Source organism: Hyperoodon ampullatus, assembly GCF_949752795.1.
Source record: "Hyperoodon ampullatus genome assembly, chromosome: 14".
NCBI lineage: Eukaryota > Metazoa > Chordata > Mammalia > Artiodactyla > Ziphiidae > Hyperoodon > Hyperoodon ampullatus.
This window is the reverse complement of record NC_136927.1, coordinates 76,109,068-76,395,592: the sequence shown is the minus strand read 5'-3', so window position 1 is coordinate 76,395,592 and position 286,525 is coordinate 76,109,068. Positions and strand designations below refer to the sequence as shown.

General features: G+C 49.6%; 2 protein-coding genes across 2 annotated transcripts; one reads left to right on the top strand and one right to left on the bottom strand.

Moving 5' to 3' along the window:
- Positions 1 to 56,094: 56,094 nt before the first annotated feature.
- PREX1 (phosphatidylinositol-3,4,5-trisphosphate dependent Rac exchange factor 1) lies at positions 56,095 to 248,430 on the top strand (the record flags this gene model as incomplete). The annotated part of the gene is made up of 40 exons (XM_079720103.1): positions 56,095 to 56,307; positions 133,798 to 133,869; positions 140,107 to 140,229; positions 149,457 to 149,561; positions 156,043 to 156,144; positions 173,902 to 174,063; positions 182,004 to 182,137; positions 188,169 to 188,287; positions 189,813 to 189,962; positions 192,146 to 192,293; positions 199,491 to 199,591; positions 200,135 to 200,238; positions 200,432 to 200,481; positions 202,708 to 202,783; positions 208,671 to 208,743; positions 213,313 to 213,455; positions 215,191 to 215,283; positions 216,347 to 216,495; positions 218,199 to 218,284; positions 220,071 to 220,207; positions 220,902 to 221,013; positions 224,500 to 224,687; positions 224,982 to 225,143; positions 225,829 to 226,039; positions 226,484 to 226,760; positions 229,577 to 229,783; positions 231,137 to 231,225; positions 232,519 to 232,601; positions 232,762 to 232,852; positions 234,719 to 234,847; positions 236,692 to 236,733; positions 237,940 to 238,157; positions 240,000 to 240,099; positions 241,836 to 241,979; positions 242,073 to 242,187; positions 243,646 to 243,712; positions 245,265 to 245,437; positions 245,876 to 245,978; positions 246,237 to 246,304; positions 248,388 to 248,430. 40 exons carry the CDS (start codon positions 56,095 to 56,097, stop codon positions 248,428 to 248,430), a joined length of 4,962 nt encoding a protein of 1,653 aa, XP_079576229.1.
- LOC307062569 (ADP-ribosylation factor 1-like) lies at positions 82,119 to 88,934 on the bottom strand (the record flags this gene model as incomplete). The annotated part of the gene is made up of 3 exons (XM_079718305.1): positions 82,119 to 82,181; positions 82,324 to 82,486; positions 88,393 to 88,934. The coding sequence occupies 3 exons, from the start codon at positions 88,932 to 88,934 to the stop codon at positions 82,119 to 82,121; spliced, it is 768 nt and encodes a 255-aa protein (XP_079574431.1).
- Positions 248,431 to 286,525: the final 38,095 nt, after the last annotated feature.

Here is a 286,525-nt window from a genome sequence, read left to right as displayed (position 1 = left end):
TTTAAGCCACTAAGTTTTGAGGTGATTTGATCTGCAGCTCGGTAACCAGAACAGTTATTTAATCAAAAATAATTTGATGACAAAGGGAAAGATCACCCTGATAGAATGGATCTAAGAGAGAATACTCAAAACAGGAAAACTTCTGCTGTTTTCTAGCTGACAGGGGTTGGTGGCCTGGACCAGAGCCGCAGCAGGAAAGGTGGTGAAAAGCAGGCAGATTCAAGACCAGTTTAGAAGGTTACATGATCATGCCTCAGGAACTACCTGAATGTGAGGATGAGGGAGAGTAGGGTGTCTAGGATGACCCCCAGGTTTCTTATTTGGGGAACCAGACTGGTGGTGAGGCCATTTACCAAGCCAGGGAACGCAGGAAAAGCTGGCTTCAGAAGGAGAAGGGTGTTATAGACTCCAACTCCAAGAATACCCCTTCCAATGGACATTCCTCTTAAGCAATGCCAGCCTCTCTGAAACGTCTTAGTATATCTAACATTTTTCTTCTCATAAAAGGGAAAGAAGACCCTCCACCCCTCCTCCATCCTCAACCTTCATGCAATTTATACATTGGCCATCAGAGGGCGCCAATGTTCTGATTAGACTCACCACCTGGTCCTATTTTCCACCCCCCTGAAAAAAAGGAGCGAAAAAGGTTTTGGTTTACCTCTTCTTGCCTTAGAATCATTCTCATGCGCTACCTTGGCACCAGAAGAACATCTAATAGCTATGTCATGTGTGAGTGTGGTACCGGCTTATTTTATTCCCCAGAGCTAATCAGAAAGAATCTCTCTCACCACAATTTTCCATGAGCCCATTTTACAAAGCCTGGGGACTTTTCCTTATTTATTTTCTTTGCCAGTCTTGCGTGAAAATCAGTCAGGTTTGATTCTGATTTGCTGACACTTCTGCCTGATACTCCCTATGACACCCCCCATCCACCCCCGCGATCTATGACCTTCTCTTTTGTTGCCTTTTCTCATTTCTGTGCTTCCAGCAGTGGGACTGGAGCTGTGGCACTGGAAAAGCTAAGAGGATAATTCCTCCTTATACTGAGTTCAGCCTACAACTGCCCGGTATGCCCCCGAATTCTCCAAGGGGTTTTAACGAGTTGGGGGGCGGTAGGGTCTCAGAGTCTCACGGAGCCCAGTCCTCTGAGGTCTGCTGTCCCAGTTACCTTATTGTCCTTCATGATGGTGTGAGGACCCCATATATCTCCTGACCCTCCTGGGGGCTGCTGCTTCCCTCTCAAACCTGCACTGGCAGGCACTGGCAGGCACTTTAAGGCTAAATTCCAAGCTGGATCCTATCAGAAGTGATGGTTCTCAGAGCCTCTGGGGCCCAGGAGGAGAGGGGACCAAACCCGCCCACTGTTTTCATTAGTGCCCCAACTGGAAGAGATTATTTGGCGATAGAATCTCTGCTTCTAAAGGTACCAAGACTCTAGGAATTGCAGATTCTCTTTGGTCTGGTAAAAATTATCTCCCAGACTTAAGGGCTCATAGAATTCATCTCAGCCCACTCAGATCTCTGCTCCCCACCTGGTTTTACCACAGTCAGGACTAATTTCTCTCTCTGGGTTCTCTTGTTGCTTGTGTCTCTATTAAAGCAATTATCCTGTTTTTCTTCTTCTTCTTCTTCTTTTTGGAACCTGAAGCTCCTTAGGGCAAGAACCACTTTTTACGAATCTCAGAATTTTCTAGAGCTGGGATACCCAACATCCCCCTGCTACGTGCGCGTGCGCGCACACACACACACACACACACACAACCTGGCTAGACAATGAGGAGGGTTTTTTTTGGTTTGTTTTTGTTCTTTTTTCTTTTAACCAGTTCATGGTACTTTGGGGAAAACAACAATGTAGTGAAAATTTTATAAACTTAAATAACTGCTGTTTATTCTAATAGTTTAATCTCTTTCCCTTTTTGGCAGGTAGCGGTGGTTAAAATGTTCTTTCTTTGTGAAGTAATGATGAAAAGAATTCTTTAATTTTCTTTTATCTTAAAGTCTTTACTTAGCAATATAAAAAGGAGACCATCTTATGTAGATCATCAAATCACTTGTTTTATGGAAATGTAGTCTGATTCCAGACAGCCCCGTGCCTAACTCAGGAAGAAGGGGAGAAAAAGCCACTGGGATACTACTCATAGCCTTTCCCACAGCAGTTTACAGTTTATATGGGCCTTCCTCACTGCTGTAAACATCCACGTTCATGCTGACAATAGCATTGGGGTCCCTGGATCAAACTGTGCTTGAAATCAGTACATCCTCAGGACTTTTCAGTTACATAGGCTGATAAATTCCCTTTTGCTGCTTAAACCATTTGGGGTTAGGTTTTCTGTCACTTGCAATCAAGAGTCCTGATTAATACATTTATCAAACATATTTATTCTTGTATTCAGGAGGTATACTCCATGTGTTGCCAAGAGCTCATCATTCTGATCTAAGAGCATGGAAGGAAACCAGATCCTGTATGTAGCAGTCAGGGTCCAATCAGAGAAGCAGAAACACTTCTAGGTATTCAAACTGAGGGAATATAATACAGGGAATTGGTCATGTGGGTGATGGTAGAGCTGAGAAGCCAAACAGGGCATATTAGGCAGCTCGGTGATTAACCAGAGAAGGAAGAGGCTGCCACCCTTGTAGAGGGAGAGAAAAGACAGGAGTTGGCATTAACGGTGGCGTGGGAGCCTGGGCCACCTGCTGGAAGCTTTGACAGGCAGCGGGATCCAGGACCCATGAGGCAGGGGCTGTAAGGCAGGAGCTGGAGACACAGCAGCTGCTGAAGATGCTGTTGGAGGCGGAGAGAAGAGAAAAATGCTCAGGATCTTCCCTTCCTTTCACCCTCCAACCTCCAGCCACTGCCTCCCATTTGGCAGAATCCACCCAGAAACCAGGGAGGTTATTACAAGTACAATACCTCCCCGGGTCCCGGCACATAACAGGCCTTTGGGAGGCGCTGGTTGAATTTGGATTTGAAGAAAAGAGAGAAGTTTGTAGTTGCTTCATCTGTACAGTGAGGATAAGGATAGCAGTGGCAAGTAGGACAGGCTTGAGGATTAGGTGAGCTGAGTAATGCCAAGCATCAGCACAGACATTGGCATGTAGTAAGTGCTCAATAAACACATCCTAATAACCACAATCTGTACCGCTGCCACACAAGGCAGGTATGAGTATGTTATTATTCCGGTTTTACTGGGAGGCTTAATTCATTTTGCAGCAGTGGTTCTCAACCAGGGATTACTTTGCTTCCCAGGGGATACGAGGTTGTCACAAAGTGGGATGAGAGTGCTACTGGCCTCTAGTGGGTAGAGGCCAGGGATGTTATTAATCCCTCAATGCACAGGACGGTACCCACAACAGAGAAGTATCTGGAGAGAACCCCAGGCACACACCACAGCTGCAGCGGAACCCAGCGTGCGTTTCCTTTTCTCCCTCAAGTCCCTTTCTTCCCCTCCCCCAATGCCTGACACTGCTTTCAATTCCCCACTGGTTTCTGGGAAGCATGTCTGCCCATTTATAGAATCTCAAGTTCAGAAGGGCCCATCTAAGTGTCTCAGCCCAGCCAGGCAGGCACTCTGTGGGGAGCTATTCGGGTGTTATCTCACTTAATCCTTACAAACGACCCATTGAGGCTGGTGCTACTCCCTGTCCTTCACAGATGGGGAGACAGAGGCTCACAGAGGATGAGTGAATTTCCACACAACTAGGAAGTGCTGAGCTCCCGACCTTGAACCCAGGGCTGTGTGATTGCAGAGGCTGGAGTTGACACCATCTTGCCGAGGACACTTCCAAACTCTCTTGAACACTTCTAGACAAGGAGGTCCAACCAACAGCATCCACCCCCATCTCCAAGAGCCACATGGCAGCACAGCCCGACTTGGGGATGTTCTGGGCTGCTAAGGGAGGAGGGGGATTAGACACTGAAGGGGCTGCACAATCAGTTTCACGTGTACCAACCAGAGTCAGGAGAGTGTGGATGGACTGGGTCCAGAGGGCGCTGGATCAAGGGGCGGAGTGTAGGGAGATAACAGGATACTACATATGAGTGAGTTTACCATTTGTGAGTATTTTCCTGTGATTTAACACCTTGGCACATCCCCAGGAGATGGATGAGGCTCATATGCTCCCAGGAGGGCAGCTTGAAAAAATGTGTGTGGTAGAAATGCCAGGACTGCCCCAGCAGACCACGCAGGAAGGGAGCCAAGACCCAGAAAGGCAGGTTTGTAAGAGTGAGGACACTAAAACCCCGCCCTGCCAGTCTGTTCTGCAAACCCCAGGGAATTCTCCACTTAACTGCACAAGAGAGATCTGGTGGTGGAAAGCTCAGGGGAGCTGGCTTCTGTAGATCAGGGCTGGTGATAGGAGATGCTGCCATAGACCTGGGCCCCCCAGTAGGAGTGGTGTTGCTGGCCATATCATGTTTTTTTGTTTGTTTGTTTGTTTTTTAATCAGCTCTCTTTCTGAAGAACATTTAGGTTATTTCCAATTTATCGCTGTTACGAGCAAAGTCTCAATAAACATCCTTGCACAGGTGGGTATGTTTTTCCCTGGGGTAAAAAGAAGTGGAATAGCTCAGCAAGAGGGTGTGTGTAATTTTAATTTACTAGATATGCCAAATTTCCCTCCAAAGAGGCTGCTATCAGTTTATAATCCCGTGTCCTTATATCCTTACCCATGCTTGATAACATTAATTTCAAAATTTGTATCTCATAACTAGTGAGATTGAAGTTTTTTTTTGTTTGTTTTGTTTTTCTTTTTTTTTTTTTGCGGTACGCAGGCCTCTCACTGTTGTGGCCTCTCCTGTTGCGGAGCACAGGCTCTGGACTCGCAGGCTCAGTGGCCATGGCTCACGGGCCCAGCTGCTTCGCGGCATGTGGGATCTTCCCGGACTGGGGTACGAACCCGTGTCCCCTGCATCGGCAGGCGGACTCTCAACCACTGTGCCACCAGGGAAGCCCGAGATTGAGGTTTTTCATGTATTTGATGATCATCTGTTTTCCCTTTTCAGTGAATTGCCTGTTTCTCTCCTTTGCCTGCTGTTGTATTGGGTCATTTGTCCTTTAAAAAAATTAATCTGTGGGACTTCCCTGGTGGCGCAGTGGTTAAGAATCCACCTGCCAATGCAGGGCACACAGGTTCGTGCCCTGGTCTGGGAAGATCCTACATGCCCACATGCCGCGGAGCAACTAAGCCTGCTCACCACAACTGCTGAAGCCCGCGCGCCGCTGCAATGAGAAGCCAGCGCACCGCAACGAAGAGTAGCCCCCGCTCGCGGCAACTAGAGAAAGCCCGCGTGCAGCAACAAAGACCCAATGCAGCCAAAAAAAAAAAAAAAATTAATTAATTTGTAGGAATTCTTTTTTTAAGGTATTTATTTGTTTGTTTGTTTATTTATTTATATCGAAGCACAGTTGATTTACAATAGTATATTAGCTTCAGGTGTACAACATAGTGATTCAATATTTTTATAGATGATATTCCATGTAAAGTTATTATAAAATATTGGCTATATTCCCTGTGCTGTACACTATATCCTTGCATCTTATTTAGTTTATACCTAGTAGTTTGTACCTCTTAATCCTCTTCCCCTATCTTGAATTTGTGGGACTTCCTGATACAGTTTTGGCACTAATCTTTTGCTTGTATAAGCTACAAATATTTTCTCCCATCCTGTTCCTTGGTTTTCAACTTTGTTTCTGGTTTTTATTCTTCTTGTTGAGCTGATACATATTTATAAAACTCTTCACAACAATTCCTGTTGCAGAGTTAGCAATCAGTAGCAATAACAATGGCAAATGTGCAATGGATGCTTCCTCTATGCAAAACAAGCCTGGGGCTAGGTATGTGGGAAGCAAGCCAGGCAAAATTTAAGGGGGTGCCAAAAAACCTCCATGACTGGGAGAAATGATATTTATAATACAGTATTTACAAAAATCAAAATGAATATGAAAAATCCATAATGAACAAAATACCAACATTTTCTATAAGGACAGGATCAGTAACAGTGCCATGTGGAGCCCTACTGGAGCCTGAGACAAGAGGCAAAGTCTGTAGTACTGCTCCTGTCTATTTAACATGTTGGATATTTTTATCCATCATGGACTTTTTACATTCATTTTAATTTTTAAAAAATATGGTATTACAAAGATCATTTATCTTAATCACCGAGTTTTTTGGTGCCCCCTTAAATTTTGTTCCAAAGCAAGTTCCTCACTTGCCTCACTCTAGTCCCAGCCCAGGTTCCAGGCACCCTTCTAAGTGCTTTCAATGTATTAATTCCCTTAATCCTCATAAGAACGCTAAGAAAGATGGGGAAACTGAGGCACAGAGGTATGCTTTAACTTGATCATGGTCATGTGGCCAGTCACTAACAGTGCTGGGGTTTGAACCCAGCCCATCTGCCTCTTGGTCTTATTCTGTGTATCATGTGACTTTGGGCAAATCACCAGCCTTTTCAGGGCTTCAGTTTCCTCATTTGCTATCCCCTCATTGCCACTCCCAATAAGGATAATAATAGCTGCCCTACCTACCTCTAATGGTTGTTGTGAGGCTAAAATGAGATAGTGCATGCCTGACAGCATTTTGCAAACTGTAAGGTACTGTGCACACAGAACGCAGAATACATAGCAATCAAGAGCCTGAGCCTTGGAGCCAGCCTGCTTGGGTTCACAACCTAGCTCTGATCTCTGTTAGTTGATTGAGTTTTGGGCTACTGATTTTGCTATAAACATCCATGTTAGATTTTTCTGTAGACATAAGTGTTCAATTCATTTGAGAAAATAGCAAAGAGTATGATTGCTGGATTGTATGGTAAGAGTAGGTTTAGTTTGTAAGAAACTGCCAAACTGTCTTTCAAAGTGGCATTTTAAATTCCCACCAGCAATGAATGAGAGTTCCTGTTGCTCCACATCCTTGCCAGCATTTGGTATTGCCATCCATGCTTAAACTAAAGCCCTACTGCACTCATATTTCATTCGTTCATTCATTCATTCATTTATTCACTGGCATGAATTCATTCAAGAAATATTTACTAAGCACCTGCAATGTACAATACCACACACACACACACACACACACACACACACACTGTTCCAGGTGCTGGAGATATAACAATGAAACAAGATGGTGTCCCTATCTCAGCTGTATCTATTAGATCCAAATGATATATGGTGATGGTGATGATGATGATAGTGGCTAATTTTAAACTCCGCACTAAGCTGTTCTTTATATGCATTAACTCAAAGGAAGTACTACTATAATTTCCCCCATTTTATAGATGAGACAACAAAAGCAGACAGAGGTTGAGCAACTTGCCTGAGGTCACACAACTGGATATGATGGACCTGAGGTCAAACACAGGTTGTCTGGCTCTGTTGTGAGGCCATCTGTCCAGGTTCAAAACCCAGGATTGTTTAGGTTTTACACCTGTTGTTCTATCATAATTATTAATAGCCACACCCATTGGTCTCAAGACTGTGCTGGTTTGGATGATAAATTATATGGTCAGTCTACATCTTAGCCATGTAAAGTCTTTGTGCATGGTAAAACTTCAGGAAACTTTAGAGTTTCACAAAATCCCAGAATCCAAAGCTACCTTACAAAAAAAAGTTTCCTCATTGAATAACCTATATATATTGAAGATTCTGAATACTAAATTCCCTCTTGGAAATCCACAATATTAGTAAAAATAGCAGAGTTTCTGGGAAGCTCCATAGTTAAAAACAAAAATAGAAATGATTTAATATGATTAAATTCAGTGCTTCCCAAAACTATTTGATAATAAAAATCCTTTTTCTTCACCAAATGATATTCTTGGTCCTGTGGAAAATAATTTAGAAAACACTACATTTTAAATATTATGGATAAAGCTAAGGCAAGCAGAAGAAATAAGTGTTAGAGAAGAAATTAATGATATAAAGAATAGGAAAAAATAGAGAAAATAAATGATATCAAAATTTGGTTCTTTGAAAAGATCAACAAAATCAACAAATCTTTAGCCAGATTGACCAAGAAACAAAGGGAGAAGACTCAAGTTACTAAAAACAAGAATGAAAGAGGGGGCATCATTACCAACTTTAAAGAAATAAAAAAGTTTTAAAGGAATACTATGAACAACTGTGGCGAAAAATTATGTGATTTAGATGAACTGGACAAATTTCTGAAAAGACATAACCTACAAAACTGACCCAAGAAGAAACAGAAAATTTGAAATAACCTTGGAAAAGAACAAAGTTGGAGGTCTCACAATTTCTGAATTCAAAACTTACTACAAAGCTACAGTAATCAACACAATGGTTTCAGCATAGGGCCAGACAAAGATCAGTGAAACAGATCAAACGAGTAGAAATAAATCCTCACTCTTACAGTCAGATGATTTTGTTGTTGTTGTTGTTGTTGTTGTTGTACGCGGGCCTTTCACTGTTGTGGCCTCTCCCGTTGTGGAGCGCAGGCTCAGCGGCCATGGCTCACGGACCCAGCCGCTCTGCGGCATGTGGGATCTTCCCGGACCGGGGCACGAGCCCGTGTCCCCTGCATCGGCAGGCGGACTCTCAACCACTGCGCCACCAGGGAAGCCCCAGTCAGATGATTTTTGACATGGATGCCAAGATAATTCAATGGGGATAATCTTTTCAGTAAGATGTGCTGGGACCACTGGATATTCACATCCAAAGAATAAATTTGGATCCCTTCCTCACATTATACACAGAGAATAATTCAAAATGGATCACAGACCTAAAGATAAGAACTAAAACTATAAAATTCTTGGAAGAAAACATCAGAGCAAATCTTTATGACTCTGAGTTAAGCAGAACTTTCTTAGATATAACACCAAAAAAGCACAAGTGACTAAAGAGGAAAAATAGATAAATTGGATTGTATCAAAATTAAAAACTTCTCTGCTTCAAAGATCACCATCAAGAAAGTGAAAAGACAAGCTACAGAATGGTAGAAAATATTTTCAAATCATATATGTAGTAAGGGACTTGTAACCAGAATATATTAAAAAAACACCTACAACCCAACAATAAAAAAACAATAAATTGAAGAGTGGGCAAATGATTTGAATAGACATTTCTCCAAAGAAGATATACAAATAGCAAATAAATCCATTGAAAGATGGTCAATATCACTAATCATTAGGGAAATGCAAATCAAAACCACAAGACACTACTTTATACCCACTGGTATGACTAAAATAAAAAAGACAGACCATAATCAGTAATGGTGAGGCTATGAAGTTGGAACTGATATACATTACCGGTGGAAATGTAAAATGGTGCAGCCACTTTGGAAAACAGTCAGCAATCCCTCAAAATGTTAAACATAGAGTTACCATTTAACCCAGCCATGCTACTCCTAGTTATATACCCAAGAGAAATGAAAACATACATTTGCACAAAAAGCTGTACGTGAAACCTCATATCTGCATTATTCATAACAGCCCCAAGTTGGAAACAACCAAAATGTCCATCAACTGAGGATGACTGGATAAACAAAATATGGTATATCAATAAAATGGAATATTCCTTGGCTGTAAAAAGGTATGAAGTACTGAGGAGTGCTACAACATGGATGAAACTTGAATACGCTATGCTAGGTGAAAGAAGCTAGTCACTCATGAAAAACAATATTGTATGATTCCATTTACATGAAATATACAGGATAGGCAAATACATAGAGTCAGGAAGTAGATAAGTGGTTGTCTAGGGCTGAGCGTGGACGCGGGGTTGGGGAGGGGAAAGGGGTGTGACTGCTCATAAGTATGGAGCTTCTTTGGGGGGGGTGATGAAAATATTCTAAAATTAGATTGTGGTGATTGCTGTACAACTCTGTGAGAAACCAGTGAATTGTACCTTTTAAAAGCGTGAATAGTACAGGAGGTGAATTATATCTCAATAAAGCTGTTAAAAAGTAAGTTAATAAAGTAGATTAAAAAGCCAAAAGAAAAAATGAGGGAATAGTTATGATAGAAACTGCCTGTCAACTTAACTTAAAGCAAGTTTATTAAAAGGAACATTTTAAAAAGCAATTGTCAGAAAGGACTTATTGCAGAGTTTAAATCTTTTTTTATTATGGAAAAATTTTAAACATATACCAAAGTAAAGGAAAACACATAACACACTCCCATGTCTCCAGCACCCAGTCCAGCAATTTTCAACTCATGGCCCATCTGGTTTTAGCTCTCCTCCCACTCACTCCCTTGCCCTGAATTTTTGAAGCAAATCCCAGAATCGTGTTGTTCCTTTACTGCAGGAATATTGTTAAAGATATTACCCACCACGTCCCATGTCTCCTCATGAAGACCTGTGGGGAGACTTTCTTTTTAACCTCTGTATTGGGAAAAGGTAAGTTTTTTTGTTTTTTGTTTGTTTGTTTGTTTTTTGGGGGGTTTTTTGGCCACACAGCTTGTGGGATTTTAGTTCCCCGACCAGGGATTGAACCCAGGCCCTCGGCAGTGAGAGCGCGGAGTCCTAACCATTAGACCTCCAAGGAATTCCCAGTTGTTTTTTGTTTGTTTGTCTGTTTTTCCGAGCAATGGGTGTGCTTTCTTTGCTTGGATAATACACTTTGTATTTAGCCACAGATTCCTTTCTGCATCGTCACTAGGATGCTTGGAGACAACCTGGCCGCCAGACACCTGAGACATCTTTACAGTAGGCAGTTTTGTGAACCAGCTGAACTCCTTACTTTCTTCCATTTTCTTATTTGTAGCAGAGATTTCTAGTGGCCTACCCATTATCCGTTGTCCCTTCTTTCCTTGTAACCAAGCCCTGATTTTATTCGAGGTGGCAATGTGCACGGTTAAGAGACCGTACTTCTCAGGTCCCTATGTAGCTAGGGTTAAATTCTGGCCAGTGATAGATAAATAGAAGTTTGGGGCTGGAACTTCCAAGAAACTCCTTAAAGAAAGCTGGGATTGCAGGATTTTCTCTCTCCCGGCCTCCTGCTGTCTAAATGTGGCTGCAATGGCTGGAGGTCCTGTAGCCATCTTGAACCACGAGGTAGCCTTGAGGACGGAAGCCACATTCTAAGGATAATGAAGGAAGATGCTAGGAGGAGCCTGTATCCTCAATTACTGTGGAGCTGCCACAGCAGTTCTGGACCTCCTCCCTCCAGATTTCAGTTATGTAAGAGAAAAATAAATGTCTGTGGTGTTTGGGCCACTGTGATTTCTGGTCTCTCTCCCCAGCAGCTGAGCGCAATACCTGTCAGATATACTGCTCCTTATTTTTTCTTCTCCCTGATTCCCTCATGTATTGATTTCATCTTGTACATATTTTTAAAAACCACTTTAAATCCTTTATGGACTTAGAATCAAAATAAATAATTTATTAAATGGCAGCATTACACAACTGAGCACCAGGATTCTTATTTCAAAGAGCACCAACAAAAATCACTTGCAGACGAAAAGTTAAACTGCGTCTTGTGATTCGCAAAACTGAAGTTTGAATCAGGAAGGAAATCCGTTGCTTATTACCAGAAAGATGGGCACCACATGGAAATTCAATTTCCAACAGAGTGAGTTTTTAAAATTTGAAAAGCTGAACAAAAACGGACCATATGTCTCACCGTGAAGGAAGGGTAAGGCCAGCCATCGTGCGTTAAAACAAAGGAATATCAGATTGCCACTAGGAATCACAAATATGACCATGATGTAGTATAAAGGAGGGAGCTCTACAAGGTAACAGGCAGGGAGAAAAAAGGGACTTGGCCTTGTGGCCATGCCTGCTTGGTCACCAATGTGCCAAACTATGTCTCTGGTGTCTTTAGGATCAGACAAGGTTACACAATTAACAATAATTGATCATTTGAGGGATGGAGGGTGAGGCTCTTATTTCGTGGAGCTGTTGATAATTTAGGGTTTCCATTTAATGCATGCATATTGAAGAGTCGATAGATTACCCAGAGGTGATATCGAAAATATGTAGCCTTAGTCAGAGAGCAGGTCCAGGAGGCTCCTGCCAGCCCTGGTGTTAACCCTTTAGGTGCTAGATTATAGGATGGGCTGGAGAGCCCCAAGAGAGGGGTTGGGTGTGTCCTAGAGATCCGGGGAGTACTTGGGAGATTCAGAGTGGTGCTATTTACCAGCCATTATGAAAATATTTCAGTGTTCTAATAACCCATGTGGCCACACTTGTACCAAGTGACTATCAGCCCTGATGACACAGAATTTTAAATACCTTTTTGTTAAGTAAAAGTTTTAAAAGTGAAAACAGATTTCAATATGTGTGCAGAAGATGGAATCATAAAATACTACTAATAATGACTCCTGTTTTTTTGAGCACTTACCATGCTAAGCGCTGTATAATTCACAATGTCATTTAACCCTTACAACAGCAGCCCTTCAATGTGGTCTTGGTTACAAGTGACGAAAACCAAAGTCCAATCGGCCTGAGCAAAGAAGGGAATCTTTTAAGGCATGTAACTTTAAGTCTAGTGGGATTCAGGCATGGCTGAATCCGGGAGCTCAAAGATACCACCAGAACTCGGTTTTCCTCTCTCAGCCTCACTGTGCTGCTTTCCCTGGTGTTTGTCAAGCACACTCTCTCTCCATGTGGTAGCTCTTGTGGCTTAATTCTTGTATTATCCTTCTAAAAACATTCGCATAAAGAGAGTTTTTATTTCTAATAATTCCAGTGGAAGTGTCAGGATTGAATCTCATTAGATTGACTTGGGTCACACGTCCACCCCTGAACCAAGCTCCGTGAATGGTTTTGGAATGCTGCTGGAATGTTCTGATTGGTCAGTTACAAGTCCATTTGTGGATCTGGGATGGGCCAACACTTCCTGAAACACATGGGGGTGAGGGGATGTCACAGAAGTGCCCGAAAACGAGGAATGCTGGACAGACAAAATGTCAGATGTCTCCTACAAGCATCCCCATCTTATTAATAAAGAAACCGAGGCTACTGCAAGCCTAATGGTTTGTGGATCAGCAAGGAGGACAACCTGGCTGGAAAGTAGTGAGCAAGGGGAGATTAGTGGGAGAGGAAGTAGTTGAGGAATCGGAGCTGGGCAGGGGTGCAGATCATGCAGTGCCTTGTGAGCTATTGTAAGGACTTGGGCTTTTGCTCTGAGTGAGATGGAAGGTTTAGAGCCGAGGAGTGAAACGATCAGATGTAGGTTTTGAAAAAGAACCCGTGTAGCTGCTCTGTTGTTCAAATGTAAAATATTATATTGCTATCTTTAGCCTTTCATATTTATTCATGTAACAAATATGAAATGGACATGGGGCTTAGGTTTGGCCAATCAGCATATTCCATTCCCCTGGCCAGTGATTGTATCAGGAATCAGCTTGTGACCCACATCAGTCCAGCAAGATCCAGTCCAGGCATTTCTGCCGTAACTATTGGGAGAATAGAAACTCTTTCCACTGGGGTTGCTAAAGGTATGTCTTGCCACCAAGAGTCACCACTTAGTAAGAATCTACTTGAAAATAAGGCCAACACAAAGAGCACAGGAATTAAGTGATGGGATGGAAGAAAGTCTGACCCCGATGACTTTGGTTAACCCCTAGATCCAGCCATGCCTGAAGTCATTCTAGCCCTGGATTTCTCAGTTTTATAAATCAACACATCCCACTTTTCATTTAAACCATCCTGAGCTGGGTTTCTACTACTCACAACTGAAAGAATTCTGGATGAGATGACATATATATTGAGCCCCATTATGTGCTTGTTTCCAGAGACAAATGCCAGTATGGTTTTGACTAGGTCCTTGCTTCTAATGAGCTCACTGTTGAGTGAGATAGATGAAGGACCTGTGCCTGTTTTCCTGCCTTTCTCTAGATTACAGACCCCTCTTACGCAAAGACAGTCTTTTACCTTTTCTGTCCCTCCCCCTAAATGGTGTTCAATAGTTTGCTTGAGGATGTGACTTCCAACAAGAAAATGTTAAAAATCCAGGATGGCTGGGAAACCTGCCCACCTCCCAGGCCAGATTACAGTCTGAGAGTCACCCACAACGCCTATCCCACAGACCCCTGGCCAGCAGTTAACCAAGAGGTAAAAGGAGAGAAAACAAGGAAAGCTCTATTCCCTTTCTTTGATTCCAAGGAGGAGTTAGCTTGATAAGATCAGCACTTGGCCACCTCTGCCATCTTTCATGTTGCATTGGGTTTCATCTGTTTCCTCCAAGGGCCAATCCCACAGCGAGAACTGTCTCCAGAGGACTTGGGTTGGCTTCCATCCTGCCCACCTGAGTCCAGGTGGATGAGAAAAACAGTTTTCCAACCTCTGTCTTAACAGAAGACTTGGGCTAGAGCCCGCTGGGGAAAGGGCTTCCTGACTCAGGGATTGGGGATAGGATGACAGGATCTGTTACCCCATCTCCCACCTTGACCTCTCCGAAAGGTGTGTCTTTGTGCAGAGGAAGAGGGGGAAGGGCCCCAGATGCCTCGTTCTAGTCCCTTGTGGTGAGAGGGCACAGAAGTGAGCCCGATATGTTATTACGAATCACCTGATCATGCTGCTCCCCAGTTCCCGTGCCTGGTGTGCGACGCTCTGCACAGCCTACCCCCTGCTGAACCCCAGCATTCCCTGTGGCCCTCTCCACCAGGAATCTAAGTTCACACCCTCCAACCTGTTTCCTTCACCCATCGGGCACTTTCAGAACACCCTGCCTTTACCTCTGCTGTGCCTTCTGCCTGCTGTGTCGTTCCCCCCCTATCCTGGCTTAGTGAGCTCCCATTCATCCCTCAAGACCTAGCTCAGATGTCACCTTGTGACACCTTCCAAATGCCAATCCCTCCCCGACCTGTTCCTCTATTCCACACCACAAACACATCAGACTTTGTCTCTTCTGTGCTTTGTTCAAACTCCATGCAAAGGGCTTCTCAAGTTTTGCTATCCAAGACGCCCTTTTGAAAACTTGAATTTTTAGCTGCAGACCTGACCAGAGGAAATCATATCCAGAATCATCACACGATTTACACAGTACCTCCCCTGGCCCTGATTCAGAGCCATGTGCTGCCCTGACCTTGTCCTCTTATATGCTCATGAAGCCATTCTTGCACAGTCACATACGTCTGCCATCTTCCTCTGGCAACAGCTTGTGGTCACGCACACGTTTCCCCTCTTATCTGCCTTCCCAATGCAGATCAGCTCAAGTCCCTGCAAACCTGGCCCCTGCCAACCGCCCGGCCTTATCTCACAGGGCTTCCCTACCTCCATCCCCACCCTCTACCTCACCACCCAGGAATCCTTCTCTTGCTCTGATGCCCAAGCCCTCTCCGGCTTCACTCAAGGTTTTCCCACCTGCCATTCTCTCTCTTCCCTTATTCTTTTCCTAATTCCCACTCAGCCTTCAGGGTTCTGCTTGAAGGTCAGTTTCTCAAGAAACCTTCCCTGACCCCGGTCTAAACTAAGCCCCCTGGTGACACACTCACATCACACCTACTGAGTCCGACGAGTGTAGCAATCACCACTGTTCCCAATTCAGGCCAAGATTCATTCTTTCTCTAAATTTTTCCCATTTTCTAGGAACGTGGTTAAGGCTCGTGTCCTCCAGCATTCAGCTCTTAGACGGACAGAGCAAACGTCCCATCGGTGCCCAATCTGCCAGCTAGCACATCCCGCCGAGTTGTTCAACTGCCTCAAGAGAGACTCCTTGTTTCTTTGGCTTAATTATAAGTGACGAGAGGGTGAGGGTCTTTTCTGTACATCATGTTTCCCAAAGCTCTTAACACAAGTCTGGTCATAGTGATAACTCCTTTTTCCTTTTCCTAAAACCCACTCACTCTCAACACACACACACACGCACAAACACAAACACAGACCCATCGCCTTCTCTGTGGTCCCATATGAAAGGCAGAGTGGGCTGGTAACAAGTTTGGGGGTATAATTCGATCCCCCTTTTATAGAGACAGCCTCATCGTAATGAAAATAATTTTTGGAAAGTCCTGGGTTTGAATCCTGGTCCATCTATTGAAGAGGTGGGTGATCTTGGGTATGCATCTTAACCCCAGATTCCTTGCTTATAAAATAGCAACTCAAAAAGTCTAATCAAATCTCCAAAATTTACAAGCAGGGCATGCAGCTCAATATTAAAAAAACAAACAACCCAATCCAAAAATGGGCAGAAGACCTAAATAGACATTTCTCCAGAGAAGATATACAGATTGCCAACAGACACATGAAAGAATGCTCAACATCATTAATCATTAGAGAAATGCATATCAAAACTACAATGAGATATCATCTCACACTGGTCAGAATGGCCATCATCAAAAAAGCTACAAACAATAAATGCTGTAGAGGGTGTGGAGAAAAGGGAACCCTCTTGCATTGTTGGTGGGAATGTAAATTGATACAGCCACTATGGAGGACAGTATGGAGGGTCCTTAAAAAACTAAAAATAGAACTACCATACGACCCAGAAATCCCACTACTGGGCATATACCCTGAGAAAGCCATAATTCAAAAAGAGTCACATACCACAATGTTCATTACAGCTCTATTTACAATAGCCAGGACATGGAAGCAACCGAAGTGTCCATCAACAGATGAATGGATAAAGAAGATGTGGCACATATATACAATGGAATATTACTCAGCCATAAAAAGGAACGAAATTGAGTTATTTGTAGTGAGGTGGATGGACATATAGACTGTCATACAGAGTGAAGTAAGTCAGAAAGAGAAAGACAAATACCGTATGCTCACACATACATATGGAATCTAAAAAAAAAAAATAAAGTTCATGAAGAACCTAGGGGCAAGATGGTAATAAAGATGCAGACCTACTAGAGAATGGACTTGAGGATACGGGGAGAGGGAAGGGTAAGCTGGGACAAAATGAGAGAGTGACATGGACATATATACACTACCACATGTAAAATAGACAGCTAGTGGGAAGCAGCCGCACAGCAGAGGGAGATCAGCTCGGTGCTTTGTGACCACCTAGAGGGGTGGGATAGGGAGGGTGGGAGGGAGGGAGATGCAACAGGGAAGAGATATGGGAACATATGTATATGTATAAAGGATTCACTTTGTTATAAAGCATAAACTAACACACCACTGTAAAGCAATTATACTCCAATAAAGATGTTAAAAAAAAAGTCTAATCATAAGGTCAATATAATTGTTAAATGGTTAGATATTGTAATTGTCATGTGAAAATACATAGTGTATGAGTTCATTGGGTAAAATAAAAACCTTCTCTGTGTGTGTGTGAAAGTGTGGGAAGAAGTCTGACGGGGCTCAACCCAAACTGATGGGATGATTATGTCCAGCTGGGGAGAGGTGGGATGGGGACGATGGTAAAGTATTTTCCTCCCTTGTTATGTTTTTATACTTTCTTGTTTGAATTTTTAACGTGACTGCATTCACGTATTATTGATTGCAGCCAACTAGGTGATTTTTGAGCAAATTTGTACCCTCTCCTCCTCCACTTTGGTGGATGGAACATACTTCTCCATCTCTTGTCTTTGGCCTTGGCTATGTGACTGGCTTTGGCCAATGGGGTATTAGTGGACATGATATAAACAAAGACTTGAAATGTGCTGGTTGAGTTGGGCTGGTCCCTGGGTTCCTGCATTTCACAATGAGAAGAACGTGTTCTGCATAGCCCACTAGTCTCCCCAAAATGAGTGACATGTTGGGGATCTCTAAATCAACCCCCTTTCCTAGAGGTCCAGCTGAAATCATGAGATCAATAGTAGCTCCCCACTGGGACTTTCCTGGTGGTCCAGTGGTTAAGACTCCGAGCTTCCACTGCAGGGGGCACGGGTTCGATCCCTGGTTGGGGAACTAAGATCCTGCATGCCACGCGTGGCTCAGCCAAAAAAAAAAAAAAAAAAGTAGCTTCCCCCAAAATCCACAGATGTGTGAGCCAGAAATAAATGAGAGTTTGTTCTGTAGCAAAAGCTGACTTATACATTTGTGTTATTTTTTTAAACAAATCCTTTTATTTTTCATGTTCCTTTTAAAATTCCTTTTTCAAGTATAGTTGATGTATAATACTATATAAATTATAGCTGTACAATATAATGATTCACAATTTTTAAAGGTTATACTCCAGTTATTATTGTAAACTATTTGCTATATTCTCCATGTTGTACAATATATCCTTGTAGCTTGTTTTATACCTAATAGTTTGTATCTCTTAATCTCTTACCCCTACATTGTCCCTCTCCCCTGCCCTCTCTCCACTGGTAACCACTAACTTGTTCCCTAAGTCTGCTTCTTTTTTGGTTATACTCACTAGCTTGTTGTATTATTTAGATTCCACAAGTAAGTGATATCATACTTGTGTTATTTTTTAAAGAAAAAAAGACTCAATAGAAAAAATTAAATCAGGAAACAGAGTGCCAAGCAAATAGCTGTTTAATAAATGCTGGGTCCTCTTCCATCCCCTAACCCTCCTTCAAGGGATGATTCAGAAGACTCCAGAAGCCCTTCCGGGCTCCAATTTGAATGGGTTGCCCTTCCCCATGGCACTTTGCAGCCGCCATTTATTTCATTCTATTTTGCCAAATATTTAGCCGTCCCCATGCCTGTCTTACCCACTAGAAGACAGTCCCTGCTGTCAATCTAGTTGCATAAACACAATATAAATACAAAGGAATTGTTTTACATGTGTATGCAACTTACACGTATCTAATTATCTGTACTCGATGTAAAAAAAATCATAATGTGATGAGTATGGGTGAGTCTGTCCACTGTTCGTGACTAAATGAGAGTGTGACATGGAGGAGTATAAGTGAGAGGGGACCCTTGAACCTTCTCTCCTCTCACACCAGCCCAGTTCCTTTGAGCCTTTCATAGCCTGAGCATCTTGGTGAGCTGATTCTCATGTTCAAGGTACTTATTTTGTGTCCACTGTGGTTACCGCAATTCAAAGTGGGGACTACCTTTATCCTTCTATTATAGTTGAGGGAAAAGGAATCTTAAAAGAGATAATTATCCGAAGTCATACAGTTTACAAGAGGGTTGAGCCAGAAGTGGAGCTCAGGTCTGTCTGGACCCAAAGCTACTTCATGGGTTTTAGTTGCAGACTCACTTCTGCAATAAGGAGCTTCCTCAAGCACTTGGGTGAAGGGCTTTCGGTTGAAAGAAAAGAAATAAATAAGATTTTGTGCTTGGTTTTTACACAGCAAAAGCTGACCGATAACATCTGAGAGGAGGTACTTGCTGGGTGTGGGGCCAGCTCCATCCACAGTCAACATCTGCAAATAAGCCTGGGACTTTTTCAACTGGTTAAGCTGACAAGGTAACTCTGCAGAAGCTGTAGTTTCTTACCACCAAAGCTGAGGGGTCCCCCAAGTTGGCAGTTAGCTGGGAAGTTGATCAGGTACAGTCATAGGAATCAGGCTGTTGAGATTCGAATCCTGACTCTGTGGTTCCTTCACTGTGCAACTTGAAGCAAGTCAATCAACATTTCTGGGCTTTGAAGGGTTGGAGTTGGTAAAGTTGGAACTGATGCAGTCCACAGCTTTGTTTGTTTGGATGCACATGGTTTTTATTTTGTTTCATTTTAGTTTATTTGTCAACATTAAAACAATAAAGTGTTTGTGAGGAAATAGTCGCTCATACATGACTGGCAGGAGTGGATCTTGGGGAAAATTTGGCAAGTTTGTTAAATATAAAAAATGCAAATATAAAAATTTTACTATTTGGAAACTAGCCCACAGATACATGTGCACATGTGAAAAATGATTATGTTGGAGGTTATCCAGGCAGCATTGCTTGTAATGCAACAGTTTCAAAAAATAGCCAGTGCCTATCAATAGGGGATGGGTTAGATCAAATATGGATCATCCATAGAATGGAATACCATGCAGCTGGAAAAAATGAGGACACTGCCCAGTACTGATCAGGTAAGTTTTCTAGGATAAATTGTTAAGTAAAAAAGCCAGGTGTAAAACAAAGTGTTTATTATGCTCTCTTTTGTGTAAAAATGGAGAAACAAGACAAAAATGTATGTGTGTGTTACTATTTGCTTGTATAATTATAAAGAAATTTTAAGTATTCATAAGAGATCAATAACTGTTACCTATGGGAGAGGAGGACCCAAGTGGGAGGGCGAATTTTTCTGTTTACCTTTCAAAATGCTTTCAATTTTGAAAAAAAGCTTAAAACATTCAGTGTTTTCAATAGCCAAGACATGGAAACAACCTAAATTCCATTGACAGATGAATGGATAAAGAAGATGTGGTGTATACACACACACACACACACACACACACACACACACACACACACACACTGGAATACTACTCAGCCATAAAAAAGAATGAAATAATGTCACTTGCAGCAACATTGGTGGACCTAGAGATTATCATACTAAGTGAAGTAAGTCAGAAAGAGAAAGACAAATACTATGTGATATCACTTATATGTGGAATCTAAAATATGACACAAATGAGCTTATCTATGAAACAGAAAGAGACTCACAGACATAGAGAACAGACTTGTGGTTGCCAAAAGGGAGGGGGTTGGAGGAGGGTTGGATTGGGAATTTGGGATTAGCAGATGTAAACTATAATATGTAGGATGGATAAACAACAAGGTCCTACTGTAGAGCACAGGAAACTATATTCAGTACCCTGTGATAAACCATAAAGAAAAAAATATGAAAAAGAATGTATGTGTATGTGTGTGTGTGTATATATATACATATACATATATATATATACATATACATATATATATATATATACCTGAATCACTTTGATGTATACCAGAAACTAACACAACATAGTAAATCAACTATACTTCAAAAAAATACATTTAAAACAAAATCGGGTGTTTTCAAATATAGATGATCTAGCATCCCTGCAGGCACAAGTCAGCTGGAGCTAAGTAGGCTGCCTCTCAGATGGGGTTGCATGCTTCCCAGTTTGCCATGGTGCCCACTACTCCCTGTTTTCTCCCTCACCCCAGTGTCTGTGGTCATTTATCATTTTGCTCCCTGCAGTTTTTCTTAGACTAGAACTAAAAGAGTGATATACTTCTTATCCCCATGTCTCTACCAAGAGTGGCAGGCTCATTACACAACAATGTGAATGCATTTAATGTTCCCGAAATGAATACTTAAAAATGGTTAAGATGGTAAATGTTAGTACATTTTACCACAATTAAAAAAAACTGTTGGCAGGCTCTATGCCTGTGAATAGCTGGTACCAACAAAAGTTCCAGAACCAATTCTCATGAGCCCATCTGGGCTCACGTCCCTGCTCTGCAGCCTGTGGGCTAGAACGGCTGATCGGCTTCTCTTTCAGGCATCACCTGTGTGGCCCTCTCAAGTTTGTAACTCTTAAGTAGATGGTTTCAAGGTCTCTCTTATGATTCCTGAGCTGTTTCGGCCCCTAACTTGCTGTGTGACCTTGGACAAACCACTTCCGCTCTCTGAGGCTTGACCGCTCCACCTGTTAACTGAGAAGCTCAAAGTGAATTATCTTAGAGGCCCTTCAGCTCTAAGGATCTCCCACTTGATTTCGCCCTGAGCAATACTTCTGTCACTGTCTCCAAAGAGACAGAAAGTGGGCTTGGGGCTGGGGTGGGGAGAGCAGAGGCCTCCTTTCATGTCAGGACTATGTGGGCTACAGTGGGAGGGTCCCTCTTCTTTCTTCCTTCCTTTCTTTCTTTTTTTAACCAGAAAGTTATTTTAAACCCTAAGTGGGGGAGCTGCTGAAAGCCACATGCCTCAGACCTCACGTGCTACAACCTGCTGTGGGGAGACAGCAAGCAGAGTTCTGAATTCTTCCTGTTCTCTCCCCTTCCCCAAACCCCACCCCAAGGGAGGGGCCACTCATTCCATTCATCCTTTGCTCGGCTGAGTCACAAAACTGAAAAACACTTGTAAGATGGGAATAAAGACACAGACCTACTAGAGCATGGACTTGAGGATATGGGGAGGGGGAAGGGTAAGCTGGGACGAAGTGAGAGAGTGGCATGGACATATATACACTACCAAACGTAAAACAGATTGCTAGTGGGAAATAGCCGCATAGCACAGGGAGATCAGCTCGGTGCTTTGTGACCACCTAGAGGGGTGGGATAGGGAAGGGAGGGTGGGAGGGAGATGCAAGAGGGAGGGGATAGGGTGATATATGTATATGTATAACGGATTCACTTTGTTATAAAGCAGAAACTAACACACCACTGTAAAGCACTTATACTCCAATAAAGATGTTAAAAACACACACACACACACAAAAACACTTGTTTTCTGGCCCTTGGAGGCCTCCGGGGCTGCAGCCTGAAAACGAGTGCCTCTCAACCTTGCACACGCATGCGACTCACCTGGGCATCTTGTCAAAATGCAGATTCTCTTTCCACAGGTCTGGGGTGGAGCTGAGGTCCTGCCCTTCTAACAGTCCCCCAGGTGAATGAGGGGCCAGACTGTGAACCACGGGGCCCAGGTTGCTGGTAGCTCAGAAAAATCCAGCTGGAAAACCACCTGAAATCACTCAGCTGCCCCTCCTTTGGCATTTACCCTGCTCCCCTATTTATTTTATTTTATTTTATTTATTTATTTATTTGCGGTACGCGGGCCTCTCACTGTTGTGGCCGCTCCCCTTGTGGAGCACAGGCTCCGGACACGCAGGCTCAGCGGCCATGGCTCACGGGCCCGGCCGCTCTGCGGCATGTGGGATCCTCCCGGACCGGGGCACGAACCCGTGTCCCCTGCATCGGCAGGCGGACTCTTAACCACTGTGCCACCAGGGAAGCCCCCTGCTCCCCTATTTAAATAATATTCTTGAAACATATGGTACAGACACGGGTAAAAAGAAAAACTCAAACTCTTCAAAAAGGGCATACACTGAAACGTCAGCAGCCCTCTCTCCCACCCACATCCTTCTGTTCCCAGAAGTAGCCCTTGTACCCCGTTTCTTGTGTCTTCCTCCAGAGAAAGTTTGGGCATAATGCTGATACTTATTAGTATACCTATTCTTTACTGACCACTTCCTTTGTCCTAGACCCTGAGCAGAGCCTCTTATGTAGCTTACTTTATTTAATTCTTCGTTACACAGCAAGGGAGGGCCAGAAATAGGATGCCTGGCCCCAGGTCCTAGCACTCTTTCACGATTCAACACCTCTATAGACAAAGCCCTCCCTCCTCTCTTCTTTTTGTTGTAGTTGAGATCGCATATAACGTTCTGAGGCTTGCTTTTTCCCCCTTAACAAGTTATCTTGAAATCTCAATCGCAGTAGGTAGAAAGCTGACTTTTTCTTTTGAACAAAACCATAGAATTTCTTTGCGAGTATGAACCTCATTTGTTTCACCAGGGACCCGTTTAGGGGAATGGGAGGACTATGGGGTTATTCCAGTTCTTTTGCTACAAACTGCTGTAATGTTTAGGTTTGTGCATATATCATCTTAGACACATGCGTGTGGATAACTAGGATGTCTGTAGGATGAACTTCCAGCCCTGGGACTCTGGGTCAAAGGCTGTGTTCTTTTAAAGCTGAGTAGTTGTGATGAATTGTTTTTCAAAGCAGCTATAGCCACTTTCTCTCATCAGCGGTGTCTGAGTACCTGTTTCCCTAGAGCCTCACCAACACCATTCCAGAAACTTTTGGCTTTTTCTGCTGCTGATTTTGAACCACACCGGCAGGAAGCAGAGTTGGGCGAGACTGCCCCTCCTTGCCCGATCGTCAAAAACACCAGCTGAGGTGTGTAGCTTTTTTCCATACCCAGCAACTCTGTTCTCTTGGTCAGGTCAGCCTGCTCCTGCGAAGAGCAGAATTTGTCATCAGGGATTTAATGGCTTAAAAAGAAAGGGGATCTGATTGCACTCAGGAGCCCTGGCCAGCTACGAGCCCTTCCCCCCAACCCCCAGGGACCACGGCTAAGAGACTGGAAGAAGCCAGAAGAACAGTGAAGTTTGGCTTCTCAGAACTCTGAAAGGCAGGGGGGGCCCAGCACAAAAAACACGAGAAGCTGAAGATCAGGGTTTAGCCTGGGCTCTGCCACCAACCCTCGGGCTAAAATGACCTCCCATTATTTTAGAGCAGTGGTAAGCCCACAGATTTGGGAGCCCCATAACCTGGATTCAAATACTGCTTCCTCCACTTTCAAGCTGTGTGATCTTAGGTTAGTGATTTAACCTCTCTGGACTCTAGTTTTCCATCTGCAAATGGGATAATGATAGTTTTACTTCCCAGGGTGCTTATAGGGGTCAACTGCCTTAATGCACACAAAGAGTTTTGAACAATGCCTGGTGCAAATAAAGTACACAATAAATACTGGCTGTTCTTTCGTTATTCATATTATTTATTTATTTACTTGGTTTTTGTCTCTCTAGAATGTCTACTCCAGGAGGGCAGAGACCTAATCTTTCTGTTCCCAGCAGTGCCCCGTGACCCAGCGCAGTACCTGCACATAGTAGGTCCTCCATAAATATTCACTGGAAGAATGAATGAATGAACATGTCGCTTCCCCTCCTTGAGCCTCGGTTTCTTGATCTGGAAAAGGGGAAATTTTTACTTCATTCTCAGTGCTTGTCCATATTGTCCTAATCCATGGTGATCCTATATCTTTGCTTTTTACCGTTGGAAGAAATAATTATTTAAAAAATGTATAAGCCCTTGTTCATAATTGCCAAAACTTGGAAGCAACCAAAATGTTCTTCAATAGGTAAATGGATAAACAAACTGTGGTACATCTAGACTATGGAATATTATTCAGTGTTAAAAAGAAATGATCAAGCCATGAAAAGACAAGGAAGAACCTTAAATGCATATTAGTAAATGAAATAATCCAATCTGAAAAGGCTACATACATGACATTCTGGAAAAGGCAAAATTATGGTGACAGTAAAAAAAATTCGGTGGCTGTCAGGAGTTTAGGAGGATGGAAGGGAGGGATGAACAGGCAGAGTACAGAAGATTTTGAGGGCAGTGAAACTGTGCCATATGATACTGCAATGGTAAACACATGTCATTATACACTCATCAAAACACATAGCATACACAACACAGAGTGAACCCTAATGTAAACTATGGGTTTAGCTAATAATGATGTGTTGATATTGGCTCATCAATCATAATGAAAGTACCCTGCCAATGTTAATAACAGGAAACTTGGGGTGGGGTTGAGAGCATATAGGGAAACTCCGTACCTTCCTTCCTTCCCCTCAATTCTTCTGTAAACCTAAAATGGCTCTAAAGAAGTCTATTAATTTTTTTTAAAGTATAGACTCATTTTTAAAAGCTTGGTTAATTGGCTCTTTTTTGTTTGTTTCATAACTATTTGACAATCAGTGGGTAGTTCTCATCCATACTGACTGCAGATTTTTGAAAGTGGTGACAGGGACACAGGGAACCAAGCTTGTCTGGTGAATCTTCATCCTCATTTTTGTTTTCTGGACACCACCCACAGGTACAGTAGGGACATTCCTTGTTCCTTTGGCTTGGGTCAATGCTGGAGTGCCCATCTCCTTCATGGCAAACTCCTGGATCTCCTTGAGTGTACAGGGAGCACGCTTTTTGAAGCCTGCTCCATGGGTGTGCTTGTGAATGTCAACAGTATATTCTCTGGTCACCACCTTGTTGCTGGCAGAATGGTCCTTTTCACCATTCTTCTTTGTGGGAGCCACTCTGCTGGCCCAGGCTGAAAAGAAAAAACTGCAATGGATGACTGATTAATTGGCTTTTAAAACACACACACACACATGTCCTACACTGGCATGTAGGTGGTTTCAAATTCATTCTTTTTAGGTATGCTTTGATTGTTAGGAAATGTGTTCAAGGCATAACAAAAAGTTTAGACTGTCATGAGCACCTTGTACAGCTTAGAGATTTCACAGATGAGAAAACTGAGGCCTGGAGAGAGGAAGTGACTTGTCCAAGGTCATAGCATGAGAGGTGAGAGAGCTAATGTCTACTCACCACCCCTGTGTGGGCTCTGCCTCAGTTGCTTCCTCTGTAAAGGGGGTTAAAATAGCACCTACCTCCTCCGATTGTTGTGAGGATTAAATGAAACAATATACAAAATGCTTAGAAGAAAGCCCGGTACATAGCAAATGCTCAAATAAAGTTAGCCATTATTCATATTAATTCATGGTGAGGAGAAGGAGGAAGAGGATAACGTCAGCTCCTGTTTCTCTTTTTGGTCAGGGAAGAATCACAAGATTTTTTTTTTTTTTTTTTTTTTTGGTTGCGGTACGCAGGCCTCTCACTGCTGTGGCCTCTCCCGTTGCGGAGCACAGGCTCCGGACGTGCAGGCTCAGCGGCCATGGCTCACGGGCCCAGCCGCTACGCAGGCATGTGGGATCTTCCCGGACCGGGGCACGAACCCGCGTCCCCTGCATCGGCAGACGGACTCTCAACCACTGCGCCACCAGGGAAGCCCCCATAAGACTTTTAAGAAGGGTGTATTTTTTTGTTTGTTTGTTTGTTTTACTTGCTATAAGCTCTGAGATGGAAGGTGGAAATGAGGTTATTGTCTTAAAGCCCCTCAAACAAGGAGGCCTGGGGTTCACTGTAGGGTTTTCTCCTTTTCTGCTGGCAACCCCGGAAAACTGAGGTAGGAAGTCAAGTTGTGGGATGACAGTGGGGATTCTGAAACCAAGTTGTGGGGTTCCCCCATTTAGGGAACTGGTCTGCGGAATGCTGGGGATAGGAGGGCAGAAAAAAGAGGTGCCAGAGACAGTGTGTCCCATGATCAGAAACCTCAGAGCTGTGTTTTCGAATAAATCTTTATCCAGGAAACTCTAACCAAACTGTCACTGAAGTAGGAGGGCCCTCAGATGTTATCTTGTCTGGGCTTTGCAGACTCAACCATCCACAGGGCCCTGGGAGGGAAGGGTCAGGCCCGTGGCGGGGACTGCAGTGAACTGGGGCACACTGGCCCTATCCAAGGGTGCCACCTCCAGAGGGCAGTGACCATGGAGGAACAGAGCCCCAGGTGGCTGGAACTTCTAGTGGGAAACCTCCCAATTTTAAATCTTGTGAGGGTCAAACAAGACATGTTGGGGGCCGGGTATGATTCCTGGGGCATTTCTGAAGTCCATCCCCCTCACTTGTAAAGATGGGGAAACTGAGGCCCAAGGTGGTAGAGTGAATTGTCCAAGGTGCCCCAAAGTCAGTATAAGAACTCCGACTTCATCCTTCCCCACCTCCTTTCACTGCCCTACTCTTCTGGGGCCAAATCTGAGATGGCTTCTCTTAGGGTCACAGAGGTCAGCCTCAGATTATTAATGTACAGAGGGAGCTGGATGGGGCCACAGGGCTTCTGGGGGTGCAGTCAAACCCTGTCCTCCCCATCAGAAAATGAGACCTCCTCTCTGGCCCCAGCAAAGAGTCTGGGGCATCTTTTTTTTTTAATTGTGATAAAATACACCTAACATAAAACTTGTCAGCTTAGCCATTTTTAAGAGTATAGTTCAGTGGTATTAAGTCTATTCGTATTGTTGTGCAGCCATCACCACCATCCATCTCCAGAAATCTTGTCACCTGGCAAAACTGAGACTCTGTACACATTAAATAATAACTCCCCATTCCCTGGCAGTCCAGCAGTTAGGACTCCAAGCTGTCACTGCCAAGGGCCCGGGTTCGATCCCTGGGTGGGGAACTAAAATCCCACAAGCCGTGCAGTTCAGCCTCCCCCTCAGAAAAAACCTCCCCAATCTCCTCTCTCCCCAACCCCTAACAACCACCTTCAAACTTCCCATCTCTATGAGTCTGGCTATCTAGGTACCTCACAGAAGTGGAATCATACAATGCTTGCCCTTTTGTGACTGGCGTGTTTCACTTCGCATCGTTTCCTCAAGGTTCATTCATGTTGTAGCCTGTGTCAGAATTCCCTTCCTCCTTAAGGCTGGAGAATATTCTGTAGTATGTAGATGTCACATTTTGCTTATCCATTATCCATTGATGGACACTTAGCTTGCCTTCACCTTTTGGCAATTGTGAATAATGTTGCTATGAACATGGGTGTGCAAATACCTGTTTGAGTTGCTGCTTTCAATTCTTCTGCGTATATGCCCAGAAGAGGAATTGCTGGATATATGGTAATTCTATTTTTAATTTCTTGAGGACCTGCCGTACTGTTTTCCAGTGGCTGCATCATTGTACATTCCTACCAGCAATGCATAACGGTTCCAATTTCTCCACATCCTTGCCAATACTTTTTTTTTTTTTTAATAGCAGCCATCCTAATGGGTGTGAGGTGAGGCAGGCATCTCAATTGGTGTCTGAAAGGTCTTCCTGAAGGATGGTTCCAGAGTAGTTGAGTGCAATCATGCAGGAGGTTCTTCCAGGTGGCATATCATGGGGACAGGGAGGGAGATTAGGCAAAGTCACTGGTCTTGTTTTTGTAGTTGTTTTGACTTAGCTGGCTTTTGAAAAATACATAAAAATCACCAAGTTTTCTAAGAATCTTTTTTTTTTTTTTTTTTTTTTTTTTTTTTTTTTTTGCCGTACGCGGGCCTCTCACTGTTGTGGCCTCTCCTGTTGTGGAGCACAGGCTCCGGACGCACAGGCTCAGTGGCCATGGCTCACGGGCCCAGCCACTCTGCGGCATGTGGGATCTTCCCAGACTGGGGCACGAACCCATGTCCCCTGCATCGGCAGGCAGATCCTCAACCACTGTGCCACCAAGGAAGCCCTAAGAATCTTTTTATTTCCATCGGACATAGGTGCTTTCATGAATGAAAACTTCAAAGTATTCAATACAGTGCATAGCATACAGTAAGTGCTCAATAACTCTGAGCTCTTATTATTATTATTATTAGGAAGACTTATAGTTGCCAGAGGCAGGGGCTGAGGGTGGGCGGAATGAGTGAAGGGGGGCAAAAGGTACAAATTTCCAGATATAAAATCAATAAGTCCTGGAGATGTAACATACAGCATGGTGACAATAGTTTACAATACCGTAGAGCATATTTGAAAGATGCTAGGAGGGTAGATCTTAAAAGTTCTTATCACAAGAAAAAAAATTGTAGCTGTGTGTGGTGATGGATGTTAACTAGATTTATTGTTGTGATCATTTTGCAATATTTATAAATATAGAATCATTATGTTGTACACCTGAAACTAATATAATGTTATATGTTAATTATAGTTCAATTAAAAAAAAAAAGACCTCAACTGCCTACATCAAAGAGAGATATCACCAAGGAAGAGTTTTGGAGGTCTGATGGTGATTTGGTGGGGGGTTAAGAGCCCCATCTCCCCCACCAGGTTCCCCTAGAAGCTGTCCCTGTGCTTGGTTATTTTTGGCCAGCCTCACTCTGGGATTCCGTCTGCCACCGTCTAACACCAGGAGTGAGGCCAGAGGAGACAGATCTGGCCCGCGGAAGCCTGTCCGCAGGGCAGAGCTGATAAGCCCCTCACATCAGGTCTGGCTCGTGCTCTCTCTGCTTTTCTACCTGCCAGGGGGGAGGGAGATGTAAATTCATCTGCTGCAAGGCTCCCAGAGGCCGTGAACTTGAGAAACCGAGGTGAAGATCTGCCTGTGTGTGAGAAAGGCAGCTGCTGCTGAGTTTGTGGGAAATCAGAGCTGGGGATGGGGTGAGGGAGGTAGTTAGAGTCACGTGCCAGGAGCACAACCAGGAACTTCCAGGGTCAGCTGAGGAAGTACCAGGATGTGTAGAAGGCCAAAGGGAGTCATGGAAGAGTGAGCCTTCGTTCTGAAGGAGATCCGACACCAACCATAGAGCCCTCCACCGGGCAGCCACCGCACTTAGGACTGAATCCACAGTGGCCTGCAAGGCCCTGCCCCCACGTCTCTGATCTCATCTCTCACTTCCCTCCTCCTGGTCTGCTCTGCTTCAGCCACACTGGCCTTTCCTTTCTGTTCCTCCAACACCATGCTTGTTCCAACCACAGGGCCTTTGCACGTGCCGTCCCTCGGCCTGGAACTACTTCCTGGCTTTGAATATGGCTGGTTGCTTCTTAAGCTACAGGCACCACTCATACGTCACCTCCCCTGGGGCCCTTCTCTGACCACACTCAATTAGTCCTGCCAGTCCCTTTCTTTTATTTCATCCACACTCTTGGTATTCTCTGAAATTATCTTGTTCACTATGTTATTTTCTAGGTGGTCTGCTGCCTGCCATTTTCCCCGTTCACCATGATGCATATCTGCTGGCTGAACAAATAAACTTGCTGTACAGCCTCAGATGAGCTATTTTGCTACTCCAGGGCTTAGTGTCCTCATCTGTGGAAAGGTGACAAAGATCCCAGAGTTTTCTCTAACCCTTGCTCAGCATGGGCTGTGAAGACCTAAGAAGATCAGGGGAACGTTCTGAAAAGCACAAATGAGAAGTGGAGAAGAAAAAAGAAACCAGTGTACAGGAGAAATTGCTCATTTAACACATTTAATTTCCTTTGCAAGGTGTTACTCACCCAGTCCAACCCCTCAACAAATAGTCTCACCTCCTTCTTGCCTTGGGGGAAGTAACAACTTCTTAAGGAGATAAAGCTATTGATTTTATTTGCTCTCATCTTCACCCGAGAGTGGGATGAGTCAATATTTGTTACATTTTGGAGCCAAGTCCTTAAAACTGGGGCTCTAGCAGGAATATGCTATGTGAACTCAGGCAGGTCTCCCCACTCCCTGGGCCCTACCTTTTCTATCCTTTGAGTGAGAGAATGCAAATGTTTGAAACTTGGGCTCTCCCAGTATGGTCTTTAGGATAACAGAATTGCCAGGAGGGAGGAGAAACGATGCTGTCACAAAGTGCCCCTGGCATAGGCCTTGTAAAGCATGTCCATTCATAACATTCTGATTAGTTCCCTGGTCTCCCTCTCAAAGCACTTTCCCTCCAATATCTCCTGGCAGCTCCTGGGTGGAGGTGGGGTAGCAGGCTGCTGTCTTCATCCCAGTTTGGCAGAAAAGAAAGTAGGAGAGAAGCAAGGCCTTGCCTGCCTACCCAAACTCATTTCCTACCATTCACTCCCCTGGCTCTGCCTCAGGGCCTTTGCACATGCTACTCACTCCCTCAACCTGGAATATTCTTTCCCTGGCTACCCTCACTTCATTAGCTCTCTACTTAAATGTCTCCAAGAGGCCTTCCCTGATCACCTTGCTTAAAATAACAGCCCCACCCTCTCACTCTCACCACTCTCCATGACCTCACTCTGTTTTACTTTTCTTCGTGGCATTTCTTGACACTTGACATTAGATGATCTCTTTACTTGTTTATTGTCTGTCTCCTCCCCCAGAAAGTCAGCTCCATGAGATGGGGATTTTTATCTGTCTTATTTTGTGCTATCTCCCCAGTCCCCAGCAGGGGCCTGGAACAGCCTAAACACTTACTAAATAATTGTTGAATTGAATTAGTCTCCCTGGGGACAAAGAAGTCAAAGTGACCTTGAAAGATAAATTTCATCTGTCCCCTTGCCACCAGGCTGGACTTTCTGCCCTGTGTAGGTTTCTCTTCTGTGACAATCTCTCAGCAGAAATCAAGATTCTTGATGCCTTAAAAAAAAAAAGTGGTTTTGATCATGACCAAGATCTGCAAACTTTCTTTTGCTAACCCTATCTTGCTTTCTTACAGAGGTTGACAGAAACAGGAAAAGAGGCAAGATATTTAGGTTACATGTTGTAGACGAATGACATAGACAAACTGCTAAAAAGAGATTTGATTCCTTTTTGCACAGGACTGGGTGTTTTCTATACCTCATTCAATAGTACTGGATTAATGGGTATGATAATCCTATTAACAATGATGATTTTCAGAAGAGTTGATATCAGGTGAAAGGTCCTGCATGCAGGACTTTCAATACCTCATCACTGAGCTTCCAAACAGCCCTGAAAGGTGGGTATTGCTATGATGATGCTCATTTTACAGGTGAGGAAACTGAGACTCTGTAACACGAAGCACAGGGTTAATTTGCCCAAGGTTACACTGCCAGATGCCAACATAAGGGACACCTGAGAAATCCCTTCCAGAAATGAAATTCCCTGTGGCTGAGAGGTTCAGAGTCGGGGCTCTGGAGTCAGACTGCCTGTTTCTGACTCTGACTCTGGGCTATATGACCTGGGATGAGATAATTAGCTGTACTGGGCCTCAGTCTCCTCGTCTGGAAAGTGGGGATAATGACAATGTTGCCAGTGTCAACAAAGATTCACTGAATTTAATCTGTGAAATACTTTTTAAAAAATTAATTAATTATTTTTATTTTTAGCTGTGTTGGGTCTTTGTTGCTGCGTGCGGGCTTTCTCTAGTTGCAGCGAGCAGGGGCTACTCTTTGTTGCAGTGCACGGGCTCTAGGCGCACGGGCTTCAGTAGTTGTGGCACACAGGCTCAGTAGTTGTGGCACTCAGGCTCAGTAGTTGTGGTGCACAGGCTTAGTTCCTCCACGGCATGTGGGATCTTCCTGGACCAGAGCTTGAACCTGTGTCCTCTGCGTTGGCAGGTGGATTCTTAACCACTGCGCCACGAGGGAAGTCCCAATCTGTGAGATATTTAGGACAGAGATTGGCACATGGTTAAGTGCTCAATATTTTTTAGTTTTATTATCATCTCCTTGTACACTTCTTTCTCTGCCATACACACACTCTCTCTCTCTCTCTCTCTCTCTCTCTCACACACACACACACACACACACACACACACACACACACACACACACACACACGGTGGGCTTCCTGGAGGAGGAGTTCTGCCAGACAGCCAGGCAACCAGTTGAGTTCAGGACCTAAGGTCAAGGTTAGATCTCCTTCCCTGGCAGGAAGTTTCCCACTGAGAGGGGAGTGGCAGCCTCTTGTGGCTTTTCCCATCCTCCCCCAGCCACCACTCTCACACCAGTCCCACACACAGGTCATGTGCTGTCCCTAGCCCCATGTGACTCAGCCTGGCAGCTGGACCAGATGGTGGGAGGAGAGTTGGATATTAGCACTGCCAGGGGTTGCTCTGAGCAGCTGCCTGACTGCAAAGGTCAAGGTATTGGGTTTCCACCTTGCATGGCACCCTGGGAAGTAAGCACGAGACCCCGTGGAGACCAGGCTGGGGCTTCCCGACGCCCTGCTCACCATCAGGGTTCATGTTATAATTAGTCTTTTCATGCGTACGCTTGACAGTTTTTGAAGCGTTTTCCCACCATCTGAGGTCTGCAGGGTAGCCAGTGTTATTTTGATCATCCCCATGAAATGGGGCTTATTGAGGTGGCATGTCTTACTCTATGCCACTCGGGTGGTAGAAATGAGATCCAATGGAGGTTTGCCGCATTTAAGCCCAGCGTGCTTGCCCACACCCTGCACAGACTGTCCTCAAAGCTGGATGCAAGTGTGTGTGTGTGTGTGTGCACACGCATATGTACATGGTGTACCGAGGGAGGAGGTGACCCACCCTGGAACTGCTTTTCTGGTGGTCTAAATTCATGTGTGAGCCTTAGAAGCACATAGTGAGTCTTTGTATTTAGGTGTCATTATAATTTAAATTTTTATTCATTTTTTTCAAAAGGTATTATATTCACATAGTTCAAAATTCAAATGGGTACAGGAAGATGTCACCCTCTCTCCGCTGTCATCCATCCACTCCGTTGCCCTCTCCAGAGGTACTCAGTTATCAGTTTCTTCTGCCAGGCTGTTCTGCACTTCTACAAGTCAATATGAACATAAATATTCCAACCCAACACTTATATACAAAATGTTGCACATTCCACTTAGTGTTCTGCATCTTGATTTTTTGTTTGTTTGTTTGTTTAATAATATGCACTGGAGATCATTCCATACTAGTTCGTAGGAGCTGCCTTGATAGTTTTGAAGGTCATGTAATACTCTATTATAGGGATGCACCAATTTGATTGGTATCCTGTTGATGGACATTCAGGTTATTCCTAGTAGTTGCGATGACAGACTATAATACAATGAGTCCCCTTGTACCTGCATCACTGGTTATGTGTGCGGGGAGATGCAGAGCCTTGCTGCTCAAAATGTTCCAGGACTAGCAGCTAGGCATCAACTAGGAGCTTCGTTAGAACTGCAGCGTCGCAGGCCTCACCCCAGACCTGCTGGATCAGATTCTGCATCTTAAAAAGATGCCCAGGGGATTTGTATGCATATTAAAGTTTAAGAAGCCCTGGTCGGGAAGATAGATTCCCAGAAGTGGAATTGCTGGTTCAAGAGATAGGTATATTAGGGCTTCCCTGGTGGCACAGTGGTTGAGAGTCCGCCTGCCGATGCAGGGGACACGGGTTCGTGTCCCGGTCCGGGAAGATCCCATGTGCCACAGAGCAGCTGGGCCTGTGAGCCATGGCCGCTGAGCCTGCGCGTCCGGAGCCTGTGCTCCGCAACGGGAGAGGCCACAGCAGTGGGAGACCCGCGTACTGCAAAAAAAAAAAAAAGAGATAGGTATATTTATAATTTTGACAGGTACAGACAAATTGACATCTGCAGAGTTTGATTTGATACATAATCCCACCTGCAATGCATAAGCATTTGGGGAGAATAAAAAAAAATCCATATCCAGCATTGCAAACTATGGAGAGTAGGATTCAGTGGGTGTGGGGTGAGCCTGGAATCTGCACTGTGTATACTGTCTGGGTGATTCTGATATCCATCCAGGTTTGGGAAAAACTGGCCTAATTACATTCCTCACCCTTGACTCCAGAGGCTTCTTTAGGGCTCCGGGCATCCTGGCTGTAATGATCCTTTAACTCTCCATCCAGGGATGGCCAACTCAAGTGCCCACAAGGGCTGGATAGATACTACTCGCAACTGAAGTGTGCTGGTTTACAGTAGGTTTGGTTTCCACTGACATCGAAGTAAAAAAAAATTTAGAAAAAGTGCAAACCAAGCAAAACATATTTGGGCTGAAATCGGGCCTGCAGTCCATGAGTTTGTTACCTTTGATGCTCTCACAATGCCCTTTAAAAAAAAAAAAAAAACTGTTTTGGCAAATAGTCTCATTCAGCTTGGCGAGGACTCACGGGTGCTTTCTCCGCAGTGTTGGAGTTGTTAGGGATCAAGGCTCCCACTTTACAGATGACAAAATGGAGCCCAGAGTAGAGAAAGGGTGGCCCCGAGGCCTGCAGAAAAGTTTAAACAATATTTACTGACTACCAGGCAACGTGATCAACACTGGGGGTTTTCAGCCTGCAGGTCCGGGTCCTCGAGGAGGGAAGAGACAAATACAGAGCAAACAAGTCATGGCCAGCGAGTGTGGGCTGTGCAGTGATATGACTTGCTTCCCGGGGCCAAAGTGGGTCCCAGGAACAAGAGAAGTTTTCAGAGAGGAGCTCAGACTGAGAAAGACGTTGGTGGTTTTTGGTTTTGGTTCATCTCACGAAGGGATTTAGACCGGTGTTGGCAACCGTTTCCTGGAAAGGACCAGATAAAATATTTTAGGCTTTGCGGGCCACACAGTATCTGCCGTTCTGTTGTTGTTTGTTACAGCGCAAAAGCAGCCACAGACTACAGGTAAATGGCTGTGCATGGCTGGGGCCAATACAAGTTTATTTGTGGACTCTGAAATGTGAATTTCATGTAATTTTCATGGTTCAGCATAGTCTTCCTTTATTTTTTTCCCCCCAACCATTTAAAAATGTAAAAACCATTCTTAGCTGCACAAAAACAGGCAGGTGGGCTGGATTCCGCTGGCGGCTGGATTCTGTCGACCCCTGGGTGTTCCAGGCAGTGAGGTTGGCAGGCTCAGGGACAGGGAGGAAAAGATTTAACAGAAAAGTGGGGATCAAAATGCCGGCTCTTGCCTCCCCATGCGGTGCTCTGTCATCTGCTCAGGGGACAAAAGTGCAGAGCGAAGCAGGCTGGGTGGGGACTGCGGTGAACAAAAGAGCAATGGCTCCTCTCTTTCTAGCCCACTGATGCCAAATTCTGATTTTTTTTGTCCATGCGGCAAGTGGGATCTTTGTTCTCCCACCAGGGATCAAACCCGCACCCCCTGCATTGGAAGCAAGGAGTCGTAACCACTGGACCGCCAGGGAAGTCCCTCCTCTGATTGTTAAGAGAAGTTGGAAGTGCTCATATTGCACAAATGTTTTTGGAGTGCTTGCTCTGGGCCAGGATGGTTCCAGGTACTGGAGAGTCCGTGGAGAACAAAACAGCCTGAAGACACTGCTTACAAACTAATGGGGGACACGTGTGAACAAAATAGACTATGTAGCATGTTAGACAGTAGTAAGTGCTATGGAGAAACATAACGCAGGGCAGGGGGCAGAAGTGTCAGGGGTGTGGCGAACTTTTACGTGGGGTATTGGGGAAACCTCTGAGGTTTGCTTAAAGCCTGGAAAGATTCCCAGAATGGGCTGTGCGGTATCCTTCCCCCAGGAGAAGAGCAGTCCAGGTAGAGAGAGAAGCAAATACAAAGGTCCTAAGGAGGCAGACTGCCTGGAATGTTCTAGAAACAGTGAGGGACTTGTGTGGCTGGAGCAGAGGAAGTGAGGAGGAGAGTCAAAGGAGTTGAGAGCAGAGAGGTAATGGGAGCAGACCATGCAGGAGTTTGCGGCCACTGTGAGGACTTGAGCTTTCGCTCTGTGTAGGTGGGAACCATGGAGGGTTCTAAGCAGAGGAGAGAGAGAGGACCAGACTTAGGTCCTCGACGTATCCCTCTGGCTGCCTCTGGAGAATGGACCGGTAGGTGGGTGAGAAAGGAGGTGGGGAGAAGTCATCAGACTCTGGATATTTGCATTTTGAAGGTGGCACTATAGAATTTGCTGACAGTTTAGGATGTGGGGTGTGAGACATTTAGATCTTACTGTGAAAACTTCCTAGATGTAATTGATGGCAACCAAGTCAAAATTGAAAATACCTTGTTCTGGGTCACTAAATCCTTGCATAGGCTGCTAGTTTGCAGTCTTTCTTCTAAACCAGGCCTGCCTTCCATGTTTTAAATCTTTCATTATGATTTTAGCTTTTTCGCGTTCCTGTGTCCTTTTCCAAACTAGATTGGAATCCACCCTTAATTAAGGGCGGGGACTGTGCTCTTTATTTCTTGGTGTCTCATGATGAAATTAGTGAATGTGTGTGTGTGGGGGTGAGGCACCTTTTCCCTCCCCATGGTTATCTGTTCCATAGAAATTGGTGGAACATCTAACCACAGCAGGAACTTTCTGAGAGGGTCAAGCCCTGAATATACCAGCCCTGGCACTGTTCCTCTCAGACCCTGTAGTCACGGCTCTTGAAATAATTTTTTCCCCTTAAACCTGCTTACATCTTCTACACTTAAAAATCAAGACATGTGTTTCTCCTTCCAGATACAGTCCAGGCTGACCAGATTTCTCTGAAGGGCATTGGTGCTCCTGACCGACTCCTTCCCCACCAGCACAGGCCCTGGCCCTGGCCCTCTAAAGCTGGCTTCTGCCCTAACATCCCTCCCAGAGGTCACTGCTGACTTTCCCCGCTGCCTGGCTGCGACAGCTGCTTATAGGTCTTCCCTGAACCCACCTCTGGGGCTTTTGTTGCCACCGAACAAACAGCCCTTGCTTCTGGAAACTCCACTGGTTCCTGTAACTCGCTGGGTCCCCTCCCCCTTGGATCTCCGCTCCCAGGCCTCTCCTCTCTCCTCTAGAATACATGCCCTGAGTCAGTGGGTGGAAAAGCCAATGTCTACAGGCCAGGAAGGTGAAGGAAATGACTGAAGTGAGCCACAGGTTGTTGTTTTTTTTTTTTTTTGCGGTATGCGGGCCTCTCACTGTTGTGGCCTCTCCCGTTGAGGAGCACAGGCTCCGGACACGCAGGCTCAGCGGCCATGGCTCATGGGCCCAGCCGCTCCGCGGCATGTGGGATCCTCCCGGACCGGGGCACGAACCCGTGTCCCCTGCATCGGCCACAGGTGTTCTTTTAAACACAAACGCTTGTTGGTTGTTAAATAGTAACAGTGGAGGACACTTACTGAATATTTAACAAGTGCCCATCCCAGCTCTAAGCGCTTTATATGCGTGTTGATTCTCATAACAACCCTTGGAGATATGTTTATTATATGTTTATAATAATATGTTTATTATTCCCATTTTTCAGATTGGAAACTGAGGCACAGAGAGGTTGAATAACTTAACTTGTCTGAGGTCATACAGCTTGATGGTGGCAGAGCCATAATTTGAACCCAGGGCATCTGACTCCGGGGTGTGGGAACATAATCACCCTCCAGCACAACTCTGATGCTACCTTCTCCCCACCACCCCCAATTTGCCAAATAAAAGAAATTCTATCCATTTACTGTTAATTTCCCCCCATTCCTCAAGTTGACAAGTGTTGATCCTGCCTCTTTGGCCAATTATACTAAAATTTACACTGCGTAGACACTCTGAACCCCCTGTTTCCTTCTGGGATACTGTTCTAGAGAAATACTGTGCCCAAGGGGGCAAGCCCAGGATGTTCATGGCAGCAGTGCTCCTAACAATGAAAAATCAGAAGCAACCTAAGTGCCCATCCATAGGGGAATGAAAAAGAAAATTTGCATATTCCTGTCTCAGAATACATGCAGCAGGTTAAGGAAGGAAATAGATTGGTAAGTGCTGACCTAGAAAGATCTATGACTTATAGAGGGGAGAAAAACGAGTTCCAGAACAATACTTACACTATCCTTGCTTTCCATAGATATTTGGAGCATCCGCTCTCTGCCTGACACTGTTCAAGGCACTTGGTATACAGCAGTGAACAAAACAAACTCCTTACCTTAGCTGAGGTAACATCCTATCTAGGGGGAGAGTAGAGGCAGAAAATAAATTGTATGCTGGGGGTGGTAAACACAAGGAAGAAATATATAACAGAAGATGTTTTCCCATTTTTGTAAAAAGAATCACCACAACATAATACGATGTGTTTTCTATGGTATTTATTTATGTATATAAATGCAAAGGAAAAGGTCTGCAAGGAAGCACCCCAAACTGCTAACAGTGTTATTCTGGGGGGAGTGGCGGGTGCCTGGTGATTGCCCAAAGGTGCTTTAACTTTACGGGAGAATATACCCATGTATTCTCTGTGTGATGAAAAATTCATAATAGTAAGCAACTGGAAGCCTCATACTGTGCTGGTGGAAATATAAAATGGTACAACCACTTTGGAAAGCTATTGGCAATTTCTTTTTTTTTTTTTAATTTATTTACTTTATTTTTGGCTGTGTTGGGTCTTTGTTGCTGCGTGCAGGCTTTCTCTAGTTGTGGCGAGCGGGGGCTACTCTTCGTTGCGGTGCGCGGGCTTCTTATTGTGGTGGCTTCTCTTGTGGCGGAGCACGGGCTCTAGGTGCACAGGCTTCAGTAGTTGCGGTGTGCAGGCTCAGTAGTTGTGGCTCACGGGCTCTAGAGCACAGGCTCAGTGGTTGTGGCGCACGGGCTTATTTGCTCCGTGGCATATGGGATCTTCCCGGACCAGGGCTTGAACCCGTGTTCCCTGCACTGGCAGGTGGATTCTTAACCACCGCACCACCAGGGAAGCCCCTGGTGGCAATTTCTGATAAAAGTTAAGCATGTGACTCAGCAATTCCACTCCTAAGCATTTGCTTAAGAAAAATTAAAACCTATGTCCATACAGATATGTGTCCACCGATGTTTAGAGTGGTTTTATTTTATTCATAATAGCCCCAAAGTGGAGACAACACAAAAGACCATCACAGGGTGGCTAGACCAACATGTTGTACATCCACACATTAAAACATTACTCAGCAATTAAAAGGAACAAGCTATCGATACATGAACGGATCTAAAAGCATTATACTGAGTGAAAGAAGCCAGGCATTTTGCCTGTTGTATAATGATTCCAATTATACAACAGGCAAAACTAATCTATGGTGATAGAAATCAGAAGGATGGTTGCCTGTGGAGGTTGTGAGTTGTCTGGAAGGGGACCTGAGGGGACTTTCAGGGATGATAGGAATGTTCTAGATCTTGATTGGGGGGTGGGGTGTACACGGTGTAGGGATTTGTCAAGATTCATTGAATCATTCACTTCAGATCTGTGCATTTCACTGTAACAAATTTCACCTTAATATTAATAATAGAAAAACCACCAAAGCCTGGTGAGGAATACTCTGACGTGTTAAGAATGTTTATTTCTAACTGGTGAAAATATAGGTGATTTTCATTTTCTTCATTTGCTCATCTGGGGTTTTCCAAAGTTCCAGCAAAGCACATAAAATCCTTTAGTGATCTGGAAAAAAAAAGTAAAGGACATGGCCCATACATTTACATAAAAAAAGAACATATGTCTCTTTTGTGCATATTTTATTTGTTTAGTCATTTTGAGGATTTTTTTTTTTAAGAGGGAAAGAAAGAGGGAGGAGGGTGAGAATAGGGATCCTTTCAGTCCTATTATTTTAGTTTCAACAAAAATTAACTGGCGGACTTCCATGGTGGCGCAGTGGTTAAGAATCCGCCTGCCAATGCAGGGGACACGGGTTCGAGCCCTGATCCGGGAAGACCCCACATGCCACAGAGTAACTAAGCCCATGCGCCACAACTACTGAAGCCCGTGTACCTAGAGCCTGGGCTCCACAACAAGAGAAGCCACCGCAATGAGAAGCCCACACACAGCAACGAAGAACCAATACAGCCATAAATAAATAAATAAATAAATTTATTTTAAAAAATTAACTGGAAAGCAGCAATATTCAGTGCAGATTACTGTGGAAAATGAAAATAATTCAGGGCAATAGATTCTGCAATTAAGAAGCTTACAGTTGTGCTGAGCCCTCTCTGCCTCTAAAAGAGCAGTTGAAAAAGGCCAGCTCCTCCCCGAAGCCTTCCTTGCTTTCTCCCTCAAACCTCCGCCTCTGTACGACTCATCTTAGCTCCACTTTGACCCTGGAGGACAGGGTGCTTTCCTTTTCTCTGAACCCTCAAAGCCTTGCGCTGTGCTCTGCACGAGGTGGGTTCTCTGCTCAGGCTCTGTGCACTTCATTTTTTTAGAAAGCCCCAGAGCAGGAGCCAGGCGTGGGTAGGTCCCTAGCTTTTCACACTTTCACCCCACACTGAATCAATCCAGGGCTGAGGAGGAACCGAGAGGTTGACCTTCTATCCCCTCGGGGTTGGGGACAGATACTTAGGGGACTCCCAGACACTTCGTAGAAACAGCTGCCTCGCCTTGAAAGGCCAAACTGGTCACCTCCGCCCTGCTTTCTCCCCCTTTCTAGCTTCCTTGAGATGCCTGGGTGGGTGGAGGCTGTAACCTGCGGCAGACAGCAGTGTCAAGCGCGCGTCTTGCTCTCCTCCGGCCCCCTGGCCTCCCCCCGGGAGCTCAGGCCCACGGCCTGGCTGGGACAGGGTGTGCTCGCAATCTTTGGCCAGCAAACAACCGGGCCACTCGGGTGGTTTTCTGCCTCCCGTAACAATAGAAGTTTTGCTGAGGCCCAGGGAGTGTCTACAAAGTGCTCTCCTCCGAGAGCGAGGCGCTGCGAGCGGCCCGGCTGGCTTTTTGGCGGCTTTTTATCTTTGGATCCAGGGGAAGCCGTGGAGGGGCAGGGCAAGACCAAGGTCGGAGTCAGTAGTAGCAGCGTTGGGCTGTTCTCAAAAGGGGAGGTGATCATGTGAGATGAACAAGTTGAGGTGCTGCAGGATAACGGGGTTTGGGGTGGGGTGGAGACCTCCATCCATAAAGTGGGCAGGGAGGACACCAGGGGCCAGTGACCTGTCTTCCAGCCAGAGTCCTGTTGAAAGTCCTGCTGGAGAAGGGAATCAGAAGGTACAGACAGGATACTCTGCACTCCCTCAGAAAGTTCTTTCCTTTTTGTCTTGACATCACATATATATTATATATATATATATATATATATTTAAAAATTTTGGCTGCATTTGGGTCTTCGTTGCTGCGTGCGGGCTTTCTCTAGTTGTGGTGAGTGGGAGCTACTCTTCATTGTGGTGCGTGGGCTTCTCATCGTGGTGGCTTCTCGTTGCGGAGCACGGGCTCTAGGCGCGCAGGCTTCAGTAGTTGCGGCGCATGGGCTCAGTAGTGGTGGCACATGGGCTTAGTTGCTCCGCGGCATGTGGGGTCTTCCCGGACCAGGGATCGAACCAGTGTCCCCGGCATTGGCAGGCGGATTCTCAACCACTGTGCCACCAGGGAAGTCCGACATTATGTATTTTTAATTTTTTTCTTTATTTTTATTTTATTTTTTATTTTGGCCGGCACCGGGCAGCACGCAGGAGCTTATTTCCCTGATCAGGGATCCAACCCATGTCCCCTGTAGTGGAAGCGTGGAGTACTGACCACTGGACCGCCAGGGAATTCCCATATCTTGACGTTATATTCTTGATCCATCCTCTTCTCTTGTCTCCAGTACTGCCCGCCAAGACCAAGCCAGGCAACCCCCTCTCATCATATACACCATAGCCTCTAGCTAGGCTCCCTGATTCCTAGAGTCCAGGCTCTGATTTACTCACTGTGTGATCCTTGGCAAGTCACTTTACCTCTCTGTGCCTCGGTTTCTTCATCTATGAAATGGCATCATAATCATTCCCATTGTTATGAGGACACAGTGAGTTAATATATGGAAATTGCTTAGAACAATTCCTGGCACACAGTAGGTATTACAGAAGGGTTGGTTATGGGACTTCCCTGGTGGCACAGTGGTTAAGATTCCCCGCTCCCAATGCAGGGGGCCCAGGTTCAATTCACGGTCAGGGAACTAGATCCCACATGCATGCTGCAACTAAGAGTTCGCATGCTACAACTAAGACCCAACACAACCAAATAAATAAATATTAAAGAAACAAGAAACAAAACCCCAAAAGGGTTGGTTATGATCATTTTTTATTATTACAGGCTATTCTCCGCCCAACAGTGTGATCATTTAAAAACCTGAGCCAGGTCATATCACAGCCTTGTTTAAAACCCTGCCCTGGCTGCCCACTGTGCTTAGCATAAAGTCCATGCATGCATGGACTGTCTCTGCATTACTAACCTGACTTCAGCTCCTACTACTGTTCTCATTACTCATTGTTCCCACCTCACCGGCCTCCTTACTACCCCTGGAATGTTCCAAGTGTGGTCCAGCCTCAGGGCCTTTGCACTTGCCATTTTCTTCTGCCTAGGAAGCTCTTCTCATGCTTTGCAGAGCTGGTTCTGGCTCAGCATTCAGATCTCAACTATTACTTCCTTAAGAGGGTCTTCCTGAATCACCCTATCTAGGTATGTACTTTCCTGTATTTTTCTTTGAAAATACCTCGTTTATTTCTTAGCTATCATTGACTATGTGTTTGTTTGTTTAATATCTCTCTCCCCCGACTAGAATATAAACTTCACAAGTGGTGAAACTGTCTTATTCACTGTTTTTCCCCCTACATCTAGCATAATGCCTAGTATATAGTAGGTGCTCAGTAAATATGATTTGTTTATTTATTTATTTATTATTTTTTGTGGTGCGCGGGCCTCTCACTGTTGTGGCCTCTCCCGTTGTGGAGCACAGGCTCCGGACGCGCAGGCTCAGAGGCCATGGCTCACGGGCCCAGCCGCTCCGCGGCATGTGGGATCTTCCCGGACCGGGGCACGAACCCGTGTCCCCTGCATCGGCAGGTGGACTCTCAACCACTGCGCCACCAGGGAAGCCCCTGATTTGTTCAAATGAATGAATGCAGAAATGAGAAAAGGATTTAGAGTCTCATGAGAGAGACTATAGATGGAGATGCCATCCATCTAATGGAGAGTGGATAAGGTTTTTTGGCAACCACGGCAGATAATTGGTTCAAGTTGGGACATGTTTTTGAGGTGCCAGTAGGATTGCTTGGAAGGATGTTCCCTCTGCACCTCACACATGGGTCTGGAGTGACCCTAGAGCTACGTTTTTTGAAGTTTCACCATATATGGGGCATATCCATCAGGATAACTTTTTTCTACAACTTAGTGAAGAGCCACCTCCAGGTGGTTTAAACAATGTGTCCAGAGGTAGGGCAGTCCCGGGATTGGTTAATTCAGTGACTCAACAGCAGCATCAAGGGTCCAGGTCCTTTCCATCCATCACGATGGCACAGTCTCTCCTCATGGGTCCAAGATGGCTGCCATGGCTCCAGACATGGAGTCTTCGTGCAACATCCACAGGTCAGAAGAACAGAAGAGATCCTTTTCTTTTCCTGAGTCCTGTTCTAAGAAAGAGGAAGGGACTTCCCTGGTGGTCCAGGGGTTAAAACTCTGCTTTCCCAATGCTGAGATCAGATTAATTCAAAAGGCTTCCTGAAGAGACGGGGGTGTTGTGGCAGGATCTTTTTTTTTTTTAATTTAATTTTATTATTATTTTTTTTAACATCTTTATTGGAGTATAATTGCTTTTGTGGCAGGATCTTAGAAGAAGGAAAAGGTATTGGTAGGTGGCAGGATCTTAGAAGAAGGAAAAGGTATTGGTAGGAGAATGTATAAGTCTGTGGCCACCTCAGTACTCCATGGGCCACATCCTCAATCAGATGCCAAATCAATTATTGTTTTTTTATTTGTTGGATGCTGAAGAGACTGGGGAAAAGGAGTCCTTGGTTAGTGTGACTTGACAGGTTTTATTGTTAGCGCTGAAATCATTAGACCCCTGCCAACAGCACCCAGATTCTGCAGGTCTGCAGGCTGTAGATACATACACAATAATGCATTTTAAAGCATTCTCCAACAGGAGCTGTGACTCATACACATTTCTGCTGGGATGAATAAAAATATCGGTAGTGAAGGATGGATTAGTCACTGGAATACGGTTTGCTTTTGAGAACTGAGTCCCCCACAGTTGCCCTTGTTCCTTATTAGCTTCTGAGATTTGGAAACTGAACCCCCAAACTGGTGCCTTCCAGACATGTGGGATGAAGCCTGGTTGGGTGGGTGTGCGGTTTGGGGGGCAGAGGGTGGGCTCAATGGAGCAGGACTGGATGCCGCTGGTGCAACGGTTCGGTGCTATAGATGGTTTCCAGTTGGCTCCTGTTCTGACTGGCCTTTGCCTGGGTTGGTCATTAGGATCACCTCTAAGTCAATGCCGTTCGTTCTTCCATTCATTGACTCCTTTATTCATTCCATCAGTCCTTTGCAAGCAAGGTAGTGTGTTAGTCCAAAATGGACTGAAGAAAGGAACTTACCAAAGAGCTAAGACCAGGAAACGTGACATAAATGTCTACATAGAGATTTAGAGAAAGGAGAGATCTCTTTTTTGTCTAGCTCAAGGATTGGCAAACTGCAGCCTGCTGGCTATTGTTTGTATAAATAAAGTTTTATTGGAACACAGCTGCACCCATTCATTTACATATTGTCTCTGGCTGCTGTTAATGCTAGGGCAGAATGGAGTAGTTGTGACACAGACTTTATGACCCTGAAAGCCTAAAATATTTACTGTCTGGCCCTTTACAAAACAAGTTTGCCAGCTCCTGATCTTGGGTCAGTGATTTGCAGTTTTAAACAACAGGACCCACTGTAGAATTTTATGAATGGTTATAGGGAGCTCACAGAATCTCAAGGGTGCCCAGGAAGTCAGTCTTGGCAGCCAGGCCCCCAAGAACGACGCCCAAACCACTCTGTGGGACGGCTCCAGTGATGACACTGACACCCCAACTGACAATTCTGACTCTGGGTGACTGAAAACCCAAACTTCTGCAGTCACTGTCCCCCAAAGATTGATGCCTCTGCCATTGCTTTGGTCAGGAGTAAGCAAAATACATACAAACCCTATGGCTCAGCAATTCCATTTCTGGTTGACAACCTAAAAAATACTTGCTCACAGATACAAATGGAAATATATGTGAGGATGTTTGTTATAGCATGCTTCAAAGAGTTTGCAGTAGTTTCAATACTAGGAAATGAATAAGTAAAATATAGTTTTATCGGTTAGGGTTAATATTAGCTATAATAAATAGACCATGAAGTATGTGAAGTCTCAGACCCCATGGATATTTCATTATTTGCTCACATAAGGTGCTCTAAGGTGAACGTTACTGATCACTGGTCTGTCTCCCCTCAGTGCAGACATTCAGACCCGGGCTGAGGGTGGCTCTGCCACCTTCAACCCATGGTTTCCAAGGTCACTCTGGGGTCATCATCCCAATCAGTTTAGAAGGGAAAAGAGCATGGAGGAAAGGACATGGGAGAGATTCCATGGGCCGGGACTGGAGGCCATTCAGGCAATCTGCTGGCATCTAAAGCTCCATTATGTAGCTCCACCTACCTGCAAGGGATATTGGGAAATGTAGTCCTTCAGTGTGCCCTGGAAGAGGAGGAAACCACACTTGGAGAACAGCCAGCAGTCTACAACTGCTGGTAGCACATAATGGAATACTAAGCAATAGTCACAAGTAATGAGTTATATTTACAAAGAGCAACAAGGAATGATCTCAAAAAAACATGATGCTGGGTGAAAAAGGTAACATAGCATGAATGCATAACTGTACCATTTATGTAAAAATTTAAAAACAATCATAAAACAACACTTTATCTCTTTATATATTTTTTACTATGTCTATTTGGATACACATATATCCAAACAAATATATGGCAGATGGGTAGAAAGAACACACTTTAAATATACCCTGGTGGGTGTCCATGGTGGGGGGGCGGGGAGGAGGAGTAGAGATGGGTGATGAAGGCAAAAATAAGTGAAAATAAAACAAAGTAGAGGCCATACTCTGATGTCACTGATGGTGTGCCATGGCCTGAGGAGTGTTATTAACTAATTGTGTGCATTTGAGGTCCAAATTAAAAAACAAAAAGCAGAGGAAGCAATGTATTAAAGAATAAAAGTAATATATATTCATTGTAGAAAATTTGGGAAATATAAGTGTAAAGAAGAAAATAGGGAATTCCCAGGTGGCCCAGTGGTTGGGACTCCGTGCTTCCACTGCAGGGGACTCGGGTTCGACCCCTGGCTGGGGAGCTAAGATCTTGCATGCTGCGGGGAGTGGCCAAAAAAAAAAAAAAGAAGAAAACAGATACCCGTAATTCCACTGCCCAGATGTAACTACTCTTATTTTTGTAATTTCCTTCTTGTCTTTTTTTGTATGAATATGTAATATATATTGACAGTATTAGGATCACAGTCTATATGTAATTTATTACACTCTTTTCCTCCCCATTTATCCATGTATCATGACCATTTTTCTATTCCATTAAATATACTCTGAGAGCAGACTTTTAAAGGGCTAAATAATTTTCCACATTGTGGATATACCATAATGTATGTAACTATTTACCTATTAGTGGGAATTTAGGTCCTTTCAAATCTGAGCTATTTTAAGTAACACTGCAGTGAACATCTTTGTGAATTAAAGTTTGTGTGAGTGTGTGATTATTTCTGTGGTTCAGATTCCCTGAATGAGAATAACTTGGTCAAAGGGTATGAATATAGATGTGTATGCTTATTTTTAAGGCTTTTGATGCATTTTTTAGGTTGAGAAATGGAGAACACAGAGAGAGAAGTGTAGAAGACACCATGTAAATCATAATAAATTATTATAAAGTGAACATTTGTGAAATCACAACCTAGGGTAAGAAATACAACACTGCCAGGCCCTTAATGCCTCTGTACAGCTCATCCAAATCCCAGACTCCTACTCCCTAGTCTGGGTGAAAAGCACTGCTCTGACTTGTGCAGTAAATGCTACCTACACTCTTTTCTTTATAGCTTTGCCATCCAAGTGTGCACCTCTAAGTACTGCAGTTTAATATTTTCTGCTTTTGAGCACTATATAAATGGAATCATACATAATGTGCTTTTTTATATCTGGCTTCACTGGCTCCATATTACATTTTTTTTAAGGTTCTCATTAGTTATCTATTTTACACATGGTAGTGTATATATATCAATCGCAATCTCCCGATTCACCCCACTCCCCCTTCCCCCCCTTGGTATCCAATATGTTTGTTCTCTACATCTGCGTCTCTATTTCTGCTTTGCAAATAAGTTTATCTGTACCATTTTTCTAGATTCCACATATTTGCGATATTATATGATATTTGTTTTCCTCTTTCTGAGTTACTTCACTCTGTATGACAGTCTCTAGGGCCATCCATGTCTCTGCATATGGCATGTTAAGTTTTAAAAATTCATCCACACGCTATTGCATGGAGCTATACGTAAGTCTTTCTCTGCCACTGCTTTTCTTTTCTCTGAAGCTGTGTATGTTTTTTTCTCTGCTTCAGTTTCACATTTCTGAGGACATAAATTCAGGTGGTAGGGAAAGAAATTCCTTTCATTTGTATAGGGCTCTTCGTTTTTTTTCAAGCATTTTGGGGTTTGTAAGATTTCATTGTGTCCTCACATTCCCTTGGAGAGCTGGCAGAGCAGGATTCTTAACGTCCCCATTTAACAGATGAGGAAACTAGGCTCAGGACCATGAAGGAATTGACTGAGCTGAGACTGGGAACCTGACTGTTGCTCCATTTCTCGAGGTCATGGGAGACTCCATCACTATGTCCAGTCTTCCTAGGAAAGCCAGGGAATCTCAACAAAGTGGAAGTGGACTCTCTGTAGCATCTGTTCTGGCTGCCCCAGCTCTGGATGCTGCTGGGGGCCAGGCCTCTGTCCTTGACCTCGTCTCCATCCACATGCCCTTCCTGGGTGACCTCCCCCAATCCCGTGGCTTTTAACTATTACTTATGTTCTGACCATGTCTACATTCTTATTTCCAGGCTGACCTCCCTCCTGAACCCCGGGATTGTGTCTCTGACTGCCCACCCGACATCTCCACCAGGCTATGGAATTTGCAATCTCCCAAGATCAAAACTAAATTCTCCATCTTCTCCCCCAAACCCACCCCTCCCACCACCTTCCTCATCCTGGTTAATTCCAAGCCCATCCTTTCAGTGGCTCAGGCCAAAAACCTTGGAGTCAAGTTGAACTCTGTCTTTCTTACCCCCAGCACTTCAGCAAACCTATAGGTTCTTGCTTTTTTTTTTTTTTGGTAAGCCCTCTTTTTTTTTTTTTTAATTAAAAAAATTTTTTTTGGCTGCGTGAGGTCTTTGCGGCTGCGTGCGGGCTTTCTCTAGTTGCAGTGAGCAGGGACTACTCTTCGCTGTGGTGCACCGGCCTCTCACCGCGTTGGCCTTTCCCGTCGCGGAGCACGGGCTGTAGGCGCGCAGGCTTCAGTAGTTGTGGCACGAGGGCTCAGCAGTTGTGGCCCACGGCCTCCAAGCCCTTGCACTTGCTGTTCCCTCTGCCTGGAACACACGCAGCGCCTACTCCCTCACCTCTTTCTTCCAGTTCCTTGCTAAAATGTCACCTTCTTAGTGAGGACTTCTCTCTCCCTCCCCCCTCCCCCTGGGATGCTCTTGCCCAGCACTCCCTGTCATTTTTCCCGCTTTGTTTTTCTCCATAGTCCTCACCACGATCTGGCAGACTTTGTGTTCGACGTATTAGGGTCTTAATTGGCCATCTCTTTTGCCACAAGAGTGTCAGCTCCAGGAGGGCGAGGACTCCGACCTGTTTTGTTTGCTATTCTCAGTACCTAGAGCAGTGTCAGGCACTTACAGTGAGCTTTCTCCCAACCTGGAGTCCAAACACGAGTACTGAGATATTCATTCATTCATTTGTTCAATTAATATTTAGGTGTGCCTGGCATTCTTCTATGATGAGGGAAACAAGATTCTCAGAGTCCTCTGGCAACACCAGAGTGGTGGCTTGGCATGGATTTAGGGTCAGACACACCTGGGTGACAAAGCTCTGGCCAATCGGGTGAGAGTGATGTGTGAAACTTCCGGCTTGGGGGTGTTTAAAGAACCAGGCATTCCCTTCTCTCCTCCCTTTCTCTTTCTGCTGGTTAGAATGTGGTGCCAGAGCAGCCATCTTGGAGCATACAGTGGATACCACGTGTTAAGGAAGTTGGAAAGAACCTGGGCCCTGAAACCTTGAGGCCTCCATACTCGCCTTGGGTTGTTTATGCCTGGACTATAACACGAGAGAGAAACAAGGTATGCTTTAAAAAATTCATTACTATTTGGGTCTTGTCACAATGTCTATCTTTATCCTAACTAATATAGCCACCTTGATCAGGTTCCTTTCTGAGCCTCAGTTTTCTCATCTGTAAAAAAGGGACAATAATAACTACCACAAAGGGCAGTTGTGAAAATTTGATGTCACTTCTTAGTAGTGCCTGGTACATAGTGAGTGCTCAAAAAATGGTAACAGTTGGTATTAGAACTTTCTCCCTTTCAACAAAGGCTCCAAGAATGGAATTTGCCCAGGAAATTTGGAAGGCAGGCTGCAGTATAAATGGCATTGGAGAGGGTGTGGCTGCTTGTGTTTCTGCTGGCTAAAGAGGAAACCATAAGTTTTCAGTAAAAGTTACTACTGGGATTGCCAGGTGTCTGGAATTGGACTGGGCAGCCCTATTCTTGAGCTTTCAGTCCAGGAAAGAACCTGAAAAAAAAAATAACCCAGACATATAAATGTGTGTCCAGTATGTCTGCTAAAACCATCTGGCATCCCTCACTGCAGAATTTCAAGATACACCATCCAGGTCAATTTCCAGGCTTGACTAAGTTGTAGAATTTACCCTTTATGCACCAATCTCTTCCTGAACCTTTTTCTTAACTTTTACCCCCAGTCCAGGCTTCATGTTACAAATCTTAGACCTTTGCTTCATTGGGAAAGCAATATGGTGGAGAGCAGTCCTCTCTGGGACATCTGCATTTTAAGAGAGAAGTAGGAAGTGGGCAATGCTTATTTCAAAGGATTGGGTGACCATAATCATCCAAACGGGGATCTTATTAATAATAGTTATCCTGGGACAACAGGTACAAACTGGGACTGTCCCATGCAAACTGGGGTGTTTGGTCATCCTATGAACAGAAGATTCAGGTCATCCTAGTGGGGAGAAATCTAGGGGAAGGGAAGCATGTCAATTAGGATGCTTTTGGTTTCAAATACAGGAAACTTAACTGGCTTAAACAATAAGGAAATTTTATTATCTTATAATACAAGAAATGCAGAGGTAGGATGGCTCTACAGTTGGTTAAGTTAGGAGCACACTGGCATCAAAGATCTAGGTTCTTTCCATCTGTCATTTTTGCCATCTTCAGCTGGTCAGCAATGTCCTCCCTCATGGTGTCAAGATGGCTGCCACACCTCCAAACATCATGGCCTCACCCAATTATAATAGCTAACACTCAGTTGAATATCAGGCAGCATCCTAAGCACTTTGGAGCTATTAAGTATTTTAATCCGCACAATAACCCTGTGAGATAGGAACTCTTATTTGCTCCATTTTACAGATAGATACATCAAAGCCGGAAGAGATTAAGTCACTTGCACAAAGCAACACAATGGGAAATGGTGGGGCTGGGATTTGAATCCAGGCAGCTGGTCTCTAGAGCTACAACAATGTCCAAAGGCTGGAAAAAAAGAAGGTACCATGTCAGTGGCCAAGCCAGGATTGGAACCAAGGGTCCTAAGCATTTCCTTCTCTCTTTCCTCTGGGCTATATTGCCAGTGCTTTCTGGTGGGAATATGATTTGGCAAAGCTCTGGAGCCCTGACTTAATCTGATATCTATTATGTTCAAATCAGACCTTGAACCAGAGCCTTCTGGAGGTATCTGCTTCTAAGAGCAAGGCTTTCTTTGGAGAAGTTTTGACTTGGGGAGTTGTGGGTGGCTCCACCAAGAGTAGCAGGAAGAGAATTGTATTTTGGTCTGAAGAAATGAACCCTGGCCTGCATGTCCAGCCTTGTGTCGGGTTGTCCAGCTGTTCTGTCCAATACCAAGGGTGGAGACGCCTCTCTCCTCTTCTCAGAAAGCTGCTCTTGGTGCTTGGAACGGGGAAAAGACTCTCTGGGCAGCTGGCCTGGCTTACTGAGAACTTATTTGCATTTGAGAAATGATTGGCTGTCCTGGGCAGTCCGATAACTCAGTTCTCACCTGGCTCGTTCAACTTGGGATGGAAAAAGCCACCCCTTGTTTTCCCTTGCTTTATCTTAATTCTTACTATCATTTTAAAAAGCAGAGCTTGGGAAGGGGGCGCCTTCAAATCCCGAGCCTGCAGAATCTGAGAGAGTCTCATCAGAGAATAAGGAACTATCTGTCTAATGATTTCAAACAGCATTAACTTCTTCCTCACAACTGTGAAACTTATGCAACAGAAACGAAATGGTATTTCCCGCTATTTGCAAAGTACGTGGTAACAGAAACTCTAAAATTGTCCCTGTAGAAGAGAATTTCCCTATCATTACCATTGCTTTTTTTTTTTTCTTGCTGAACTGAGAGCCTTTTTTTTTTTTTCCTCCTTTTTCTCTGTTCTTTTGGTGAATGTTTCCCAGCTATAGCCTATTTTAGGCCCTGCCCTGGAGATAGACAGGGATCTAAGGGCTCCCCACTGAAGATCCTGGAGGGTGGGGATGGAAGTGATGAGGAGGAAGGGAGAAGAGGTCAGGCTGACACCGGGATAGATAAAGGAAATCTCCCTGAGCTTTTGATTCCTTAGTCATATTTGGTTCAGTGAGTTGCTCTGTGCCAGGATTAGCTGGGAGGCCGCCAGCCCTGGACCAAGGGAGTCCCCATTGATCACACCAGCGCTGAGGTCTCTATCTGAGTAATGAGACCTGGGTAGGCAGTGACCTGAGGCAGAGGCCTGGAGGTGCCACCAAACAACTCTGGAGAAGCTGAAAGGATCTCGTTTATTTGTTTGCTTGTTCATCTTATTTTATTTTTTAATAAATTTATTTATTTAATTTATTTTTGGCTGCGCTGGGTCTTGTTGCTGCGTGCAGGCTTCCTCTAGTTGCAGTGAGTGGGGGCTACTCTTCGTTGCGGTGCGCGGGCTTCTCATTGCGGTGGCTTCTCTTGTTGTGGAGCATGGACTCTAAGCGCGTGGGCTTCAGCAGTTGTGGCATGCGGGCTCAGTAGTTGTAGCTTGCGTGCTCTAGAGCGCAGACTCAGTAGTTGTGGTGCACGGGCTTAGTTGCTCTGTGGCATGTGGGATCTTCCCGGACCAGGGCATGAACCCGTGTCCCCTGCATTGTTGATTTGGTTATTGTTTTTCTCCTCCTGCTCTGGATTGGAAGCATCAGGAGGGCAGGAACGTTACCTGATATGGTCACTGCTGTATCCCAGCCTGGCACATAGTAGGCCTTCAATAAACACTCATTGAATGAATGACAGAAGGAACTTGCTGTCTTTAATTCATCACTGTCTGCTCCCCCTGCTGGAATGATGTCAGCTCCAGGAGGGCCTGAACGGTGTTAGTCTTGTTCACTTCTGCAGTCCCAGAACCTCACCCCATGCCTGGCACATAGTAGGTGCTTGTGGTAGACGCTTCTCTCTTAACAACAGAAGCCCAAGTTGTTCAGGCAGCCATGTCCCAGGAGATGGAGCAGGACTATTCTAAGTTGATGGTGACAACACTGCTCTTGGTCAGGGAGTATTTAAAGGTGGCCACGTGACCCAGTCTGCCTGTGAAGTGTAAGGGAGAATCTGCTTGCTGCAGGCTTTGGGGAAAGTTTTCTCCCTCTGATAAGAGAGAGGCACAGAAGAGCGCCCCCTTTACCCTCTTCTTTCCTGCTTTGGAGTTGTGTTAGCAGGTGATGTGGCCAGTGCAGCAGCCATCTTGTCTCTGAGGTCCCAAACTTTGGGAGAAAAGCCACCATGATGAGGATAGCAGGGTCGCAGGTGCCTTGATCCTTGATGATGTCACCAAGCGCTCAACCAGCCTGAGGAGCCAGCCTCCTCTGGACCTCTTGTTAAATAAATGACGTCCTGTGGTTTAACCCATCAGTAGCCCGTTTTTCTCCTCCTTGCAGCCAAATGCATCCCAATGGATTCAGCACTCAGTCCACAAGTTGACTGATACTGACTGATACTGACTGACTGATACTGATACTTTGTATCAGTGGTTCTCAACTGGGGGTGATTCTGTCCCTCTGGGGATGTTTGGCAATGTCGAGACACTTTTGGTTGTCACATCTGGGGAGGGAGTGCTACTGGTATCTAGTGGGTACAGTATGACTCTAAGTGTCCTACAGTGCACAGGATGGTCCCTCACAACTAAGAATTATCTGGCCCCAAATGTCAATATTCTGAGGTTGAGAAACACTGCTTTACATACATTTTTCTCTTACAAAGATTCCCATTTTACAGAACAGGCAACAGGCTCAGAGAGGTGAAGTGTTTTGTTTTTTTTGTGTGTGTGTTGGTACGCGGGCCTTTCACTGTTGTGGCCTCTCCCGTTGCGGAGCACAGGCTCCAGACACGCAGGCTCAGCGGCCATGGCTCATGGGCCCAGCCGCTCCGTGGCATGTGGGATCTTCCCGGACTGGGGCACGAACCCGTGTCCCCTGCATCGGCAGGCAGACTCTCAACCACTGCGTCACCAGGAAAGCCCAGGTGAAGTGTTTTGACCAAGGTCACCCCAGCCAGTTAGATGTGGAACTGGGAAACAAATGCAAGCCAGTTTCATTCCACAGCCAGGATGCTCCCACTATGCTCTCCCCTTGTGGTGGATAGGATTAATTTAAGGACAAGGCAAGTGAGGGTCAGAGAGTTGCTGTGACCAGTTGAAGGTCACAGAGCAGAGTTACTCCAGAGCCCTCTTTCCGAGAACCTCGGGAGCCAATCACCTTTTGGACACAATTGATTCCACTACCCAAACCTGGCAGGCTCATCTACCTCACACCCTTGACTACCTGTCCAGGGGAACTTCAGTCACCCAAGGCCCAGATCAAATGTCATCTTGTCCAAGATCACAAAGAAACAGAGCTCTGAGAGGGCAGAAGACACCCCACTCTCTCCTTGTGTCCTTATGCACTTGCAATATTTACCCAGAGGCCATTGGGGGAATAATCCTGGGTGTTCGGAACAGCCTAAAGGATGATTACAGTCTACAGGGGGACATTACATGAATCAGCCAATCCACTGCAGAGACACAATCTCTGGCCCTTGAACAGGGGCAGGTTAGGAACTGTGTGGACAGTATGGAGAGTGGGGCTGGGCTAAGAGGGCTGTTGATACATGCAATATTAATTAATAATAAACATCTATAGAGAAATTTCTAGGTGCTGGGCACTGTTCCAAGTACCCCTATGGATTAACACATAACCCTGTAGGACCCCATTAGCTAGGTACCATGATTATTCCCCCTGTAATGATAACACTGAGGCTCTTGAGGTAAGGATACCAGGGCAAGGTCACCCAAGGAAACTAGCAAGCACGGGAGCTGGGATTTTAACCTGAACAGGCCCCAGAGGGATCTTCCCTTCACACCTTCTAGTGCGGCAGGTGAAGACATTTGTCTAGCAGTTTGCTGATTATCAAGGTCACACAGAGCAGCCTAGACTAGAAGCCGGGTTTCCAAAGGCCTTATGAGGGCTGGGGGTGTATGGAAGGAGGCACGCGCAGAGCAGCTGCCACTTGATTAGTGACTGGAGAGCAAAGAATAATTTCCTCTGGGAAAGGTTGGAAAGGGCAGGCTCATCTCATGGGGGGCGTAGAAGTTATAAAGAAAAAGAGAAGAAGGAAAGAAAAAGGAAGGGGAAAGAGAAAAGAGAGGGTAAGAGAGAGAACGAGAGAGCCGTGCGTCTTCCTTCCCAAGGTCGTGGCAGCGCCCGAGGGCACCCAAAGGCCTGGGTGTCCCAAAGGCAGGGGCTGGGGTCACCGCTTTCTTCCTGGGGCCGGCGGGGGCGCGCGTGGTGGGGAGGGCTTGCTCCTGCGCGGCTCCGCTGCCAGCTTTTCCAACAGGGTGTTGACTCAGCCCGAGCAGCGGCTGCCGGCGACCGGACCTGCGTGTTTGTGCTGCGCGCGGTGGGTGTCGCGTGTGTCAGGGTGGGAGTGGCGTAGCCCGCGGCGGACGGGGGCGCGCCACGCGTCCGGGCACGGAGTTGGTGCGTTGGCCGTGGAGGCCGCACTGCTTCGGACTCTCGGGTCTCCGCGGGGCCCCTCGCGGAAGACTCTCGCCCAAGAGCCCCGGGCGCCCAGCTCAGGCCGGGCCGAGCTTCCGACGTAGCAGCCCAGCGCCGCGACGCGTCTCCAAGGGGCCCACTGAGCGCGCGGAGCGCCTCTGCGGCCCGAGCGCGGCGTGGCACTTGGCAGACGCTCCCTTGGCGGCGGGGAAGGCGGCGGCCTGGCCAGCCGTCTGGGAGCCCCGAGGGCCGGCCCCCTCCCGCCCCTTGTCCAGCCTCCGCGCGCTGCCTCCGCCCCCGGCCCGGGCCGCCCGCCCCCAGTCCCGCCTGCTCGCCCGCCGCGCCATGCGCCGGGCCCGCCGCTGAGCCCGGCCCGCCGGCGCGCCCCGTCCGGGATGGGGTGCCTGGACGCCTGAGTCGCCGCTCGGCGCGACCTCCGCGCGGGGGAAGGAGCCGGTGCCGCGCGGCCGCGCTAGGATGGAGGTGCCCGGCGGCAGCGGTCCCAGCGGCGACGGGGCTGGGGACGGTGCCCACCTGGACCCCCGGGCACCCGGCGCCGCTGCGCCCATCTCCGGCCAGTGCGCGGCCGCCCGGGAATCGGAGCGCCAGCTGCGCCTCCGCCTCTGCGTCCTCAACGAGATCTTGGGTACCGAGAGGGACTACGTGGGCACCTTGCGCTTCTTGCAGTCGGTGAGTGTAGCCCGAGGAGCGCGGGTCCAGCCTCCGCTCCGGCCGCCAGCCCCGCTGCGGAGCGCAGGGGCCTCCGGCGCGGGGTGGTCCCCACAACCTGTGGCCATGGCCCCCGGGCGGCGCGAGAATCGCCTCAGACGTGGGGAGGGCGGCCTCCTCCAGAGCTGGGCTGTCGCCTCCCTGGCCGGCCCCGACCCGGGGTCTCCCTCACTCCGTTTCTCCCCACGGCACGCTGCCCTTTTGTCTTTTTCTTTCCCCCTCTCCGCCTTTCAAATAGTTTTAAAATTAGTTACATCCGTGAGGCAGGGTCTCTGGGAGCCAGGCGCCGGGAGCTTGGGCTTGCGGTTTTTTCCCCCGGGGATTTCTTCGCCACCTAGTGCATCACAGACTACTCATCTAGGACGGACCCTAGAAATCCCAGAGTCCCTAAGCGCCCAGGAGAATAGGATAAAACCCAAAGCCCGGAGTAGGGACAGAGGTCGACAAAACCCCGGGGTAGGACCCCTCTTTCGACGCACACGCTTTTGCTGGAGCTTGGGGACAGTGGGTTTCGAACTCACGACTCCAAGGTTCAGTCCCATCCTCCCCATCCCCAACTCCAAGTTGCAAAACCACAGCGTCAGATTCTGTAAAATAACTGAGCGCTTATTATATGCCAGGCGCTTACGTTTGTCATGAGAAGGTTGAACCTTCACAAGTGGCCCGTGAAGTAGGGACGAATATTTCCCTCATTTTTTAGATGGGAGAGTTTAGCTCCAGAGAGGTTGAGTAACTTGCCCAGAATCAAACAACTGGTTCATTGGGGATACCGGATTTTGAACCAGGGCAGTCCGAGCCAGTGCTCCAAACCCCTATTCTCGGCTGCATTTCTTTTTTTGTTTCTTCTTCTTTTTTTTTTTCTCTGTGAGAGGGAGGAAGGGGCCACTTCCCTACTCTCCTAGGAAGTGAGAAAAGTGGCTAGGGGGTGGGAGTGGGGTGAGCCTTGCTGGAAATGAGGAGACTCCGAGGGCTTTAATCTCCAAGCCTCCTGCTGGGACCTCATTTACTCCCTTCTCTGCTCTAGGAAGTCTTTTAATCCTGGTTCAGGAAGGGCTGGTTGGGGGGTGGTGGTGGCGGGGGCGGTTGGTGTTTCCTTCAGAAACCCCAGAGCCAGGCTTTACAGCTCTCAGTCTCCGGGGGAAAGAGGGAGACTCTGGCATCCTCTGGGGTCCCCCGTGGCTTGGGGGTGCAGCTGAGGCTGTGTGAGGTCCGAGTTTTAACTCAAGGAGTACAGAGCCCTTCTCTCTGTGAAAAGAGGTGTGTGTGTTGCGGGGTGGATGGGCGGGGAGGAGAGTTGTGCAGAGGCATTGAAAACCATTTGGCTAAAGGACCCTTCTAGAAAGGCCTGTGAGAATGAGGCAGGGTTGGCCTTTCTTTCCCATCCCTCCCTCTCTCACAGTTAAAAAAAGAAAAGAAAAGAAAAGAAAAGAATCTGCTCAGTTTGAAGCTGGCAGTTTCTGAATTAAAGATGTAGACAGCCCTGGTATCTCTGAGCAACGTCAGATTCTAGGGAACTCCTCACTTCTCCTTCTAGCCACTCCCTGCTTCTCAGTCTGGAAGGGAAAGAGGAAAGACGAGCCGATTTTTATATTAATAGGAAAGAAAATATACGTCTTCCTCCCACGTCCTTGCTCTGGATGGTGTGATGCCTTTCAGAACAGATAGAGATGGCATTTGGGTTAACTGTGGTTGTAAATTGTTCACGTGTAGGGTCTGAGGAAGCTGGAATGATGGAAATTGATTGGAATCAGCCATCCTTATTATTAAAGAAACAGGAAAAAAAAGATTTCTCTACTTCCATATTATCTCCTTGACACTTTGAATTTGCTGAGCTCATCAGTTTTTTTGTTTGTTTGTTTGTTTTGTATTGACCTGTCAGTTTTGAGATGAGCTGGTTCCGACTTGGACGTCTTGGATCAGTCGTGCACATGTCCTGGCCTCAGTTTCCCCACTTGTCAAATGAGGGAAGGGGAATCCAGGCTTTCTTTCTGCCTTGTCCTTTTGGGTGTCCCCAAGCTGGTGCCAGAAACAGACTGGTTGTGTAACCCGACTAGCGGTACCTCGTTTGTGAGCTGTAGGAGACCTCTTCTCTCTTTTTTGGCTCCATCAGAAACGGTCCCTAAACAACCCAAGATCTTTCAGTTTTGAAAACCCAGGGCTTAGAGCTTCACGAACTGCTAATTACCAAGGCTTTCCATGGCAGCGAGGCTGGCAGCTTGCAGGTTTGATTCTCTCCTGTCTTCCCACTCTCTCCTCCCAGCCTTTATACTTACTAAGGGCTTGTTCCCGCTCGGAAGAATGCTGGGTAATCCCTCCCTGCTTTTAATTCCATGTGGCAGAGGCAGGTCTGGAAGGGTTGCCTTGGCCTCCTTGTGTCCCTTGTTTTAAGGTCCTGTCGCCAGTAGAAATGAAGCCTTTGGGGTAGACTGAGCATTGTGCAAAATGCAGAAAAGCCAGTTCTAAGTTCCTGCTCTCGAGGAGGGCCAGGTTCTAGTCAAGGGTGGCAAAATGGGTGTTTACAGAAATCCAGGTATGAGGCTGGCCTCGAGCCAGACTGCTTGGGGTCGGGTCCTTGGGCTGTGTGACCTTAGGCAAGTGGCTTGACCTTTCTGAACCTCACTTTCCTCATCTGTGAAGTGGAGAATGATAATAGATCTTATAGGGTTTTTTTTTTTTTTTGCGGTATGTGGGCCTCTCACTGCTGTGGCCTCTCCCGTCGCGGAGCACAGGCTCTGGACGTGCAGGCCCAGCGGCCACGGCCCACGGGCCCAGCTGCTCCACGGCACGCAGGATCCTCCCGGACTGGGGCACGAATCTGCGTCCCCTGCATCGGCAGGCGGACTCTCAACCACTGCGCCACCAGGGAAGCCCCCTTATAGGGTTTTTAAGAGGATAAGTGAGTTATATAAATATATATAAAGCACTTAGAACAGTGTCTAGCAGGTAGTAAGGCATTTCTAAATATTAGTTATTATCATTAATTGTTATATGATAATTAAATATTACAGATGATTAAGATGATAGGATTCTAGCATCTAGCAAGCAGGAGTAGTCAGGGAGGGCTGCCTGGAGGAAGTGAGATGTGAGTCAGCACTGAAAGGAGGACAGGAACTCTGAGTGAATTTCCTTTTGACCATCTACACTCCGGAACCAGTGGTTTTGTTTGGTTCCAGGCCTGGGGCTCTCTGGTTCTGCTAGAATCTCCCCATCATTGCCCACCTCCTTCAGGAACTGGACTGCACCTCCTCCCCTATCTCCGATGGGGACTGATGACTTTGGTGCTGTATTTTGTGTGTTTATTGAAGAGTCATGGAAAGGCAAGGACAGCCCTCTTGTATGGATGCTGGATCTCTCTTGGGGGACCCCATAGAGATTGTGGGAGAAAATGCCCCGGGTTTTGGCTGAACCTTGGATCTCAACATCTAGAAGCCCCGGCTGTGTTGGGTGCACCATGTGTACTCTTGGGCAGTGTTAACAATGCTAATAACAATGACAGTCATTACTGTGTAGGAACTGACACTGATTCATCGTTTACCCTTCTATCGATTCATTTGATCTTTCCAACACCCCTATGAAGGAAGTGCTGTCCTTATCCCCATTGGCAGATGAGGAAACTGAGGCATAGATAGTTTAAGTGAGCTGCCCTGGGTCATGTAGACAGCTGCCAACCCCAGAACTCATGTCCCTAGCCACTTCGCAGGCTACCTCTTGCTTATAATGGGCTTGACACCTGCCTTATTAGGGTGGCAAAACTGGGATTCGAACCCAGGTCTCTGTGACCCTTACCCTCTGCCTGTGCTTCCTCTGGTTACTTCCCCTCTGTGACTCCTGTTCTCTCTTCCGCACAACGGGCAGAACTTAGAAGAATGGAAACGTCAGGCTGCTGGGTTCCTCCTTTGCACTCTGTGTCTGTTCATGGCGTGAGGGTTGAATGTGGGGCTCTGGAGCCAGGCTGCTGGTGTTCAAATCCTGGCTTTACTCCACACCGCCTGTAGGTGGCCCTGGGCAGGTCACCAGCCTATTCTGTGCCTCAGTTTCCCCATCTGTACAATGGGCATAGTACAGCACCTGCTGCATCATAGGGGTGTTGTTGAATTCTCAGTGAGCCTGAGGTTAACGCTCTTAGCACTGTACCAGGCACAAGTAGGTGCCCAGAATGCTCTGGTGGCTTTTTGGGGGATGTGCAGCAATGGGGGGCAGTTGAGATTGTCTCTTTGGGGCTCAAAGTCTTCCCCCTTAAAGAGAGGCCGGGTGAGCCTTGAACCCACTTGCCTCTTGGTTGGATTGGTTTGGGGTCTCTGCCTGCAAGGGGAGTGGGGGTTCTGACGCCAGGGGTAGATGCCAGTGGGTCCCCTGATGGGTGTGCCATCCAGCCTGGGCTGATGAGCTGAGGGACTCCTGTGTGGGGAGTGGGTGGTCAGCAGCCCCCCCGAAGGGCTCCCCTTGGCTGAGGACAGAGACCTGTCACTCTCAGGCACCCAGAGGGTCTGCCTGAGCTGGCTGGGCCAGGGTCCCTGAGGATCAGGGGGTGTGGGCAGAAAGCTCCCAGAATATTTTCTGTGGTTCTGCTTTTGGGGTTAGGAGACGAAAGCTTTTCTTTTCATTGGAGCTCTGCTTGCCAAAACAAGAAACTGTGTGGTTTTGTGTTGTCACTATTTTTTTTTTTTTTTTAAGATTTTGTAGTGCTAGTCTGACACTAGGGAGCAGTGCTGGGGAGTGGGGCCGGGGGGGGGTACGTTTTAAATTCCATGGTCACTGAAGCAGAATGACCTAACCAGTGATGTGGGGGGTTTTCACAAGCTTGTGTTGTGCAAAGTAGGATGCTAAGAAGTTCCGCCTTGGGAAAAACACTAACCATAATATGATGTACGTTGTATGTATAACATTACAGGAGTTTGGAGAAAAAGATGGAAAGACGTGTATCTTGTGAAGAAAGGCAAGCAGAAAGATGAAAAAGGAACAAATGTTCTAAGAAAGGCTGTTTGTAATGCCCTTTCCACGTAAAATTATGCATATGTATGAGAATATATTTTTTACAAATCGCCGATGGAAGTAATTGTATTTTCAGCATGATTATTAGATGAATGCAAAGCGATAGTAATAATAATTTTGCTAACATTTATGTAGTGCTAGATGTTTGTAAGCCCCGTATAAAGCATTCTCTGTGTATCAGCTCAAAAGTTCCAGGTATTATTGTGCTTACCATTTTACAAATGAAACAGAGGCACAGAGAGGCCAAGTCAGTTTCCCAAGGTCACACAGCCTGACCCAGCTGGGATTCAAACCCAGGTAGCCTGGCTGCATAGTCCCCATTCTTTACCACTACCCTTAACTGCCCCAACATGGTGCTGTGTTCATGACCCAAATTACTGTCTTTGTGAGGCCTCTGGGCTGCCCAGGTGGGCAAGAATTAAGCCAAAAGGTCCAAATTATCTGAGCTCAGGATGCTAGAGGGCCAGGACCAGGCCACTTTGTATTGGGCTGAACATTTTCAGGAAGCAAGTGAAAATTTTGTGCTGATAAAAACCTAAGCATCAGTAAGAGTTAGATGAGGCCCATCTTTTGTGTATTGCAAACAGAGCTACATATAGGTAAAGCCATAACGAAATTAGACTGTTTTTCTCAGCATGTACGTGTATAGGGAGCACCTGCTGTATATTCCGGGCAGTGTTTTAGGCCACAAAGATGCAGCCATCAACAGGGCAAACGTGGTCCTTGTCCTTATGAGAAAGATGACTCAGGGAGGCTAGAACTCGTGTATTTGAATGAGAGCGCTCTTCAAATAAGCATCCCGGACATCCATTCACTATTATTTTGGTGTTTGCTCTTGTGACCATTTCTCTGTCACTTTAAGAAGAGATGGATGGGGTTGGTGTCCCTGGCTTCTGGAGGCTTCAGTGGGCATCTCTTTCTTAGAGAGTATCCCCCCTTTATCAGGCCAGTGAACAGAAGAGCTGTTGGGCTTGGGGCCACACCCTCAGATTAAGAAACCCACATCCTTTCTGTTTTACAGCCGCTCCTGTCTTAAAGCTTTTGCAAGAGTTGAGTCTTTGAAGTAAGCCATGCCTTGCTGCAGAACTTTACCTCCCAGATTTTTGTGATTTCTCTTCTTTTTTCCAATAGACACAGGTTCTCTGGCTGGAACCCTAGTGAGAGGTGGGCAACCAGAGTATGGTGTCCCACTGGCTTTGTTTCGCAGGCACCAGGTGAGGTCAGAGCTGGTTCTTGCCCCAGAATTTAGGAGACATAGAACTTGCGAGCAAGCCAGGGGGTGGAAGGTCTGAGACCCGCCTGGAGGGACCCCCTGAAGCAGTTGCGGCCCCAAGGGGGAGGTGAGCCCTGGTGAAGGGTGGTGACTCTGCAGCTGGTCAGGGTTCCAACCTGAGAGTTCTGGGGAGAGAGGGCTTGGGGGCCTTCTCTGGGGATTTGTGTTTTAGCCTGGATTCAACATCCTCCTTAAACAGGTTCTACAGGGGGCATTTCCAGCCCTAGTACCTGGTCTGGGGTGAATCCCCCCATCTTCCAACCTTCGGCACTATTGACATACTGGGCAGGATTATTCCTTGTTGTGGGGTTGTCCTGTGCATTGCAGGATGTTTAATAGCAGCCTTGGCTTCTACCCACCAGATGCCAGTAGCATCCCCTTCCCCCAGTTGGGACAATCAGAAATGTCTCTAAACATTGCCACATGTCCCCTGGGGACAAAATAGCCCCGGGCTGGGAATCACAGGCTAAAACCTCCTTTGACCACCAGCTCTGCTTTCAGACCATTTTAGGGCATTTACAGGCCTACATAGCCATGTATAGCATTGATGTGTATGTGTAAATGTGAATGTGTTTACATAAATGGCATGGTACGGTTTGTTCTTTTCACTCCGCAATGTGTCTTGGGTTCATGGTTAAGAGCACAGACTCTAGAGACAAATGGCCTGAGTTTGAAACCCAGCCCTGTGACCTTGGACAAGTCCTTTTGCCTCTATGAGCCCTGGTTTCCCCATCTGTAAGATGGTCGTAGCCCTCCTAGGGTGGCTGCAGGGATTGAGTGTGGTCATCCATGCACCTGGCACAGCTGAGTGCTGAGGCAGGGTCAGCCTCCCTGAAGTCCTTGCCACAGAAGGAAGCCCTGAGGAAGGAGGGAAGCCCTCCAGCCTCCCAGCCGAGTGTGGAATTTTAGGTTTATTTTTATTTTCTCGGCTCCTGGAGGACCAGGAGAGGATCTGCCTGCCCTCCCCTCTTTTGTCTTGTGGTCAGACACACAATCTGTGTTTACCCGCCTGGTTCCTTCCCCAGGGTGGAGCTGACAGCCGATCCCTTGTTTCTGGGCCAGGGGAGGTGAGGCTATTTCAGGCTGGCGGGACTAGGGCCACTGAAGGTTGGTAGAGGCAGGTGGCCAGTTGCCACGGAGATCTGAGGTCTTTCCTCCCCTTGCTGGAGAGGGTGGGTGACTTCTGCAAGGGGCTACTCTCAGGAGGGGTAAGGCCAGGGTCAGAGCGCGGTGTGGGCAGTCAGTGCTTACATTCACAAATTCACTTGTTCACTCAATAAACAGACGTGAAGCACCTACTAAGTGCCAGACACTGGGCTAGGTGTTGGCATGTGGCCAGTACAAGATGGACAAGGTTCTTGCCCTCATAGAATCTTCGGACCGTACAAAAAGAGGTCACTTGGGAAAGTGACAAGAAGTGTAATAACGATAAACTAATCCACTGAGGCCCTGCTGTGTGCCAGGTACTATGTGAATTATCTCTTTGGACCCTTGCAACAACCCTCTGAAGTAGAGACCACCATTATACCTATTTTGCAGGTGGGGAAACTAAGGCCCAGAGAGGTTGAGTGACTTGCTCAAGTCCACACAGTTTGAGAGTGGGTGCACCAAGGAGGAAATAAAATGGGGATATGTTGGTGACAGGGACGGTGGCATCTATTGAGATGGGGTGGTCAAGAGAGGCCTCTCTGAAGAGGTGGCATCTGAGCTGAGTCCTGTGGCAGAGAAGGAACCAGCTGTGGAAAGAGTCGAGAGAAGTGTGTTCCAGGTAGAGGGAATGGCATGTGCCAAGGCCCTGAGGCAGGACCATGTTTGGCTTGTTTGAGGAATAGCAAGAGGCCAGGGTGACTGGAGGGGAGGTGAGGTTGGCATGGGCAGCGGGGACCTGGTGGCATGGGCCTCACATACATGGTGAGCAGTTTGGGTTTGAGTCTTAGTGGGCTGAGGAGCCCCTGGGGGGTGAGATGGCTTCCTGCTTCCCGGGAGGGAGGGGGCACCCCTTGTTTTCTGTTCAAGAAACTGCTTTGTATGATTAAAAACTGTTAGGTGGCACCTTGGACTCCACCCTCACTTACAGCCATCATAACAGCACTTTGTCTGGTGTCAGCTCTCACCCCTGCCCTTGGGGGAAATGTCTTTTTCAGACCCACTTCACAGATGAGGAAAACTGAGGCATAGAGGGTAACTTGCCCAGGGACACACCATCTGGAACTGGCTGTCGCCTCCTCTGCTCTCACCCTTGCCTCCCATGGTCTGTTCACCATACACAGCCTGAGGAGTCTACTTAGCACTTAAGTTAGGTCGTGCCGCTGCACCGCTCAAAGCCCTCCCGTAGCTGCCACTGCCCTCAGAGTAAAAGCCACGTCCTTAGAGTGGCCTGGAAGGTCCTGCATATCCTGCCCCTGTCACTTCTCCCATCCCTCTCCTAGTCATCTTTTTTTCTCAATACAGTTTTTTTTTCTTTAATTGAGATGTGATTCATACATGGTAAATTTTACCCCCTAAAGCGTACAATTCTGTGGTTTGGGGTGTATTCACAAGTTGTGCAATCATCACCGCCATCTAATTCCAGAATCTCCTGTTGGCCCTTTCTCAGATGCACCTGGCATGTTCCTGCTTCAAGGTCTTCTCACTTGTTCTTTCTGGAATGCTCTTCCTCCAGTATCCCTGTGGCTCACTCCTTCAGGCCTCTGCTCAAACGTCATGGTCTCCATGAGGTCTTTTCTGACCACCCCCCCACTTCTAATTTGAAATTGTACTCCACCCCCACTCACCACTTCCTGTCTCCTTTTCTCTGGGTGGTTTTTAATTTATCCTGTCTCTCTAGCACCAAGAACAATGCCTAGCACATAGTAGGTCCTCATTAAATATTTGTTGAATGAAGGGAAAAAAAAGCCTCTCCTCTGTATACATGTTAATATATTTTTTAAATAATGTGATTATCTTGATTTATATAACTGCTAAATATTTTTGTGTGGACTTTTGGGGTCCAGGGTCTGGCCCAGACTGTCTGGGTCTGAACTGTGTCTCTGCCCCTCAGTGGTTGTGTGGCCCTAGGCAAGGATCTTCCCCTCTCTGGGCCTCAGTTTCCTCATCTGTAAATGGGTTGGGACACTTTGCTCAGTGTCTGGGACATGGCCAGGCTCCAGTCAATGGTGGTCGTTCTTTCATTAAAATTATTATTATGTTTTAAATTCTTAGTATTCCCCTATTTTTTTGTACAAGGACAGTTACAGGGCCTCATCTTGAAAAAAGTGCCTCAGATCATTCCTGGGGCTTGAAATAAGCAACTGAATTCATTTTGACCAAGTGGCCCCTTGCCCCGGACTCCTGGTCTCTGTACTCTGAAGGCAGTTGGGAACAAGGGCATCTCTGGGATGACTGGCATTTGGAGCTAGAAGAGAATAGCCATCTCCTTCCCTAAGGAACCCACTCAAGGATAGAAAGAAAATGGTCAACTTCTCAAAAATGCGTTAAAGCCCCCCCAGCACCCCACTCTGAGGTCCCTCCACAGATTTGAGTAGACATGGAATAAACCATTCCCTACTTCCTGGGTGAGGCTGTTACACATCCTGCTTCCTCTGCATTCTCACAGTTGTGCAGATGAAGAAACTGAGGCCCAGAAATGTGAGGCCACTTGCCCAGGATCACAAGCGAGGACGTATCCGTTATCTATTGCTGTGTAACAAATTACTCCACAGTTGGTCGTTTGAAGCAGCCCTATTGATAATCACCTTGCAGTTTCTGTGGTCAGAATTCCGGGCATGATGTAATTGGATTTTCTGCTCCAGGTCTCACGAGGCTGCAGTCATGGTATTGGCCAGGGCTGTGGTCTTGTCTGAGTCTTGGGGGCCTCTGCTTAGGTTCTTGGTCGAATTTAGTTTCTTGTGGCTGTAGGACTGAAGTCCCCATTTTCCTGCAGGCTGTTTGCTTGTGATGACTCTCACCTCCTAGAGGCTGCCCTCAGGTCCTTGTCATGTGCCCCCTTAAACATGGCCCCTTCCCATAACCTAATCACAGGAATGAACTCAGCTGCATGGTCCCACCTATTCAAAAGGAGAAGAGATCCTCCAGGGCATGTACACGAGGGGGCAGGACACCTGGGGGCCATCTCAGGCTTCTGCTTACCACCATGGTAGGTGGTGGATTTGAACTCAGATTGATTCCAAAGTTCATGTTCTTGACCACTGTATGTTGTTTTTTCCCCCAGAATGGACCCTGAGTGAGGTGGATTGATTGGTTGGTGGAGTCATTGGGTTCATTTTAAGCGAGATGGCTTAAGTGGGATGTCGGTGGGATGCCACTTCCCTCCCTGGCAGGACCTGGTCTCTCTAACACAGACCCCTGGTATGTCTTGAAGTGATTTGCTGATTGGGTTGTTGAGGATGAGCCCGGAGCGTCTGCTCCCCTAGGTCCCCTCCCCCCTCCTAGTGGGGGTTTAGGCTCAGACCTGGCCATGGGGCAAGTGCCTGATGGCTCCCTCCTTTAGGAGACATTTGTGTCATATGTTGTCACCCTAAGGGTGGAACAGGGATTGCGGCAGCCATGCTGGTTGGTATTGATTTCTAAATATTGGGGCTTTCTCAGATAACTTATTATTTAGTAATTTTTAATTTAATTCTGTTGTGCTCAGAGGATAGGCTCTGTGGATTTCCAGCCCTTTGAAATGCTGGTTTACGACCCAGCATACGTCTGCCTTAGTGACCATTCCCTGTGCACTGGAAAAGAATGTGTGTAGGCAGACCTCAGAGATATTGTGGGTTTGGTTCTAGACCACCGTAATAAAGTGAATGTCGCAATTCAGGGAATCACACTAAATTTTTGGTTTCCCAGTGCATATAAAAGTTATGTTTAGGGCTTCCCTGGTGACGCAGTGGTTGAGAGTCCGCCTGCCGATGCAGGGGACACGGGTTCGTGCCCTGGTCCAGGAAGATCCCACATGCTGCGGAGTGGCTGGGCCCGTGAGCCACGGCCGCTGAGCCTGCGCGTCCGGAGCCTGTGCTCCGCGGTGGGAGAGGCCACAACGGTGAGAGGCCCGTGTACCGCAAAAAAAAAAAAAAAAAAAAAAGTTATGTTTACACTATACTGTAGTCTATTAAGTGTGCAATAACATTATGTCTAAAAAAACAATGTACATACCTTAATTAAAAAATACTTTATTGCTAAAAAATGCCAAAACAATTGCAATAGTAACATCAGAGATCACTGATCACAGGTCACCATAACAAATATAATAATGAAAAGGTTTGAAATATTGTAAGAATTACTAAAAGTGACCCAGAGACATGAAGTAAGCAAATACTGTTGGAAAAATGGTGCCCACAGACTTGTTCGACACAGGATTGCCACAAACCTTCAATTTGTAAAAAACACAATATTTGCGAAGCATGATAAAGTGAAGCGTGATAAAACGAGGTCTGCCTGGACTCCTCTGTTGTTGGTAGAATGTTCAGCAAATGTCGTTTAGATCAGGGTGGTTTATAGTGTTGTTCAGGTCTTCTGTGTCCTTACTGACTTTTGGTCCCCTTGTTCTACCAGTTACTGGTAGAAGTCTCCAACTATGGTTGTAGGCCTGTGTATCTCTTCCTTGAATTCTTTCAGTTTTACTTTAAAGTCCTTTTGTTGGAACATACATGTTTATGATTATGTCTTCCTGATGAATTGAGTCTTTTATCATCATGAAATACTGCTCTTCACCCCGATAATGCTCATTGTCTTGAAGTCTCTTTAGTCTGATATTAATATAGCCATGCCAGCTCACTTATGCTTTCTGCTTTCCGTCTCTTTCCTGTTAGCCTCTTTGTGTCTTTATATTTCAAGTCCATCTCTTATAGTCATCACAGAGCTGAATCTTGCTTTTTTATCCATACTGACAGTCTCTGCCTTTTAATTGGACTATTTAGCTCACATACATTTAATGTAATTACTGACAGGGTTGGGTTTAGGTCTAATATCCTGCCATTTCATTCTGGTTTGTTTGATGAGGCAATGGCAATCAAAAAGGATCTCCTTCTTCCCCGTCCCCATTGTGCTAAAGGTAAGGGGACCAGGAAATTGAGGTTGATTGAATCCAGACTCCTTGCTGTGGCTTACAAGGCCTCTGTGATCTGGACTCTGCTCACCATGCCAACCTCATCTCTCCCTACATTCGCTATGTCCTGGTCCCATCAGCTTTCTTTCTGTTCTTGAACTTGCTAGGCTGGTGAACCTTTTCATTTGCTGTTCCTCTTGCCTGCATCACCTTTAACTGTGCCATGCATCAGGGGTCCTTCCCTCTTGTTCAGCTGTAACTCCAGTGTCACTTCCTCAGAGAGCCTTCAAGTCACGGTCTCTGTATCACCACACCTGTTTTCTTCTTGGCACCTGTCACTCCCTGAAATAATCTTGTCTGTTTACTTGATGAGTGTCTGTCTACTCCCCTAGGATATGTCATATGGTCTGCTGTGTTCACTGACACCCCTCCAGCACCTAACACATAATGGGTGCTCTGTTAGTATGAGTCGAGGGAGTGAATGTGTGAGTGAAAGGGATCGAATGTATATATATATGTCCATGCCTCTCTTTCGCTTTGTCACAGCTTACCCTTCCCCCTCCCCATATCCTCAAGTCCATTCTCAAGTAGGTCTGTGTCTCTATTCCTGTTTTACCCCTAGGTTTTCATGACGTTTTTTTCCTTAAATTCCATATATATGTGTTAGCATATGGTATTTGTCTTTCTCTTTCTGACTTACTTCACTCTGTATGACAGACTCTCGGTCTACCCACCTCATTACAAATAGCTCAATTTCGTTTCTTTTTATGGCTGAGTAATATTCCATTGTATATATGTGCCATATCTTCTTTATCCATTCATCCGATGATGGATACTTAGGTTGTTTCCATCCCCGGGCTATTGTAAATAGAGCTGCAATGAACATTTTGGTACATGACTCTTTTTGAATTATGGTTTTCTCAGGGTATATTAGGCAGCTGAGTTTGAGATGCATCTTGTAGTTTGTGGGTGGTCCTTCTATTCTCTGAGGTGAGTAGAGGGGGAGAAGGTTGTTGTCTCTTAGAGAGGGTGACTCTCTTATCCTGACTTCCATTTCCTGTGGCCTGTGGGCACTCATTCTCTTTTCCTTTGCAACATCAGCTGTTGAACTGGAGGTTGCCACATTCATCTGTCCTACTTCCTGAATCTTGTTCTGTACTTATGCTCCTTTGGGAGATCCTGGGGTGCAAACCCCAGAGAGGAAGCAGTGAGCTCCTACAAGGGTGTTAGGGGTTCCCTCAGCTACCCAGTAGCTCAGCTACTGGGGCCTCCTCTTGGACTTCAGGATCCTGGTACCATCCCAGTCAGGCTTGGTGTCTTCCTGCGCTTGTGCAGCCCCGCGGAAACCTCTCCCCTGCTTTGTTTCTCCCAAATCTAGAAGATTTTAAAACAACAACAGTAATAACAACAACTATAACAACAACAGTAATAGCACTGCTCTTGCTCACAAGATGAGCAAATGCTGGTTGTCAAGATTCTTTGGTTGCAGGTGACAGAAAACCCAGCTTAAACTGCCTTCAGCAGAGACGGGAATTGCTTGGCTTGTGTTAAGGGAGGGTCTGTCTGTTGTCCTGGGGTGGCCTCTGATTGGCTGCCTTGAGTCATGTGCCCATCACTGAGACTGACTGGCCAGGTCTGGGTGAGGGGCCCACCTGTACCACATGGCAGTGGGGGAGCCATGGTTCCTGGAAGGAAGACTCCAGGGTGCTGGGACCAGAAGAAGGGGAGGGATGCCAGCTGGGAGCATCTCTCCTCCTCTGTGCTGGTACCATCATCCCAGATTGGAAGCCTTTACCTTCTCCCGAGTCTTGGGTCGCAGGGAACCCTGTTGTCACTTGGGCTGCCTGCAGTCCCCCGTGGCTTTTCCACATCCTACCTCAAAGCCTTGCTCATATGCTGCTTCCTCAAGAGGTCCTCCCTGACTGTTCTGGCTCTTTCCATGGATCTAATAATAGCATCAGCATCCACATGTGTGAGATGTCTTCAGTGGACATGTCTCAAGCAGCATAACCTCCCAGGAATCTGGCGGGGAAGATGTTCCAACGTTGCCTATTTTATGGATGAGGAAACAGAGGCTCAGAGAGGTTCAGCAACCAGAAAGGCTTGAGGGTCACACAGCATCCTTTTCTCTCATTGGAGGCTCCATCGTGTGTGTTTTGTCTTCTCTAAGGCCATACAACCTGGATTTGAATCCAGGTTCTGCCCCTTCTAGGTGTTGTCACCTTAGGAAAATGGCTTAACCTCTGTGTCTGGGGGAAGAACATTCCAGGCACAGGGAACAGCAAGTGCAAAGGCTCTGAGACAGGAGCATGTTTCAGGAACAGCAAGGAGACCAGAGTGGCTGGAGTAGAGTGAGCCAGGTGAAGCGTGAATCGGAGGTGAAGTCAGGGAGGTAACGGAAGGATGGGGGAGGCTGGTGGGCAGCTTGTACAGGGTCTTATGGGCCATTGTAAGGACTTTGCATTTTACTTTGAGTGAGGTGGGAGCCCTTGGAGCTTTTGAGCAGAGGAGGGACAGAATCTCACTTAGTTGTCGCAGGATCCCTCTGGCTACCAGTGGAGAATGGACTGTAGCGGGGCAGGGTGGAGGCAGAGGGAGGAGGCTGCATGGTAGCCCAGGTGGAACAACATGGCAGCTGGGGTCTGGGGTGTTGCACAGGTGGCTAGAAGTTAGTTAATTGCCCCTCCTTTGTGTTCCTGTGTTGTTCGTTAGCTGTATGACCTTGGGTCCTGGCTTTATCTCCTTGAGCCTCAGTTTTCACATCTGTAAAATGGGGTTAATGGTGTTACTTCTCTTATCAGGCATTGGGCATGAGTTACACGCGATGATAAATGTAAAGTGTTTCCCGGAGTGCCTGGCACGTTGTAAGCTCTCAGCAGACATTTGTGGAATAAACCAGTGAGTGAACGCCAGAGAGTTTGGGGCTGCTCCAGCTCTGCTCAAGGCATCTACCCATGAGGTAGCCCCAGAGCGGGAAGCATCCCGTCCCCCTGCCCAACTCTACCCTCCTCCTCCCCACACACACGGAGATTTGAATGAACAGAACCCAGAATGTTCTGGCAACAGTCGCTCCCTCTTTCCTAGTGACAAAGACATCTTTGTTATGCCTGGGTGTGAAATCCATCTCAGAAATGAGGATGGTGCAGGCTCAGGAGGCAGCTCGCGAGGAAGGGGAGGAGCTTGGGAGGAAGGCATCTCAGGGCCCTGTAGAGGGACAGCCTGCCCCCGCACAGTCATCTAGCCTCGTGTGGGTCCAGAATGCTCTTGAACTGGTAGTGCTTTGTGGAATGAGCACTACGTGGGGCCACATTTCTGCTGAGTAACCACGTCAGTCGGCATTACCTTCTGTAGCATTGCCATTATCTCTCTCTCAAACACAGACAAAGTGATAATACCCAGTGCTGGTGTGCCTGCTGGGAAGTGCACAGTTCCATAGGATTGCCGTCAGGAGTATTAATGCTGCTGTCTTTCGGGAAAAATAGTCTGGCCATGTTTTCTTATTTATTTATTTTCCTTCTCGTTTCATTGAGGTATAATTCACATACAGCACTGTGTAAGTTTAAGGTGTACAGCGTAATGACGTGACTTACGTCATGAAATGATGATCCCAGTAAGTTTAGCGAACATCCGTCAGCTCACAGATCTGCAAAATAAGAGAAGTAGAAAACATTGTCCTGGTGATGAGAACTCTTAGGATTTACTCTCTTGACAATTTTCATATCTAAAGTACAGCCGTGTTAAGGATATTTATCATGTTGTAGTCTGGCAGTGTTTTCAAAAGTGAAAACCCAGGATACCCTTTGAATCAGTTCCTTTGGGAATCTCTCCTGTAGAACCAAGAAGAAAAAGTATGTAAAGATGTCAGAAAGTTGTTTGTTCCGGTTTTGTTTATCATGGCCCTCCCCCGCACAAAAGGCAACCACTTGGGTATTCATTCGCGGAGAAAAGGCTAAGGTTTTTGCTCACCCATGGTTGGGATGTTGGGTAACTGTTTAAAAGAATGAACTAGATCTCTTCTCTTGATGTGAAGGGCTGTACGTGCTGTACTGTTGAGCAAGAAAGGTTAGGTTGCGAGCCAAGTGTAGAGGGTGATCCCAGTTTTGTAGGAGAAAACCCAACAGCCAAAAGACCCTCTGGATGGGTATTTACAAATGTCAAGAGAGGCACTGTAGGATGCATCCCAGGATATTAACATGGGTGGCCTTGGGCTGAGAATGGGGAGGGTTTTAGAGAAAGATACTTTGTTTATCTTTGTATTTTTTTTGCATTGTTCTCTAGTTATAATAAACACATTATTTTTCAAATTAAGATAAACTGACAATTAAAAAAAGACAGTTGCTGGCTTCTCACTCATGTGTGGTGGACCTGTACATAATATTGGGTCATAGAAACCCTCCCATAGTCCTTTGAGAATCAGGATAACGGGGTGGTTGAACAAGATTCTGAATCCAGGCCCCTTATGTTAAATCTGGGCCCCAGATTTGACCAGTGGACAAAGATCTTTGCCCTTGTGGAGCTGACATCCTGGTCAGTGTAGAACTGTGCCTAGAACAGGGGTTTCCAAACAAGGGCACGTTTTGCTCCCCAGGGGACATTTGGCAAAGTGTGCAGATGTTTTTAGTTGTCATAACTGCAGAGGAAGGATGCTACTGGCATCTGGTGGCTAGAAGCCAAGGATGTTGCTAAATAACCTACAGTGCCCTAGGACCACCTCCGTGGCATGAATTACCTTGGCCCGAATATCAGTAGTGCTGAGACTGAGAACCATGGGCTAGATCAGTGTCTGGCACACATTAAAAGCTCAACAAATATTAGCTGCTGTGATGAAAAGATGACATAAACAAGTCTTTGTTTGCCGCCCATCTTACAGACAAGGAAATCAAGGCTTGGAGAGGTGAGGTGCCGTCACCGAGGTGGGAGTGGGATGCCCCATCCCTGGGGGAGGGAGGTGGAGTTCGGGGCTCGGGGCTGGCCTGTAAGTCCAAGAAGTGGGAGACCTCGATGCTGGGGAGACTCTGGAGACCCAGGCCTGAGCTGGGTGCTGGCCACCCCTCCTGGCTCCCCAGCTGGGTGCCAGCACTGTCGTCTGCCAGTCACCACGATATCTCGGGCCAAGGTATGTTCTCAGCCCCCTCCCCACGTGTCAGTCTTTGTCACGTCCTCTGTGCTGGCAGCCCCAGAAGGTGGGGCGGGGAGGGGGGTGGAATCCTTTTTATTTCCCCTCAGGAAAAGCTGTGTTTGGTAGCAGCACATGGTGTCAACAGCCAGGGGCCTGATTCGGGCAGCTCTGCCAGCTGACAGCCTTTGGATTACCTTGTGACAGCCTTGTCCCTCCCCTCAGATTCCTCAGCTGGGTGATGGAGTGGGGTGGGCAGTGCTGTATCCTCCCCTGCCTCTTTCTTGGACACAGGTGAGATGCTGGACGTGCAGCTCCTTTGTCCACAGCAGGTCATTCTAGAAGGAGGAGCTGACGTCATTATTACTCTTTATCACCTGTGGGGGTGGGAGCCCAGTGTCAGGGGGCTGGGGACGGCTCCTTCCTTCTCTCCCTCTGTCATTTTATCCTCATTCTGTGATTGAGTTCGTCTTGTTCAATCACTTTAACTGCCATCCCTTTGCTAACATTTCCCAAATTTATATTTCCTACTCTGACCTCTGCCCTGACCTCCAAGCATCTGTATCCAGATGATGAGGACATCTCTCCTTGGGCGTCTAGCGGGCATTGCCAACACCCCATCTTCACCAGCTCACCCTGCTCACAGCCCCTTCTGTCTAGGTGATGGTCCCTCCATCTTTCCACCTGCTCAGACTCATCCCTGGGGCCATCTCGATTCTGTTCTTCCTCTTACATCCTGCATCCAAACGATCGGAAAGTCCAGTTGGCTCCACTTTCAACAAGCATCCAGAATATGGTTACTCCTCACCCCTCCGCGGCTGCCACCATGGTCTCGGCCACCATCGTTTCCTGCTGGGACTGTTGTGGTCACCTCCTCCCTGGTCTCTTGCTTCGCCCTTGCCCCGGACAGGTGGTTCTCCACACACATTGTCTGTAAGTCAGGTTACGTTCCTCCTCTGCTCAAAACCCTCCTATGACTCCCACCTCACTTGCTGTAAATGTCGAGGTCTTGATGATGACCTAGGAGGCCCTTCAGTATCTGTTTTTCCTGCTCCACGTGTCTGTCTCTCTGACTTCATCTCCAAACATACCTGACACATTCCTGCCTCAGGGCCTTGGCGCTTACTGTCTGCTTGCTCTAGAACACTCTCCAGGTATTCTTGTGGTTTGTTACCTCTTTGGGTCTCTGCTCTGATATCCCACTTTCTCAGTGCAACCTTCCCTGACCTTCCCATCTAAAAGCACACCTCTTCCCCATGTCCCCTCTCCCCGTTCTCCATTGCACTTGGATTTTACTTACTTGTTTGATAATTGTCTGCTCTCCCCTCACTAGACTTTAAACTCCTGGAGGGCAGGGATTTTTGTCCCTCCTGTTCCCTGCTGCTCCCAGCCCTAGAACAATGTCTGGCGTACAGAGGGTGCTCAGTGAATATTTGTAGAGGGAAGGAAGAGCCACCCATTCATTGTCCCATATCTCTTGAGATTATTTTTGTATGTCAGGCTTTCTTCGAGGCATCAGGGACAACACTAAATCACACAATGGTTTGTGTCCTCAAGGAGTTCTAATCCAGGCGAGAGAATGGACACAAGTAATGACATGATAGTGTGGTAAGGGCTTTAACAGATATATTAGTCAGGACTCTTTGGGTTGTGAATGACAGAAACTCCAAGTCAGAGTCTTAAGGAAAAAAAAAAAAAAGGCTATTATGGACTCAGTTGACTCACTAAAAATGGCTTCAGGCATAGCTGGATCCAGGTGCTCTCTGGCCTGACCCTTAGGACATGTACCCATCCATAAACCAAGTATTGCTTATCTAGGAGCCCAGAACTCGGATTGCCTGGCTGGGGTCACGTGTTCATCCTTATCGATGGAGGTGAGGGATCAGCTTCTCCACAGGTACATGTACCAAGAGCAGGGCTCAGGGCTGACTTTCAGGAGGTCACATCTCCGGGAGCTGCAGAAAGGGTGGATTCACATAGATTCTAAGCAGTGTTTGGGGTGTGTGGCCCCGTCTGTTGCAGGTGGCTGGGAGGTGGCGGAGGGGGTGCTGCAGGTTTCCTGGTGACAGGTGGCCCCCTGCCTCTCCCTGCACTTACCGCCTTTGCCCCCTTGCCCCACGCTTTGTAAATATTTCCGGCTCGCTGCCTCTCCACTGTCCTCCCTTCCCTGTATCACAAAGGGGCTCCAGATGGTGTGGCTCTCGGGGAGTCTGCCACACAAATCTGTTGGGTTCTAATCCCCCTTCTCCCTCCCCACCCACATACGCAAGGCTCTGGGCTTCTCGGATCCTATTTCGGGCCTGAGGGAGGAAGGATGCTCAGGGACCCCGATGGGCCTCACCACTCTTTCTGGCCTGTGGTGCTGGGAAGCCACTTTTTATATGAGGGTGGCTTCATAGGCCTGCCCTGGCTCTTTTGGTTCCCGGGGACACCCTGAACCAGACATGCCTGCTATTGCCTACTCTTCCTGGGGTCTAACCCAGGATGTCTCTAGTTTCACTATACATAGAACTGCCTGGGGTAGGTCTAATTAAAATGCAGATTCTGGATCAGCAGGTCTGGGGTGGGGTCTGAGATGCTGCATTTGTAACAAGCTCCCAGGAGATGAGATGCCCGTGCTGCTGGTCCAGGGACCACACTCTGAGGGGCGAGGGTCTAAGTTCTTTCTGCTCCTTGGCTCGTAACCTCCCCCTCCCCAGGCTGGATCAGATTCCCCAGTGCTCTCTGCACTGCCTGTCTTCTCTCACAGCCCTTGTCACACAGGGAATAGGTGATCTACTGTGTTAGATACATTTTAAGCTCCAGGAATCTTATTTTCTAATGTCTTCATACTGTCAGGAAATACTGATTAAGGTCCTACTAGGTGCCAGGCATTGGAGAAGCAACAGAGAGCAAAGCAGACAAAATCCTTAACCTCAAAGACCTGGCATCTAAATAGGAGGAGATCGACAATAAACAAGAAAAATCCTGCAAGTGACAAGTGCTATGAATACCGTAATACAGGGATATAAATTAGATAGTGTTGGGGGCTGTTTTGGATCTGATGATCAGAGAAAGCCTGTCTGGTGAGATGACTTTTGAACTGGGACCTGGTTGCCAAGAAGCCAGCCATGGGAAGAAGGGCAGGAGGAATTGTGTTCCAGGCAGAGGGAGCAGCCTGTGCAAAGGCCCTGGGGCAGGGATGAGCTTGGCCCGTTTTAGGATCAGCAGGGAGGCCGGAGTGGGGCTGGGGTGGAGTGAGTGAGGGGACAGTGCGTGGGGGAGGAGGTCTGAACAGCGTTGTGGGGTCTGCATCACACGGAGCCCAGGGGAGGAGCTGGGCTTTTATTCTAAGAGCAGCAGAGGGTTTTTGGCCAGGTTGTCACAGTGAATGAGTTATCTTAGAAGAATCCCTCTGGCTGCTGTGAAGAAACTAGATGGGTGGGGAGAAGGGGAGAGGAGTGGCCAAGTTCAGGATTTGGGCTGGTTTCTGAGCAGAAAGCCAGTTTCCATGTGGTGGAAACTGTTGTCTTGGCTCTCACCTACTAAAGGATCGTGCTTTGGCCAGAACGGATCCCATTAATGGATGGTTTTAGGAGCCTTCTGGGTGCTGCTGAGTGGTGGGCCGGTCTGGACTTGCTTCTGTGGAGATGGCTATTGCTGGGTGGGCGGCTGGGAGGGTCTCATCTCAACGCTTGTCAGCGAGGGGGAGGGCCCGGCTGGGCCTGGCCTCTCACAGTTTGACATCATTTATCCACACAGACATGGAGAGTTGCTGAAAGAGGGAGTGTGCCTTATCTTGCTTACATGGTTTCCATAAAACTGCATGTGATGTCAATACATAGTGATACCAATACTACTACGGCCATCAATAATAGCTGATACTTATTGTTTCCTTTGTAGATCATGTTCTAAGCCCTGCAGTGTGATCTCACTGATGCTCACTGTCATCTGTGAGGAGAGGACTCTTATTATCCCCATTTTACAGATGAGGGAACCGAGGCCCAGAGAAGTACAGGAACTCGCCCAAAGGCCACCCAGTTTTTAAGTGGCACATTGTAAGTTCATATTTTTAGAAATCCTGTGACGATCTGCAGCCACAATAGTTTGGTCCCGTGTCATGTATGTTAAAGGCATCGCTCTCATAAAGGTCAGTGCTAAAAGCGGACCATGGTTCCTGGGGTTGTTTTGGCCAACTCCAAGAGCCTCAGGACGTGGCGAGTGGGACCCTTCTGCCATCCGAGAGGCTCTGTGCCCTCTACTTGGTGCTGACCGTGGGCAAGTTGTGCAGCCTCCCCATCCTCAGTTTCCTCATCTGTGAAATGGGGGAGGAGGGGAGGCGAACAAAAGCCCTGCCTCCAGGCCTGTATGGTGAGGAGTCTTCGGGGGTTTGGACAGAGGCTGGCACATGTAAGTGCTCAGTGGTTTTCAGCTGCTGTTACTTTCACTGTTATTATTATCTTTATTTTTATTGATGGGTAGAGTGGTAAATAGAGTGACCAGCTGCCTTGGTTTGCTTGAGACTGTCCTGGTTTTAAAACTGAAAGTCCCAGGCTTCCCTGTGGCGCAGCGGTTGAGAACCCGCCTGCCAATGCAGGGAACACAGGTTCGATCCCTGGCCCGGGAGGATCCCACATGCCGCAGAGCCACTAGGCCCGTGCACCACAGCTACTGAGGCCACGCGCCACAACTACTGAAGCCTGGGTGCCTAGAGCCCGTGCTCTGCAACAAGAGAAGCCACGACAATGAGAAGCCCGTGCACCGCAGTGAAGAGTAGCCCCCGCTTGCCTCAACTAGAGAAAGTCCGTGTGCAGCAATGAAGACCCAACACAGTTAAAAATAAAACAAACAAACAAATTAAAACAAAAAAAACAAAAAAAAACCCAAGAAAAAAACCCTAAAAGTCCCTCATCCCAGGAAGCCCCTCAGTCTTAGATAAACCAGGATGGTTGGTCACCCTCTGGTTAAAGTGCTTATAAATAAGTTTAGGCCTGCCCTGGCATCAGCTGAGCCTAGATTTGAATCCAGCTCTGCCACTTGAGCAGGTCACTTAGCCTCTCTGTGCCTCAGTTTCCCCACCTCTAAAATGGGGAGTGATTGTTGTACCTAACTCGAAGGATTTTTGTGAGGTTTAAATGCGGTCAGGAGTAAAAGGGTTTGGTGGAACAGTTACACTGAAACTACCTGGGGGGCCCAAGTGGACTGGAGAGAGGCTGAGACCACGTTGAAGGCTGGGTGTGGGTCTTCCCCTCCCCCACAGCTGGCCCCGGCTTCTGAGTCAGGCCGGCTCCATCCTCCACCACATCAAAGTTCTCCCAGGGCCCCTTTATGGCAGGGGCTGCTGGGCCCCTGGTGCAGCGGCTGATGAGAGCAAGATCCTATCTGCATGGGTGGAGGTGCCCGGCAGCGGGGAGGCAGCCCCTGCCCCTCCCACACAGGCCCTCGCTGGTCCTCTTGGGGTGGACAGAAGCCTGCACGCCAGCAGGACCCCAGACAAGCTGGTCAATCTCTCTGCTCCTCATTTTCCAACTGTCTAAATGGCGATGCTAGAGTCTCCCCATGGGGTGCACGGGGGGGCCCCTCCAGTCTTGGGCTGTGTTAACAGAATGCATCTTGGACTGAACTGGGTCCCAGATGGTGGCGTTTGAAATACTTTACTGTGAACCAACTGATGCTTTGAAAGCACACCAGCTCCAGGGCAGTGGTGGGACTGTGCTGCTCAGAGAAGGGTTACAGGGTTTATAGAAGCTGCTCTTTATTCTTAGGAGGCTACAGACAGTGTGTTGGGGAGCATCTTAAACCCGGTGGTTGCGAGGGTCTCTGTGCAGTGAGGCCCTGCCACCCCCAGCCCAGTGTGCAGGGGAGTGTTGAGAATTAAATGGAGGAAAATAAGTGGCTTCTCAATAAATGGTAGCTGCTAATTTTTTTAAAATTAAACTTTTTGGGCTTCCCTGGTGGCGCAGTGGTTGAGAGTCCGCCTGCCGATGCAGGGGACACGGGTTCGTGCCCCGGTCCGGGAAGATCCCACATGCCGCGGAGCGGCTGGGCCCGTGAGCCATGGCCGCTGAGCCTGTGCGTCCGGAGCCTGTGCTCCGTAACGGGAGAGGCCACAACAGTGAGAGGCCCGCGTACCGCAAAAAACAAAAACAAAACAAAAAAAACTTTTATTTATTTATGTTTACAGATTTAAGTCAGAGATCTGAAAAGATTCCAACGTAATCCCAGTAGGAGGACAGACACACAGCCCTCTGCAGACTCATTTAGTCAGATGACAGTGACTACAGGAGATACGTTTTACTGAGCACGTACTGTATGCAAAAGCCCCAAAGTCCTTTCTCTCCTCTGGGTTTGCTCCAGGGACCGACAGCATCCACAAGGGAGTTTGGACCTACTCCAGCTCCACCGTATCAGAATCTGCTCCTAACAGGCCCCCCGATGATTTCCAAGCATGCTGCAGTTTGAGAAGTGTTGGTTTGGCTGTTTATCCCTCCTTCAGTCCCTCCGACTACCCTGTGAGGTAGAGCTCCTTAAAAAAGGGGAAACTGAGGCACAGAGAGGCTCAGTAACCTGCCCAGGCTCACGCAGCCAGTAGAGTTTCTAAGAGTCTATGACAAGAGGCAGAGGCAGGATTCGAACTCAGGCCTCCCTGCCCCAGAACCCTGCTCTTGACCGTCATGTTACCACTCAGCGGTGCAGCAGCTGAGAATGTGGGAAAGGAGTGGGTGATTCTGGCTGGGGAAGGATTGGCCTCTGGGGCACCCTGATTGAGTTGGACCTGCAGAGAGGAGGAGGTCTTGGCCAGCAGAGGGGTGGGGTGATCAGTCCCCAGAGCGAGCCTTCATTTGCCCGTCCCCGCCCGGCACCTGGTAGGAGGCCCCCGCCCCTTCTCTCTGCTCCAGCTTCAGGAGCTGTATGGAAACCCTGAAATGCAGACCCTCCTCATACTGCAGGGGGATCTTGGCTGGTCCAGTTAGTAGCCCAAGAGCTGGTCAGTAGCATTTGGTTAGTAATGCCTGCTTACTGTAACAGAGCATGAGGCAGCTCTTGAATTAAATGCAGTTAAAGAAGAATAGGAGCAATCTTTTGCTAATTAATCAAACCCCCATCTTTATTGAGTACCTCCTTTTTTCAAAAAATAAATTTATTTATTTTTATTTATTTATCCTTGGCCTCCCTGGTTCCCCATCGCTGGGCGCGGCCCTCTCCAGTTGCCGTGAGCTGGGGCCACTGCTCGCCGTGGTGCGCGGGCTTCTCATCGCGGTGGCCTCTCCTCTCTAGGCGTGCGGGCCTCAGCAGGTGTGGCTCGCAGACTCCAGAGCGCAGGCTCAGCAGTTGTGATGCACAGGCCTAGTTGCCCCGCGGCATGTGGGATCCTCCCGGACCAGGGCTCGAACCCGTGTCCCCTGCATTGGCAGGCGGACTCTTAACCACTGCGCCACCAGGGAAGCCCTGTTGAGCACCTCCTGTGTGCCAGATGCTGTACTAGGTGCTGGGGACACAGGATTGAACAAAACAGACTAAGTCCCTGCCCTGGTGGAGCTGATGTTCTAAAGGGGGGGGGGGCGACAGAGAAATAACAAGTGCAAAGGAGCTGCACCATTGCAGACTTTAACGCCTGCACGCTGGGATGGAATCAGGGCAGGGAGGATGGTGGGTGTGATGAAGAGCGACCTGGAGGAGGTTCTGCCTTCCGCTGGGTGCTCAGGAAAGGCCTGACCTAGGAGCAAAGCCATGAATGATGCACGGGAGCCAGGTATGTGACACTTTGGGGGGAAGAGAATTCCAGGAGGAAATGGCAAGTGCAGAGACTGGGAGGTGAGAGAGACCTTGGTGAGTTTGAAGTGCAGCAGGTGCTGGAGTGGAGGGAGGGAGGGGAGGAGATCAGGTGAGGAAGGTAATGGGCACTTGGGCAGAGCCTGGCAGGTAAAGGTGAGCGGGGGTGGGGGAGGCCCTTCCTCCTGGCGCGGCGGGCAGACCTGGAGGGCTGTAAGCCGGCGGGAGTATGGTCTGATTTATGTTTTAAAAGGGGCTGCTCGGGTCAGAGTGTGGAGGCTGGGCTGTAGGACCAGCAAGACTGATTGGATGGCAGTAACTGGCAAAGGATGGTGGCAGCTTGCACCAGGAGATGGTACAAAGAGAGGGCGACAAATTCAGGATGGTGATAGAGCTGGCTCAGACTTGAATGGGTGGTGGAGGAATGTGGGAGGTGAGGCTTTTCAGCAGAGGGGAAGTTAGACCTTGACTGGCGTAACCTGGAAGGCTTCCTGGAGGAGGTGTAGGCGGTCAGGATGGGCGGTACAGGCTAGGGGACATTCTGGCAGTAGAAATCCATGAGCAAGGGCCAAAGTGGGTTCATGGGAAGGGCAGTGGGTTCATATGGCTTATGTAACTTCCTTCTCACCTTTAAAGGTCACTGGCTCAGAGTTGTCCCTGGGGTTTCGAAGCTAGAGAAGGGATTAAGGGTCAAAGGTTTAGGTCGCCCCCTTGAGTGCGGGCAAGAAGACAGCTAAGGGAAAATCAGGACACCCAGGCAGTGGAGTTTTGAGGCTCTTAGCCCTGGCCCTGGCTGGACAGCAGGCCTGTTACCCATCGTTCCTGGGCCTCGGTTTCCTCAATCATCAAGTGGGGTACCGGGGAGGTGCAAAGCGAGCCTGCGGCAGCCTGGCAGGTTGGAACGGAGGTTGCCATTCCAGGGCCTGCCGCCCCCGTGCCAGGGCCCAGAGCAGCTTGGTTTGCAAGGCGGCACTTTCTGGGTGAGAACAGAGTTTTTGAGGAGGTTGTGGAGGGGGGAGGAAGGGGGGCCTTTCTTCTTTCTCTCTGGACAGATCATTGAGGAGGAGCGGGCACACAGAGGGGCAGTGAACAGAGACAGCGCTGTGGGCCTCTTTTTTGGGGGGCGGGGAGGGGAGAGGGAGCTAGGTCAGCTGTATGGGCCACTTAATACCCATGAACTTGCAATTAAATGCGGAAATGGGAGACAAGGGGGTGGTCAAAGGGGATATTGTTCCGGCTCCGGAGAGGAGGGCGGCTGGAGCCCTGGGGAAATGGCCAGCCTCCAACATGAATGGGCTTCAGTGTCCTAGGGGGGCTGGAGGGGGCAGGGGGCCGTCATTTGGCCCTTTGTCCTGTTCTGCTGGACCCGGCCACAAAGGCCAGCTTGATTCCCGTCTGGTTTCTTTTGGGGGGCTGAGGGGGAGGGGGTGCCTCGACCCCAGCTTGGCCCCCTCCCAGGACCCCAAGCAAAGTGTCCCTCTGGCCATGAGGGGCTCTCTAGAAATCCCCCTCACTGTGATTGAACTTTGTTTTTTCCTGAAAATTTTTTAATTTTAATTTTTTTAGGCATGTCTTACATGCAGATATTTTTAGGCATGCAAAAATTAGGCACCTAATTTTTTTAGGTACAATATTAAGTGTACAGCTTGATGAATTTTTACATGTAATTTATCTGTGTAACCTTCACCCATATCAGCTAGTAAATATTGCCAGCACCCCAGAGGGTGTTCCCTCCCAAGTCAGTATCCCCCAAAGTAGCTACTGTTCTGATTTCAGTCATCACAGATTAGTTTTGCCTGCTTTTGAACTTTATGTAAAGTAGAATCATACAGTATATGCTCTTTTGTGGCCTTTAAGTTTTAAAATATTATAAATATACACGTATACATAACTATATATGTATATATGTGTGTACCTAAAAATTATATATACGTATACTATATATTATTTTTATATGTACTGTATGTAATCATTTCCATGGTTCAAATTAAAAAGGCATAAGTAATGCAGATTAAAAAGTCAGCCTCCCAGAACTATGGAGACAGTGAAAAGATCAGTAGTTGCAAGGGGTTGGGGTGTGTGGAGGGGTGAAAAGGTGGAGCACAGAGGAGTTTTAGGACAGTGGAACTGCTCTGTGTAGTGGCATAGTGATGATTGCATGTCATTATGCATTTGTCCAAACCTGTAGAATGTACACAACATAATGTAAGCTATGGACTCTGGGTGATTCTCGGTAATGTATCAGCGCACGTTCATTGATTGTAACAAATGCACCACTCTGGTGGGGGACGCTGATAATGGGGGAGGCTGTGCATGTGTGGGGCAGGGGGTAGAGGGGACATTTCTGTACCTTCTGCTCCATTTTGCTGTGAACCCAAAACTACTCTAAAAAAATAAGTCAAAAAAAAAAAAAGTCAGCCTCCCAGGTCCCTCCCAAAAGCTAGCCGCTGACCTTGGGCCCTTCAGATAGTCTGGACACACCCCTTTTGTTACATGAAAGTGATGGCTTGTTGTACTCACATTTCTGCACTTGGCTTTGTCCCCCTTTTCACCCTGTATCCTGGAGGTTGTTCTATAATAGCACATAGAATTCCGCTGGATGGATGCATGGCGGCTTTTTTTAAGCTGGTCTCCTCTTGATAGACACTGAGGTTGTTCCCATCTTTCGCCATTACAAACGATGGTATGACAGATGCAGACTACTTCACACCTGTAAGTTCATTCATTTCTGGGAAGGGAACTTCTGGGTTAAAGGGTATATACATCTGTTTTAGTATTTATTTATTTAATTTTCCCTTCCAGTTTTATTGAGATGTAATTGACCTACAGCACTGTGTGTTAGGTGTGCAGCATGATGATTTGACTTACATCCATCATGAAATGATGATCAGAATAAGTTTAGCGAACACCCATCATCTCTGGCAGATACAAAATAAAAGAAACGGAAAAAAATGTTTTTCCTTGTGGTGAGAGCTCAGGATTTACTGTCTTAACAACTTTTATGAATGACATACAGTGGTGCTCATTGTACTCATCATGTCGTTCATTACACCCCTAGTATTTGTATATCTTGTAAGTGGAAGTTTGTACCTTTTGACCAAATTTTCTCTCTTACCCCCTGCCTCTGGTAACTATGAATCTGATCTCTTTTTCTGTGAGTTCCCTTTTTGAAGTATAATCGACCTGCAGCACTATGTTAGTTCCTGGTGCACATCGTGGTGATTCAGTATTTCTGTACATTACCAAGTGATCACACCAAAGGGTCTGTCCATGTGTAATTTAGCACTCATCTTTAATTACATGGCAGATATGAATGCAAAATCTCCTTGTAGAAAATTACAGACAAGGGAACCTTTTCCTTCCTTTCCCTGGTTGCCCCCACCTCCAGTGTCTCGTTACTAGTCTACGGTGCAGCGTTCCAGATCTTTCCCTGTGTGTTTGTGTCGTTGACGTACATAAACATGAACCTGTGGAAAAGACAGGGTGTGTTTTTAAGTGTGTGCATTTGTTTAAGTAAAAGGCCTCAAACCGAGGCCATGTTTAAAGCTGTAGGCTCCGGAGCCAGGCTCCTGGTTTAAATTCTAGCTCCATCCCTTTACCTGCTCCCTGAGGGTAATCTCTTGCGATCACCCAGTATTCCGCAGCCTTGTTCACTGTCTGGGGGATCTTTTTATGTTGTTTTGCACACTTCCAGCTCATTCCTTGTAACTTCTGCCTACTCTTTCACAGGACGATTATACTGGAGTTTATACATCCGTTCCCCTCTTCATAGGTATCTAGGTGGTTCTTTTTCTTTTATATTAGGAATTCTCAACCTTCACGTAATTGATAGTTTGGGCTGCGTAATTGTTTGGTGTGGGGGGCTCTCCTGTGCACTGTAGGGTGTTTAGCAGCATCCCCGGCCTCTACCCACTAGATGCCAGTAGCAACCCCCCTCCCCCCCAGTTGTGACAACTGAAAACCAGACATTGCCAAGTGTAGTGCCGAGAAGTGCTACAGGGAGCATCGTTCTTCAAGCCTCCCTGTACACATGGGCAATGACATCATTATTGTATTGCTATCTCACAGATAAGGAAATGGAGGCCCAGAGAGGTTGAGTCATTTGCTTAAGGTCACACAGCAAATACATGGCAGAACCAGGATTTGAGTTCATGCTTCTTCCCATTTTGAGGGCACCCACCAAGTGCCAGGCATGGTTCTAGGCTGAGCTGGGTGTTTAATGGGTGCCAGCACCGACCCAAGCCCCTGCCCTCATAGAGCTAGCATTCTTGTGGGAACGGCAGACAGTAAGCTAGTCATCTTAACAGATACCTGACTCATCTGGTGGTGGTTGATGGGTGAGGGTGAGGAGATAGAGAGTCACAATAACAATGCCACCTGACATTTAAATGATATTTTACAGTAATAACTGATGTTTAGTGAGGGTTTAAATATGTCAGTTACTGTTCTAAAGAGTTTCACAGGATTGACTCATTGAATCCCCATCAAAAACCCCTATGACATACCATTAGTCTTATTCTCATATTGCAGATAGGGAAACTGAGGCACAGAGGTATTGAAGTCCTTTGCCAGGAAGTGACAGGGCCGGTACAAGGACCTGGGCTGCTAGAACTCTTAACCATTGTGCAGGCCACCCTCATGCCTACTCTAGGACCTACTTCCTGGGTGGTCGTGAGGGTCACCTGCTCTAAGAGCGTGACTCAGTGTGGTTTGCTTGGAGATAAGGACAGAAACTGAGAGTAAACTTTTAAAGTTTGATAGCAATTTCACAGAGTAATTTTATGCCAGTTTAGTCCAGTACTAGAAAAATTAGGCATGTAGTCTGCCTTTTTACTTTGTTTTTCTAGTAATTCATTTTTATTGCAATTTTCGAAAGTATTAGTCTCAAACGGATTAGAAATTGAAGACAAAAATAGTTCTTCCCGGGCTTCCCTCGTGGCACAGTGGTTGAGAGTCTGCCTGCCGATTCAGGGGACACGAGTTCATGCCCCGGTCTGGGAAGATCCCATATGCCACGGAGCGGCTGGGCCCATGAGCCATGGCCGCTGAGCCTGCGCGTCCGGAGCCTGTGCTCCGCAACGGGAGAGGCCACAACAGTGAGAGGCCCGCGTAGTGCAAAAAAAAAAAAAAAAAAAAAAAGTTCTTCCCAACAGATAGTTGGAGGAATGCTGTATTAGGATGGGGAAAGTGCTAAGAGCAGGCCCTGGCCCATGGTATGACCTCCATAAATGTGAGCTTTATTATTAATCTGTTGTTCTGACATTTGGTTCTCTCCATATAAGCTCCTTACCCCTGGGAGCTAGAATGAGCTGAGGGATCTTCTTCCCATTTAATGGATGAAAAAATTGAGGCCCAGGCAGGTTAGGTGTTTAGGATTGGCTGGCAGGGTCTAGATGCTTGGGGATGTTTTCTTTGCCGACCCTGCCTGGGCCATGATTTTCATGCCCCTCTCCAACCCAGGCAGCTGGATAGGCCCTGACCTGCAGGCTTCCCCGTGGACGTGCGGTTGGCCAACGGCCTGGAGCCCTGGTTAAGCAGGTCCTAGAGAGAGACTGGGCTTCCCTGGGGACTGTAGGCGGCTGGGGCCCCTCATCAGCCCCTCTCTTTGTCTCCGTGGCCATGACAACCTGGCTGGACGCTTGGCACATCCAAGCCCAGCCCCCAGCCTGACCAGCCGGCTTCCTCCTTGGCTGAGGCCTCTCTGGCAGGCTGCTGCCTGGCTGGGGAAGCCTCCCCCCCACCCCCATTCCCCTCTCTCCCACTGATGGGGGCTCCTGGGCGGGCCTGGTTTTGCCATTTCTTTTTGTTTTTGTTTTTTGGTTTTTTTAATTACTAATTGTGTATTGAAAGCAGTAAGAGGTTCCACGACACCAAATAAACCAGTTCTGAGGTTTTCCCCAAGATAAAGTGTAACAGCTCCAGCTTCTTCAGTGCTTATCAAAATACAAAAGGAAAAAGTAGAGGTTATCATTTTTCGATGGCAAATCTGACCCTTGCAGGCTGAGGGAGTGAAAGCACACGTAGACAGGGGCTCCGAGGGGCTGGGGCTCAGGATGACCACCCGCGCTCCTGCTGGTGAGACCCCAGAGAGCCCAGAGCAGGCAAGCAGGGGGACTGCAGAGCTCCCGCTCAAACCAGAGCGTTCCAGCCAAAGTGCCCATGCTGACCCCAGAAAAGGCTGGGGTTCCTCCAAGGGGTCTGAGAGCGGTGGCCCATCTCCTGGGCAGCCACGTAAGCACAGATACAAGCACAAACGTTATGGGGTGTGGGATGACCCAAGACAGAGCAAATCACAGGGACCCTATTGTGACCATGCAGAATGGATCATAGCCCCGTTTCACGTTCCCAACGGGAAACAGACCACTGGTGGACTGGACTCAGGCCATTACTGCAGAACCTACCCTAGACACATTTCTCCTTTCTGTGTGTTCAAGTGTTCTCCTTATCTTGTCTTTGTAACTATTTTAAAAAATGCACTGAGTTTGGGTTAAAAACCAACCACCAAAATGGATCTCAACACAGATGTAAAGCCCAGAAGAGGAACATCGGGCTTTTCTGACACAGCGACTCCTGGATGATCCGTGTGCCTAAAATCCCTTCTCAGTACTAAACAGTGGTTGATTTTCTTTTTACAATAAAAAAAAGCTGAGTAATATTGCATAGGAGTACCAGAAACTGCCTCATTGGAAACAAACACTATTTACATTAAATAAAAACCCAGTTGCAGGCTGCGTCTGCACATTTACAGCATGGTGAAGCACACTGTGACCGACCATGGAGACAGCTTCTGGCACTCACACCCCAGGGGCACGTTTGCCACATGGGAGTAAAGCGAGGGCAGAAGGAGGGAGTGTGAGGGGAGGGGAGAGGAGTTCAGCTCACCTCTGGTTCCAGAGCTGATCAGACAGCCGGTCCAGTCCCTCATAGAGCCCGTCCCCGCTGGTGGCACAGGTGGCCTGAATGTACCAGTTCCTGTGGCACAGAGAGTGCAGACCCAGCTTGTCCGTGACCTCAGCTGCATTCACGGCATTGGGGAGGTCCTGTTTGTTAGCAAACACGAGCAGAACGGCGTCCCTGAGCGCGTCTTCTGCCAGCAGCCTCCTAAGCTCCGCTCGGGCCTCATTCACACGTTCTCTGTCATTGCCGTCAACCACGAAGATGAGACCTTGTGTGTTCTGGAAGGAGTGGTGCCCCAGAGGCCGGATCTTGTCCTGGCCGCCCACGTCCCACCCAGTGAAGCTGATAGTCTTGTATTCCACGGTTTCCACGTTGAAGCCTGTAGCGGGAATGGTGGTCACGATTTCACCCAGCTTCAATTTGTCCAGGGTGGCGGTCTTTCCCGCAGCATCTAGGCCCACCATGAGAATGCGCATTCCTTTTTTGCCAGAAAGGCCCCTGAAGAGGTTTGCAAAGATATGCCCCATGCTGTAGACCCGTGGGAGCAACACTGGCCAGAGAAACCCTCGGCGGCCGCGGCGCTGGTGCTGCCATGTCACGTGGGAAGGACCCCCAAACTCAGGCCCCTGGGGGGTCCTCCCTCTGCATCCGGGCCTCTTGGCTGCTGGCTTTGAGCACGCTTGTGTTCATTCTCCCCGTTTGCTTTCTGTCCCCAGCCCTGCCTCCAGCTTCCTCCTGAGCTCTCTGTCAACCCGGGTGTGTCCCTTCCAGCCCCTTCCCTCTGCTTTTCCTCCTCGGTCATATTCTCTGTTTCTTTCTCTTTGTCTCTCCCTCTCTCTGTCTGGCTTCTAATGCATCATCATTTGCAGATTGGTCCCTGCATCTGAGAATGGGGCTGCCTCAGAGACCCCCCAATGCAAGGGCACCCTTGGGGACCCTTCTGTGCTCAGAGAAAGGACTGCACTTTCTAGGTGCTTGTTTGCGGAAAAGCTGCAGCTCCAGCCGGCACCAGCCCAGTGAGATCCTGCTGCCCCAGATGGGGTAAGGATGGTCTTCCCATCTTGCGAGGGAGGAGTTTCTGTTGTCCCATGGAGGGGTCTTCCAGGTGAGGGAGGGGTGGTCCTCACCCTGTGAACAAGAGGCTCCTCTTGTCTCGTGGGGTTTTCTCCTGCTGAGGGAGGTGGTCCTCTAACCCGGTGAGGTAGTCTTCCTGCCTGGTGAGTAAGGCATCCTCCCCTAATGGGACGGTCCTCCTGGTCAGACCCTCTTAGGAGGAGGTGGGCTGCTGAGCCCCCTTGCTCTGACATTTGAGCCAGCCGTGTGAAGGGCTTGGACTCAGAAAACCCAGAATGTTTTCTTCCCGTGCACCTGGGAGAGTGCCACTTCCCACTGTGGGTCGTTAAAGTCATCATTTATTAATGGCCACAGCTGTCCCTATAGATATGAATAAATAATGTTCCACTACAATGCCCTAGTCTTGTAGGATCCTTGAAGACCTTAGAGGGATCTAGATAAGAGTCATCTCAGTCTGGCCTTTGACTGGAGCTCAGAGAGAGGAAATGATTTGCCTGTGTGAGGTTACAAACCCAGATGCCCATGGGTTGACAGGTAGAGTAGCCAGGTGTAGGAAAAATTATGTCACCTCACCATCTGTCTTTTTGTTTCTCTTGTTTCAGCATCAGCCTGGATATCTTTAATCTCCGTGTGCCTTGGTTTTTTCATGTATAAAACAGAGATAAGAATATTTGTCTCATAGATGTTTCTTAAAAATTTTTTAAAATTGAGATACAACTCATACACTGCAAAATTTACCGTTAACAGTGTCCATACCACCGGCTTTTATATAGTCACAAGGTTGTGCACCATCACTGCTTTCTAATTCCAGAACATTCCATCACCCCAAGAAGAAACCCCAAACCCATTAGCAGACCCCCTCCATTCTTTCCCTCCCCCATCCCTGGCAACCATTGATCTATTTTCTGTCTCTACAGATTTGGAATTACACAATGTGTGGCCTTTTGTATGTGGCTTCTTTCGCTTAGCATGACTTTTTCAAGGTTCATCCATGTTGTAGATGTGTCAGAATTTCATTCCTTTTTATGGCTGAATATTAGTCCATTATTGGATATATCACCTTTTTTTATCCATTCATTAGTGGATGGACATTTGGGTTGTTTCCACTGTCTGGCTATTATGAATAATGCTGCTATGAACATTCGTGTACAAGTTTTTGTACAGACATAGGTTTTCACTTTTCGTGAGTATATATACCTAGAAGTGGCCTCATGGGTTTCTTGGGAAGATTAAATGAGCCCTTAAAAATACAACTCTTGGGACTTCCCTGGTGGTGCAGTGGTTAGGAATCCGCCCGCCAATGCAGGGGACACAGGTTCAAGCCCTGGTCCAGGAAGATCCCACGTGCCATGGAGCAGCTCACCCCTGTGCCACAATTACTGAGCCTGTGTTCTAGAGCCCGTGAACTACAACTGCTGAGCCCACGTGCCACAACTACTGAAGCCCATGCGCCAAGAGCCTGTGCTCTGCAGCGAGAGAAGCCACCGCAATGAGAAGCCCGCGCACCACAACGAAGAGTAGCCCCCACTTGCCGCAACTAGAGAAAGCCCGCGTGCAGCAATGAAGACCCAATGCAGCCCAAAATAAATAAATAAATTTATAAAAAAAGGAAAAAAAAAAGTACGACTCTTAGGACAGGTCCAGGCAATAGCAAGTGCTCTATGTGTGCTAGCTCTTAGTATTACAAAACAGTACCTCAAGCCTTTGGCCTTGATGTTGGAGAGACAGCGATGCCATTTAAAACTTATTGAGTGCTTACTGGGTTCCAGGCACCTGTCCTATTGGGTGGCTGCTCTTTTACAGATGAGGAAACTGAGGCACAGAAGCAGCAATTGGCCCACGATCACACAGTGAGGACATGGCAGAGCTCAGATAGCAGTGAGCCTGGCGGGCGAGCTCCAGAGACCATGCTACTGACCCCACGCCTCCTGGAGGACCGGAGGTCCCGTGTCCCATGTCCCGTATAAAGGGGCAGCTGCTCCTTATCCCCGAGCAGCAGTTCCCATGTGGGAACACAAGCCCAGTGTTGCCAGATCTCCTGACTTTTTAAAGATGTTTTCCAACAGCCGGAAATGTGGAGTTTTGTGTATGAAATCACTCGAGTTTTAAAAGTTGGCAACTCAGTCATATTGTTAACAAACACTGTGTTGGCCAAACAAAACACGTCTGTGGGCCAAGCCCATGGGTTGCCAGTTTGCACACTCTGCCTTTGGGGCGACTTGTTGGGTGGGGAGGGGCGTCGCTGGGCCCCCGACCTTGACTGCGGGCATTTCTGGACCTTCCCTGGGGGTTTCGGGCTCATGTCTGTGCCAGTCGTGTTTAAATCTGGCCCCTCACTGGCATGGTGGGCTTGGTGAGGGCCCCAATGGCATCGGGTCATTTGGGATCCCTGCCTCTCACCCGCAGGGTCATGAAACCATGGCTCGCTCGTAACGGGTGCTCGCTGTACAGCCGCTGCCTTTGACTTTAGGAGTTAACTACCTTTCTACAGCTGGAAGCCCCCTGGCACATCAGGGCCTGGGATCTAGAGTCAATCTCTGGCTCCAACCCCAGCCCTACCCCTTCCCAGCTGTGACCTTGGGCAAGTTGTTTAACCTCTTGGTGCCTCCGTTCTCTAATCTGTACATCCACAAAATGGGGCTAATCCATTATTTCAGGAATTAATACGTTGCTGGTGATCAGGGTGCATGTGGAGCCTGGCTGGTTGCAGCAGCATAAAGTAGTGACGTGGGTGCAGGCTCGGGAGCCGGACTCCCTGGGTTCGAATTCCAGCTCTGCCGCTCACCAGCAGCATGATCTCGGGGCAAGTGACTCTGCCTCCGTGTTTCAGTTTCCTCATCTGTCAAATAGGGGTAATAATAATACCTACGTTATGGGGTTGATGTAGCACGTAGGACAGTGCCTGGCACATGGCAGGAACCCAGTAACATCAGCCATCGTTAATATTACACGCACGCACAATCGCAGACAGACGTGCAGACAGATGCAGTAACCACCAAGGCTCTGCCATCTGGCAGCAACAGCGCGAAGGTGCCTATTTCCGCGTGCGTTTCTCTGTGTGTTTACTGCAGGGAGTGATGTTAGCGTGTGATGCGCGGGCGTGAATCTGCATGGGCCTGAGCTAGTTAGCGGGGGCGCTGTTTTCTGCATAGGCATCGCCATGCGTTAGTAGAGTGTGTACATTATGTGTGCATGTGCTTGCTCTCTCCTTGGCACCTTTCCGGAAATAAACACACGCTGGGGTTCTCGGGCAGTGAACCCAGCCACCTGAGCAGCCAGTGATGTTTGAGCTGATTGGGGAGGGCAGGTGGCCACAGGTGGTGGGTGGATGGAGGAAGTGTTTGCTGCTCCTGAGGTCGGGATGTGGCAGGGAAAGTGTTGGGGGTGCTGAGGGCTGGGCTGTGGGCCGTGGGTGTGACCCTGCTGGCCGTGGCCTTGGGGGAAGGCTCCGCGATTTGACTTTGACCCTTTGGGCAGTCAGCGCAGGTTTGGCAGGCCCAGCCGACTCTGAGTCTTTCTCTGCTTCTCCTCACCTTCTCTTTCTTCTCTGCGGCATATTGCAGGCACTAATTTAGGCAAAAGCCCCTTGGAGGCTAAGAAAAGCTGAAGCACGCAGAAGTCGCAGAGCAGAATTTAGCTATCTGGAGAGGCAGCCTGGGCTCCTGAATTTAGCCTCTTTTTCTCCCCCAGCCCATGTTCTTTTTTCCCTGTTAAACTTCTCAAATGTCCTTGCTGCCCACTGCCCTCCTTTTCCCATCGAGCCTGGGGGCTGTGGAGGCCTTTGTTCACCTCTTTTCTCTTTCATTCCTGGAAAACTTTCTGGGGAGGCCAGTGGGACTTCAGGCTGCTTTTGAAAAGGTGAAGTGGTGAGATTTGGGGTCATTTTCCTGTCCTGGTCTGAGGATGGATTCAGTTACTTTTTCTTACTATTAGCTGATACATATCAAGCACTCAGGGTGTATCAAGCTGTGTGCTGGGCATTCGACACCCATGAGCTCGCTTATTCCTTCTGACACCTTAATGGAGGTAATTCTTATTGTTTCATTTTACAGATGAGGAAACTGAGGCACAGAGGGGTTATGTCACTTGCCCAGGGCCCCACAGGGAGGAGAGACTGAACCAGGATGTGGCCCAGCAGTGTGGTTCTAGGGCTCTGGCTACTCACCACAGCACTGTGCTTCCTTTGCTTACGGGTTAATTCAGTATATTTTTTGAGCCCCTACTATGTGTGTGGCCCATTTTTCTCCTTTTCTCCCTTTTACTTCATTCTTTTTCTCCTTCTTCCCTCCCTCCTGTTCATCCATCCACCCATCCATCACTCCACCCATCCATCCATCCACCCATCCATATATATCTATCCACCCATCCATCCATATCCATCCATCCATCCCCCTATCTATCCCCCATCCATCCATCCACCCACCCATCCATCTACCCATCCATCCACCCATCCATCCATATCCACCCATCCATCCATCCTCCCATCAATCCATCCATCCATTAGTGTTTCCTAAGACTTACTGCAATATCAGTCTCATGATTTTTGTCATATTCATATACCGGCTACAACATGATTTATATAATATTTTTACTTAATCTGACCCTCCTTCCTTTTTTAAAACTTCAGTCTCCTCTTTTTTTTTAAAAATAGTTTTTAAATATATTTATTTATTTGGCTGTGCCAGGTCTTAGTTGCAGCATGCGGGATCCTTGATCTTTGTTGCGGCATGTGGGATCCCCAGTTGTGGCACGCAGGATCTTTTAGTTGTGTCATGCAGCTTCTTCACTGTGGCATGCAAACTCTTAGTTGCGGCATGTGGGATCTAGTTCCCTGACCAGGGATCAAACTCGGGCCCCCCCACGTTGGGAGTGTGGAGCCCCTGCCACTGGCCCACCAGGGAAGTCCCTAAAACTTCAGTCTGCTCTTAAGCAAGGGTGTTCATGACTCATGGATTTGATAGGAGAGCCATAGTTATGAAGATCAAGATAAAAAGTATTCTTGAGCGCTGCCCCTAGGTCGCCTCTCCCCAGCCTTGCTGGGCCCACCTGGAGAATCCTGTCACGAGGTGAGACAAAGCTCGCAGCTCCACGCCAGGCCCAGGGTGGCTGGGTGTCTTTCTGACCAGAACTTCCCAGCTGGAGGACAGCGGGGAGGGTGCCATGCTGTGGTAAAGAACTCTGGGAGGCCACCAGAGATCACCTCTGGCTGGAGCGTCAGGGAGAGGTGACATTTGAGCTGGAACCCAACATAAGAGTTTAGATTTTGATTCTTTAAATATTTTTCTAGTTCCTTGTATGGGTGTGTGCTGGGCATACGGGGTTAACGGGAGCGTTATTCCTGACCTTGTAGGTCTCACAGCTGGGGTGCTTGGGGTGGGTGGGAGACAGACAGAAACTGAAAGAATGAGTCACAGATCACCTCAGACTGTGTCAGGGCTGTGACAACTGTAATGCAGGGGGTGGGGTTGATAGCGTCAGGGGTGGGTCTGGATGGTCTGTGTTAGGAGGGCAGGCAGGGAGGCCCAGCAAGGAGGTGGCATTGTCACTGAGCCTTGGGAGGGAGCAGCAGAGTACCTAGAGTTGTTTGGGCAAAAGGAATAGCAAGTGCAAAGGCCCTGGGGTGTGAGGTGGGGGTGAGGAGCAGTGTGAGTGGGGAGGTGTCTGGGGCCACATCTTTCCTGGCGAGGTAAGGAATTGGGATTTGTTTCCAGGTGCTTGGGAAGCTGGCCTTTGGCGGGGTGAGAGCAGGGGAGGGACACGAGTGGGTCCTGTTTTTACAGGATCCCTCAGTTGCTGTGTGGGCTGGAGCGGGAGAGGCAGCAGGCTGACCAGGGAAGAGGCAGTGCCGTAGTCCAGGTGGGAGATGGTGGTGGCCCTGACCAGGGAGGTGGCAGAGAGGGGACAGGCGTTTAGAAGGTGGCGCCGACAGGATTTGCTGGTGGTTGGATGTGCAGGGAGACCCAGGAGACTAGGGTGAGGCAAGGGGGCTGTGCCTTTAGGGGCTGACCCCACCTTGCAGGGCGCTGAGGGTGAGCCCCTCCTCACCCACCTCCCTCTCCCCCATAGCTGCCCCGAAGATGACTCCAGGGTTTGTCTGAGCGTCTGAGTTGGAGACTTCAGGAGGGAGAGAGATCTTCCAGCCAGAGCTCCATGAGGGAGGAGTCACAGGGCATTTGTGGTTCCCACAGCGGCCCGGGGACCCCCTTCTCTTTGTGGGGCCTCCTCCTTCCATTCATCTGTGGACTAATGCTGTGGCTCTTTTTTCTCTCATGGACAAGGGTTGTCTTCCTATGACTGATCCGTGCATGAGAGAGGCTGTGTTTGAGACAGCCCACAATGGATTGTGAGGCCGCAGAGATGCTCATGCATGCATGCATTCATTCATTCACAGACCTGCCTACCACCCTAGGTGCTATGATAGTGAACAAGGCCAGGAGTTCCTCACCCTCCTGGAGCTTGCATATGGGTGGAAGGACAGACAGTGAACAAATAAACAAGTAAATACACAGAGTGCCAGCTAGTGGTACATGCTAGTGAGAAAAACAAGGCAGAGACGGGGATAAAGGGGTGGGAGTGAGTTGCTCTTCTTAGGTAGGCTGAGTGGGGATGGCTTCACAGAGGTAGTGATGTTTGAACAGGGGGCTTTAAGAAGTTAGCCATGGTAGCATCCAGGGAAAGCATTCCAGGCTGAGGGAACAGTAAGTGCAAAGGCCCTGGGGCGGGGGCGGGGGGGTCATGCTGGTGTGGTGAAGGCTCATGTGGCTGGAGAAGCTTGCATGGAGAGTGGCAGGAGGTAAGGGCTGGTGAGGATGTCGGACTTGATTCTCAGTGGGGTGGAAGCCACTAGAGCCCTTGGAGCAGAGAAGGGACATGATCTAAGACTCAGAGAGGCTGAGGCTGCTTGACTGGACAGCAGAGAAGTAACTGATAAGAACAGAGGAGCTCTCAGTTGTTGAGGGCTGGAGCGCTCCATGCAGGCGTGGGTCTGGGAAAGGGGAGGGGTGGGCAGTTCCTGGCAGTGGACAGGTCAGCGTTTGGGGTGGCTGGGTGTGGGCTGGCTGATAGCCTGGCCCTGCCACGGACAGGCTGTGTGACCCTGGCAAGTGACTTACCCTTCTGCAGCTCAGTTTCCTTATCTGGAGCATGAGGATGATAACAATACCTACCTCTGAGGGTTTTGTGAGGATTAAATGAGATACTACATCAAAGTGCTTATGCCTTGTGCTTGCGGCTGCTCAGCCCACCCTGAGCTCTCAGGAAGAGCTTCCTGTTGATATTCCCCTCTTCACCCCCTCCCCTCCCCGTCCTCCCCTCCTTCACCTTCCCTCTCCCTTCTCCCCCTCTTCTTCTTCATCTCTTTTCCTTCCCCTTCCCCCTCCTTTTCCAGAAAAGCACTGTGGTGAGGACTCGGGTCAGGGTCTGAGACTCAGTAGGTTGTCCTGGCAGTGAAAGTGGGTGGAGACATTGAGGAAGCCGTTGCCGGATTTCATCGTGATGCTGGATGAAGCTGGACACTTCACCCATGACACATAAAGGACTTGTTTCATTCTGAATTGGTGGTTATTTGGAAGGAGTGGGCATAGCTGGACTTCTGAGTTCGTAGATAAGGTCAGGGTTTTATTTAGTCAGTGGATGGTGGACTCTCTGTGTGAGTGACTGAAAAGGGAAACCAAACTGATCTAAACAAGAGAGGAATGTAATAGCTTATGCACCTGGGATGTCAGCTTCAGGTATAGTTCCATCCAGGTGCTCAGCATCTGTCTCTGTTCCACTGCCCTTCCCATTGCCTTCATTCTTATGCCCTGTGTGGCTCAGGTGGAGGTCAGGTAACCCCCGCTTAAGCTGCATTGGGGTGCTTTACTACAAAAAGGGGAAACAGAAGCTGATGGCAAAAGGTGAGATGCTTGAAAGAGGGGAGAGCCCTGTGTGAGGTGGGTGTGGGTGGGGTCTCTGGGTCTAAGCCCAGTGTTCTGCAACTGAGATTTCTGAAGGATATTTGAGGACTGCTTTCATGACTCATTCTTGGATGAATTCACTTTACCCAGGTTACATCATATCCTCAAACATCTGCCCTCCATCCTGCAAAAGGCTCTAGGACACTGCCTGCTTGGTCCTTGGGTGGTGAACCAGGGCTTCATGGTGGGTGCAGTCTTAACAGTAAAATGTTCTCGGCTTACAGAACACTTCCCATGGGTCCTTTAAACACATCAAGTGAATTGCAAGTTCCATCTGGGTTTGCACACGACCTCTCGTGGTCCCCTCTCCAGCTGTAGAGGTTTGGGTCTGGGTGCGTTCACCGTGAAGCCTCTGGCAGTCCGCAAGTTAAGTTTAGTCACCACGTTGGCAATTTTCTGAGTTTTTCTTTCCCTGGGTATTTGTGACTTCCCTAATTTTTAGGTTTCTTAAAAACAAAGAAAATAAAACAAACCACAGTCATATTTCCAGACCCCAGCATCTGGTGGCCACTTACAATTTGGGATGTTTGGGGAAAAAAAGTGTTTTGATCATTCTTCAAAATTAGACTTTAAAAATGTATCATTGGGTATTTCTATATTAAAAGGTTTTTTTTTTTTCTTTTTAAAAACATTTTGCAACCAGGCTTCTTTAGGGATTTTCTTAGTCCTTCCCGTACTCTGCAGATCTGCTTATAAAATTCCTTGCAAAAATGGGTTTTTCTTTTTTGCAAGAGTTTTTTTTTTTTTTTCTTTTAACCTTTGTATAAATCTATAATGTTGTAAGCAGCAGAAAGAGGAAACGAACTAGAAAAGTGCTCAGGTCTTTGAAGCAGTCTCTCGTGGACCCTGGTTGGCCAGAGGCTCTGCTGCCAGTGGGTATTTGGGCATCCGTTGCCCCTTCAAACACTTGTTACGTGTGATGTTTTGGAATCAGCCTTTTTTCTTTTTTTTTTTTAAAAGGATCTTTATGATGCCTTTTAATAGAACTCATTGGAACCGTTTCTCCTGGTTAGAAGATTGGTGTGTTCAGAGGTGACGTGTAGTCCCGTGGGCTAGGCAAGCAGATGCAGCTGTCAGTGTTTCCAGGGTTAAAAGAATTCTCTCTGTCCTTCTTCAGGACGCTGGTGCACTGCCCACCACCATGGTGGGGAAGGAGGGCGTCCTGAATGGCCCACCCAGCTTTGCGAGACTTGCTGGCCACCAGTGAGGCCCAAGGAGTGAATCCCCAGGGGGTCATCAGCATGCTGTGCCCAAGGGGGTTTCTGAGAGGTTCCCGGAGTATGGGGTGGGGAGGGGGGGCTGGGAGGGTCATGGGTCATCGGCCAGAGATGCTCTGACCCATCCCAGGGACCTCTTGCCCTTCCCACCCCTCCCCTCCCCCACTCCCTTTCCTCTCTTTCTTTTCCCCTCCCCCTTCCATCTCCCTCCTCCTCTCCCCGCCTCTCTCCCTGCGCTCTGCCTTCAGAATCCTTGCTCTTCACGCCTAGGCTCTCTGCCTCTTTGCATGTAATGTCTTGGGTCACAGGTGCTGGGGGGCTCTGTAGGATTGATTCCAGAAGGGGATTGGTTTGCTTCTTCTGAGGACACATGGATTTTAGATTTTGGTAGTTGTTGCTCATTTGTCCTGCAAAGGGGTCTCACCACTTGCCCTCCCCCTTCCAACGTAGCACCAAGGGCCCTTTTCCAGGGAACTTTGTGCAAACCTAGATTCCTGGGTCTGCCGAGTGGCGCTCCCCTCCCCCCATCCTCCCCTCTGTCTGGGGGCGCCCCAGGCACAGTCCTGCCTCACCCTCTTTCTGCTGCTAACACCCTCCCCCAGGATCCACCAAACCGTCCTCCTGTAGGCCTCTCTCCCCTCAAATACCCTCTGCAGAGAGGCCCTCCCTGGCCACCCTGTCTGAGAAAACCCGCCTTCCCCAGCTTTATCCTTCCGGGTAGCACCTCTCCTCTGGGTCCCTCGGGATGTTTGTCGGCTGGTTGATCATGTGTCTCCTTTTACTAGAAGTCAGCTCGGGGTTTCTCTTGTTCCTGCAACTCCATTGCCTGGCCCATGGTAGGAGGCTGATAAATATTTGTGGAAATAATTTGGGGGAATGTCCTCAAACTTTTTTCTCCTGCTGGGACATTGGGGGATCAAAAACCCCAGAGGTACACAGGCTTAAAGGGGGAGAGAAGAGGGGCCACTGGCCGGGGCTTATCGGAGGAGGTGAAATCTTGAAAGTTGGCCGTAAAAACCCAGAGAGGCTGGCCAGTTGGGGTGAATCCTTGTGGCCGAGGGGCTGTGACCATGGGGTGAGAGGAGGAGCCCCAGAGTCTGTATCTCAGCAGTGATTCCTGAGCTTGAAACTGGCTGGGACAGCTCTCCTGCCCTGGTGCCAGGCCCCCTGGAAGGGGTTTTGGGAGCCCTGGGTGGCACAGTGGCTGGAGCTAAGCCTGAGCACCACCAAGGGAGGTGGGACAGCAGTGGAAGACCAGTGGCTCTTAGCGTCCTTTGCATTTTTATGAATGAATCTTAATGGTGCTCCTTGGTGCTGTTAGCCCTCATCGATTACTGGTGGGGGGCTGTTACAGGAGACCCCAGGCAGGGTGCTCACAGGCAGATCAACACTTCTTAAATATATAAACTTTATTGAGATACAATTTACGTAAAATAAAATGTACCCATTTAAAGGCATGCCTCTATCAGATTTCACCAGGCTGGGCCCACTGGCTACAGGCAGGGGAGCTGACAGCTGCTTTCTGCCCAGACAGCAAGGCAGGGAGGGGCTGCTGAGGGGTCAGATGGGTTCAGGAGAGGCGCTGGGCACTTGTCACTCAAGGTTTCACACCCAAAGGTCCACTAGGCTTTCTCTTCTGGTGGGTTTGTGGTTCCCGTGGGCAAATCAGCTTCTTGCCCCTGGTGACAAGGTTCCTCCAGGGAAGGCGGGGAGGCCTTTAGGTCCAGGAGGGCCCAGCAATCTGCATATCTAGGACAACCTCACTGTCCTAGAATGATTTGCACCAGGAAGAGGACTGTGACCAAGAATCCACTGGAAATAGACCCTAACATAGCAATATTGGGAGTGGGGGGCGGTGAAGGGCTAGATGAGGACTTTACCTGGTGGAGGTATCCTAAAAATAGGTTGAATTTTATCCTTTCATTAAGTAGGATATAGGATTTAGGATACAGTAGCAACTTTGCATGAATTCTTAGATCAGTAAAGAGGGACTCAAGTGTTGTTTTTTTTCCTCCATTGGGGGATGCATAATTTTTCTGATGAAATTAAATGGTCTGATATGATGTCATTTCACGTGAAGTTGCCCTTTTCAGTGTGATGGTAAAGAGTCATTCTGCAAAAGCATTAGAGGGTTTTCGGTGCGCACGCCTGCCTCCCTTTCATGGTCTGACCGTCTCCTGGAACTCTGCTGTCTTGTCTCCTTCCTTTCTGTGTGAAGTGGTCTACCTGCTAGGTCCTTATGTGTTTACAGCTTTGTCTGGCACCAGGTGCTGTTTGCCAACATCACTTTCATCGATGTCACGAAATCTAGCATCTTTTGCAAAACTTGCAGTTTCACTTTGCAACTGATTTGCTTTCATTTTGCCTCGTATTTTGACTGTGGCATATTCGGGACAGCAGGAGCTGCAAAGATACGGAAGGGATGCTAAGTAGAGTTTGCTGTTTGGGGGATAATTTTAGAAGTGGTCAGCTTGTTTGGAATATTTGGAATACAGGGTGGCCGTTCTCCCTGGGAGGACTTGGACGATGGGCGAATTGGAGTGGACCTTGGAGCATTTTAGGATGTGTCTCTGTTGCGGAGAAGTTGCAGAGTGGTCCAGGGGACCAGTCTCATTCCTGAAACGAGCGGGGATGATTAAGGGGCGGTGCCAGGATGCCGTGGGTTCCTGCTTTTCTTTCTGTGCTACTGCTCAGTCTGTTTGCTGAATCCTTCTCTTCCTCCTGGCCTCTGATTGTTGGGGTTTGCCAGGCTCAGCCCGTGGACCTCTTTCCATCCCACTACTCTCGTCTCTCCTGTGGATTTCACATTCGTGTGGCTACTGCCTCCTTACCGTTGCCAAGTACGTGGATATCTTATAACACCTTATGCTAAACCCGTACCAAACCGAGTTCCTCATCTTGCCCGTGAAACCAGCTCCCCTCTGTCTTTCTATCCCAGTTAACATCAGCTCCATCCTTCCAGGTGCTGAGGCCACAACACTCCCAGGGCTTGTGAATACCAGGAGAGGGGTTTCACTGGGGTCCATCTCAGAAGCTGCTGACCTCACGGCTCTCTTGAGCAACGTTGCTGTGAACCTTGTTGAAACATCTCCTGGTGCCTATGTGCCGGAGGGGTGGAGGTGCTGGGTTGTGAGGCCCCCTTTGCTTGTTTTTCTCTTATTAATGTACCTTGGAGCTTGTTCTCTATCAGTACATAAAGAGCTTCCTCATTCTTTTTCACAGCTGCACAGTTTTCTGTGTCTTAAATGGACCATGATCTGTTTAGAACTGTTTAAATTGTCCTGTAGTTAATATCCTTTTTAACAGCATTTTTGTGCCTGTGTATGAGGATGTCCCCCTTAGGAACTGGGCTGGGTCGCCTTCAGCTGTCAACAGGAGATCATTGCTCTGCCTTGCATCCTTGCCTTGCAGAGTTCTGATGCTCATGGAAAGTGCTGTCGGCGAAGTGGGATGTGACTGTGCCTGTGTTCAATTTGAATTTCCTTTTCCTCTCATAAATCATAGATGAAATGTACCCGTCCTTTAGCCCCTGCATGTGTTGATGTCATGAGAAAATTAACAACACCCAACATTAGTGGACTGTAGCTTTCATAGCAACTTCATAGCCAGGCACTTTTCATCTGAGCTTCATGATAACCCCTGAAGGTTGACCCCCTGCCCCATTTTCAGAAGAAGAAGGGGAGTCCCTTATCCAGGATCCCCCAGTGAGTGTGTAGCAGGGCCTGGGTTTGAACCCAGATCTTATTTGTAGGCCACTGCCCTTTTTGCTGCATCCTCTAAGTCTGGCCATAAAAAGCCAATTGAGAGGATGGAGCTGGGGAACCTGACTTGGGGATTCTTCTCTGTACAAGTTCAGAGAGTTCTATCTTGGGCCTCCCTGGGGAGAATGGTGGTGTCAGCCATAGACCAGTGTATTAGTCTGCTCAGGCTGCTATGACAAAACACACAGGCTGGTGGCTTAAACATGACGTCTGTTTTCTCACAGTCTGGAGTCTGGGAAGTCCAAGATCAAAGGGTGCGCAGATTTGGTTCTTGGTGAGGGCTCTTTTCCTGGTTTGTAGATGGCTGCCTTTAGGCTGTGTCCTCACCTGGCAAAGAGAGAGCTCTGTTGTCTCTTCCTCTTATAAGGACACTAAACCTGTGTTGAGAACCCCACCCTCATGGCCCTATCTAAACCTAATTACCTCCGAGTGCCCCACCTCTAGACACCATCACACTGGGGAGTAGGACTTAAGCATATGAATTGGGGGGCAGGACACAAACATTCAGTCCCTAACAACCAGGACTGCAAACCTGTGGTTTCTCGGGCTGCATTTGTTGTGTAGATGTGTGTTATTTGGCCAGTAGACGATTTAGCGTGGTCAGCACAGGGTTTTTTTTTTTTTTAATATCTTAAAATTTTTTTTTAAATATCTGTATTGGAGTATAATTGCTTTACAAAGGTGTGTTAGTTTCTGCTGTATAACAAAGTGAATCAGCTATACATATACATATATCCCCATATCTCCTCCCTCTTGCGTCTCCCTCCCACCCTCCCTATCCCACCCCTCTAGGTGGTCACAAAGCACCGAGCTGATCTCCCTGTGCTATGTGGCTGCTTCCCACTAGCTATCTGTTTTACATTTGGTAGTGTATATATGTCCATGCCACTCTCTCACTTTGTCCCAGCTTACCCGTCCCCCTCCCCGTGTCCTCAAGTCCATTCTCTACGTCTGCGTCTTTATTCCTGTCCTGCCCCTAGGTTCTTCAGAACCTTTTTTTTTTTTTTTTTTTTTAGATTCCATATTTGAGCACAGGGTTTTTTAACTTTTGATTTTGAGATAATTTTAGATGTCTAGCAAAGTTGCAAATATAGTAGAGTTCCTGTATATCCTTCACCCAACATCCTCTTATGTTAACATTTTATATAAATGTAGTGCAATAAGCAAAACTAAGAAATCAGTCTTGATATAATACTGTTAACTAAACTACAGAATTTATTTGGATTGCGCTCGTTTTCCTACTGATGTCTTTTTTCTTTCCAGGATCCAAGCCAGGTCACCACGTTGTAGTTACATATCAGGTCTCCTTAGTCTTCTCCTAATCTGTGATGGTTCCCCAGTCTTTCCTTATCTTCATGATCTTGACACTCCTGAAGAGCACTGGCCAGGTGTTCTGTAGATTGTCCCTCATTTGGGTTTGAGGTGGTGCGTTATTGGGAGGAATACCTCAGGGTGATGCGTCCTTCTCAGTATGTCCTATCAGAGGCACATGGTGTCAGTATGTACTGCTGCGGATGTTAACCTGATCACTTGGCTAAGATGCTGAAAGTCAGGATTCTCCAGGGCAGTTACTATCTTTTCCTTTGTGATGGCTAGGTATTTTGGGGGAAGACTGAGACTATGGAGATATCCAAATTAGCTTAAAGTTTCACCCACAAAGTTTAGTATCCATCAGTGTATCTTGCCTGTGTCAGTTCTTACTGGAGTGTTCTAATGGTGACTTTTTTTTTTTTTTTTTCGGTACGCGGGCCTCTCACTGTTGTGGCCTCTCCCGTTGCGGAGCACAGCAGGCTCCGCGGCATGTGGGATCTTCCCGGACCAGGGCACAAACCCGTGTCCCCTGCATCGGCAGGCGGACTCTCAACCACTGCGCCACCAGGGAAGCCCTAATGGTGACTTTTTATTTCCTTCCTTCCTTCTGCTTTTATTAACTGGAGTTCTTCTGGAAGGAAGAATTCTCCCCTGTTTACTTATTTATTCATTCAGTTATTTATATCAGTATGGGCTCATACACCAGCGCTGTCATTATTTATTCTGTTCAAATTGTTTCGACTTTGGCCATTGGGAGTTCCCTCTGGTTGGCCCCTGTGCTCTTTCTTTTTTTTTTTTTTTTGCGGTACGTGGGCCTCTCACTGTTGTGGCCTCTCCCGTTGCGGAGCACAGGTTCCAGACGCGCAGGCTCAGCGGCCATGGCTCACGGGCCCAGCCGCTCCGCGGCATGTGGGATCTTCTCGGACCGGGGCCCGAGCCCGCGTCCCCTGCATCGGCAGGCGGACTCTCAACCACTGCGCCACCAGAGAAGCCCCCCTGTGCTCTTTTGATATGCCTCCATCCTTTTCTTTTTTCTTTCTCTTTCTTTTGAGCATTTCTTTACTTGCTGGTACTGTGTGATATTCCAGGTTCATCTTGTATTTCCCCTATTAAGATAGGGCTAAGGCTAAGGCCCTGGAATCAACTGCTATCCGAGGAGCTCTGGTTCCTTTTATTGGAAGATGGTATTTAGAAACCGAGGTCTGGGGGCCAGGTGTGCTTGTTGCTACTCTGACTGCATGTCACTGCTTCTGGGCCCTGTTGGTGGATAGAGCTAGGAAATGTACATATATGTACTATGCACACATGTGCACACATCTGTATTTCTATAGCATTCTCTCTGTATATAGTCATCCCTTGGTATCCAGGAGGCATTGACTCCAGGACCCCCGCAGATAGCAAAATCCGAGGATGCTCAAGTCCCTTATATGAAACGTCATAGTATTTGTGTGTAACCTTTGCACATCCTCCCATATACTTTAAATCATATCTAGGTTACTTATAATACCTAATACAATGTAAATGCTATGTAAATAGTTGCCAGTGCGTGGCAAATTCAAGTTTTGCTTTTTAGAATTTTCTGGAATTTTGGGGGAATATTTTTGATCCATAGTTGGTTGAATCCCCAGATGCAGAACCAGTGGCAATGGAGGAGTGACTGTACATTAAAAAACCCCTCCAAGTTCGTATTGATACCTAATGCAAGACTTTTGAAGATTTAATTTAAAAAATTTATATACAATAAAAATGGCTTTGGGGGTGTAGAGTTTTATGAGTTTTAACACACTTAGAGAATCATGTTACTACTGGATATAGAACAGTTCCGTCACCGCCAAAAAACTCTCTCGTGCTGCCACCCAGAGGTCACCCCCTCCACACACCTACACCCCTTGAAAAACACTCATCTGGTTTCTATCCCTATAGTTTTGCCTTTTCCAGAATGTATATCTTCCATATAAACGGAAGCACACAGCACGTAGCATTTTGAGACTGGCTTCTTTCACTTAACATAAGGCCTTTGAGATTCATCCACGGTGCTGTGTGTTTCCAGAGTTTGTTCCTTTTCATTGCTGCGTCATGTTCCATTGTTTGGATAGTCCACAGTTTGTTTATCCATTCATCTGTCGAAGGACATATTATTTGTTTCCGGTTTTTGACAATTATAAATAGAGCTGCTATAAACATTTGTGTACAGGTTTTGATGTGAACGGAAGTCTTCATTTCTCAAGGGTGAATGCCCAGGAGTGGGGCTATATGCTAAGTGGATGTTTAACTTTATGAGAAACTGCCAAACTGTTTTCCAAAGTTGCTGTGCCGTTTCACATTCCCAATGGCAATATCTGAGAGGTCCTGTGGTTTTACATCCTTGCCAGCACTTGGTATTGTCAGGTTTTTGGGTTTTTTTTTCTTTAAGCCATTCCCATAGAAGATAGTGGTATCTTATTGTGGTTTTAATCTGCATTTCCCTAATGGCTAATGATGTTGAATATCTTTTCATGTGCAAATATACCATCCATATATCCTCTCTGGGAACGTGTACCCATTTTTTTTTGGGGGGGGGTTGTTTGTTTTCTTACTGTAGAATTTAGAGTTATATTCTGGATACAGATCTTTTGTCAGATAATGTCATTTGCAAATGTTTTCTCCCAGTCTGTAGCTTGTTTCTTCATTCTCTGTTTTAACAGTATCTTTGGCATAGCAAACGTTTTAAATTTTAATGTATCATTTATTTTCTTTTATAAATCTTGCTTTTAATGTCATATCTAAGAACTTTTTGCTTGACCTTGGGGCACAAAGATTTTCTCTTATGTCCTCTTATAAAAGTTCTGTAGTTTTACATTTTGATCCCCCTGATCCATTTTGAGTTAACTTTCATATAGAGTGTGTAGCTTAGGTTGAGATTAATTAATTTGCATATAATGTCAGTTGTTCCAGCACCATCTGTTGAAAAGACTATCCCTTCTGCATTGAATTGCCTTTGCACCTTCCTCAGAATTCAAATGGTCGTATTTGTGTGGGTCTGTTTTTGGACTGTATTCCATTCCTTTGATCTATGTGTCTGAACTTCACCAGTACCGTACTGTCTTGACAACTGTAACTTTATAGTAATTCTCAAAATTTAGATAGTGTGAACCCTCCAACATTGTTCTTCTTTTTCAAAATTGTTTTGGCTATTCTAGTTTCTTTGCCTTTCCATGTACATTTTATTTTTTTAATTTATTTTTTTGAAAATTTATTTATTTTAATTATTTTTGGCTGCATTGGGTCTTTGTTGCTGCATGCGGGCTTTCTCCAGTTGCTGCAAGGGGGGGCTTCTCTTCATTGAAGTGCATGGGCTTCTCCTTGCGGTGGCTTCTCTTGTTGCCAAGCACGGGCTCTAGGCACGCAGGCTCAGTAGTTGTGGTGCACGGTCTTAGTTGCTCCGAGGCATGCAGGATCTTCCCGGACGAAGACTCGAACCCGTGTCCCCTGCATTGGCAGGCAGATTCTTAACCACTGCGCCACCAGGGAAGCCCCGTTTTAGATTTAGCTAGTACAGGGTTTTAAAAGTTGGAAAAATTGTTACAAATATGTAGATTTCCAATTTCTCTTGGAAACCAGAGAGATCTACCTCTATTTCTGCCTGGTGACAGCCGATTGGAGCAGAATAGTGGCCGCCCTTTTAGATGAGCATCTGCTGTCCAGTTTGCCACAGTCCCTACCCTCTCCCTTTTGTCCTTCACCTGGCCAGCTTCACTTGTGCACCCTTCTTGCATGGTTTCTGGTATTTGCAGTCCCTGGTGTAGACTTCTTGGGTACCTCTGGCTGTGGGATGTGACCTACTGGTAATCCTGCTGCTGCCGATGGAGCAACAGAAGTTCCTCTCAGAGCTTTGTTTTTGGTGCTATTCTGAGCCCCTGGTCCGTGATCTCTCCTCAGATCTTTGCCACTATAGGGTACCACTCTCATTATGCCCATTTTACAATGTGGAAGCTGAGTCTCAGAGAGGTAGGTGAGGCTGCTGGCCCCAGGCCATAACAGCTTGGGTTTGCTGTGACCTCAAGCCTATGTTACATCAGAGTTCATTGTTTGTGGTTCTGGCTGCCTGGAGGCTGAGGGCGGAGACCTCGTCAGCATCTCGGTTCTCACTTCCCCACCCGGCTCTACACTGTCAAGGTTTGTTCTCAGATATTTGTAACGTGACATTAAGGGGCCATTCATTTCCTCATAGTAGCTATCTGTAGATAATTCTGGGTGGCAGGAGTGGGATGAATATCCAGCCTAGTGGCCAGCCCCGAGGGACACTTGGGTTAGCAGCCTTCTGCGTGGCTTCTTTTTTTTTTTTTTTTTTTTATGGTACGCAGGCCTCTCACTGTTGTGGCCTCTCCCGTTGCGGAGCACAGGCTCCGGATGCGCAGGCTCAGTGGCCATGGCTCACAGGCCCAGCCACTCCACGGCATGTGGGATCCTCCCAGACTGGGGCACGAACCCGTGTCCCCCTGCATCGGCAGGCGGACCCTCAACCACTGCGCCACCAGGGAAACCCTGCATGGCTTTTTGAGGTTGGGGTCCACTGGAAGTATAATGGTGGGGTGTGGCCAGGGTCCCTGGGCCTCAGGCTGGAATCAGGAGAGTCAGAGAACTGAGTACTTGGAGGCTTTTCCAAATTCAGACCCAGATTGTGATTATCGAACACCTGCTAAGTGCCTAGTGTCATCTGGCAGGTTTTGGTGTCTGAGTGCCTGCATTTTTGCTGCAGTTTCACCACTTCTTAGTGAACCTTCTTAGGCAGGTTCTTTACCTCCCTGGGCCTCAGTTTGCTCCTCTGTAAAAAGGGCTGTTCATAACGGCCACCTCGCAAGTCTGTGAGGATAAAGTGAGCCAGTGCAGTCGAGTGCTTAGAAGAGTGCTTGGACCATACAACGTGCTCAATAAACATTAGCAACTATTATTACCATCATTATTAATGCTGTAGAAATTCTTGCTGACTGGACTAGTGGGTGAGGGAAGCACCCCGGGCCCTTTACACACCAGAGACAGGGTGGTGGCATGGGTGAGAGGCCTGGCGTGGAGGTCAACCTCGCTGACGCTGCCCCTCCCTAATTGCGTGTGATGCTGTCCCTCTCTGTGCCTCAGTGTTCTCATCTGTGAAATAGGATTAATCAGAATACCACCTACCTCAGGAGAATTAAATGAGATAGCAGCACATAAAATACATAGCCTGGAACCTGGCACACAGGCAGTGCTCCCTATAAATACTTGCTGTTCTTATCTGTATTTATTAATGCTGAATTCTCACATGTCCCCACGGGGTAGGTGTTGGTCTTCCTTCTGGAGAGAAGCAAAGTGAACCACTCTGGGATCCAGTGCTAGGCAGGTGAGTGAAGCCTGGGCCTCTAGTCCTGCAAGCGGTGCCTGCTGGCTTTTCTGAGGGCCCATGAGTCACGCTGCTTTAGAGAGGAGCCTGGGAACCCTCCCTTCCCCATTGACTCCCCCTCTGAAGCAGTGCCCAGCCTCAGGCCCCAGCTGCCGGTTGCCATGGAGTCCGGCTACCATTCCAGCGCACCGTTGCTAGGCAGGCGCCTGGTTGCCAGGCACCACCTCCTTGGACACCTTAGCTCGCTAGAGAGCCTATTTCAGGCTGTCTGAGGGGGGTTGGGTCCCTGGGGATCCAGCATTTCTGTTACACACTGAAACCTGGGAGGTTTGTTCTAGGGGGCAAAGGGGTCAGAGCAGCTGTGAGGCTGGGGTCTGGGATGCCCCAGCCTCCAGTGCCAATGTCTCAGCATGTTCCTCATTGGGCCCCTACAGGAGGCTGGGCAGGGCTTGCATCTCTGTTTTACAGATGGGGACAAATGAGGCTTGTGGCAGGGAGGGGAGGGCCCCAAGGGGGCTGTGGAGCCCTCTGCACTGTCCTAGGGGATGAGGCATTGCTCTCCCCCCAGCACTGAGGAGTAGGGTCTTTCCCCTGCTTGTCCAAGGTGCTGGGTGACCTTCTTCCTCAGGGCCTCGCCCATCATGCTTAGAGCACAGTCCGCCTCCTTAGCCTGCATGGTCCAGCTCCTGCTTACCTTTCTGCCTGAGTCCATGGCCCACCCCCGCCTAGGTCACCTTGCCTAGTCCTTCTACCCACCTGTTTGCTCTGTTCCAGCCACAGTGGTTTCCTTGCTGTTCCTCAGACACACCAGGCAGGCCCCTGCCTCAGGGCCTTTGCACTTGCTGTCCCTACTGCCTGGGCCATGCTCTCCCCTGGTATCCCACGGCTCACTCCCTCATTTCCTCAGGGTCTCAACTGGACGTCCCCTTATCAGGGAGGCCTTCCCTGGCCACTGCATTTAAAATAGCACCCATCCCCCTGCTTTATATCTCCCTTTGCTGCTGAGTTTTCTTTGTAATGCTTAGTATATTGTTTATTGCCTGTGCCTCATCCATCAGCTCTCTGACAGTGGAAGCATTCTCTCTGGTTTATTGTTCTATCCCCAGGGCCCAGAACAGTGCCTGGCCCTTAGTAGGTGCTAAATGTGTTATTTGCTGAGTGAGTGCATGAATGACTTCGTAGGGTTATCAAGGATGCAGAAGCAGTGTGTTCTGGGCTGCAGAGTGGGTGTGAGCCAGAGTGTGGCAGCTGGCTTGCAGAGGAGCTGGCCCGCGGGCATCCCGTGCCTCCAAAGCTGAGAAGACATTGGGTTCTGGTTGCCCGCTGACCAGTCCCCCTCCTCTTCCCCAAAGGGCAGTGGCCCCTGCTGCCCTGCACAGCAGTTTAAGACTAGATTCAGCCTCATTGGAAAAAACGCCCCAGCCCCAAGGAAGCTGTGCATTTTCAGAGAGTCCCATTTTGAACTGACGGAAAATCCCAATAGGACCTGCCAGGGCCGCGGGGGGCGGGAGGCTCCCCTGGAGCCAGTGCTCCGGGCTGTGGTTTTAGCCCTGCAGGTCCCGCAGCCTCCCTGACAAAGAAGCTTTCACTGAGGCTAGGGGGAGGCACGCCGTGTGGTGGGGCAGGGGGCTGGCAACCCTCTCTGGGTTTCCAGAGCGTCACACCGCACCCCCTCCGCAAGCAGGGACAATCACCCCCTTTCAGAAATGAGGAAACTGAAGCCTAGGGGGGTGAAGTTGCCAGCTCAAGGCCACACAACAAGAAAGAGGTGAGTCTGGGATTTGACCTCACTCGTCTGACCCCACAGCCCAGCCACAGAAGCCATGTTGCCTTCGTCTGTGGACTCTTTCCCCACCGGGTGAGAAGTGGGAGGTGAAGCGATGGGGAAAGTGGAGAACACACGGAGGTAGCGGCTTTCACCGCCTCCCTCGCATCCCCGGCTCCTCAACCCTCTTGCCTTAGCTCTGATTGTGCCTCCTCCAGGCAGCCTTCCCTGAATGCCCCTGCCTAGGTCACCTCTCCCAGTCCTGCTTCCTGGCACTCAGCACGATTGCCGTTGAGTCCACGCTGTGCAATGTTTTGCTGACCATCTGTCTCTCTTGCCAGACTGGCTTGCATGACAGACACTTAAAATGTCCCCAGTTCAACTCTTGTGCTGCATGCTCCCCCCGCGCCCAAACCACAGTATTTCCTGTCTCAGTAAGAGTGACCTCCATCCTGTCCGTGTCGCAGGCCAGACACCAGGGAGTCAGCCTCCTCTCCCCTCTCTCACCTCTCACATCCCATCCATTAGCACAGTCCTATGGGATCTGCCTTCAAAGTACATCTAGAATCTGACCGTTTCTCCCGCCCCCACATCACCACCCTGGTCGAGTCCACCATCATCTTCCACCTGGACTCATGCCGGCGCCCCCCTCCCTGGGCTCCCTTTGTCCGCCCCACCCCCTGGCAACTGCAGTCCACCAGGATGAAAAACTTGAACTTAATCATTATGAGGGACATTTGTGGAGCACATGCTGTGTGTTGGGCCCTGGGCCGGTAAGTGCTTTACAGGTATTCTCTTATTTAAATTGTCATCGTAGCCCCAGCGCATAGGCACCATTTGACTCGTTTTATAGATGAGTAAAACCGAGGCCACTGAAGGTAGCGAGTGACCTGCCTATGGACACAGTCTCTGAGTAGACTTGTCTGATTTCTCCAGACAGCTTCTCCACCTGCCCTGGCGCGCTGCCACGTGGTCATCCCTGGCTGGACGATGGCGGCCAGAGGAGCCCTCGGCCAGTCCGAGCAGCCTCTTCCTCTTTCCTCAGCAGATGTGAAATGATGTGTGTTGCTGTCACCATTCCTCCCGGTGGGAAGCTGACTTCCTTTTTAGCTTGATGCGGTGGGAAGTTCCGCAAAGAGAAAAAGGGAACTGGAATGTTTGTGTGCAGCTGAGTACAGGCTTCTGGGTCTGTGTCGCATGGCTTGCAGCTGGTGGTCGGGGTGAGGTTCGGGGCACTGGGGCGCTCTTCTCCAGGGGCGCCGCCTTGCCCGCTGCCGTCTCTGCAGACTCATGCCTTCCTTCAGTCATTCGTTCTCTGCCATCCTGAGCACTTGGCCCCAGGCCCTGGGCCACGGGCTTGGGCATCTCTTCAGCAGGCAGAGTCCAGCCATACCCATGGATACATGTCACCCAGTGTCGCAGGGACCAGGGCTGGCTTGTCACCAGCAATGGCTCTGCCACAGGTTGTAGACTGATGACCTCTTGTCCCTTCTCGGGGGTGTGGGTGCCCTGCCAGGCCATCTCCTGTGCCACCTGAGAAACCCAGCCAGCTTCCTGGAACCCTGATCTTGCTCAACAATGTGGTTGGACAAATCATTTTTTTCCCATTTATTTAATTTTTATTGGAGTAAAGTTGCTTTACAATGTCGTGTTAGTTTCTACCGTACAGCAAAGTGAATCAGCTGTACTTATTGGCAAAGCAGAAACAGAGACACAGATGTAGAGAACAAACGTATGGATACCAAGGGGGAAGGGGGGTGGTGGGATGAATTGGGAGATGGGGATTGACATACATACACTATGGATACTATGTATAAAATAGATAACTAATGAGAACCTACTGTATAGCACAGGGAACTCTACTCAATACTCTGTCGTGACCTAAATGGGAAGGAAATCCAAAAAAGTGGACAAATCATCTTTATAGGAAAATTGAGTACAGGTGATGATGATGGTGATGAAACATGCTTACTGAGTGCTCACTGCAGGCCAGGACGTGGTCGTCAGCCCCAGCCCACAGGGTTGTGGTGAGGGTCACAGGAATTCACGTTGGTGAATCACTCAGAACTGCATCCAGCATAAAGTCGGTTTCCAGAGAGCGTTAGCCACGGACACCTTGCTCTCTGGGCCTCGGTTCCTCCTCTGTAAGGTGGTGGGGCTGCACCTCTGATAAGGCTCTACCTTGTGGCCTTGGGCATCATTTGGGGGCAGTAAATTGGTGCAAACTCTTTGGTGAAACATTGAGCAGAGTTTGCAGGAACCTCCCAAACATAATGCCCTGGGATCCCTGGACCTCACACTGAAAATGGAGTCCGAGAAAAAGTCCTAAGCATGGGGGAAACCCCCAGACACTTATGTGCCACGATGTTCATCAGAGCACCGTGTGTGAGAACTCGACGTTGGAAACAACCTAAAGGTCCCCACATGGGGAAATGGTAAGGTGACCAGGCACGCCCCCTTCTCTAGCTGCCGCAGACTGAGGAGAAGGTGACACGCCTGATTGTGTACAGTCTACGATGGCATCTGTGCTTTCAAAAGTGCACAGAAAGAACCATTGAAAGTGACACACCAAAGTATGAGCGGTGGGTGTGGTTGGAATGCATGATTTCCAGTTTTCTTATTGTGATTTTATTAAGTTTCGCCTTGAAAGGCAACTGTACATATTCAAACCAGAAGATTAGACTCAACTCCTAAACTTCAGTGCCTGCCCCAGGCACCTGGGAAAGTGTATTACAAATGCAGATGCCCGGGCTCCACCCATCCCACTGCATTGGAGTCTGTGAGTAGCAGTGCCGAGGAATCGGCTTAGTCTGATTTTGGCTGTTTGTCAGGATCCTCTCTGTCCACCTCCTCTGAGCAGCCCTCCTTGACTGCCTGCCTGCTCCTGAGTTCCCCGTGCTCCCTTGATCCCTGCAGGGTATCTGAGAGCTTCTACAGAGGTATAAGTTCCCTGGCTTTCCCATATCTCTTGAATCAGATTAGCACTTCCTGGACAAATGTGTCTTTTGAAAAGCTCCCTGGGTCATTTTTACACCACCCTTTGGACGTCAGACCCCCTGGCCTAGGGATTGCCCCCACTTGGCTTTTAAAACCAGACTTCTAAGGCTTCCCTGGTGGCGCAGTGGTTGAGAGTCCGCCTGCCGATGCAGGGGACACAGGTTCGTGCCCCGGTCCGGGAAGATCCCACATGCCGCGGAGCGGCTGGGCCCATGAGCCGTGGCCGCTGAGCCTGCGCGTCCGGAGCCTGTGCTCCGCAACGGGAGAGGCCACAACAGTGAGAGGCCCACGTACCGCAAAAAAAACCCCACAAAAAACCCCCCAGACTTCTAGTTGTGCCTTAATTTTAAATTGTAGAGATAACACGTGCTCATAACATTGAAAAGGATTGAAATGAGGCAGAAAATTATAGGAAAGTCAATCCTGTGATAAGCCTCCGGTTTATCTCCTTGTGCCTATAAGCAATTTATTGGGCATGTACTATGTACCAGGTGCTGGGGATGCTGCAGTGCACAAGACAGACAAAAGCCCTTATCCCCATTGAGTTTACAGTGAAGCTAGACCACGAAGATATTAAGGAAGAAAAGTCTGTAGGGTTAGTAGGTGATAAGTGCTGTGGAAAAAAATGAAGCAAGGTAAGGGCAGTGGGGTCCTGGGAAGGAGTGGTCAGGGTGGGCCTCCCTGAGGAGGAGATGTGGAGATGTTTGAGCAAAGACCTGAAGGAGGGGAGGAAATGAGTGTGTGGCTACCGGGGGACAGGTGTTCCAGGCAGAGGGGACAGCCAGTGCAAAGGCGCTGTGGCAGGAGCCTGCTGGGTATGTTCCTGGAACATCATGGGGGCCCGTGTGGGAGGAGAGGAGGGGGAAGGAAGTCAGAGGGCTTAGGAAGCGAAGTTGTGTCAGGCCTTGAAGGCTGCCGTTGGGAGTGTGGTTTTATTCTGAGAGTGGTAGGCGCGGTGGGAGGGTTTTAAACAGGGAAGCACCATGCGGTGGCTTGTGATAGACTGTGATGCACGGGGCGTGCCCACAGCTGGGGCTCCTGGAGGTGCCCCCTCAGCAATGGTACAGCAAACGTTTGTGGATGTCTCTCTGCCCATGGTGGGTGGGGGACACCTGTCAAATACCTGGATAGGCTCCTCCTACAGTGTTCAAGGCACTTCTCATTCAGTGCGGACCCCTCCCTGCTCCCAGCTCCCCCCTCCCCTGCACTACCACCCTGAGCCTTTTGCTTCAGGACCTCAGAGCGGACAGTCTTCCTGTTCGTGCATCTTCTCGGAAGCTGGGCCGCGGAGGGCAGTGAAGGGGTGTGTGTGGGGGGCGGCTTGTCTCTTTGGCAACAGGCCCCACCGAAGCCAGGGCCGCGTGGGTGAGGGCCTGGTCTGCCTGAAGCCAGAGGGACGTGTTGGCTGCCAGAGCCTGGGAGACCCACGTGTGGGCAGGTGGATGAACCAGAGTGGATGGGAACAGTCTCCTTTCCATCCGTTTGCTAAAAAACAAAAGTTTGGAATAATTTTTAGAGCAGTATAATTACATCCATTAAAGTACACAGTCTTAAGTGCACATCTCCATGACTTTTTACTTGTGCGTCACCAAGTGAAGTTCTAGAATGTGTACTCACCCCAGAGGTCACTTCATGCCCCTTGCCAGTCAGCACCTGGAGAGAAAAAGTAATGTCTTTGGTTTTTTGATGAGAAGAATAACCGTTTTGATAACCTCTGTCATCAAAGGTGCATTTTGCCAGTTTGTTGGCTTTTGTACAAGTGCAATCCCACAGGATACACCCTTCTGTGTCTGGCTTCTTTGGCTCGGGCAGTGTTTTTAGGACACACCCATGTCGTCGTGTGTGTCAGCAGTTTTTCTTTTGATTGCGGAGTTGGATTCCACTGTGTGAATGCACTACAATTTGTGATCCATTCGCCTGTTGATGGGCATCTGTGATTTTTTAAAATCTGAGTTTTTAATTGTGTTCTCTTCCCCGTGCTAAGCACTTTATGTTAAACGTAATGTTTCCTTTAATCCTCCAAAGAAACCTAAGAGAAAGGGTCTCTTATTTATCCTGTAGAAATGAAGGCTCAGGGGCTTATGTAACTTCCCTTCCTTTCTTCTCTTAATAAGTGTTTTTTCAGCATCTTATATCTACCTTGTACCAGTCTAAGTGCCGTGGAGACAGTAGTGAACCAGACACACAGAAATCCCAGCCCTCGTGGAGCTGGCGTTCCATGGAGAGAAGGACCACTCGTCAGTGTATAAAATAACATGTAGATTGTGATAACTGCCTTATAGAGAATTAAAGCAAGGTGTGGTGGCAGAGAGTGTCCTATGCTGTAATAACCTGGAGGAGGCGCCTTCCAGACTGAGAGAACAGCACGTGCAAAGGCCCTGAGGTGGGAATAAGCCTGGCGTGTCATAAGAAAAGGCAGATTAACCAATATGGTTGGAGTGGAGTGAGACACCCAGTTTTGGGGAGATCTGAGGAAAATACATTGTGGTCTGTGTGTTGGAGGTGGGGGTTCTTCTGTCATCACGCACTGACAGATAAAAATAACATCAGTGATGGGGATGTGAGTGCTGGCATTTCACGAGGCCTCACTCTGGCACGATGCTGAAGTTGAGGTCCATTACTGTTTCATCTCCTGAGGTAGGTGTTTGAATCTCTGTTTACAGAAGAGGAAGCTGAAGTTAGCACTTTTGCACCTTCTCCCGCTGGTAGGTGGGGTCTTGAACCCCCTCCCATCCTCTCCCCTCCCTCTCGGGGTCTCTGGGTGGTGGTTGAGTCCCCCAGGAAAGGAGCTGTCGAAAGACTCACTTGGAAAAATCTCTGGTGACCTGTCGGACCTGTCGGTCTGCAGTGGGGCTTGTTTTACTGGCAGGGTGTGGGGTGATTAAAGTGTGCGGGTCTGACCCCCAGTTCCAGATCTGGGGGGTCCTTAGGGAGCCTCTCGTCCAACCCCTGCTATCCCCATTTCACAGAAGAGGGAATAGAGGATGGAATATGGGAACGGCTTCCCCAGGGTCACACAGTGAGTCCATGGCAGGGTCGCATTTGGAAACCAAGTCAGAGGGTCCTGAGCAGTGGGCACTGTGTGGTCCTCATTGTGCGGAGGGGGAAACTGAGGCCCAGAGAGGAATCAGTCTCCCCAAATCACCTAGCTAGTGTGCATCATTTCTTATAATCCTCATGGCGATCATTGTGGTTGGCACTATTACTCTTCATGTTTTATAGATGAGGAAACTGAGCCCCAGAGAAAGGGATGTCTCATTCATTCACTCATTCATTCATTATCACCTATTCATTCATCAGAAATGTATTGAGTGCCAGGCACTAAGTGCTGGGGCTGTAGCTATGAATAAAACAGAGTGAATGAAACAGGAATAAAACTGTGACTAAGCAAGACCTCTAGGAGTTCTGGTGAGGAAGACAGGCATGAATTGAATAATCTTGTAGGTTATTAGAGCTACGAGGGCTCTAAGAAGGGTTTACGGAGCTGCTGGAGCCTGTACGTGGGCTTTGACCTGGTTGGGAGGGCAGGGAAGGTGAATCGATGTTAACTGGGTAAAGGGAGGGCAGTGAGCCTTGTGGTTGGAGGGAACTGCATGTGCAAAGGCCCAGGGGCAGGAGCAAGCTTGGTGTCTTTTTGGAACAGCCTGAAGAGCCTAAAGGCTTGGTGGTGGTGGCGAGGTGGGGTCCTGCATGGCCTTTTTGGTTGTTATCCTTGGAACAGTGGGGAGCCATTGGTAAGTGTGGCAGGGCAATGGTGGACCACATTTGCATTTTGTAAAGATTCCCCTTGTCACTTGCCTAGGGTCACTCCAGCCAGGGATGCCTAACTGATCTAGGCCTCCCGACTCCTGGTCATCCCACCAGGCCACACCACTCCCCCACCCCCAACTAAATTCTCCCCCCTTTTGAACCCAAGAGGCCACCTCGTCCCACGGGAAAGACCCTTGACTCTGGAGCTCCATGGGCCTGGGCTCGGTACCGGCTCCGTCCCTTTCTCCCTGCGTGACCTTGAGCAAATGACCTGAGATCCCATTTCCTTGTCTGTGAACAGGGCTACAGCAGTCACCTCCTCATAGACTCTTGGCGTTGGCATACAGTAAGCACTTAATTCATGGTGCTGCTGGTTCTTGTGTCCTCCTCCACTGGAAACGTGAGCATCCTATAGTTCAGATAGCTCGGCATCCTGAGGCCTCCCACATCTGATCTTACGAAATGGCTTCTTGCGTTCTAGATTCAGGAACTGAATAGAGCTGGGTAGTTAAGGAGAGTTGACATTATTATAATTATTATGATAATTTTTGTTTTCAGACCACCGGTCCTTAATGAATATTTGTTAATAGAGACCATCAGTGGTAGGGAAAGAAGACATTTCACAGCTTACTAATTATAAGACTAAATGGAAATGTATGAACTGTGTAGCTGTACTACGTACTAGTATCTATTGTGTATTCGTAATAATTAACAGTGGAGTGTTCGGATTGTGTCAGGCTATTGATGGAGATGTGATGGAGGTTTTGTGTTCTTTCGTATATGTGTCTCCAGGTGGGTGGTTGTATCAGTTTCCCTTTGCTGCTGTAGCAAATTGCTACCAAATTGGTGACTTAAAGCAACACAGATTTATTATCTTAGATTTCTGGAGGTCACATGTCTGCAGTGGGACTTACAGGGCTAAAATTAAGTTGCTGGCAGGGCCTTGTTCCCTCTGGAGGCTCTAGGGGAGCATTCATTTACTTGCCTTTTCAGTTGCTGGAGGCTGCCCACATTCCTTGGCTCCAGGCCCCCATCCATCTTCACAGCCAGGGATAGCAGGTCTTTCCCACACTGTATCACCTGACACTCACTCTCTGGCTCCCTTCTTTCTCTTTTAAGGACCCTATGTCCTCAAAGGGCCCAGTTGGGTCATCTGCCATAATTTCCCCATCTCAAGATCATTACCTAGATCACATCTGCAAGGTCCCTTTTGCCATGTAAGGTCACATATTCATAGGTTTGGGGATTACGATGTGAACATCTTTGGGGGGGTCTTTATTCAGCCGACCTTGGTGGTCAAGGGCAGCAGGGGCCTCTCTGCCCCCTGGCGTCCTCAGGCTCCCCTTGCAACATCTCCCTCCCTTTATCTCCTGGACCTGGAAGGCCAGAGGCTGTGCTGGACCATGGGGACAAAGGCGATGGCCCTTGTGGAGCTAGAAGGGAGAGGACTTCAACAAAGTGGCCCCATCACAAGTGGGATGTGGGTGGGTAGTCAGTCAGGGAAGCTAACAGCACAAGACTAGGTCAGCAGATGCAGCAGAAGGCCAGTGTTCGGACTCTGGTGGCCCAGAGGTCAGATCCCAGCTCTGTCCACTTAGCTGTGTGCTCCATCCACTGAGAACCTCGGTCTCCTTTTCTGAAAGACGGGGGTGAGGTTGTCTGGGATACGGCAGCGTGTGGGAAGCAGTGGGGGCAGAGCTGACTCTCCCTAAAGTTAAGACCCCAGATCCATCTGAGCAGTAAATGTCAGTGCTCTTGAGACTGGCACGGCTGTCAGCAGCCTCTTCGAGTGCCTGAATTCCTTCCCTGGGGCCTGAGCAGGCGCTGGGAAAAATAAACCGGAGGAAACCTCCACGCTGAGACCCCTCCCCGGCCGGTCGCTGAGTGCCACTATTTTTACATTCTCTCACTTTTGTGCATTGTTTCCTGACTCTCCAAAGACAATTCTTCACAAGCCCAGGGGGGGACCGCTCCCCCACCAGCCCAAGGAACAATTGTTTAGGGAAATGGAAAAAAAAAGCCGGGCCGAGGAAAAAACAAAACCTCTTGAAGGTCATTGTCCTCAGATGTCAAGTGTCAGCTCCGTGGAGAGGAGACCACATTCCACCCATTGTCCTGCCACAGACAGGCACAGGGACCCCAGGACGTCCAGCCGCCCCACCCTGCATCCTGGGGCCCCCCCGAGTGACTTGGTTTGCTTTGTCTGGGACATTCCGGCGGGAAATACCACCCAAAGTGGAGCCCGTTCCCAGACACCACTGTCTCAGTCATTGCGGGCTTTTCCTCGAAGCTGCCTGCCCATCTGCATCCCCTGATCAATGTGGGCTGATGCTGATAATATGGGCTAGGTCTCATTTTGCGCTTACTAAGGCACTTTATCCTAAATCATCAAATTCTCACAATACCCCTGTGAGGTAAATACCGTGTGTGTGTGTGTGTAACAGCTTACTGAGATATAATTCACGCAGCATATAATTTACCCACTTAAAGTGTGTAATTCAGTGGTTTTAGTATATTCACAGAATTGTGTGACCATCAACTACCCATCTAATTTAAGGACATTTTCATCACCCACAAAAGAAACTCCATACTCATTAGCAGTCAGGTACCATTTTTGTTTCTGCATTTTGCAGAGAAAGAAACTGAGACAGAGAGGCTGCCCAGAGTCACACAGCCAGTAAATGACAGAGCCAGGATTGGCTTGGCTCTAGAAACATTTTCTTAACTATGATGTAATACAGTGGTTCTTGGCTGGGGGAGATTCCCCCTTTGTCCCCACAGGAGATTGAGCAATGTTTGGAGACATTTCTGGTTGTCACAACTGAGGGTGGGATTTGCTACTAGTTTCTAGAGGGTCGAGGCCAGGGATGCTGCTAACTATCCTATAATACACAGGACAGCCCACACAGCAAAGAATTATCTGCTCAAATATCAGTGGTTCCAGGGTTGAGATACCCTGCTCTAATCCCACTCTGATGAGCCCATTCTTCAGGAAAAAAAGCTGAGGGGCCCAAAGGAGAAGGGGGAGAAGTTGAGGTTAGAATAGGAAGGATCTCAGATCATGTTATGGGTGTGGGTGATAACAGTGAAGGGAGAGAGATTCTCAACCGTGTAGAGAAGACTCAGCAGGAAAGAGATCTGTGCTCCATCAGTGATGTCTGCTCTGGGTACCGGTATGGGGAGAATCGGTAGGCGTCACATTTGCCAGGTCTAGGATCGGGGTCTCACATTCAAATGCCCACAGGGCCAGGTAGGAAGATGACTGTAGCAAGAAGTTGGGTAGTGGAAAAGGAGCAGCACCTGCCCTGGGTAAATTTGGTAGCTGCCACTCTCCTACAGCCAGCTGTGGCTCTGTGGGCTTTGGAGACCTGTGGTCAGCTTTTTCAGGAGAAGCTGAGATTTTCATGGGAAATCTGATATTCAAATTTAGGCCTGAATTTCCTCAAAGCCCATTGCTGGTCAAACTAAACATGCCTGTGGGCCACCAATTTGAGACCCATGAGAGTAAATTATAGCTTGGTAGCATGTTGGGGGCACTGGGTGTATCATTGCTGAAGGAATGACGGGTCACGGGGGAATTCAGGGAGATTGCAGGACAAGCCCCAGCCCCTGGGGTGGGATCTGTGTGGGGAAGAGTGTTGGCTTCCCCTCTATGGCCCCCCTCCCCGCTCTATTGCATCAGACCTGTTCACAACGGGTTGTAGCAACTCAGTTTTTGCTTTAACTTCCTGCATGGTGGGGAATGGGGTGGGGCTCCAGAGCTCCTTTTTTGGGGTGGGCACCTTTTTTCAGGGCCTAGAAGCTGTGTGGTGGGTAGCGGGAGTCTTTTCCAGATGATTAGTTGATTAGTCAATAAAACACGTATTTGTCAAGGGTATTCTGTGTGCTGGGCCCAATCCCAGACTCTGGGGATACAATAGTGACATAGACAAAAACATCATTGCCTTTCTGGAACCCATATTCTGGTGGGCTAGAGGGACAATAGACAGATAAATGGACACACATAATGTCCACAGTGACCGGTGTTGTGAAGAAAACAGGCCAGGAGTAGGGACAGATATTTTAGTTAGGCTGCTCTTAGATGGATTGAATGTGCCTCAGGGACTTTGCACTGACTGTTCCCTCTACCTAGAATGCCCTTCCCTCGGATGCCTGCAGAGCTGCTTCTTCACCTCAGTCCCCGAGTATCTGCTCAAATGCTAGCCCCTCAGAGAGGCTTTCCTTGAACATGTCTGTGAAATACCTCCCTCACTTGATCCCTCTCTGTTGCCTCATCTTGCTTTATTTTTCTTCATAGCGCTCATCCCCACCTGCCATTTAATTTTAAAACCTACTTATGGTCAGTCTTGCCACTGCTCCATGAGGGCAGATTTGGTCTGATTTGTTCATTTACCGATGTGTCGTTGGCTGGCAGTGCCTGGCTCACAGTAGGTGTGCAGTGAGCGTTGAGTAAACAGGTGAGCGCAGGAGTAATCGATCCCCCCGTGGCAAGGTCATGTCTGTGTCTCCAGCGCCCAGCTCCATGTTTGGCACACAGTACGCCCCAGGTCATGCTTGTTGGCGTGGGTGGTCCTTGGTGACAGCCTTCTCCCCCGAGAATACAATTATAAGCAAGTTCCTGTTTCCTTGCATAGTCCAGCCCACCTCTCTCTGCCCCGCTTCTGTGCCACTTCTTCCAGGAAGTCTTCGTAGTTAGTTTTTACCTGCGTCATCTTGCTTATGCCTCAGCAACTGCCTCTTTTCCTTGGACGAAGGAACAGGCTCCGAGGAAGTTCAGTGACTCTGAGGCCACGCGGTTGGCAGGCGGATGGAGCAGGGTGGCGAGGTGCCGTGGCAGCAGCGGACGGCTTCGCATGGTGCCAGGCAGATGTGGTGGCACAGTACAGCCTGTAAAGCCTTCCATCTCATCTCACCCCGGAGCCGGGGAAGCCGTTGATAATAGGACTGTTTTTAGGGTGAAAAAGACAAATAACAAGTCAACATAACGTAGGATAAATGGAAAAGTCTCTGGCACATAGTAGGAGGTCTATAAATGGGGTTGCTCCAATTCCAGAAGCTTCCTTAAGAAACACAGTGTATTCATGTCTATCTCCCTATCAGCTCGAGATGGGGCTGCGGAGGTTATAGCAGCTGATGCTTGATTGAGCACTTACGGTGTATCAGGCACCTTTCAAAGTGCCTGCTGTGTGTGTTAGGGTCTGTAATCCTCATTGGAGTCCTGTGTACTCATTTTACAGAGGTGGAAACTGAGGCAGAGAGAGGTTAAGTGAGTTGCTTAAGGTCACACAGCCTGTCAGTGGCAGAGCTGGTGTTTGAGCACTTTGCCTGTAGTATTTCATTTTAACCTCATGGTAGCCTGTGGTGTCAGTAACTTTAGTATCCCCATCCATTTCATAGATGGGGCACAGAGAGGTGGGGTCACTAGTCTAAGTCGCACAGCGGTAGGTGACAAAGGCAGGATCTGAACCAGATGGCTGGTTCCAACCTCTGAAGCTCAGCCCTTCTCATATATACTGCTTCCTTAAGAGATGCAGGACCCTTCTGTCATTTGAGAAGGGAGAGTTTCTCAGAGCTGGAGGAGACCTTGGGATGCTGTGGCCTCATGGCGGGTATGTGCAGATGCCCTGTGACACAGCCGCTGTGTGAAGTCCCCTCCAGGTCTGACTGGGCTTGCCCGCGGCTTCTCAGCTACCTCCTCTGACCTCAGCTCCCGCACGCTGAGAGATGTTGCCAGTCACCAAGGTATTTCACAACCAGGAGGGTCATCCTGGAGCAGACCAAGAGAACATCAGTTTGACCTGGGAGGCCCTCTGTCACAATAACCAGCTGGTGCAGCCTTCATTTTTCAGAGTCTGGCCTTGTGCCTTGGAGCGGACACAGCTGCTCCCCGACCCTCGGCGGCCCTAAACCCTCTTTCTTCTGGAGGCTCCTTTTGGCTCCCCAGCCACTCAGGGCACTCCAGCTGGACTTCCCCCTGCCAGTACCTGCAGTCCTCCACCTGGTGGCTTTCTCTGGCCAACCGAGCTGCTTCCACACTTACAGGGCAGGCTGGAAGTGCCAGTGAATTAGTGCCCTGCCTCCTGCCCTCCGTCCAGTGACCAACAGGATGGGTGTATAAATGCCCCAGCTCCCTCGGCCCCCTCTCACCCCACCCCGGGGATCACTCAGAGGTGACCACTCTGGTTCTCAGGGGGCCTCAAAGGGATTGAGCCCCCATGGTCCACCCTGGCCACTTGCTTGATCTCATACCCTATATCGGCTGCCCTCTCTTCCTGGGCCCACTTCTCCCTTCCCCTGCCTGCGTTTGCCAAGGTCACCTCCCAGATCAACTACTTGTCTCAGATCTTTGTCTCAGGGTCTGCTCCTGGCGAGCCAGCCCAGGGCTCCCGTCGTGGTAAAGCTACTAAGACATGCCCGTGCTCCCCGTACGTGCAGCTGTGAGGGGAACTGATTGGTACTTGATGCGCTGACGCAGGTTATGCTTTGCAGACATTTAAATCAAGATTTAATAATTTTGACAGCAGAGTTTTCTTTCTGTATTTGGGGCCAACACCCGTATTTTTAAAAGGCCCCAGTGTTTTTGTAGGTCCAAGCAATGGTACTGCCTGTGGCCAGAGGCTGGCGGGAAGGGGCCTCTTCTCGTTCAGGGGTGACATGGAATTAAAAGTGCCCACCCCTTCCGTGCTCATCTATTCACCAGGCACCTCCTGTGAGCCTGGCACCGAGCCTGATTGGGGGGGGTCCCTGCGTGGGGTGGGGAGAGACCCTAGGCAACGGATTGACCTGCAGTGTGGCATTTAATCCTTACTTCAGCACCTGGCAGGGTGGGGCTCCAGGCACAAAGCTTGACCGGCGGACTTCAGAGCCCTGTTGGTGATTCATGTCCTGGTTTCCTTTTTCCTAAAAAGGGGCTACTCACAACATACCTCATGGGATTGTTACCACGGATAGGCAGGCTGGTCACCAGTCGCCCGCTGAAGCCCTTTTTACTGAGCACCTGCTCTGTGCCAGGCATTGGTCAGGCCCGCGAGGTGGATGCCGTATGAACAAGCCACTGCTCTGCTGGAGCTGATGTTGCAGGGGACACGTAGCAACAAGCAGAGATGTAGATCCGTGTAGGTGGAGGCCAGTGCTGTAGCGGGGCTAGAGAAGGATAAGGTGGGGGGGGCTTCTGCTTTAAAGCGGGTGGTGGGAGAAGGCCTCTCGGAAGTGAGCAAGGGGCCCTGCAGATTTCTGGAGAGAGTCTTCCAGGAAAAGGGAACAGCACATGCAAAGGCCCTGAGGTGGGATGGTAAGGACGGTGCCTGGGATGTTCACAGAATGGTCGAGAGGCCTCAATTGTAGCTCATTTTTAGTGCTGAAACGGAAGTCTGTTGAAGACACAATACAAGGCAGCGTATTTGTGCTATTACTATAAAATATCATGATCTATCGATACATAACGTGCTGTGAGATGTGAGGCAAAGGAGGAAGTCTGAAGTTGAAACAGAAACGTTATCTTCTCTCAATCCTCTTAGGTAGGACTGTGGGTGAATAGGTAACCTTCCTTGGGGATGGCGTCTCAATTCTGAAATTTGGGTCTCTTGGGAAAGCTAGTTCTGGGCCAGTGGCTCTGTGCTCCTGGCATAGGCCTGATGAAAGGGGGTGCTTGCGGAGAATTCAGTGGAGAGGTTTTTAATCTCTGCCTGGGTGGTGGTAGTGGCTGCGGGTGGGGGAAGCTCTTATGTTCTGCTCCAGGCCAGCTCCTGGGGGGCTCGGCCAGTGTGGGCACCTTCCTGGGGAGCCTGGTAGTTTCCAGAGTCTACACGGAGAAGGAGGGGTGGGCAGCTCAGGGGCCCCACTGTGGAAGGAAAGCCTTCTCATCTCACATGTGTCTGGTTTCGTCTCTGCCAGTGGGCACTACCCTTTCCACCCCGGGACACATGCCCTCCAGGAGGAAAATGCAGACTAGTCTTCCTGATGCTGAAGAAGTGATAATTGGGGTGAGAGCCTGGTACGTGTAGTAACCCCTCCTGTCCAAAATTTAAAAAGGAAACCATACATTTATGTTACAAAATGACTTTTGGTTTGAAAGTAGAAATTTGGAAAAAAAAACAGAAATGAAGAAAGGAGAAAATTGCAATGACTTCTAATTCCACTCTCAGAGTTAGGTTCCATGGCTAGTGATAAAACCCAAACAACAGTGCCTTAAATGATATGGAATTTTCTTTCTTACTGAATTATAGGCTGCCCAGGATAGATATGTTGGCTCCACTGTCATTAGGGACATAAGCTCCTTCTGTATTGCTGCTCCATCTTCTTCAACCCCTGGCTTTTACTTCGTGGTATAAGATAGCTGCCTGACCTCCAGGCATCACATTTGCTATCCAAGCAGCAGGAAGGAGGAATAGCAAGAGAGAATCCCTGCCCGTTCCTCCCATCATCTCCAAGGATACTTCCATGATGTCCTGTGTAATACATCCACTTATACCTCCCTAGTCCAAATTTAGTAATGGGACCACACCTAGTTGCAAGGGAAGCTGGGAAATACAGTCTTTATTCTAAAATCTGGAAAAGGAGAGACCAGATATTGGGCAACAGCTAGTAATCTTGGCCATACTCTCACACAGTTTAGGGTATTTCATTCCATACTTCTTTTATTTATGCTTACGTAGAAATAATTTATTTAATAAAAAATGAGACTATATTTTATGTACTCTTCTGTAACTTGGCTTTTTTCCCCCTAGAGATACATTAACAGTCTTCTTCTGTATCATTATATGGATTTCTGCAAACCATTTTTAGCATGATATCCTTTTGTCGAGATGGACAATAACTAAACCCCAAGTATTAGAATTTTAAATCAGATGCTAAAGTTAAATCTTGATGCCACATGTGAGATTTAGTTTTTCCTGTAGGATAAATTGCTGAGAACTTAAATGGATGGAGCATAGCACTTGGGCTTTGTAGGAGTCACTGCGCGTTTGGGGGTCTTCCCAAACTCTGGCCTGTGTGGGGCTGCTTAGTGCAGGCTCTCAAAAAGCCCCTTCTGCTGTTGTTATTGTTACTTTATTATTATTACTTGGATTCAAGGCTATTCTGTGACACTCTGCTTCCGTGGACCCTGGGCCACCCAGATCACGTAGGGGTTTGGGGTCTTCAGGGCACTCCCTTTCCTCTGTCCTTGTTATAGTCTGGGGGCTGCCCTGCCCCCACCTCCCCTACTTCTAGCCATTCCCCTGGCCCTCTCAGGTTTCGCCATATGTCTGATGAGGTCACCCCAGCCGAGGCGGGGGTGTCCTTGGGGGCAGGCGGGCCCTCTCCTCTTAGTGATCAGGTTGCTGGCATCCGTCTCAGAGAGTACCTTCGAGGCCTCTTTCCCTCCTTTTTATCTCCAGGGAGAGAATTATCCTCCCAAGGCTGTGGCTACAGGTTCCAGACAGATGGAGCCTCCCCAGGGGCACCCCAAAGGGCAGCTGCTACCTGTCTTATGCTTATGTGGTTTATTGTGTACAGTTTCTCACTGTGGATGCATGTTGGAAATGGATCGGAGACTCATCCTCAGGCCAGACTGCCTGGGTTTGAGGCCCAGCTCTGCTACTTACTAGCTGTGTGGCTTTGGGTAATCTCTTCACTACACTGGGCTTCAGTTCCCTCCTCTGTAAAATGGGCACAGTAATAATAGTACCTACCTCCTAGGATTGTTTGAGGAATAAAACACTTAGAGTAGCACCTGTCACATAATAAGGTCCAAAGGCGTAAGGTATGATAATAATTGCTAAAAAATAGTAAATCTGTTATTATTATTATTATTATTAATGTACTTTTCAATTCTGTACCTGTTACTTCTGGAGCCTATTCTGGGGCTCCTTCCTCAGTTTCTCTCCCTCTCTCCCACCTTTCCTCCACATGTTTCTTGAGCACCTACTATGTGTCAGACAGTGTTCTGGATGCAAGGGGACAGCAGTGAACGAAACCATCTTCCACTGTGAGAGGGCGGACACTCTCTGGGGAAGGTGTTACCGAACAATCAGATATATACAAAACTTAGCTGATAAGAGCGCTGCCAATAGTGATGAATTCTGTGAAGGGTAACAGAGTTCAGACGGCTGTGAGGAGTGAGGTGAGACCCTCCTGTATACGGAGTCTGAGAGGGAGACCTCCTTGACGAGGGGCCTCCCCTGCCACTTGAACATCTTGCAGCAGTGGCTTTATAGGCAGAGAGCTGCAACGGCAAAGGCCTGGGCGGGAGGACAGGGCCAGTGTGTTCAGGAAACAAAAAGGAGCCAGCACGGCTGCACCTGAAAGAGTAAGCCCGAGTGGGGTGGGAAGGGCCCTTATCCTACAGGATCTTGTTGGCTGTAGAAGGGAGCGGATTGTTTCCTAGGTTTTAGTAAGAGCCACTTCTAAGGCAAGGGTTTCTCTGCACTGGCACTATTCACGTTTGGGACCAGATACATCTTCGTGGAGGCCGTCCTGGGCATTGTAGGATATTTAGCAGTATCCTTGTCCTCTACCCTTGAGATGCCAGCAGCACCCACATCCCCAATTGTGACAACTAAAAATGTCTTCAGACATTGTCACATCTCTTCTGGGGGATAAAATCACCCACCCTGGTCAAGGACCACTGCTCTAAGGCAAAGTGGGGCAGGGACAAGGCTGGCCTGGCATCAGGAGACCTGGTTCTGAACTGTGGCTTATCACCAACTTGTTGTTTGAACTCAGACCTGTGTCTCTCACCCTCTGGGTTTCTCAGTCAAGTTGGAGCTCGCTAGACATGGCAAACGCACAACCCTACTACTCTTCTCCTTCCCCTGGCCGTGGCAGACATCACTAATCAATTATGCTGTGTCTTCCTGTTCAGCTCAGAGCTCTGGGGACCATGAAGGCACTTGGGTTAGGAGCTCTATGAGCAGCCTGTCTGGTCCCCTCCTCCCAAGCAGCAAGCAGGAACCAGACAGTCCTGGGCTCAGGTTCGGCTCTCTTGGTTTCTGGCTGCGTGACTTCTGTTAGGTTACTTCACTTACGAGTCTCGGTTTTTCTTATCTATAGAGTGGGACCAAAATAGCTACCCTGAAAGCTGATCACGGGGGTTGCAATGAACTCATGTCGGGACTTCGCAGGTCTCAGCAAATGTTTGTTGCATGAACGAATGAGAACATGTGGGTCTTGTTCTGGGTGTGGAATGGTGGGAACTCTCATCCGCAGCTGGTTGGAGTGGAGGTTGGTACAGTCACGTTGGAGAGCCACTTGTCATTAACTAGTCAAGTTGAACATGTCTCTAATCTACGGCCAACCATTCCATACCTAGGTGGACACTTGGAGGAACTTGCACACCTGTGCTCAGGAGACTTAGGTGCGCCTAGAGGATCTTGAGCACCTGAGCCCCAGTGGGCCTCTTCATCATAGCATCATTTATAGAGAGAACATTTGAAACAACTTAAACATCTGCAGCCTGGTAGTGGTTACTTACATCTGCTCAGCAATGAAATGGACAGCTTGAGGTCTTCGTGTGGGGCTCCCCGGAAACAGGTCCTGAGACTGATTCAAGGGCGAGCAGTTTCCTGGGGAATTCACCCCAGGAAGCACCAATAGCAGAGTCGGGGAGTGAGGCAGGGAAGGGAAGGCAGCTGAGAAAGGTGTGTCATCAAGCAGGTGACCAGTGCGGGCCCCTGGGGCCCTCGGGGAAGCAGGCCCTCATGTGCCTCAGTCCTCGTCTGTCTTTGCAGCCTGCTCTGCATGTGAGAGAGGGTCCTCATGCCAAGAGACGTGGGTGCTGGTGGCTGAAGTGGTGCTGGGGCACACCCCAGGGCTAAGAACCAAGGGATGTGGGTGGGGTTTGGGTGGCAGGCGTTGCCAAGTGCACGTATCGATGTGGGTAAAGGTGGAAGGCGTGATGTTGAGTGAGAAAAGGAAGTTGCTGAAAGGACGTCATTTATTAAAATGTCGTAAAAGCACGCAGAACGGTGTTCTTCATTGCTCGTCAACTCACACGTGCCTGGTAAGCGGGCGAAGGCACGTGTGGGAGTGAGGACCGCATATCCAGGGCAGTGGGTGCCTTGCAGGATGGGCAGGTGCACAGGTAGCTCACCTCTCTCTGTAATGATGCCTTTCTTCCCGTGTCTCCACTGAGGTTTAATATTTACAAGGTACATGGGTAAAGTGCACTGATCTTAGGTGCGCACTGATTAGGCTTTGCATACGCATTTGCCTGTGTAACCGCCACTCAGATCAAGAAGTAGAATATTTCCAGCCCCCGCCCTGAGGGCTTCCTCGTGGCCCTTCCCTGTCTGCACCTCCTCCAGACTTGATGAATTTCTTTTTGAAAATGGTTTAAAGCAAATTTGACATAATGCTAATAAGATTTGCTGAAACTGGGTAGCGATGCGTTTGTGGGTGTTTGTTAAATTTTCCTCTGTCCTTTTCTGGCTCCTTGATGTATTTCATCATCATCATAAAGAGAAGAGGCGGACTTGGCCAGATGCAGGGAAGCGGCCCAGGCAGGGGTGCGGCATGGACACGGCATGGACAAAGATTCCAAGGCCGGAGGAGGGTTTCAGGCAGCCCTGGAAACCCTGAGAACGGGCTTGTCTCTAAGGGAGGTTTCCAAGATGAGAGCTGCTTTTGGCCGAGTGTTTCAAAGCTGTCAAGGTTTGGACACGGAGTCACCCCGGAGGGTCCCTTTCACCATCCTGCCTGCACAGAGGGCATTGGCGCCGCCTGGAAAAGCCAGTCATGCCGTGGGCAGCACGAGGGCTGGGCCCAGAGCCCCTGCCTGCCCATTCTTTCTGGGTCACGAGCTGCCCATTATGCCCATCACACCAGCCTGTTTGCGGCTCCTCTGTGGGTGGCCCGAGCCTCGCGTTGTCCCAGCACAATAGTGGTGGCCGTGCTCTTGTGGAGAAAGTGGGACAGGAAGCTGTGATCTAGGCCAGCCGAGCTGCGCTCCCAGCTTCCTGCTCTCCCTGGCAGTGCTGGGTGAGGCTGCCTTTGTCGCTCTCCTGTCTGAGGAGGCTGGAGGCTGGAGGCTGGACTTCCCGGCAGCATCACAGCCCCTGTTAAAACATCCTCTAGGAACTCCTGTCTCCTGACCCCTCTACCCGTTGTCCTTTAAAGAGAAAGATCATCAGGCTTCCAAGTAGCCCGAGTTGAGGTTCCTGCCATGTGTCGGTCACTGTGTCAGGCAAATTTTATCCTTCCTTTGATTTGTGAGGTTACTGTGTTCCAGGCACTAGTCTAGGCCCTGGGGGTACAGCTGGGAAGCAGACCCTGCCCTCATGGAGCTCCCATTCACTTTAACCTAGTACATTCTGAAAGGTAGGACGACAGTATCACTGTGATCTATGTATTTGCGAAGAGTAAACTGAGACTCAGAGAGGCCAGTGCACTTTCCTGAGGTCACCCCACACGAAGGAGGAGGAATGCAGTTTAAACTCAAATCATTAGTCTCCAAAGCTGGCCTCTGTTGTTGGATTGGGATAAATGTTTCATTCCAGCCATGCTCCCTTCTTATTTTGGTCTTTCCCTCAGGCGCTGGTGTAGACTGCTTAATCTTAGTCTTTTTATCTGACAAATGGGCCCTTAATGCAAGATGAGAAGGTGATACGTGCATGAAGACAAGGAGGGCATCCTGGAGAAGGTGACATTTGAGCTAAGGTCTGATGAATGAGAAAAAGCTGGCTCAGGACAGAGCTGGGAGAGAATATCCTTGCAGGTAGGAACAGCATGTGCAAAGGTCCTGAGGTAGGGATGTGCCTGGCAGGTGGAAGGAATAGAGGGGTTGAAGATGTGGCTGAAGATTATTGAGGTGTGGGGTGGGGGTGGAATGCTGGAAGGTGAGTTCAAAGAGATTAACTAGTATAGGTCATGGGGACCTGTAGCTGTGGATTTTTTTTTTTTTAAGTGTATTGAGTAGCCATGGAGAGTTTCAAGCCATGGATTGATAGGATCTGATTTACATATTTAAAAGGATCCCTCTGGTTGTGTATGTGGAGAAAGGAATAGGGATGAGGTGATTGCATTAGTCCAGGCAGGAGGTGTTGGTGACTTGGACCAGGTGGGTGGCTGAGGAGGTGGGGAGAAGTGGTCCAGTGTTTACTACATGTTGAAGGTGAAGCTGATAGCATTTGCTGATGGATGGAAATGGAGTGTCAGAGAAAGAGGGGGGTCGAGGACGACACGGCCGGGTTTTGGCTGGAGCACTTGGAAGGCAGAGGTGCCATTCCTCAGGCTGGGAAGGGCTTGGTTGTGTGTGGATTTGGAGGGAAGTTCAGGAGCTAGGTTTTGGATGCGTTAATTTGAGATGCCCCTTGGACATCCAGGTGGAGTTGTCGAGTTGTCAGAAATCCAGCTAAGTCCAGGCTGGGGATATACACTTGGGCTGTAGGGACTGGTCGAGAACACGCTGCGGTGAGTGTGGACAGAGAGGCAGGGCCTCTTTGCTGTGTGTCCCTGATTTTCCTCTCTGTGACCTGCCATGTGGAGTGTCAGCGCACCTCTTCCTAGGAAAGCAGCGTCTGCAGGTGGCCGGCTCCCCATAACATCCATGGATGTCCCTTCTCATGATGGGAAAGGGTCCAGCACCCTCCTCTCGGCTGGCCTGCTCCTGCTTCCCTCCGTCCTGGGCTGTCCCTTCCACCTCCCCCCACTCAGAGCTCTCCCCTTTGCTCTAACCACCCATGGCAGGGAAGGTGACTGACAGGCCACCATGCCTCATCGTGGCCAGTGGACCGTGAAGTCATTTTCGCAGGGGACTCCATGTGGTCAACCTGGGGACAAGCCCTAGCGTCGGGGCAAACCCGGCAGAGTTTGCTGTCAGCGGGGCTGGCCTCAGTCTCCCTCCGATGCTCCCATGTCCTCCTCCCCACCCCCATGTCTGTTCTGTCTCCCCGGCCTGTCCACGGGATCTCGCAGTGGCTTGTCCTCTGCCTGCTCTGTCCCAGCCATACCAGTGCCAGGCCGCTGTCGTTGCTCATCAGAGGAGAGGCTGCACCCCTCCACTCTGGTCCGTCCACTTTCATGCTTGACCCCTAAAACCTAGTTCCTCACGAAAACAGATGGCTCTTTTGCCACCATTTAAAAGCTGGGAGACCTTGCTTTAAAAAAAAAATCCTAGGGCTTCCCTGGTGGCGCAGTGGTTGAGAATCTGCCTGCTAATGCAGGGGACACGGGTTTGAGCCCTGGTCTGGGACGATCCCACATGCCACGGAGCAACTAGGCCCGTGAGCCCCAACTACAGAGCCTGCGTGTCTGGAGCCTGTGCTCCGCAGCAAGAGAGGCCGCGACGGTGAGAGGCCCGCGTACCGCGATGAAGAGTGGCGCCCGCTTGCCACAACTAGAGAAAGCCCATGCACAGAAACGAAGACCCAACACAGCCCAAAATAAATAAATAAATTTAAAAATAAATAAATAAATAAATACTCCTGTTCTCTGTTTAAAAAATAAATAAAAAGGGTGGAAAATAAGAATATATGTGTATGTGTGTGTGTATATATGTATATGTATATACATAAATATATTTGTGTTTTTTTCCCCAGCTTTATCGAGATACAATTGACATGTAACACCGTGTACGTTTAAGGTGTGCAGCTTGCTTTAGTACATTTATATATTGCTAAATGATTACCACCACAGTGCAACTTTAAGTATATAATAGAGTATAATTAACCATAGTCACTATGCTGTACATTAGATCCCCAGAACTTATTCATCCAGTAACTGGAACTTTGTACTCTTTGGTCAACCTGTGTATGTTTATTTGGAATGATACATAAGCCACTAGGAGCTGTGGTTCCCATGGGGGATGGGAAGGACTGGATGGATGGGGCCTGCGGTATAGGAGACTTTTCATATTTTTGACGTTTTATATTTTTGATTTTTGAGCCATGTGAATGGTTATTATTTAGAAGTTAAGTTTTTAAGCAAGAGGAAAGAAAAGGAAAATGAATTGTAGTCTGAGAGGGTCCTGCGGGTGATGAAGCAGGTGTGAGTGCAGCTCAGGAGGGCAGGGTTTGTGTTGGTCTCTGCAGAGCCTGGTGGAGTACATGCTCCATAAACACATGTTGGCTGAAGGGCAGGGTAGGTTTTTGCTTATTTCCTGCCCACGTCCCTGGATCGTGGTGCCTCCCAGGGCCTAGTTGGCATTTGAACTTGTAACCCTTTTTTCGGGCCACCTCCGGGAGACTGGAGGCGTGGACGCTCACCTCTCCCTGCTTCTCTCCTCCAGGCATTCCTGCATCGCATCCGGCAGAACACCGCGGACTCGGTGGAGAAGGGCCTGACGGAGGAGAACGTCAAGGTGTGGACCCGGGGCTGGCCCCTTTCCCGACTGTCCCTGCCGCTGTGTGTGGAGCTGCCTGTTCCTCCCGGGTGATGCTCAGAGGGTGCCCGGGTCCACCCCGCGGGCAGCTGCCTTTGGCCTCCCAATGGCTTGCTCCCTGCAGCCCCTGGAGGGCTCTGGGTCCCGCGAGCAGACAGTGCTTGGGGGATGTGAGGAGGACTCAGCCTCAGGGCCCCACTCCCCACCTCAAGGCTCTCCCCTTGCTCAATGCAGCCATCCTGTCTTCCAGCCTCCTCATGCCAGAGACCCTGGCTTGGAGCCAGTGGAAAATCCCTTCCCAAGTGCCGCTGGGAGCCTGGCACCTCCATCTGCCCTCCTGGCAGCCCTGCCCCCTGCCCTGCCCTGGGTGTTGAGTGTCGAGGCCGGGCGGATGAATAATTGGGTCCAGGCTAAGTCTTGGCTGTGGCTCTGGGGAGTTTTGAAAGGAAGTCAGAAGACCTTCTGTGTGCATGGTGGAGGCCCCAGCGGTCCCCAGGCCTGGCTTTCTAATGTGGCCTCACTCTCTGGGAAGCCACCTCCAGTCCTTGGGGCTCCAGGGTCCTGGTCCTCAGAGAGAGGGGAGACAGGGCAGGGTCGGGGTCAGAGGTGCCAGCATGTACAGCATATAAAGAGCTTGGTCAAGCAGGACCCTTGTGTATGTCCTGGTTAATAAGGATACCTTGTACATTGACACCTCTGAGTTCAGTATTTTGGATAAGAAAGCTGAGGCTTAGAGATGTAAAGCGACCTACACAGGGCCAGTGCATGGCAGGTCCCTGGTAGGGCTGGGATCAAAGCTTTTCATTCATTCTTTGGGCAAATACTTACTGAGTACCTACTGTTTATTAGGTCTGTTTATTACAAACTATTTATTACAACTTAAAAACTATTATAATTAAAATTTATAATTTATTACAGTTTGAAAAAATTACCTTTTTTATGAGGTATAATTCACGTACAGTAAAGGGTACAATCTTAAGTGCAGGCTCCTCTGTGCCCCCCCAGTACATGCCCCCACCCCAAAGACAACCACTGACTTCTAGTGGCGTTGATTAGCTTTGCCTGTTCATGAACTATATATAAAAATGAGCTCTTTCGTCATGCCCAGCATCTTTTGCTCACTGTTACGTCTCTGAGATTCACCCATGTTGTTGTATGTAGCCGGAAGTCATTCTTTTTCATTGCTGTGTAGTATCCCGTAGTATGACTGTGCCGCAATTGACTCATTCATTCTCCCGTGGATGGATATGTGTGCAATTTCCAGTTTTTGGCTGTGATGACTGTTCTTGTCTATGTCTTTTGGGGGATACAAGCTCTAATTTCTTTGGGGTATACACTCAGGTGACAGATACTTATTTTGAAATTCTGTAGCCATTCCTTGAAGTAAGGATAACAATAGGATCTATCCTATGTGTCTTTACCATAAGCAGATTTAACCATGTGAGCTGGACAGAAGAAGAGAGAGAAAAATAATCCAACAGTGTGGGTGATTCTTCCAGCCAGTTCATGTGACAAGTGTCCCTCAGGGCGAGTTTGAGGAGGACGAAGAGGGACCCTGACCTTCTGGGACTGCAGCTTTGACGAGTGGTCTCCTGCCCCTCGGCCTTCCCTGCCCACTTTCAGGGCTCTCCCCCTGCAGACTGTCTGGTGCCTCCGTAGGGTCCATGGAGTTGGTCTTCATTCCTTGGGACCTTAACTCAAATGTCACCTTCTCAGAGCGGTTGTCCCTGGCCTTTGTTGTGTTTATTTATTTATTTATTTATTTATTGTTTTTTTAATAACATCTTTATTGGAGTATAATTGCTTTACAATGGTGTGTTAGTTTCTGCTTTATAACAAAGTGAATCAGCTATACATATACATATATCCCCATATCCCCTCCCTCTTGTGTCTCCCTCCCACCCTCCCTATCCCACCCCTCTAGGTGGTCACAAAGCACCGAGCTGATCTCCCTGTGCTTCCCACTAGCTATCTATTTTACATTTGGTAGTGTATATATGGCAGTGCTACTCTCTCACTTTGTCCCAGCTTATCCTTCCCCTCCCTGTGTCCTCAACCCCATTCTCTATGTCTGTGTCATTATTCCTGTCCTACCCCTAGGTTCATCAGAACCATTTTTTCCACATATATGTGGATTCAACATATATGTGTTAGCATACAGTATTTGTTTTTCTCTTTCTGACTTACTTCACGCTGTATGACAGACTCTAGGTCCATCCACCTCACTACAAATAACTCAGTTTCATTTCTTTTTATGTCCGAGTAATATTCCATTGTATGTATGTGTCACATCTTCTTTATCCATTCATCTGTCGACGGACACTTAGGTTGTTTCCATGTCCTGGCTATTGTAAATAGAGCTGCAATGAACATTCTGGTACATGACTCTTTTTTTTTTTTTATCTTTATTGGAGTATAATTGCTTTACAATGGTGTGTTAGTTTCTGCTTCATAACAAAGTGAATCAGTCACACACACACATATGTTCCCATATCCCTTCCCCCTTGCGTCTCCCTCCCACCCTCCCTATCCCACACCTCTAGGTGGTCACAAAGCACCGAGCTGATCTCCCTGTGCTATGCGGCTGCTTCCCACTAGCTATCTATTTTATGTTTGGTAGTGTATATATGTCCATGCCACTCTCTCACTTTGTCTCAGCTTACCCTTCCCCCTCCCCATATCCTCAAGTCCATTCTCTAGTAGGTCTGTGTCTTTATTCCTGTCTTACCCCTGGGTTCTTCATGACATTTTTTTTTTCTTAGATTCCATATATATGTGTTAGCATACGGTATTTGTCTTTCTCTTTCTGACTTACTTCACTCTGTATGACAGACTCTGGGTCCATCCACCTCACTACAAATAACTCAGTTTTGTTTCTGTTTATGGCTGAGTAATATTCTATTGTATATATGTGTCACATCTTCTTTATCCATTCATCCGATGATGGACACTTAGGTTGTTTTCATCTCCTGGCTATTGTAAATAGAGCTGCAATGAACATTTTAGTACATGACTCTTTTTGAATTATGGTTTTCTCAGGGTATATGCCCAGTAGTGGGATTGCTGGGTCATATGGTATTTCTATTTTTAGTTTTTTAAGGAACCTCCATACTGTTCTCCATGGTGGCTGTATCAATTTACATTCCCACCAACAGTGCAAGAGGGTTCCCTTTTCTCCACACCCTCTCCAGCATTTATTGTTTGTAGATTTTTTGATGATGGCCATTCCGACTGGTGTGAGGTGATAACTCATTGTGGTTTTGATTTGCATTTCTCTAATGATTAGTGATGTTGAGCATCCTTTCATGTGTTTGTTGGAAACCTGTATATCTTCTTTGGAGAAATGTCTATTTAGGTCTTCTGCCCATTTTTGGATTGGGTTGTTTGTTTTTTTGATATTGAGCTGCATGAACTGCTTGTAAAATTTGGAGATTAATCCTTTGTCAGTTGCTTCACTTGCAAATATTTTTTCCCATTCTGAGGGTTGTCTTTTCATCTTGTTTATGGTTTCCTTTGCTGTGCAAAAGCTTTTAAGTTTCATTAGGTCCCATTTGTTGATTTTTTGTTTTTATTTCCATTTCTCTAGGAGGTGGGTCAAAAAGGATCTTGCTGTGATTTATATCATAGAGCGTTCTGCCTAGGTTTTCCTCTAAGAGTTTGATAGTGTCTGGCCTGACGTTTTTGGCCTCCGTGTTTAAATGTCCAAATTCTTCCTCCTGCTCCACCCTGGGACTCCCTTCCTGTTTTATGTTTGTCTCTAGTGCTTCTTTTCACCTAGAAAACTATAGTTATTTGTTGATTGTCTGTCCCCTTCCAGTAGAACGTCACCTCCGTGGAGGCAGGCACGTCGTTGTTCCCTGTTGTGTCCCCAGGGCCTGGCACACAGTAGGGGCTCAGTTAGTACTTGCTGAATGAATGAATGGTGAGAAACCCTAGAGGGAACCGTAGCCATAGCGACACTGGTGACCCCTGGTTGCCAGCTGCTGTGGGTGGTGAGTGGGGGGATGGGTGGGAGAGGGACTCTGTACCATATTTATTTTACTGTTTTGATTTTTGAACCCTGTGAATGCCTTCTTCAAGATTAAATTTAAAATGCACCTGTTTAGGGAATTCCCTGGTGGTCCAGTAGTTAGGAATCGGCGCTTTCACTGCCAGGGCTTGGGTTTGATCCCTGGTTGGGGAACTGAGATTCTGCAAGCCACGCCGTGTGGCCAAATTAAAAAGAAAAAAATGCACCTGTTTAAAAAAAACAACAAAAAACAGAAAAAGTAATTCATGCCGTTCAAAGGGCCTCAAGTCAGTGAAAATCTCCTCTAGTTCTTCTTCTTAGAGGCCCTGACTGTTAGCAGCTTGTGTTATTGTCCAGGGGGGTCTCCGCTTCTGCCTGCATAGAGAGGAGTGGCCTTTGCGTGTGTTATTTTACACAAATGGACCCATATTGGAATCCCATGTGGCACCATGATTCCCCCCCTCCCCCTGCAGTATATATCAAGGATCATTGCAGGGCTCCAGATCCATTTCTACAGACCTGCAGATTCTTTTCACAGGCTCAAAGTATTTCAGAATATGGCATGTATTTAAACATAGCCAATCCACTTTATTTAACTATTTGACGAGTCCCCATTAATGGATATTTGGCTTTTGTCTAATCTTTTACTAGTGCAGATAAGGCTGCAGTATATGGTCTTCACCATCCACCCAGTGCTCAGCCTCGGGGCAATGAACAAGTTGGGCTGGACGATTCTTTGCCACGGGGGCTGTCCTGTGTATTATAGGATGGGTAGTGGCGTCGCTGGCCTCTACCTATGAGACACCGGTAGGATCCTTCTCCCCAGTTTGTGACAACTGAAAATGTCCCCAAATATTGGCAGATGTCCACTGGGAGGCAAAACTAGCCCTGGTTGGAAATGACTGGTCAAAAGGTTAAATTCTGAAATGTAGAACTGTGGGTCAGATTGTGCATTTCAAACCATATAGGTTCCTGTGGGGAAACAGGCACTCATATATTGTTTGTGAGAGTTTAAATGGCACATTTGGAATGTCCTTCCCTATTGTATTTTCTGCTATCAGGTCATTTTATTAGGTGCCTGGAAGTACCCTCGTCGTTTTAAAAATCAACAGGCACTCATATATTGTTTGTGAGAGTTTAAATGGCACATTTGGAATGTCCTTCCCTATTGTATTTTCTGCTATCAGGTCATTTTATTAGGTGCCTGGAAGTACCCTCGTCGTTTTAAAAATCAGTCCTATGTGTATGCATATGGCTGATTCACTTCGCTGTATGGCAGAAAGTAACACAACCTTGTAAAGCAATTATCCTCCAATAAAAAAAAAATCAATCCTATGGTAGGACATACCAGGTGTGTCTGGCCGTGATGAAGATTGTGATGGATGTCTTGGTATATATTCCTCTGCAGGCTGAGTGTGAAGTTCAGTTCTGCTGCTTCACTGGACCATGTGACCTTGGGAATGTTAATTCTCTTCTCTGAGCGTCTGTTCTTCATCTATGAATTGGGGATGATAATAGCTCCTGCCTCGTGGAGTTATAGTGAGGATTAGATGCCATAAGTGCATGTAAAGTTATTGGCACAAGATTAGGCATTAATCCTGTTTAGTAAATGTTGGCAGTATTTTTGTTAGTATCATGATCTCTGTTAGCTCCAGCGTATGAGAGTGCCCGTTTTCCTACATCCTCCTCGCCTGCCCTGGGGGCTTATGTATTTTTTTTTTTTAAGATTTATTTATTATTTATTTATTTAATTTATTTATTTTGGGCTGTGTCAGGTCTTAGTTGCGGCACGTGGGATCTTTGTTGAGGCATACAGGATCTTTCGTTGTGGTGCACGGGCTTCTCTCTAGTTGTGGCATGCGGGTTTTCTCTTCTCTAGTTGTGGCATGCAGCCTGGGCGGGTGGGCTCTGTAGTTGTGGCACACGGGTTCCAGAGCGCATGGGCTCTGTAGTTTGCAGCACGCAGGCTCTCTAGTAGAGGTGCGCGAGCTCAGTAGTTGTGGCGCGTGGGCATAGTTGCCCTGCGGCATGTGGGGTCTTAGTTCCCTGACCAGGGATCAAACCCACGTCCCCTGCATTGCAAGGTGCATTCTTCACCACTGGACCATGAGGGAAGTCCCTATGTATTTTTTTTTTTTTTATGCTTCATTTTGGTCTCCTCTACGCCTCGATTAATGTTCTCCTTGGGCCTCATTTTTCCCTCGCAGATCCTGTTCTCAAACATTGAAGACATCCTGGAAGTTCATAAGGATTTCCTGGCTGCCTTGGAGTTTTGTTTACATCCGGAGCCTCAGTCTCAGCATGAACTTGGAAATGTTTTCTTAAAATTCGTGAGTACGATGCCCCAGCCCCTATCGGAGCCTGCAGCTTTTGGGGAGTGGGCTTCTCCCCGGGTCCCCATTCTGTCCACCCTTGGCCAGCTTCGTCTGCAGGTCTGTCTGGGAGGGGGAGAGGCAGGTGGGCAGGCGGGTCCAGCCTCCACCCCCCGGGAACAATGGGCAGAGGGTTGGACCCAGCAGACGGGGGCTCTTTTTAGTTGGCTCTCCCTCCCTTCAATGTCATGTAGAGTGTGGTCCCCTTTTCCTCAGAGCTCTTTGCTGAATGACTGTGTCCTGGGGCTCCTGTGACCTCCTGGCCTGGTGGGGCCCCTCTGCTGCAGCATGACCAAGAGGGTGGACTTGGGTCAGACACACCTGCATTTGACTCCCGGTCTGGCCACCCACTGGCCACCAAGGATGTCTGACCCTTGGGTGCCCCCTTGGGCTGCTGGACAGGGAGACTGATCCTTGTTGTAATAGCCACTCTCTTCCCAAGTCACTTAGAATTGTGAGGGGACAGCTGGAGGAAGGGGGGCAGCCTAGCCCACAGGAGGCAACTGCTTTTCTCCACCCGTGCTGCGTGGGACCCTCCCCACTGGGAGGAAACCCGCACTGGCCTCACGGGCATGAGGCCTGGGCCAGACTCCTGTACTCGCTGAGCCTCAGTTTCCTCCTCTGATGGAGCAGAAGGGATAGTGGTGCCTCCTTGGGTTGATGGAAGGACGCAAAGAGGTAAAGCAACAAAGTGTGTAGCCAAGAGGAGCAGTTCTCAACCAGGGGGTGATTTTGCCCCCAGGGGACATTTGGCCACATCTGGAGACATTTTTGGTTGTCACAGGTTGGGGAGGGGGCCATGCTACTGGCTTCTAGTGCGTGGAGGCCAGCGATGCTACCAAACAGCCCATAACCTGCAGGACGGTCCCCACGGCAGAGGATTATCCGACCTCAAGTGTCAGCGGTGCTGAGATGAGAGACCTTGGCCTGGAGCAAGCACTTGGTCCATGTCGGTGCTTACTTTCGTGGTCATTGTCATCGTTACTAACTCCCTTCTCCAGGGAATCACATCTGTATGGTCCGAGATTAGCGTGGCAGATCCGGGCTGCTCATGGGCTGTGTCACCCTTGGCAAGTTGTTTTAACTTGTCTGTGCCTTGGTGTCCTCACCTGTAAAATGCGTAAAAAACTAGACCTGACCCTTGATGTCCTTGAGGATCGGGTGAGCTAATACAAGGAAGGAGAGGGCCCCGAACAGCTCCTGGCCCACAGTAAGTGCTCACTAAACGTTGGCTATTAGCTCTTCATGTGGCCACCATTCCTCAGCATTTGAAATAGGATGAATGTGAGAGCAGACAGGTGAGATGGGCACTAATGGAGGGCGTGATGCAGGGCAGGGATGTGATCTGCTTTGCATTTAATGGGCTGCTGTTGGGGAAGTGGGGAAACCAGGAAGAGGTCACTGCACGTCTGAGATGATGGTGCCCATCGGGCAGGGTGGTAGCCGTGCATGTGGTGAGAGGGGCTAGTAGCAGTACTGGTTAAGGACACATCTTTTTTTTTTGTTTTTCTCTTGCTGAGCCGCGAGGCCGGCAGGATCTTAGTTCCCCAACCAGGGATTGAACCCAGGCCCTAGCAGTGAAAGCACTGAGTCCTAACCACTGGACCGCCAGGGAATTCCCCAGGACAAGTATCTTGAATAGGAAAATAGAAAGGATGGGAGGGACAGTCTTCCCTTTGGGTTCAGAGGAAGGAGTGAGCCCCCATTTCTCTGGAGCCAGGCTGCTTAGGTTCCATTCCCTGTTCCATCACTGAAAAGCTGAGTGACCTTGGGCAAGTCACTTCACCTCTCCAGGCCTCAGTCTCCAACTCTGTAAAATGGGAGTAATGATAGTACCTGCTGTATGGTGCTGTCATGAGGATGAAATGAGTTAATTCGAGTAAAGCAGTGAGATCTGGCCTGGCTCCAAGCTGGTGCTGCATGAGTGTCAGCAATGGGTGTTATTCCAGCTGGGGCACCAAGGAAGGCTTTTGGGAGATGGTGGTATAGTTGGGGATGCCTGTGAAGTGATGACATCTGAGCTGAAAGTGGAATAATCCATACTTTAGACGAAGTGGGGAAGGGGTCCTCAGGGTGCATTTTCCAGCTTGCCAATAACTCCAGGCCCCATGTGTCCCCCGACTTCTCTGCCTGAGCCGCAGAGGTGTGGTAAGCAGGTTTAGCGCACTGGCCAGTGAGGGTCTCCGGCTCCTGAGTCCCCACTTGGGCTAATTTGCTCAGAGATGCAGGGGACGGCTGGAGGAAGGAAGGTGGGGGTTTTAGAGCCCAGGAGGCAGCCTCTTTTCCATACCCTCTCCTGTGCTGCCCGGAACCCTCCTCATGTAGCCTCATCAAACTGGACATCCGTGAGGGCAGTGCCTACCCTCAGAATCCTGATGTGCCGACGGTGGATGTTCAGGCCTTCGTGGGGAGTCAAAAAAACTTATTTAAAAGGGAAATTTGCATCATTATTGGACGTGGAAAATGAGTGTCTCTTGCTATTAAAAATAAATGCAATAGAAACCAAGCTATGTTACAGCATTCCGTCTAGAAACTCTTGCCCACCTGAGTCTCTGAGTCTGAGACCTGCGCTGGGTTTGATCAAAAGGAAGATGAGGGGCTTCCCTGGTGGCGCAGTGGTTGAGAGTCCGCCTGCCGATGCAGGGGACACTGGTTCGTGCCCCGGTCTGGGAAGATCCCACATGCCGCGGAGCGGCTGGGCCCGTGAGCCATGGCCGCTGAGCCTGCGCGTCCGGAGCCTGTGCTCCGCAACGGGAGAGGCCACAACAGTGAGAGGCCCGCGTACCGCAAAAAAAAAAAAAAAAAAAAGGAAGATGAACAGTGTCAGACTGGCTTTGGTGTCACAGCACACCTTGCTGAGACCCTTCCTTGAGGTAATTGGAACAGCTGAAAAAGGAGTCAGCTTTCTCCACGTATGATTCAGTGTTTTTAATTTAAAGTCATCTTTTTCATTTAACATTTGCAGTCATCACCCCGCCCCCCCAGGCTCATGGAAGACGGTGCTGAGTTCTTTTTAAAAGCGGCCACTGCTGTAGGTTGGTTTCCAGGAGCTGGAGGCCTGCGTACAGGTGGCCTGTTGGAAGCAGCTGAAGAAGGTTGCACAGTCTCCACCTGGCCTGACCCCACCTGGGGTTGAGGGAACTCTGGAGCTGGCGTGCCTCTTCCTTCAGGTCGCCCTGAATTGCCATGAGGTGGCGGGGCCTTTGCACCCCCATTGGACATGGGCTGTCCTGGGGAGTGGGTGGACAGCCTCGGGCTGGCCAGGCAGCTGTCTCAGGCTGAGGACGGTCCCTGGGGAGGGACTCACGGATAGGACACACTCACCACAGCATCCCCCGACAGCCCCAAAGGGAGGGGGCACCAGGGCCAGCCAGATAGCATCGGGGTTGTAAGGTGGTGACTGGGAACAGAGCTCTGTGGACAAGCTTTCCAGGAGAGGAAGGGGCACGTCAGACCCTGTGAGGGCCCCTGGCTTACAGCCCAGCCCACCGCTGCTGCCCAGCCAGTGGGGGACTCCCTCACACCCTCACCCCCAAACCCAACCACTAACTACTGAGGTGATTGCAGAGTAGCACTCAGTGAACCTTCTCTTTGTGCCGGGTGCTGGTCTGAGTGCTTTACATATATTAATTCATTACAACGTCACAACAACCTTTAATGGTGGGTGCTGTTATTATACCCACTCTACAGATGAGGAAACTGAGGCTCAGAGAGGGTAAGTCAGTGCGCAAGCTTACCCAGGCAGTGAGTGTTGGAGCCGGGATTTGAGCCAATGTCGCCTGACTCCTGGACTTGTGTTTTTCACCGTCTTACATGATAAAGTCTCTTTATATCATTATTAAGCACCTACTGTGAACCAGGCACTGTACTTGGCCCTGAGGATGGTGCCCTAAATAAGACAGACTTGCTTTTTGCTGCCATGAGGCTCCATGAGGAAGGTTAGTCAGTTGACAGAGGAGGTTGTTTCAGATGTGGATGTGGGTTTGTGAAGAATATAAAATGCAGATGTGAGGAGTGACTCTCCTTGAGGTTGTCTGAAGTTGGGAAGTCAGGGACAGGGTTGCTAGATTGAGCAAATAACAACACCCAGAACGGTGGGTGTTTGGATGAATTTGAATTTCAGGTAAGTGACAAATAATATTTTAGCATAAGTATGTCTCATAAAATGTTCGGGGCATACTTCTACTGAAACACGATTTGTTGTTTATCTGACATGAGCACTCAGCTGAGTGTCTTGTGTTTTATCTGGCGATCCTGGTCAGGGAAGGCCTCTGTGAGGTGGTGACGTAGAGGATCTTGGAGAAGGATATGCCACATGGAGAGGAAGCCAGGGCAGGGACCCTGGATGGAGCAGGCTTGGTCCACTGGAGGAAGGCAGGGAGGCTAGAGTGGCTGAAGCAGAGTCAGTGATGGAGGGAATCCAGGGATGTCATGGGGGGCCCTGTCCTGCAGGGACTGCATTATGAGAGTTGGAGGGTTTAGCAAGAATTGGTGTGGTCTGTGTTAGGTTTTAGCCTCTTCTCCCCACAGCTGTGTGGACAGGCGGAGGATAGCTTGCGGAAAGTGACCTGAATCTCATACTCCCCTCCCCACCAGAGAGGTCTACATGGCCAGCTCCTTCCCTTCTCCAAGTCTCAGTCTTTGTGGGTGTGAAACGAGTGGTGCGGAGCAGATGGTCTCCGTGGAGCTAGTGTCACCCCCTGGGTACTGTGGACGGCAGCCACCACTTCTGACAATCCTCGAGCTCTCTCTGGGGGCTAGAGCCTCTCCCCCAGCTGTCCCCAGCTGGCAGCTGTCCCCTTCTCCTCCTTCACAGCCCAAATCCACGGCCACACACCCCCTACCCCCACGTCTGTGTGTGCACAACGGTTTGTCCATTTCCTCCAAGCCAAACAAGCAAAGCCCCATGGGGCGCCCCTAGGAGGAAGTTGAACACTTGGCCTCTTAGCTGTCAAGGGTAGCATTTCCACGTTTGCTGCATCTTCGGCCTGCGATGCAGCTGGGGTTGAGCTCAATGAAAGGAGATGGGAGTGATGAAACTCGGCATGGTTTTGAAGAGGGGTGTTGCCATTTGCTAAATTTAACTTCTCCAAGTCTCAAGCCTTCTCCCCTGCCCTTTTCACAGGCCGAAGGAGAGGATGACATTGCACAGGGTGTCAGAGAAGGGGCTCAGGGAATGAGGAATGACGAACCTGTGGCGATCTTATGACTTATTCCCTTCTCCTGCATCCATGGCAGACATTGCTAGTCAATCACAGCGTTATCCATGGGGTTCCAGAATTCTTCTCACTAGTGTTCCAGATAGCAGTACTTATTGATTGGGGTTGGCATGTGAGAATGAACAGATTTGGCTGTGCTTTTTGGTCCAACCCCTTGATGGTACAGATGGAGATGAACAGGGAGACGGTCATCACACCAGACTTGGGTCCATTTTTTTCATTTTCTTCCCCTTTTAAGAGTGTGCATATATTAGTACTGTCTTCACTGCGAGTGACAAAAACTCAAATAGGCTTAAACAAGAAAAGGACTTTATTGGCTCCTACAAATGAAATATTCAGGGTGTGTTGACATCAGGTATAGCTGGATCCAGGATCCCATATGATGTTTTCAAAACTTGGTTTTTCTTTATCTCTAGGCTCTGCTTTCCTCTGTTTTGGCTTAATCCTTAGCGTGGTGGCAGAGGTGACCCTCAGCAGTTTCAGGGTGACAGTCTGCTAGCTTAGTAACAAAAGTTCAAAGAGAGCTTCTCTTCACAGCAGTTCCAACCTGAGTCCTTAAGGGCTCTCACTGGCCCAGTTTGGATCGCATGGCCATTGCTGCCAGGACCGGGAGCTCTTTGATTGGTTTGGCCTGGGTCACACGCTCACCCATGGTGCCTGGGAGTGGAGTGGAGTCAGTGGGGTCAGAGTGTAGGAGGCAGATTCCCCAGGGGAAAAACTGGGGGCTGTGACCAGAACAAGGGGGAGTGGATGCTGGGTGGGTGAAACAACACACGGGCCAGCGAAAAGCCGAGGCTGCATTGTCGTGCACCAGGGTTGTCCGGAAGAAACGTGGGGCTGGTGTGAGGGTCTCGGGCACCACTCAGTTCTTCCCTCTGCTCTCTTGCTTCATTCATCAAATAGTCATGAGGCCTGCACTCTGTCTGGGACTTCAGTCCCCACTGGCCATAGCCGTGACCTCATCAGTTTGCAAAGCCTGCCTCCATGGAGCTCATGGTCCAGGGGGTGGTTGTGGGGTGGTGGACAGTGCAAGAATGAGAAATCAAAGATACCGGGAGGCGAGAGCCACCACAGTCCTCAAAATCTGCCTGGTGCCTTCCCTGGTGGCCTTCCCCAGACCTGTGAGTCCATTCAGTTCCCTTCCTCCTGACTCTGCCTGTCTCTTTTTTGCCATCAAAACCTACCCATCCGGGCTTCCCTGGTGGCGCAGTGGTTGAGAGTTGGCCTGCCGATGCAGGGGACACGGGTTCGTGCCCTGGTCCAGGAGGATCCCACATGCCGCGGAGCGGCTGGGCCCGTGAGCCATGGCCGCTGAGCCTGCGCGTCCGGAGCCTGTGCTCCGCAACGGGAGAGGCCACAACAGTGAGAGGCCCGCGTACCGCAAAAAAAAAAAAGTGTTCTTGGGGCTTCCCTGGTGGCGCAGTGGTTGAGAGTCCGCCTGCTGATGCAGGGGACATGGGTTTGCGCCCCGGCCTGGGAAGATCCCACATGCCGCGGAGCGGCTAGGCCCGTGAGCCATGGCTGCTGAGCCTGCGCGTCCGGAGCCTGTGCTCCGCAACGGGAGAGGCCACAACAGTGAGAGGCCCGCGTACTGCAAAAAAAAAAAAAAAAGAAAGAAAAAAAACCCTACCCATCCACTGTCCCACCTGTCATAGATGGATTCACCAATGGGATGATGAATTTGCTGAAATAGTAACCATGGTAATAATAGCAACATCAACAACAGCAATAACAATAGCGGCTAATAGTTAAGGAGCCCTTACTATGCACTGTTTTACGCATTTACTATGAATTCACCTGGTAACCCTCACAGTGACCTTATGACAGGGAGGTCATGACTGTCTATAATTTATAGGCTCGAATGCAGAGGCTCTGAAACATTACATGCCTTGCCCAAGGTCACAGAGCTGGCGAGCTGGGGAGTTGGGCTGTGAACCTGGGTGGTCTGGCTGTAGAACCTGGACTTGCACTTAGGAGGCTGATGCTGATCGTAGCCATGGGGGCTTTGGTGTCTTTTCTTGGAGCTGTGCTAATAGCAGGGCCTCTAGGCTCTTGGCTGCAGAGCCGGACATCAGCATGGGGGTTAAGAGAGGTCAGATCCTCTGCCACGTCGCTAGGTGTGAGACCCTGGACTCATGACTTTCGTTGGTTTCCCATGTGTGAATGGGTTGAATACAGCGATGACCATGTCAGGTTACTGGGAGGTGTGAGTGAGTCCACCCGCATTCCAGGAGAGCAGAGGGTGGCATGTCCTAACTGCTCAGTACATACTAAATGTTGTCGTCGGCTCTGGCTGTGGACACTTCACTGCTCAGGGCATCTGCTCAGATGATGTACACGGAGCCCCAGGGGGAGCTGGGCCGGGTTGGGGTGGCTTACTGATTCTGAAACCCATTCTCTCTCCTCGTTGGTTTCCTCTTTCCTGCAGCCACCCACTGGCAGGATGACTGGGGGCTTGTGCAGAAGCAAGACGAGCTGCTTACTTTGCAGACCCACCTTTTCCTTCCTTAGCTTCTTGGGGTCTCCTGGCCACCCCCCAGCCCAAGGTCAAGCCCCTTCAGCCACCTTCACCCCTTCCTGTCCTGCAGCCTTCCCCAGGACATCCTTGTTTGGGGTTTGGTGGGTTGGAAGGAGGTGTTCTGTGAGCCTTTGGGAACCGAGTATGCTCAGTGAGAGCTTCCTGCTAACTAAGACGGCTCCTGTCCCTTTCAGTCCCGGAAACCCTGACTGATGGTTACAGACCTGGTGACTCACAGGTGACCTCTAGGCTGGAAAGAGTCCAGCTTTGGGCTCAGGGGTATCTGGAGGTCAAGAGAGCTATTCCCCTGCCTCAGCAGTGCCACTGCTGTGTGGCAGTGACCAGAGATCTACTTGTTCCCCCAAATTCCTGAGTCTTATTTAGACTCTTCTGGTTCATATATACAGGGCATTTCACCTAGTAGGTGTGTAGAGTTCATTCATTTAGTAAGTATTTATTGAGGGCCTACTGTGTGCCAGGCATTGTGCTAGGGCCTGGGGACACCTCAGTGAACAAGAGGATGTGGTCACTGCCTTCAGGGAGCCGACTGCCAAGTGGGAAAAGACAGATGATGAACAAATAATCTGGATAATTCCAGATTGTGAGAATGCTATAAAGAAAATGAAGATGGGGGTGGGAGTGGTGATAGAGTACACCTGAGTGGCCACTTCAGCTAGGGTAGTCCAGGGGTCATTTGAGGAGGTGGCATTTGAGTTGAGACCCGAATGCTGGGGAGTAGCCAGGCTTTGGGCAAAAGTATTCCAGGTAGAAAGAACAGCAAGAGCAAGAGCCCTGAGGTAGGAACAGGCTTGGCAAATTCAAGGAGCAGATAGAAGGCCAGTGAGATGAGATCAGAGAAACTCAGGGTCACATTGTCTCGCCCTTGAAAGGTATAATAAAGTGTTGGATTTCATTCCTAGTGTAATAGAACACCATTGGAGGGTTTTAAGCAGTGGGGTGACACAATCTGACTTGTGTTTTGATTCTAAAGACATCTATTGAGCACTTCTTGTATGCTGAAACCTCACCTATTAAATCATTTAATTTCAGTAACAATCCCATGAGTTAGGGACTATAATTAACTTCACCTTAACAGATGAGGAAACCAAGGCATAGAGAGGTCAGGTAACTTGCCCAAGTTCACAGCTGGAAATGCACAGCCAGGGTTCAAGCCCAGGCTGCCTGGCTTGAGTCGGTGTACTTGACCCTGGGCCCTGCTGCTTCCTGAGAGGTTACTGGGTACAGAACTGGGGCAAGAGTGGAGGCGGAGAGGCCTGTAGCGAGTGGGAGCGACTTCATCCGAAATCCCGCCTGCTGGGTATGTCTCAGGGTCAGGGTGTGGGGTAGGCCTTTCCTCCCGGGCCTGCTGGCCCGGACGTCCGTACATCTCAGAGCGTCTGCCTTCCTGCCGTGACCTGTCTCCCACAGGCTCTGTCCTTGTCTTGCAGAAGGACAAGTTCTGCGTATATGAAGAGTATTGCAGCAACCACGAGAAGGCCCTGCGTCTGCTTGTGGAGCTGAACAAGATCCCCACCGTGCGGGCCTTCCTTCTGGTGAGTTAACCGTCACCCCTGCTTCTCTCTTCCTCTCTGCCTCAGCCTTGCAAATCCACACAGACCCACGGTACCTGATCCCTTCCTCAGCTAGGGCAGTCTGTGTACAGCAGGCATCGCAAATGTTTTCTGTAAAGGGCTAGATAATGAATAATTTTTGCCTTTTTGCGTCATACGGCCGTGTCATCACGACTCGACTCTGCTGCTGTAGCGTGAAAACAGCCATAAGTAATATGTAAGAAATGAGCATGGCTGTATTCCAATAAAACTTTATTTATAAAAATAGGCATAGAGGACTGGATTGGCTCTAGGGCCAAATTTGCCAATTCCTGTTCTAAAGTAATGATCCTGATAAGACTGATAACAATAGTATTAATAACTGTATTCAATATTATTAGTATTATTTAATTATAAGTGAAAGAAAATCTGGTTAAAATTGGCTTAAGGAAAAAAAAAGATTTACTGGTTCACTTTCTTGGAAAGTTTAAGACCTGAGAGAGCTTCAGGTACAGCAGAATCTGGGTGTTCCAGTGACATCACCAGGAGTGTGTCTCTTGGTTCTGCTTTTCTCACCTTGGCTCCATTCCCAGGCAGGCTCTCCGCATGTGGCGGCAACATAGCCTGCAGTGGCTCCACACTTATACCTCTCATAGTCGAGCAACTCCAGGATAAAGAGGGCTCCTCTTTTCTAATGGTAACAGCAAAAATTCTGGGTCTGATGCTCATTGGCTCAGCTTGGCTCAAGACCATATCTGTGAACCAGTTGCTGTAGACAGAGGGATTGGCTGGTGCTCGGATTGGTCACTTCTGGAGCTGGAGGGTGGGGTCAACTCCATTCATGCTACAGGCCCTAAGGCTGTGGGTGGATCCCTAACGGATGTTGGTTTGCACTTGTGGAAGTAAGTGGGGAACGGACGTTGGTCAGGCAAAACCACAGACACCCATGATGGTCTTTCCTACAATCTCACGATTCACTTGTGTATAAAACGGGTTCTCATTTGTGATCTCCTTGGAGCTTTACCGGCCGCTGTCTGTTGTGTATGAGTTGAGGTATACATTTGTCTGCCTTACAGACATCCCAAGTAACAGTGGTCTAAACAAGGTAGACATTTATTTCTCTCCCATGTTAAGAATGTGGAAGTAGGCAGTCTGGGGGTGGTATGGGGGCCCCAGTGTCAGGGGCCAGTGCCCTAGTATGTGCCCTCATCGACATAGTCTAAGACGACTTCTCACCACTTCCACACTCCAGGTGGTGGGATGCAGGAAGGTTGGGAAGGAGGGCCTGCCCCTCCCCTTTTAAGGGCACAGTAGGAAGCTGCACACATCTGCTCATATCCCATTGGCCAGAACTTAGTCACGTGGCCACACCTAGCTGCAAGGGAGGCTGGGAAATGTAGGCTTTATTCTGGGCAGCCCTGTGCCCAGCTGAAAATTCTGTCTCTTTGGAAGAAGAATACATTCAGGGACACCGCATAGCCTTTGCCACAGGTGGTTTTGATGACTCCAAAATATTAAGTGACTTCCTGAGAGTACATACTTGAAAAGTGATTGAGCTTCTCGTGGGTTCCAGTCTTCCTCTTTTGCCTCTAAATTCCCTGCTCATTCAGTCACAGACCACCCACCCCCTGAGCCCCCATGCTGTTTTATTTCCCAGTGGCACACACAGAATTCAGCACACAAAAGTAGAACAGTTAACTGCCATGGCATAAGGAGTCTTAACCGTGTGCCCAGAGAGCTAAACTATATAGTACAATTCTTAATTGCACTTCTCCCTAATGCACAGTCTCCAAGAAAATACTTCCAGGATTTTGATTCAAAATGTGTGTTTCCTTCACCAGTGAGTTCGTGTTGCTTGGCCCGCTTCCAGTAAGCATCTAAGGCAGGGGAGCTTGGCCAGCTGATTGCCACTTTTGTCTCAAGCATCTTAGGTGTTCAGAACTGGTGCATTTTGTTGTTGGTATCTGCATCTTTACATTTCTGGTTTTTCACTTATATTCTTAAGAGTCTGGGGACAAAGCAAAGATAAGTCAGGTAGTATAAGATCACACACGCGGCCACGTTTCTGTGGTTGGCCCGGGACTTTGAGGCAGCACTGCTCTGCAGTGGTCCTGCTGCCCAGGCTTGGGCTCCCTGAGTCCCACCGTCTGGACTCAGCTGTGTCTTGGGAGGCAGGAAGATGCCCAGGAGGTGTTTGCAGGGGTGTGGGAAGGAAGCGCTTCACTTCTTCTTTTTTCCTTCCTCTCTCTCCTGCAGTCTTCCTGGTAGGCCAGGCTGCCCTTTTCCTGGCAGCAGCTGGGCTGGGCCAGATTGGACAGGGGGAGGAGGTGTGGGGCGCCAGCACACACGCCATCTGTCTCCCTCCTTGCTGGCATCTCCCAGCTTCTGGCCACCTGCAGAAGAGCCGTCTCGAGTCTATTATGGGATGTTAAGACATTGGGAACAGACACAATCTGGCTTTCCATTCATGATGTGTACTGTACACTAGCAGAGAGATGGGGCGGGGACTTCGTCTTTCTGTGCCTCAGTTTCTTATCTATAAAATGGGGATAATTGATTCATGTATTCATTCAACAACTTTGTTTTGAGCACCTACCAAGTGGTGGGGATCATTCTAAGTACTGGCGATATAACAGTGACCAAGGAAAGAAAAGTCCCTATTCTCATGGAGTGGCCATTCTCGTAGGGGGGACTTCCATGGTATGTCACATGGTATTTCGTTCTCTGCAGGAAATAACGTGAGTTAAGGATGGCAGGAGATTTGAGCAAGTGTGGGTGGTGGCTGCTGTTTTAGATGGGTCTTTGGGAACACCGTGTCTTAGGGGACCTTCAAGCAGAGACCTGGATAAAGTTAAGTGAGAGAGGCAAGGAGTATCTGGAGGGAAAGCATTCTAGGTAGAGGACCTGCAAGTGCAAAGGTCCTGAGGTCCTAGTGTGTTTGAGGAATAGCAAGAAGGCCAGGATGGCTGGATTGGAGAGTGTGAGAGGAAAAGTAGAAGGACAAGGGGTCAGAAAGATTGAAAGAGGCCAGATAATGAAGGAGCATTTAGACAATGGGACGAATCTGAGAGTTTTAGAAAGCTTTGTTATTGCCGGGTAGCGTACTTGTGATGAGTGTACTCACAGCATGATGAATATTTGCATATGTGTGCACCCATGGAACCACCCCCTGAGATCAAGATTTAGAACACTCCACTGCAGAAGGTTCACTCCAGAAGGTTCCCTGTGCCCTTTCCCAGGCATGCCCCTCTGTGCAGCCAGAGGTAACCTCTATGCCGATTTCTCTCACTAAAGGTTAGGTTTGCCTGGTCTAGAACGTTTCACGAATGGAATCACACAGGAGGCTTTTGTGTCCGCCTTCTTTCGCTCAACATAATGTCTATGAGGTTCGTCTAGGTTGGAGCATGTGGCAGTACTTTCAATAGAATATTCAATTTTAGTCTGAGTGGGATGGCAAACTGTGGGATGGTTTCGAGCAGAGAAATGATGTGAACCAATCTGCATTTTGAGCGGCTCCCCTTGGCCGTGCGAGGGTAGGAGCAAGGAGACCAGGGTGGAGGCTTGTGTGAGTTTCCCAGGGCTGCTGTGACAATGACCACAAACCGGGTGGCTTAAAACAAAATGTATTCTCTCACAGTTCTGAGGCCCGAAGTCTGAGATCAAGGTGTCAGCAGGGCTCTGCTTCTTCCGAAGGCTCCAGGGAAGGGTCCTGCCTTTCCTCTTCCAGCTTTGGGTGGCCTCACGTGTTTCTTGCCTTGTGGAACCAGAGCTCCAGTCTCCGCCTCCCTCTTCACACAGCTGCCTTCTCTGTGTCCTGTCCTCTTCTTATAAGGACCCGGAGCCTGTTGATTTCAGGCCCACCCTAATCCAGACTGAGAATGACCTCATCTTAATTGGACTAATTATATCTGTAAAGACCTTATTTCCAAATAAGGTCACATTCGGAGTTTCCGGGTGGACATGGCATTTGGGGGGACACTATTCAGCCCACTCTGGGGCTGCTGCAGTGGTCCAGGCAGGAGATGACGGTGGTGAGGGTGGGGCGGTAGCGCTTGGAGAGATGGTTGGATTTACACAGAGTCTGATTGTCCAGCTGACACGATGTGCCACATGGTTGGCTTTGGGGTATTAACGAATGAGAAGAATCAAATATGTCTCCAGGGCTTAGGGCCCAAACAGCTGGAAGAATGGAGGTATAGTTTCCTGAAATGGTGAAGGTTGGGTAGGAGCAGGTAGGAGAGGTAAATTTAAAAATTCCCTTTTGGGGAATTCCCTGGCAGTCTGGTGGTTAGGAGTCAGCGCTTTCACTGCTGAGGCCGGGTTCGATCCCTGGTTGGGGAACTAAGATTTCGCAAGCTGCGGGGTGTGGCCAAAAAAAAACAAATTCCCTTTTGGGTGTGTGAGGTTTAAGGATGCCTGTTAGATGTCCAGGTGGGGATTTGGGCCTAGAATCAGAGATGTGAGTCTCGGGTTTTGGGAAGGGAGGGGCCAGGCTGGAGGTAGAAAGCTGAGTAGTTTCTGCGTAAAGGATGGTTAAAGTGGTGAAAGTGATGGGTCTGGATGAGGTCAGCGGGGAATGAGTGTGGATGGAAAGGGCGACCCAGGGGCATGGCTGTCATTAGGAGGTTGGGAAGAGGGTGAGGATGACACCTCACCTGAATCAATTCTGTGAAATTAGGATGGTTTAAAGAGAGGATTCTCAAAAGTTCTTCCCATAGTACCTGGGGCATAACCTTATTAGAATAGTGAATAATAGCTCTGTGTGTGCTTGCTTTTTTTTTTTTTTTCTTTTTAAATGAAAATCTAGGGTGCTTGGGGTGAAGAGGAATTGGTGGCTGTGACAGTCCTGTGAAAACTTCTTGATCCTGGACAAAGAGACAGGCCTTTCTCCAGCCAAGCCCTGGGGGCGTCTGGAAAGCACACCCCACTCCCAGGCTCCCTCTCTCTGCCTGGAGCTGACATCATCAGGGCAGCTTGTGGGGAGCGCTGGCTTGGAGGACAAAGGCCTGAGTGTGAGCAGTGTGGGACCTGGCACATCCCAGCTGCTGCAGCCCTCATCCCCCATCTGTGCCAGGGCTGGATGTGGGGCTGGGAGCCATGCAGCTCCTGCTAGAGCAGGGACCCAGGGTCCCTGGGACTATTCCTCTAAGGAGAGGGTCCCCAAAGATCCCCGAGAGGCAGAGGACTTAGCTCTGAGACTTGGGCCAGTGCTTCTGGCTCTGAGTGCCAGTTTGCCCATCTGGAATAGGGATCTTGCTTATTCTAGGGCTGTGAGGATGAACTTTACTTATGGGTGAAACACAAGGCACAGAGCCTTAGGCATGGTAAGCACACGGTAAATGTTCTCTGGTCTTATTTTACCTTGACTATAAGCAGGGAAATTGTCTGCTTTGTTGGGCAGTTCCCCAGTGCTTGGAACTGTGCCCGGCACATGGTAAGCATACGGTGTGTATTTGGAGGATGAATGAATGAATAAATGATTGGATGGGAATCCATTTTCCCAAGAGTCCCGTTCCATTTCCATTCTGCTAGCATGGTGTTGAGACGGAAGGCTGAGACCCCTTCATTGCTGGATGTGCTGGCAGTTTGTTCATTCATTCATTAGTCCATTCATTCCTTCATTAGTCTGTTCATTCATTCATTCATTCGTACATTGGGCACACAGTGAGCCCTAGGGACCCAGGACTGTGAGGGGCGTGGTGGGAGACCACAGACATGTAACTTGGTACACTTCTTTCCCATGCATGACTTTCTACCTTACTACCGATAGGTTCTCCATAAACAATGCCTCGTTTTGTTTTGTGTGTCATTAAAAGCTTTATGTAAATGTGTTCACACCATACATATCCTTTTGTTTTCCTTTTTTGCTTAAGAGCATGTTTTCAAGGTTCACCCACATTGCTATACATAGCTTTAGTTCTCCCATTTTCACCACTGCGTAGTGTACCATTGTGGAAATCTGCTGCAAACATTTTTCATTCTCCAATTGATGGATATTTAGGTTGCTTTCCACTTTTTGCTGTTTCAAACAAGGCAGTTTTGAGTGTCCATGTTCCTGTGTCCTGTGCATGTGTGTGAGTTTCTATAGAATGAGGGTTGGCAGACTTTTCTGTAGAAGGCCAGATAGTAAATATTTTAGGTTTTGCAACTATAAGGTCTTTGTTACAACTACTCAGCTCTCAGACGCAGCCATGGACATTATGTAAACAAATGGGTATGGCTGTGTTCCAGTAAAAATTTAATTGCCAAAACAGGGAGTAGGCAGGATTTGGCCCACGGGCAATAGTTTGCCAGCCTCTGATCTAGGCTTTGTGCTGGGTTGTAGAATATACACATTTCTTCCTCCCCTAGGTATTGTTAAGTTGCTTCCAAAGTGCTTGTCTGTAGCTGCATTTTGAGAGTGTTTCCCATGATTATTTGAGGGTGGCCAAATTCCTTTGCTGTCCTTGGTGAGTTCTAACGAAGGTCTCCTGTCCCTTTTCAGAGCTGCATGCTCCTGGGGGGCCGGAAGACCACGGACATCCCTCTGGAGGGCTACCTGTTATCTCCTATTCAGAGGATCTGCAAGTACCCCCTCCTCCTCAAGGTGAGACGTTCCCCCTGTTCCTTTCCCCAATTATGAAGTGACAGAAAATTCAGCTTTGGCTGGCTTAATCAAAAAAAAATAAAACTTGTTAGTTCAGGTAGCTGAGAAGTTTAGGGGCAGCATCGGTTTTGGGCCAGGCTGCATCCAGGCCAGGACCCTGCCTCTTTCTCCCTGGTTCAATTCTGCTTCCCACCTTTCCGCTCTTATTTTCAGCATGGTAGCAGATGGCTGTAGTTACTGTGGCTTTGCACCCTCTCAAGTTCAAAGACAATGGGAAAGAGTGAGCCTCTCTTCCAGTAGCTCTGACAAAAGTCCCAAGAGTCACTCAGGCTTTGGTTATCGGTGGCCAGGAGAATGCAGTATTAGGAATGCTTTGGGCCTGAGTCATGTGCTTTAATTTGAACCAATTACAGGAAGCCTTTGCTTGTGCTGTTTGCCCTCCCCTCATATGCTTGGACTTGCACTCTACCCCTGAGCCAGTCACTGTGAGCAGGGTAGTGTTGTGCTTTGATTGGCTGAGATATGGTCCAGTGACAGTGAGCAGGGCAGTGTCGTGTTCTGATTAGCTGAGACCACAGTCGGGTGCTCCACCCCTGAACCAATCAACCCTGAGCAAGCCAGCTCTGATTGGCACAGACTTGTGTCATGTGCTCCCACCAGTCACTGGATCCCACAGGCCAAAAGTCCAGTGATGGAGAGAGAGGGACCTCCTCAACCAAATCTGGGCTCTTGGTGGAAGAGGGGTGCGGGTGCAGATGCGGGGGGCACAAACCAGAGCCATCGACACACCTGCTCTCTCCCTCCCCGCCCAGCCACATTTGACTTAGTCTTGGTCAGGCAGACCAAGGGAAGATGTGCTGCTTGTGGGAGGGCCCAAGAAGTCTCGATCCTCAACTTCTGAGTCAGCTTCCAGGCAGATCTCCAGCTGGGTGGATGGCTCTGCTGCCATCCACTGCTTTCAGCCCAGACTTTTCTGCCCTTGGAGATGGTGGCCGTTGGCCTGAGCCTGCCCTGGCTCCATCCTGAAGGCCTTCTGTCTGACAGCTGTTTCCTGGGGTCCCTGCTGGTGGATTAATTTGGCTGGTGGTGCCTCATTCATGCACCTGCGCACTGGGGCCACATGCATCTTTGCTCCATGAGCTGAAAGGGAGCGGGGAGGGGAAAGGTACTAGGGATCCTTGAACTTGCCTTTCTGCTGGAGACAGTGTTTGACAAGACCCTCTTGGGGGCCATCAGCTCTGCCTGTGAACACAGGCCTTTAACATGCGTATCCGTGGGTGGTGGGACCCAGCTCTCCCTGCGCCTCCTCTGGCCTGCTGCTGTTTATGCCTCCCGGGGAGCTGAAAGAACCATCTGCAGTTGTTCTTGCAGCTGCTTGGATCCCCAGACAGGTGTTGGAAATGCCATAAGTAGCTCAGCTCTTCATCTTGGTGCTGAAGAAGCTCCAGGTGGAACTTGTACATGGGTAACCTGTGGACTGCAGTGGACCTGCAGATGTGCTTCACTTGATTTGTTTGGTGTGTTTTCCAAACTTGAATCAGTTGCCGGCATTTAAGAGGTAGTATTCTGCCGTGGTTTAGGGCAGGGGTTGGCAAAACTGTGGCCTGTGAGCCAAATCCAGCCCACGGGCTGTTTTTGTAAATCCATGAGCTAAGAATGGTGTTTACATGTTTTTAAGGGTTAAAAAAGCCCCCAAAACAAGGAAGGAAGAATATGTGACAGAGACCGGATGTGGCCAGCAAAGCCTAAAATATTTACAGTCTGGCCATTTACAGAAAATATTTGCTGACCCCTGGATTAGAGCCAGTCTTTGCAGTCACAGGCTGCCTGGGTTTGAATTCTAGCTCTGCCATTTACTGGCTGCTTAACCTTGGGAAAGTCACTTCCCTGGGCCTCAGTTTCCCTGTCTGTAATACAGTGTTTGTATTAACAGTACTGATAGGGTTGATATGATGATTAAAGATTTATTTACTTAATTCCTATAGCAACTCAATGAAGTAGGCACTGTGGTCAGCCCCATTTTAGAGATGAGGCACAGAGGCACAGACAAGGGAAGTGGCCCGTTTAAGGTCTCACATTAGGTCAGCGGGAGGAACCATGATTGGAACCTGGGCAGAGTCTGATTCTAGAGTTCTGCACCCTAACCATCAAGCTACACTGCCTGTTGAGAAGCACTTTGGAGAGTTAAGCCGCCGAAGTGCTGGGGTGTCGGGGATGCTGACCTTCTCAGCTCCCTAGGTGGGGGTCTGGGAAGGTTGGTGGCCTTGTGTTTTGTGGCTTGGTGGCTAGTTTGCTCCTTCTTTCCTGGGTTTCAAAACCTTGAATATCTGACCCATTGGAAGAATCGCCAGCTACAGCCCCAGACCCCAGCCAAGGTTCCCTAGGTATGAACACTTAGGTTTCTGGATCTTGGGAAAGTCTGGTATCCCAGTGGCCACTTGGAGTGGCAGTTTCTGTAATGTATTTTAACAACCAGTGGGGCTGGACCTGTATGTCCTGGTGGACTCTAAGCTCTCGATGTGAAGTCCAGGTGTTTCTGAGGCCTGCTCAGCCCCAGGGGCCACAGTCTGGCCCGGTGAGGTTCCTGGGCTCTGGATTCCCAGGAGAGCAGAGAAGGAGAGAGACAGAACCCGCTGGCAATTGATGGAGGAATAACTGCCCACAGGAAACAATGAGGAAACGGAGCTGTGGGTTTTCCTCCAAACCAAATGGCTGTTTACACGTCCCGTTTCCTCCATCTCCAGCTGTGTTTATCCGGGGCTCAGAGAGCACTGGGGCACCTGCCAGCAGGGCCTGAGATTCCTGTGGGGACATGCCATGCTCCCCGCCCGACAGAATTGCTCAGAGTGTCCTGGCCTTTGGCACCCACAGCTGGAATGTTTGCATCAGAAAACAGCTGGGATTGAGGGGAATGCTACGTACCCCTCCTGAGTTCCTTTTTTCTGTCACATTTTCCAGTGGATTTTCAAAGATGATCCTGTGAGCTTGGGGCAGCTGAGCCCGAACCCTCAGTCCTGCCCACACCCCCTCCGATGCTGACGCCCTCGCAGATGTCCCTGTGGCCTTCTGAGCGCCCTTGTTTGAGCTGAACTTTGAATTGAGTAGGCGAACAGGGTTGAGGAGCCTGGGTGGGGAGGGGGACGGGGCGAAAATGAAAGTCTCTTTGGGAATAGCCCCGAAAAGCTGAACTTGAAACATTGCCTAAGAATAACCGGAACATTCTATTTCAGCCTTCAGCCCAGGTCTGGGATAGCCAGTTGGCATTTTCAGGCTTTGCTGAGTTTTCCGTCAACGTTTCCCAGAAAATGATTCAGGTTTGGGGTGATGCCCCTGGTGCTCAAATGGCAAGTGCCCGAGGGGAGACCCACTGTCACGGACCCTTTTAGTTACTGCCTGGTGACGTGCAGATCTTACTGGCACGCGCACCAGCTGCTGGCATGGCTCAGGGCCACAGTCGTGAGCAAGACAGACCCAGTGCCTGTCCCTTGGAGCTTCAGTCTCGGACTGGACCCACAAGGGCCTGGTATGTAATGGAAGCGGGTTGAGGCCGGCAGGGGGCAAACAGGAGGGGCACATCTGTCTAAAGGGGCAGCTTCCCCTCCAGTCCCCTGTTCCCTTTGTCTCCTGCCTCTCTGACCCCTTCCTTTCAGTCTCCTTTGCCGATTCGTCACCTTCCAGGCCTCCAAGTGTAGGTGGGCTCAGTCTGTGGGCCATTTTTCTATCCAGATTTGCACCTGCGGTGGCCTCATCCGTTCCATGCCCCACCCCCCTTTTAAAGTATATTCCCAAGTTGTGCAACCATCACCACAATAATTTTAGAACATTTGCATCACCCCCAAGAGAAACTCTGGATCCACGAACAGCCACTTCCCTTTTCCCTCCTCCCTGCAGCCCCCGGCAAGCACTCATCTACTTTCTGTCTCTGTGAATTTGCCTACTCTGGGCATTTCATATGAGTGGAATCATGTAATATGTAGCTTTTTGTGTCTGGCTTCTTTCACTTAGCACAGTGTTTTCAAGGTTCATCCATGTTGTAGTATACATCACCACTTTATTCCTTTTTGTGGCGGAACAATATTCCATTGTGTGGGTGGGTATACCATGTTTTGTTTATCCGTTCATCAGTTGATGGGTGCTTGGGTTGTTTCCACTTTCTGGAGATTAGGAATCATGCTGCTGTGAACATCTTTGTAGAAGTTTCTAGGTGGACATTCCCATGGCTTTAGACCCCGTCTCTGTCCGATGACTTCCGGCCTGGACCTCTCACCTAAACCTGGTCTTGTTCTCCTGCCCACTTGACTTCTCCGCTTGAAAGTCTCACAGGCACCTTCCACCTACCATGTCCCAAACCAAACGCTTGGCTCTCCCCTTCCCCCAGACCTGTCTCCCTCCCACCTACCGCCTCGTCCTCATCTCTGTAAACGGCCAGATCAGACATTCTGGGCCCAAACTGGGCACGTCCTGGGAGGCATCTTCTGGGACAGCAGCTGCAGAGGGGTTGTGTCAGGGATGCTTTTGCAGGATCTCTGCTCAGGGTGTCTTCTGCACCTCCCACGTCTGTCTGTGGGTGATGCAGCTGTCACCTACACACAGTGTGAGGACCTTGCCATTTGGTTGTTACCTCTGTCTCCTTGGCCGTCAGGAGTGTGGTGCTCCTGGGGATGGCCCGTGGTCCATCACTAAGGAGGTGTCGGCATCAGTTCTTGGTGCAGGGGGATGACTGGGGAGTGGTGTGTTTCCCAGAGAGTGGGGCGTGTACCGCTCACAGCTCACTAAAGGATTTTAGATGGCACAGGAGGAAACTTTACACAGGGTGGGTGGTGGAAGAGGGGAGAAGGTAACACCAAGCACAGTCAATCACACCGTGAGACTAGTACTTTCTTAACAAATCTCTTTCAGTCTTCCTGATTATCTCCAGGAGGGGAGCCACAGTGGGTGCTGCAGTGTCTAGGGTTTTTGGAGCCGTTCATTCATTTACCAACCATTGAGCAGCTATTATATGTCAGGCATTATAGTAGGTGCTGGAGATACAAAGTGAACAAAAACTGCCCAAACCCCTTCTCCTGTGGTCTGACATTCTACTGGGGGGTAGAAACAGACAACAAATGAATGAATAGGAAATGTGTATACTTGTTTAGATGGCATGAATACTATGGAAAAAAAAATATCAGGGTTAGTAAGGTCCAGGAGTGATGGATGGAGAAAGTGACATTTGTGCCAAGACCTCAAGGAGGTGAGGAAGGGGGCCATACAGGTACCTGGGGGAAGAGTCTTCCAGACAGAGGGAAGAGCCAGTGCAAAGGCCCTGAGGCAGGAGTGCATCTGAGGAACAGTGAGGAGGCCTGTGTGACCAGAGGGGAGGACCTGAGGGAGAGAGTCGGGGAGTGAGGTTAGAGAGATGATGGGCCTGGATTATGTGGGGCCTTGTGGGGTCTTTGTCTGCTCTGAGTGGGAAGGTTTTGAGCAGAGGAAGGACAGGATCTTAGTTCTCACGGGATCCCTCAGGCTGTTTGTGGAGAAGGGACTGTGGGGTGATGAGGGTGGAGGCGAGGGGCGGGGAGACCAGGGAGGCATTGATACGAGTGGTCCAGGCAGGAGGTGACTGGACCAGGGTGGTGGCAGTGGAGACAGACGCATTTTATGAGAACTGCCTCTTCATGTCATTTGCTCATTTTCTGTTGGATAGCTGTCTTCTGTGTTGATTTGCCAGAGTTCTTTCTCTTCATTCTGGCCACCTTGGATCACCTCTTTGGAATTCTTCTCTGACCCTGATGTCACGAAGTGAGTTCCTAATCTGCTGGGGACCTGGCGTTGTTACCGTCTTGCCGAGAAGGCACAGGAAGTCACAGGTCTCTTTTCTGTGGCCCCTTTGCCCCCGCTCTCGTCTTCCCCCCAACCACAGTGCCCGCCCTGCATCTTGCCTCTTGGGCTGAGCGCTGACACCTTGCCCACAGATGCTTCACACCTCTGACTGCACCAGCCCCAATTCAGGCTCTTTCCGTGTGGTGAGCAACGATAGCCTCGGGCTGCTCGACTCCCTCAGGGTGGGGGACCTGCTCTCTCCTCTCCCTTCCAAAGCCAAGCTCCGATTCCTGGTCTTACTAGGGGCCCTCCCAGACCACTCTTCCTCGGAGTCCTGCCTGCATTCTGCTTTCTGCCACGCTCTGCGTGATGGTTAAGAGGCTAAGTTTGAAAATCCAGCTCCACCTCTTCTTAGCTGTGTGACTGAGGGCAAGTTGCTGAACCTCTCTGTGCCCCCATTACCCTGTCTGTAAAGTCGCTACCTCCCAGGCTTGCTGCAAAGATCAATGAGACAATGCCTGAGAAAACCCATGAGAGCACTTTGCATTTTACTAGGTGTAGTCAGTCATGCTTGGTAAATGTTAGCTACTCTAATAATGCAGTGATTTTTATTTTTATTGATTCCCAACTCCTCCTCTTATTAGTATTACCTCTTTGAGAAATGACAAACTCTCTGTGCCTCAGTTTGCGCCTCTGTCAAATAGCGCCTTATCATTGGTTATTGTGAAGATTAAATGAAATAATACCTATAAAGGGCTTATAAGTGCCTAGTAAGTATGAGCTATTTTTATTGTCTCAAAGTCTGTTTTGTTCAATATTAATAAGCTACCATAGGTTTCTTTTGATTAGTCTTTTCATGATATATCTTATTTCATCCTCTTACTATTAACAATTCTGTACCCTTAGATTTTTTTTAAATTAATTTTTATTGGAGTATAGTTGCTTTCCAATGTTGTGTTAGTTTGTGCTGTACAGCAAAGAGAATCAGCTCTATGCATACATATATCCCCTCTTTTTTGGATTTCCTTCCCATTTAGGTCACCACAGAGCACTGAGTAGAGTTCCCTGTGCTATACAGTAGGTTCTCATTAGTTATTTATTTTATACATAGGATCAATAGTGTATATATGTCAATCCCCATCTCCCAATTCATCCCACCCCTCCTTCCCCCCTGCCACCCCCATCCCCATACCCGTACATCTGTTCTCTACGTCTGTGTCTCTATTTCTGCTTTGCAGATAAGTTCATCTCTGTCATTTTTCTAGATTCCACATATAAGCGATATTGTACGATATTTGTTTTTCTCCTTCTGACTTACTTCACTCTGTGCGACAGTCTCGAGGTCCATCCACGTCTCTGCAAATTGCACAATTTCGTTCCTTGTTATGGCTAATATTCCATTGTATATATGTACCACATCTTCTTTATTCATTCGTCTGTTGATGCACACTTAGGTTGCTTCCATGTCCTGGCTATTGTAAATAGTGCTGCAGTGAACATTGGGGTGCATGTATCTTTTTTTTTTTTTTTTGCGGTACGCGGGCCTCTCACTGTTGTAGCCTCTCCCGTTGCGGAGCACAGCCTCCGGACGCGCAGGCTCAGCGGCCACGGCTCACGGGCCCAGCCGCTCCGCGGCATGTGGGATCTTCCCGGACCCGGGCACGAACCCGTGTTCCCTGCATCGGCAGGCGGACTCCCAATCACTGCGCCACCAGGGAAGCCCGCATGTATCTTTTTGAATTATGTTTTTCTCCAGGTACATGCCGAGGAGTGGGATTGCTGGGTCATACAGTAGTTCTGGTAGTTCTGTCTTTAGTTTTTTAACGAACCTCCGTACTGTTCTCCTTAGTGGCTGTATCGATTTACATTCCCACCAACAGCGTAAGAGGGTTCCCTTTTCTCCACACCGTCTCCAGCATTTATTTTTTGTAGATTTTTTGATGATGGCCATTCTGACTGGTGTGAGGTGATACCTCATTATAATTTTATTTGCATTTCTCTAATAATTAGTGATGTTGAGCATCTTTTCATGTGCTTGTTGGCCATCTGTATTGTACCCTTAGATTGTAGATACTTCTTTTGTAAGCAGTATGAAGTTAAAGTTTTAAAATCTGTCCTGTCAGTCTCTGTCTTTGAACAGGAGAGTTTATTTAGTCTACTTATATTTATTGATATATTTGATCTTGTTTCTACCACCTTTATAAAATTTTTTAATTTGTCCTCTTTTTTTTAATGCTTCTTTCCCCCCCTTTCTTGCTTTATTTTGGCAAGTTTTAGTTTTTTTGGTTTAGTTACTCTTGTTTTCTTCCTTCCTTTCTCCTTCCCTCACCCTCTTCCTTCCTTCCTTTCTTTTTTTTTCTTCTACTAAATTGGAATTTAAAACTACCACTACCACCATCATTCTCTCTCCCAAATTTACCCTCTCCCCTATAGAACCTGGAATTGGGAGTGCAGGATGTAGACTTTTGCAGTAAGGTGTGCTAGGACCTCCTTTGGAAGTTGGATATAGAGTCACTGCATGTTGGAGACCCACCACTGAATGTCAGTAGACACCAACCCAGGGTGTCAAACACAGGTGCCTGCAGGGCAGGTGAAAGAAGTGAGTGAGTAGATTGGATGTAACCCAGTGGGTTGGGATGGGGATTGTGACAGACTATATAGCACACATGTCCTGTCTGTGGGGGTGGCCACCAGTCAGGTCAGCCAATTGCTGTTGTCTGGTGGAAACACAGACCAAAGGTGGCTAGAACTTCTGCTTTGCTGAGAGAGCCTGGCAATAGCAATTAGCCTGCAGCGTCTGGATTGTGACCCAGGCTCTGATCCAGTCGTGCATTGCGTAGCCAGGAGACCAAGGCTTGGAAAGGGGATGAGACTCGCCCAAGGTCACTTAGCATGTCCTCGTCAAAGACAGAACGTGAGCTCCCAGAACTGAGCCCTCTTCCTGCTGTCTCCCGCCATCTCTCCAAGTGGAAGGAAGGAGTTTTTAAGACCCATGAGCATTATTTCCTTTCCCCCATTAATTCCTAATCCAAGGGGCTACAGTTTTCAACCTGCAGCAGGGGCTGGAATTGTTAAAACTGAAAATATGTTGTCATGAAATATATTTCATTTAGTTGGCATGCATGGAAGTTTTCTTTACCACGCTGGGCAGCTTTTCAGTTCTGGGTTTTCGTGGACTTACAGATGTTTTTCGTTTCTTGTTTTTTTTTTTTTCTTTTCTTTTCTTTTTTCTCTTTCTTCTTCTTTCAAGTGGTGGTGGGTCTTGCTAGTGCCTCTTCATTTGCATCTTGCTGTCACCCTAGACAGGGCATGCAGGGACCCAGAACTGAAATACCGGGAAGTCTTGATAATGAGATCAGAGCTTGGCTTCCTGAGCTTTGATGGTGGTGCCTTGGGCAGAGGTCTGTGGACAGAGCCACAGCTGGTGCAGGATCAGCCCCTCCTGGAGCTGGGTGAGGTGTCCCCAGAAAGTGGGTGTGCTCCATGGGATCCAGCCCCCATGGGTGACGTTCCCATCCTCAAGGCTGCCTTTTTCTCTTTGTAGAGAAGACAACATGACTTTCTAACCCCATGTCTCCTTTTGAGCCTCCAGGAACCCCAAGTCACAGCAAGTAATGGATATTGTCACTTCTTCCAGTGACAAATCCAGCTGTGTTTTCACTCTGTGGTTTTATGGATCCGTCTTCTTATGGCTGCATCCAGGAGCTCAAATGATGCCATCGAGAATCAGGCCCTTCCCGTCTCCTGGCTCAGATTTCCTCTGTGTCAGCTTTATTCCTGGGAGGCTCCCTTCTCCTGGTGGCAACATGGGCCTCCAGCAACCTCAGGCCTGTGTCTGATCAGCACGGCTACCAAGGGAGAAGAGAACATGTCTTTCCCCAATGTCCCAGGGCTCGTTGGGTCAGCTCGGGTCCCACAGGGATCAAACCCGCAGCCGTAGCAGTGAAAGCATGGAGTCCTAACCACTGGACTGCCAGGGAGTTCTCCACTATGCTCTCCTTGAGACGGTAGCTACGGCTGGGAGATGGAAGGCTCTCGAACACGCCCTGGGAGCTGGCCGGGAGTGGCCCCTCTTGGACTCCAGGACGGGAGAGAGGACAGGGGAAAACCGGGGTCCCATCGCCTCCCCGTCTCGTGTCCTCTGCACCCCGTCTTCCTCTGCCTCTGGGCCCTGTGTTTTTCTCCTGGTCCTTTTCTGAATCTCAAGCAAAGCTGAGCAAGAAAGGGGGAGTTGGCTGTAGCCATGTTTCCTTGATGCCCGGTTTGGCCTGGAGTTTGAGGCCCAGTGCCCACACCTCCGGGGACACGATGGGGCCGCACAGAGCGGACACCAGCGGGCACCCTTTTGGTAAATGTGATGGGAGGGGAGCGGAAGTGGTGGGTTCCTCTGCTCTGACATCCTCTCTTCCAGGAAGCCCTCACCTCGAGCCCTGCTTGCAAAACCACACGGGGCTGGCAGGACGGATGTTGGGGAAAGGTTACCCAGCCTGGCTCTAGAGGGGTTTCCGCTGCTGATTTGCTGGGTGACCCCCGCACACCCCCTCCCTTCTCTGCCCTCAGTGTTCTTAAGGAATACCCAGGGCCTGTCCCTGCTCAGACATTTCGTGCTTGTTCTAAGAGCCTACTTTTGGGGGTGTTCACGCTCTACTGGTACTGTTTCTGGAGGGGCCTGTGGATGTGGTGAGGTGTCTACCAGGTCCTGCTTTCTGGCTCCGTGGCCTTGGGCAAGAGGCCTTGCTTCTTTGTGCCTCAGTCTCCTCACCTGTAGAGTGAAGATAAAAACAGTACCTACCTCTTTGGGATGATTTGAGGATGAAATGACTTAAGAAACTGAAGTTTGGAACAGTGCTTGGTACACTTAGTAAGTGCTCAAGCACTAGCTATTATGATTACTACTATGACTACAACTTTTACTGTTATTATTACTAGAAATAATAGTAAATGTAACAGCTATGATTAGTATGGAAATAATTATGATGATGATAAGTATTGTGTCCTCACTGATTACCAACACTTTTACATTCATCATTCCATTCGATCCACACAACAACCTTAGGATCCGATTGTGATCCCATTTCACAGATGTGCACACTTGGTCCACTTGGACCCTCTGAGGTCTTGTAGATCCAGAGGGTTTCTTCTTAGTTATGTGGTTCTCCCAAGATTCTTAACAAGCAGCTTTTGGGTTCCTTCCAGAAATACTGTTCTCAGGGCCAAGCCCTATAAGTTCATGTAGCTATTCCACTTTGGATGTGGATTCCAGGGTTTTCAACACCATAGTCTGTCTCTTTTGAACTTGACTCTGTTGTAACTTATTAAGACAGTGTGTTAAGTTCGAACTGGGCAGGAGCCTCCTCACCTCCCTCCTTTTGCATGTGAGGCTTTTGTTAGTGCAGCTCAAGCTTCCATTAATTTTGAAGATACCTATATTTTATGCTTGTCTGGGGCTGACTGGGGACACCTTTGGGATTCCGAATCCTTGCAGTCTCTCTGGGATTGTGAAGCAGTAGAGACTCTTTCAAATACAAGGAATGGAAAAACTAGCTCAAACAGGCTTAATTAAAAAAAAAAAGAGCCCATGTAACTGAAAAGTATGTGGCTAGATGGTTTCGGGTGTGGCTAAATCCATGTGTCATTAGGGAATTGCCAAACTCTTTTCCAAAGCTGCTGCACCATTTTATATCTTCTCCTGCAATGTATGAGGATTCCAGTTTCTCTACATCCTCAAGAACACTTGTTATTGTTTGTCTTTTTGATTATAGCCATTTTGGGGGTGTGAAGTGGTGTCTCATTGTGGTTTTGTTTTGCATTTCTGTAATGACAAATGATATTGAGCATCTTTTCATGAGCTTATTGGCCATTTGTGTATCGTCTTTGGAGAAATGTCTGTTTAAATCCTTTGCTTATTTTTTAATTGAGTTGTCTTTTTTTTTTTTTAGTCAATCAATCAATTAATTAATTAATTAAATTTTTGGCTGCGTTGGGTCCTCGTTGCTGTGTGTGGACTTTGTTTTAGTTGCGGCGAGAGAGGGCTACCCTTTGTTATGGTACGCGGGCTTCTCATTGCGGTGGCTTCTCTTGTTGTGGAGCACGGGCTCTAGGCGCGTGGGCTCAGTAGTTGTGGCTCGCGGGCTCTAGAGTGCAGGCTCAGTAGTTGCGGCGCACAGGCTTAGTTGCTCCGTGGCATATGGGATCTTCCCGGACCAGGGATCGAACCTGTGTCCCCTGCATTGGCAGGTGGATTCTTAACCACTGTGCCACCAGGGAAGCCCTGAGTTGTCTTTTTGTTAAGTTGTGAGAGTTCTTTGTATATACTGGATGCAAGTCCCTTGTCATATATATAATTTACATATTCTGTAGATTGTCTTTTCACTTTCTTTATAGTCTTTGAAGCACAATGTTTTAAATTTTGCTGAAGTTCAGTTTATCTAATTTATTTTTAGTTGCCTATATATTTGGTGTCATATCTAGTAATGCTTTGCCTAACCCAAGGTCAAAAAGATTTACACCTTTGTTTTCTTCTAACAGTTTTATAGTTTCAGCCCTTACATTTAGTATTTATTTTTGTCTGTGTTGAGTCTTCGTTGCTGCACGCGGGCTTTCTCTAGTTGCGGCGAGCAGGGGCTACTTTTTTTTTTTTTTTTTTTTTTTTTTGCGGTATGCGGGCCTCTCACTGTTGTGGCCTCTCCCGTTGCGGAGCACAGGCTCCGGACGCGCAGGCTCAGCGGCCATGGCTCACGGGCCAGCCGCTCCGCGGCATGTGGGATCTTCCCAGACCGGGACACGAACCCGTGTCCCCTGCATCGGCAGGCGGATTCTCAACCACTGCGCCACCAGGGAAGCCCCCAGGGGCTACTTTTCATTGTGGTGCGCGGGCTTCTCATTGTGATGGCTTCTCTTGTTGTGGAACATGGATTCTAGGCGTGTGGGCATCAGGAGTTGTGGCGCGCGGGCTCAGTAGTTGTGGCACACAGGCTTAGTTGCTCCATGGCATGTGGGATCTTCCCAGACCAGGGATCAAACCTGTGTCCCCTGCATTGGCAGGCAGATTCTTAACCACTACGCCACCAGGGAAGTCCCTATGATCCACTTTGAGTTAATTTTTATGTGTAGTGTGAGGAAGGGGTCCAATTTTATTTTTTTGCATGTGGATACCCAGTTTTCCCAGCAGCATTTGTTGAAAAGACTGTCCTTTCCCCATTTAATTGTCTTAGCACCTTGTTAAAAATTTATTGACTATAAATGTAAGGATTCCTTTCTGGACTCTCACTTCTTTTCCATTGACCTATATGCCTATCCTTATGCCAGTACTGTACCACCTCTTACGATTTGGAAAAAGAGTGTGCCAGTAAAGGGCACAGCAAGTGCAAAGGCCCAGAGGCAGGAATGGGCCCTGAGTTTGTGGCTGGGCAGAGTGGAGTCAACGCTCCCTTGTGAACCAAGACACCAAAGCCAATACCTTCCCCTCAGTTTTGGCCCAGCCAGGAACCTAGCCAAAAGGTCCTGCTCACTTTCAATTCTCCATGCCCAGCAGTGATCTCAGGCAGGAGGAGAGGTGGGAGCAGCCAGACGGAAGAGGGAAATAACCTTTTTCTCATTTTTACTAGCTAGTGGGTGTTGGCAGCCCCTCAGGGAACCCATCAGTGGAGGATCGCTGAAATTCCAACTTCCAGGGGTTTGGGATGTGGTGGCAGTGCCTCCCAGGGTGTTACAGGCCCTAAAGCTCTTAGTCTTAAGAATAAGAGAACCGAGGCTTTGCACCTGTGGAGGGAGGTGGGAGGAGGTAGGATCCCAGGGACACAGGCTGGAGAAGCATGGAGTAGTGGTTAAAAACGTGGGCTCTGGACTTCAATTGCATGGGTTTGAATTTTGGCTCCACCCCTTAGCAATCTTCGACCTTGGACAAGTGACCTCGCCTCTGGGTCCACCTCAGCTTCCTCATCTGTCACATGTATCAGGATATATTTTAGCTACAGTGACGGAGACCCGAAATAACAGTGACTCAACGTGTAATTTTATTTCTGTACAAAGCAGTCCAGGGTTTATGTTCTTCCACCCCTGGGTTCTCAGATGTTCACACCTTGTCCACGTTCCAGCCCAGGGAAAGGGGAGATGGGCAAGGAAAACGGAAGCTGCACACACCCCAGTGATCAGAACCTGTGTCCAGGTGGACGGGAATGTTGCCTTTATTCCGGGTGGCCTTGTGCTCAGCTAAGAATCTGTTCTGTTGCTTTTGACCAGAGATCGGCAAGCTTTTCCTTTAAAGGACCAGATAGTAAATATTACAGGCTTCACAGGCCGTATGGTCTCTGCCGCGACGATTCCACTCTGATGATGTGGCTACAAAGAAGTGAGGACAGCGGGGAAATGACTGAGCGTAAAGCTTCGTTTATTGCAACAGGTGGTGGGTTGGACTTGGTTCGCAGGCTTTCATTTGACCCCCTGCTTTTTAGAAGGAGAGGATGCTGGATCTGCTTTGGCGGGTTGAGCCTCTGTCACTGCTCACTCGGAGGAAACAGGGAGCTGGCTGGGTACACTCCCCTTTCGTGCCTTGGCTGGCTTGACAGAGATTCAGATGCTCAAAATTACTTACATTGGAGCATGGGGCTGGGGGTGCTTTGCGGAGTTCAACTGAATTCCCCATCATAGGTCACAGGCTTCGATCGTAGTTTTATCTGTGGACATGTCTACAAGCAGGCCGTCAGCTCCAGGAGAGTTGCGGCAGTGTCTGTGTCATCTGTGGCCTCAGCAGAGGGCCCAGCCTGAGGCCAGGTACACAGGAGGCCTCACTGGATGGATGAAAGGGGCACAGAGCTTCCTGGTTCCAGGCTTGAGCATCTCTTGCCTGGACCATTGCAGTAGTCACTAGCCCGTCTTCCTGCTTTTACATTCACTTTATGTTCCCTCCTGTGCATCTTCCACTTGGCGGTCAGAGGGGTTTTTTAAAAGCTAAATAAATTGGATGGTGTTAGGCCTCAGCTTATAACCCCCCATCACCTCCCCATGGCTCTTGGAATGAAACCCAGAGACCACACCCAGGCCTTACCTGATCTGTGTTTGGTGTGTGCGTCTGACCTCAGCACCCATCCTTCTCCTTGCTCACTCTGCTGCAGCTTCCCTGGCCTCCTTGCTGTTTCTCACTGCCTCAGGGCCTTTGCTTGTGCTCTTCTCTTGCCTCGAGTGCTGTTCCCACAGATGTTTGTATAGCCTGTGCCCTTACTTCATTCAGGTCTCCACCCTGAGGCCCTTCTCCTCAGAGAGACCTTCACGGACCAGTGCACCTCCCTCACTCTCTGTGCCTTCACTTGCCTGATGTTTCACCTGGCACTTAATCAATAATATAAATTATATTTACCAGAGAGGAAAGTATTCCTATTTAACTATCCGAAAGGTTATAAATAGTATAGACGTTCAGAGCACTAACCTCAGAGCCAGACTGGTTAGGCTCAAGTCTGCTCCGTGACCTCAGGCAGATGACCTGACCTCTCTGTGCCTCAGTTTTCAAATCTGTCAAATGAGGATAATAATAACTACCTCATAGGGTTGATGTGAGGATTGAGGGAGCTCAAAAAGAGTGTAAGCACTCACTAAGTGCTAGCTCTTATTGTTACTGTTAGTGGTAATACTCAACTTCTGGACTGTTCTCTTGACTGTGAGCTCCCTGAGGGCCGTCTCAGTCTCTGTCCAGACCCCGGTGCTCTGGCACATACCTGTTGCTCAGTCTGTGTTTGTTGAGTGAGGAGTGAATGGAAATACGTCCCCTTTGTACAAAAAGCTCAACCCTCAGTGACCCGCCTGCCTCTCTCTTACTTCCTCCTTGAAGCCTTTCCGGCCACACTGTCCTTCCCCTTCTCTGATTTATCACGAGCGCTTTCACCACTTGGGGCTGTTGTTTGTGCCCCCTCCCCGCTTCCTCCCTTCCTTCCTCCCTCCATCCCTCCCTCCCCCTTCCCTGGGAGCACCTTTCCCAGCTCAGTTGCCTCCAGAGAGAGGGCTCCATCCTTCCCCACCCCTTGCTTCCTTCCTGGTCTGTCCCTGGGCCCAAGGCAGGTGCTCAGCAAACCCACAGGGTCCTGGTGTTACAGAACATCTGGTCCTCGGGCCATTAGGATCCGCTCTCCAGAAAAGAGGCTGTTCATGTTCAGGCAAAGAAGAAATGAAGTGACTAGAGAAGACCTATTTTTTTTTTTTGCGGTGTGCGGGCCTCTCATTGCTGTGGCTTCTCCCGCTGCGGAGCACAGGCTCTGGACGCGCAGGCTCAGCGGCCATGGCTCACGGGCCCAGCCGCTCCGCGGCATGTGGGATCTTCCCGGACCGGGGCACGAACCCATGTCCCCTGCATCGGCAAGTGGACTCTCAACCACTGCACCACCAGGGAAGCCCGAGAAGACCTATTTTTGGAGCTGGTGCTCCGCAGGGCGTTCTCAGAACAACACCTGCCTGGCCCATTGCTGCTTGCGGGCCCTGCTAACGTGTATTGTCCTACGGAAGCAGGACCGATAATGGCCAGCGTAGACTGAGTGCTCACTGAGGCTGTACTTTTCCCCCGGAGCTGCTTTTCCTGCAGTGTCTGATATACCCCTCACCATGACCATGAGCAGAACCAGATGGCCGGGTTCAAATCCACATTCCTCCTCCTACTTCTTGGAGCCTTTGGACCATCCCACTGAGCCTCCATCTCCTCCTCTGTTAAATGGATAATAACAGAACCTACCTCCCAGGCACAGAGTAAAGGCTCATCATCACCATCCTCCCCCACATCACTGGTTTTCAGTCGATGAACCTGAGGCTTGGCATGGAGGGCATCAGGCCCAAGGTCACCCAGCCGCCCAGGGGCGGAGCTAGCCCTGGAACCCATGTGGGACTGTACTGGGAACCAGCCCACTGGAGTGTCATATCTGTGATTTTTGAGGGAGCAGAGAGATGGAGAGATACTGGAACATCTGGGCATGTCAGGGCCAGATGATTAGAGAAACTTATCTCTGCCGGCGCGGTCCTGTGGGTTGAGTGACGCGCGGCCTGAAAATCTTCCCTGATATCTTGAGACCCAGCTGGTCTCTGCCGTCTCAGTTCCTTTCTCATCACGCTTACTATGGGGCTGAAACCCTTTGATTAAGACCGGCCTGACCTTTAGAGTGTCCCAGCCTGTGCCGGTGGTGAGGTGTGAGATCAGAGTGAGAAACAGTGGGGGAGGGGCTTGCAGATTAAGCCCCCGACTGTCCTCTTTACATGTTTCCTGCACGTCCCTGTGAAGGCAAGGGATTCTTTATACCCATTTTACAGATGAGAAAAACTGGGGGCTAGGGAGAGGCAGTGTCTATGGCTACCTCTCTGGCCAACCGTTCTCTCTCTGTCTCTGTCTCTGTCTCTTTCTTTCTCCTTCTCTCTCGCATTTACTCTCCTCCAGCCACACTGCCTCCTGGCTGTTTCTCTTACAGACCCCATACACTCCCACCATGCCCCTTTGCGTTTGCTGTTCCCATTACCCGGCATGCCCTTCCCCCAGATTTTTGCAGGACTCTCTCCCTTGCTTTAACCAGACTCTCTGTTCAGATGTCACCCCCTCAGAGGGGGTTCCTTGACCTCCCTATTTGAAAGAACATCTCCTTTCCCAAGACCTTCTAGCCCCTTGTTCTGATGTGTCTTTGTAATATTTGTCACTGATTTTTCTTTATTTTGGCCACCTCCTTTATTAGAATGTAATAGCCACCAGATGAGGAATTTTTCTGTTTTATTAACAAATTTGTCTGCAGACTCTAGAACACTGCCTGTGGTGGAGGAGCTGCTCAGGGGGCATTTATTAAATGAATGAATGAATGAGTGATGTTCTCCAGCTCCAGATCACACCGTTTGTCCAGAGTAGAGCTGGGACTTGGTTCAGGCCCGGGTGTCCTGGAGGCTGTTTGGTGCCCTCTGGGTTGATGTCCCTCATTCCTGCCCTCTCCTCTACCCTAGGAACTCGCCAAGAGGACGCCCGGCAAGCACCCCGACCACCCCGCAGTCCAGAGCGCCCTGCAGGCCATGAAGACTGTCTGTTCCAACATCAACGAGACCAAGAGGCAGATGGAGAAGCTGGAGGCCCTGGAGCAGCTGCAGTCGCACATCGAAGGCTGGGAGGTGTGTCTGGGGCAGGAGGAACCTTCTGGGCTGGGGACGGGCCCAGGGGGTGCACAACTTGGGTTCAGACTGTGGTCTGGGCACCAGATTTGGCCTGTAGCATATTTTGTTTGGCCTCCATGGTGTTTGCAAAAAAAGTTTAATTATTTTTCAATCAGGTTCACATAAAATTCTAGATTTAAAGTTTCTCGTAAAAAATTGGTAACTCTGGGCCCCATTTTCCATGGCAAGAGCCTCTGGAGCCTCTAGTTTTCCTCCATCCCCACCACTCCCCAGTCACCCTCCTTCACATGTTGCCTGTCTGCCTGGTGTCCCTTGAGCTTTTGACGCCAAGGTCAAGGGTAGCTTTTTTTTGTGTGTGTGTTATGTGGGCCTCTCACTGTTGTGGGCTCTCCCGTTGTGGAGCACAGGCTCCGGACGCGCAGGCTCAGCGGCCATGGCTCACGGGCCCAGCCGCTCCGCGGCATGTGGGATCCTCCCGGACCGGGGCACGAACCCGTGTCCCCTGCATCGGCAGGTGGACTCTCAACCACTGCGCCACCAGGGAAGCCCTCAAGGGTAGCTTTTTAAGGGTTCACTCCAGGATAGAATTCTGGCTTTGACACTCCCTTACTGGGTGACTGTAGGCAAATGTCTTAACTTCTCTGAACTTCGGTTTCTTTATCTATACCTGCATATAGTCGGTACTCAATAAGTGATAGGTATGGATATTACTATGATGATGATTATTAAGGGATGGGATTCTTGAGATCTTCTGTTGTCTTCCTTAAATTATTAGAGCTGTTCTAAAAAATCTGTAGAATGAAATGGGAAAATCTGAATAAATAAAAAAGTCAATATCCGAGTAAGTACAGCTGGAATGGGAGATGAAGACTAAAGAGGAAAGACTCTTGGACACAGATAATTCTCTAAATCATCTGCCTTAGACCCTTTGGATTTTCTGGCACTTGCTACATTTGGGATTTCCACTTCATCTCCCTGTGTTGGGGAGTCCTAAATGAGACTGTATAGCTACGAGGTTGAGGGTATGACTGCAGAGGGGAGGGACCTGTGTTCTGGAGGAGGTGGGTGTGGTGGATTAGTGTTTGTCATGTACCCACTCTCCTCTGCCTGGCCTTCCTGCCCTGCTGGAGAACAAATAGTTGCATTTCTCAGAATCCTTTGTAGCTCAGGTTTGGGATATGATTGGCCAAGATCAGATCCAGCTGCTTGAGATTTGGAAAGTGGGAGTGGGACAGAGGCCACCCTTGTGCTGTTTGTGCAGCAAAGCACAGCCCTGGTTGTGTCTGACTTTCTGTGATAGCATTTGCAGAGGACCCGGTTTCCAGCTTCTGAGTGTCAAGAGGAAGGGCATCCATTGTGTTGTTGTTGGTGTGTATCTAGCAGGATGAGGTGGCTTTGTAGCTGATAGTTGAGGCAACAGCTTCTGAGGGCCTGGAAGCAGCTTGGGCAGCATTTCCCTAGAATATCAGCTTGGGCAGGTGGTGGTCTGATTCTCCTTTTCCCCAGTCGGAGCAGGGGCAGTGGCTTCCCTGGAGGGCCAGTTCTACAGTGTTCTTGGTTTTCTGGCAGCTGTGATTCTAGGCTCTTCTAACCCCTCCAAGGATTGGATAAGGCCCTCATTTCTTTCTGCTTAAAATGCATAGCTTGGTTTCTGTTCCTGCACCTGGAAATTGTGTCAGGATGTGTCCTCTAAGGAATCACATTTCACTTTCATGATGTCAGAGCTCTGATTTGGTTTCTTGGGATCCTCTCAGCCTTCCCCTCTATGGTTCCATGATGGCAACAGCTCCAGGCATCATGTGTTCCAAAGCAGGAGGAGACAGGGGCTTGGCCAGGGCAGTGAGGGGGAGCCCTCCTCCCCAGTGGAGGAAAACCTTTCCCAGAAGCCCCTTTCCAACTCATTGGCCAGAAGTGCGTCACTTGGCTACTTTCAGCAAATATGCTAACCTAAAGAGCACATAGAGTGGACACGTTTAAACATCTGCCTGTTTGGGCTTTGAGCTTCCTGGCAGCCAAGGTAAAAATAGCAGGACACCTAAGTTACTTAACATTCATTGTCAAAAAAGGAACAAGCTGAGCAGTTCTTCTGGGTGACAGAGAGTTTCCTGGCATCCAGCTAGAAGGGAAATTTCTCATGTGAGCCTCCGTGGAGAGAGTATTAAGCAAGCAATTTGGCAGCCAGAGCAGAAGTGATTTCCAGATGCCTCCTGGTAAGGGCCTAGGGAAATAGGAACTAAGGGTCTTTGGGGTCCTTATTGACCCTGAAATATCTGCAGTTTGAGAATGGCCCTTATTTTGATCTCTGTCGCTGGGTACAGTAGGAAATAAAGTGACCTAGAATAAAAATTGCTGGCAATTTACTGAGCACCTATGACACATTTTCAACACTAGAAGAGAGGGCAGTTGTTATCCCTGTTTTACAGATGAGAAAACTGAGGTGCAGGGTCTTGGCTTTGGGGCCCAGCCTTTTATTTTTTTAAAATTAATTAATTAATTAATTAATTTTTGGCTGCATTGGGTCTTCGTTGCTGCACGTGGGCTTTCTCTAGTTGCGGCGAGCAGGGGCTACTCTTTGTTGCGGTGCACAGGCTTCTCCTTGCAGTGGCTTCTCTTGTTGTGGAGCACAGATTCGAGGCACGCGGGCTTCAGTATTTGTGGCACATGGGCTCAGTAGTTGTGGCTTGTAGGCTCTAGAGCACAGGCTCAGTAGTTGGGGTGCACAGGCTTAGTTGCTCCACGGCATGTGAGATCTTCCCGGACCAGGGCTCGAACCTGTGTCCCCTGCATTGGTAGGCAGATTCTTAACCACTGCGCCACCAGGGAAGCCCCCAGACTTTTAACTTACAGATTATCCTGCCTTACGCAAGTTTGTCCTACTCTCCTGGCCTCATTTTCCCCTACTTGTCTAATTTCAGAAATAACATCTCTGAAGTTATCTCCTGGTGTCACTGTGAGGGTCAAGCGAAGGGTAGAACACGAATGTTCTTTGGAAAATGTGAAATGGTTTTCTGTATAGTAGAAACGTTTTTAAGTTTAATCCTCAAGGTGACTTGGGAAAATAATACGTTCTAGCTAGAAAAAATAATGTTTAACAGTGAAGCTGCTTGTAATAGCTTCATGCCCTCAGTAGTTAGAACCTCAGGGGACAGTATGACTTACAGGTGTAGTTCACAGTGAACGATGGTGGTTGCAAATCCTGATTTCTGATTCTCTCCTTGATCCTTTCTAATCTTTTTTTTTTTTTTTTTTTTTGCGGTACGCGGACCTCTCACTGTTGTGGCCTCTCCCGCTGTGGAGCACAGGCTCCGGATGCGCAGGCTCAGCAGCCATGGCTCACAGGCCCAGCCGCTCCGCAGGCATGTGGGATCCTCCCGGACTGGGGCATGAACCCGTGTCCCCTGCATCGGCAGGCGGACTCTCAACCACTGCGCCACCAGGGAAACCCCCTTCCTAATCTTTTTGTTTGACCTCTTGCCAATCTGATTAGAGGGCTGTCATCTCTCTTGGAATATGGCTGACAAGGGAATTATTTCTGGAGGAGGGGGAGTCTTTTCTTGGCCAGTTTCTTGCTGTGCGCTTGGGCTTGCATCATTAGTTTGATCTGAATCTCTGGGTTTTTTGTTTTTTTTTTTGGCCTGATCCTCTGTAAGCCAATTGTCCTTTTTAGCTGTGGGACTGGTTTAGTTAAAACCGGATAAGTTAATCCATAAATCCATTTTACTGAGCACAAGTAAATGGGAGTATGTCCCAACACTGTGGATGTGAGTGTATGAGCACCCCCCCATCTGCTTGGTGGGGTACCTTTGCCTCAGTTTCCTCATCTGTACAGTCTGGCTAATGGCAGGATGCCCCACGGGTCACTTGAGGATTCAGGGAGTGGATACATGCAAAGCGCTCAGAACGGTGCTTTCTTTATTGGATCAGAGTAAACGCTCAATAAATGTCAGGAGGAGCCGTGGCAGCAAAGCAGGATTTCTTTCTTCATTTTTTTTAGATGGGAAAACATCATGCAACTTTGCCTAGGGCTCATACCAGTGTGGGCTGACCCTCCTGCAGAGGGACACTCCGGACATGGGCCCCGCAGACTTTCGTGAGAAGCTCACGGTCATAAAAAGAAGTGCATGTTCTTAATAAGAAAGAAATAGAACACACCACTCTTGCTGGCTCTGGAAGCCCTGCTTTAAGAGACCATCAACTGCACTCACCCACGAGGGACAGAAGGAAATAGGGGTGAGGAAACATAAGACCATTAAAAAGAAGGACCATAGGGCTTCCCTGGTGGCGCAGTGGTTGAGAGTCCGCCTGCTGATGCAGAGGACACGGGTTCGTGCCCCGGCCTGGGAATATCCCACGTGCCGCAGAGCGGCTGGGCCCGTGAGCCATGGCCGCTGAGCCTTCGCGCCTGGAGCCTGTGCTCCGCAATGGGAGAGGCCACAACGGTGAGAGGCCCGCGTACCGCAAAAAACAACAACAACAACAACAAAAAAGAAGGACCATAAATAGAAGTTCTCGTATGTTCTTCCCACCCTCCCCGGGATGCCTTGTGCTCTCGCCCCTTCGAAGACCCCTGCTCTAGACCAACAACTGCATAAAAAAACCTTCAGGTTACCTTCTAGGAGGCAGCACAGGGTAGTAGAGGTGAGTGGATAGGATGGTGGGACCACCTGTCTGGGTTCAGGTCCCAGCTCACTCACTGACCAACTGTATGACCTTGAACAAGTCACTTCACTGCTCTGTGCCTCAGCTTCCTCATCTGTAAAGTGAGAGTCGTAAGGGTGAACGGAGTTTTGTAAGATCCTTAGAACTGGAGTTGGTGGGTGGGAAGCCCTATGCCTGTGTTAGCTTTTGTCCTCTTCTCTGAATGTCCCCACTTCAGTTCTGCACTGTCTGGAAGAGGACTCCAGCCCTGACGGGTGGACACCTCGGGGCTCAGCCTCTTCCCTGTGTATCTGATCCTTAGCACCACCCCTGACCTGGGTTCAAGGATTCCGGGGAAACCGAGTGTCCGCTGGGCTTCTTAGCAGGCCTGGGGTGGAAGGGGCCTCCCCCTGTAGTGTCCTTGACATTTCAGATGCAGTTTGCTGGGTGGTCCTTGGCCAAGGCCAGGGAGGCAGCTTCCCAGGCTGGGTGTGCTTCTGCTCTGCCGTCCCCTGACATTGGTCTAGGTCTGTGTGACCTCCAGGCTCTTGGGCCTTACAGCTGGGCCAGGTACTAGGTTCATATACAGTAAGTCTCCTACATACGAACGAGTTCCGTTCCAAGAGTGTGTTTGTAAGTCCAGTTTGTTGATGAGTCCAACAAAGTTAGCCTAGGTACCCAACTTTTTTTTTTTAAATTTATTTATTTTTGGCTGCGTTGGGTCTTCATTGCTGCGCGCGGGGCTTTCTCTAGTTGCAGAGAATGGGGGCTACTCTTCCTTGCGGTGCACGGGCTTCTCATTGCGGTAGCTTCTCTTGTTGCAGAGCATGGGCTCTAGAGCGCAGGCTCAGTAGTTGTGGCGCATGGGCTTAGTTGCTCCGCGGCATGTGGGGTCTTCCCGAGCCAAGGCTCGAACCCGTGTCCCCTGCATTGGCAGGCGGATTCCTAACCACTGCGCCACCAGGGAAGCCCGGTACCCAACTTTTACAGATAACGCCAGACACGAAAACTAAGTTACGTGATTGGACATGCAAACACATGTTCGCATCTTTGAAAGTTCACAACTTGAAGGTTCGTACATAGGAGACTTACTGTACAAGCAGCCAAAATCTCCCTTTGGAGCCTGGAAGGGCTGGTGGGTGGACATGAGTGATGTGGAGGAGACAGGAAGCACATGGTCTCAAAGGAACTGTCGAGTTGCTCTGTGCTCTGAGCTGGCCCGTGGGCCACTGATGGAGTCTCATCAGCCAGGGAGTCACACTGTCCCTGTTTGCAAGGATGCTGGGGCTCCAAGGGGCTCTTCATCCCCTAGCCCCAGGGCAGCAGGGGCGCTACCTCACTGGGTCGCTGTGCTGTGGGCATCACATATCTGCCTGTGGCACGCAAGCATCCAGGCTGTGATTTCTGTTAACGGGTGTGTGCTTCTGTCGTGGGCTGCACAGCTCTTGATTGCAAAGAAGCTGGTTTTCCAGGACCCCGAGTGGGCCCCAGAGGGGGTCTCTGGCACCAGTGGGCAAATGGATTTGCTGCTTCTAGCCGGCCCGTGGGCACAGAGCAAACCGACTCTGACAGCAGTTGGGGAGACTGCAGTGGGCAGTTAGAAAACAGCCTGATTTCTGAGTAGCCAAAACCAGTTTCCCATACTGGGTATCAGAAATAATTGAGTTAGCAGATCTTTCTGGGGTATGAACTCCTTGTCAGTTCTGGGCGTTGAGTGTCTGGGGAAGGAGATTCTATGAAGAATTCTCCTTCTTTCCTCCCCAAGTTCATTTCCAGGCAGAGATAGCATCACGTCTCTTTGCTTCTCCCTTCACCGTGATCTGCAGGTTGGTGAAATGAATTTCCCCTAAAATACCCCTTTTGCATAATGTCCCCTGGGCCTAAATGTCAGAGGCACCCCCTTGCCTACCTATTGATGGGGCCCCCAACCTTATCTTGATGTATTTAAAAGTACATCAAGTATTTAAAGTTGGCGGCTGTACGAAAGAGAGACTTCAGTGGCTTAAATGAGATAAAAGTTTATTGCTCAGTAGTGATGCAGTGATGCTCCATTCGGACCCTGGTCCCTTCCAACGCCTTCCTCCGTCCTTTGCTACGGTGTATTCCACTACCGTGGCCATCTTGCAGCCTATGGCAAGAGGAGGGAAGAGAGGAAAGGGAGGGAGGCAGTTTTCTCAGGGGAATGATGTAAAAGTGAGGCATACTGGCCATAATGTAGTCACGTGACCACGCCTGGCACAAGGGATGCTGGGAAGTGGAGTCTGTGGTTGGGCAGCCATGTGCCAGCTGAAACTCCATGCCTATGACGGAAGAGGAGCACGGATTCGGGGACCCTCCGGGGGCTTCCTTAGCCGGCATTCTGTGCCCTCCAAGGTCTCTTTCCAGGTTCCTCTCTGTTAGCACTTTGGGATCTCTTTGCCCCTGCCTTGGTCCCCCCAGAGTTCCAGATGGACCTGTGTGGTCCCTGGCTCTGAGGACTCCTCCCAGCAGGGACCTTGCCTATCCCTGTCCTCAGCCTCTTTATCTTCGCCATCCTCCCAGGCCCATCTTGCTTCTCCCTGGTCCTTTCCTGACCACATCACCCTGAACCCCATGGAGGTTCAGTGAACCTCATGCACACCTAACATCTTGGTCATTTAGCATAGATGACCAGGTAGAATTTGGGAACTGTTCCCATCTATTCTCACATCCTGAGCTAGAGAGGGTGCTCTCAGAATCCTCTGCCCCTGGTGGAGCTCATATTGCATTGGTCACCTGTTCTGCAAGCATTTACTGAGCACCTACTGTGTGCCAGAGAGTGCAGTAGGTGCTGGGAATACCGTGGCAAATGCTTGATAGATGCTTGATCAAATGCTTCCTGTCCTTATGGAAGTGGCATTCTTGTGGAGGAGATAAAGTAACAACTCAAGACACAAATAAATAAGGGGGGGAGGAGAGAGGCAAAAACCCAACCAAACAAAAAACCAACAAAACCCATAACAAAACCAGATGTCAGCTAGGGCCGTGTGAGCTGAGTGAGTCCTTTTCACCTCGCTGAGCCCCAAGCCCCTGTTCTGTGAAATGGTCATCTGTGTGTGCTCCTGCCAGCCTTGTTCTGGCACACTCGCCAGAGGGAAGCCATCGACCAGGTTGTGTTGGGTTTCTGTCTGCTCACAGATGTGCCTCCAGTGGTGCATTGAGATTTTGGGGGTGCGAGGGAGGCAGGTGCAGGTTCTGTCTGTGGGAAGGAAGGGGGGCGTTCCCAAGGGAGCTCCCGCATTTGCCAGCTCACGCACCACAACCCCCCGTTGCTCTCCCAGGGCTCCAACCTCACGGACATCTGCACCCAGCTCCTCCTGCAAGGGACTTTGTTAAAAATCTCCGCGGGCAATATCCAGGAGAGAGCCTTCTTCCTCTTTGACAACCTCCTTGTCTATTGCAAGCGGAAATCCAGGTGAGTTGCTGGGGAGACTGGGACAGGGCTGCCCGGGTGGGCTGGGAGGCTGGGACAGGGCTGCCTGGGTGGGCCAGGAGGCTGGGATTGGGTTGAACTCTTGACATAGGCTTGTCACTTCCGTCTCTAGGCCTCCCTTTTCTCTTCTTAGTTGAGGGATTTGTTCTAGATCAGCACTACCCAAGAACATAAGTTATTTAAAATTTTCTGGTAGTCACATTAAAAAGAGCAAAAGAAATAGGTGGAATGAATTTAAATAACATATTTCATTTACCCCAATATATCCCCAAATATTATTATTTCAACTTAATCAACTTAAAAATTTATTAAATAGGTATTTTGCATTCTTTTTTTTAAATTTATGGCTGTGTTGGCTCTTCGTTTCTCTGCGAGGGCTTTCTCTAGTTGTGGCAAGTGGGGGCCACTCCTCATCGCAGTGCGCGGGCCTCTCACTATCGCGGCCCCTCCTGTTGCGGAGCACAGGCTCCAGATGCGCAGGCTCAGTAATTGTGGCTCACGGGGCTAGTTGCTCCGCGGCATGTGGGACCTTCCCAGACCAGGGCTCGAACCCGTGTCCCCTGCATTGGCAGGCAGATTCTCAACCACTGCGCTACCAGGGAAGCCCTGCATTCTTTTTAAAAATTTACACTAAAGCTTCAAAATCTGGTGTGTATGTTACACTTAGAGCACATCTCAATTTGTACTAGGCACCTTTTAAGTGCTCAGTAGCCACCTGTGGCTTGTGGCTGCCACAGTGGACAGTGTAGGTCGAGACGGTCCTGGAAGTTTGTAGAGTCTTTGTGCCACCAGAATCCTGTGATTCTAAGATCCAAAGGTAGATGGTTTGAGGGGAGGGAAGTCCTCACCTGTTAAGTTTTTTGAGGGAAAGATAGTATCTTTGTCATCTTTGTGTCTTTCACTGGAGCTTCTTAAACTTTGTAGAGTGAATGGATGGGTGGATGAGTGGTAGACTGATGCGGATGTATGTATGGTTGGATGTGTGGGCAAATGGGAGGAGGGATAGATGGGTAGTTGCAGATTTGGGAGATGAATGGGAGTGATTGTGGATGTGTGTATGAATTGATTCGTGGATGGATGAACGAGTAGATGAATGAGTGAGCAGTCAAGTGGTTGGAGGTTTAGGAGGTGGCTGGATGGAGGGGTAGATAGAAAGTTGGGAGAATCTGTGAATGTGTGGGTAGTTGGAGAAATGGAAATGAAGACATGATGAGCTGGCAGAGGTTGTATTTATTTATTTATTTATTTAAATATTTATTTATTTATTTTTATTTGGTTATGCCGGGTCTTAGTTATGGCTCGCGGGCTCCTTAGTTGTGGGATCTAGTTCCCTGACCAGGGATTGAACCCAGGCCCCCTGCATTGGGAGCGCAGAGTCTTAACCACTGCACTACCATGGAAGTCCCTAGGCGAGGTGTATTTAAATGAAAGGTGTGTTGGGGTCTTTCTGTATGGTTTGTTGAGTGAATGGGTGGGTGGGTGGATGGATGGTTGGATGGTCATAAAATTGGGAGGCTGAGTGGGTGGTGGAGGTTTGGAGATTAGTGGATGGATGATCAGTTGGATGGGTGTGTTGAAGGATGATTGGTTGATAGTTGCCAGGGTGGTTGGACTCTGGTATGGGAGGTTGGTTGATAGGATGGTTGAGTTGATGGATAGGTGGTTGAATGATGGGAGAGACGGAAAGTTAGGAGACGGAGGGGTAGGGGCACGAGTGGATGGTTGGATGCACGAGTGGGTGGGTAGATTGGTGGACCAAGAGAATTCTTGCCTTTCAGTTTTCTCGCTGAGGAGGTAGAGGACGACGGACCAGTGCAGCCCTTTTTGAATTAAGCTTCCTGTTATTTTGTTTTAGGGGTGAAATGGTGACTTTCCAGAGGCTTCTTTACTCTTTTAGCTAGCAAAAGTTAGGGCTGAGGGGAGGTCCAGATCCTGGGTCCTACTGTCAGCATCACCTCCAACTTCCATTGTGGCTCTGGGCTTGTCACTTACTGTCTGTCTGAGCCTCGTTTTCCTTGTCTGATTCTGCTGGCCTCCTAAGGTGGTGGTGAGGAAACTTTCCACAGGATGAATGAGGGCTTTCCGTGTGAGTGTGGGGAAGCTTCTCCTTGTCTTCCTCCTCCAGCCTGACCTCTCTGAGCCTCAGTTTTCTCTTCTGTAAAATGGGGTTGATAAACCCCTTCTTACAGTAGCGTTTGCTTAAGAGCCAAGCTCCTTACTGTTGAATCCCTGCTCAGCCATTTCTCTAGCTCTGTGACTTTGCCTCTCTTTGCTTCAGTTTCCTCATCTGTAAACTAGGATGAATTATCATGTATCTTGTACCATGTACAAGGGCAAACATGTTAAGTGTGCCTGGCACATAGTAAGTGCCCAGAATAAGGAGTAGCTGCTATTACTGTTAACTTACCTCCACATGTGATGTGTTCCTATTCAGTGCGATCCCACGGGTGCAGCACCTGGCACATAGTAGGTGCTTTAGCCACAGGCCCCTCCCCTTCCCCCCTTTCCTCCCTGTTCTGGGACTTGGTCCTTCTGCTCAGAGGCCTCCATCTCCCTCTTTCACCATCTCTGAGTGGCTGGGTCAGTGTGTCTCTTTCTCGTTTGATATTTTATTCCCGTTAGTCTGTCTGCATCTGTCTCATGTCCTCCTATCCCCCCATCAATGCCCACTTCTCCTTCCTCCTTGCTTCCTGCCTGTTCTCACTGGAGCCATCCTGAGAGTCCTTCTTCGGCAATGCCAAGGCCACTGCCAGCGTCCACCCCTAGCCCTTCCCCACCACCCGCCATGGGCTGTCTGAAGCAGGCACTTTTCCCAGAACACTGGGGTTTAGAAAGCAGAATGTCCCTTCAGGCCTCTGTGACCTCCCAGCCTGGGACACGTTTGCTCAGCCTTCAGCCACCCTGTCGTGGGCCCTTCCTCCATTGGAGCAGTAGCAGCTGATGCCGATTGTACTGGACACGCAGTGGGTCGCCTAGGGCGCACGCACTCTTGTAAGGCCGTTTCCTGCCTCAGGCCTGCAAATGAGCTGGGCTGGCTAGAAGGAGAGGGCACCCCTGTCGCCTGGGAGAACCTGGCAGGCGGCCTCCGTCCCTGCTCTGGGTCAGGAGCCAGAGGGCTGGGCTCTGAGAGGTCTCAGAGGGATTGGGCAGTGGTGGATGGAACTCCCAGCCTGGCTCTGATGTAGTCACAGGAAACGCCTGACGCTGGTAGGTGTCTGTCTACGGTCGTGTCTTTGCCTGGGTCATGCCAGGCACTGCCTGTCCGGGTTGTGGGTCAGGGGAGGTCTCTGACTCAGAGTGCTTCTGGTCTGATTCAAAAGCAGAGACTCCTTGGATGTCAGAAGTGAAAGGGAGAGTTTTAAAAACACACCTCCCCATTCTTCAGAAGGCAAAACTGAGACACAGAAGAGCTAAGTCTCATGTATCTCGACTGCTTTTTAACATCTTAGAGGCGTCAGCAGCGTGTAGTGGTTAAAGACTCAGAGACGCTGCTGCTTGCGAGCTGTGTGACCTTGGGCAAGTTATGTCAGCTCTTTGTGCCTCTGTTGTCCTGTCTGTTTAATGGGGATGAAAGCAGTCTCCATCTCATGAGGTGGTTTTTATAGATTAAGATAAAACATGTAACATAGTTAGAATGATGCCTGGCACATGGTATGTAAGGTAGCAGAAATCTAAATCTGTATCTTCCCTTGGGTGTGTCACAGACAGCTTACACTTAACTTGGGTCTAAAACAAGACTCTTCATTTTCATTGTAACTCCTGCTCCAAAGCTTTTCCTCCTTGAGTCGTTGTCATTCCCGGTAAATGGCACCATCATTTACCTAGGATCTCAGGCCAGAATCTTAGTTGTCCTTGACTCTGACCTGCCTCACCCCCCCCATCACCAGCAAGTGCTTTGCATTCTCTCATCAAACGTTGGTCAGAACCTCAATGTAATTACGATAAAAATTCCAGGAGGGAGGTTGTGTGTATATGTACATAAATGATTTTAAAATTTACATGGAAACAGAAAGAGACAAAAATAGCTAAGACAGTTTTGAAGAAGAACAAAGCTGGAGGACTTTTATTACTGATACCACGGCTTACTATAAAGCTATAGTAATTAAGACAACGTAGTATTGGTGTAGAAACAGACAAAAAGATGAACGGAGTAGTGAGTCCAGAAGCAGACGTACATGGAAGCAGTCATTTGAATTTCAACAGAAACACCAATGAGGTTCAATAAATGGTGCTTGGTCAGTTTGATATCCAGTGGGAAAAATGAGTCTTGACCCCTAACTTCACACAGTATACAAAAGTCATCCTCAGATGGATTATTGATTTAACTGTGAAAGATAAAACAATAAAGCTTCTAGAAGAAGGCATAGGAGGCTATCTTCATGATCTGGGGGTAAGCAAAGATTTCTTAAATTGGACAGAAAGTATAATTATAAAGGAAAAATAGATTTATCAGACTACCTTAAAATTAAGAACTTCTGTTCATCAAAAGACACCAAGATGAGAGTAAAAAGGCAGGCCACAGAGGAGAAGATCTTTGCAAAGGACTCATATCCAAAATATGTAGGCCAGATTTGGCCCTCTGCCTATTTTTATAAATAAAGTTTTATTGGCACACAGCCATGCCCATTCATTTTTGTGTTGTCTGTGGATGCTCTCATGCCTCAAGGGCTGAGTTAAGTAGTTGTAACAGAGACTATATGGCCCACACAATTGAAAATGTTTACTCTCTGGCCCTTTTTCAGACGAAGTTTGCCGAGCCCTGCTATAAATCATTAAGAAAAAGACAGACAACCCAACAGAAAAATGGTCAAGGGACAGTCATTTCACAAGTGGAAGACACCAGATGGCCAATAAACATGAAAAAGTGCTCGACCTCATTACTCATCAGGGAAATACAGATGAAATCTTTATTAGAGACACTCCTCTCTGCCGCCAGAATGGCCAAAATGAGCAATTCAATACCAGTTATGGAGGATGTGGAGCAACTGGAATGTCCCTATGCTGCTAGGGGTGGGAGAATTGATACGGCTTGGCGGTATCTACCAAAGCCGATCGTATGCATTCCTTATAACTGAGCAATTCAACTCCTAGGTAGATAACCCGAAGAAATGCACACATATGTTCTTCATAAGACATGTGCCAGAACATTCACAGCAGCACCAAACTGGAAGCAACCCAAATGTCTATCACCATCACCCTGTGCGATTCCATGTATGTGAAGTTCCAAAACAGGCAGAGTGAATCCATGAGTTTAGACGTCAGGGTAGTGGTTACCCTTGCAGGGGGTAGTGACCAGAAGGGGGCGTGATGAAGGGCTTTGGGGGTACCTTCTGCCCTCCTGTATTGGAAGGTGTATTCTCAGAGACTTTGTTTTGTTCCCTGCTGCAGCCCTAGCACCTAGAATAGTGCTTGGTGCCCAGTAGGTATTTTCTTGAGTGCCTGTTGAATGCATGGGTGAGTGACTCCCATAGTCCCAACTTGGTATCCTTCCCATATGAAGCACTGGTCAGATTGTTTGTTGAATGACTAAATGGGTGAGCAAGAGAATTCACCTGAATGAATGAATGAATGGTGGGTAGGTAGGTGTAAGTGGATGGATGGATGGACTTCCTACTCCACGTTCCTTTCCATTCTGGTTTTATTTCAGGAAGTTCCTGTTTGTTAGACACCCTGAGAGTCTCTACCCATTTTCTAGCCTAGAAGAGTGGGTTTCTGTAGCTTCTTGTTGGTTTCACATCCACATCTCCTGTTGGCTCAGAAGTAGCTCTGGGAGGTCAGCAAAGGCTATTAGCCCATTTTCCACATGAGGAAGCTGTGGCTGAGAGTGGAAAAGTGACTTGCTCAAGTCACCCAACCACCAGCCAAAATGCCATACTTCTGACCTGGTTCCCGCACTTCTCCTGTCCCCGGGCGCCCTTCTGTGTTACTGCCTTGCTTCCCTTTGCTCTGTTGAAGACGGTTGAGCCCCAAGGAGAGGAGGCACAGGGGACATTGACTTCCCACCGTCTTTCAGGGTCACTGGGAGCAAGAAATCCACCAAGAGGACCAAATCCATCAACGGCTCCCTGTATATCTTCCGGGGTCGAATCAACACTGAAGTCATGGAGGTGGAGAACGTGGAGGATGGGACAGGTAGGTCCCCACCCGTGTCCTGCCTGAGCCCAGCCCCACTGCTCCACAGCACAGTCTCTGCTGCGGTTCACCAGTGTTTTCCTTTGATCGGGAAAGAGAACCTGTCCACAGAAAAGTGCCTAAAACATAGGCACATAAAGCAAACCCCTGGGTGGTCACCATTCAGGTTAAGAAATAAACTGCTGCCTGCACCCCAGAAGCCCCTCACACGCCCCTCCCTGGCCACAGTGCCTCCTTCCCCCCAGAAGTAACAACTCTCTGAATTCTGTGATGATTATTTTCTTGCTTTTTAAACATATTTTTACCTCCTAAATGTGCATTGCTAAACATTTAAATTAAATTTTCTGTTTTTGAACCTTATTTAAATGGTTATATGATTACAAATACATATAGAAGTATATATATGTGTTTATTATTATTATTGCTTCTCACTGTGTTTCTCTGGGTAGCACTGGCCCAGAATGTGGATTCTTTTTTTTTTTTTTAATTGAGGTTTAGTTGATTCACAACATTCTATTCGTTTCAGGTGTACAACATAGTGATTCAATATTTGTATAGATTGTACTCCATTTAGTTACTGCAAAATAGTGGCTGTATTCCCCTGCGCTGTACAATATATCCGTGTTGCTTATCTATTTTATACGTAGTAGTTTGTATCTCTTAATCCCTCCCCCTATCTTGTCCCTTCCCCCTTCCCTCTCCCCACTGGTAACCACTAGTTTGTTCTCTATATTATGTAAATGGTCATAAAATATACTGTATATTCTTTCGCATCTTGCTTCTTTCACTCAACCCCATGGTGGTGCGTGTCATCCGTGTTTCTGCATGTAGCTCTCTGTAGCTTGTCGGTTTCCATTGCTGTGTAGTTTTCTCTTGCACAGATAGTCCCCAGTTTACCCATTCCTTTTGTGAGGGACATTTGGGTTGTTTCTGTTGTTCACCATTATAAACAGTGATCCTGTGAGTATTCTTGTGTGTACACCTCTTGGTGTATTTGTCCTTGAGCTTGTCCAGGACAGGGGTTCTGAATTGGTTTTAAGCCACAGACCCCTCTGGCAGTCTCACAGAACCTGTGGACCCCTCCTCAAATTCAGGGTATAGCTGGCTGCAACATTCCTGGATAATGTCAGCCTGTTTTCAGAGAGGTCTGCCAATTCCCATCCCAGCCAACACTTTGTAAGGGCCCGTGACTTGGCATCATCAGGCTTACACTAGGGTTTTATGTAGCCCAAGTGCCAGAATGAGATGGGCAGGGAGGCATCAGGTGTCTCCCTTTGCAAGTGAGGGGTTGGGAGGTTCTTTGCTTGAGGTCTTCGTTGCCCACCAGAGAATAGATAGGAGAGGGAGCATCTGGAGGATAGTAAGTTCACCTCCCAAATCCTGAGGCCATTGATGCCTCTGCCGCCCTGTCTTTCTGGAGGAAGAAGGGCTGGTCCTGTGACCTCACTCGTAAGCATATAATGATGAATGTTGGGCTGTACGGCTGAGCTCTTGCTGACCCCGCTTTGCCTCCTTCCCTTGCCAGCGGATTATCACAGCAATGGCTACACCGTCACCAACGGCTGGAAGATCCACAACACGGCCAAGAACAAGTGGTTTGTCTGCATGGCCAAGACAGCAGAGGAGAAGCAGAAGTGGCTGGATGCCATTATCCGTGAGCGGGAGCAGCGCGAGAGTGAGTGGCTGGGGGCTTTCCCGGATCCCTGGAGCGTGTATGGCTTCCTGCAGTCTCGTCCCTTCTGTAGAGTGAGCTGTGTCTAGGGGAGGGCGGGTAGGATCCTTTCCAGAAAGGCCAGAGCTACAGAAAGCAGGTCTTTGAAGGGGCAGGGAGCTCTGGGACTGTTATAAATTGACAGGATCTCAGCTCATCTGGTTTAGCCCACCAGACAGATGGGGAAACTGAGGCCCCGTGGAAGGGAATTGCCCAAGGTCATGCCAATGTAGTTGATCGTCCTGAGATTCTTTGCTTCCTCCACCCTTGAGGGTTAGTAGTCAAGATGCTCCCTACGAGCCTCTGTCCCCCTCCACGCTTCTGTTCCCTTCACCTGGGGCTCTTTTTGTTTGACATTCACCAAGTCATTGGGAGGAGGGTCTGTGGGGGCTGCCCCTAACTGTCGTCATGAATGCTTGGGCCCAGGCACTTCTGAGGCCCCTTGCGTTAGGAAGTGCAGAGCTGGGTGATAGTTGGGTGCAGTTTGGGGGTGGGAAACTCTGAACTGCTGTACAGAGACCGCCGTGCTTGGAAGGGGAGGCCGTGATGTGTTTGGGGGTGAGTTGCTTCAGCTTTCCAGACCTCAGTGATGTGGCCTGGTAAATGGGGATAAAGCTCCTGCTACAGAGGGTTGTAACGCTGCTAAATGAGGTTCGGATTTGATTATAAATACTTGCAGATTTGACTCATGATCCTAAAAATGGTACCTACCTCCCAGCTTTACAGAGGAGAAAACAGAGGCCCAGCTTCCTCCATATCTATATTCTGTTCTCTTGAAATCACTACTTGGATGAGTCGTGGACATCTCACACTTACCATATCTAATCAGAATTCTTAATTTCCACCCTGTCTTCTGCCCCAAACCCACTCATTGCCTTGACTTCTCCATCTCAGTAAGTGGCTCCTTCAGTCATCCAGGAGCTCAGATTGAAACTGTCGGTGTCACTCTGATGTCTCCCGACTCCCCAAACTCAGCAGATCAAGTCCCTTTAAGTCCACTTACATGCCAAGTCCATCCGCTTCTGTCCTCTCCCTGCCTCCATCCACCCAAGTACAAGTCACCATCATCTCTCAGGAATGAGTATGGGCCCAGCATGGCCAGGTCGATTGAATTTTTTTTTTTTTTGAGAAGTTAGACATCAGGATTTTTAGGTGACATGTCTTGATTTTAAATGTTGCATCAAAATTTATTAAAATGCCATTAGGCCAGGTAAACAACTGAACTTAGCCCCTGCTGGGGCAGGTTTATGACTTCTGACAGGGATCAGGGCTGGGTGTGTGGTCAGGACTGGGGGTAGGGGTCAGGGGTGTGGCCTGGCCTGGGTGGGGCTGATCAGTATCTTTGTGGTCAGAATGGATGGCGGTGGTCAGGGCTGGACATATGTGATCATGAGTGGAATGTGGCCTGAGTAGGCCTTGGTTGTCAGAATCGGGGTATCACCCAAACCCTGAGCTCAGGGCTGAATTTCCAGGAGTGGTACATGCTGTGGTCAAGAGCACAGATCTGGAGCCAAGCTTGAGGGTCTGAATCCTGGTTCCACTGCTTCTAGACGGGCAACCTTGGACAGGAACTTCATTTCTATGGACCTCAGTTTCTTCAGCTGTAAAATGGGGATAATGGAACTTGCCTTGTAGGTTTCCTGTGAGGACTAAGTGGCATAGAGTAGGCACTATAAAAGCATTTGCTATTATTATTTGTCATTGCTCTTATTGTCAGGATTGGATGGGGTCCAGGTAGAAAATATGGGGCAGTGATTGGGATCATAGTTCTGTGTGAATTGTCTAGAGAAACAGGGAAATTTCCATCCCTGGCCTGGAAGGAAGGTCTCAATAGGTTTTCTGATAACCTCAGAATTTGGAAACCCATTCTCAGGTTGAAGGGTCGACTGCTTATTACCCTGGGACTTAGCCTCTCTGGACCTCAGCTTTGCAATCTGTGAAATGGGGGACTTACCCACCCTCCTCTACAAGGTCTTGTGTGGGGTCACTGGCAGGTGCCTAGAACAGTGTCCGACATGCAGGGAGTGCTCTATGGGTGACCGCTGGCTGTGGCGGTAGTTGGGGGCAGCTGGGGGAAAGGCTTTCAGGAACCACATGCCCGCCTGCTCTGCTCTGCAGCGCTGGTGCTGACCGTGTCCCCTCCGCAGGCCTGAAGCTGGGCATGGAACGGGATGCCTACGTCATGATCGCGGAGAAGGGGGAAAAGCTTTACCACATGATGATGAACAAGAAGGTGAACCTGATCAAGGACCGTCGGAGAAAGCTGAGCACCGTCCCCAAGTGCTTCCTTGGCAAGTGAGTGACCCCATCCTGGCCTCCGCTGCGTCCCTGGGTCTCGGCTGGAGGCTGGAGGTGGGCAGACCACCTGCACCCACATGGCTTTTCCCAGCCCTGCCCCTTCCGCCACGAGCCCTCCTGGGCAGAGCCACTAAAGCACCTCGAATCCTTGTGGAACAGCCCTTGGAGATCAAGGATAGTGGGGTGCCCATATCAGGGCTTTCAAATGTTTTGACCACAACTCACTGCAAAATGTAAGTTTTATATTGTGACCTGGTGCACACATTCATGTAATATATGACTGAAGCCAAAGTTTCACAAAATTTACCGTGCTTGTTACACTCTGAAAATACCTGTCTATTCTGTTCTATTCTATTCTATTCTACTCATTTCTTCATTCATTTCAAAAATAGTGCTGAGTGAAACCCATGAAATTGATTTCACAAACTGTGAGCGGGTTTTCCACCATGGATTGAAAAACGCTGCTCTAGCATTCAAGCAAAGAGAAGCCCCTATAGATATGTCAAGCAGAAAGGTATTTAATGCAGGGAGTTGATTTCAAAGGTTTTGGAAGAGCAAATGTAGACCTTTGAATTAGCCTGTTTGGACTGTCATAACAAAGTATCACAGTCTTGGCAGCTTAAACAACAGAAATTTATTTTCTCATAGTTCTAGAGGCTAGAAGTCTGAGATCAAGATGTTGGCTGGGTTGGTGTCTGGGGAGGCCTCCCTTCCTGAGATACACAAGGGGAAGGGGAGGTCCATATGGTTTCAGTACTTCGGGCTTCCAATATCTCTGTCTGGGAATTACATTATTTCCTAATAATAAAACATTATTACCCCCGCCCCTATTTTATAACCAAGGATCAAAGGGTCAGAGCACAGGTGAGATGGGATTGGATCCTAAACCCAGGTTTAAATCTCATTCACCTGGGGGAGGGGGCTGGGGATTGGGAGAAGCAGGAGAAATGCATTCCTTGTAAAACCATCAGGCTGTTTCCAGGCCCTACTGTGTGTTAGACCTAGTGGTCGGTGCTCTGGAGAGGGTAGAGGAATGCCCAGGGCTCCTGACCGCACGAAGCTTGTGGGGAGAGAAGCTTGCCTGTGAGGCTGGGATTTTGTTGAGAATTTATTAACTTACACCCCACCCGCTTCCCAAAAGATTTTGAAGAGTCCTGGGGTAAAAGCGGCTGTAATTATTATATTGCCATAGACCAGGTGAGAGGTGCCATGGACTAGGGTAGTCACCGTGGAGATGGGGGCAAGTAGTTGTATTCTGGGTCATGTGGAAGGTGACAGCATTGGCTGATGGGGTGGAGAAAAAGGGAATTAAGGATCTTGAGCACCTGGAAGGGCTGGAGTGCTGATTGCTGCCAAAGGGGAGACAGAGGCAGGTTTCAGAGGGTGGAAGTAGAGCCCAGAGGCTCCATTTGGATGCTTACACTGAGACAGGCTCTGGGACAGAGATGTCGACTTGTTAGTTGGATATGAAATCTTGACTCGGGGAGAAAAGTCTGGCTTGGAGACCTAAGTGCAGGGGACGTGGGCATTTAGATGGTTTTCAGAGCCATGAGACTGAATGAAATTTGCAGGGGGATGGGTAGAGAGAGGGATGAGGCAGGGACTGGGCTCTGGGGAGGAGGAGGAAGCAGCAAAGGAGACAGAGAGGGAGTGGGCAGAGAGGTGGGAGGCACGCTGGCGAGTGCAGTGATCTGGAAGCCAGCTGAGGGAAGATGAGGTCGAGATGCCCAGGAGACGTTCGCATATTGAACAGATGTTGGATGGGCAGCTGGAGAGCAGTGTGAAGCCGGGGGCAGGGGGCCAGGGGGAGCTGATTGGTCATGGCTTGGGGCAGCAGGCAGGGGATTTGGGGGTGGCTGGGCCCCTGGAGTTGGCCTGGATGCCTTGGAGTCAGGCTGCCCTTTTGCCCTCAGGGTTAGTTGACCCCAGCTCCATGTTCCCTGGGAGGGTCTGTGGAGGGGAGGGTGTGGGCCCCAGACCTGTGGGAAGCAGGGAGGGGGCAGCCGGGCTGGTCTCCATCAGCTAATTCCTAATCCCTGGGCAGAAAGGAGGTTTCTCTCGAGGAGGGGTTTGCTTCCGGCCCCCCAGGGTCAGAGGACCTCCCCGCCTCTTGCCAAGCCCTTTGGAGAGCTTAGTCCAGCTGGATGGGCTAACCTGTCTGTGATTAGGGCTTCAGCAGGGTGTTCTGTCTCCTCAGGAAGGATTAGGGGAGATTTCTTTGACTGCCCATTTGAAACAGGGCCAGGATTGAAGCTTGTTTGGCAATCATTGGGCCCTTAAGGACCAGACTTCCTGCAGGAGATCGTGCTGATAAAAACTCTCCTTGTGTGGCTTTGCTCTGCACACAGCCCCGGGCTTGTGGTCCCCCTCCTTCCTGGTCAGGACCCAGCTCCTCCTCCAGGAGCACCCGGGCCCCCTCCAATGGAAGGAACCAGCAGCCACAGAGACACAATCGTGGAGCCTTTCTCTGCTCCAGGTGCTGCCCTGTGGCCGCGCCTTTTAATCTGTGTGTGACACTGGGAGGCAGTTTTCTGCCATTGTTCCCACTTTAAGGGTGAGGACACTGAGGCACAGAGAGGGAAAACGTCCTGCACAAGGTCACATGGGCACAAATTGGGGGCTGGGATTTGAACCCAGTACTTTCTCTCACCACGCTCTGCTGCGTTTATACATTTTTATCTCTATTCAGCACATTTCGTTTTTCCTTGATCGTTACCTGTCTCTACAACTAGATGGGGGACTCCAGGAATACAAAAAGTGTCTGATTTATCTTTATAACCTTCAAGGGTTAGGCTTTGAATCAGACTTGGACTCCAAGTCCTGCTTCCCCCGCCTTCTAGCTGTGTGACTTTGGGTAAGTTTCTTAACCTCTCTGAGCCTCAGTAAATGACCAGTTAATGAGAGAGAATGAAATGTTTGCCTTGCCGGGTTGTCGGAGGATACAGAGAGAAAACACATGTGACGTGCTCAGCACATTGTGGGCAAGAGTGAGGGAAATCTGATGGAGCTTAAGGAGTGGCCTGTTTCTGCCCTCATCAGAGACAGAACTCATGGATGCCACGTGAAGAAAAACCAAGGAATAAAATCTGTGTATTTTTGTCGGGGCTTCACGGGAGGAACATGGCGTTTGCCCTCTAGGATCCTCGGATTCTAGGGAGACAAAATTGATTCCTTCATCTATCCCAGTCATTGTTTATTGAGCCCTTACTGTGTGCAAGCAGTGAACAGGACAGAGGAAACCCCTGCCCTCCTGGAGATAACAGACCAGTAGGGGAATCAGGAAGTAGATAAATACAAATAAGGAAGGGAATTTCAGTGACTTGATGAGTGCTTTAAGGAAATAAGTAGGTTGATGGGAGGAGGTGAGGAAAGGGGGTGTGATTTCAGCCAGGGTGGTCAGGAAGGGCCTCTTGGGGGAGGTGACATTTTAACCAAGATCTGGATGACAAGCAAGAGGCAACCATGAGAAGATTGGCAGGGGGAACAGCATTCCTGGCAGAGGGAACAGCAGGTGCAGAAGCCCCAAGGCTGCAATGAGCCTTGAGTAAAATTGAGGAACAGCGAGGAGGCCAGCGTGGCTGGAGGGAGGGAGTGGCTGGGGGGTGTCGAGGTGAGGCCACAGAGGGTAGCAGGGGCCAAATCAGGCAGGTAAGGGGTGAGGGGTTCAGATTCTATCCCAGGTGCTCTGGGAATCCATTGAAAGAGTTTGCGTGGGAGAGTGAGGCGAGCGAGGATGAACTCATTATACAGGCCCGGGATGAGGGCCCTGTCAGAGCTTTAAGAACTCAGGGCAGGGCTTCCCTGGTGGCACAGTGGTTGAGAGTCCGCCTGCCGATGCAGGGCACACGGGTTCGTGCCCTGGTCCGGGAAGATCCCACATGCCGCGGAGTGGCTGGGCCCGTGAGCCATGGCCGCTGAGCCTGAGTGTCCGGAGCCTGTGCTCCGCAACGGGAGAGGCCACAACAGTGAGAGGCCCGCATACCGCAAAAAAAAAAAAAGAACTCAGAGCACAAGGTGTGATGGTCTGTCTGGCAGGGCAGTCAGGGAAGGCTTCCTGGAAGGAGAAGGCCTTTGGTTATACTCTAGACAGAGTTAGATGTCATTCATTCATTGAAGTCTGCCAGAATGGGAGCACCCAGGTGCAAGAGGCCGCACTGTTTCATCCACCTGTGGGCATAGGTACACGGTATTAGTGCGTAATAGCTGATCAATAATGATTCGTCAGGCACTGCTGCAGACACCAGCTGGAAGCATCTCAGGCAGTGGAGTCACAGGGATGAACATAACACCCCCAGTTCCTGCCCTTGTGGAGCTCAAGTCCATGGAGGAGATGGGCAAGAGAAATGGGATCCTTGTATTGGGGATGAGTGGACATTGGATCTCAGCTTGGGGGCTTTCCTGGGAAGACTGCCACGGTGTACCTGTGTGTCCCCTGTGCCTAGCCTTGGACTTGACACTTGAAATTCATGTTTACTGGGTGCACGATACTGGGGGGCAGGAAGGAAGAGGGATGCTGCCGTTAGCTGACAAACGCTAACTCTCAACCAGTCCCCCATTCCCTGAATCTCAGACTCCCCGCCAAAGCAGGCTGACCTGCTCCCTGTGTCCGCAGCGTACCGCACCCTGCTCCCGGTTAGGTCTTTCTGGAAGACTGGATCTCGCTTCTCTCTGCCCCCACCCCCGCCAACTGGCAGATGGCTGGTTCCCTAACCTTACTTCTTACTCAGGGCCTTTGTATGTGCTGACCCTCCTGCCTGTAACACATTTCCTTGCACCCAGCGGTAGCACATGGCGCCCCACTAACACAGTGTGGTTCGCAGATGTGTTTTCCCTGGGCCACACGGTGCTTTCAGAAAATTTTGGATTCAATATCAACATTTAACAGTTGGGAGATTTCACAGGAAATGCTGGGTTTCCAGCTTCTCTTGAAAAGTCGTAAGATGCTTTAGTCTTCCCATGCGGCCACAGTTGGCCGCAGTGAGTGGCTGCCGTCTTCAGAAACACTGGCTGGTTCAGCAGAGTTTCCACCTGGCCCCTTTTACTCATTTATGAGAGTTTAAGGTCCCTGCATTAGAGGTGAATTTTGTCTGGTTTTGTAGGCTGGATCCCAGCTTAGGACTCAACATGATTTGAAAGTTACCGACTAAATCCAGAAGACCTCTGAATGAACCACTTGCCAGATGGACCCGGCTGAGGCCCAGAGAGGGACAGCAGTTTGCCCAAATTTGCCCAGTAAATTGATCCTCAAAAAGGCTCAAGACTCAGCTCAGGGCAGAAACCTGGGTCACAGTTGCTGTCCTCTGGGCTGCATTTTTCTGCCCTTGCAGCTGCTGTGGGCAACTTCCTGTCCCCCCACCCTGGCCACAGGGCTGCCAGTCCGTGCCGGAGATGGCCCCTGATGGGACAGCTGGTGGGTAGCCAGAGGCTGAGTCTCCAGCTTCCGAGAGTGGGCACTCAACATCTGTTCACCTCCCCCAGCTGCCGGCAGCTTTCTTTCTGCCTCTGATTTTTGGGACTTCAAGAATAGACCTGGGGGAAGACAGGACCCAGAACAATCTCTTCCCCACTCGGGGCTCCCGCTCCACAGAATAGATCCGTTTCTTCTACGCCCCCCAGCCCGGCTCTTACTGGGGTTCCCTGAATGCCTCGGCACACACTACTACCTACACACAGGGCAGGTCTTTGCTCAGCCAAACACTGCAAAGCTAAAAATAGCCCTGCCCCCCTCTGGCCCTGTAATTGGAGGCAGGACAGCTGGTTTTGATAAGCTCCCCACTCTGGCCCGCTGCCACCCGCTTTCATTGAGTACAGAATGACCACATCCCCAGCTCTCCCCTGGCCCGCTGACTTCCAGTGGGTTGAGCTCTGCGTGGAGCCCAAACTCTACTCCGAGAACCAGGACCTGGGCTCTGGCTGAGCCTCTGCCCCTCTGGGTAGTCACGTTGGATTTGCCTCATTTCCTCTGGGTTCTTGAGCACTTCTTTCTTGCTGAGACCTTCCTGCTTACCCCAGAACATTCCTTCTTGTATGATGGTTCATTCCTTTATTTGTTCAAAAGATTACTGAGCCTTGCTGTGCTTTGGACCATCTTCCAGGTGCCGAGGGTGTAGAACTGTGAATCAGACAAAGCTCCCCATCAGCATGGAGGTGACATTCTGGTTCGGGGAGATGGTTGATGAACACATAAATAAATCTGTAAATAGTATAATACAACTCCAGTGATCAGTGCTAAAAAGGAAGTAAAACGGAAAGATGGGGATGGTTTGTGTGGGTGTGGGGTGTCTTGATGAGGTGGTCAGGGAAGGCTTCTCCGAGGAGGTGATATTTGAGCTGAGACCTAAAGATGAAAGAGAAAGACTGTGTGAAGAGCTGAGGAAGGGTGTTTCTAGGCAGTGGGAACAGCAAGTGCAAAGGCCCTGAGGCAGGCAGGAGTCTGGCAATTTTTTTAAGCAGGGGAAGATGGTGGGGGAGGCTAAAGCAGAATAAGTGAAAGGTATAGGAGATGAGGAGGGGGCACTTCATGTCAGGGCCTTGTCATCGTGTGGGCAGAGTTTGGATGTTTTTCTGAGAGTAACCAGGAAGCCCGCCGGAGGGTTTTAAGTGGGAGAATGATATGACTTGATCACCCTTAGCTCTTCTGACTCTCCACAATCATCTTTTTGGGTCCTTATTTCTTCCTGCTTATTGGTTTCTTCATTCCTTCTGTCTGTTCATCCATCCAGCCAGCCATCATCCATCTCCCCACTCATCTACCCAGTACTCTCTCCACCTATCACCCACCCATCTGTTCCCCTCCCCACCCACCTCCCCACTAATTTTCCCAGCCACCTAGTCATTTATCTGTCAGATCATCCAGTCATCTGCTCACTTTTCATTCATTTATCCACTCATGCGTCCATCCTCTCTCTCTGTCTCTCTCATCCATCCTCCCGTCCATCCATCCATCCATCCATCCAGTGAGCCTGAGGCGGGGCCTGGGGTCTGCTCACACCCACCTCTCTGCCATTGGTCTTGGGGAAAAGAATCTGGCCTCAGCACGACCCCCAGGCCTGTGGTGTCCTAAGCTCTGCTTTCCTGTGGGCAGTTCTGGCTGTCACTCCTGGGAGTTGGAGGGGGGACAGGCCAGTTCAGTGCTGGCCCCTGTGGTCTCAGGACTGGGGAGGTCCTCTCAACCGCATGTTATGTTCCTGGCAGTGAGTTTGTTGCCTGGCTCCTGGAAATTGGCGAAATCAGCAAGACGGAAGAAGGCGTGAACCTGGGCCAAGCCTTGCTGGAGAATGGTATTATCCACCACGGTGAGTGCGGGCTAGGCCTGGGGGGCCGAGCAGTAGGACCAGGTCAGACCTCAACAGTGCTGTGCTTCCACTAACTCAGAGGCCATTTCTACACTTCTGTGTGGCCACCTGTTCCTTCATGATTTGAAGGAAGAGCCTACAGGATCGGTTAATGGATCCAAAGTGGGGAGTGAGAGAGAGAAGCACTAGGGGCGACTCGGGGCCGTTGTGTAGAGATGGGTTTATAAATCTTGACGGTGGGGTCTCACACCCCAGCCTGCTTCGTGATCTAGCTCCAGGGAGATGCTGGGCAGGTGGGCCTCAGGGCAGACTGGAGCGGGCATTTCTGGGCCTCTCATGAGACCAGCAGATGCCCCAGCCCCCAGCTGTGGGTCTCACCCTCCACTCGGCCCTGCACGTAGCAGGAGGACCTGGAATGTGGGCAGGGGCTTTGGTGAGATTGTGCTTGGCATGGAGCCTGGCCTAGTGGAGGGTGAGGATGGTGGGTGTGGGTCAGGAGGGGCTGAGGGGGCGCCCAGCCTCACCAGCCCTGGGTCCCTCCAGTCTCTGACAAGCACCAGTTCAAGAACGAGCAGGTGATGTACCGCTTCCGCTACGACGATGGTACCTACAAGGCCCGGAGTGAACTGGAGGACATCATGTCCAAGGTGGGAACCCCTCCACCCTGACCCCATGACCTTGACCCCACAGTCACCGCAGAGCAGGCCTCTGCCCCAGTGGCCTGTTCTCCACTGCCCTCACCAGTCTCCCCTCTTCCCCCACCCTCTCTCCCAGCAGCCTGGATTTGGAGGCCCCTGAAGGATGTGGCCTGATCCCAGACTCCCGTTTTTTCTCTTTCAGGGTGTGAGGCTTTACTGCCGTCTTCACAGCCTCTACACCCCTGTGATCAAGTAAGTTACTCTCTCCAAGCTTCAGTTTCACCTCTGTCTCTTCTCAGCTCTGTGGCCTTGGGCCAATAACTTAACCTCTCTGAGCCTCAGTCTCCTTCTCCATCAAATGGGGCTAATAACTGTACCTACCCTGTAGGTTTGTCATGAGGGTCAAGTGAGTTAATTTGTGGGAAACACTGCAGTGTGGTGGTGAAGGGTGTTAGTTCTGGATCTCAGCCTGCTAGTCAGCAGCTGTGTGCTCTTGGGCAGTTATTTAACCTGCTGGGGCCTCAACTTTTCCCTCTGTGGAATGGGGATAATAATAGGATACACCTCAGGGCCTTTGCACTTGCTGTTTCCTCTGCTTGGGGTGTTCTTCCCCTACATATCTGCATATCTGCTTCCTTACTTACTTCACGTGTCTCCAAGTCAGAGGGGCCCTCCCTGACCGTGTGTCTAAAACATCACCATGTGGAACATGCTAACCTCCTTACTTCACTTTGGTTTTCTTCTTGAAGCTTGTCAGTAGCTGACATACTATATATTTATTTCTTAGTCTGTATACTGTCTGTACCCCAGGGAATTGTACACTCACCAAGGGCAGGGAATTTGCTTACTGCTGTGTCCCCAGACCCTTGACAACACCTAGAGCAGTGCTGGCCAGTAGAACTTGCCACACTGATAGAGATGCTCTGTGCCTGTGCTGTCCAATACAGTAGCCACTAGTCACACGTGGGTTTCACACTCTTGAGACTGAAGAGTGTAATCTTAACTCTGATTTAACATTAATTGGTTGAAAAACCGCCATGTACTGGAGAGCGCAGTCCAGGGCAAAGGAGCCCTCAGTAAATGTTTGTTGAGTGATTGTTGAAAGGTAATTAACTTCTTTTGCCTCTGTTTCTGCATCTGTGAAATGGGCATAAGAATAGCTCACACCCCTTGACTGGTCATGAAGGTTAAATTTGACTGGCGCCTGGCACACAGTGGAGGCTCTATCAGTGCCAGTGATTGGTGGTTGTCTTTACCGTGAAGCTTGTGGCTGTGGATGAAGGCACAGGGAGGGTGACCTGGTCCTTACCAGCTGCAGAGGCCTCTGCCCTCTGTCTTGACAGCTCTTGTCACCTCTCAGGAGCAGAGAGGAAGGGTCTTTTCCCAGCATTTGCTGGAGGCCGGGCCCAGGGAGCCCCTTTCACCTTCAGACCTGCCCCGTTGGCTCCTTCCCTGCTGCTTTTGTGCAGGCCCAGAAGGCAGGCGGGGCCGCCCGGGTCCAGCCTTGGCCCTTGCAGGAGAGGCCTCTCTATCAGCCCCCAGAGGAGGAAGTGGCTGGGCTGGCAGCGGGTCCCCCAGTTACCGCACACGTGACCTGCTGGGCTCCTCAGTTCCTGAAAGCCTGAGAAGAACTCCCCAACCGGCCTTTCTCAGCCCCGACAGGGGCTGGCCGCAGAAACTCACTTTTGTCCGCTTCAGAGGCTGAGAAATTGTTGCAGTTTGGTGGCAAGGTCCACACAACCCTTTGTACCAAGACTTGGCAGGAATTAGATGCTACAACAGGTCAAAGCAAAGAACCAGGACCGTCACAGCCCCCTGCCTTCTGCTCTGTCCTGATTGCCCACAGCAGCCCACGGAGAAGCATTTCCATGTCGGTATAGTTTTGTTACCTTTAGACACATGAATGTTAACAGCAAAACAAAAGAAAAAAGGAAAGAATTGGAAGTTTTTCTCATTACTCAGAGTAAATCAGGGTTCTGCAGGCTCAGCGTTTTTGACGTTTTGGTCTGGATAATTGTTTGGGGGCTGTTCTGGGCAGTTTTGAATGTTTAACAGCATCCTGGTGTCTATCTGCTGGTTGCTGGCAGTACCTCTGCACTCCACCCCCCAGCCCGGTCATGGCAGCCAAAAATGTCACTAGACACAGCCAAGTGTTCCTTGGGGGGCATAGCCATCCCTGCTTGAGAACCCCAGGCTGGGGAAAGCTTCCAGAGCCTTCGAGCCACCTCCTCCTGCCCCTTGACGCTGTTGGTAAGGATGGGGTCCTGGGTTGGGACAGACCTGTCCTCAGTGACACTGTGAGTGAGGTGTGGCATCAGGGCTGGACTCCCTGCCTGGTGCTCTCCCCGGCCCCCCTGCCTCTGACCCATGGCTGGAGAGCCTGGAAATCCTCGGACCCCGAGCTCTTTGAGTAGGGACATTGGGACTGTTTCCCCTCCCTCCTCCCTGATCCGCTCATGGCCTGCTTCCTCTCCACAGGGACCGCGATTACCACCTGAAGACGTACAAGTCGGTGCTGCCCGGGAGCAAGCTGGTGGACTGGCTGCTGGCCCAGGTGAGAGCCCCTCCGAGCAAGTGTGACCCGTCGTCCCCCTCTGCTGGGACGGGGTCACGGATGGGTCCTGGGGTTTTGGCGCGGTGGGTTTTCCCTTCGTTCACAGTGATGGGAAGGCGGGTGCGGTGGGGGAGAAGTTGAGCGTCCTCCTTGGCCGTGGCGCTGTACTCCCCGGTGGAGTGGAGGAGGTGGGCGGGGGAGGGGCAGGCTTTGCACACCTGCTGCTCAGGAGGCGTCTCTACCCCAGATTCTCTGTTCCTGGCCAGCTCCTGGGTGGTATTTACAATGCGGGGGCACAAGAGAGTGTAGAAAAATCCGACAAGAGGGCTCAGGGGCTCATCCCTTTTTTCCTCCTAACACCTGCTGTGTTTAAGGCACTGTTTTAGGTTCTGGGGGGACAGCAGTGGACAAGACAGACAACGCTCCTGCCCTCGTGGGTGTTAAATTCCGGTGAGGGGTAGGAGAGGCGTTTAATAAACAAGGAAAAGTAGTGAAATACTTTGTTAGCTGGTGCCAGCTCGGTGGGAGCTACGGGCGGGAGTCGACCTTTCACGTGGGTGGGTGGGATGTGGTTGTTCACAGGGGGCAGAGAAGGTGGTGTTTTGAGCAGGGACCTCTGAATAGAGACCGGAGGGAGGTGGGGAACGAGCCAGGGGGCCGTCTGGGGCCGGAGCTTTCTCTGAGCTGACAGCAGCTCGGAGGCTCTGAGTGGGGTGAGCTTGGAGGGTCTGGGGGTGGGGAGAGGCCAGTGTGGCTGGAATGTCATGAGCGAGAGGGAGGGTGATGGGGAATCTGGTGGGCAGCCAGCCCCAAGGGGCCTTGTGAGCTCTTGGGAGGTTTTGGGCCACTGCAGGGCTCTGAGCACAGATGGGACAGCATCTGACTTCGGTGGGATAAGATGCTCGGGCTGTCGGGGGACGAGGTTGGCAATCGGGAGACCAGCAAGGAGGCGGCTTCAGAGCTGCAGGTGGGGAGCGTGGTGGCTGAGAACGGGGTGGCCGCGGGGGAGGGGGGAAGAGTGGTCAGGTTTGGGATTTTTTGAAGGTGGACCTAACAGAGTCTGCTGTTGAATGGACGGAGTGGGCGGCAGTGGTGAGAGACACAGGAGTCTTGAATGACTGCAAGGCCCTTGGCTGAGCTGGGGAGGCTCAAGAGTGCGCCCTGGAGCACCCCGGCGAGGAGAACCAGCCAGAGCAACGGCCTCTGTTGGTTTCTCTTTATGATCGGTGTTGGGCACGGCAGGGGCCTGCTTGTGGCCGGTGCTGTTAGATTCGCTGTGATCCTGGCCGAAGGCCCCCTGGAGTAGCCTGAGTCATTGTCAGTTGGTCCAGAGGACCCCCCCGCTCCCCCTGCCGCCATCCCCCAGCATCCAGTCGCAGTGGAGGCAGGGGGCGGACGGTGGAGTGAAGGTTGCAGCTGACCCTCTGTCCACTTCAGCAGGCCTCGCATGGCTTGGCCTGGTCTGGGGACACAGGGAAGCTAATCGGAGTTGACATAGGATGGCTTCCATGAGATGGACCGAACGACAGCTGGCATCTGGCTCCGGGTCAGGGAAAGGGGGGACGGTGTGCGTGTGGGTCTCTCTGTTGGGGGAGAGGTTGGGGATGCGGATGTGACCTTGAAGACTGCTTACGGCAAGTCTTGACCTCAAGAGTCATCCCCACCTGCACTGTAGCAGGAAAGTCAAGAAGAAAACATATAATTGTGTAGTTCAGCAGGGTTATTTTGCTTTGAACACACCTTCATTTCTAACTCTAGGTCATTCTGCTCCTTGAAATAAAATGTTGATTGAAACCCCTTAGATCAGCTAGAAATACTTTTGGCTGCACATACTAGGAAACCTGACTTACACAGTCAAGACATTTTTCTTTCACATAATAGGAAATCTAAATTATACAGTAAAGACATTTTTTGCTCATATAACTAGGCGTCCAGAGTTCATGGTCCTAGAGCTCAACAATGCCATTTATACCCATGCTCTTTCCATCTTTTTGTTCCGCCATCTTGCCAGCTGCCTCATTGTCATAAGACAGCTGCCACAGCTCCAGCTATCACATCTATGTAGACCTATGGCCAAAGGCAGGCAGCAGGGGCAGTTGGAAGGAGCTTTCTCACTATGTTTATTAGGAGAGGAAACTTCCCCCAGTCCCCTCCCTTGCCCAGTGGTCTTGCCCTTAGGTCTCATGGCCAGGTGGGTCCCTCATGTACCCCTAAACCACTCCCTGGGGAAAACAATAAGGATTGCTGAGAGTGCCTTAGAATTCCTCAGAATTCATCCCTTGAGGCTGGGGGAAGGGCTCCCTACCAACTACTCAGATGAATGAGAGTTCTTTTAGCTCAGAAGATAAGGAGGGTATTAGTCCTTTGATTGACAAGCTATGTACTATATCACTTCTGATCTTCTGTGTGTATTATCTCATTTAATCTTCAGAAAACAGTTGTTATCCCCATTGTACTGATGAGGAAACTGAGGCTCAGGTTATGTAACTTGCCTCAAGACACACAGAAACGAGGTACTCCTATAAGATTGTGTGTGTGGGGGCCTTCATGATGCCTTGGTAGTCAATAATAATAAAAATTGTAATAATAATCCTCTGTATTGATTATAGCTTGTACTGTGGAGTCTGAGTGCGGAATACCACTGAGAGGTGGCAGAGGCCTTGGGAAGTCAAGGGCAAATCTGGGGATAAAAAGTACAAATGAGGAAATGAAAGTCCGAGAGGTTAAGGAATTGCCCACGGTCACGGCTTGGCCAAACAGGGGTTTGAACTCGGGGGATCCAGCTCCAGAGTTTGCTCTCCTCACCTCTCTGCTCATGGTTTTTAGGTCTGTGCTGCCTGGGCTCCAGGATGCCCTAGGCTGTGGCCGTCAAAAGGAGGGCGGGGGGCTTCCCTGGTGGCGCAGTGGTTGAGAGTCCGCCTGCCGATGCAGGGGACATGGGTTCGTGCCCTGGTCCGGGAGGATCCCACATGCTGCGGAGCGGCTGGGCCCGTGAGCCATGGCCACTGGGCCTGCGCGTCCGGAGCCTGTGCTCCGCAACGGGAGAGGCCACAACAGTGAGAGGCCCGCGTACCGCAAAAAAAAAAAAAAAAAAAAAGGGCGGGGGTCGGTGGGCTAGGGCAGGAGAGAGCAGGGACAGGCCAGGAGCCAGGTGCGGGAGGGCTCATATCTGCTGGCTCCTGTGCCGGCTCCGCCGAAATGTGCCCTGAGCGCCCGCTACGCTGACCCCCATGCTCAGGCAGATGGCAGTGCTGACGGCGGCGGGGTTTCTAGCACCCGGGGTGGGGTGGCAAGGCTGGGGTGGGTCATCAGGCAAAGGGCCAGGCCGACAGCTCAAGGCACCAGCAGAGGAAACAAAGGATAAACAAGGGCAGGACAGGAGCCCTGGCTGTAACTCTGGGTAACTCTCCTCCCCTCTTGGAGCCTCAGTTTCCCTATTTGTAACTTGGAGGGAAGGTCCGGCTGTAAAAGGATTCCATTCTCATGCTGTAAACTTGGGCAAGTGCCAAGCCTGTCTGTGCCTCAATTTCTTCATCTGTCAAATGGGGTTAATAACAGCGATTGCCTCTGGGTTGACCGTCTAGGCAGTTAGGAGGAGCTGACATGGGCACTGAGACCTGAAAAGCCAGGGCAGGGCATTCCAGGGGGAGGAAGGAGTAGGTGCGAAGGCCCTGAGGTGGGGTCACATGTCGTGTGTGGCAGGAGCAGCAAGGAGGCCGTCGTGGATGGAGCCCCCAGCGAGGGGGGCTGGTGGGTGAGTGGGGGATGAAGGGGAAGTGTGCTGCTGAGGTTGATTGCACAGGGCTGTGTATGCCTGTGCCTTCCTCTGGGAGGGGAGAAAATGGGGACTGGATGACTTTCGGTTTCCCCACGGCTGGCAGGATGTGGGGTGGGGGCTTGCTTTTCAGGCGGTGAACACATCCAGGGTTAGCGTATTTCACTCTTGACCAGAGAATCCGTGTGCTGTTCTCACTTTGGGAGCCACCACATGGGTCACCCCAGGGCCCTTTGGAGAGAAGAGAGGCCGGGACGGGCTGGGATGGGCTGGGAGCCCAGGTTGTGAGAGCTTCAGAAAGCTAGGTGGGCTCCAGATGCCTGCCCGGGCCCCCTGGGCTGCAGAGCTGGGCCTGCCCGCCTCCTGGGCCCCTCACAGCTGGGGGCGGCTGCTCCGGATGCGGCCTCTTGCATGGCTGGCTGCTCTGCTGGCAGGGCTGTGAGCGTGCTGGCTCTCCAGCCGCTGGCCTGCAGTCCCACAGGACAGATTTGTCATCTCTGAGTCAGCCTGGGGCAGCTAGAGCAGCTGAGGCCAGTGGCTCCCCCAGGCTCTGCTCTGGGACCTTGGCAGGCTGAGGCCTGCAGCTCTGAATTCATTTCTCCTGTAGCTGAGGAATTCCCTCCCTGGCCCCTCCACTGCTGGCAGGGGCCTGGGAGGGGATACACCAACAGTGGAGGCTTCTGGCCTGGCTCTGTCGGGCCAGTGTCTCTTGGAATAACTTCTCACTTGGGCAGTATTTTAAACGAGAGGCCGGCTGAGCGGAGCGAAGCTCATTGACCTGGCTACAGACTAATGCATGAGTTAGTCCCTGCTGACAATGTCTTTATTCAATCAGCAAGTATGTACTGAGCACCTACTGCATGCCAGGCTCTGTTCTAAGCACTTAGGATTCAGCAGGGAACACAATAGATCAAAGGCCTTTTCCTTAAAGAGCTGACGTTCTCACTCACCCTTTTGCCGGCCATGTTATTTTCTGTACTCTAAGCTTTGTCCACCTCTGGACCTTTGTCCGTGCTGTTTCCTTTGCCTGTCACTTCCCCTACGTACACACACAACTCACATACTTTGCCTGGATATACTGAGATTATTTGGGTTGCAAGAAACAGAAACAGTATCTGGTTAACTTAAGGAAAGTAAAAAAGAGAAGATGACTTATTGAGAAGGCCATGGAGCACCCACAGAGTCAGGGGGAGACCCAGGAGCCAGGTCCTAGGAGGAACTGGCACCAGGAGACTTCCAGCTTCTCGGGAGCAGACGCGGAGGGGCACCGGCTCCAGGGCACACTCTCTGGGAGAATCGGCACCAGCTGTTCCTTGACCTTGGGTTCCTCTGCTCAGGGAGGAGCCAGGTCAGTTAGGAGTTGAACTTGATTTCTAGTATCAGAGAGTCAACTACTGAGGCTGAAACAAATTAGGGGTTTATTTTTCTTTGGTATGAGAGAAGCCCGGAGGTTGGTGGCCCAGAGCTGCTAGTACAATCTCATGATATCTTTGAAGACCACCCCTGCTCTTTCTTTTTGCTCTGCCGTCCTTAGTGTGTTTCTATTTTTGAGGTCACATTGTGCTCTAGGATGACTGCAGGAGCTCCAGCCATCATACCTTTGTTCCAGGCAGGAGGAAGAGAAAGGAAGGACCGGGGACAAAGAGTGTTTTGCCAGAGCTCCCTATCAGTGGTTTCTGCTTATATCTCATTGGCCACCTCTAGCTGTAAAGGAGGCTGGGATCTGTGGTTGTCTAGGTAGATGAATTGCTGTCTGTTAAGAGTGAGGGTTTCAGTACTAGGGTGGGATGGGGCCGGGGAGGGTTGTTGCTGGGCAACCAGCAGTGTCTGCCACATAAAATCGCCATTTCTCATTTGTGGTGTTTATGGCATGGTACAGCATGCATTTCTCACATGTAAATAATTAACATGCAATTAAATACTTTTCTTGTTTGGAGTTTATTAATAACAATCACAGACATGGTTGGGGGATACTACAGTAAACAAGACAGACACACATCCCTGCCCTCGTGGAGTCTCCGTTCCCGGTGGTGGTGGGCTTTTCCCCAGCCTGGCTCAGCCCCTTGGCTCAGCGGGTCCACCTAACACCCTCTGCTTCTTGTTCTGTTCCAGGGCGATTGCCAGACACGTGAGGAGGCGGTGGCGCTTGGCGTGGGCCTGTGTAACAACGGCTTCATGCACCACGGTAATCTGCCCCTTCCCCTTCAGCCCAGCCTCCCCGGGGTGGGGTGGGGGTCCTGTCCTGGAACAGAAGAGCTGGCAGGGACCCTGGTCCCTGGTGCATTTTACGGCAGGGGGAAACTGAGGCCCAGAGGGAGCAAGTGGTGGGCTGGCGGCTGCCCAGCGTGCCTGTGGGTGAGCCCGGGCTGGATGCCGGGTGGGCCTGTGCTGCAGCTCGTGGATTGAACCCTTCCCCACCCCACCCGCCCCGTTCTGCACTGATGGGGACATCACTTCAGGTGGCCAGTGGGGACCTAGGTGGCTGGTAAAGATTGGCTGCAAAACACAGACCGGATGTGAGGTCAAATCCATGGGCTTCCTAAGCCCTTCCTCCCTCATGGGATGTGGCCTCCCAGGGTGGGCAGTGAGGGTGGACGACGCGGACCTGGCCCACGGGCTTCCAGGGAGGAGAGGAGAGGAGAGGAGAGGGGTCCGTGGGGACAGAGGACGGGCGGGTTGTGAGCATGAGAGAAGGGAGGCCAGGCGGGGCCTCGCCCCTCAGACGCCTCACCCCTCCCCGCACAGGGAGAAGCACCTAAGAGGGGAGAGAGGCTGACGATCAGAGATGGTCCTGGGGCAGGAAGCTGGGCAGAGGGAGGAGAAAATGCTCCCACTGACGCCATTTTCAGTTAACACAGAAGTGATACTCTGCGTGCCTGGCCTCCTCCTAAGAACTCTCCATGTAGCAATGAGTTTGGTCCTTGGGACGATCGATCCTTTGATGTTGGTATGAATGTCTGTAAACGAGGAATGGAAGCTCAGGCAGCTGGGACACTTGCTCAAGGTCACCTGACAAGGAGGGGCTGGGATGTGAACCCAGGCAGGCTGGCGTCGCAGGCCACATGTCAACCACTGAGCTCTGTGGCCTGCCCTGAGGCTCCCACCCTTTTGGGACGAGTGGACTTTGAACCTCCACTGGGGAGCCTTTCTCCTGTTTCCAGAACACTCCCCAGGACCTTGTCACTTGCAGTTTCTCTCGCCCGGGTGTCCCTCCCTCCCTGCCTCACCCCCTCACTTATTCAGTGTTTCTGCTCGATTCGTGCCTCCCCAGCGAGGTCACCTGGCCGCCTGCTAGGATGGCTCCTCTCTTTCCTCACCCCCTGGACCAGCTCAGATTCACTTTTCTTCCTGGAGCTGCTCTGTCCCTGTGAGGCCGATTCCACACCTCCCCTCCGTCTTTGCTCATCCTGCTGTCTTCCAGAGGCTGCCTTCTGCGTGCAGGCACCGTGCTAGGCTCTGGGGACCGGGGTGAGCAAGATGGATGCAAGTCTTGCCCTCGTGTGCCTGTACGCGCGTGTGTGCGTGTGTGAATCACACGACAGTAAATAAGTACATTTTCTGGACTATTACGAGCATGTGAGGAGGACTTTGGCTCTTACTCCAGTGAGGTGGGCGTCCCGGGAGGGTTCGGAGCAGGGGAAGGACGTGCCTGGCTGGGCTTCTTACAGGTGCCCTCTGGCTGCCTGCGGACAGTGTCTGTGAGGGTGAGGGCGGAAGCAGGGAGGCCAGGGAGAAGGCGGCTGTCATCGTCCAGAGGAGGGACCACGCTGCCTGGATGCATGTGGTGGCAGCGGAGGCCTGAGACTCGGGAAGGGCTTCTGGTCATTCCTCCTCCCAGCACCTGCTCTGTGCTCCAGCTCAGGGGTTGGCAAACTCTGTCTGCAGAGGGTCAGACAGTAACTATCTTAGTCCTTGTAGGCCACACGGTCTCTGTCACAGCCCAGCTCTGCCCCCTGTAGCCTAAAAGCAGCTGCAGGGGGATGTGTAAACAAGTGGGTGTGGCTCTGAGCCAGTAAAACTTCATTTAGAAAAACAAGTTTTCTACCCCTGGTCTAGCTGCTGGATTTACTCTCCCTTCAGCAGGGAGAGAGAGGCGCCCCTGGGGTGACAGGTCATCGCATTTGCCCCCTGCCTCGTAGCTGGCAGGCCCGGTTTTGGGCCTGACTCGGCGGACTGCCGGCAAAGCCCTGCCCCTCCCCGGCCTCAGTTTCCCCATCTTTCCCCTTCCCATCTGAGCTCAACGTGGCCACGGCTCTGTGGGGTTGGGACTCACTCTGGGTCAGGGCGGGAGCCCGGCAGCCTCGGTCATTCCCGAAAGCCGCTGTGTTCCCTGCGGGGGGCCCTCGCAGCTCCATCCCCCGCCTCCCGTCAGCTGGGCAGAGCCTCTCATTTGTGGGTGAGAGTAATTAGGGGTCCACCCCAGCTACTATTTTGGGAAGGCGGCCGGCTGAGGACGTCGTGGAGGGGGTGATCCCGGGCAACAGCAACACCCTCAGGGTCGCTCAGGGAGAGAAATTGCAGGGCGCGGTCCTCGCTCCCTTGTTCCTGCCACGAACTCAAAAATAGGCTGAAAGAGGAAAGGGCCGGATGCTAGGGTTGTGGCCGCTGCAGAATGCAGGTTAGGGTGCAAGGTGGAGCGTGGGGCGGGGCCTGTGTGGCGCCTCCCGTGGTGTCGGACCCGAGCTCCCGGGGCTCTGAGGTGTCCCCGGGGAGGGACCCAGAGGCCAGCGGTCCAGTGCCTTAGGCACATACAGGGAAACTGAGGCTCGCCATTTAATCCTCGCAGACACCCCGGGAAGTTGGTGCTGTTATTATCCCCACAGATGAGGAACCTGAGGCTCAGAGAGGCTAAACGGCCGTGAAGTTGGGAGGGGCCGGGCAGGGATTTGAACGTGGATCTGTGCCCGTCTCATGAAGCCTGGCCAGTGGCCTCGACTGGAAGTTGGGAGTGGTTGGCTCTCACCTGGCTGAGCTCCCGGACTCCGGGATTCCAGATGTTTCCCCACATATTTCAGCCGAGACACGAGACACAACACGGTGCTTCCTCTTCCCACTCCCTGAGTCTTTTAGCCTCGTGTTTACAGTGGAGGGGAAGCCAGCCGGCCTCCTGGGGCCTGGCTCCCAGCTCTGGGGAAAGCAGCAATTTGTGTGTCTGTTGTCTCCAAGGAGGTAATAGAGGTGGCCTGAGCACGATGCTCACAAACAGCTAGCTGTCCCGGGAAAGGAAGGAGACAGGAAGGAAGGGCTCCTGATGCTTTTCATGTCACCAGAGGTCTTCTGGGATGGCGGGGACATCGCGAAGCTAAGGCAGCTCCTTGTCCTTCTTTCGGGGGCCTGCTGACTTCAGACGATTGCCTCGATTTCTCCCCTCTAATTTGTCCTCACCCCCATCTATCAGGCCAGGCTGGGCAGTATGGTGAAGAGGGGGAGCCTGGGCTCTGTGACCTTGGGCAGTTTATTTAGCTCCTCTGGGCTTCAGTCTTCCTATCTTTAAAAGGGGTGCAGCAGGTCCTTCTTTGTCTGCGGAGTAAGTGAACTTAAGCCTGTATCCCCGGCGTGCCCTGCACGAGAAGGTATTTAGTTAAATTGTAATCCACAGGGACCACATCACATGCTGATTGTTACTGGTTCTTTTTATTCATTTTCCTGCCTTGTCTTAGAACAGAGGTCAGAAGACTTTTTCTGTAAAGGCCCAGATAGTAAATACTTTAGATTTTGTGGACCATACAGTCTCTTGCAATTATTTAATTCTGTCATTGTGGCCCCAAAGCATCCCCAGACAAACTGTAAATAAATGGGTGTGGCTGTGTCCCAATAAAACTATTTATAAAAAGCAGGAGTGGGCCACATTTGGCCCACAGGGACTGAGTGTGTTAGTCCCTGGTCTAAAGGGTTTCACTGTGGTCTCTTTCTGCTTATCAGTGAGGGTGAGTTCCTTTTCATACAATTGCTGCCTGCTTAGATTTTCCCATATGTTAATTGCCCATTCATATCCTTTGCCCTTTTATCTATGAGTTTCCCAGCTTTCTCTGGTTGATTTGTTGGAGTTTCCTATATATTCTAGGTATTTATTCTTTGTTGGTTTTAGACAGTACAATTAGTTTTGAATCTGCGGCCTGCCTATGGCCTTCCTACTGAATGGAAGTCCTTAATTTTATCATAGTGCTTTTTGGGGGGTCTTGTATATGAACTCCTTTTCTGCTCTAGGACAGAGATATTCTACTGCATTTTGTTTGGTGAGCTTTAGCTTTTCTGTTCCTATTTAGGTCTTTAATCCAAGAGGAGTTTATTGTTATATATGGTATGAGGTAGGGATCTGGTTTTATTTTTTTTTCCCATGAGTCAGTTTTCCCTGTACCATCTGTGGAATACTCCACGTGATCGTTCAGCATCCATCACATGCTGAGTTCCCGTAAACACAGTGTCCTCTTATGTGATTGCTGTTCTCTTCTGCTGGCTTTTAATCTGCTTCTGCTGTGGTTCCACACAGGTTTTGTTACCATGGCTTTGTAATATGCCTTTATAGCAGGTGGGGCGAGTTCAGATTTTTCAAGGGAAGTCAGAAAGCCAGGCTTTTATGTTGAATATCCTAATATGTTAGTATTGGCACAGGATTTTACTTAATAGAGCACCGTGCTGGCCAAACCAAACTTGTCCAGGGGCTGGTTCCGGCCCGTGGCTGCCAGTTGGCAGATGCTCCTGAAAGCTTCCCGTGTGAGCCTGACCTTGTGCTTGCATGTCTGTGGGTTCCCAGTGCTGGAGAAGAGCGAGTTCAAGGATGAGTCCCAGTACTTCCGTTTCCACGCAGACGAGGAGATGGAGGGAACCAGCAGCAAGAACAAACAGCTTCGCAGCGACTTCAAGCTGGTGGAGAACATTCTGGCCAAGCGCCTGCTGGTAGGAGCAGAGATGTGCTGCTGCATCTTCCTTCCCAGACCCGTCTGCAGCCCCGGGAACTGGGCAACCTTCAGATTATGGCTGGAGAAGTTGAGGTCAACTTGGAATACCCAAGAGTATGGGGGATTCTAGGTGGTGGCTGGCAACACTGCCCAGAGGCCAGGTTGCTTTACTGGACAGACTACCCTCTTGACAGATGAGATTGGGCTTGCTGGGCTCCTTTTCTTTTCCTTCCCATCTCCCCTTGTCTGCCCCACACCCCAGCCTAGCCTTGTGCAGGGAGGAGGGCCTCCTGGGTCCTGCAGGAGTCCTCCTTCACACGAAAACCTTGTATCTTCTGGGCTGTCACCCTGTCCTTGTTCAGTTGCCGTAAATAGCCTTGCAGTTAAGGTAGAACATTTACCAGCCTGTTCAGATATTTTACTAGCCCAGCCCACCAAATCCTGCTTCTCTCCCACTGGTGAGCAGCGGCCTCCATCTTAAGACCTGGCCCACAGCAGGCAACCAGGAGAGAGGCTTGGAGAGGTTAGGTCTCCTGTCATTGCCAGAGTTGAGGCCGAAGTTCACCTGATGAGAAGGCAGCTCCATTAACTTCTTTCCTGTAGTACTTATGGGGGCTGCTGTTCCAATTCCCATTTATTGCACAACAAAGCCCTCCAGTGCTCCCCATCACACTTAGGATAAATCCAGTCTCTCACCATGGCCTTCAAGACTCATCATGCCTCTCCAGCTTCTCATTATGCCTCTCCAGCTTCATCTCCTGTGCTCTCCCCTTCCTCATCCCACCCACCCCAGCCACTCCAGCCACCCTGATCTTCTTTCTCATCCTCCAGTACCTTGGAGCCTGACTCAGGGCCTTTGCACATGCTGTGCCCTCCGCCTGAAGCACTTTTCTCCACCCTTTATAAACTTCTGTTCCTCACTTCATTCAGGTCTCAGCTCAGATATCCCCTTCTCTGGCCCCACTGCCACACCACTTCCTGTCCCTTTAAGTCATTTGTTTTAATTCAAACTACATACACTCCCTGCACCACATTCTATAGTTCTTTATTTGTTTGTAGTCTGTCTCCCCCAGTAGATAGTCAGCTGCACGAGGGCAGGAACCGTCTGTCTTGTTCGGTGCTGTTTCTGGAACAGTAAAGTCCCTGGCCCATATAATAGGCAGCAGCTCAGCACATATTTATTGAACGAATAAACGCATTTCCCTGTATCCTCACCACCACTGACGCCCCCGAACCCACCAACCTGCCTGTCATCCTGTGATGGGGAGGGACGGCTCCTCCCTAAACTCCCTTCCTGTCCCCAAGTTCTTGGTGGCTGGATACCTTTGGATCTATTTTATTCATTAAGTCAGTAAGTTGTTATTGAGCACCTACTGTATGCCAGCAGATGGGGAGACAGTGGTACATAAATAAGGAGGCTCTGTCCTCAGGTTGGGGAGAGGAAGGTGAGACAGGCAATGAAAAGTAAACAAATACGTGTGGTCAGCAGCAGGCTGAATCACGAGCCCAGTGGCGGGTCTTCACGTGACAGGTACATATTGAGCATCTTCTGCGTCCTGGGTGCTGCTAGCGTTTAAATCCATCCTGCCTCACCCCACCCCCCAATCTGTACCCTGAGTAGATCTGGGGCGTGAAGAGCTGGCAGGATCACGGTTCTCACCATGGGGGCCAAGGTGGGGTTGGCCTCAGGCCCCCCTCCCTGCCTCACCATCTCTCCTGCCTCGGACCCTCAGATCCTGCCCCAGGAGGACGACTATGGCTTCGACATCGAGGAGAAGAACAAGGCCGTGGTGGTGAAGTCGGTCCAGAGGGGCTCGCTGGCGGAGGTGAGGCCGCTCAGAGGGGCCACCCTGGCTCGGGCTGGGTGCGGATGGGAAAGTGGGGCATCTCTCCTCGTTTCTTGAGGCAGGCTAGCTCAGAAAGCCCTGGGATGTCAGTGGTCCCTCCTTGTTCATTGCCCTGGTGGGGAAACTGAGGGTGGGGTGGTCTTGTCTGCAGAATCCATGGCTTGGGGCTGCCCTCCCAGCATGTGCCACCAGCTCCCCCTGCTGGCCGTACGGGGTGGTGCATGAAAACGACCCGAGGGTCTGAATCAGCTCCGATTATGGAAAAAATATCCGGGGTTGCTGTGACATGGATACAAGGTCTGGAGGAGGACAGCCAAGGATTCAGCCCCGGGTCCTCTCAGCTGTTCCCAGGGGGTGTGCAGGTGGGTGGGAGAGAGGCACCTGCCGCTTCGTCCAGGTGCTCTGGTTGCTTCCTCGTAGCGATTAGCAATGTGTACGGCTGCAAGTAGCCACATGCTGGCCTCACAGTGGCAGGAACCGTGGGGCTTCATTTTTCTAATAACATAAGCAGTGAGAAGGAGGTGGTTGTGCCTTGGTTCGGGGTCGATGTCTCTTTGACTTTCCTGGCCAAGCCCTCGTGGTCACAAGGTGGCCGCCCCAGGTCCATGCCTCGTGTCCTCTCACAGCTGGGTGGGAAGCACGGGCGGACTGACAGCTCCTCCTCAGGGGAAAAACGTCTTTCCCGTTAGCGCCCCCTGTAGGCCTCCCTCCATAGCTCGTTGGCCAGAACGGGTCTCCCCAGCGCCCTAGCTGCTTACCACAGAGGGGAGCGGGGTTGCCCGGGGGGCCTCCCGCTGGTTGTACTTGGTGCCTGGTGCTGGCTCTGCGCTGCCTGAATGCATTCAAGACCAATGAGAAACTAACAGAGTTAGAATATGTCAAAGGAAAACAAAAGGTACACTATAGGAAGGTTTTTGCAGTTGTTAGAATAAAGTAATAAAGGATCTGTAAAAAAAAGAAAAAAGGCTCCTTAGTGAGGAGGAGAAGGGAGGGGAGGGGCCAGTTACCTGGTGTGCTTGTCTCCCGCTCCACCCCCGCCCAGATGGCCGGCCTGCAGGTAGGGAGGAAGATCTACTCCGTCAACGAGGACCTGGTGTTCCTGCGGCCCTTCGCAGAGGTGGAGTCCATCCTCAGCCAGTCCTTCTGTTCCCGCCGCCCGCTGCGTCTCCTGGTAGCCACCAAGGCCAAAGAGTGAGTGTCCCCCCCGGGTGGGGTGTCTGGTGACCTTCCTCTCAGGCTTAGGAGTTGCCCGAGTCCTAGAGGTGTTGGTGGGGGCCCCAAGCCGTCCCGATTCCCCGTGGTTCGGGTTCCTTCTGCAGGCACGTGACACAGTGCTGCTGCCTTTGTTCAGTTGACAGATGTTTGAGCGCCTGCTGTGTGCCCACTGGTGTTTCAGGCTCTGAGGATGCAGCCCCGTCTGGATAGATTCACTTCTACCCTCATAGATCTCAGTCTGTTTGGAGGGTAGAGCAGGAGACAGACAAAAAACAAAGCAGAAAAGTAAGAGACATACATACTGAGCCAGGTAGTTCAGGTAGTCGTGAGTGTGGACCAATAGATAAAGCTGGGACAGGAGATGGGCTGTGGGGAGGGGTGGTGGTCAGGGAGATGCCACTGAGAACTGAGGTGAAGACCTGAAGGAGGTGAGGGAGCGAGTCAAGGGGACTTCTGGAGGAGGAGGGTTCCAGGCAGAGGAAACAGCGAGTGCAAAGGTCCTGGGGTGGAACTGTGGCTGGTGTGTGTGAAGAACAATGAGGAAGCTGATGGGGCTGGAAGAGAGTGAATGAGAAAGAGGGGTGGGCAGTGAGGTCAGCCAGGCCCTATAGGGCCTGTGCCCACGGTAAGGAGCGTGGAGCTACTGGAAGGTTCTGAGCAGAGGGGCGGCATGATCTGATGTAGGTTCTGGCCGAATCTCTCTGGCTGCAGGTGGAGACTAGATTGTCAGGGGCAGAGGTGGAAGCAGGGGGAGTGGTAAGGAGGCTGGTGGCCCAGCCCCGCGTGGCAATGGTGGGGTGGTGAGAAGTGGTCGGGTACCAGATATAGGTACAGGGAGAAGCATTTTCTATTTTATAACCTGTGGATTTGGTTTTCACTTCTCCCTTCTATTTAAGGCAGATGCTCCCGGTTTTCTATTGATGAGAGTAATGGAAAGTTTTAAATAGGATTATTTCAGTAAAAAGACGTGTCAATTTAGGGAAAATGATTGATAGTTTGGTTGGTATGTAGAAGTGGCAGAAATCACCAAGGTGGAACGTTCCTGCTTCAAGTTCCAGAAATACCTGGGGTTTGAGAACAGGCTCTCAAGACGGCTTTATCTGGCGGGTGGGAACGATCCAAGGCCCAATGTAGGGGGCATGCCCTTGGTAGGGAAGCCCCTGGATTAATGACACCTGCTGTATGACCCTGGGAAGGTGTTGCCCACTCTGCCCTGGTGACCCACCACAGAATGGCCAACACCTGGGTTTTCAAATCATGCTCTCTGGGGGACACATGGGCATTTTTCTAGAGTCAGCACCAAGATGTTCTGGGTCACTCGTCACTCTCCCAAATCTGTGATTATTGAATAAAATGTTCACTGGCCAAGGTGCTGGTCTGGCTGGCATGAGGCCTCCTCTCACCAAGAGAATGATGGAGAAAGGGGTAGGGGGGTGAGTGGGAATTTCTGTGCATGGACCGAATCTCCAAGGGTGGGCCAGCTGGTTCTGATCAATCAAAGATCCTGCTGCCGTGGGCTTTGGTTAGACGAGGTTTCTCTATACATTTGGACAGCACGGTGCTACTGCTATGTGGGGTTTGATTTCCCAAAAGCCTGGGGGGCAGGGGCTCCCAGGGTGACCCCCTGGGCTGTCGGGAGTGGTACTGCTTTACCTTATGGCTGCTTTTGCTTGGTGCAGGATCATCAAAGTCCCCGATCGTCCAGAGGCTCTGTGCTTCCAGATCCGTGGAGCTGCCCCGCCGTACGTCTATGCTGTGGGGAGAGGTGAGCGGGAGCCTAAGAGGTGGAGAGGGGAGCTTTGGGAGATGGGTCTGTGTGTGTGTGGAAGGAGTTCAGAGGCCCCCAAACCATTACCTCCAGGCCTGTGCTTCTTAGTGCACCATTAGCACTTACCTTCTTTGCTTGAAGCCAAGGCTTGCAAACACTTATGGAGGGGGGTCAGGCAGTTACAAATGGACAACTAAAATGAAGGCACTAGGGAGTGGTGAGGACTATGGCAAAGTGAGAAAAATACATGTTCACTCGATAAGGGGCAGTTTTTCTTCAGCTGAAGCTCATTATTGCCAGGCAGGAATGTGGACCTCCTCCTGCCAGATTTGATTTTTTTAAAGAAACCAGAAATAGAAATTTGGCCACACTTCCATGGCCAGATAGATCCAGGCCATAGGCCAGCAGTTTGAGACCTCTGATTTCTTATTGCCTTCTCCTTGTGTGCTGTTTAAGAGGTTACTCTGTCCAGGAGATGAAACCAAATTGACCTGAGATACGGGATTCCCAGCCCTCTTTGCATCTGAGGGCCCCGTTTTTAAAGTTTAAACATTCATTGCCCACTCTGTGGTCATAGTTGTACTTTTAATATGTATTGATCGAAAATGCACGTCACGATAGAAAGCTCCTGAGAATTTGTTAATATCTTAAAGTAGGTTTTAATGTTATTTATCCCTAAAGCAGTGTTTCTCAGCTGGGGGCAGTTTCACTCTCCAGAGACATCTGACAATGTCTGGAGACATCTTTGATGGTTATAACTTGGGGTGCGGGTGCTACTGGCATCTCATGGGTAGAGACCAGGGATGCTGCTGAACATCCTACAGTGCCCAGGACAGTCCCCACAGCAGAGAATTATGCAGCCTGGAATGTCAGTAGTGTTGAGGTGAGAAACCCTGCCTTAGAGCAGAATAGGTGTTTATAGGCAAAAATAGTAAGACAGCTGATATTTCTTGAGTCCTTACTAAGAGCCAGGCACGGGGCTAAATGTTTAACATGTTTCAACTCACCGAATCTCTCAAGAACCCTATGAGTAGATATTATTAGTGTCTTCATTTTACAGATGAGGCAGCCAAGGCACAGAGAGGTTATGGAACTTGCCTGAGGTCAAACAGTTGGTCAATGACAGAGCCAGAATTTGAACCCAGGCTCCTGGGGTCCAGGCCTGTACTTGTCCCCATCACACCATGCAGGCCTGATTTTTTTCCTGTGTACAAAGCTTGACATTCATTTGCATTTCTAGACCCTTCATATTAACCACACAAAACCCTGGGGTCCAAGCCCTGCAGTTTGGGAGTTGTGGTATAGCTGAGAAAACATGCCCTTAGAGTCTGGTAGACCTGGGTTCGAAACCTGCCTTATCCTAGGCACGTGACCTTGAGAGAGTCACTTTGCCTCTCTGAGCCTCCGTCTCCCTGTCTGCAAAATGGGGCTGATCCTGGCCCCAGTATCGTGGGTTGTAGTGGGACTTTAAAGGAGATGAAGCTCTAGAGTGAAGCGTTTCTGGATTCAAGTCCATCCTCCCTTGCTGCGTGACCTTGGACTAGCTGCTACTTCTCTGAACCTCAGTCTCTTCTTCTGCAAAATGGGAACGCCAGTCCCTGTCCTGCCCATTGGCATGGGGTGGAGAGTGGCTGCAGGGTACGGGGGATGGAGGTGGCGTTTCGGGGAGTTGGGGTGGTGGGTGGGACGGGGGACAGGTTCATCCGGTTACTTGCTCTTGCCTGGCACTGCCCCGGGCTCTCTTCGCCTGGCATCCAGCCTCGAGCCCTCTTGTCCCCCTTAGGCTCTGAGGCTGTGGCCGCAGGCCTCTGTGCTGGCCAGTGCATCCTGAAGGTCAATGGCAACAACGTGATGAACGATGGAGCCTCAGAGGTCCTGGAGCACTTCCAGGCTTTCCGGAGCCACCGAGAAGAGGCCCTGGTGAGCCACCCGGCAGCTAAGGGGATCAGGGAAGCCCTGCTCATTGGGGTAGGGGCTGAGGACCACGTTCCCTTCTCTGGGGAAAAGCCTGAAGGCACCACAGTGTTTTGGGTGGGGTGGGGCTGCCTACCTGGCAGGGCTGAGCTGGGCTTGGGCTCTAGGACCTCTCTGCTTCCTAAACCTCATGGCCTCAGTTTTCACAACTGTGAAATGGGTGTGGTAAGACCCTCTTTTCTTACCACATGGGCACGTTGGGCAAATAGTCACGTCAGCGGTAAAAAATTGATGTTATACTTGGGTTGGGGACCAGAGTTTTGTGGAGGGTGATCCTAATTCATTGGTTCATTTAATAAGTGTTTATTGAGCACCTGCTGTGTGCCTGGCATGTTTCGAGGCCCTGGGGCCACGGGAGAGACAAGGTTTCTGCTCCCATGGAGCTGATGTACATTTCCTAAGGCTCCTCCTTCCTGGCTTCTGTGTGGAGCATAGACTATAGACAGTGAGGGCTGAGTGTGACTGCAGGTCCCTCAGGAAGGTTCCAGAGTGAAGTCTGGGAGGGCTCTGTGAAGGTGGTGTTGCCGACAGGCTAAAAGCCTGAGCTTGGAATTAGGGAACAGTGTGCACCTCGGCCCCTTCCCTTCCTCCCTGGGCTCCTGGCGTCGTGGCCGCCCCTCTTACTCTGCTCCCTGCACAGGGCCTGTACCAGTGGGTCTACCACACCCACGAGGATGCCCAGGAGGCCCGGGAGGCCCCCAGCGAGGACCCTAGTGGCGAGGGGGCCCGAGAGGAAGACCAGTCCAACTCAGGTAACAGGACAGGTGGGCCGTGTGACGGAGGTGCCAGCAGGGACTGGATCCTCCTCTGTGTGCACAGTCCTCCCGATCCCATCCAGTCCATCTCGACGCCATGGGTTCTGTGTTAGTCTCTGACTGCTGCTGTAACAAAGTACCGCAAACCTGGTGGTTTAAAACAACACACATTGGGGGCTTCCCTGGTGGCGCAGTGGTTGAGAGTCCGCCTGCCGATGCAGGGGAAACGGGTTCGTGCCCCAGTCCGGGAAGATCCCAGATGCCGTGGAGCGGCTGGGCCCGTGAGCCATGGCCGCTGAGCCTGCGCGTCCGGAGCCTGTGCTCCGCAACGGGAGAGGCCACAACAGTGAGAGGCCCGTGTACCGCAAAACAAAACAACCCACACATTTATTATGTTACAGTTCTGGAGGTCAGGAGTCCGAAGTGAGACTCACCAGGCTATAATCAAGGTGTCAGCAGGGCTGCATTCCTTTCTGTGGCTCTATGGGAGAATCCATTCACTTGCCTGTTTCAGGTTCTAGAAGCTTGGCTCATGGCCCCCTTCCTCCATCTTCAGAGCCAGCAGTGTTGGCCTGCGTCCTTCTCACACTGCCATCTCCCTAATTCTAACTCTGCTGATTCCATCTTCCCCATTTAAGAACCCTTGTGATTACACTGGGTTCACCTGGATCATCTGGAATAATCTTACTGTAAAGTCACCTGATTAGCAGCCCTATTTCTAGCTGCAACCCCAATTCCTCCTTGCCGGGTAACATAGCGTAGCACAGGGCCCAGGGATGGGATGTGGGTATTTTTTTAGGGGTTGTTATTCTTTTTCTTTTAATATTTTGTTGCAGTGTTTTGTTTTATAAATTTATTTATTTTATTTTTGGCTGCATTGGGCCTTCGTTGCTGCCCGCAGGCTTTCTCTAGTTGCGGCGAGCGGGGGCTACTCTTTGTTGCGGTGCACAGGCTTCTCATTGTGGTGGCTTCTCTTGTTGCGGAGCACGGACTCTAGGCACGCGGGCTTCAGTAGTTGTGGCTCGTGGACTCTAGAGTGCAGGATCAGTAGTTGTGGCGCACGGACTTAGTTGCTCCACAGCATGTGGGATCTTCCTGGACCAGGGCTCGAACCCATGTCCCCTGCATTGGCAGGCAGATTCTTAACAACTGCGCCACCAGGGAAGCCCCAGGGGCTGTTATTCTGTCCACTATCAGCTCCCATGTTTTTCTGTCTGCCCAGCCTTAACCCTGGACCCCCAGACCTGTCATTCTACCTGACATCCCCGGATGTCTAACAGGCATCATGGCCAAAATTGAACTCCTGACCTTCCTCTGAAGCCTGTTCCTCCCCTCAGGGTCCCCTCTCCATTCTTCCAGATTTGCAGGCCCCAAGCTCAGAGTTCTCCCTGACTGTTCTTTCTCCTGTATCCTGCCACCTTGCTTCCAGCATCCAGGCTCATTGCCTGTACCTTCCCCTTGCAACCAGAATCACCACCTCCATCATTGCCTGGTCCGAGCCACCATCATTTCTCACCAGGACTATTGTAGTAGCCTGCTCACTCTTCTCCCTGCCCTGCCTTACCTCTCCTCCTGTAGGCTAGTCTCAAAAAGTAGAACAGAACCTTCCAGTGGCTTCCACCCTATGCATATGCAGGGCAAAGACCAAGTCCTTATCATGGTCTTCCAGGCCCAGCCTTGCTCCCCAGCCTCACCTCTCATCACTTTCCCACTTGCCCTCGCTGCTTCATCCTCTCCAGCCTCTTGTTCTTAAATACCAAATGGACTCCTGCCCCAGGGCCTTTGCACTTGCAGTTCCCTCCGCCTGGAATGCTCTCCCCCTGAGTACTTCTTACCTCATGCTCCTCACCTCACTCAGCTCTCTGCTCAAATGTCACCTCCTCAGAGAGGCCACCTTGAGTGCTGTAATTAAATAAGCCCTTTCTGTCCCTCAGTGTCTCCTTATTCTGTTTTATTTTTCTTCACCATGTGTATTAGTTGACATATATCATACAGTTATTTATTGCTTTTCTCTGTTTTCCCCACTAGCGTAAGCTCCCCGAGGGCAGGGATTTTGTTTGTTTTATTCCTTGCTGTATGCTCCGAGCCTTGAACTGTGTCTGGCGCATAGTAGATGCTGAGTGAATACTTGTAGTTTGAATAATAACCCCTCCTCTCCGGTTGCTTCTCTGGACTCTGCCCTGTACTTCTGCTGGGCTGGCGGTGGGGGCAGACGCCATGGGTAGACCAGGGGCTTTGGGTGCCTCTGTGTCCAACAGCTCTGGGCTCCTGGCTGGTGACTTCGGGGTCAAAAAAGAACCAGGGTTTATGGGGTTGGCTGGGGAGCTGTCCCGCACTGCTGAAACACCCACAGCCTGGCAGAGGGGTCCTAAAGGGGACAGGCTGATGGGGAGGGGGGAGAGGCCAGCTGGCAGGTGTGAGCTAGTTTGTGCCCCTCTGAGAGGAAAGGGCTGTGGGCCTCCTTCCCCAACATGTGGGCGACCCCTGATGATGACTGTAAACCACACTGAGAGGAGTTGGCAGTTTCTACTCTTCTGTTCAACAAGTAGAAGCACCTACTATATGCCAGGTTCTGTTCTAGGAGCTGGGGAGACACGAGTGAGCAAGGCAGACAGGGTCCCTGCCCTCAGGACACTGATGTGAGGGGAGCCAGACAGTGAACAAAAGAACAAAAAAACTGACAAGTGGTGACACAGTATGAGGGGGAGGGGAGAAAGAGTGATGGGGTGTGTGTTGAGAGGTCCTCTTTTGAGCAGGTGGGGAGGAAAGCAGTTCACTCCAATAGTGTCTACTTTCTCCTTAGATACATCGCTACCTAGCTGTGTGGCTCTGAGGAGTCACAGCCTCTCTGGGCCCATATTAATCAGGACTGAAACTGAGCTACATGAAAACATTGGCTCAGCAAACTAAAAAGTCTGAGTAGGGTCAGCAAGCTTCAGGTCTGGCTCAATCCAGCACTTTATATAGTGAGGAGGCTCTTTCTTTTTCTCCAGTTCTCAGCTCTGGTCCCTCTGTGTTGGTTTCCCTCTTACATGCTGTTTTTCCCACCTGGTGGCTCTAGTAACTTGGAATCCAGTTGAAAAAGAGAATGTCTCTTTCTCTTTGTAGATCCAACAAAAGTGCCAGACTTTACTCTCATTGACTCAGCTTGGGTCACATGCTCACTCCTGAACCAATCACTATGAATAGAGGAAATCAAACATGCTGATTGGCCAGGCCTTTGCCTCTGGGGGAGGGTGTAGTTGGTGGGGGTCCCTTTTCTGAGCCACATAGACTGAGAAAGGGGCTCAAGGGTAGATTCCTAGAAGGACAATCTTCTAGAACAAGAGGTGAACGATAGCAGGCTGGCAAAAATGAACAGAGCTGCAGCACTTTAGTCCCCCCATCCGTCCAACACAAGCCATCTGCGGTGCTGGGTCAGGAGGCTGGCTTGGTGTGGGGTGGTGCCCCCTCCTCAGGGTTGCCTGTCCCTCTGGCTTCCAGCCTTCCCCCTGCTGTCCCTGGGTCCCCAGCTGAGCCTGCACGAGGACAGCCCTGTGGTCAGCCTGACGGTGGACAACGTGCACCTGGAGCATGGCGTGGTGTACGAGTATGTGAGCACAGCAGGCATCAAGTGCCACGTGCTGGAGAAGATCGTGGAGCCCCGTGGCTGCTTCGGCCTCACTGCCAAGGTCTTGCTGGGTGCTGCCCTGCCCTGGGAGGTGGGGCAGCCTGATTCCCATGTCCTCAGAGTTAGCCTGGAGCCCTGCATCCTACCTAGTTCCTCCCCCTCCACTCGGTAGCTGTGGGGCTTAGGAGACTGACTTGTTATCTCTTAGCCTCAGTTTACTCATCTGCTAAATGGGCCAGTAATAGAGCTGACCTCACACACATATTATGAGGCATATAGTAGTCACCCCAGATAAACCCATTAAGACCCTCCCAGGTGCACAGCGAGTGCTCAGTAGCTGTTAATATTTCTGCAGATCCTTGAGGCCTTTGCCACCGATGACAGTGTCTTTGTGCAGAACTGTGGGCGGCTTATGGCCCTGAGCAACAACATAAGGACCATGTCCCACTATGAGTTCCACAACATCTGTGACACCAAGCTGGAGAGCATCGGCCAGAGGATCGCCTTATACCAGGAGGTGCCTGCACCCTACAGGGTCTCAACTCGGGGTATTTTGGTTGTAAATGTCAAAACCCAACCCAACTTAGCTTAAACAAACAGGAGAATTTATTGGTTTATATTACTGAAGCATCCAGAGGTGAGCTTCAGGCATGGTTGTATCCAGGCACTCAAACAAATATCACACTATTATAAGAACAGGGCCTCTCTCTTTTTCTTGACTTTATTTTTCTGTATTGGCTTTGCTCTCAGGCAGTTCCTTTTCATGTGGTGACAAAATGGCCCCCAATGGCTCTAGCCTTAGCAACCCCAGTAGAAAAGGAACTCGAAGAGAGCTTTTGTTGACTTGGCTTGGGTCCCTTGCCTAGGCCTGTACCAGTCTCTTCAAGGATGGGGAGGTAGCCTTACCTGAACGTCACGGACTGTGGGTCAGGGCGAGATGTTCCTCAAGGACAGCTCAGGTGCAGCTAAAATGGAGAAGTGAACGTGGGTAGGTACTTGGAGGCCTCACGTTTCTCCAGGCCTTCCCTGAAATCTGGGTCCAGTAAAAGGCACTGCAGGGGAATTTACTTTTCCATTTGGAACTATTGACATTTTGTCCAATTTTGGATTGTCTGACCTAGGCCAGGATAAAGTGGGTGCTGGTGGTGGGCCAGAATTTCCAGACCCCTGGATCACGACTCCATGTCCCCTACCTTTCTCAGTTTGCAGCTCAGCTAAAGAGCAGGGTCAGCCCGCCCTTCAAACAAGCACCCCTGGAACCCCATCCACTGTGTGGCCTGGACTTTTGCCCCACCAATTGCCACGTCAACCTCATGGAAGTGTCCTACCCCAAGACTACTCCCTCGGTTGGCCGGTCCTTCAGCATCCGCTTTGGTCGCAAACCCTCCCTCATCGGCCTTGACCCAGAGCAAGGTAACTGTGTGTGTCTGTCAAAAACTGTGTCCAGATCTCACACTACAGATACTTAAACAGAAGCATGTCTGAAGGCCAGCAGTCCAGAGCTGGAATGATAGCTCCACGGTCATCAGGGATCCAGGCTCCTTCTATCTTTCTGTGCCACCATCTCTAGATGTTGCTTTTATCCTGAAGGATGCCTCATGGTGTATAGAGTGGCTGCTGGAGGACCAGCCATCATGTCTACATTCCAGGCAGGAAAAAGATCACAGTAGTTAAAAGCATATTAGCACCAAACTGGAACTTTCTTATTGAAGTAATTCAATGTATTAAAAGAATATTTAAAAGAGAAATATTTCTCATTCATTGGGATCCTTAAAATGAGTTTGTAGACCTCTGTCTAAGGGGCTTGTGGGTGTCTGGGGGCTGTTTCCAAGTGAACTCTCCCTCCCTCCACTGTAGGTCACCTGAACCCCATGTCCTATACCCAACACTGCATCACCACCATGGCTGCCCCATCCTGGAAGTGCCTACCTGCTGCGGATGGGGACCCCCAAAGCCAGGGTCCCAACGACAGCAGCTTTGGGTCAGCCAATGGAACCCTTGGCCAGGAGGACCGGGGTTTGAGCTTCCTACTCAAGCAGGAGGACCGTGAGATCCAGGATGCCTACCTGCAGCTCTTTACCAGACTGGATGTGGCCCTGAAGGAGATGAAGCAATATGTTACCCAGATCAACAGGTGAGCCCTGGGCCCAGGAGGGAATGGCCCAAGTGTCAGGGTCAGGATTTCTCAACATCAGCGGCATCAACATTTTGGGTAGGATCATTCTTCGGAGTTGGGTGCCGTCCTGTACATTATAGGCTATTAGGTGGCATCCCTGGCTTCTACCCACTAGATGCCAGTAGCACCCCCTTCCCCCTTCCCCAGTTGTGACAATCACAGATGTCTTCAGACATTGTCAAATGCCCTCTGGGGGGCAACATCACCCCTGATTGAGAACCACTGATCTAATGAAAGCATGGATGTAGGCAGCATCATCAGTAGAGGCTAAAACTATTTGTTGAGAGGTTTGGGGGGAACTTTATCATTTTAATGTTGCAGAACGAGAGACGGCTAGACGTGGTGTCCCTCTTGGTGCGAAGCAGCAGGACACACACACCGCACCACCTACAAAGTGTGCTTGCCAACACAAGTCACGCCGTTCTCTGATCAGAGTTCTAGGTCTCACTACTCAGCTAGAGGACTGGGTTATAAGGAGGATGAAATGCCACCTCAGGGACGCAGTTGGCTAAATTCAGAGGGTGGGTGATTCTAGATGACAAATGACCCAGTTTCTTTTTTTTTTTTTTTTTTTTTGCGGTACGCGGGCCTCTCACTGCTGTGGCCTCTCCCGTTGTGGAGCACAGGCCCCAGATGCGCAGGCTCAGCGGCCATGGCTCACGGGCCCAGCCGCTCCGCGGTATGTGGGATCCTCCCAGACCGGGGCACGAACCCGCGTCCCCTGCATCGGCAGGCAGACTCCCAACCACTGCGCCACTAGGGAAGCCCGACCCGGTTTCTTTAACAAATAAATGATTGGAGGGGAAGCAGGTACAGGAAGGGGGAGGAGGAATTCTTAGGGAAGAAACTTGAGAGACACATCAACCAAATACAGTGTCTGGACCTGGTTCGGGTTCTGTTTCTAACATGCCATCTGTGAGAAGACACTTTGGGGAGCATCAGGGATCCCGTGGACTGGGAACTAGATGGTATTATGGAATGATTGATTTTGTTAGGTGTGGTAATAGTGACTGGTTACGTTTACAACAGTGTTTCTCAGCCTCAGTACTGTTGACATTTTGGGCCCCATAATTCTTTGCTGTGGGGCACTCAGTGGCATTCCTGGCCTCTACTCCTTGGATGCCAGTAGCTAGCCCACCCCTCCCTGCCCTGCTTCAGCTGTGACAACTAAAAATGTCTCTGGACGTTGCGAAATGTTTGCGCCTGAGGAAACTTGCTAATTGCTAACCGTTTCCTGGGGTGGGGGAGTGGGGGACAGAAAGCACCCTCAGTTGAGAACCGTTGCTTTAAAAATAAATCCTTATGTGCTAGAGACACATATGGAAGTGTTTATAGGGGAAATTATATGATATCTTAGGTTTGTTTTAAACACTCCAGAAAAAGAAGAAGCAACAGGAAAGATGGAGGAAAGAAAAGTGGATCCTGAGTTGCCACTGTTGAAGCTGGCAGCTGGTTACCTGGGGTCCATCATACTCCTCCCTCGCCTTTTGTGTATGATAGAAATTGTCAATGAGAATACGAAAAATAATGTAGGGTCTGGAGGCAGGAGGCCTGGGTTTGATCCTGGCCCTGCCACTTATTAGCTGTGTGACCTTAGGCAAGTCACTTAACCTCTCTGAGCTTTGATGGTCTCACCTGTTAAAATGGGGCTAATCATAATACTGACCTCATTGAGATGTAGTAGGATTATATCAGCCAGGGTTTACTGATCACTTACAAGGCACCAGACACTCTTCTAAGCACTTTACATATTTTAACTCCCTTAATCTTTACAGCAGCTTAGGACATAGATAGTGATATTACTCCAGATGAGGAAATTTAGTCTCAGAGAGGTTTAATAATTAGCTTTACGTCTCTGAACTAGGAAATGGTAGCATCAGGATTTGAACCTGGGGTCTGTCTGTCTTAAAAACCTATAGTCTTAACAATTATACTCTATGCCAGGGATTGACACACTAGGGCCTATGGGCCAAGTCCAGCCCACTGCTTTTTTTAAAAAAAATAAAGGTTTATTGGAACACAGCCATGCCCATTTCTTTACATGTTGTCTATGGTGCTGTCACAGTACAGCACCAGAACTGAGTGTATAGTTGTAACTGAAACCATATGACCCTTATAGACCACGTTTCCCAGTTGCCTTCTTTTCTCTGGAGCCTGTGTGTAGCTTGGCTGTGAAATAAAGAGTATCCATATGTCATGCCCCCTACAGGAGGGACAGTGTATTCACATCTGCAGAGTTGCTGGTGGGATTTTCTTATTAATTAATTAATTAAGTAATTAATTAATTATTTTTGGCTGCGTTGGGTCTTTGTTGCTGCACGCGGGCTTTCTCTAGTTGCGGCGAGCGGGGGCTACTCTTCGTTGTGGTGCTCAGGCTTCTCATTGTGGTGGCTTCTCTTGTTACAGAGCACGGGCTCTAGGCGTGTGGGCTTCAGTAGTCGTGGCATAAGGGCTCAGTGGTTGTGGCTCGCAGGCTCTAGAGCGCAGGCTCAGTAGTTGTGGCGCACGGGCTTAGTTGCTCCGCGGCATGTGGGATATTCCCGGACCAGGGATCGAACCCACGTCCCCTGCATTGGCAGGCGGATTCTTAACCACTGCACTACCAGGGAAGTCCTGCTGGTGGGATTTTCAGGGAAGGGACACAGAGCATTTGATGGCTCCCTCTGCTTAGGATCAAAGGTGAGGCCTGAGGTCAGAGCCTTGCCTGGGGCCTCCATGGAGGCAAGTGGAGCCACGGGCCTCTGCCTTTAAGTTCAAAGTCTTTGCTCCTGCAGGCTGCTGTCCACCATCACGGAGCCCACCTCGGGTGGGTCCTGCGATCCGCCCTCGGCCGAGGAGGCCTCATCCCCCCAGCTGGTCAGCGAAGAGAGCGAGATGGACAGGACCGACCACGGGGGCAGCAAGAAAGTGTGCTTCAAGGTGTCTGAGGAGGATCAGGAAGACTCGGGTCATGACACCATGAGCTACCGGGACTCCTACAGGTGGGGGAAAGCTGGGGGGTCTCGTGGAGTTTGGTGTGAATGGCCGGTGGCACAGTTGAGGCCCCCGCCGTGGGAAGGTCAGAATCAGAGGACATTTCCCAGGAAGCAGTGGGACGGGGCGCTGTTGCCTAGCCATGTGGTTCTGGGGGGTTAGGCCAAGCCCCACAGCATGCCCCGGATGCCCCCTTCGGCTGCCCTGCCCCTGCGCTAATGTTGCAGGGCCCGTACCCTGGTGGACACCACCCATCCTTTCTGCCTTGGTTCCACTCCGCACACGTCGATGGAATGTGGTCCAAGGAAAAGTCAAGATCTGCAGTGTGTTTTAAAATCAACCTTAAGACCTCTGGTTTCTGCAACAAACACTATTTTAACTTGATCCAGGGAGTAAGACCATTTTTTTCCCTGCTGACTCAGAGGATCTGAATTGTTTTCTCCTGGTTAAGTTAATTATTGACAAGATCAGTGAAGTTTTAATTAGTGGGTTAAATAGACTAAAACCCCAATTTCCTGTAATAAACCATAGAGTGAGTGAATGGAATTCCTTACCACAAGCACCAGAGCCTCCAGTGAAAGGTTATATAACATCTGACCATTGTGGTTAAAGTAGAATCTTGGAGGGGCACTTCAGTTGTTTGTGGGCAAAATACAGAACTGATAGAATTTGGCAAGAAAGGCTTTGGGCCCCATCCTCCCAGCTTTTATATCCTTTCAGTCTTCAAGGGACCGGATTGGTCGGTGTTTCTTGGTGTCTGTATTACGAGATGGTCTGGCTGACTGGGTACCGTGTGTTCTTGGGGCCTCTTGTCCACAGACCAAGATCTCTCCATCTCTCTGGGTTTCCATTCTGACATTTTTGGGTCCTCCGATTTTTCCTTTAATTGTCAGAAAGGTGGAGGAAAGAATTTCAGGGTTGTGGTTTTTCATTCCCCTTACCTTCTGAGCTCCTGGGTTACAAGCCAAGCAAACACAGTCCTTGTTCTTAGGAGGTGTCTAGCCAGGCTGGGGAGACAAAACATGCACCCATGTGGCCAAGTGTGGCGAATGCAGGTGTGTCCAGGGACAAGGCTGTCCCACGAAGACAGTGACAGGAGTTACACCCAAACGAAAATGATTCATTGTCCACCTACCACTTCTGTACTGAGGCCTGGAAATGTTTCCCCAGCGTCAGACCTAGAAAATGCACCAGGACAACCCTGCCCGTCTATGGCTCTGGCGGTTGGCCCATGGTGCCTTCTCTGGGCCAGTCGTCCACCCAAGGGTTTTGTCTACCCTCCAGAAAGTGGGTTCTGGGTGCTGGGACCAGAGGCTGTGAGTGGGAGGGTGACTCATGCCTTCGTCTCTGCTGCTTTGCAGTGAGTGTAACAGTAATCGCGACTCCGTCCTGTCCTACACCAGCGTGAGAAGTAACAGCTCCTACCTGGGCAGCGACGAGATGGGGTCTGGTGAGTGCACAGGCTCGTGCTCCAGGAGAGGGGTCCCCCAGCGCGGTTCTGTTTTGTTTATTTTTATTTTGTTATGCTTTACTCCATATTATATTGTCTTCTATTACTTTGCATGGTGTGGTAGTGGTTTTCCTTCAGTCCTTTAGCAAACATTTATTGTGCGTCGGTTACGTGCTGGGACCACAGCAGTGAATGAAAAGACAGAGATCCCGGCCCTCACGTTCTCCGTGAATGCCACGGACACGGGACAAATAAAAACATACACGATGCAGTTACATGTTGTGGTGAGGGCTCCAACATTACTAAAATAGGGCGACCTGATGGTTTCCGTGAATGACGCGTGCTCAAACCAAAAATTCAAATGACACAGGAAAGTTCCAAAGAAGTACATGAAAATAAGTCAGAATCTCAGCCTCTCCCCCGGAAATGACTATTGATTATATTTGGGGATTGCTGGTGAATGTGTATTTCTGCACAGATGTGGAGAAATGTGGGTGGACGGCTGGAGGGACAGACAGACATAAATAAGATTTTATAAACTAGATTCTATGGTACTTGGAACTTTTACTGAAAGACTGAAATTTGTTTTGATTTTAGTTTTATTGATTCCAGCCTTTAAAAATTTTATTTTGTGAATAGGACAGACAGCCACATGGTTCATAATTCAAAAGGCATGAGAGGGTGGGTGGTGACAGACCTCCCTCCCACCCTTGTTACCCGGCCTCCCGGTTCCCAAGCTCCCGCTGTCACTACTGCCGTATGTGTCCTTCCAGAGGTAGTATCTGTGCATAAAAATTTAATTTTAATTATACTTCAGTTTAACAGAAGTAAAAGAAGTTCAAGTAAAGTCAGAGATATTTCTGAACTTTAGATAAATATTTCATCACTTAAGATATTCAGCTGCAAAAACTATCCCTGGGGAGGTTTTAGGAAGGCACTTACATGTGGCAGCTGATTTAAATGAAATGGCTGGCGGACGAATCAGGAGACTGGGATCCAGTTCCTTATCTCTGGCTTTCTGTCTCCTCGACTGCAGAGTGAGAACTAATAACACTGACTTACAATTGTGTAATGTTTTAGTTCCTGTCGCCCATTTTGCAGATGAAGAAACAGAGGTGCAGAGAGGTCAAGTGATTTGTGCAGTGTCACACAGCCAGGACCTGGGTCTGTCAGACTCCAAGTCCACTGTGGGTTTTGGAGCTCTGTAGCTACACTGCTTTCTTGAGAAAGAGGCTGGGAAGGTGTGAGATGGGGCAGGAATAGTTGATGACTGTGGTTTCTTCCTTCTGCAAGGGGACGAGCTGCCCTGTGACATGAGGATCCCGTCAGACAAGCAGGACAAGCTTCATGGCTGCCTGGAGCACCTCTTTAACCAGGTAGGGCCTTTGTCCCAACCCCGGCCTGACCTTGAATTCTTCCCATCACCCCTGGTAAGAACCCATAAGCCAGGAGCCGGGTCAGGGGCTATGAGTAATGGGTCCCTGCAACTTGGAGGGCCCTGTGGGCCAAACTAACCCAGAGCTTCCTGCCACCCAGGTGGACTCCATCCATGCACTCCTCAAGGGGCCAGTCATGAGCAGAGCTTTTGAAGAGACCAGGCATTTCCCCATGGACCACAGCTTACAAGGTGAGCAGAGAAGAGTCCCCAGGCAGGGCGAGGGATGACATCCAGCATCCGTCAGGGAGACAGGCTGCAATGGGTGACGTGTGCTGGACAGGCGGCAGGCCACCTGGGCCACGTTCTCAGCTTTGCCCCTCACCTGTTGAATGGCTGTGGGTCAGTCCAGGGGCAGTCAGCAGGTTCAGCCCGTGGGCCAAATCCAACCCACGGCCTGTTTTTGTGCAGACTGTGAGCTGAGAATGATTTTTCATTTATAATGGATTGTCAAAATGGAACAAAAGAAAGATAGAATATGTGACAGAGACTGTATGCCCTGCAAAGCCTAAATCAGTTCCTATCTGACTCTTTACAGAAAGTGTGTGGACCGCTGGGCTGGTCCCTGAGCCTTTCTGGGCCTCCGTCTGCCTGTTTATAACATGAGGGGAAGGACTGGAGCACAATTTGCCAAACCTCAGACACCCCCAGCCCCTTCATCATTTTAGACATATTCATAGAATCTGCCAACATCTTTACATTTTTTAAACCAAATTCATTTGCTGCCCGTATTATTGATAGATCCAACTGTCTCCCTTTAAAAAATTCAATTTTGAAAGGAACTTATTTAACTCCCCGTAAATGGAAAGCCAGTATATAAAATGTCATAAAATAATGATAAATCCAATGGAAACAGCAACAAAAAATGTCATTGTACTGTAGTTAGGCACTGTTGCCTGCCCAGAGCTCTTTGTTCTTTATTCCTGAGGGGGATTAGTGAGTTAAAGAAGTGTTAAGGACTTACCAGCACCAAATTGAGACCTTCTTCTTGAAATGATTGAGAGAAAAAGATTGACTTTTATGTCCCTCTATTTACTTCTCCTCCCATTTACCCATCCACCCACCTATTTATCTATCCACCCATCTGTCCACCCATCCATCCATCCATTCATCTATCCATCCATGCATCCACCCATCCATCTACCCCACTCATCCACCCATCTGTCTACTCCATGCATCCATGCATTCATACATCCAGTAAATAATTTCCAAGAACCAGCTTGTGTCAGGCCTTGTGCTGGGCCCTGGGGCCCATTAGATGAAAGTGACACTGCCTCTGACCTCAAGGAGCTTCCAGTAGAGTTCAGGAGATAGGAAAGGAAACAGGCAGTTGCTCCTAAGTGAGGGTCGGAAGTGGTGTGGAGTTGGGGTGCCCTAGCTCAGCTCTCCCTCCTGCTGTCTCAGGATCATCTCTCCCTGGGATGGACCTTAGAAAGAAGAAATGTCAAACTCAGAGGAAACAAAACCACAAATATCTCAGAAACCTGGGACTTTGTAGCAGGGAAGAGGCCAAAGGAGCGGGGACCTGTGTTTGCTTGTCTGGGGCCAGGTTCAAGTCCCTTTCTGTCACTACCCTGCTGTGTGACTTGAGGCAAGTCACTTTTCCACTCTGTGCCTGGACTTCCTCCTCTGTGTAGGGAAAAGGTTATGCTAGGTTACAACTCATGTGCCAGCTCGGTTGGTTGTGGCTGTGAGGAGGTAGTACCCGAGAATCCTTCCGTGACTACATCCAGGCTTAGGAGACAAGAATGCCCTGATTGATTTGTGATGTCTGCATTGGATTTGTTGCACCTGTGAGGAGTCACAGCCTCAGACGAGCGGGAAGGAGTGCTGAGATTGATCAGCAATGTCTGCCATGAGTGTGATACTATGAATTCGTAGCACACTTACCATGTATTTGCCTTCCATGGACCAGATAGTACCCTAGAGTCCTGCCAGCATCCTTGACCTAAGATTCTGAGCTTTGGAATCTAGTGATGGTACAGAGGCCTTTGTGCCACCATTTTCCAAAGCTATCTAATTGTCCCTTTCCTGCCCTCATGTCACTTTCTGCCCCAGAGTTCAAACAGAAAGAGGAGTGTACGATTCGTGGCCGCAGCTTGATCCAGATCAGCATCCAGGAGGACCCCTGGAACCTCCCCAATTCCATCAAGACCCTGGTGGACAACATTCAGAGATACGTGGAAGGTCAGTTGGGCAGGGAAGGCTGTAATGTGGAGGTTTTGTGGCCTTTGGTTCTTGATGTGGAATGTGGAGGGATCAGGAATGGGTCCATCTCCGTGCCCCGTGTCTCTCCAGGCCCAGGGAGAGGACAGGAAGAGCGAGTGTCCCTTTCTCAGCTGTGTCCTGCCCTAGGCAAGGCCCTGGGACAGTACACACTTGATCAAGGAACCGCTGATTTGGGGTGCCTGGGGCTTCCTTGCAGAGTCAGGAGGCTAAGAAGGCTGAACTTGTTGCTTCTCATCTTCCAAAATTGTGAATGTAGTTCAGTTCCTTTTGTTTATTAACCAGGTTACAAGTTGGGGAGTGGGTGGGTCCTGATCAGACTTGGGCCCCCAGGTAATTTTTGATGCTACAGCATTAAAAAATGTGAATCTGCTGCCAGCATTTATAATCTGAGACCCCACGCACAAATCTAGATTTCTGGCTGTTCTTTTTTTTTTTTTTTTTTTTTTTGCGGTACGCGGGCCTCTCACTGTTGTGGCCTCTCCCATTGCGGAGCACAGGCTCTGGATGCTCAGCGGCCATAGCTCACGGGCCCAGCCGCTCCACAGCACGTGGGATCCTCCCAGACTGGGGCACGAACCTGCATCCCCTGCATCGGCAGGCGGACTCTCAACCGCTGCGCCACCAGGGAAGCCCCTGGCTATTCTTGAACAATCAGAAGATCTGGCAATAACAGGCCTGCAATTCCGCTTTCACACTTGGCTGGAGATGAGTGGTGGCCACCCTTGTTAGGTGGGGGAGGGGTGCCTTCCAGTGCACATGGATCCCACCATGCCCTGTGGCCTGGGGTCTGCTTCATGCACCTTATGTTACCTGCCTGGCCCTTGGCAGCATTTGAGCCTGGGACTCCTGGGTTACAAGGATCCCAGGCCAGGGAGACATCGGACCAGGACAGCCGGAGGTGCTTGGCCCCAGGGTCATGACCCCAGGAGCAGCACCCTCTGAGTTGGAAGTCTGTGTTGGCCCTGAGCTGTCCTGTCTTCCAAAACTGTCACTGGTGAAGAGCGTGGACTCTGGAGCCAGATGGCCAGTGCTCAGACCCCAGCTCTCCCACTTACTGGCTGTGCAACCTTAGCAAGTTCCTTGACTTCTCTGTGCTTCAGTCTCTTCATGTATAAAATGGGTTCATAGTGTTGTTGTGAGGGATAAATGAGTCAGTACGAACAAGGCACCTAGTACAGTGCCTGGCACACAGTAAGTCCTCAGTAAGCATTTGCTGGTGCTATTACCACACCCTGCCCTGCATCTTAGTGCCTCCCCAGGACAGAATGTATCACAAGAGGGCAAATCCAGGGGCCTTTCAGATTTTTCTTTTAAGCCCCTTCTGGGCCCAAGAGCCTTTATTTGACAGAAAGAGACCAGGGTGTCGGGCCTGTGTCTGGAAGGTCTGGGCTTTGTCTACACGTGGGCAGGGCTTGGCTGTGTAGGACGATGTGAATAAGTACCTGAGTACACATGTGAGTGTACGTGGTCTGAGTGTGCTCCCACGTGGACATACACGCGTGTGTCAGGGTGTGCCACGCACAGGTACAAGGTGTGGGCTGGGGGCTCTGGCCCATTAGTTGGAGGGGCTGGTTGGAGTCTCTGTATAGACAGTTGGGGTGCAGCTGACAGTTGGGGTTTCATCCCCTGCATGTCCAAGGGTTTCTGGAATCTGCTCAACATTCAGTCAAAGCTTGTTGAGCACGGCTCTGTGTACCCAGAGCTTCACTGCAAGAAGGGGTCAGGCACGTGGGCTGTGGGGAGGCCTGGCTCGGCTTGCTTCTTCTGCTAACCCCTCTCAGCCCATCTCCTTCTCCTTCCAGATGGGAAGAACCAGCTGCTCCTGGCCTTGCTGAAATGCACAGGTGAGGGCTTTGACGGGGCAGCTGTCTGTGATGTGCACACACCCAGGTGCATCCGGGAGAGGCCCCCCCTGGCAGCCAGTGCCCATGACCACAGCCCGGGGAAGGCCTCTTCTGCCGGCCAAGGTTGACTTTCCCCTGGTCATCAGGTCTGCACAGGGGGAGGTAACACCATGGCCTCTAGCCCCTCCAAGAACTACTCAGACCTCACTTCTTCCTCTTGTGTCCAGGGGACAAGTCTCAGGGCCCTGGAGCCAGGAGCACTGTCTCTTGCCACTTCCCAGACCTGGGCTGATCTTGACGAGGACACGGGATAGAGCACCGACAATTAGGGAGGCTCTTTGCCGGTAGAGCCCTCAGCCCCAGCCTGGGGCTTCCTACCCTGAAGACAGTGGGGAGGAGGAGGGGCTGACGGGGGCCTAGGGGAATCTTGGAGGTGTCCTCTGTCCCTCCCTTCCTTCCAGAAATTCTCAGCCAAGGGGCAGCTAGAATAGGATCTGGGTCAGAATTGGTCACTGAAAACCCATTGGCTAGAGCCAGTCATCAAAAATAATCCCTTCCAGGGAATTCCCTGGTGGTCCTGTGGTTAGGACTCGGTGCTTTCACTGCTGGGGCCCGGGTTCAATCCCTGGTCAGGGAACTAAGATCCCGAAAGCTGCGTGGCACAGCCAAAAGAAAAAAAAAATCCCTTTCAGGATATTAGGACCCTGAATGACTGATTGCCCCAAATTGGCCAGTTCTGAAAATCACATCACAAGCAGGGGGCAAGGAAGTGGTGGTGGGGGAATGATAAGAGGAAGGCATACTTCTCAAAAATAGAGAAAATGGTAAACAGCATTTCTTAAAACATGGAGCTGGCATCATCACTCTCAATCAATGCCGAGAAATTTCCTAATAAATGAACAGCTGAGGGTAAGGGTTTGGGGAAAGCCTATGGAAAATCACAAGTTGTTTTGTTGTTTTACACAGGGAGTTGGGTCATTGAGAGGGCTGAGTTTTTCCACGGATTGGCTTGGCTTTTGGAGAGTTGAGTTTTGTGGAGTTGCCTTTGGTGCCTGGGATGAATGAATTCTGTCTGCCAAGTTGGCCCCGGATGAGTGGTCGCGTCGGGGAGAGGAGGCTGGTCCCGGGCCCCGGGTTGTGGGGTACAGGCCTGCTGATGGCACAGGAGCCCCCCGCCCAGCACGGCCCCACCCCCTCTGCCCACAGACACAGAGCTGCAGCTGCGGAGGGACAGCATCTTCTGCCAGGCACTGGTGGCTGCCGTGTGCACCTTCTCTGAGCAGCTGCTGGCGGCCCTGAGCTACCGCTACAACAACAACGGCGAGTACGAGGAGAGCAGCCGGGACGCCAGCCGCAAGTGGCTGGAGCAGGTGGCGGCCACTGGCGTCCTCCTGCACTGCCAGTCCCTGCTCTCGCCGGCCACGGTGAGTGGGGGGCGGGGGAGGTCTTGCTCAGGCTGTCGCTCACCCCGTTCATTCATTCAGCGGCTGTTTATCGAGCACCTACTTTGTGTCACTGTTAAAGGCACTGGGGACCCAGCAGTGGACAAAACAGAGAGTTCATTTACTCAGGGACCTTATACCCTGATTTGGGGGAGATAGACATAACAACTAAGGACCAGGGATGGTACAGACCAGTGGTTCTCACCAGGGCAGGTTTGCCCCCAGGGTACACTTGGCAATCTCTGGAGACATTTTTGGTTGTCACAACTGAGGGAAGAGGAAGTACTACTGGCATCTGGTGTGTAGAGGCCAGGGAGGCTGCTAAACCTCCTACAACACACAGAATGCTCACCCAGGTCCCCAGCCCCCAGCAGAGAATTATCTGGCCCCAAGGGTCAGTAGTGCTGCCGTTGAGAAACCCTCATTTATAGTGTTAAGGGCTAAGGGGAAGGTCTGGGGTGGTGGCAGTTGAAAGTTTTGATAAGGCAGCCACTGAGGGCCTCAGTGAGAGGTGACATCTGACCTAAGAACCGAAGGAGGGGAGGGGGTGAGCCATGAGGACACTGGGGAGGAGCCCTCCAGGCAGAGAGAACAGCAGGTGCAAAGGTCCTGAGGCAGGAGGATGCACTCAGTGTTTGAGCTACAACGAGGTACCCAGTGTGGCTGGAATAGAGTGAGTGAGCCAGGGGAAGGTGGGGGAGGTGAGTCCTGAGAATTAACTGGGGTCTGACTGTTCGGGGTCTTGCAGGCTGTTGTAGGACTTTGGCTGTTACTCTGAGTGGGTGGCAGTCAGGGGAGGGTTTTGAGAAGAGGAGGGACAGGATCTGACTTTGATACTTAAAGGATCACCCAGGCTGCGGGGTGGGGAAGAGTGGAGAGGGGCAAGGGCAGAAACTGGGAGACCAGTGAGCAGGCTTTGTTGATGCAAATAGCACCTTGTTTAGTCCTTGCAGTAGCCCCCAGGCAGGTCCTTTACCACCTGCCTTTTAAGGATGAGAACACTGAGGCCCAGGGAACCTGTGTGAACCTGGGAGTCTGACTCTCGGCCTGGTTCCCCCGGACTGCCCTGCCTTCTCCACTTCTCTTTTATCTCTGAGTGCCCTGTCCATCCACTCGCGGGGCTCAGAATCAGGGTGGGTCCGTCTACCAGCTCCCGGAGGAGGCAGAGCCAGTGACTCAGCATTTCGGGGTACTGGTACCCAGAGCCGATGCCCCCCAGAAATCCAGCCGGCAGCAGCACTTGCTCTGGGCTGTTTGCCCCTCCACCCGTGTGCCCAGGCCTGAGCTCCCCACACCTTGCAGCCCTGAGCCTCCTAGACATTTTCCCAGGCCGGACAGGAAGCCACAGCTGCGGCCGTTTGGGAAAGAGCGGCCGTGGTGCGCCCTCTGCTGGCCGATGTTGCAGACAGGTGCTCCCTGGTGGGAGACACCCTCTCATTGGTTTCTGGAACGGAGCACCCAGCCCTCACTTTCTTCTTCTCTGATGAGGACACCGGGACCCAGTGTGTTAATTCAGCAGTTGCCAGGATATGCAGGCTCTGAGCTGGGTGCTGCGTTGGAATGGCTCAGTGGGATTGGTGGGTTGACCCGGGTAAGAGGGCCACCCAGCATGTTAGAGCAGAGATGGGCTCTGACCTGGGAGGTGCAGGACAGGCCTGGAGCAAACACGATCTCACGTCCAGCCCCAGAGAGACCTGCGCAAGACCTCATGCCTGGTAGCGCCACAGCCTGGTGTGTCAACTAGAGTTGAATCACAGCATCTTGAAGTGAAACCTGGGGCAGGGGTGGCACCTGTGACTCCTCCACTCTGTCTTGCTATTTCAGAAAGAGGAACGGACCATGTTGGAGGACATCTGGGTGACCCTGTCGGAGCTGGACCATGTCACCTTCTCCTTCAAGCAGCTGGACGAGAACTACGTGGCCAGTGAGTGATTCCTCCCACCCCCCCCCCCCCACTGTGAGAGTCGGAGTTCTGAGGTGGAAGGGACTGCTCTGGGGTCACCCTGTCCCTCCCCCTGCCACCAGGCCAGCTGCCTAAAGTTGACCCAGGACCCAGTGCTTTCAAACCTCATGCTCCCAACATACAGGGAAGGAGAGGGTCTCTTTTTTTATAAACCCAGCCGTCTCCAACAGCGCTTAAGAGGGAAAAACAGCCAGTACCCAGTTCTTATTAAAACTCCTAGAGATAACCTTCTGTGGGATGAAGACGTGTTAAGATTTTCTAAGAACTTACAGCATAATTTTCTTCTTTCCTTTCTTTCTCCCTCCCTCCCACCCATCTTTCCACTCGCCCACCCACTCATCCACTCATTCATCTACTCGTCCATCCACCCATCCATTTATCCATCCATCCATCACCCATCCACCCACACACTCATCCATCTATCCACATACCCATAATTTCGAGCACATGATACGTGTCAGGCTCAGTTTTAGGTTCTGGGCCACAGTGGAGAGATATACGGCCATGGTTTCTGCCCTCCTGGAGCTCACATTGTGGTCCAGTGGGTCTCAGCCCTGGCTGCACTGGGATCGCCCAGGGAGCTTTTCAGATACTGATGCCTCAGTCCCAGTCCCAGCCCTGATGATTTGGATTCAGTCTGTGGGGTGGATCCTGGGCACTGGGATTCAAGATAAGCTTTCCAGGTGACTTTGTTGTATAGCCAGGACTGAGAATCACTGTGCTCGGTTCTAGAGCCATGGTTCTCTGAGTGTGATCCCTGGACCAGCGGCACCTGGAAGCTTATTAGCCTAATTCTCAGGGCCCATCCCAGACCTGCTGAATCCAAAACTGGAAGCAGAGCCCAGAAATGTGTGTCAGCAAGCCCTCCCGGTGATTTTGAAGCATGCTAGTTGGGAACCCCTGCTTTTTTTGTTGTTTTTTATTATCACCTCCCTAAGGAGCTTGTTTAGACAATTTTTTCCTAATTGCCACACCCCCATGAAATTTTTATATCATGAATATACTATATATCTGTTTATGTACTATATGTATATTTGTGCTTTACATATGAAAAGAGTAAGGTTTTTTTTTTGCCTTTGCCCCCAAAACCAATTTTTACCTCCTCGGAGGTGATATCACCCTGTTGAGCATGTGTAAACTAGAGTCTAGAAGCACAATGGGTTTCATTTCGGGTACCCATTGGAATTGGTTGGCAGTGGCTGCCTGTCTGTAGGCCAGCTTGGGTTCAGGGAGAATTATCCATCAATTAGTGATGTCTGCTATGGGTGCAGGAGGGGGTGTTAGTGCCCTAACTTTTTGAGGGTAGCTTTTGCCAGGTAGAGGCCCTGGGCTACCAGGTGAGGGGTAAAAGGAGCACTGGTGAGGCTCTGAAGATAAACACGGACACCTCCGCAGCTGGGCAGAATCCATGTCCGGTGTAAGAATTAAGCAGTAGAAACTGGGACCTGTCAAGGGAGGTGAAAAGGGAGGTCAGAGGCTGCTCCTCTGAGTGGTAGGGGGACGGGGCTATCTGAGGTACCCCGAGGCTGTGGGAGGGCAGGGAGGTCTGAAGCCGCGGCTCTGGGGTGGGCAGACAGCGGGGTCCTGGGACATCACGGTGGCGATCTGAAGGAGGTCTGTAGCTGCCCTCGCGGAGGTGGGGCAGGGCCCCTCCGGCCTTGATGGTGAACCCTCTGCCCCGCCGCGTCCCCCACCAGACACCAACGTCTTCTACCACATCGAGGGCAGCCGGCAGGCACTGAAGGTCATCTTCTACCTGGATAGCTATCACTTCTCCAAGCTGCCCTCCCGCCTGGAGAGCGGGGCCAGTCTAAGGCTGCACACCGTGCTCTTCACGAAAGGTGAGCCGCGGGGACGGGCTGAGTGGGGCCCACTGGGGGAATGGCCGTGCACACCGGAGCCGAGCACCCGCCCTCGCTCTTCTTCCTGCACAGCCCTGGAGAACATGGAGGCGCCGCCTCCTCCAGGCAGCCCGACGGTGGAAGGTTTGCAGCAGGAGATCAATGCCCAGTCCCTGGAGAAGGCTCAGCAGTATTACCGCAAACTCAGGTATCTGCACGGGCTACGTGATGGGGGCAGGATGCTGAGCACCGCCACGGGGAGTGAGCAGTAGCGTGTAAGGCACCAGACAGGCCCCCAGTGCGGGGGCGGGCAATGCCGTTTCTTGAGCATCTACTGTGCGCCAGGCCCTCTGCCTACACGAGCTCATCAGATTCTCACAGCAGTCACTGGCACATTCTAACCCAGCCATTCTAACCCACTTTGAAGATGAGGAAACTGATGCCCAGAGAGCACACCCAGCTTGGCCAAGTCACACAGCTAGACTGGGTCTGCTTGGCTTCAAAGCAGGTCCCTCCATCTGGGAGGAGATGCCTGTTTCATTCTGCATGGGGGTGGGAGCTGGGACAGGGGCCCTGGGATCCTTGAGCCTGTGAGTGAGGGACATGACCCCAGAGCCTCGGCCCTGCTCAGGGGAGACCCCCAGAGAGAAGAGAAGAGTAGGGGTCACATCCGCCAGGAGGAAGCCTGGGGCCCAAGGAGGCAGCTCCCACTACTGCTGCCCCCATCCCAGCCCGTTCCTACTTCTGTCTTACCTTCTCCCTCCGTGAAGAAGGTGGGCTGAGAATTAGGAGACCGGGGCTTCAGGGTGTGGCAAGGGCTTTACTATTTGGAAATGGGAGAATGATGCTTTCATACGTCTGTTCAGGGAAGACATCTACCTGTATTATTCTAACTGGCATCTCTTTGGATCATTCGATGCCATCAATCTGTTCTGTGCCATTCGCTGAATATTTAAAAAATTGCCACTGTAATCATTCCTTCATCTCTTCTTTCATTCAGCACCTGTCACTCAGGGCCTTCCATAGGCCAGGTTCTGTTCTGGGTACTCGCTTAGGAGTCAGCAGTGACCAAACAAAGCCTGTTCTTCATGGAGGGTAGATTCTAGAGCTGTTGTGGTCTGGCCCACCCCCTGTTTTGTCCATAAAGTTTTATTAGCACACAGCCACGTTCCTCCGTGTGTGTATCGTCTCTGGCTGCTTTGGTGCTGCAACAGCAGAGCTGAGTAGCATCTTGATAGAGACGACTGGTCTACACAGCCTAAAATATTTACTCTTCGGCCCTTTACAGAAAAAGTTGGCCGAGCGCTCTTCTAGAAGGGGAGATAAGCAATAACCCAGTAAACAGAGCAGTGTGACGTGTCAAGTGATGAGGGTGCTCAGAGGAGAGACACAGCAGGATGGGAGAGAGAGTGGGGTGTCGGTGCTGATTCTGACGGCCAGTCAGGGGGAGGTGGCATTTGAGGAGTGCCTGGGAGGCCCCTTCCTGCTTCCCCCAGGGCTGTTGGAGGAACAGGTGACTGTGGGTGTGGAAAGCTGTGCCAGCCGCTCTTAATGATTTGTTTCCTCCGGTTGTTGGAGGGCAAAGAGGCTGCGGCTGCAGTGGGGCAGGGGCTGGGAGGACGGCGGGCATGGCGGCCCTACCCTCACCCCCGTCTTTCTCTCTCAGGGCATTTTACCTGGAACGGTCTAACCTGCCCACGGACGCCAGCACCACAGCGGTGAAGATAGACCAGGTGTGCCCTCCCTCCCCTCACCTGCCGTGGAGCTTGGGCAGGGCTGGGGGTTCGCGCGGTCAGACAGGGCCCAGGGTCACACCCCGGCCAGAATCCTGGCCGAGACGCCCCAGAGGCCTCTGCCGTCCCTCCTCCAGGAAGTCTTCTGGGATAACTCCTTCCCCATTCGAGAAATCCTAACATCTTCCCCACCCGCTTCAGAATTCCTTAGGTGATGTATTCTCACTGGCACCCACTCACCTGTGCCTCTTGCATCTGTCTTGTTCATCGCAGCATCTCTCTGAGGCTGGAGCCTCACACCAGATGCGGCCATGCAGTGCCCTTTTTGTGTGTTTCCAGTTTGTTGCCAGCATTTAAAAGTCAAAAGGTTTCCCACAAAACGGAGGCTTCTAGTTTATCTTGAGCAGTGGAAATACCTGGCTGTCTGGGCCACATTCCTGCCTGTTGCACTCAGCCTTGTGGGGGCTGTGCCCCGCCCCCCCCCGCCGCATGCTGCAGGCCTTTCCCCCTCTGCCCAGGCTCTATCAGGCCTCGATCTCTTATTTTAAAAAATTTATTTACTTATTTATTTGGCTGCATTGGGTCTTCGCTGCGGCACACGGGATCTTCGTTGCAGCGCTTGTTGCGGCGCGCGGGCTTCTCTCTAGTTGTGGCGTGCGGGTTTTCTCTTCTCTCGTTGTGGCGTGGGTTCCAGAATGCGTGGACTCTGTAGTTTGCGGCACGTGGGCTCCAGTTGAGGCGTGTGAGCTCAGTAGTTGTGGCGTGTGGGCTGAGTTGCCCTGCGGCGTGTGGGATCTTAGTTCCCCGACCAGGGATCGAACCTGCGTCCCCTGCATTGGAAGGCAGATTCTTTACCACTGGACCACCAGGGAAGTCCCTATCAGGCCTTGATTTTTTTTTTTTTTTTTTGCGGTACGCGGGCCTCTCACTGCTGTGGCCTCTCCCATTGCGGAGCACAGGCTCCGGACGCGCAGGCTCAGCTGCCATGGCTCACGGGCCCAGCCGCTCCGCGGCATGTGGGATCCTCCCAGACCGGGGCACGAACCCATGTCCCCTGCATTGGCAGGCGAACTCTCAACCACTGCGCCACCAGGGAAGCCCCCAGGCCTTGATTTTGACAGTGGTTTTGGGGCTCCTGGCCTCGGACCGTGAGGCTGGGCTCCGAGAGAAGGGCGGGGCACAGCCCTTCGGGAGTTTGTATAATAGTCTGGCTGGCAGAGTCTTGAGCCGACACAGGAAGCACTGGCCAGTGTTCTGTGCCTGCACAGGTGACGCAGGAAAAGGGGAGGTGGCGCAGAGCAGAAGGGAAGGCTGATCCTGGGGAGGTGCCGCTATTTGGAGAGGACAGGAGTGGGTATTCGCTGAGGCTTGGTCGTGGGCACACCTGGGCAGGTGAAGAGAATTAGATGGGAGGGATAGGCCTGAAATACATCGTGAGCATATGAGGTGAGCCGAGAGGACAGCTGCTGTAACGGAGCTGGATTGGAGCTGATGACGGGAGGAAGGACAGGTGGGGGCCTCCTCCGACCGTCCGGGTGTGTGTGCCTCGCAGCTGATCCGCCCCATCAATGCCCTGGACGAGCTCTGCCGCCTCATGAAGTCCTTCGTCTACCCCAAGCCTGGTGCCGCTGGGAGCTTGGGCGCCGGCCTCATCCCCATCTCCTCCGAGCTCTGCTACCGCCTGGGGGCCTGCCAGGTCACCATGTGCGGCACGGGCATGCAGAGGTGCGCGGGCCCTGAGCGGGGGCGGGCCTCTGGGCCATTTGGGGGCCCGGGACGGGAGGACGAAGGCCAGGTTTGAATCCCGATTCTGCCGCTGCCTGTCGAGCCCAGACGAGGCCGTGGCTGCCCCCGCCCCCCCCACCGAGCCTCAGTTTGTCTGCTGTGAAATGGGATCTCGGGAGGAGGTGGTCCTCTGAGGGCTGCTGAGCTTCCCGGTTCTCTCACCCTGGTTGGTGTGACTGAGCGTCTCTGCAGCCTGGTTCTGCTGGAGCATCCATTCAACATAAGCAGGAATGATCGTGCCTCTTGGTTGGGGCAGATCTGGACACTTTCCCACTTCTGTCCTCTGTCCCTGCTGCTCTGACTGGGGCCTTGGGGGCCGTGCGGGGGCAGGCAGTCGCCCCCGTCTCACCTGCCGCCCCTGTTGCCGCCCCGCTGCAGGAGCACCCTGAGCCTCTCCCTGGAGCAGGCGGCCATCCTGGCACGGAGCCACGGGCTGCTGCCCAAGTGCATCATGCAGGCCACGGACATCATGCGGAAGCAGGTGAGGGGCCCCATCCCCCGGGGCCCCACCAGGCTGCGTGCAGGGCACCCAGATCCGGGCCCGGTGGGCACAGGGAGAGGTGGACTCACAGCCCGGGTGGGATGAGGGGCCGTCTGGGGACTGGGCTGATGCCCGTCTCCCCATCTAGAGGGCTGAGGATTTCGGCTCCCATTACGCCCACCCACACCCACGTGCTTCCTCAAGCGCCCTGGACTCCGTGCAGAGGCAGCCCGGGGCCTCACCGTTCTTTCTTCCCAGGGCCCCAGGGTGGAGATTCTGGCCAAAAACCTCCGAGTCAAGGACCAGATGCCCCAGGGTGCACCGCGGTGAGTGGCTGTCCCTCCCCGTCTCCTTTCCTCTCCTCCCTTCCGTGAAGACCAGGACTCGGGCTGGGCTTCACCCCAGACAGACCCGCTGGTGTTCAGATGGGGCTTCCCCTCTCATTTACGGGACCCCATTTGGGAAACGACAAACACGACTCAGTCTGTTACCTCCCAGAGCTCCCACTTCGGCTGGGAAAGTGAGGCAGGGCCCCCACCGTGAGCCATGGGGCAGTAATTTGTGTGCCCCCCACCGGCTCACCCACCGCCCTTCTGTGCCGCCCTGCTGCCCTCAGAGCCCTCAGCCCGCCTGCTTCATCCTGTCCTCAGGGCCCATCGTCTCCACGTTGATGTCAGACCTTCTCGTGGTACTGTGTGCAGCCCCCTTTCCCAGGAATAAATCATTTTTGTGCGTCCTCCCTCTCCATCCACACGGCCCTGCTTTGCTGTTGACATAGGCCCACAGTTTTTAAATAACTTTTTAATTTTGAAATAGTTTGACTATCTGACTATTTGGAAATAGTTTGACTCACAGGAAGTTGCAAAAATTGTACAGGGAGTTTCCACGTGGTCCTTCACTCAGCTCCCCCCGCCAAGAATCATGTCTCACGTAACCACAGGACATAGTCAAGACCAGGAAACGGTGTTGGAGCAATACAAGAACTCATACAGATCTTATGTATGTTTCACTAGTTTTTGCATGCACTCTCTTAGCCCTCGTTATTATTATTATTATTATTATTATTTTTAGGCCACGTGGCATGGCTTGTGGGATCTTAGTTCCCCGGCCAGGGATTGAACCCGGGCCCTCAGCAGTGGAAGTGTGGAGTCCTAACCACTGGACTGCGAGGGAATTCCCCTCATTACTTTTACTTTTTTATTTTATTTTATTTTATTTATTTATTTATTTATTTTTTATTTTTTTTTTTTTTTGCGGTACGCGGGCCTCTCATTGCTGTGGCCTCTCCCGCCGCGGAGCACAGGCTCCGGACGCGCAGGCCTAGCAGCCACGGCTCACAGGCCCAGCCGCTCCGTGGCATGCGGGATCCTCCCGGACCAGGGCACAAACCTGCGTCCCGTGCATCGGCAGGTGGGTTCTCAACCACTGCGCCACCAGGGAAGCCCCTATTTTTTTATTTTTAATTTTTATTTTTTGGCCTCACCATTTGGCATGCGAGATCTTAGTTCCCTGACCAAACCCGTGCCCCTTGCAGTGGAAGCATGGATGCTTAACCACTCGACCGCCAGGGAGGTCCCTCCCCTCATTACTCGTAAATACTTTTATATGTCGCTTCCCCCACTTCAGGCACCATTCTAGTATCTTTACCTGTATTAACTTATTTGCTCCAAACAACAACTCTGTGAGCAAGGTACTATTACTATCCCCCATTGGCAGGTGGGGACACTGAGGCCCAGAGAGGTTAAGTATCATGTCCATGGTCACACAGCTAGCACACAGAATCACAGAGTTGCGCTTCTGAACCCAGGCATTCTAGGTCCAGAGCCCACGCTCCTGACCACTGTGCCACCTTGCTTCCCTGTCCTGTCCGTGTCACCACAGCAGCCTCCTGTCCGGTCCCCCTGCCATCATTCTCCCCACAGCAGATCTACCGTCTCCCCTGCTTGAAACCCATTAGTGGCTCCTTCTTACTTGAGGGTAGAGCTCAGAATCCTCCCAATGCAGAAAGAAAACCAAGGTAGCTCCCCACGTGCTGCAGGGAGAGGCCCCCAAGATATATTAAGTAAAAGACTCCAGTGGCAGAGTGCTGGGTCTACTTTGCCACCATTAGCGTGGAAAAATGCACACACACCCACACAAGTATCTTAACACAAACATGCGCACGTATATGTGTCTGTTTTTGTAAACCCCTTGGCAGTTTGGAGGGAGCAAGACTCCTGTGGGGCGGGGACTGTACCACTAGGGGAAAGTGGGTGGCATCAATAATTTTTCACTCTGCATTTTTTTACACCTGTTGAGTTTTGTTTTCTGGGCATGGATTACACGTTCACATAGATCATATGTTGCAATAATAATAATAGGCCTTGGCCTGCCCGGCTGGTCCTCATCCTCTTCACCTCCATCCACCAGGCTCTACCGCCTCTGCCAGCCGCCGGTGGACGGAGACCTCTAGACACTGAGGTGCCTGGTGCTTGGCTGCGTCCTCTGGAGCTGGGATTTGGGAGGACACAGGGGGCCGTGTGGCCTCCTCCAGAGCTGGCCCGAGACCTCCTCTCCTGCCTGCTTGAAGATCTGTCCGGCCTCCTCCATCACCTCCTGGGAGGATAAGCAGTGCCCCCACTCTTGGATGAGCTGGTGGATCGGCCCTGGGCTGGCATGTTCTTCACACTTCTGCCAGAAGCCCGAGGTGTGCTGGGGACCCACAGAACGGATGGGTGCAGCCAGGGCCTGGGCTCCGGCCTGCAGGTCCCTAGAACACAGGGGAGAAGTCACGGGCACTGCAGCTGGAGGCCCGCGGCCCCAGCTCCCTCGGGATGGCTCAACCTGCACTTTGGAAACCTCTGGTTTCCTTCTATGTCCACATTCCAGGCGACCACATGTGTCTGCTCCTCTTTCTCACCTTAGCTTCCAGATTCCCCCCTAACCCTGTACTAATCTGCCCGATGGACTCGGAAAAGCTGGGCCTCTGCCAGTAAAGACAGAGGGACAGGGCACAACGCCTGTTACCAAGAAAACGGTCGAAAGCCACACCAGCTTCCGCCATCAGCGCCATTGGAACTGGAGCCATCAGCCCTGGGCACGAGATTTGCTCTGACTTTATTTATATGGCGTGAACTCCCTGTGGTTTATTTTGGGGTTTTTATGTTGTCATTGGTATCGCTGAGATTTTTTCCCCCCAGGTTGTGTAATTATATATTTGACATTTTAAATTTCAAAGAAAGCTATATTGTCTAACAGGGGACCAGCATAAGGTAGTATTGACAACTTTTCCCAGTTCTACTAAAAAAAGAAAAAAAAAACCCTAAATTATTGAAAATTCAAAAGATGTCATTATTTCATCTTTTTAATATTAGGGTCTTAAGATATGGCTTACAGGTATCAACTAGGGTTCCTTTTCCCACCCACCCTCGGTTCTCCAGCAGTTGGTCTGTATCAGGGTGAATTACTTTGTTCTTTGAATGACTGGCTACAAGGGTTTGAGAGGTGGCTGGGCCAGGCCTGGGGGCTGGAGGGGGTTGAACCGTCCATTGGAGAGGCATTCCCACACTGGTGTCTGTCCTCTGCAGGTAAAAGGGCCGCTGGGAAACACTGAGTGGTACCTTCTGTAATTTATTTTTTAATGTTAACTCAGAGCAGGACATTTGGGACTTCTCAGCCAGCTAGAGAGACAGGACGCTACCCTGCCCACCTGGACACAGGGACCCACACAGGATCCCCCCTCTGACCCCCCCCAGCAGTTTGTCCCCTCTAGGTTCTGTTGCCAGCAGGGAAATGTCACAGCTGGGACAGAAGGGAGGAGTCTTTCCAGCCTTGGCTGATGGGTGAAATCAGGTGTGGGTTTCCCGCTGCCCTGGAGGCTTGAAGACCCATCAGCATCTTGGCCCCCTGCACCCCCAGGGGCCGCCTTCCCTCTCTTGCCACCCTGCACCAGATTGCAAGAGGTGGGCTTGTTGCAGGACAGAGGTGGCACAGATACAAACGAGGACCCCATGGCAGAAACGGAGAGGGGCCCCCGAGGGCAAGGGCGTCGTGCACTGGTTTACTTTGAAATGTACAGATCTTCTCATTCAATTCATGATAGATTTTTTATTATTATTATTAAAAGTCGGTTTATAATACAAAGATCTTGATCTGTGGCGAGTTCCTTTGGGGCCAACTCTGGTCGCGTGGAGGTGGCTAGGCCGGCCAGCATCACAGGCGGAGTGAGCAACGGTTTTGGAGATGGCACGGAGGAGGATCGCTTTGATACCGTCAGGGTCCTTGAGGCAGCGACCCCTGCTCAGTGAGTTACCACTCTGAACCTCAGTTTCCTTCTCTAAAATGGCAGTATATATATTCCCTTGCAGGGGACTGGTGAGGAATATCCGAGATTGTACCGCGGCTCTGCCATTCAGGTGTGCCAGGAAAATTACCGTCTTTATATGTATTTCACCTTTATTTTGGATTCTCAGTTCCTATCTCACTGTGATGGTGGAAAAATGTGACTGTTCTTCCAGGCATTCCCTCGACTCCTTCTGATGTCATGCTAGGACTCTCTGTCTCACATGTGCCCACGGATCAGGGTGGGTCTGAGGGATGAGCCATCCTCCGCCCCAACTTGCAAGGCCCGTTTGGTCTGGAATCCGCTGGAGTGGAGTTCCAAGTACTCAACACGTGGTTGGGCTGGTTCCTGGCCAATCAGAGTCCACGCTGGCCACAAACGGACCAATCAGAACAGACGCCAGCACAGACGCTGTTCCTGCACACCGGGACCTGCGGTCTCGGTCCCATGCTGAGAGCGCCTTATCACCGGCCCAAAGCCCGAGCCATGTTTATGAAGCTGCCTGAGTCCGTCTGCCGAGTCAGAGAAATCTCATTCCCTGGCCCGAACTGGCCTGCAGACCTGTTTTGCCAGACCTGCCCCATGCCTGTCTTTCTCCGTCTCCCTCCCTCCTTTCTTCTCCACCCCTTCATCCCGACCTCTTCCCTCCTTCATTTCTTTCCCTCCTTTCCCACGCTTTGGAAAACACTGACCTCTATGAAAAGCTTCTTTCGGGTGCCTTCCTCTTGAAGGCCCCCCACTATCATGGCCACACTTGGGACTCCCCTAAGTCCTGCCATTTTGGAAGAGGAGCCCCTTCTCTTTTAATCTCTTTTCCTTCTAAACTACCTGTCCCAGAGCTCATTCTCTCCAGGCCCAGACTGGGATCCTCCCAGAGAGAGAGCCTTGCGTCTTTCAATTACAGGTTTCAAAAGACTCAATACTGTAATTGACGAGAGTGGATCCTGGTGGGATTTCGGGCACAGTGATGGAGTGATTTTTTGGATTGTCTGAAGCCAGTGTTTGGATACAGGGAAAATCACTCTAAGGGGACAGCCATCACCTCGATCTGTATTTGGGGTCAAACAGGATTTGGATTCGATGCCTTCCTCCAGGCAGACACTTTTACAGGAAGCAGGAATGTCTGCCTGTTCTGCACCCTGAGAGTCTGCAATGAGAAAAGTGAGTTCTCCTGCGGTGATGGACAGGGACAGCGTTGGTTTAGGAGCTGAGAAGTGGGGTCTCTGCAGCCTTGAGCGAGTCACATTCCTTCTTAGACAACAGAGCTGCATCAGCAAACAGGGTTGAAGCCCAGGGCTGTTTCTTTCTCTGGAAGGCCTTTCTCTCAGTACAAAGTGGAGTATGAAGGGCTGCTTACAGCAGGGCGGTGTTTTGTAAGAGACAAGTGGTCTCAAACTGGCAGCCAGTGGACTGAAACCTGGAAATGGATGTGGGTTTTGTTTTTGTTTTCCCGATATGGTGTTTTTATAATTTTGAATTAGACACTCATACTTAAGAACCAGCAGCTTTCACTTCCAAATTCTGATTTGGGGGTTGTCTTGAAAATTCAGAAGCTCTGGTCCCAGTGGCCCTTGTGGTACCACGTGTCCTGCCTGGTCACATATCCACTGGAGCTGAGGAGTGGCCACTGCCTTTGGGCAATGTGCCAGCTTTCCATCCCCCACCTGGCCCAACACACTCCCTTACCCCACCTGCTCGGCTCCAGGATGGCCCTGCCGGCGCTGGCCTCTTGACCATTCAGATCTTCATCTCTGGAGTTGCCATGGTGATGTTGGCTAAGAGAGGAGCTGGTGACCAGGAGTTGCAGTGCTGACCAGTGGATCATCAAGAGGTGGGTGAATCCCCGCAGCTGATGAGTCTCTCGAACCCTGGTTCTCTGCTCCCTTTGAGCCTCAGAGCTGACTCGGATAAGGTCCTTTGGTGTAGGTTGTGTTAGGGGCCACTCGGGAAACCAAAGGTGGGATGGAGTGTGCTGGCCACTTTGTGATTTTATCTAAATTTAACTTTATATATTTACCATCTTCCTTTTCTATCATTGAAGCACCCTGAGAGAAGGAGTCACATCAATCCTGTCTGCTGGGTGCCAGTGTCTGGCCCAGTACCAGGCATCAGTGAACCATGGCTAAATAAAAGAAAGAAGGCTCATAACTGTTAGAGCCAAGAACCCACACCCTAGCTGTGTGCGGCCAAGGCACATGCCTCCAACCACATGCTCTGCACCTGGCTTTGTTCCGGGACTGGGCTGGATTGTTGACAACTGGGAAGGCCTGGGCTGAGACCTTTGAAGTCAGATACCCTCGCCTGCCCCCTGACCTGGCAGGCTGCTGTACTTGCGGGAAGTCACCATCTCTCTCAGAGCCTCAGTTTCCTTCTCTGAGAAATGGAGACGTTCACACCCAAATTTAACTTTCAGGGGATAAATGCCATGCCCTATCTTTCCAGCAGATGGTGCTAGGGACCGTGTAGTGCCCAGAGCTTGCGGTTACCTGGGTTTGGGTCCAGCCGAGTCCCGCCTACCTGCCTACCTGAACCAAACACTTGTTCCTGGGTGCCCACATTTGGGACAGAGGCAGCCTGGAGGCAGGGGCTGGGACTGTCTAGATGATGGGTACCACCCTGCCCTTCTGGGCTGGCCTTGGCCTAACTTGGTGTGGGTATTTTCTTTTTCTCTATTAAACACTTTTTTTCTTGATTTCTCTTTCTTATTTTTATCTCTTTCCTCTCCATTTTCTTTCCTTCCTAACTTTTTAGTTTTGTTTTTCTTTGTCCTGTAACATATGTCTGTGAGCTGCACTCTTTATATGCTCTTCCCTTGTGTGCTTTTCCTTCTCCCTTCTTTCTTCCCTTGCAACTGGATGTATGAGAAGGATGTGAAAGACCCTTGTAAACTGTAAAGAGAGGTGCTCATGAGGGCTGTGACCAGGAACCTGCAGTTACTAATGTCCACCCCTCCACTGCCGTGAGCCCTGACCTGCCTGGAATCGCTGATCACCAGGTGGCGCTTTGGGCCAGGCTGTCCTGACCGAGCCTCTGAGAGCAACTGCAGGGGCTTTGGTTTTAAGTCCCCAGGGTTTCGGGGCTTTGAGGGGAGGTGAATCAGAAAGCCTAGCAAAAAGCTGCCCCTCTCTGGGCACTAGTAACATCCCTGGAGGGTTGGGAGGAGGAGAGGACAGCAGGACCCAAGTTAGAGTCCCCTGATGAGCTATGTGACCTTGAGCAGGGCCCTGTCCTTCTCTGTGCCTCAGTTCTCCCACCTATGATGAGAGGACATACAATGCAGTTCCTCAAAAAGGACTTCTGGTCTTCTAGCCAGCCTGTCCTAGACTTCTCTGAAAGACCAATAGCAATGTTCAGAATCTCTCACGTGTTTTTTGTTGGTTTTTTTTGAATTTTATTTTCTTGTATTTTTTAATACAGCAGGTTCTTATTAGTTACCTATTTTATACATATTAGTGTAAATATGTCAATCCCAATCTCCCACTTCATCCCACCTCACCCCCCTCCACTTTCCCCCCTTGGTGTCCATACATTTGTTCTCTACATCTGTGTCTCTATTTCTGCCTTGCAAACTGGTTCATCTGTACCATTTTTCTAGATTCCACATATATGCGTTAATATATGATATTTGTTTTTCTCCTTCTGACTTACTTCAGTCTGTATGACAGTCTCTAGGTCCATCCACGTCTCTACAAATGACCCAATTTCGTTCCTTTTTATGGCTGAGTAATATTCCATTGTATACATGTACCACATCTTCTTTATCCGTTTGTCTGTCGATGGGCATTTAGGTTGCTTCCATGACCTGGCTATTGTAAATAGTGCTGCAATGAACATTGGGGTGACTGTGTCTTTTTTTAAATTAAATTTAATTTTTTTTATACAGCAGGTTCTTATTAGTCATCCATTTTATACACATCAGTCTATACATGTCAATCCCAATCTCCCAATTCATCACACCACCACCACCACCCCCCACCGCTTTCCCCCCTTGGTGTCCATACGTTTGTTCTCTACATCTGTGTGTCAATTTCTGCCCTGCAAACCGATTCATCTGTACCATTTTTCTAGGTTCCACATATATGCGTTAATATGTGGTATTTGTTTTTCTCTTTCTGACTTACTTCACTCTGTATGACAGTCTCTAGCTCCATCCGTGTCTCTACAAATGACCCAATTTCGTTCCTTTTTATGGCTGAGTAGTATTCCATTGTATATATGTACCACATCTTCTTTATCCATTCGTCTGTCAGTGGGCATTTAGGTTGCTTCCATGACCTGGCTATTGTAAATAGTGCTGCAATGAACATTGGGGTGCATGTGTCTTTTTGAATTATGGTTTTCTCTGGGTATATGCCCAGTAATGGGATTGCTGGGTCATATGGTGATTCTATTTTTAGTTTTTTAAGGAACCTCCATACTGTCATCCATAGTGGCTGTATCAATTTACATTCCCACAAACAGTGCAAGAGGGTTCCCTTTTCTCGACACCCTCTCCAGCCTTTATTGTTTATAGATTTTCTGATGATGCCCATTCTAACTGGTGTGAGGTGATACCTCATTGTAGTTTTGATTTGCATTTCTCTAATAATTAGTGACGTTGAGCAGCTTTTCATGTGCTTCTTGGCCATCTGTATGTCTTCTTTAGAGAAATGTCTATTTAGGTCTTCTGCCCATTTTTTGATTGGGTTGTTTTTTTTTTTTTAATACTGAGCTGCATGAGCTGTTTATATATTTTGGAGATTCTTTGTCCATTGATTCATTTGCAAATATTTTCTCCCCTTCTGAGGGTTGTCTTTTCGTCTTGTTTATAGTTTCCTTTGCTGTGCAAAAGCTTTTAAGTTTCATTAGGTCCAATTTATTTATTTTTCTTTTTATTTCCATTATTCTAGAAGGTGGGTCACAAAAGATTTTGCTGTGATTTATGTCAAAGAGCGTTCTTCCTATGTTTTCCTCTAAGTGTTTTATTATTTTTGTGTATGGTGTTAGGGGGTGTTCTAATTTCATTCTTTTACATGTAGCTGTCCAGTTTTCCAGCACCACTTATTGAAGAGACTGTCTTTTCTCCATTGTATATCCTTGCCTCCATTGTCATAGATTAGTTGACCATAGATGCGTGGGTTTGTCTCTGGGCTTTCTATCCTGTTCCTTTGATCTATATTTCTGGTTTTGTGCCAGTACCATATTGTCTTGATTACTGTAGCTTTGTAGTATAGTCTGAAGTCAGGGAGTCTGATTCCTCTAGCTCTCTTTTTTTCCCTCAAGATTGCTTTGGCTATTCGGAGTCTTTTGTGTCTCCATACAAATTTTAAGATTTTTTTTTCTACTTCCGTAAAAAATGCCATTGGTAGTTTGATAGGGATTGCATTGAATCTATAGATTGCTTTGGGTAGTATAGTCATTTTCACAATATCGATTCTTCCAGTCCAAGAACATATATCTCTCCATCTGTTTGTGTCATCTTTGATTTCTTTCAGCATTGTCTTATAGTTTTCTGAGTACAGGCCTTTTACCTCCTTAGGTAGGTTTATTCCTAGGTATTTTATTCCTTTTATTGTAGTGGTGAATGGGATTGTTTCCTTAATTTCTCTTTCTAATCTTTTGTTGTTAGTGTATAGGAATGCAAAGGATTTCTGTGCATTAATTTTGTATCCTGCAACTTTACCACATTCATTGATTAGCTCTAGTAGTTTTCTGGTGGCATCTTTAGGATTGTCTATGTATAGTTTCATGTCATCTGCAAACAGTGACAGTTTTACTTCTTCTTTTCCAATTTGTATTCCTTTTATTTCTTTTTCTTCTCTGATTGCCGTGGCTAGGACTTCCAAAACTATGTTGAATAATAGTGGTGAGAGTAGACATCCTTGTCTTGTTCCTGATCTTAGAGGAAATGCTTTCAGTTTTTCACCATTGAGAATGATGTTTGCCATGGGTTTGTCATATATGGCCTTTATTATGTTGAGGTAGGTTCCCTCTATGCCCATTTTCTGGAGATTTTTTTTTTTATCATAAATGGGTGTTGAATTTTGTCCAAAGCTTTTTCTGCATCTATTGAGATGATCATAATGGTTTTTCTTCAGTTTGTTAATATGGTGTATCACATTGATTGATTTGCGTATATTGAAGAATACTTGCATCCCTGGGATAAATCCCACTTGATCATGGTGTATGATCCTTTTAATGTGTTGTTGGATTCTGTTTGCTAGTATTTTGAGGATTTTTGCATCTATATTCATCAGTGATATTGGTCTGTAATTTTCTTTTTTTGGAGTATCTTTGTCTGGTTTTGGTATCAGGGTGATGGTGGCCTTGTAGAATGACTTTGGGAGTGTTCCCTCCTCTGCAATTTTTTGGAAGAGTTTGAGAAGGATGGGTGTTAGCCCTTCTCTAAATGTTTGATAGAATTCACCTGTGAAGCCATCTGGTCCTGGACTTTTGTTTGTTGGAAGATTTTTAATCACAGTTTCAATTTCATTACTTGTGATTGGTCTGTTCATTTTTTCTATTTCTTCTTGGTTCAGTCTTGCAAGGTTTGTACCTGTCTAAGAATTTGTCCATTTCTTCCAGGTTGTCCATTTTATTGACATAGAGTTGCTTGTAGTAGTCTCTTAGGATGCTTTGTATTTCTGCAGTGTCCATTGTAGCTTCTCCTTTTTCATTTCTAATTTTATTGGTTTGAGTCTTCTCCCTCTTTTTCTTGATGAGTCTGGCTAAAGGTTTATCAATTTTGTTTATCTTCGCAAAGAACCAGCTTTTAGTTTTATTGATCTTTGTTACTGTTTTCTTTGCTTCTGTTTCATTTATTTCTGCTCTGATCTTTATGGTTTCTTTCCTTCTACTAACTTTGGGTTATGTTTGTTCTTCTTTCTCTAGTTCCTTTAGGTGTAAGGTTAGATTGTTCATTTGAGATGTTTGTTGTTTATTGAGGTAGGATTGTATTGCTATAAACTTCCCTCTTAGAACTGCTTTTGCTGCATCCCATAGGTTTTGGATCGTCGTGCTTTCATTGTCATTTGTCTCTAGGTATTTTTTGATTTCCTCTTAGACTTCTTCAGTGATCTCTTGGTTATTTAGTAACATATCATTTAGCCTCCATGTGTTTCTGTTTTTTATGTTTTTTTCCCTGTAATTTATTTCTAATCTCATAGCATTGTGGTCGGAAAATATGCTTGATATGATTTCAATCATATCAAGAGAGCCATGCGGGCTCTGGGCTGCCGCCAACAGGTGTCCCAAATGATGTGCCTGTCACCAAGATGGAGGGAGAGGAAACCCACTTGAGGCCTGGCAGAGTGGGAAGGGGCACAGACACTGACAGCAGCTGTGCCATGAGCACCTATTGTGAACCTGCTGCTGTGCTGGGTGTGTTAGCACAGTGCCTGGTCAGTACTTGTTGTAGGTGCTCAAGCAGTACATGTTGGCCTTAGGGGAATGAATCAGTGAATGAGTGGCCGTGGCTGGGAGAACAGCTCAGCCCCACAGACAAGGTTTCTGATCACTAAACCTCACCAGTTCTCATGGTGACTGTGAGAAGAAGACAATTATTAGTCCCATTTTACAGATGAGAAAACAGAGACCAAGAGTGTAAATGACCTGCTTAAAGTCATGTAGCCTTGGGGGTTGAACCGAGAGTGACTGACTCCAATGCCCCAGCTGTTTCAACACCACCAAGGCCTCCTGGGCCCGCCGAACAGCCAGCAGGCAGCGCTGACTTTCCAGCCTCACCCCTCACCCTCTGCCTCACTGCCTCACTGGTCTGGCTGTTATCTGCCAGGGCCTTGTTTCTGTTCCTCAAGCTCTCTGGTCTCGTTACTTGTTTCACCGCAGGAGTTTTGCCCTTGCTGTATTTTCTGCCTGGAATCCTCTTCCCACCTGACTCTCCCATGGCTGCCTCCTTCCTGCAATTCAGGTCTCAGTTGGAACCACCTCCTCTGAGAAGCCTTCCTTACTGAGTAAAAATAGCATCACTTATTGACTCTCTAATACAGCATGCTGTTTCCTTCTGCCATGGCACAGATCCCAGTCTTTAGTTTACTTTTGTATTTTTAACCCCATATATTGTCCGTCTATTCCAACCAGACTGCAGGTTCCATCAGGGCAGGGGCCCAGCCTGCCTTGCTCCCAGCCATATTGCAGCTCCTAGCACAGCAGCTGGCGCATAGTAGGGGCTCAGTCAATCCCTGCTGACTTTGGTGGAGTGAATCAGTGCATGAGGGAGGATTCCGATCAATATACCACCACCCCCTGCCCCACCCATGAGAGGTGTTGATGCTAGTTTTATCTTCAGGTTTTGGCAAGTCCATGATTACGTCTCTCCTGGCTGCAACAGTTTGGGCCCTCACCCACCTTCCTTGAAGTCTTTCTGCTCTGTTTCCCTCACTGGTGATTGACAGCTGAGCTGCCACCCTGACCGGGGCCTCAAGGCCCTTGCAGGAAACCAAGATGGAGCTGAGTGTCCCCACAAGAATATTCCTCCATCAAGCTGGGTCTGAGTCACTGAGTGCCGCGTCTAATTTGGCAGGAGGGCACAGCTGATGATGCAAAGCCACTTGGGCTGAGGACACCCACTGTGGGCTGAGGACACCCACTGTGTCCGGAATGTGTTTGCAGAAACCTATACAGGCTTGCCTCATTATATCGAGCTTTGCTTTATTGCACTTTGCAGATACTGTGTGTTTTACAAATGGAAGGTTTGTGGCAACCCAGCATTGTCAGATGATGGTTAGCACTTTTTATCAATAGAGTATTTTTAACTTAAGGCCCATGCATTTTTTTTTTAGACATAATGCTATTGCACACTTAGTAGACTGCAATATAGGATAAATACAACTGTTATATGCACTGGGAAACCAAAAATTCATGTGACTCACATTATTGCGATGGTCTGGAACCCAACCCACAGTATCTCCGAGGTTTGCCTGTATGTCATTCTAGGTCTGGTACAGCAGCTCATTTGGGCTCACCTCTTACCCTCATCGGCATCATTAAAAAATATTTATTGAGGGCCTACTGAGTGCCAGGCACTGTTCTAGGCCCACAGTCACATCAGTGAAGAGTTTGTGGAGTTTATTTTCTGCTGGAAGGAGACAGACAAAACAGCCAATGGACACATGAGCGTGTAATATGTCAGATGGCATAAATGCCAATAAGATAAGTCAGGCAAGGGGAAGGACAGGGGCACATGTGGGAGCTATTTTAATAGATGGTCAGGGAAGGCCTCTCTGGGGCAGACCCGTGCATGCAGACCTAAGGAGCAGATAGCTTGTTCCAGGCAGAAGAAACAGCAGGTGTAAAGGCCCGGAGGTGGGAATGCTCCTGGTGAGTTGGAGGAGGAGTGAGAAGGCCACTGGAGCAGGGAGGCTGGTGAGGAGGATATGACAGAGCAGGCAGGGACCAGGGCACATAGGTGGCTGGTGGTTTTGGAGTTCACGTCTAGAATCGGGAAGGCATGGGGGGTTTTGAGCAAAGGACAAGCCGTTTTCTCATATGAAAACAGCAATCATAGCTCCCCGCCTACCAGGCCTGTCCATTTGAGTGCTTTCAAAAGTAAGCCGAGAGTACCCTCCAGAGTGAAAGTGGTATTATAACATTTTATTTCTATAATATGTTGTGCTTTTCCTATTGTGTTTTATGAAATATGTATCATTATGGTGACACATAATTATATATCTGTCTATTCTCTGCGGCCACCTCTCTGATGAACTCCAAAGCAGGGGCTTCAAGGCTCTTCTGGAGATGACGTACGTGACTGATTGGGGAGTTGCAGGCACTCAGGCTGGTGGTGGGGTGGGGAAGAGAAATTCTTCTGGAGTCCTGGGGTTACAACTGAGTGACACCAATAGGCTGGGAACGAGGCGGACCTCGTCCCTAGAGGTAACGAAAATAATAAGTGACATTGTTCTAAACACTTGATATGTGTCGCTTACGTCTTCCCAGCAGCTCCCTGGGCCATTACCCCATTATAGGGACCAGCAAAGCCGGGCACAGTAACTCATGTACCTGGATCTCATGCTGCTGAGGCTGCAGCCAACACGGGCGCCACCTCCCCACTGCCCTCCCTCCTGCAGTCTGTCTCGGGGCGGGGGGGGCGCCCATGCTCAGCCCAGGGGGTGAATCATGGGGTCAGGGCTGCCTTCACGGGTGTGTGACCTAGGCAGTTCCACAGGGATCTGTGCTTAGAAGAGCCCGTGATTGGCTTAAGGCTCTGCTGTCACAGTCTTCAAATTCGTAATAATTTTTGAACAAGCAGCTCTACATTTTAAAAATTAATTAATTAATTAATTTTTGGCTGCATTGGGTCTTTGTTGCTGTGCGCGGGCTTTCTCTAGTTGCGGTGAGCGGGGGCTACTCTTCGTTGCGGTGCGCGGGCTTCTCATTGCGGTGGCTTCTCTTGTTGCGGACCACGGGGTCTAGTCGTGTAGGCTTCAGTAGTTGTGGCATTCGGGCTCAGTAGTTGTGGCTCGTGGGCTCTAGAGCGCAGGCTCAGTAGTTGTGGTGCATGGGCTTAGTTGCTCCGCAGCATGTGGGATCTTCCTGGACCAGGGATCGAACCTGTGTCCCCTGCATTGGCAGGCAGATTCTTAACCACTGCACCACCAGGGAAGTCCCAGGGGCTCTACATTTTTATTTTGCATTGGACCCCACAAATTATGAAGGTGGTCTTGCATGAGGATACAAACCAATTATAGGATCCCGCCCCTTTGCTGGGATTGGTGGATGTTAACCCACGTCTGACCAATGAGATGTAAGCATTGTGCTCTGGGGGATTCTGGGAAAGTCTTTTCTCCCTGGAAAGAGATGGCTCGTGAGGAGCATTCCTTTTATCTCTGTGCCCCATGTCTTTCTGCTTTGGATTATGGACACTTGGATACTTCTGTGCACATCTACTGCTACTACCCTGATCCAGATAATCGCCCTTGGCCTAGAATGTCCTGGTCTTCTCACTGGTATCCCTGCGGCCACGTTCACCCATCACCCCCACTGCAGCCAGAGGGATCCTGTCAAATCTAAGTCAGGCCATGTCCCTCCTCACTCAGACCCTCCAGGGACTTCCCATCTCACTCTGAGTGAGAGCCCAACCCCCATCCCCTACAAGACCCCACTCGAACCCTGTCCCACCCCCTCCCTGACCTCCTGCCCTGCTTCTCTCCCCCTCACTCACTCTGTTCCAGCCACTCTGGCCTCACTGAAATCACCAGGCAGCTGTCTCAGGGCCTTTGCATAAGCTGCTTCCTGTGCTGGGAAAGCTCTTCCCCAGGAATCCCCTCGGCTCCCTCCCCCGCTCAGGCAGGTCTCTGTTCAGGAGTCAGGTAGAGCTGAACGGGGAGCCTGGGCGGGGACCCCGATGACTCAGGAGAGCTTCTGCCAGCCATGGCCCTCCTGTTCCAGATTCTCCTTGACGGAGGTGAGGAAGTGCAGGGAGTCAGCACCGTCACCAGTTTCATCTCTTGTTATTGCAGCTGAAATCATCTCACAGGGACAGTGGCTGGGATTTGAGCCCAGGGTTCCAGTTGGGGTGTGGCCTAGGGGCAGGTCCTGTGGTGAAAGGGTTGGGGAGGTCGAAGGCTCCGCTCCCTGAATCCCTGCGGCAGTGGTCGGCCCTTCTCGCTTCCTGCCCAGAAGTCGCGAGGGCCCGCAGTGAGGGGCCTGGTCCCACAAGTCAGTCCCCTCCTGGGCAGGCCTTAGCCTCTGCCCAGCATGTGGGGAGGGCACTGCCCTGTCCTCCCTGCTGTTTGCCTTCCAGCAGTTTCCAGGCTCAGGTTCCCAGGACACAGCTGCCCCAGAATCCCCACCATGGGGTCCATCCCTGCTGACCTGGGTTTGGCCTCCAGATCTTTCCAGATCCTTTTGGCCATGTCACCCTCTCTCCAGTCAAAGCCTATCCATCCTCTGTCCGCCTCTCTCTGGCCCTGCTGAGGGACATGGACATCCCAGTGCACGGGGGCCCATGGGTAACGGGGAGCTGCCCCCAGTTACCTATCTGTGCTTCACCAGAGCCCCCCTTGACTGTGGGAGTGACAAGTGGGGGTCTTTCAGACACCATGACAGGGTGGGGGATGGGCTGTTCCAGGGACAGGAGCACTGCAGGCCAACAGGCTGGAGGAGGGCCAGCCCTGGGGGCCTGCCCAGACTTGCCGCTCTCTTTCTTGGCTTTTGGCCCAAACAGCTCTTAGGGAAAGAACGCGGGGTGACCGTGGCAGGTGGGACTTGTTTCCACGGTGTGTGGCTGACACCGGAGGACGATGGAGCTACAGGCTCCTGGGGACCAGCCCGCCAGGAGCCGGGGGTGGGGGAGCTCAGGTGCGGGTGGCAGGGCCGCCCCTCCATCCATCATGCCACCCGCTGTCAGGGAGCTGGCGGGGGTCCTGGCTGCTGTCGCCTGGGGGGCCGTGGGAAGGGCTGCCAAGTCTGTGTCCTGGCAGGGGCCAAGCCAGATCAGAGTCCTGTGTGCAGAGCCTCAGCTGTAAAAAGGGGCCCAGGCCATGGTGCCTCCCTCACCCATGAACCACTTCTCTGTTCCAACTGGGTCCGGCTCAGTGGCGGCGGCCCAGAAGGTCTGACCCTGCCTGCTGGGCATCAGAGGAAATCTAGCCTCTCTCCTCCTGATTGATAAAGGAGTGGGATCCCCGTGCCTGTCCGGGACGGGAGAGTCGATGTGATATGCAGTGTTATTTAATTACCTACTGTGTGCTGGGCTTGGTGTTCACATGTGCATGTCACTTCCTTGATTCCTCCCAAGGAAGGGGCACTGTGATCACCAGCTTCCTGCTGTGCAGGCGGAGGTGATGGAGGAGGTGGGGCCGGAGGGTTCGCTCAGCCTCACAAGGTTCCGGAGCATCAGAGCCGAAGTTTGAGAGCATGGCATCTGGTCCCAGGATCTTGCTCCCAGTCCCCGGGCCTGCCCGCCCCTCGTGGAATGAGAGATGCTGCTGCTGAGCGCAGGGTCCATCAGAGAGGGGAGCCTCAGGGTGATTCTCTCCTGGGGGCCTCCTGGTATATAAAAAATGAAGAAATGGCAAAACAGGGCTGTGAAAACCATGGGCTGTCTGAAATGTTGAGATGGACAAATGAACACTTTGCGTGGTGCTGTTCACAGAGTAAGGACTACATTGATTAAAAACAACCACACCAATTCCAGGTGCGCTCAGGCATGAGGACGGGGATGGAGGGACAGGTGAAGACGGAGAGACGGGTGAAGACGTAGGGGATTTAGTGCTTGAACTCTGTGACTGGACTTCCTGTGTTCAAATTCCTGGGTAAGTGACTTGACTTTCTGTGCCTCAGTCTCCCCATCTGTAGCATGGGCTCACAGCAGCATGTTCCTCACGGGGCTGGTTTGGGGCTTGGCTGAGCGAGCACAGGTAAAGCCTCAGCAGCGCTGGGTCACAGGAACTGCTCAGGTTGCTGCGATGGTTATTCGACCACACAGCCCACTGTTTGTTTCTCTTTGACTCAAGACACAGCCTCATTTAGAGGCAACTCCAAAAGTCTAAGATTCATGCCTTTTGTGAAAGTGAAGCCCAGGGCCTGGGATAGGCTTGGGCCCTGGGGACAAATTGCATTCATTTATTTTACAAAGAGGTGTGTTTATCTGCATTTTCCACCTGAATGCTCCAGGGAAACATTTGTGAGGTTGCTTCTCCCAAAATAACCCATGATTTCCTTTGAGGAGCTAATTAGGAGGAATCAATGAGGCTAGCTCACAGGAGGGGCCCATTCCCGACCAAGAGGCTTGGAGGTAGTGGAGGAGCACCGCGGGGCTGAATGCAGAGTGGGTGAAGGGTTGTGCTGACCATGCAGCCCCCTGCCCACGGGTGTCACCTCCATCCAGTCGCCAGGAACTGCAAGATTCAAGCCTGTGCTGCTCCGGGTGGGCACCCTCAGGGTCGGATGTGGCAGAGGGTGTAGAACATGCAGCCCCTGGGCATCTGCGCCCTACAGCCTGTCCTAGCCCTCAGGTCACCTCCAGTGCCCCAGGGTGACTTCAGCAGGAACCAGAAATGAGGAGTCAGATGGGCCTTGGTTCAGATTCCAGCTCTGCTCCTTACTGGCTCTGTGGTCCTGGGTACATGCATGACCATTCTGAGCCTCAGTTTCCTCCTCTGTAAAATGGGAATAAATAAAAGCACTTCCCTTCCAGGCCTGTTGTGAGGCTTGAAGAAGTTCTGTTAAAGTGCGTAGCAAGTCCCTGCCACGTCGTTCAGTGGATGTGGGCCGTTATTGTTATTTCCTCCTTTGTAAAATGGAGAAGACTAATTACCACGCCAATATTTGTCATACATATTATATCCATTATATGACCGAGCACAGTGTCTGCACCATGTGGAGGGCTCAGCAAATGGGGACAGTTCTCCTCTTGGGGGGTGGATCCGTCTGGACACCCGATACCCAGTCAGGTGGGCTGGGTTATGCCACATAACAAACAGCCTCCCGAGCTGGAAGGCCTGAACCATCAAGGCTGATTTCTTGCTCAAACTGCAGGTCCCCAGAGGGGCGGCTGGGACGATGCTCAATCTCCTCCTCGTGACCCAGGGTGAGGGGGCAGCTGCCCTCTCCAGCGTCACCGCTGCCTTGGCGGGAGGAAGGCGAGCTTGGGGGACGAGTCTCCCCCTGGCAGTTAAGCACCCCCGCCTGTGGGTGACCTGATCACTGCCCACAGCTCACTGGCCAGAAGGAGTCACCTGGCCACAGTCACAGGGGACCAGGACGTGCAGCCCTGTGTGTGCCTGGAGTGGGGACAGCACCACTGACTTCCAGATTCCCTGGGAACGAGAACTCGGTAACTTCCTCCAGGAGCATGACCAGCGGTAGGCGGCGCGGTCCTGCGCCATCAGGGCGAGCAGAGGAGGGCGGCAGGGGCTCCACATCCTTCTCCTCATTCGTGACGCAGGTTCGACAACAGACCCCTCAGTGGAGAACGGCGTGGCCTGTAGCTAATTCTCCCTCAGGTCTGCCCTCCTGGGTAATCCCTTTAATGGGGAAAAACTAACCTTGTGAGGAGGTAAAAACAGGATTTGTTTGATTCTGCAGGAATCATGCTCCGTCTACATGTCAGTTCCCAAAGAGAAGTGTTTGCTGCAGAAAGAGCTTCTGTCTTAATTACAGCGATTAATCAATAGTCTCACTCATGGCTCTGTGTGTGTGTGTGTGTGTGTGTGTGTGTGTGTGTGTGTGTGTACATATGGCGGTGTGTGTTGAGACTCTCACAAGCCTTCCGAGCTGGCACAACCCCTGCCTCTCATCAGTGCGCCTGGCTCTCAGAGGCCCGATTAAACAAACACAGGAGCCCCGAGAGCAGACGAGGTAAAGGAGCCCCGTGCAGATGCTTCTTGTTCCTCCTCACTTTGGACAGTGAATCTCCAGCTCCACTCTGCACACTGGAGATGCCGGCTTGGGTGCAGAAAATTCCAGAGCAAAGACAGTTGAGCCTGGCTCTGGGTTGCTCTGGTGCTCCTTCCTGACCCCTCAGTGCTCCCAAATGTCAAGCCCCTCGTGGAAGTGTAGATGAGGGGCTCATCTCTGGCCTCCTGGGTCACCCTTTATATCTGGCTTCCCCCTCTGTCTGGCATCACCCGTTCATTCCTCAGGCCAGGCTCCCTGGGCACAAGGGGCCATTCTCAGAGGCCCACCTTGACATGGGAGAGGGGCCTGCCCATTAGGTGGGTCTTAGCCCCTCCAGCTGGGGTCTCCCTGACCACCTTGTCTAAAGAAGCCCGTCTCCTGTGGAGTCTCTTCCTGTTCTGTCACACTGTACGTGGGGTTTATCAAATCTGTGATCCTACTCACGTGACTCTTGACCATCTCCCACTTGAAGGCCAGCTCTGTGAGGGCGGGACAGTGGCTGGCCCAAGGCTGGGACTCCAGGACATAGGAGGCACTTAATAACTTTTCACTGAATGAGTGAGTGTAGGAATGAATGAATGAATGAATGAAATCTCACCCTGATACTATAAGTAGATTCAGCTCAAAACTTACCTGTCCCATGTCCTGTATCTTTCAAAGCTTGCCACATCTGAGAACTAATGAAGAACTCATTTGTGCTAATAAATATGTATTAGTTCTTTCAAGATGAAATGTGCATATTTTAATGAGAACTGTCTAGAGACTCGGGTTTTTAATCCAGGGAAGTTTCCCCACTAATGAGAATGTAAAGTGATTATGATGAGGGGATGTGGATATTTAGGGCATGGAGGCCTGGAAGACACATCAAATCATAGGACTGAGGAAGCCCCCTGGATGCAGTGTGGGGTGGGAGGAGCTCTGTAGTGGGACTCAGCACGGGACCAGAGCAAATCCCAGCTCAGCCTCTGCCTGTGTGTCTGACTTCCTTGGCCTCAACATTCCTACCTATAAATGGGGATCATAAGCCACACCTCACAGAGTGATAGGAATGTAATTCTGGTGCTTTGTAAATTACAATCTTTGCTCAGCAAACAGAAGGGATTATGGTAATGAGCAGAAGTGGCCCTACCTATCACAGATGGGATATTTTTGGCTTCAAGGAACAGAGAACTCCCAGACAAGTAGCTAAATAATAAGGACAATTTATTACACCATAAACCAAGGAATCCAGGGGGCATTCCCGGTAGCTCTGGGTTTGGCTGGCTCAGAGGCCATGTCTCAAGCACCCAGGCTCTTTTCAGCTTCCGGCTGTGCTGTCTTCCTTACGTTGGCTAGATTCTCAGGCTTCCCCGCTGATCATTGCAGGAAGGTTCCACAGCTCCACGTATCACAACCTCCTGCGACAGTGTCCAGAAGCAGAAAGAGAAGAAGAATGTGTTTCTTCTTACTACTTCTTTATAAGACTCAGGACACCTGTCCCAGAAGCCCTCAGCAGGTTTTTTCTCAGGTTACTTCAGCCAAACTTGCATCCTGTACTTATTCCTAGACCAGCTGCTGGCAAAAGGAATGGACTGAGCACGACTGGACAGTGGTTTTCTACCAGAGAGGTAACCCCCTGAAGACGTGTTAGAAATAGGGGGTGTTTTGGCTGGTCTCAATGATTGGTGACATTGCTGGCATTTAGGAGGGTGGGACTAGGAATGCTGGATGTCCTACAATGTGTACAACAGTCTACACAGGACAGACTGGTCATTCACCTGTGTGAAGAGCCACTTTAATCATCTTAGCCTAGAACCTGTGTCAACTTTATATCCAAACAAAATATTTTTGCAAGATTTTAATATATACGGAATATGCTATTTATATTCTAGTATCTCTTTCATTTTCCCGCCCTTCTGTTGCGGGGTGACTCCTGATCTTAACTTCTCTTACATCCAAACTTTTTCTCCAGATGTCGGCAAGGATCCAACTATTCATCACGTGTTTTTGTGTGTCTGTGCCTGTTCATTTGCATACTAAAGTACGATTTATTTTATTACAAATTATTTTCCTTTTATTTCTTTTTTATAATCCACTTAGAGCATTATAATTGGTTTTTAAGTTCTTGTGATGTTGTAGGTTAATTATTTATGACTTTCATTTCAAGGAGGTAGAAAGGTCATTAAGTACATTTCTTCTTTGGAGAGGTCATTGGGTCTGATGGGATTGAGAACCACTGGCTTGAATCCATCAAGATTCACATCCTGGGGCTGGGAGGGGAGTCTGCGTTCTGAAACTCGTGGCTTCCTGGTACCTGAACCACGTCAGAGTTGGGTTGAGATTGGAGGCTGGGAGTAGCTGTTGGCTTGGCACCCATGGTGTCAGACCTTATCACCCATGTACAGCCCCTTAGCTGCCACTGAGTCACACTACGTGTCTGAGAGGGAGTGCCATGGAGAGGCTTCAGGATGCCAAAAGGGCCACTGAGGCAGGTCTGGGTTTGTGTTAAGCCCTGAGACCGGACAGTGGAAGCCCATCATGCTCATGGCCTGCCAGCTGTTGATCGTAGAACTGCAACAGTTTACACCTAGGAGAGAACTTGCTGGTTGAAATGAAAGATTAGTTTATTTCTTTGAGTACAACCCAAAGAAGACAGGGCAGCAAAGGTGTGACCAATACCCAGCAGAGATGGATGGTTCAGGAAGAGGCCTCTGGAAGCAATCCCCCACATTCATTCACTCAGCCATTACTGAGGATCTATAGGTGCCAAGAAGGATGTTCCCAGATGTGAAAGTTTGGGAGGCACCAGGTCTGAGCCTGCCCTATAGGGGCTTCTCATCAGTCAGAGAGAGGACTTCTGAGGAGCTGGACAGTTGGGGGTTCTGTTTAAAGGAGGTTTAACTAGAGGAAAAGGCTAAGTTTTGATAGTTGCTTTATTACAAATTAAAAATAAAGTAGAATTTCAGATGCCTTGACTCTTACCTTAAAATGTTATTAATCCATCCAAACAATATTTATTGTGTACCTACCAAGTGCCTGCCCTTGTAGTGAGCACTGGAAATCACACAAACATTGAAAAGAAGGAACAGGGACCAAATAGAAGCAGGTAGAACTAAGTAGAAGCAGCCTCCTTCCCAGGTCTCCTTACAAGGTTGTTACAAGGTTTTCTTGCAAGCAACTGCCTACTCCCATCAAGCCCCACCCCCAACTACCCTGTGGTTCCTAAACTAGGGTCAGAGGTCAGCCTGTTCCAGGGGGACAAGTACAAAGTCTTGCCTGGGAGGAAACAGCATATACACCAAAGTGATTGCAAGATTGGCTGATTCACGCTGGCAGAAACCTGGGGAGTATGTCTACGAATTATAAGACCGTTAGACTAAGGAAGACAGCTAATAACATTGGATCAAGGGAAAGTTTTGATATGGATACACTTAGTAGGAATTCTAAATTCAATGGTTAGCTCATGAAGCTGAAAATTGCCTCTGTTTATTTTGGTGGCGGCGAACCTCAGTTTCAATGGTGGCTGTCATTTAACGGGGTTGGGATGACAATATTCCTTGCATGACGTAAAGGAAGAAATGCAAAGGCTTGGGGATACAAGGATGCTGGAGGGACTTCATCGTGAATGACATGCGCAGCCATTCCCCCAGCCCACTGTATGCCCCCAAGGCTCTGGCGGACGCTCGGTTCACTAAGGCATTAAGGAGTACAGAGCAGGGGGGCACCTGCATCCTTGAGAGTCTCCCTGTGTCTGTTCTCAGGAGGCCGGATGTAATGGTGGAGATGCCAGAGGGAGATGCCAGATGGGAGATGTAGGGATGAGGACAAGTGACAGCATTTGTCCCCCAGACACAAGATGGGCACACTTACCATATTTTCCAGAAGAAAAGAAGTGGTAATCAGAATGTCTCAGGACATCTTTTCACGGCTTACTCATCATGGTGTCCTTAGAAATGAAATAGATGGGCAGTGAATCAAAATATAATTTGAACTATATAATAGAAAAAGATCTGGTGGCCAGAAACCACTACAGTGGAGAGTCATGACCTCTTGTCTCATTTTTTTTTGAGAGATCAGGTAATAAATTGAATTTTGACCCACGTTCAAATCCCAGCGGCCCCAGCAGGTCTGCAGATCCACCCTGTGCCATTTCCCGAGCTTCTTGGCAACTGGAAGGACTCATGGAGTAAAGTCCATGATAGTAATAAGACTCAAGTGAAACACATTGGTAATTTTCTTTCTAACCAGGATAGCATTTTGGGGTCAATTGCAGAGATTAGTGCCACCCTCAAAGACTTGATAGATGCAGGGGCGGGGAATCCAATCACGTCTCCATTTCACTTGCCTGTGTGGCCTATCCAGAGGCAGATGGTCCTTGGAGAATGACCGTGGATTACTATAAACCTAGTCAGGTGGTGACTTCAGTTGCAGCTGCTGTTGCAGACATATTATATTTGTCTGAGTAGATCAACAACACCCCTGACACCTCCTATGCAGCTATTGACCTGGCAGATGCTTTACTTTTTCTAGACCAGTTTGCCAGGACCTAAGAAGCAGTTTGCTTTTATTGCTCAGAGCCAGCAGTACACATTCAAAATCTTGCCCCTGATCTATGGCAACTCTCCTGCTTTTTGCCACAGTATTGTCTTCAGAGATTCTTTTTTTTTTTTTTGCGGTACGTGGGCCTCACAGTGTTGTGGCCCCTCCCGTTGAGGAGCACAGGCTCCGGACGCACAAGCTCAGTGGCCACAGCTCACGGGCCCAGCCGCTCCACGGCATGTGGGATCTTCCCAGACCGGGGCACGAGCCTGTGTCCCCTGCATCGGCAGGCGGACTCTCAACCACTGTGCTACCAGGGAAGCCCCAGAGATTCTTTTCATTGTACCAAACATCACACTGCTCCACTACGTTGTTGGCATTCTGCTGTTTGGACTCAATGGGCAGAAAGTAGCAAGCACATTAAATGCCTTATTTAGTAAGTCAATTATGAACCCTAATCTTGGTTCCAGTATCTGTAGGAGGAAGAGTCCAGTCAGGAGACAGAAACCATGCCAGTTATTTTAAGAACAGTAAAAATAGTATATTTGTGTAATTGTTAACCAGGTGTTGAAGGGTTACAATGCAAAGAGAGGCAGGGATCAGCAAACCACTGGTCACGGGTGAGCAGTCTGCCTTTGTAAATAAAGTTTTATTGGCACACAGCCACGCCCACATATTGTCTGTGGTATGTAAAGTATTTACTATATGGCTCTTAAAAAAACTTGCCACCCTTACACTTAAGGTGTCACAGAGGTGGCAGCTGCAGGAATCAGCTACTGCTTTAGAGCTGGGGAACCAAAGGAAGAGCTGTAATGAGTGAAACAGAAGCTTGGAAGAGGAACCTTGCAGAACTAGAACTGTGGGGCTCAGAATCATCTAGCTTTGGCTGGTTGGTGCTGGTATGACTGAGGGTGCTAAGGTGATATTAACAAGGACAGTAAAACAAACAGGAAGAAGCAGCAAAACAGGGACAGGAAGCAGACAGGAAAGAGCACATCCTTTCTTCCTGTCCAGTCTCCAGGTCTTCCTCTAGCCCTCCCTGCTGGAGCCCTAACAAAGCTGAAGCATGGTTTGCAGAGACAACCCCAGTATCCCAGAGTGACACATAGAGGGGAGGGTTCTCAACTGAGACAGTAGTTTAAGAACTGGTAAAAGGAGCAAGGCATTCCTTTCCTTAGTCGTCCAGGCAAATGAATTTAGAGATGGAAGATAGGTATGTTATCAAATAGGAATGTCTTGCTGGTTATAGATTCCACAGTAGGTCTCAGTTTCCTCATCTGTAAAATGGTCATGAAAATAGTAACGATAATAATATATCTGTTAATGAATATATTTGGTAGCATTCAGTCCTGACACCCAAGAACAGAACCCAGCACACCCATAGCTTGCAGCTGCTGGAGACCAGATCTGCATGGATTTATGGCTCTAGTAGGCTCTGATGCCCTGGGCCAGAACAGAGGGCTGTTCTCACCCACACTCACTGTCACAGTCCTGGGTCTGACGTGTTATCTGGCTAATGTTACTGTCCCTCTCCCTAGTCACTGTCACAGGTCCTGTTGCACTCACTTCCCAGACCTTACCAGTGTCTGTGCTTCCCCAGGCAGCAGTCTTCTTCCCTTGTCTCTTCTCTCCAAGCACCCTGAGGTCAGGGGCCTTGTCCATCCTGGTGTCTCCTGCTTCCCCAGAGGATAGATCAGGGCCTGACCAGAGAAAGTGCCCAACAACGATTCCACTCAGAACTGCATTTAACCCTCCACCACCTGTTTTGGTAGGTTTTGTTGTCCCCAGTGGCAGGTGAGGAAACCCAAGCCCAGAGGGGTTAAGTCACCTGCCTGATGTCACAAAGCAGTGAACGTGCACAGCTGGTCTACAAAGCCGTATCTCTCATACTATGCTCTTGCTACAACCCTGAGCATTCCCCTTTCCTGTCTTACCTTCCAGGGGCCTTTCTAACTGAACGAAGGCCGTAAATCCAGCAATATGTGTGTGGTCAGCTGCCCCATTTTTTCCCCTAAGAAGCAGATTTATAGGGCATCCACACTCAGGGATGATTATTCCCCAATAGTTTATAGTATCAAGGCTCCTTTATTTTCCCCCAATAAATCTGATTTATATGGACTGGCAGATTCAGCCATGCATTTCCTGAAGTCAGAAGGCCGTGAATCACTCACAGTGCTTTGAGAAACTTGAGATTAAGGTTTTGCATTAATGCAAATTGGGGAGAGAAGACGATCGCTCTGCCTCACTGTGGATGCGATGAGAGCAGGAGAAGTTCACTTTCCAGGGACAGAGAAAGGTCTGCTTGGTATGCAAAAGAGCAGAGTTATTTGCGACACAGGAGCCTGGAACTTGGTGAGCAAAGCACCCAGTGACTGTTTGATTTGCGGCTTTAAAGAATTTAAGGATGAATAAAACACTGAATAAATTTTCAAAGAACTGTTGTCAGACAGCATAAGATCTAAGCATCTGAGGGGGGACAAAAAGGAAGTCTGTACCTGTGATATCCCAGCTCCAGGCCCTGGGGAAACTGCGTTTGGTTTTGAATCCTTTATGCTACCTGGAATTTTCTCCCACCAACTTTATGCCTTTCCTAATCCCATCAGTCCCAACTAAAGTCCCCTCTTCCAGGAAGTCCTCTCTGTTTACCCCAACCTACTTACCCCAGCTCCTTTGTCTGGCCTCCAGTTCACTCATTCATGCGGCAAGTTTTTACTGACCGTCTACTGTGTTCAAAGAGTATGGGATAGAACAGCCAATAAAACAGACAGAAATCCCTTCCTTCTTGGAGCTGATGTTCTCATGGAGAGTGAGAAGCAATAAACAAAGTAGAGACATTATTATTACATTAGAAGGTGCTAAGTGCTATGGAGAAAAGAAAGCTGAAGTGGGGGTGGGAGGGTAGGAAATGCCAGAAGTTGGGGGTCCTTTGCAATTTTAGGCAAGGTGGTCAGAGAGGGCCTGAGATGATGACAGTTAAACAGACACCTGAAGGAGGTAAGGAGTGGGGCTTGAATATATCTGGGAAAGAGTGTTCCCGGAGCAGGAAAAGCAGGTGTTCCTGGGTGGTCCTGAGGCAGGGGTAAGTGAGGGGGAGGGAGAAGGGTGTGTGCTGAGTCCAGGTCAGGAGCAAGGCCAAGCTTGTATAAAGCCCTTCATTCATTCATTTATTCATTCATTTACTTAATCATTCCTTCAACAAATACCTTTGTAGCCTCACGATGTACCAGGACTTGCTGTTCTAGAGCCTGGAAATCCAACACTAGACACAACAGACAAGGTCCCTGCTCTCAGGGGGCTCATTCTGGTGGGAAAATAGAGAATAAGCAAACAAATAAGGTAATTTCAGGGAATGACAAGCTACAGAAGATAGATAGGGGAATCCAATCACCATCGGCTTCCAGGAGCGCTCGGGCCTGAGAGGACACACTAGCGGCCTCGCCCTCTGAGCCAGGCCCTGCCAGGGGCTCCCAGCACCTTCGAGTTAATCCTCCAGCTGCCCTTCCGTGGGGACTGTGGTCATCCTCACCTTCTGGTTGGGGAACCCCCGTGGCACTTGTTGAATGAATGAATGAACGAATGAATGAATGAACGAGTGAACAGTGGGGCGGCCCCCTTCTCCGCTGCCCCGGGGTCTCGTGGGGGAGCAGAGCAGGGGCTTGTGCTGGGCTCGGGTGGGGCCCCTCCTTGGGGGCTGCTTCTGCTCCAGCAGAGACGCCCGCCCTGCTCTCCACTATGTCGGGGGCACCGGGTATCCCCTCAAAATGGGGGGCCCTGCTCACACTCACTGGGCCCCAGCCAGTCCAGCCCACTGGGTGATCCCATCCTGTGGCCTCAGAGGCGGGGCTGGGGTCCGGGGAGGGGGAGGAAACAGGTGTGAATTTCTGGGTAGAGGATGGGCAGGGCTGCGAGGGAGGGAGGCCTCGGGCAGGAGGAGCAGCGACCAGAGGCCGTTTGTCCAGGGGCCCCTCCAGGCGCCTGGTGTGGACGTGGCCTCGGGTCCCCACTGCCCGGCCAGGCCAGCTTGGTGGATATCTGTCTGGCTGTCTCCCCCCATTTTCATGTGAAAGGCAGGCGGGACATGACACGGGGACTGGGGGCCGCCATCTGCTCGTGGAGCACATTGTGCTGGGACCCCAGGTCCCACCACAAGGGCGGAGGGTCGAGGATGAGCAGGAAGCCGACAGAAGGCGCTTTCAGGGACGAGGGTGGCTCTGAGGGGCAGGGCCACTTGGGGTTGATGTCACCATCTGTGCCCGTCCCTCCCAGGTGGTTCTGGGCTAGCTCCTCTCAGATGTCCCCTCCCCGCCCAGGGCCAGGCTGCTCTGATGCAGGGGCCGCTCAACCCTTCCCAGAGGGCAGCCACGGAGCCAGGATCTGCACAGGCTCCCTCTGGCTGCAGGGTCTGCCCACCAGGCCATCCTGCTTCAAACACCTGGCAGCCAGAGCTGGGGATAGTCCCCAGGAAGCACTTGCTGGCTGCCCCCCTGGGAGTCTCCCTTCAGCACTGACCTGGCCTGGAGCCTGGACACTCCAGCCAGGGGCGGCCCAGGTCAAGGGTGCAGGGAGGGGCTCTCCCAGGGAGCGAGCAGGAGGGGACGGTCCGTCCTCTGCCAGCGCCACTGCAGACCCGCGTCTCCAGGAAGGAAGGTCTGCGGTCCCTCCGTCTGCAGGGACTCTGCACACTGGGGCCGGCTCTCCACTGGCTTCAGACGCCCCTGGGTCAGGATGACCTGTTCCTCATTGCAGACGCCCCTCTGGGCCGGAGCCTGAGCCCATCTGACAGCGCTGACCTCAGAGTGATTGCTTTTCCCTGTTTTGGCTGAAACTCGGCAGTGCTCCCTCTGCGGCTGTTGCAGGCCTTAGGAGGGGGCGGGCTGCGGGCGGATGTGCTGCCCACGGGCAGCAGAGCCCGAGGGCAGATCTGAGGGGTGTGACTGGTGACCGGGCGGGAGGGGCACCTGGACACGCTCACGACCTTCAGACACGACGGAGGAAGGGACCATCCTCGCTGGGCCCCAGCAGGGCGGCCCGTGTTGATTCTGACGTGCGGGAAATGCCAGCCTGGCCCCTACCTGCTTAGCTGTCTTCATTTCTCTCCCCTCCACACCCGCCTGAGCCCGCTCAGGGGAATGCACACATATTCTGTTTGTAATTAAAAAGTAATTTCATTATCTGCTGAAAATGAGGTTCCAGAATTCGTCTTGAAATGAATTCTAGCTGTGCTCTCCAACAGCTTTCCTCTCTGCTTGTTAGAAAATTGGGGGGATGCAGGGAGAAGAGCGCCGGGGGGAAGCGTGCGGGGTCCTCCGCTCCTTCCCGGCAGCTGCTGCAGCGCCCCAGAGCTGGGGAGGGGGGAGACGCAGCCCAGGACACCCCCAGACCTGGAGCACCCCGAGGGTCTGAGGGAGACAGCGGAGGAGCAGTCACAGCCAGTCTGCAGGGGCCGGAACCGGCTCTATCCCTCAGCGGCTGTGTGGCCGTGGGGTAGTCACTGTCCCCCTCTGAGCCTCACTTTCCTCACGTGGAAACTAAGGATGACTGTGGTCTCTGCCTCCTAGGGTTGTGGGAAAGAGCCAACAGCCTCCTTGAGGTCTTGACTCAAAAATCACTTCTGAGTGAGACTGTCCCTGGCCACCCCATTTAAAGTCCCAAACCTGCCCCTTGATACTTCTTCCCCCCTCCCCCGCTCAGTTCTCTCCACGGCCCTGACCCCCATCGGACACACTGTGTGTTGTACTTCTCTCTCTCTTGCTCTTTGCCTGGCTTCCACCACCAATGTAAAGGGATTTTTGTCTATTTTGGTCATTGTTTTAACTCTAGAACCAATAATAATTGCTGGCATGTAATAGGTGCTCAGTAAAGACTTGTTTGGGTGAAATAATGAATGCATAGTGAATGAATGAATAAGACGTAGAGCCCTCAGAGAGGTGCCTGCACGTAATAGGCTCCATAGGAGTGTTACCCAGAGTGCCATCCATATCCTGCTCCCTCTCTATTCATTTTCCTCCCTTCATTTATTCCATTATTGCCTGCTGACCTACTAAGTGCCAGGTGCTGATTCTAGGCACTGTGTGAATACAGCAGTGGGGAAAAAAGCCTTACATTCCTGCTCCAGCAGCATGAGATCCAGGCCCTGCGAGTTCCTGTCCCTGGACTCCAGGCATTTGTAAAGCACAGAGAGTAAATTGCTGCTCCTATTCATTACTTATAATAAAGATTGGAAAGTAAGAATGCCAACCTTTGGGGCCCAGATGGTGGCAGGGCAGAATCCCAGGTCTTGACTCCCCTGGGGTCCTCTTCCTGTGCCCACCTGCCTCCTACCGAAGCTGCCAGAATGCTCCCCTGGCCCTGAGAGGACGGTCTCCTGGAGCACAGGGTCACAGAGGTCGAGCAGGAAGCCTGGGCAGTTCAAGGCTCCCATCGACCAGGACTCTGATCAATACTCTGTCAGCTGAAGCTTCCCGGCAGGGGACTGCCTCCCAGAACTGGGCACTTAGGGCAAGGGCTGTGACAGGCAGGGACACTGGGGACCTGGTTTCCTGGATGCCCTGGCAGGTGGGTGGACACAGGTCTCTGAAAGTGGTTCTGACAAGGGCCTCATCAGTTACAAGTAGAGGGTCCCAGAATCTGCAGGCAAATGAGGGCAGGACCACAGGGCATAAGGCAGAGCAGGTACTTAACACGGTGGTCACCCGCTGGGCAGTGCCACTTATTTAGGACTGCTGTCCATCTTGATTTACCTGTTGTCTGAGTGTTGAACACCCTCTACCCCTCACACACCCGAGGGCTAGATTTGCCCCTGGGATGCCCAGCCATGGCCCCTGCACATCGGAAATTGGGTAAGTGTAATTGAGTTGATGGTGAGGCCTGTCACGGGGCACCACAGGCACCAACACCTGCCGAAGGGGGGCCTTCTCCAGGGCCTCCGAGGATTTTCTGCCCGTCTTCTCTTTCTGACTCTGCCATCCCCCACCTCCCTCTCTGATCAGGCACGACTGACACTTGAGCCCCCAAAGGTCAGGGATTGTGGAGTCTGGGCAGACACATGCCTGGGGCTGAGGAATTACCTGGCAGCTGTTGGGCCCCAGGCAGCTGCCGGGGGTGGGGTGGCGCCACCTCTCAGTCTTGGGGTTGGGGGGATGTGGCCTGCAGACCTGTCACTGGGATGCGCCACGTGGAGACTGTGTGTTTGCACCCCGGCGCTGGGGCTGGGGCTGGGCTGGGTGCTGGGGACGCAAGGAAGAAAGGGACTCTGTCCCCACCCTAGTGACATTCCTGTCCCACAGGTATGAGCGTAAGTCAGGCTGTGGGTTGAACGCAGGTCCATACAGCTGGGTGAGCAGGAAATGCATGCTGTTCCCCTCCCTACCTCAATTTAATTTCTTATTCCAAGCCACCATTCCAGTGGAAGTGAGAGAACTTTATAGTTTTCTGTTTTACATTTAGATCCATGATCATTTTGAGTCAATTTTTTTTTTTTTTTTTTTTTTTTTTTTTTTTTTTTTTTTTTTGCGGTACGCGGGCCTCTCACTGCTGTGGCCTCTCCCGTTGCGGAGCACAGGCTCTGGACGCGCAGGCCCAGCGGCCATGGCTCACGGGCCCAGCCGCTCCGCGGCATATGGGATCCTCCCAGACCGGGGCACGAACCCGCATCCCCTGCATCAGCAGGCGGACTCTCAACCACTGCGCCACCAGGGAGGCCCTTGAGTCAATTTTTATACAGGATGTGAGACAGATTGAGGTCCATTTTTTTTTCCCCATACGTATGACCAGTTGTTCCAACACTAATTGTGGAATGAACTGTCTGTTCTCCATTGACTTGTTTTTGTACTTTGTCAGATAACAATTGGTGATATTTATGTGGGACTGATCTGGACTCTCTATTCTCTTTCATGGGTCTGTGTGTCCATTCCTTCATCAATACCACACTATAGCTTTATAGTTAGTCGTGAGTCTTCAAACCTTATTATTCCTTCTTTCAAAATTGTTTTAGCTTGTCTAGTTCCTTTGCATCTGTCTATACATTTCATGATTAGCTTATCTATATGTATAAAAACCCTGCTGCATTTTGATTAATATTGTGTTAAATCTGTAAATAAATTTGGGAGAATTGACATTTTACTGTGTCACATCTTCCCATCCATGAATGTGGTATATCTTTTCATTTATCTAGGTCTTCTTTAATTTCTTTCATCAGTGTTTTGTAGTTTAAAGCATAAAATTTTGTACATGTTTGTTAGATTTATACCTAAGTATTCCATTTTTGGAGAGTTTTGTAAATAGTATTTAAATTGTATTTTAATTGTATATTGCTATTGTAGAGAAATATGATTGATATTTGTGTGCTGGCCTTGCTAACCTCACTATCAACTTGTAGGAGATTTTTGTGTGTGTGTGTATACATTTTTTGGTATTGTTTATATAAGCAATCATATGAATGCAAATAAGGACAGTTTTTTTTTTTTTTCTTTTGCGGTACGCAGGCCTCTCACTGTTGTGGCCTCTCCCATTGCAGAGCACAGGCTCCGGACGCGCAGGCTCAGCGGCCATGGCTCATGGGCCCAGCCGTTCCGCGGCATGCGGGATCTTCCCAGACCGGGGCACGAACCCGTGTCCCCTGCAACGGCAGGCAGACTCTCAACCACTGCGCCACCAGGGAAGCCCTCCCTTCATTTCTTTACTCCAGGAGCATCTGGAGAAGATTTATGGAAGAAATAACAGAGTGAAACCTGAGTTCCTGAGAGCTCGGGGACGTCAACCAGAGCATCTTGGGAGGGAAGGAAACCTTTCTACGATGGCAACTGTCACATGGATAATGTCACATGGTTCCCTGGGGAAGCTCTGCCCCCAGCTCCTCTGTCTTCTGAGGCCCCACTTGCCCTTCAAGGCCTGGCCCAGTGCTGCCTCTTCCCCCTAGTCTGCTCTGCAGTTCCTGGTTCACAGGAACGGGGGTCTTCTCTGAGCCCCGAGGCAGCCCTGCTGGCCCACTCACTGGGGCTTTATTTCCACTTAAATGTCCTCCCTCCTCCCCATGCTCTGCCCTTGGACACTGCCTCCCTCCAGGGTCATCAGAACACTACTCGCACCCACCAAAGGCCCAAGATTCTTCTTGGAGGTTGTTTTCTAACCAAGGGCTTAGCATCAAACAAGGCGCAGATAGGACCACGTTGTGTCACAATTTGTCTTAAAGGCAAAACTACAACTTTGAAGCTCTGTAAATATTGAGAAGTAATGAAATTATCTTTCAAGGTTTATAAAGATAGTCATAAATCAGGAGTTCATGTTGATTATATGTGGGTCCTCCAACGTAATAAAAATGTACACATCATACATTATAAATGTACCTCTCTAGGTCCATAAATTTGATGTAAAACTAACATATGAGCTATAACAGGCATTACACATTTCATTAACACTAGCTTTGCTTGTCTTCTTAGAAATTAGGATGTCTATTTTGGAATAACTGGGTGGCGCAAGACTGTGATAAAAAGCTGATATGGGAAGGTGTGTGAGTTTAGCCAGCAGGGAGGTATAAAATTCCTGTTGTTGACCTTGGAATGTTGTTGATTTGAAAAAATAGCCTGCAGCCCCTCCCACCCGTTTTCTTCTTACTGGCAAACTCATGTGCGAGTCTCATGTGGGAGGTGAGCAACAAATACGGAGGGCCTAATGTGTGCTGTTTTCTCACATTTAGTTATAACATTAGTCTGTGAAGCCATTTGTCCATGAAGAATCATGGAGATTGCCACTTGCTTTAGAGTGTTGTAGACAGAAGGTTGTTTGATTGAAAGGATATAAGCCAATTCAAACTGACTTAAGCTAAAATGGGAAGTTACTGGCCCAGCCATGGGCAAGTCCAGGAGTTTCAGGAGGGGCTAGATCCAGGAGCTGGAATGTGACTATAAAGTATTTGTCTCCATCTCTCATCCTTCATTCCCTGGAAGGCTCTTCCCTCACAGTGATAGAGATGGTCCCCATTAACTGTAGCGTGCTAGCCCACCAACTCAGCAACCCCGGTGGAAAGATACTTTCTCCTTTGTGAGAGTTCCAGCAATATCCCAGACTGACTCTCACTGGACTATAGTGAGAATCACTCACTCTGGCTGAAGGATATTCTGCTCTGCTTGGCCAGGCTTAGGTCACATGCCCATCTTTACACAGGGTGTGGGAGTCATCTCCTCCAAAATACATGGACCAGCTGTGGCAAATGAGCTATCCATTTGGTTTCCTTGTTTTCCAGGAACAGAAACTGAATTCAGCTAACTGAGGCAAAAATGGGAATTTACTGGATGCAAAAAAGTTGTTCAGATGATCAGAGATGGCTGAGAAATAGACTTAGAACAGGTGAAAATCAGGAGTGTTCCAGAACAACCCTGCAGCAGGAATTCCCTTAGTGGGTGACCTTGAGACCAATACACAATGGAATGAGCCCAGTGAGCATTTGTTGGTTGAATGAATGACTAATTAATTAAAAGGAGGGGGCTTAGGGCTTCCCTGGTGGCACAGTGGTTGAGAATCTGCCTGCTAATGCAGGGGACATGGGTTTGAGCCCTGGTCTGGAAAGATCCCACATGCCGCAGAGCAACTAGTCCCGTGAGCCACAACTACTGAGCCTGCGCGTCTGGAGCCTGTGCTCTGCAACAAGAGAGGCCACGACAGTGAGAGGCCTGCGCACTGCGAGGAAGAGTGGCCCCCGCTTGCCACAACTAGAGAAAGCCCTTGCACAGAAACGAAGACCCAACACAGCCAAAAATGAAAATAAATAAATTAAAAGAAGGATCAACATTAAAAAAAAAAAAAAAAGGGGGCTTAGAAACTGCTCAGACAATACCACAGATACCCATTTCTTCCCAAATTCTTTCCCCATCACTTATTTTGGACTGTTTCGCAGGATCCAACCCTGGTAATGACCTCCAACTTCCTAATGCCCATTACTCTCCTGGCTTCCAAGATCCTGATGTCAGGATTTTCCTCCTTCCTCTCTCGCTTTCTCCCTCCTCCCGCCCCTAACATCAGCATATCCCAGGATTCTGCCTCCCCCTCCCCTCCCTCCACCTGCTCCCTTGGGCAGTTCCTCTTTGCTTACAGCTTCAAGTGTCACCTCATTTCTGGTCTCTCAAATTCTAATCCTAGGTTTCCACAAACTCAGATTCCGATTCCATTTATTAGGCACCTACTATATGCTGAATCATTTGCTAAGCATATAAGTGTCTCATTTAACCTCCATGACAACCCAGAGAAGAAAATTCTTGGGCCCATTTTACAGATGGGTGACAGGAGGCTCAGAGAGGTAAGGGGTCTTGCCCAAGGCTGCTCTGCCAGGTGGTCACAGATTCAGGATTCAAACCCCAAAGTCTAAAACTTTAGCCCTGCATTAGTACTTCCAACTAAGTCAACTGAGACTTAACTCTTCACTCAACTTCTTTAAGATGAACAAACCATTCCTTTAGATACCAGGGTCAAAATTTGGTCACATTTCCTAATTGCCTCCCTTTGTCCACCATGTCCAAGCAAACACTTAGTCCTACTCTGTTACTCTTCATGGGCCCCTTCTCCCTAAAATAAATAAATAAAAATGATGTTTTATGACTATGTTAGTATAAAGATGAATATATTCCAGGATGGATTATATTCATTTTTTTCTTCATGGTTTTCAAAGAAATTAGAATATTTTAATGGGCTTTCAGGAGTATCATGAGCTCTAGGCACTGTTCCCACTCTGCCTTGTTCATCTCTCCACTGGCCTATGGCATAGCTGACTTTTCATCTGCAGCCCATCCCGAACACGCTGGCAGAGCAGTCCTTCAGCAGTGGTCACCTGATGTAGGTGCTCATCAAGCACCCATCCCTCCTTTGTCTTCTGGAGACAGTGACCCGGGTTTCCTTTGGAGAATCTCCCCTCCACACTCTCAGGCTGATTCTACTCTGGCTCCAGGGGAGGGCATGTGACCAAGGTCTAGCCAGTCAGAGTACTGCATTCCTGCAGCCTCAGTGATTAGCTGAGGAGGTGGAGCTCCTGGAACCAGTTGGAAAGAGGCACTCCGTTTCCTTGAGGATAGTGAGAGGGTATGAGGGAGGCTGGAGGCTTCCTGTGGCGCTACTCAGAGTGGGCTTGTGGGGAATAAAGTTAATAGAAAGGAAGATAGAGCCAAAAGGAGTGAGAGAGAGAGAGAGTAAAAGAGAGGGAGAGGGAGGAGGAGAAGAAGAAGAAAAACAAGAAGGAATAGGAGAAGGAAGAGGAAGAAGAGAGAGAAGAGGAGGAAGACCAGGTCTGATGGTATCACTGGAACCCCTGGATCCAGCCATGCCTGAAGCAGTACAATTCTTGGACTCTTCAGTTCCATAAGCCAAAAATCTACCCCTTTTGCTGTGGGTTTCTGTGACTTGTAACTGAATAACAACATACTTCCTAACAAATAGCTCCTCACACCCCAGCTGCCCCTTCATTTAGACTCTGCTCTGACTGCACAGGTTGACAGGGTCAAGCCCCAACTTTCCATCTTGGCACTCCAGCTCCTCACAGCCAGGCCCATCTTCCTTTACCTCTGACAGAGCTTAAAAAATCAAACGAGAAAGAAACCACCCAGATGTCCTCCATAGGTGAATGTTTAAACAAACTCTAGAAGATCCATGTCATGGAACATGGAATACAACTGAACCGTAAAACGGAGTGAATTATTGATATGTGCCACTGCCCCAATGGATCTCAAGGGCATTATACTGAATGAAAAAGACAATTGTAAAAGGTTATGAACTGTGAGATTCCATTACATGGCACTCTTGAAATGACAAAACTATAGAGACAGAATAGATTAGTGGTTGCCAGATGATAGAGATGGGAGTGGGGTTTTGAGTGGAGTGGGTGTAAATATAAAGGGGCAGCAGAAGGGATTTCCTTTGTCATGAAGTGACCGTCCTATATCTTGATGGCTGTCGTGGTTACATGAACCTATATGTGCATTGCATAGGACTATATGCACATACGTGCACACACACACACACACACAAATGAGTGAATATAATAATGATGAAACTGCATAAGGTTTGTAGTCTAGTTAACAGTTGTGTATCAAGGTCAATTTCCTGGCTCTGCTATAGAATTACAACTATATAAAATGTCACCATGGGGGAAGGGTACACAGGACTCAATGTAATATTATTTGCAGCTTCCTGTGAATCTATAATTATTTCAAAATTAAAAATTAAAAAATTCCAACGAAATATGGCTACTTCCCATTCCTCAAGCATTCCCATCCCTTTCTGAGATCCTTGTCCCTATTCATGTGTTTATACCTCCTGGGAAACCCTTACTAATCCCCTTGTATGCTTTCCCAAAAAAGGCCGTTTAACTTTGTGGTTCAAAGTATGGGCATTGTTTTGGGTGACAACAGTCCTAGGTTTTCTGGGGCTCAAGGGGTTTCCAGGATGTGGAACTTTCAGTTTTCAAGATGGGACGGTTCTGGGCAAACTGGGACAAGTTGATCACCCTAGCTTTAGATAAGTCATGTGGACCTGGGTTTAAGTCCGAACTCCGCTGCTTAAGAGCTGTGTCACCTTGTGAAAAGTGCTAGACTTCTCTGTTCTTCTGTTCCCTTATTTGTAAAATGGAAATAATAATGAGACTCGGCAGAATGGGGTCGTCCTGAGGAGCCAATGAAATCACACATGTGAACGCTGACACGGGACCCGGCATGTAGTATGTGCTCATTAAATCAGAAGACTTCGTTGCTATTTGGCTACCCAGCAGACCATCCCTCTGCCCCCCATGGAGGGCCCCCAGTGCCCCGGGCTCTGCTGAATTCTCCGGGTGCAGAGACCCCACGCCGTACCTCCATCTCCATCAATAGTTAAAACAATGAACATACAAACTGGGACTCAATAAAACATATTGATTACACAAATTTACTTTATGTAATAAAACACATACACACAGCACTTTAAAATACAGCTCTCTCTGGCCCATAAATTTGACCTACAACTTGCACATGAGCTGGAGCAGACATCAAACGTTTCAGTAACACTTGTTTGCCCTCTTAGAATTCAGAAGAAGGTCTGGTGACACTTGTCACTTTCTGCTGGGCGATTCAGTTCCCTGTAGGCAGTCTGTCGCTCCTGTCTTTGATCTGCGTTTCTGGAATTTGGCGTTTATCCCAGGCTCCTCTCCAGTCAACCCAAGGGGCTTTCCATCTGCTCAGGACTCAGAGGATTCACCCTTCGATAAATTTTTATGGATCACTTGCTGGTTTTCTTATCCACCCCATTCCCCAGACCAGAATGTAGCTCCACCAGGCAGGGTTTTTATCTGTCTTGTTTATTGCTGTATCCCCAGGGCCTAGAACGTGGCTGGTGCACAAAAGATGTTCAACAGATTTATGTGGAATGAATGAATGTGAAGGAGATAAAAAGCAGTGACATTAGCCTGCAGGGGGTGGGGTGGGGGAGTCACATTTGAGCTGAGATATGCACAATAAGAAAGGGCCAATAGGAAAAGATGTGGGTAAACAGCAGGTGCAAAGGGCCTGGGGTAGGATTGAGCTTAGTGAGTTGGAGGAACAATAAAGAGGTCGGTGTGGCTGCAGTGGACTGAGCCAGGGGAGACTGGAGGGAGATGAGTCTGAGAGATGGTCAGACCATGCAGGGCCTTGGAGGCCAGGATCTGGAGTTTAGATTTTATTCTAAGAGCAATGGGGAGCCATTGAAGGTTTCAGAGCAGAGGGTGACATGATTTAATTTAGATTTCTAAACCTCGCCCTGACTGCAATATGTGTTGAATGACTGGGGGTTTGGATTAAAAGGAGCTGGGTGGAAGCCAGGAAACCGGGGAGGAGGCTGTTATAATTATCCAGGAAGAAAAAAAATTATACAGGAAGGCCATGATGGATGATGGGGCTCAACCCAGGGAGGCAGTGGCCATGGAGAAACGTGGGTGGACAGAGGACATGCTTTGGAGATAGACTCAGCATTCCAGCTTGGCTGAGCTGAAATTTGGGAACAGTGAGGTGTGGCTTTGCCTGGAAATTCTCTTGATTCCTGAAAATATTCACCTCGGGACCTCGTGGGATGGAGAGGGGATGAGATGTAATTTTAATAGCACCCTCAAATCCCTACTTCCTCCAAGAGGCTCCAGGGATCTTAATTCTTGGGCTTCTCTGCTGGGCTTCATGCTTCTAAGGTGGTTCTTTATTCCGAGTTTGCACAAAGCTTATGTTTATTTTTGCTAATTGATATAAATGACTTGTCTTCGCTGTCGTACTTCAGTGCTGTGCACTTTCATATTAATTGGTTTGGAGGAGGAAAATTAAGTGCTTCAGTCTGCCATCTTTCCAGATGACAAAATGGGAAAAAAGAAAATTACTCGGCCAAAAGAGAGGAGCTGTGAGTACCTGAAATTCCCTTTGGAGGAGGAAGCAGTGGCTGCCCTGGGGAAGGGTCTGGACTCCTGAAGAGAGCAACCTGGGGGGAGAGGAGGGATGGTGGGGATGAGGTCTATGTCTGCCAGCACCTCCACCTGCTCTTCTTATATATGAAGTGCTTAAAATAGACAAAGTGCTTTTCAAGGACTGGGTCTCATGTAACCACACACTTGCCCTGCAGGGTATCATTGCCCCACCTCCTGGGTCGCATAGAAAGGTTTCCAGCAGATGTCAGTGATATAAAATCCAGTGCCAACAGATGTGAGCAAAAAGGGAATGGATGATTGGGCTCATAGAACTGAAAAGGCCCGAGGATAGTTCTGGCCTCAGGTAGCGCTGGATCCAAGGGCTCTAGTCAGTTTCGCCCTTCCTCTTCCCTCGCTGGGTGAAGAAGCCTCCACCAGTGCAGCAGCCCTAGAAGGAAGACGTTCTCTTCCTTCCACCCTCCTGGGTCCATTCCGAACAAGGGTCCTCCTGCCGTTTGAGCCGACAGAAGGAGCCAGAGTTCAGTTCAGAAGCAAAGGAAAGCTTTATCCTTTTTTTTTTTTTTTTTTTTTTTTGCGGTACGTGGGCCTCTCACTGTTGTGGCCTCTCTCGTTGCGGAGCACAGGCTCCGGACGCGCAGGCTCAGCGGCCATGGCTCACGGGCCCAGCCGCTCCGCGGCATGTGGGATCTTCCCGGACCGGGGCACGAACTCGTGTCCCCTGCATCGGCAGGCGGACTCTCAACCACTGCGCCACCAGGGAAGCCCGAAAGCTTTATTCTTTGATCCAAGAACGGAGAGGTGCCAGCTCCCGCTCCAGAGCACACGCTCTCCCCCAACCTCCCACAGGCCGTGGGCGGGCCTGCCTTATAGTGTTTCCTCAGTGTGGCGGGGAGGGGCAGAGTTTTCCCAGGGCGGGCGCAGGCGCAGCTGTGTTCACGCTCCAGCTCTCAGGGCTCTGCAGAGCGTGTC